Source organism: Pezoporus wallicus, unplaced genomic scaffold, assembly GCF_028554395.1.
Source record: "Pezoporus wallicus isolate ANWC-B61680 ecotype Strahan unplaced genomic scaffold, APGP_CSIRO_Pwel_v1 contig_1851, whole genome shotgun sequence".
NCBI classification, from domain to species: domain Eukaryota; kingdom Metazoa; phylum Chordata; class Aves; order Psittaciformes; family Psittacidae; genus Pezoporus; species Pezoporus wallicus.
This window is the reverse complement of record NW_026635653.1, coordinates 1,449,333-1,737,690: the sequence shown is the minus strand read 5'-3', so window position 1 is coordinate 1,737,690 and position 288,358 is coordinate 1,449,333. Positions and strand designations below refer to the sequence as shown.

General features: G+C 38.1%; 1 protein-coding gene and 2 long non-coding RNA genes across 4 annotated transcripts; all 3 read right to left on the bottom strand.

Annotated features, from left to right (window-relative positions):
* Positions 1-49,717: 49,717 nt before the first annotated feature.
* Positions 49,718-224,527, bottom strand: NALF1 (NALCN channel auxiliary factor 1). 2 transcript variants are annotated; one of them, XM_057397239.1, is made up of 2 exons: positions 222,958-224,527; positions 49,718-50,316 (listed from the first exon to the last, which is right to left on the bottom strand). In XM_057397239.1, the coding sequence occupies exons 1-2, from the start codon at positions 223,759-223,761 to the stop codon at positions 50,242-50,244; spliced, it is 879 nt and encodes a 292-aa protein (XP_057253222.1). In that variant the 5' UTR covers positions 223,762-224,527; the 3' UTR covers positions 49,718-50,241. The 2 variants fall into 2 exon arrangements, with proteins under 2 accessions (XP_057253222.1, XP_057253223.1); XM_057397240.1 differs by lacking the exon at positions 49,718-50,316 and adding an exon at positions 211,725-211,795.
* LOC130592708 (uncharacterized) lies at positions 94,751-96,386 on the bottom strand. Its single transcript, XR_008970633.1, has 3 exons — positions 96,223-96,386; positions 95,251-95,367; positions 94,751-94,944 (listed from the first exon to the last, which is right to left on the bottom strand). It is a non-coding gene; the product is annotated as an uncharacterized LOC130592708 (long non-coding RNA).
* LOC130592709 (uncharacterized) lies at positions 165,332-168,653 on the bottom strand. The gene is made up of 2 exons (XR_008970634.1): positions 168,491-168,653; positions 165,332-166,354 (listed from the first exon to the last, which is right to left on the bottom strand). It is a non-coding gene; the product is annotated as an uncharacterized LOC130592709 (long non-coding RNA).
* Positions 224,528-288,358: the final 63,831 nt, after the last annotated feature.

Sequence of the window (288,358 nt, the reverse complement as noted above, 5' to 3'; positions counted from 1 at the left end):
TTAATTCTCACCCACAGACTCTCAACTCGCTCGTCATCTGTCCCCGGACAGAACTCAGTGCATTGTAGTTGCTCCTGCACATAAAGAGCAACCCCACCACCCCGCCTGGCTGGCCTGTCTTTCCTGAAAAGGATATAGCCCTCCATGACTATATTCCAGTCATGTGAGCTGTCCCACCACGTCTCTGTAATTGCCACCAGATCATAGTCTCCTGACTTAACACAGGTTTCCAGCTCCTCCTGCTTATTTCCCATGCTGCGCGCATTGGTGTACAGACATTCCAGGGAGCGAGCTGAGCACACCGATTTCACCCTAGGATTATAGGAGGCCTCCCAGTCTTCATCAGTTCTGGAGTGCTGCCCCACTGGGGCAAGCCCAGCTACAACCCCATCCCCCTTCGAATCTAGTTTAAAGCTCTCCAAATGAGCCCTGCTAATTCATGCCCCAGCATCCTTTTGCCTCTGTGAGATAAACCTCTCCCACTTGTCATTGTCCAGACTGGTGCCCTGTAAAACCAGCTGTTATCAAAGAATCCAAAGCCCTGCCTGTAGCACCAGTCTCGAAGCCACTTGAATGGTTATAACTGATACTTCACTGAATATATAAGGAACAAACAAGTAATTTTCAAAGTCCTTAAGGATGTGACGCAAATCACCTAAGAGGCCATTCCACTCTGACATTTGGGGAGGAACAATATCCAGACCCATGTACACATCTGCACAACTTCTTTTTACCCATTGACAGATCTCTTCTAAACCCACATAGCTTTCAGGGTGAACTGTGCCATCAGGATTTTTCAAGCAAACCCACAAGATTATGCTTCCTTTAACTTAAACTTTAACCTTTAACCTTTATATCTTAAATATATCACTTGAGTTAAAGAATGATTCTGCTGATTGGAAAAGAAAGACATTTTTCCTGTCTCAAAATCATAATATTGCTTAATATTACATATTAATAGATAGATCTAGTCAAAGTAATGTTGCATCCACAATCAGTTTTATGGTACAATCTGTATCTGCTAGCAGAAATGGCTACAGTCAGGTGTAAAGCTGAAATCTTTTCCAGGAGCAAAAGCCTGCCACACACTATATATCTGCCACTACAGATTAGGTCCAGCCAGAAATTATGTGAAAAGCTGGAAAAATTCAGTTTGAGAAAATACAATCAAAATTCTGCCATGCATTTTGAAGAACTTCCTAAGCCTGGAGAATTGGTTCTTTTGGCTTTCCTAATTCCAAAGTGTTCATCGAGTATGTCTGCTTGCTCTACTCAGGCCCTGGAATTCCTTATCTGGGAGTCTCCTTTGGATCCGGCTCAAGCCATATGTACTGAAGGCCTTGGCTGTAGTATGACCTTGTCCCCAGGCCATGAATGACGGTCCTGGATCTGCAGCACTCTATTTGATAGACCTTCAGACTAAAACGCAGCTTAACATTTCCTTACATTTCATAACTCCATTCTGGACAGCTCTACTCTTGAATTACTGTCAGAGCAACATAAAGTTATTTCTTTTGAAATACAAATTCCATAAAATAATTAACAATTGAAGGTGGGATAAACTATAATAGTGAGTTTCATCACAATCTGCTTGCAACAGGGGAGATAAAGAGGAAGAGGTTTTTCTTGAGTGGTGAGAAGGGAAAATGTTTGGTTCATATTTAAAACTTCAAAGACAGGTGAGCACATCTGCAGCATACTCCCAGAGACTTGTAGAGACATTTGGTTTAGCTGTCAGTGCAGCAAAGCCTTAGAAAGGCCTGAAACTGTGGGGAACGGTTTGCTCCTTCATGTGACCTCTGGTTCAGAACTGGCTTTGCTTTTGTTTCCCTATAAGTAATCATTAGCAATAAAACTGAAGGAACCAAGATGTCAGTGGAATGGGGCTGCCCACTGGGAGGCAGTGGCTTTGCTTTCCTTTTGCAAACTTCAAATGGGGCTTGATGAGGAAAAACCATGAAGATAAACTCAGGGCTGCACCCCTGGCAGAGGGGTTGGACAAGATGATCTTCAGAGGTCCCTTCCAACCCTAGGGATTCTGTGCTACTGTGCTGCGCTGTGCATACAGGGGCAATAGCAAACCTACATCTACAGCTGAGTGCATCACAATTTCATTTTGCTTGCTAGGGAATGTCAACGCTTCTACTTTCTTTCCAAGCTTTCAGTTTGTACCAGGTAAACCAGTCAACTGTGTGGCAAGACAATTCTTAATAAAGGACCATGGTGGTTCTCATTATTAATGACTGTGAAGTGTTCACCTAATAAAGGTATTTTGAACAGTGGTTTCTAACACAGACACGTATTACCTACTACAGGAACAGTTGCCAGTAGTTAAAAACATAAAAACAGCATAATTAATGTATCTAACAAGAAAAACTAAAGCCTCATTTATTCCAGGATAAACTTGGTGCATAACTGTATATAAATTAGGTAGCACAAGTCACTAGGGTATCATTATTCAAATTCCTGCTTCCCTGATAAAATTAACACAAACAAAATCAGTTACTCTGCTCACTGATTTTTATTCCTCACTTCTTCATGTTTTGTATAGGGGTGACAGCTTCAACCTGCTCTTCACTTGTCTAGGAACAGATAATTACCACACTGGTTGCCTCAGTTCTAAGTTATTCTGCATGTGGTGACTGGTAGCTTGTTTAAAGCAAAAACTAGATGTGAAAAAATACAAAAAAAAATCGAAACAGAAAAGTGTCAATCATTTTCTCTTTAAAATGCTAGCTTGAAATAGTGAGAAGAGCTTTATGGCAGGGCTGTGGGGTTTTTTTAATGTCAGATAAGAATCAAACTGTCTAAAGTACCAGGGGACCTTAACTACCCTGTCTGTCCTTTTTTAAATAATAGAAGACTTACGCTGGCCTTATTGCTTAAATATGACATATATTCAGTAGCATTTTTCTTTCCCTGCACTGCAGACAAAGAGAAATGGCAATGCAAACATTTAGTCATAACTAAAAGCTACCCAGGAAGCAGGGTCCTTTTGGGAAGCTATACAATAACAGTGTCAACCTAGAACAGCTTAAGGTATTTAGAGAAAAGATTCAAAGCAGCCCTGTGGAGAAGGACTTGGGGGTTTTGGTTGATGAGAAAATGAACATGAGCAGGCAGTGTGTGCTTGCAGCCCAGAAAGCCAACCGTATCCTGGGCTGCATCAAAAGGAGCATGACCAGCAGGTTGAAGGAGGTGATCCTGCCCCTCTACTCTGCTCTCATGACACCTCACTTGGAGCACTGTGTACAGTTCTAGTGTCCTGAACATAAAAAGGACATGCAGCTGTTGGAACAAGTCCAGAGGAGGGCCACCAGGATGATAAGTGATAAGCGGGCAGCAGCACCTCCCGTAGCAAGATAGGCTGAGAAAGTTGGGGCTTTTCAGCCTGGAGAAGGCTGCGTGGAGACCTCATAGCAGCCTTCCAATATCTGAAGGGGGCCTACAAGGATGCTAGAGAGGGGCTCTTCACTAGGGACAGTAGTGACATGACAAGTGGTAATGAGTTAAAACTTAAAGAGGGGAAGTTTATATTGGATATAAGGAAGAAGTTCTCTACTGTAAGGGTAGTGAGGCACTGGAATGGGCTGCCCAGGGAAGTTGTGAATGCTCCATCCTTGGCAGTGTTCAAGGCCAGGTTGGACAGAGCATTGGGTGGCATGATTTAGTGTGAGGTGTCGCTGCCCATGGCAGGGGGGCTGGAACTAGATGATCTTAAGGTCCTTTCCAACCCTAACGATTCTATGATTCTATGATTCTATCACTTTAAAATGACACGGCAAAAACCATACCCTACAGGGTAAAACATATTGTAAATATGCAAATTTGCTCTGACAAACTGTTATAGACATTGCTATCTCTGATACTGAGAAATCAGCTTTGTAAACTAGTTACTAACCACAGCAATTAGAACAGCTGTATTTCTTCAGAGATGAAACAAAAAGTCCTACCAGGTGCCACAGAGTAATGGTGTCACTGTAGAAGTGACATAAACCTGAATCACCAAGTTGCCTAACTATTGTGTTAACAGTGGCATGCACCTTTTCAGAACCAAGGTTTATCTTTTGTGCAAGCTGATATTTGCCGGCTAACAAGGACAAACCTTAAATTCCAGCTTTTGAACGTTTTCAGTTCACCATATAGAAAGACAGAAGTATATTATTATGAACTTTTTTGAGTCAACTAATGGAATGAGTTTTTGTTTGATTCTTAATTCAGATGGAAGTTTTTCTTTGCTTTAGTTTGAAATACGAAGTTATTTTATTTTCTAACTAAGCCTTTAACTACTATTGTATAGGTATGACAACTAAAAGGAACAAAGATTGTCTAATCAAGATGGTTGGAAGAAAAAAGTCCTAAAAATATTCCATGCTTTGGAGAAAAAAAACCAACACAAGACACAATAACCCTTCCCCAAAAGTCATAAGATTGTTCAAATGACATTTTATCCCAGTTCCTGTTCACTTTTCCAAAGCCTTCTGGACTAGTCTTCCACTGTGGGAAAGAAACCATAATTTATCATAGTCTGCTCCTTGCTTGCAGGATCCTATTAACCTCACTGTCAGGCCCTGCCGTCTCTTCTTGGGCAACCGTGAAGGACAGTTTTCCTGTCATCAAAAGATGACAAAAGAACATTCCCTTTATTAGTTTCCTTTTTCCTAGTTTTTCCTTACCAAAAATAGAGAAAGCTGCACAACTGTTTTATGCCCATAGGTAATTCAATCATATTCTTTGAAAAGTTGTCAGGTATTTGGAAACTCACATTTTGTTTCTTATCTCTTCAATATGTTGCAGTTGTTATTAAGAATAAGGTGCATATTTCAAGGAAAAAAAAAAAAGGAAAATCAAAAATCCAAAGTTTAAATTTACACTGTAGGGACATACTCTGCTCAGAAAAGCAAAGACCTCTGATCAATGATGTTCTGCCCAGTTCAATGTATATCCCAATATGGCATATTCATTTAAATCTTCACTCCTTGTAACTCCTCACACTGTGAATTCTCCCCATTCATATGTGCTGCAGCTGACTTTGGGCTCTCAGGAAGAAGGGCAACCTGCACCCAAAGACGCCACAGGGCCTATTTTCTAAGCATGACCCCAGCACAACCTTGATATCCTTGATCAGGTGCCTTCAAAAAATGAAAACCAGAGATCATAAATACTCATCATATGATCCTTCATTATGTGGTTCATTTAAGTATATGCTTATCTTCCTATTCAGTTTACAATACATGCAGCCATACAAGCATAATACAACAAAACACACCACAAGTCAAATGCATGGAGGGATTTTTGTTTAAGTGAAGCGAAATTTGATTATCAGCAGAACAGATGAAACTCCTTCCCACTGTAGACTATTTCCTGGCTCGATTTCTGCTTTCTACCCCCAGCTGCTCTGTTATTTCATTTACTAACAAAATACGCCAAAAATTGGTATGTAGCATGAAACAGTCACATTTTTAATAGACCCATAGCTTTCTTTACTCACAGTTTCTGGGGAGGACAAATTAATCAGAAAGTGCCTATGGAAACTTTTAGCTCAAATGTTACCATTGTAAGTAAAGCTGAGTTAGTAAAACTAGAACTAGAATAGAAATACTGCTAAAATTTAACTGCAAATGATTTTCATGCAAACACAATATGAGTAAAGGCATCTAACAGCTTTGCACTGGGAAGAGTTGCAATGATGAGAAAATCACGGGGAAAGATAAGAAGACATTTTTCAACAGAATCCTTGTTTCATAAGCAGAAATTGTGCATAATACATGTGAGAAGGTTCTATTAATAACCCCAGATAAGACTGAAAGGACTGGAGCAGAGAAGTGCATGTGTTACTGCTGTTTCATACCTAGCAAGCTGTTTGCTGCTTTCTCTAATACATATTCCTTATCAGGCTGTGAAGGTGTTGATAAAAGCATTCTCCATGTCCTTTTCCCATCCTTTCTCATAAAACATTGATGAAAACAGAAAAGGAACTGCACTGGGAAAAAAAAATATATACAAAACATCCACATAAGCTGAAGTATCTTTCAAGCAAAAGCCTCACTTTTCTGTTAAAGAAGTGTTCAAAGGGCCTTTTTAAAAATGTATCCCTATCCAAAAGGTGTTCTAGCTGAAAATATTTGGAGCAGCAGTATTTAAGCAATCAATGGTCACCTGAAATTTTTAAAAATATTTGTATTTTTAATCCATCTGGGACCAAAAATGGCTGTGTCCTCACTAGATAAATATTCTGTAACTGAAATTTGGTTACAGCTTTTTACAAGGTGGCAACAATTTTAGTTTGAGATCTCGGCATATACATAAGAAATGCAGGTTATGCAGTTGAAGACTTTTCAAAAAAGGACCCAAATACACATTCTCATTGGTAAAACTGAAAACATGAAACTATAACAAATAGGATGTGCTTATCTTTGATTTACTGTCTCTTCCACAAATAGTCACTGCAAAGTTTGCAATAGAAAACACATGGTGTTTGACAAAATCTTCATGTTTCTGCTGAGACAGAACACATAGCAAAAGTGCAATCTACACAGCAGCAGTAAAATCTTCTACAATGCTTTCTTTCTTCTCCATGGTTAAATGTCTTTTTTAAGAGGGTCTTTTCTCACAAAGTCTACCAGCAAAATTTTTGTTAAAAGGTGGTCTAGTTCATACTCAAAACATGCACAGTTTTATGAAATAATTTGCCTAACTACATTTTCAGTAAATACTGAAATTCCTTCTTGCCTCTAGTGAATATACATAATATCTAGCATGAAGTATGAAAGCAGCAGTTCAAGGACACCTGAACTGGAGAAGTAAGAAGAGGAAAAGACACTGGAATATGCTTCCAAAATATCTGCTGTGAAGCAAGCTGCAAGGAAGCTGAAATAGCAGCAAATGAAAGAGCTGGAGACATAGTCACAGGAATATACAGATGACACTTTTGACATTTTATGTTTTGTAACTCTTGGATGATTTTTCCAATTTCTTCACTCTTGCTTTGGCTGAGTAAAGGTGATTTAACCCTTCTTTCAAATCATGCCTAGTACGAAGTATGATCCCTCTCTCAGCCTTTTCACCCCTGCCCCAAGATTATCTGTTTTATTATACACATTTTGAAATTCTCGAGAGTTGAGAAATGTGCTTTCCAGTTTTTTTGGCTTTCCTCTCCAAGAGGTGGCTTCAGGTCAGGTAATACTGAATACCACACAGCAGCCAAAAGAAATCTGTTCTCTAGCCAGTTCTTCTCTGTTAAGAAAAAGATTACAGCTCTAAGAGTACGCTTTTTAGAAAACTAGCATATGTTCCTCTATGACTGCACTTCACAAATATAAATATCAAAACCAATAGAAAGTGCAGCTTATTTAACCTTTTGCTGTGTATTCATAGGATGTGATATTCTCTCCCAGAGAAATTTGTTTGCTTGTATTACCTCTTTTGTGGTTGCCTGAGTTGTCTGACTAATACAAAATGCAGTGGATTCTTTACTTTATAGAACTGGGATTGCTCTGAACTCTCATTTTATTGTGTAACAAATTCAATGAAAATCTCTCTTGATTTTCACAAGAAGCTTAAAAAAATCAAAATTTCTTTTTTAATACATACTATGATTTGAAAGACACAGATGAAGCTAGGCATGTCACGAAAAGTAGGAGAGATTGCTGTAGAGAAGTCTTATGAGAACTATTTTTTTCTGGTCTTTGGCCATTATTCTGCAAATCAGTGTGGCCATCAGGTATTGACAAATGTGTCATCAGTGACAATGCTGAATGAAACTAATTGAAACAAGCAAATATTTCTTGAAGTATTCGGGAGGGAGGTTTTGGAATTGAATTTAATGTGTCTTCACAGACTGCAGTAATGTAGTTACTTTCCCTGTGAATGTCTGTTTCTCTTGAATGGTGCATATTTGGCACTATTGAAATGGCATTCTGTTTGGATAATAATCTAATAAATCACATTTCTCAGGGGGAGAAAAATGTTTTGCATCTCTACACTAGGCAACTGACAACAGCAAGTGGCTCATAAAGAGACCCTGGTATTAGTATTCTGTAACTGTGCAAGAAAACGATGCTGGGGAGGGTCCTATCCACCAGTTACACAAATGTGCCAAAGAGTGGTAGTGTGATGCCATTTTGATATAGATTTAATATTTTAACAAGCTGAAAATTACCAGCTTAACCAAAGGTTAGAGTAGGGTACTAACAGAACTGATTTGATTCTAGTCCAGTTTAATTTAAATGTTGGCAAGGAAGCCTGAGGCAATAAATGACAAACTGGTCACTGCCAAGATGTTTTGGACCTCCTTTTTAGAATATAAAATTGGTTGTTTCCGCTTTTTCCAGCCCCCATGCAATGTTTATACTATTACCAATATAAGCAAGTGGGATCACTGTCCCAAACGCAGGTATTTGGAGAAAGTCCATGTTTTCACAGCATTTCATGAGAGAAGTCCTACTGTGAATTATGAATGAATGGTAACTACAGAAGTACCCACTCAAAAGAATATCCCTGATTTCTATTCCCTCAATGGTCAGTCAGCCCTCTCTGCCTTTTACCATTCCTTCTGGACAGACTATTAAGAACAGATGAGTTCATCCTTCTGTCTTGTCTTATTCAAAGGGCTTCTTGATAGGAAACTTAGCTTCTGCTATTTCACTACGCAACTTATGGTCTTGTAATAGGCTGATATAGAGATTCATACCCAAGGTCAGTTGCTCTGACAAACCATAAAGCTGCCATTGTATAAGCATTCCAGCTTTTAGTAGTAGAGAATGAAATGCTGCTATGGTCAAAATCCATTTATAATGTGTAAACCAGCATTTCAAATCCATCAGAGGCAGTGATCTGTAAAGAAACTGCATCCCAAGGAATCACCTTGCACTTCCATTTTAATGCACAGCATCATTACGCATCTCACATCACATAAAATCTGACTTCTGTGAGAACAGATGAGGGCACTGAATCCTTTTAAATTCCACTGACATGGCTGTAAGCATAAATTATCTTCAGAATTGCCTGGAAGTCACAAAAGTAAAGCAGAAAACTAAATAAAAACATCAAAATTACTTAATTTTTGTCCTGGCTCTATATTACATGCAAATGAAAACCTGTACGCAGGACTGATGCTCAAACCCTGCAAGCCATTATGTGTATGAGAACCCTGATGCTCACAGGTGGCCTGAAACCAGCAAGGAAACCCAATGGGATAAGACCCATTCCTGTGTGCAGTATTTCATCATCTAGAACATTTCCATGCTCCAATGAAAGTGTAAGCTCCAAGACACCAATGAAAAGTTTATCAGCTCAGGATGTGACAGGCTTCTTAGCACTCTCTGAAAGCTTCAACCACTGCTGCAAGAAACTAAGCAGATGGAAGAAATTTAAATTTTCAGCAACAAACGTAAAACCAGCCTCTGGCAAAATAAATGCTAGTTACAAACTCAGTACAGCAAAAAAAACTGATGTCCTAGTTCAAGTATCAACAACACATTCCCTGATGGCACAGCTAGATGACTTCTACTAATTCCCGTATCTCCTACTGAGTACAGGAAGACTGTTGTTCCATCTGTTGCAGCAGAGGGGAGGGGGATAGGAGGAAGTCACTTATGCCAGTTTGCTAAGAAGAAATAATATCCATCTTATAGCAGCAACAGCAGCATAGCAACAATATGCCAATATGCAAATAGCAGAGCTACAGCCCTGTATTTCAGAGGTTTCTTGGTTGTGCTAAAGACATATGAACGTGGTCTCTGCAAAAGTCAGTCCCTCTGCTACAATTATTGCTGGCATTGTTGAAATTACAAATGCTAAATTTGTAAATGTTGGGAAAGGCCTAAGGTACACTCCCTTGGACTGTGGGGAGTAAAGAGGTATGTGACCTCCAGGGAGGACTTCATGTCTAAAGACAATATTTCATGGTGAGAGCAAGAAGTGGTTATTAAAAACGTAGTGAAAAAATTGCTCCAGGGTATGGGTAACAAAACCACCAGTATGGCAGAAAGTTATGGCAAGCAGTAGTGGTTGACTAAATATCTGCTTCTTCTATTCATTATTCTGCTTCTCATAAACCAACACAACCAAGTCATTTTCAGGGCTGCTCTCAATCCATCCTCTGCCCAACCTGTATTTGTGCTTGCAATTACCCCAGCCCAGGTGTAGGACCTTGTACTTGGCCTTGTTGAACAGGTTTGTACTGTCAAGCCTGTCAAGGTCCCTCTGGTGTGGACCGCACCACACAGATTGGTGTCATCAGCAAACTTGCTGAGGGCATGCTCAACCCCAGTGTCCATGTCACTGACAAAGATATTAAACAGCGCCAATCCCAATATCAACACATAAGGAACACCATTGGTCACTGGTCTCCACTTGGACATTGAACCATTGACAACACTTTTGAGTGCGACCATCCAGCCAATTTCTTATCCACTGAGTGGTCCATCCATCAAATCCACATCTCTCCAGTTTAGAGACTAGGATGCTGTGTGACACAATGTCAAATGTGCACAAGTCCAGATAGATGGTATAAGCTGGTCTTCCCTTACCCACCAGTGCTGTAAACCCGTCATAGAACACTACCAAGTTTGTCAGGCACATCTTGCTCTTAGTTAAGACATACTGGCTGTCATCAGTCACCTTCTTGTATTACATGTGCCTCAGCATAGCTTCCAGGAGGCTGTGATCCACCATCTTGTCTGGCACAAAGGTGAGTTCCTCAGGACTTCCTTTTTTTCTTTTTTAAAATGGGTATTATGTTTTTTCCAGTCAGCAGGAACTTCACCAAACTGCAATGACTACTCAAATATGATAGATAGTGGCTTAGCAACTTCATCCACTATTTTTCTCAAGACCTAGAGATGCATCTCATCAGGTCCCATGGACTTGTACACCTTCAAATTCCTCAGACCTGGTCTTCTCCTACAGCGGGAAGTTCATTCTTCCAGTCTCTGCCTTCGCTTTATGCAACTTGGCTGCTGTAGCCGGAGCCCGCATCCGTGAAAACCGAGGCAAAAAAATGAGTACCTCAGCTAACTCCATGTCCTGGGTAACCAGGTCTCCCATTTCTTTCTGGAGAGGGTCCATGTTTTCCCTAGATTTCCTTTTATCACAAATGTACCAAAAGAAGTTTTTCTTTTTGCCCTTGATGTCCTTGGCCACATTTAATTCTACCAGGCCTTTAGTTTTCCTAACCTGACCCTCGGCTGCTCAGACAATTTCTCTGTATTCCTCCTGGGATACCTGTCCTTGTTTCCAATCTCTGTAGGCTTCTCTATTGTGCTGAAGTTTGACCAGAAGCTCCATGTTCACCCATGCAGGCCTATTGGTGTTTTTTCCTGAGTTCCTCTTTGTTGGAATACATTGGTCCCGAGCTTGGAGGAGGTGATTCCTGAATATTAACCAGCTTTCTTGGGTCACTCCTCCCTCCAGGGTTTTATCCCATGGTACTATACCAAGCAGATTCCTGAAGAGGCCAAAGTCTGCCCTTCTGAAGTCCCAGAGAGTGAGCTTTCTGTGTGACCTCTTTGCTGCTCTACCATTTCACACGGTGAATTCTTCTGTGCAGACCAGCTCCAGTTTTGATCTGTTCCATTCCTTTCCATACTCTTTCCATTACTGTACTTCTCACTTGGAGTAATTGCACCTCACGTATTTTAGGACTTAAGAATGTAAATATATGAGATTGTAAAACCAGCTGCTATCATACTATATGTCACATTAATTTAACTAATCCTTCCATATGTTGTTCCATTGTGATTCACTAGTTTTTGCTTGGGCTAATTCAGACAGCTCAAAGGAGGTAAACCAATGTATCAACACAGGAACAAGATGCAGATCATGACCCTGTATACAATAAAAGTAAGTTAGTTTAGAGAATGTGACTTCAGTGAGGAAGGCACACAGGATACATACTGATGGGGAATTTGGATTAAATATGTGACTTGATTTCAAATGATCATCACAAACCACATCCACTCTAAATGCTATAGAATTTTGCTCTCTGAATTGAATAATGAATGTAATATTTGAACAAAACAAGAAATATTTAAATATTTAATTTTTCAGGAAAAAAGGGCAGAAGATTAAAGATAAATTTATTTGACATAATTTTTGTACATGTGTGCAGTATGTTCTGTAACAGTTAAGTTAAAACTCAGTGTGTCATTAACATAGATGAACTATATTCCAGCCAAAATACGTCTCTTGACTGTAAGAATAATTGGGCTGGGAGGGTATGTTAATGGCTAGAGATATCGTCTCCTGCCAAATTGAAATGTCATTCTTTTTCAAGTGCAAACATAAATATTACTGAAAATCCCTCAGCTTAGCATGGAAGAAAAAGAGCATGATGGGTCTTTTTTTTGCTGATTTTGAAGAGAAGTGAAATGAAAACTGACTTGTTTTCACTGCACCGCATGCTGATGTCCATCCCAGCACAATGCGTTTGAATAGTTTCTTGTGGGTTGCTGTGGAATTTGAATATTCACTTACCAAGTTTAAGGAAGCACAGTTAGCCAATTAACAGTTATTCATGTGTAAGCATCCAGCGTATGCACTGTAGCCCTTCTGAGTTTTGTGAGGCAGTTATTTCAGCCATGCTAGTGCCAAAGTAGCCCCCAGCAACATGCTCCTATATTCTTTCTAACCAATCATGTCTCTCAAAAGGAGTGCCTGATGAAACTGAAATATAACAACTTTATTTTGTAAATGTTTATGTTCAGTCCAGTTCACCACATGTCTGAATGTTCAACTGTACTTAAACAGAAAAGGTGGCAGAAATGTGATGATGTGGAACAGTACCATCTTCCTGCACACATTATTACATCTTGGAGCAGCCACACCTCTAATAAGTAGCACAGACTAAATAATGAACTTGGAGCATTCACTTCTACTGAAGTTCATAGAAATGTTATCAATCAGTGTCCATTAGGCCATGTTTCCATGGGAAATTGCTCAATTGAACATACTTGCCTTTGACTGAAGGTTCTCTAAGCACATGTATAGATTGGCATGTGTGAATACCTTCAGCTGCCTTGACTGCGTCACTGTATCTTTTTATGACATAGTGGATACTTGTATTTGATTCGTTATGTGGGAAAGTCCTTTCTGAAGCAACAACAGCTATAAGGAAGAAAGTGGTTCTAACTTGCAAGCTTTTAGATGGTATTTTTTAAGTTGTCTTTAACTCTGAAGAAATTAGAGATCAGAGTTTCGTGATAAACAATAATAGCAGTAGGCTTTCTGAAACAATGTGAATAAAATCTACATGTATTGTAAGAGGAATACATAATAACCCACTGATGGAAAATCTGAAGAACCATTTCTCAAAATATGAAAAACTGTCTCTCTGAATAATTACAGTATTTCTTAAAATTAACTCTTTTTCAGAACTAGAGAACAAGTGGAATATGCTTCCAAAAAAATTCATAATTTTACTAAATATGGAGAAATGTTATTTTGCCACAAAATATAAAACAGAAGAAAGCTTCATGGGTGAAATGTGCTCATTTCTTTTTTTACACTTCGAAATTGTACAGTAAAGAAACAATACATATCTCCTCTCCATTCTAGACTGCTTTGTTCAAACATATGTTTTAAAGGCAATGAAAAAAAAATGAATAATTAATCACTCATAGAAGAAGTGTGATACATAATACCTCAAAATTACAAACACTGCTTTTCCCATGACTGAAATTAGAATGTCTACAGGTTCTAAGTACCTGCATTCACTTGTTAAAAATCAGATTTTTATACGCATTCATTCTACAGTAAATCCAAATATTCTTACCCACCTTTTAATTCAGGCTGAACTCATACAAAATACAAAGACAGAATAAATGCTACACTAATCAAGGTTACTTAGTCTTTTTTATTGTATGTTTTCCAGAAACTCCTCTTCTGTTCTGACTCTTATTTGGTAAAATAACTTGCATTCTATTTTACCTTATGGAAAGTGCCAAATATGAAGGTAGATTTTTGGAAAGGTTCTGATGAGAAGGCAGATAATACACTCCAGTCCTAAAACACTTTCTAGTATGTATCTTTATTGTTTGTGTATCATTTGTTGCATAAGCGACAATAAACCAATTTCAACGAACAGCCTTCTATATGGTTATGGTTTCCATGTGAAACATGCAAAATTACTATAAAACCATAGGAAATTAACTACCAATCAAGAAAGGAGACAGATAAATGTAGCAATTTTTTTAAATTATAATAAAGAACTGTACTGGTTTAAGCCCATCCAGTAATTCAGAACCACACAGCCGCTCGCTCACTCCCCCTCTGCTTCCTCCCCCTCCTCCTGGAGAGACAGGGAGGAAAATCGAAAGAATGCAACTCCCATGGGTTGAGATAAGAGCAGTTCAGAACTAAGGCGTAACACAAATCAGTGTGTTGCTGCCACCAATAATAATAATGATAAGGGAAATAACAAGGGAAGAGAATACAACCGCTCACCACCTGCCAACCGATACCCAGACCAACCTGAGCTGCGATCTGGGCCTTCCGGGTAACTCCCCCCAGTTTATATACTGGGCATGATGTGCTGTGGTATGGAATACCTCTGGCTAGTTTGAGTCAGGTGTCCTGTCTCTGCTTCCTCCCAGCTTCCCCTCCTCCCTGGCAGAGCATGAGACTCACAAAGTCCTTGGTCAGAGTAAACATTACTGAGCAACAGCTAAAAACATTGGTTTTAGCATTGTTCTCAGGCTGAAAGTCAAAAACACAGCACTGCACCAGCTACTAAGAAGGAGAAAAATGACTGCTACTGCTGTAAATTAGTTGCCTTTTAAAAGGAACCCAGTAAGTTTTTAAAGGGAAAAAAAAAAAAAAAAACAAAGTTGCCTTTGAAATGTATGAGTGTTTTGTGCAGTTATAACTTTACTCAGGTAGTCCTTTGCTTGCCAGGAGAATTTCTTTCCACATTTCTTGGAGGCTCTTAATACTGGCATTGTAGAGAGCACCATCATCAGAGAGACAACTTTTCTTAATAAACTTTCATACCACTACTATTTTTTTATTTGTAATAAAGTATTCACATTTTTCCCTTGTGTCTCCATTTGATTATAAGGATATTTCAGATTAGCTTTTTAAAATGGGAAACCTGATGTATATTTTTCTAATTAGACATTGAACCATACACAAAAAATCATGTGAATGAACACAAAGAATGGCTATTTAACCTTCATGGGTGCTTAAATTTGACTTAAAATTACTGACATATGCAGTGAAGATGGTTCTATGCATGAGAAAGCACCATGAATTCATACAGACCATACTCTGTATTTTTAGTAAAAATATCTTGGATTTATACTGAAAAAAAATATTCCAAAGACTGTGACTCACTAGTTGAAAACTAAAGATGAAGATCAGATCCAGAAAACTCAGGAACCGGGGGTGTCAGAATGTAAAAAAGTATTTCCTGAAAATAATTCTCCCATGAATAAAGATTTCATTAGAAATCTTCTAGGGAACTCAACCACCGGAAAAATGATTTGTTTCCTTTGCACTTACTTCCAGCTAGTCTGAGGTCACTTCTCTTTGTATTTTTAAAGAAGCTACTTCATCATACCCTTCTCCTACTTTGTCAAAAGTCAAAAGGATTTATTACAAAGTCCTCAACTAAGCAGAAAGGAGAGAGAATGACTGGGTATTTCTAATAGCAACCACAATAAAAAGTTACTCCATTGGACCATGTGAATAGTACCTGAATATTAAATTAGATACCCATCTCACATTCTGACAGTCAAATTTAAAAATGCATATATATACATATATGTATACACACACACACACACACACACACACACACACATACACACACCTTCATGACCAGGTATCAGATCACAATCATGCGCTCTGAATTATTTTTATTTTGCTTCTTTCCAGCTCTGCAGAAGTGCAAGAACACAAAAAGACAGGGAAGCAGAAAGGAGGTTTGATCAGCATGGCAGAAAACATTCAACACACTTGTAAGAAACAACCAAAAAGTCAGATTACAGCCACAGGCCTCTTATGGAGGTAGGACAGTCAACTTAGCCATTTCCCAGCTTCCACAGCTATTTGCTTCCAACAGTACAGATGCCAGCAGCCACCCTTAGGTTATAGATTTCCACCATGATCACTGCAGCATATCACATTGAAGATGATGAAGCATCTTAGTACTGAATGACTGGTAGTAAATCAGCTTTATTAACAGTGCCCACAGAAGTCACCAGTTCTTTTTCAATTCTTCCTCCTCCTTTTCAAAAGGGCAATTCATGAACTGGGGTTGAGTAATGGTGCAACTGCTAGTACGATTTATGAAATGAAGATCATATCTTAGAGGGTAAGCAGTGAGTATAATAACAAGTTAAGCTGAACTATTTGGGAAGAAATCTTCACAGCCAAAAAGGCTTTCTTACTACTCAGTTACCTTCTATTGTACATAAATCACCCAACATATTAGAGATTTTATATGTTGGACTGAGATAGATAGACTTATCAGGGAAGTGCTGTTTCAACAGAACACCATAGGTTTTACATCACCTTTAAGCATGTGATTATCCGGACTGAAGTCAGAAGGAGCTTAGGCACAGAGCTGGGAGAGGAATTATATTACCAGCTCCAGAGGTTTTAGGACTATAAAAATGTTCTCCTCTCACAACTCTGTGCTCTCAACATATAAAAACATAACCCACAATCATATTAGTATTCTGTGAAATACAGTATTATTAAAGGAGAGTCATCTTATTTATGATGTGTGGGAATCAAAAAGGAAAGGGAAAAGAACAGGGAAAAGGGGGGAAGGAAGAAAAGACGGGAAAGGAAAAAAAAAAAACCAAAAATAGAAAAGAATAAAGATTCAGATTTATGCCAGGGAAAAGAATATAAAAAAATGGAGAAGAAAGCCACAAAGGAGTCTCAGGAAAGCATGAATAGCAGAAAATTGAGGACACAAAAAGGCATTATAGAGAAGAAAAGAAAAAGCATAATAACACCAAGAAACAGCATGAATCAAGACAGGATGAGGATAAAATAAAAAAATGGAAGGGTTACATAGAGGTGATGATACTAGATGAGGGTAATGAATAAGCTGCTGGGAAGCCTAGGAAGAGTGGAGGGAGGAATGAGTTGCAGTTACTACTGATTATGAAAATTTCATGAAAGAGGGTAGTATAGGGACCATCACCTACTATAAAACCTTCATCTGGAAGACTTGCTTTTTTGGAGTGATTTATATAATTTAATTTTTTTTTCCCCTGATTAATATATTCATAATACTGCTTTCGTCTTTGCTTGTTAAAAAGATACTGTGGCTGACTTCAAGATAAAACCACACATTCTAGAAAATGAGTTTTCAGGTGTTATAGTTCTCACAAAAGCTCTTTTTTTTTTCCTTTTAATACTTTTTTTTTCCTACAACACAGAAGTGCTCACCTGGGACATACATTCAGAGAACTCTTGCTCTTCTTAGATATGTAAAGTAATCGTTAAGCTGTTTTTGCCTCAAGCCTTACGAACAACACTGCTGGAAACACATACTAACAGAGAGATTCATTGTTAATTGCTTAATTATATCTGTTTCAAGAGCCTGATCATAGATTCATTCATATCTGGTGGGATGTCTATCCAAAGGCCATCTTTCTATGCACTTTTTAATTTTCCCTGTAATTGAAGATCCAGAGTCCAGAATGCCTATGTGGCAAAATGGTTTTCACAGTTGCCTTGAGAATTGAAACCCACAACAGCAGTATTTTGTTAATGTTTACAAGATGAAAATGGTACTCTTGGGTGGCAAACCTCTTTAGCTACACAATGCACACCTTTATTTCTTCTACTGTTTTTTTTTATGAGAGGCATTTCTAACCCATTAGCTAGGATGCAGTATATAAAACTGAACTGTTGGGCTGGATTATTCATGTATGGGTTTCCTGACAGTGCAAACAACAGACAGGTAATAATAATCAAAATAATTAGCACATGTATAGCACTTTGTATCCTGGAAGCATTAAACAAATGTTAACTAATTAATTCTCACAACACCCCTGTGAGGAAAGGAAGTAATTATCTTGAGCCCCATTTAACACACTGAGAGAGGTTAAAGCATTACTCTGGTTGCAAAACATAAGCCAAGGGTTGGTATTATACTGCTTTATGTCTATGATTTCTCAGTGATACTGCTCTCCAAGAGCCAGGCCTGCAAGCTGAGATTTTACTCTGGCAGAGAAGAGGGAACAGTCGGTTCACTGCCAGCTTAGCCTGCACAGTCAACACACGCAGCACTGCTGGCAATGTGGACTTCTTGTAACCTCTTGTGTAAGACTTTGCCTTCATAAAGTCCTTCCTTCAGTTCTACGATGTCCTTTAAGTTCTACTATGTCTTAAGTATTTTTGTGGTTCCAGTGAAGCCTTTATGCCTGTGGAGGCCTCCCTGCATTTCAGCTGCAGTCCTTTGGACTGAGAGCTTTGTATGAGTCTCCAGTGTAAGGTGGGCTCTAATACTCTAACACTCAGCCTATGCATCAGAGAGGAATAACTGGCAAATCTTCCTTGCTTGCCTTTGAGGACTGATGGAGAGAAAGAAGCGATGTTATCTCTGACATTAACATAAATATAATTTCCTTTTCTAGTGTACACATAAGGAACAGGCCATGTTCCTGCAATTCATTTTGGAAACAAAAACAGTTCCTTTCAGTGAAAGCAGGTTACTGAGTGACTGTGGAACTAAAATCTGCCTTCTTGCATGCAAGTGAAATAAGCATGAGTATTCACATGACACGTTATTCATCTCCCAGATCAGTTTTATGAACACATCATACAGAGGCAAAATGTGAACTGTAAATCAGGCAGCCCAGGTGTTGCATTAACAGGTTGACAATTACAAGAAATACTCCCAAATTATAATAGATCTAGGTCAAGAGTAGGTCAGGACAACATATCATTCATTGAACCTTCCATTTCACTAGCATTACTTTGTAATCCAACCTGTTATGGAGTAATGCTCATGTAAATGCCATGCATATGCACTACACATTTTGAGGGCAGAACATTGAGCTGGATGCTGCCTTCAAGAGCTTGCAGGTTAAAAAATACAGAGCAAGAAGTACAAGGCTAAAATGAGAACAGAATAATGTGTATAAAGCCATGCAGAAAGTTAGAGGTAGGGTCTCTGTTTTCTAAATCTCTGCTTACATGGTTTTAAAAGTATAAACACACCTGAACTGGCTATAGTTTTCCTATCCATAAAGCATGGAAGGTCCAACAGTCAGATACTTTTTTATTGTCACTCTAATATATTGGAAAATGGAGTGAGCTACAATTTTCTATTCTTAGAAAAAAAAGGGAATAGATAAAGTTATCACAAGGGATAAAAAAGTAAGGTTTTTTTAAACTGTTTCTTTTACGGATTTTTCTGAAGAAGCAACAACTTGTACATTGCCTTGCCTCAGACTTCCAATAATAATTCTCGTTCAGTTTAACTTTTAAATGTTATCTCTTAGAGAGAAGCACACTATCAGCTGTAATTTCTACATATAGTCCTTTCTAAGAGGTCAAACAAGTTCAGGAATAAAGTTGGATTTTACTCTAGATGATAATGAAACAATTAGGTAATTCACCTAATGAAGTGTTACACATTTGTGAAACTGAATTGGTTTGTAGAGTAGATATATTAAGAGAGGTACTCAATGGCAATTAATCATCTATCATCCTTGCCAGGACTTCGATTGTCAACCACAAATATGCATGAATTCCTCTCATTAACAGAAGTTTAATCACTTAAATCCAACTTAAAACTATGGCAGGGCTACCAGATGCTATAACCCAATAAAACTGAGAAGTAAACAAATGAACCAAAATCATCTCTCATAATATAAAACCAGTGGGGGAGGAAAAACAAACAAACAAAAAAACAAACTAAAACAAAACAAACCCCAACAAAACCCCCCAAACAAACCTAACCCAACCAAAAACTCAGTTGTTAATTCCCATGATGTTTTCAGTACCTATATTTATGAAATATTAAGTGAGCTTTGAATCACCCTGATAACTGATGAAAAACTCGGGCAAGGAACCATCTAGGCTGGGCAGAGAAGAGATTCAGAGCAGCCCTGTGGAGAAGGACTTGGGGGTTTTGGTTGATGAGAAAATGAATATGAGCAGGCAGTGTGCGCTCGCAGCCCAGAAAGCCAACCGTATCCTGGGCTGCATCAAAAGGAGCAGGTTGAAGGAGGTGATCCTGCCCCTCTACTCTGCTCTCATGACACCTCACTTGGAGTATTGTGTGCAGTTCTGGTGTCCTCAACATAAAAAGGACATGGAACTGTTGGAACAAGTCCAGAGGAGGGCCACGAGGATGATCAGAGGACTGGAGCACCTCCCATATGAAGTGAGTCTGAGAAAGTTGGGGCTGTTCAGCCTGGAGGAGAGAAGGCTGTGTGGAGACCTCATAGCAGCCTTCCAGTGTCTGAAGGGGGCCTATAGGGATGCTGGGGATGGACTATTCATTAGGGACAAGGGGTAGTGGACTAAAACTTAAACAGGGGAAGTTTAGATTGGATATAAGGAAGAAGTTCTTTACTGTAAGGGTGGTGAGGCACTTGAATGGGTTGCCCACGGAAGTTGTGAATGCTCCATCCCTGGCAGTGTTCAAGGCCAGGTTGGACAGAGCCTTGGGTGGCATGGTTTACTGTGAGGTGCCCCTGCCCATGGCAGGGGGGTTGGAACTAGATGATCTTAAGGTCCCTTCCAACCCTAACTATTCTATGATGCTATGACTCTATGATCTAATAGTACAGAAACAACATTGCAGCATCCTAAATCCCTCCGTCCACGGGCTGCTGCTTGGGAAAATAATGTTTCTTTGGGATACACGAATTTTCCAGGCACCTTTTTATTTCCAGAATGACCTACAAGATCTGCCCCACTGTCATTTCAGACTGACTTATTGTCTCACTGCATCAGACAGGTGTATAGTGAATGTATAGACTATATGCATACAGTGAATATATGTGTAGTCAAAGTGAATGCACCAACTCCACTTCTGAATCCATATTTGCAGCTCTGTAAATTCACCATTTCTGCACCGTGTGTAAAGTAAAAACATCTGTGCTACATTGGACTAACTTGTTGCTATCTTCTTTGACCTGGTTTGCAAAATACATGAAGCTGCATTCCCCACATAAATCACTAATTCAATAGCTTTCTACAAAAAAAAAATTATATCTCCAGTCAGACTATGTATTAAAGAAAAAAAGAGTCTATATGCATGTTTATATCCACATAAAAAAAAGCCTATTTCAAATCACTGATTAAGCTGGGATTTATATTTCATAATTAAATGAATCTACACAACTGCTGTGATGGGAAATGTGTTTAAAATTTGTACACACTCCTTAATAAGAATGCTAAATTAACAGAGAAAAAAAAGAACAGAAAGAATCAGGAGCTGCCAAATCCAACTTTCACAGTGTTTAATCGGCACAGCTGAAAAGGACTGCTGATATTTATTTGAATCTTTTAAATACAGAAAAGATTTCAAAACTTTAATAAAGTTACTAGAACTTAGTAACGTGTTCTCTTTCATAATCTGCATATTGTTATACATATTTCAAGTTACAATACGTCTCTAAATAATAAATCTGACATAGTCTTGTATAGACATAAGAATTTTAGCAATTAACTGATACACGGTGTCAATACTTACTTCCACAGCCGTCTTCACTTTTATGATGAATTACAGCTGCACTTCTAGATTTTAACCAATAGGTGGCACTAGGAATTTCTAGAAAATAGCTATAAATTTAACACATTTGATTGCAAATTAGATTCCAGGTGATCAGTAGCCAAATTAACAGCTAGATATAATTAGCAATTATATAGCAGTAATTGGAGTATGAAGGAGGCATACAAGGAAAAAAAATAAAAGAAAAATAAAAAAGCCCCTAACAAGAGCTATGAAATTCAAAACCAGATGGAATAAGAAATGATAACATGATCAGAGGCTGTCAGAAGAAGGTTTATAAGAACCAAATTCTGGCAGCAACAATAAAATAACATACAAGTTGATACAAATTAGAAAGGCACAAATTAGCAAGGTATGCATTTCTGAGACATAATTGCTCTTTACTTCAGAAAATAAGACCGCTAGGACATGGCTCAAGTTAGGCATCAAAATTTAAAACAGCTGAAATAAAGTTTTTTGGAAAACAAGTGAATATATGAACATGTGATGTATATGCAAACTTTAAGATTGTGCCAAATTTTAACAAAAATTACTGCCTGAAAGGACAGCCCTGAAATTGTGAAATATACTCACTGCACATGTGACCAAGGGAAGGGCACACAAATGCCAGTCATAGGCCATCCTGACACACAGATGCTTGCAAGAGTTTGTACAAAATATGTAAAGCAAGAGTCAAGGTGCTGCCATGCCAGAACACATTTAAAGGATAAACAAGATAATGGGTATTTCTAACAAAATGTGAAACAGTAACCAAAAGAATTTACTGCTGGTTCCTAACTGGTATGCTACCATCAAGTCAAGTACTGCACAACATGATAATAGACATATCTCCATACACACGTGCATACATGTGCACACAAACCCAGGTTTTTTCATGTATTCTTCCTTCCTCTACTCACTACTCAAATTTTAAAATGGAGACTATCACGCACTGGAGACACGGTTCCCAGAAAGGTAACCAAAATTATTCTTTCCAGTATTTTAAAGGATTAAAAATAAATAATGAATGTTGCAAAAAAATGAATGCAGTATGTTATGTGAATCTGAAGAAAGAATTCATTGAAAGTGCTTTACAAAATAGCAGATGACATATCAAAGAAAGTTTACCAGAAAGCAAAGCCTTTCAAACTAGTGTAAGACTATTTTCCTAAAGACACAAGGACTGGTTCTGAAATAAGAGTGTGTTATACACATAATTATTTCAATATGTTTTTCAAGCTCAAATGCTTGCATTTATTCCACAAATTTGTATTTATTCGAAGCTGAAGTTAAAATGGTTTACACCTAAATTTCATTTAAATATTAAGATACATGACTATGCACTTTTTTGGAGGGAACATAGTACCATCCATTAACAGAAGTAAAAGGTTTTTTGTAAGTGTTGAAGAGCAATGTGAGGAATAGGATAATGTGAAAACCACGAATTTTTAATTTGCCTCCTAAGGCTCAAAGTGTCTAGAACTATAAGTAAGCCTGGCATTGTCTCAAAATGATTTTGTTAAAGACCTTAAAATTTTTTCCAAAGCCAAATAACAAAAACGGATACAGAAAGCCAAAAGTTTGCAAATAACTAAACCTTCAGTGTACTTTTAAATATATATATCTATCTGAAACTCTACTACCACTTATGGAGGTTCAGTAGACAAAACTGAGAATGGTGGGGAGAAAAAAATAAATTACTTCAGCTTTTTAAAGACACCTTAATACTAAGAAGGTTAGAGACAGCTGTTACTAATATCTATCACAGATGTCATATACAGGTTTCCAGGAAATAATAATAAATATGTATGTCAACACATGAACACTTCTCTCTTTTCTGGACATCAGAAATACTTTTTCCCCATCCCAAAGAAACTGTACAAACAGAACTGATAATTTGAGGCTAAATGGATCTGAACTAAAAGATCTTCAATGTTTCCTGCCTTACTTTTCTTTCAAGAGGGATTGGATTCTTTTTTTGTGATTGTTTAATTTGTTTACAGGATCCAATACCCAGAAATGAAGGAAGTTGACTGGGTTGAATATGACAGACACAAAAAGTCTTTGGTTACCATCTGTAAACAATATTATAGCAGGCTTGATGTGCATATGAAAGCAGCCCAAGCATGTATATAAAATCAAGTATGAGGGCATGTCAGACCGCTCAAACCCTATCTAAAGAAACCCCTGCACAACACTGTCTTCTTTGTAGGAATAAGGCTAATCTGAACAACACAAGCATGAATTCAGCTTGCCTTGCATTTGCCTTACAGCAAATGCTGTCACTAACAGCAAATCACCCATTCAGAACTGCAGTGTCACAACAATACAACCATATTTATTTAGGAAAAGAAATAAAAAAATAACTTAATTGTCTGAAAAATACTATGATAATGAAATACTAGATCACTGAACATTTCCCCAGAATAGCCTGAGCAGATCTCAGCAGGTAGGCCATACAAAAAAAGCAAAATGGAAAATCCAACATACTACAGGTTGGAAAAGACATCCATGTGGGCAAAAGCCAAGCACAGTCAAATATTCAACATAGATATATATATATTTGAATATTGCTTGGCTTTTATATATATATATAGATATATCACTTCAGGGATAAAAGCAACATAGAAATAGAATTGCCTCCACCCAAGGTACCTCCCTTAGCATGTTCTATCATGTCATGGTTTAAGCCCAGACAGTAACTCAGCACCATGCAGATGTTTGCTCACTCCCCTTTTCCCCCTCCCCAGGCAGGATGGAGAGGAGAATCAAATCAAATATAAACCCCATGGGTTGAGATAAGAACAGTTTAGTAACTGAAGTACAATATAATACAATACTACTACTACTAATAATAATAATAATAAAAAGGGAAATAACAAGGAGAGATATAACACTAAAAGGGGAAAAAGGAGAGAAGGAAAAAAAAACCACAACAATAAACAGCAGCGATACACTCTACAATTACCACCAGCTGACCGACATCCAGATCTATCTGAGCAGTGATCTGGGCCTTCTCGGTAACTCTTCCCAATTTATATACCGGGCATGATGTTCTGTGCTATGGAATACTCATTTGGCTAGTTTGGGTCAGGTGTCCTGTCTCTGCTCCCTCCAGGCTTATTGTGCCCCTCCTCACTGACAGAGCATGAGAGACTGAAAAGTCCTTGACCGGGGTAAGCATTACTTAGCAACGACTAAAACATCAGTGTGTTATCAGCTTTGTTCCCAGACCAACGCAAAAACACAGCACTGCACCAGCTGCTAGGAAGAAAATTAACTGTACCCAAGCCGAAACCATGTCACATCGATATACAAAGGAGCTCATAAGCTTGGGACCCAAGAATGTGTACCCATGCTACTACACTCTCTGCCCTTCAGCAGCACTAATTTGTTTGGCCTTCCTGCTATGTGACATGGCTAGACATTTTCCATTTCAAAACAAGGAAAAACACTCCCTATTCAAAAATACTTCCATAATGAAAGTATAGATTTTTATTTTTTTTTCTCTCGAAAAGCAGTGCATTTCTAGCATAAATAACCTAAGCAATAACTTGTTACTGACATCCACGAAGGGTTTTTTTGTCGGTTAGGGGCAGAGTGCTTTTTGCTTGTGTCATTATAATAACTTGAAGATTAGAAAGTCTTCATCAGGTACCTGCCCTAGAGTTCAGATTCTGCTACAGCCTCAAAAAAAAAAAAAAAAAGTAAAATTACTCACCCCTATCCTCAAGTCATTCTGACAGCTCTTGCTAAAACTTCTTTTGGATATTGACTTTGCCAACTGTATCTTCGCTAGCAAGTAACGTGGAGCAGGCCTGATCAGCACACTGCACAGAATTCAGGAAAAGTTTGGTTTTACTTTACTCTGCTCTTGTGAGACCTCACCTGGAGTATTGAGTGCGGTTCTGGTGTCCTCAACATAAAAAGGACATGGAACTGTTGGAACAAGTCCAGAGGAGGGCCACGAGGATGATCAGGGGACTGGAGCACCTCCTGTATGAAGATAGGCTGAGAAAGTTGGGGCTGTTCAGCCTGGAGAAGAGAAGGCTGCGCGGAGACCTCATAGCAGCCTTGCAGTATCTGAAGGGGGCCTATAGGGATGCTGGAGAGGGACTCTTCATTAGAGACTGTAGTGATAGGTAACGGGTTAAAATTTAAATAGGGGAAGTTTAGATTGGATATAAGGAGAAAATTCTTTCCTGTTAGGGTGGTGAGGCACTGGAATGGGTTGCCCAGGGAGGTTGTGAATGCTCCATCCCTGCCGGTGTTCAAGACCAGGTTGGACAAGGCCTTGGGTGATATGATTTAGCGTGAGGTGTCCCTGCCCATGGCAGGGGGGTTGGAACTAGATGATCTTAAGGTCCCTTCTAACCCTAACTATTCTATGATTCTATGAGTCTATGATTCTATGAATAGCTCTGGTGTGGTGTGGAGCATCCACTGTTGGAGTTCACTAGGAGACCTCCTGCAGCTTATCTTGCTGTTTAATTTTACTTTCAGGGACCTGCACTCTACTTTAAAAAAAAAAAATCAGCTACTAATATGCCCAAATACTCTGTAACTAGCCACCAGCAGCTCTAGCAGGACAAACAGCTTTGTCCTACTACAGCTTGCTGTTCCTTGAAAGTCCAGCCCTCAGTTTTTGAAAGACACAGAGATAGCACTGAAGGGCAATGGGGGAAAAAAGACAACATCCCTCAACTCATTTTTTTCTGTAATTGCTACTACTTTTGTGGTTAAGGTCTGACGAAAAAATGATTGATTTGCTCTTCTACCTAGGGCTTTTTGCTTGCCTGGTTATGTGAGGCAGAGCATGTTATTTTTCTTCATACTTCTAGATTAGGAATTTGTCATTTATTATCATAAATAAAAGCCACAAATCTTTTAGAAAGATGCTTTTATGTGGTTTAATTTTATATTTTCTAGTTATACTCAGTGCATATTGATTGTAATTACAGCTTACAGTTCATCAAAATAGCAATGTTCTTATACATAATAGAAGACAACATCCTTTCAATCACGGGTATTCGCTAAATTCACAAACACCCACTTTCCATAGCTTTTACTGAACTTTATTTTTAGAATTTTGTCCACCTTAGCTCAAACAGGGAATTACCAATTCTGAGTTTCTCACTGTAGCATGTAATATTTAGGTCTGCTTGCAAGTATTTACATTAAGTGATTCCTCCAATTTGCTTGCATTTTCTGAAGAAATTCATAACATTTGATTATGTTCAAAAATGACATAACTCAAAAATTGAAAGCTCCTGAGTTTTCCACTGTTTTCGAAACAAGACAGTTTTTAAAAGAGTTGTAAAAAACCCCAAGATGAGACAATAGCACAACATGAAATCATAATTACCCAGAAGCTCAGCTGCTTAAAATAGGTAGAGCTCCACTGGGTTCAGGAGAGCTCATGCTCTTTCACTGATTTAGGATGCTCTCTGATTATGTAACACCTCTCACTCACCCTCATCAGCCCTGCATTTTGCTCTTTCTACTTGAAAACAGACTATTAGAATGTTTTGCATTCCAATGTTGATTTAATGACAGTTGATCTATTTAAACAAACTTTTCAAACACTGTTTCTGGATTTCTCTATTTTTATTTTTAATAAGGCTATGTAAAAAGCAAGTATAAATAAAGCCCTGATACAATAGTACTACATAAACACATGTGTTTTGCTCAGAACAAGAACTCTGGAGAGATAATTAACTCGAATTGCAGGGGTTTTGTCCAAACACTCTGCAGTTGCAGGCAATTTCCACACTTTTGACTACCTTATAATTATAAATGGTCTGTATGCCAGACCACTTTGTCATTTTTCTCTTGGCTAGTAAGAAATAAAAGCTTAGGCTGTAGTCTGCCTTCTTTAGTCCATACTGTACCATCTCCGTGATTGCTACTGGAATAGAGAGAAAAGGATAACTCTAACCTTAAAGTCCCTTCACTAAAAATGGTGCTAATTCGTAAATCCCATTGACAGCCACTACTAGCAAGAAAGGTTTACATGCACTTGCAATGCCTTAATATAATACACAAATTCCTTTTACAAAACAGCCATTATATTAATATCTAAATATCCATTCATAATGACAGTGAGCCTTTTAAAATTTATTCATTTATTTTAAAATAAATTCATCATAATTATAGAAGTTTAACTCATGTTCAGAATATGATTAATATTTACTTCCCCATGTACCTAACCACCATTGCTATGGCAATGCTATCCTTAGAACATGGTCTGAAGTGTCTGCTCATTGAGGTTGATGGTTTGGTAAAATAAGCAGTGTGGGAGGGGTGGTTTGAGGGGGTAAGAAAATGTGTTTGGTCAAGTTAAGGTTGTGCAGTTGTTATCAGTCTCAAAAACAAGAGTATTATTCATCTTGTCATCAAGCTGGATTTCTTGTTTTAAGGTTTTGTATTTATTGCAGGAGATGTTTCCATTGAGTTGAATACTTCCTTGTAGTAGTCTAATTTATCTGAGCAGATATTAAAAATCATATTTTTTTACATATGTATTAGATCAGCAGCTCAGTATCGGATCTATGTGAATGTTCAGAAAAATGTTTTTATTTTTGAGGAATTCATCAGGTTTCCATGATGGCAACGTGACCATTAAATAGCTATTAGTGAATATAAAAAGAAAGAAAAGGCAAAAAAATCTGATATGTAACTCAGTGTTCCTTCTTCTTTCCTGTGTTTTCTTAATGACAGTTGCAATCTAAAACCCCTAGTGATGACAGCTTCCTATCTTTCCTTCTCTTTGTTTCCAAAGGAGCAAAGACACTGATGCTAGAGAAGAGACCGGACTATGAATATAATTAGATTTTAATAATGATGAACTGACAGTGTTCTGTGAGATTAGGTAAACCACATATTCCAGGATGCAACAGTCCTTTGTGGACCACATTTCCCTTGCCCTTGCTGGATTTTCCATTTTAATTAGCCTAGCGGGCTAAGGGAACCACTTTTCAACACTTCACACACTCCAGTGTCATGATAAGATCCCAAACAGCCAGCCAAAAATTGTTTCATAAAAAATCTTGAAATCAAACTTTTAAAAAGGAATAGTACATAGCAAATTGTTTTCTTCTGTCAAAGAAATACCCAACTACAGTATCTTTGCACATTGTATTTGGGTACATTTGGGTACATTAAGAGAAAAAAACATGACACATGAACACACATTTGAAGTATTTCTTTTTTCTTTTTTTTTTTCCTACAGATAATGGAAATTCTTATATTGCATCTGAGCTCCAAATTTATGCATCAGTACCTATTCCAAAACAGGCATTATGTATTTGTGCATTATGTATTGCCCAAAAAAAAAACAAAAACAACACAAACACGAAAAAAAACGCAAACCAAAGCACTTCTCTTCTGCATTAATTCAGACCTAAGCCTGAATAAGCAGCCTGGCATCTGGAAAAGTTCCTTTGATACAAATAACAGAACTCGTGCTGATGCTGGTGGATCTAACAGCTCACTCTAAGCAACCTCATTCCCTTTAAATAGATTCAGGTTCTATTTCCATGGATTTTAAATGCATTTTGGCAATTTTAAATTCTACTATATGTATTTAATCACTTCTAAGTTGAGTAGTCATCACTTAAGTAAAAATCCCATCAATATGAATAAAGGTTATTAGATCAGACTGTAATTAATGGTCATCAAAAAGAATCCCAGTCATAAATTTATAAACTATAGGTACATGAGCTTTGGGAAATATTCTGAGCTCAGTCCAAACCTATCTCAATATCAGAAATAAAAAAAGTTTAATCTTACCATAAGGTGCGTAACATTAGTGAAGTTTTCTTTATTTATCAAAATGATAAATTTTGATAAAAATTATGCACTGTCCCCTCTTAACTTTTTGTGGACCCCCAGCCTAGTCACTGGTGGGGTGGGCTGAGAAGCAGAAAAGACCTTGACTCTGTGTCAGTACTCCTCAGCCATAGTTGAAACATCTCTATGTTATTAACAGTTTCCAGCATTTCCTGAGGAAAATTCAAATGAAAAAAGAGGCTTATAAAAAATGGAAGCAAGGACAGGCGTCCTGGGAAGAGTACAGGGATGCTGTCCTTGAATCTAGGGACAAGGTCAGGAAAGCTAAGGCCCAGGTAGAATTAAACTTGGCTAGGGATATTAAGGATAACAGGAAGGGATTCTACAGGTACATAGCAAATAAAAAACAGACTAGGGAGAATGTAGGCCCCCTCAGGAAGCTCTCGGGAACTGGCTACACAGGATTTGGAGAAGGCTGAGGTTCTGAATGACTTCTTTGCCTCAGTCTTCACTGGCAAAGGCTCTGACCAAACCACCCAAGTCTTGGAAGGCAGATGCAGGGACTGTGAGAATGAAGACCTTGGGCCCACTGTAGGAGAGTGCCTTAAAAATCTGAACGTGCACAAGTCCATGGGTCCTGATGAAATCCATCCGTAGGTCCTGAAGGAGCTGGCAAATGAAGCTGCTAAGCCACTGGCCATCATATTTGAGAAATCATGGCAGTCAGGTGAAGTTCCCGATGACTGGAAAAAGGGAAATATAACCCCCATTTTCAAGAAGGGGAAAATGGATGACCCGGGGAATTACAGACCAGTCAGTCTCACCTCTGTGAGAAAATCAACAAGTTGCTTGGTGACAGCCAGCATGGCTTCACTAAGGGGAAATCCTGCCTGGCCAATTTGGTGACCTTCTATGATGGGGCTACAGAACTGATGGACAGGGGTAGAGCAGTTGATGTCATCTACCTGGACTTGTGCAAAGCGTTCAACACTGTTCCACACGACATCCTTGTCTCTAAATTGGAGAGACATCAATTTGATAGGTGGACCACTCGGGGGATAAAGAACTGGCTGGATGGCCGCACGCAAAGAGTTGTGGTCAATGGCTCAATGTCCAGCTGGAAACCAGTAGCGAGTGGTGTCCCTCAGGGATTGGTGTTGGGACCGGTCTTGTTCAACACCTTTGTCGGTGACATGGACAGTAGGACTGAGTGTGCCCTCAGCAAGTTTGCCAATGACACCAAGCTGTGTGGTTCGGTTGATACGCTGGAGGGAAGGAATACCATCCAGAGGGACCTCGACACGCTTGTGAGGTGGGCTGATGCCAACCTCATGAAGCTTAAGCATGCCAAGTGCAAGGTTCTGCACTTGGGTCGGAGCAATCCTCGGCACAGCTACAGGTCGGGCAGAGAAGAGATTCGGAGCAGCCCTGCGGAGAAGGACTTGGGGCTGTTGGTCAATGAGAAAATGAACATGAGCAGGCAGTGTGCACCTGCAGCCCAGAAAGCCAACCGTATCCTGGGCTGCATCAAAAGGTGCGTGACCAGCAGGTCGAAGGAGGTGATCCTGTCCCTCTACTCTGCTCTTGTGAGACCTCACCTGGAGTATTGTGTGCAGTTCTGGTGTCCTCAACATAAAAAGGACATGGAACTGTTGGAACAAGTCCAGAGGAGGGCCATGAGGATGATCAGGGGATGGGAGCAACTCACATATGAAGACAGGCCGAGAAAGTTGGGGCTGTTCATCCTGGAGAAGAGAAGGCTGCGTGGAGACCTCATAGCAGCCTTCCAGTATCTGAAGGGGGCCTATAGGGATGCTGAGGAGGGACTCTTCATTAGGGACTGTAGTGATAGGACCAGGGGTAACGGGTTAAAACTTAAACAGGGGAAGTTTAGATTGGATATAAGAAGGAAATTCTTTCCTGTTAGGGTGGTGAGGCACTGGAATGGGTTGCCCAGGGAGGTTGTGAATGCTCCATCCCTGGCAGTGTTCAAGACCAGGTTGGACGAGGCCTTGGGTGATATGGTTTAGTGTGAGGTGTCCCTGCCCATGGCAGGGGAGTTGGAACTTGATGATCTTAAGGTCCTTTCCACCCCTACCTATTCTATGATTCTATGAGTCCATAAATCCAAAACACTGCCCCATACCAGCTACTATGAAGAAAACTAACTCTAGCCCAGCCAAAACCAGCACATGTACTCATTTATCTGTCTATATATTTGTCTTTTCTGTTATGCCACTTTCTGGGCTTGCTATGAAGAAAATCAACAAAAACACCTCAATTTCATCTTGGATAAGAAAAATATATACACATTATATATATATATATATATATATATATATATATATATATATATATATATATGTCGTGGTTTAAACCCAGTCAGGCAACCTGTTGGGGTATAGCTGGCCTCAGATCCTTTGTATCCCCGACTCCAAAAGCCAAGGGGTCGACCTCGAGTCTCCCCTCCTACATCGTCGTTTGACCCCAGACAAGACCCATCAGAAATGCAGAGAACTTACTTCAGCAATTACGAGAATTCAATGAAAAAAAGACCACAATATGCTGTTTATTTTCCCATAATAAACAGAAATTCCAGTTTGACCGAGACTGCAATTAGCTGACATTGCTACTTGCAGGTAAAGAATGTGAAAGACTTAACACTGGTTATAGACTCTTGTGGTGCTACTCAGATGTAAGGAATATACTGACTCTGAGTCTTCCTCCCAATTTCATTCTCAGTAAAAGCCACGGCATTATCAAATTCTAGAAGAGCAGTGGAAAGCTAGAGGTACTCCTCACACACTTCAGAACATAAGAGAAAAAGACAAAGTTTAATGAGATAAAGTACTGACCCCAGTCAGTAAAGCTGATTTAACAGAATTAGTATTGGGGTCCCTTTAACCTCAGTGAGGACACTCCCTCCCTAGATTTTCAAGATAATCAGTATAACAATTTGTTACTAAAAGCAAAAATACTGCCAAAAAGCAAAAATGTGGTGGAAGGATAAAAGATAGGAAGGAGAAACAAGGCAACCTTCATAAAGGTCAGTGGGAGAGATAACAAGGAGCGATCAAGGGAGCTCAGTCTCTAGCATCCTTTTAGTCACTAGTGTGTTATACCTGATTAAGATGAAATGGTTGTTATGCCTGCCGATGTGTCAGAAGAAATGGGAGAAGTGTTGTATGGTCATCTCTATTCGACTGGAAGGAGAAAATCCAGTAATGAACATAAATGACAGGGAGAAGAAAAAGCTCACAGAGAGTGCCAGAGCATGGGTGGGAATGGTGAGGGGGAGGGAAGGGAAAGTGGGATAGTTTCTTTTTTAAAATATGGGCATGAAGAGGTCTGAATTGTTTTATGTATATGAAATGAGGGATACACCCCTGCCTCCTTGGGGAAGTAGTTTAGGAGAGTAAACACAGGTAAATGAGAGCTTGCTGGGATAAGATAGGATGGTGTAAATGTCAATGATATTTTCAGTGGGTTTGAACTTGTTTTGGAATATAGAACCATAGAATCATAGAATGATTTGCATTGGACAGGGCCTTCAAAGAACACATGGTTTCAGTACCCTTACCACAGGAAGGGATAACTTCCCTCCAAAGGGCACAGCTCAAAGCCCTACCTAACCTGGTCTCAATACTTCCCAAGATGAGGCAGCCACAGTTTCTCTGGGCAGACTGCTCCAGTGCCTCACCACCCTCACAGTAAAGAATTTCTTCCTAATCATTAATCTAAACCTACCCTCTTTCAGTTTAAAGCCATTACCCCTTCAGCCCTTGTGAAAAATCTTACTTCAGGTTTCCCATAGACCCCTCCCTCCCCCCACCTCAGGTACTGGAAGGCTTCTCTAAGGTCTCACCAGAGCCTTCTCTTCTACAGGCTGTACAAGCCCTACTCTCTCAGCCTGTCTTCCTAGGTGAGGTGCTCCAGCTCTCTGATCATCTCTGTGGTCCTCCTCTGGACTCGCTCCAACAGATCCATGTCCTTCTTACGTTAGGGTCTCCAGAACTGGATGCAGTACTCTAGGTGGGGTCTCATGAGAGCAGATTAGAGCAGAAGAATCACCTCCCTTGACCAGCTTCTTTTGATGCAGCACAGGAAGTTGGCAAGAAGATTTGAAATAGACATCTATTTCTTCTAAATATGCATACATCAGTACTGTTTTCTCAAAGCTCCACTTTTGAGGAGAGTATTTCCAGAATATGGTACAAGCACTGGCCAGCATGACATTTTTCAGAAATGCTCCCTTGGTCCTTATCTCCTTGTTTAACCTTAATTGTGCTTTTAGGCTTCTTCCCTTCCTCCACTTGGGAAAGGAAACAAAACCCACTGTGGTAGCTGAGTCTGACTGCAGTGAAACCTACTGAGAAAAGAACTGACCTGCTGCTGAACTCAGATAAAAAGCAGCTTATGCCTACAGACAGCTCATGCCCTTTAGAAACAGGAGACAGACAAACAGAGAAAGTTGCATGGGCAATTGCACTGGTTATTCTATCTTCCCTTCATGAAATGAACACATAACCCAGTTCAAAATCCAGTCAGAGATATCAGGAATATACAGCATGGTAGTCAGGTCTCAAAAAGCAATGAGGAAGACAAAAAAATTAAAGTTTTGATTCACCTATTTGTATTTATATAGGCTATGATGTCCTTTTTCTTTCCTCATACTTTTTCCATTTCAACACACTGTCAAAGTCGGCTCATGCAAAGGCAGGTAACTGGACCTTGAGAAATCTTAGCCATCTCTCATTTCTTACGGTGAAAAGAATAATGGTGTGTCTGGTGGTGGATGAGAAGGCAGTACAGTCTATGTGTCATAACAAGTAGATAATCTTACTTTCCTGTTGTATTTTCAGAAACATCAGAGTCCAAAATAATACTTGCACACACGTAACCAGGAGCTGTCACATTTTCAGGAAAATTACAATGCACTATGAAGTGTTGTGCTAAATCTGATTTCCTGGTACAAGAAGTACCTATGAGGTAGCTCATCTAACAGCACAGGTGAGCCAAAATAACTTTCTTGTCTATATAACAATTTTCTGCCAGTATTTAAGAAAAAAAAAGTTGATAAAAACAAAGTGGTGTACAGCAGAAGCACAATGAATGACAAGGATGTGAACGAGCTGTGCAGAAAGAGTGCCTTTTGTATAGGATAAATATAAAAGAACAAAAAAGATGTCTTCAGTACAAGCTCTGTGCTTTAGACACAAGTTATCTAATGCAGGATGATTTAAAACATTTTTAGCATTAATTCACATTAACAGCAACATAATCATAAAAAGGAAGAATCAGAAGAATTTCTGAAAATGTTAAACCATTTCATATTAGCTTTGTTTAAAATTAAATGTTTAATTTCATTAGCACAAAATATTTCCTTTCAAAATTACCAAAACAAAACTTTTTTAATTTTGAAACAAACTTTTTGATCTTGCACAAAATATTTTAAAAGACCACAAAATAAAATGAAGCATCCTCTCTGAATTTACCCCAATATTTCTTTGACAATATAGTAGCTTTGTTATAGCAAAATCTTAGAGAAAAATGTTCCAGTACAAGACATTGTTTATTTTTCATAATTTTGGTTTAGCTACAGAATTAAAAAAACAAAAACAAACAAACAAAAAAAAACCTGCTTAGTATTAACCCTGAATTTACTTTAAAATTCAGATAGAAGCACATACACATTTTTTAACAAGAAGTCTTTTAGCAAGATTTCTGAACTTGATAATACAGATTGTATAAAACAATTAAATTTTAAAGCATCCTTTAATAAATGAGGCAGATAACTTTCCTTACTACAAATTGGGTGATCTTTGCTGCAGTTCAAGGAAAATGGGACTTCATCTTCAAGATACATCAAATCTCAGGTGTATTATATTTGGGAAATGGAAGATTATTTGGATGCTGAAGACCAGGTAAAAATTAGTATGTTAACATCAATAATGTATTACCACACTTTGGAGTTACGATGGTATTGAATTAATAATTTAAGACTTGTAGTGTGATGAATATTAATGTTTGTGTTAATATATAAAACTTTAATAGTTCAGTTTATTTATTTTGGGGGACAGTTGCCTGCAAAATGCTAATTTTAAGTCAAAGGGGTCTAGTTAGTCATTTTGCATTTAGTCACACCACCTCCTTGTCTTCAGAACCCTGTAATTTAGAATAGAAATATATCTGTGTTTAACTCGTATAAACTAAGGGCAAGAACCTTCTCTACTCTAATAATCATGCTGAAGCCCCAGGGAACAAGGTCCAGTTGTATCTGGATTCAGCACCCGTTTCAGAAGACGGCTCTGAATATAGCAGGGAGATGCCTGACCAATTTGGTGGCCTTCTATGATGGGGCTACAGAACTGATGGACAGGGGTAGAGCAGTTGATGTCATCTACCTGGACTTGTGCAAAGCATTCAACACTGTCCCACACGACATCCTTCTCTCTAAATTGGAGAGACATTAATTTGATGGATGGACCACTCGGGGGATAAAGAACTGGCTGGATGGCCGCACGCAAAGAGTTGTGGTCAATGGCTCAATGTCCAGCTGGAGAACAGTAACGAGTGGTGTCCCTCAGGGATCGGTGTTGGGACCGGTCTGTTTAACATCTTCATCGCTGACATGGACAGTGGGATTGAGTGGGCCCTCAGCAAGTTTGCCAATGACACCAAGCTGTGTGGTTCGGTTGATACGCTGGAGGGAAGGAATGCCATCCAGAGGGACCTTGACACACTTGTGAGGTGGGCTGATGCCAACCTCATGAAGTTTAAGCATGCCAAGTGCAAGGTCCTACACTTGGGTCGGAGCAATCCCCGGCACAGCTACAGGTTGGGCAGGGAAGAGATTCAAAGCAGCCCTGCGGAGAAGGACTTGGGGGTGTTGGTTGATGAGAAAATGAATATGAGCAGGCAGTGTGCGCTTGCAGCCCAGAAAGCCAACTATATCCTGGGCTGCATCAAAAGGCGTGTGACCAGCAGGTCAAAGGAGGTGATCCTGCCCCTCTACTCTGCTCTTGTGAGACCTCACCTGGAGTATTGTGTGCAGTTCTGGTGTCCTCAACATAAAAAGGACATAGAACTGTTGGAACAGGTCCAGAGGAGGGCCACGAGGATGATCAGGGGACTGGAGCACCTCCCGTATGAAGACAGGCTGAGGAAGTTGGGGCTGTTCAGCCTGGAGAAGAGAAAGCTGAGTGGAGACCTTCCAGTATCTAAAGGGGGCCTATAGGGATGCTGAGAGGGACTCTTCATTAGGGACTGTAGTGATAGGACCAGGGGTAACGGGTTCAAACTTAAACAGGGGAAGTTTAGATTGGATATAAGGAAGAAATTATTTCCTGTAAGGGTGGTGAGGCACTGGAATGGGTTGCCCAGGAAGGCTGTGAATGCTCCATCCCTGGCAGTGTTCAAGACCAGGTTGGACGAGGCCTTGGGTGGTATGATTTAGTGTAAGGTGTCCCTGTCCATGGCAGGGGGATTGGAGCTAGATCATCTTAAGGTCCTTTCCAACCCTAACGGTTCTATGATTCTATGATTCTGTGTTGGACCATGCCGGTGGAACTATCACACGATCATGTCTCAGTATTGCAAAAAATAAGAATCAAGGGAGAAACTGGAAAACTCTTAGCTTTTGAAAACATCAGACTAACAAGGAGACACAAACAGATTCACATGAACCTTCTCTATCCAACATATTCCAGAACTAAACCAGAGGTTTGGGACCCCCTAAGCACAAGACTGTGGTGGACAAAAATCATACAATAGTACCTATGAGATGATTTAAGCTGTAATCTGCTGCTTAAGCTCACTCTCTGTCACAGACCCGTGATGGAGTCAGTTGCGTAGATCCCATACATCACTCCTTATTTGATACGAAACTTCCCAAAATCCACTGAGATAGGAAGGCTCCGCATTTGCTCCAAATACAGAATTGAAGACTCGGAGCACAGCTCAGGCCAGGTAGTATTTTAGTATGCTGATACACTACTGAACCAGCGTTTTTCTTTGATTGTAAAAGGAGTGTGAATGGAGAGAAGTAGGTTAATTCATTTATCTCTTCTGCTGAGTAGTGCTATACTTGCCTAAATTATGTTACTCTTTTTATCCACTTTGACCAAGGAAGGAATAGGAATCATGCCATAAGGAAAAACACACATTTCTTTTTAATGAATTAATCTACTCATCATTAAAATGTGTTAATCACCCAATAACCAGGGACATTACTAAAATAATTATTACAGAGTATGAAACAGAAGTTATTGAAATGGACACTTAGCCACTAAAATTAATTCCACAGCATTTATGCTTCCTGCATTAACAAAATGTATGTCTTGTCTTTGGGTTTCAGTAGGGATTTACAGATATGAAGTGAGGCTATTCATGATTTACGTATATTCAATTAAGTACATGCTAAGAAAGAAGAGTTGTCACTCTGCTTATGAAAATGTTAGCAAACAACGAGGAGTTCATAGGAATAACAAATATTTTTTTTGGTCATGATTTTCTGCAAATCTAGTATGTAGAACTTAAACATTTTGCCTACAAAACTAGAGGCATGAATCAAGATTGCCTGCCCAAGGTTACCATTCCAGAGCATTTCTCATGGGATGGAAACTGGTATGTATTCAGTATATGTATATTGACCTACGTATTCATCCCAACCTTACCACCAAGGCATCTAATGATGGTTTAGGCTGGTTGATGAATTAAGTTCTCAAACAGAAGATGGCAAGGCATCCACCTTATTCTGAATCAAAGAAGCTCAGATACTTTAAATATCAACAAAACAAAGAAAATGCAAATAGAGATGTATTAAGTATGAGACTGTATTTTTCAGACTAAAGGAAAAAGATTTCTGACTATGAAGTATTTACAATCTATAGAAAAATGGTTGGGCAGAGATTTATCAAGAAATACAAAACCTTTTTAAAAAATAGCTGCTCACATGTTAAATAGACATCAAAATAGCGTATGTGAGGAACTGAAAGTGGTGGAAAGAATGAAAACAAAGTAAAACTTGATGTTTGTGGTATTTTTCCAACTTACTGACTACCCTCTGCCTCAGCACAGCTTCAAAATACTTTCCAAAGAAAAACACATATCAGTTTCACAAAAATCTAGGTTGGCCAAGCCACAGCAACAACAGTAAAGCTACATTTTATTAGTTCAGCTTTGACTGGGTCACTGATAATAATAATTTAATATAAATATACCTTTCTTTATTACAACAATTAAATCTTCCCTCCCCCCCCCCCTTTTTTTTTAATATTATCTACATGTGTAAGAAAGTTTGCTATCATCAACTGAAAAAAAAAACAAAAAAAAAGGAATGGTAGTGATAGATTTAAGCTAACTTTAAGCTACAACTGTCACTATGTATGTCCTACATAAATACAATCTATTTAGTTTTATTCCCATACCTCTGAACTGGTAGTAACAGATTTCTCATTTACAGAGACACCTGTGGTGTTTTTTTTTTCCCGTGTGGACATTATTCTCAGCCACGAAAAACTCAGTCTCAATATTTGAATGCTAACTACTCTGTGTTACTCCCTGACAGTAATAGAATCATTTATCTAGATATGAAGGAGCCGGTTAAGGGTGATACTGAAATCTTTGGACTATGAGTGACACCCCACGCATACAGTAGGAGTTACTTATCCCTGTTTCTTTTCAGGCCAATAATTTCTAGGGATCCTGCTTGTAGCTCACCAGCAATATAACTCAAAAGCAGGTGCCTTCACTTAATTAGAAATGCCTATTTTCATCTACACCATAATGCAAGTACACCTAAGAAATGCAAAAGAAAAATGCTGAGATTCTTCAGAACTGTGTACATGTTTTAAAACACATATTATGACTCTGAAAGGTGATTACGTCAGCTCCAAAGGAACAAAATGGTAACTTTTAGTTATTTACTGGTGCTCACCTACCAAGTCTCAAGCATCCCATGGGACAGGAGGATCTTGATGCCAGTTTACATTGGCAAGGAAAGCAGGGCCAAGTGATAGTCCTGTCTGTGTGGCTAGTGCAGCCATGATCAGTGCTAACTATACTGTTTCCTGAAAATTGCTGTTCCTGACAGTTCCTAACATTTCCATTGACTCCACAGGGCAAATCAAAACACCTTTCATATTTCCCTTTCTTTCATCCTTCTCCCTCCCACCAATAAACACAATTTCCTGCTAGGAGGTTAGATCAAATATGTTAAATTGTTTATTTATACTGTATTTAACCTGTAGACATACAAACACATGTAAACAGAAAATTGGGTGCAATTTCTTCTGAGGACTAATGAAAGTGATCAAGATGCTTTAATTCTTCTTTCAAGAAAAGATTAATTATACCTCCACTATGCTCAGGTTTAACAAACAGGACAATAGTGAAATACTATCTTCATGGTCTCCTGCACAGCAGTCCTTCATGAGTCTACATTGACTTGATTTTCCAAAGCTGTCAGAGGTGTGAAAAAAATAGGAAAAGACAGAATTGGCTGTGCGCATATATAAACTCAAGCATGGCTTATCTATTCTTACCTTATAGCAACAAGGCAAGTTCTCAGCTCTGGTTCACATCATGAAGTATTATGGGACTCTTCATCAAGGACTGTAGTGATAGGTCAACGGGTAATGGGTTTAAACTTAAACAGGGGGAAGTTTAGGTTAGATATAAGGAAGAAGTTCTTTACTGTGAGGGTGGTGAGGCACTGGAATAGGTTGCCCAAAGAAGTGGTAACTGCTCCATCCCTTGCAGTGCTCAAGGCCAAGTTGAACAGAGCCTTGGGTGACATGATCTCATGTGAGGTGCTCCTGCCCATGGCAGGGGAGTTGGAGCTAGATGATCTTAAGGTCCTTTCCAAACCAAGGCATTCTGTGATTCTATCACTATTGTGTCTGTCACTTTGCAAGGTAGCTGAGCACAATCTGTATTTCTCTATAGATAGGACTACAACAGAACACCTGTGTACCTTGAGGTATTTATACAGCCAGCATACCACTCTGTGGGAAAAGCTGAACTTAAAAGCCATGAGTCTTGCCAGAGAATCCCTATAAATTTCTTACACACTTAAAAAACAGTTCTAAAGGCAAAATCTGTATTTCAAAAATATGCAAAAGAGGGGGTTTTTGTTGTCAGTTTGGTATTGATTTTGTGTTCGTTTGGGGTTTTCTTTTGGTTTTTTTTTTTTAGTAAACAGAGGCAATGACCTGTGCCAACTGCTTTGCTAGTACAGACTGGCTATTTTTCATATCAAATTGATGTAAGGCTATTAAGAGTCTGGTAAAACCTTGGTGCTTTTATATAACACAAGTTCTCATTTCAAAAAAGAGTAGAAAATATAAAAGATAAAAAAACAGACTTCATGAACAGGTCAATTTCTTAATAAATAATTTGATGTTTTAAATCACTTAAATTGAGCTTCCATTGCTCGATTTGCAGGCAACCTGAACTCTAAACTGTATTTCAGAAAGCATCTTCGACTGTTCTGTTAAGGCGTACATATGTGTTGGGGGGGGAGGGGTGGGTATTGCAGGCAGTTGGATCTGAGTGTTTTTCCCCTTTTCCACCAACACTGTGTCAAGTGGACACAGTAACTGATCTGTGGCAACCCAGTTAGAAACTTAGGCCATGAATGATTTGTTAACCATTTTTATTCTAGTCAGAATGGCCCTCTAGCTAATGTATTTTGCCTTAGAAAAGACTGTGAAGTGTTAAAACCTCATAACATTCCATAAAATGTTTCACAATTTTAAATATGTACTAATAAAAATGTGCTTGCATGAATTATGACAAGCTGAAGAGATAATGAGCTAAAATAAATTTGCAGAAGTATTTTACATATCAAAAAAGTAACAGGGCTGTACAGTTGCTTCAGGTAATTTTGTTTGTTCTTTTCAAATGTGAAATTTTTATGCAGCATTTTAAATCCTTCCTGCAAGGGCATCCCCAAAAATATTTGTTATCATTATCCTATCAGGTAACATATTTAGGGAATGACCATTATCCTGAATTGTATTGTCAGTTTGTAAGATTTTCTAAAGCATGCGGTCCAAGCAGTGGCAAAAGCACCCAAAGCTTTTGTGTGTGTCTACACAGGTGTGCATATTATTTTTCATATAAAAACCTTAAAATTATCTCCTTAGTATTTTTCATTTAAAATCCCCACAAATGAAAAGCACAGACACTCTTCCATGAAATATGCAGCAGGTCTTCAAAGAGCTTCACTGATTGACACAATAAACCTTGTATTTCTTTCATGGCAGTAATTTGTATTGAAAAGCATTCCTTTTCTCCTGAGTCAACCACCACCATACAATTAGTCTTTTCTAAATCTCCCTATTTAAGCCAGGCAGCTGAAGTCACTTTGTAATTTCCTCAGGTATATCATACAAGGATCTAGTTTGTTTTTCCGGGGGGGAGGGGTGTGCTGTTTTTCTTAAAGTGAAATCACTCTTTAATGACTACTCTCTTGAAAATATACTTTTGACCAGCCATTATCCTTTCACGTTTCTTCTCCTTCCTTTTCATTACTGCAGTCTCAGAATAGGTTTGTCAAATACCATCCTGCTCCTCAGCAATTTCTAGAAATTTGCAGGTTAAACAGACAGGAAAACTATACAAATTCCACATGAAGAATGCTGTCCCTCAAATTCAAGCAGACATTAAAGTTTTTGTAACCTTTCCAGTGGGAACCTGTTTGAAGCATGGGTAAAGAAGAATATATACTTCCAGCGACTGATACTGTTACAGACTCCTTTTAAGTAGATACTATTTTGTGTGACTGCTGCCTCGTGTCATAGTTTTCTGTAGTAGATGCCATGATACCAGATCCATTTAGCCTTCACAAGAGCTGAACCGATTATAGTATTTTTTTAGCTCTGCAACTTCTGAGGTTTTCAGAATTATCTTTGTTTCTTAGTGAAGCAGATGCATTTTGAGCATTTTAGTTTAAACAACATTTTGCAGGGTACAGTTTTCCATAAAACAGAGCACGATGGGGAAAAGTGTCCTCTGCATTCGGGGTAGCTTTGAAAAAGTCACCATGTTCAAGTCCATGGACTGCCAGATTTGCAGCACAATTTTTCATTTCAGATCAATAGAACAATGTTTTCGACCATTTTTCACTTCTCTTAAGGCAGAATTTAACCATCTAATTAAAGCTAGAATTTCCTTTCTCTGTTCTCATACTTTCTTCAGGTTTGACTGAGTTACTGACTGGACCCATGAATGAGAAGATGGCTCCATCCCTGGGGTCTTTCCAAGACCCAGCTGGGCAAAGCACTGAAGCAACCCAGTCTGATCCCACATCTGTCTCTGCTTGGAGGTCCAAAATCCATGTGCTTTCAGTAAATTATAATTTTCCAGAGAAAGTATTCTGATCAGCTTTAGCTTCCAGGTTTTCTTAAAAGAAAGCCCATTTGATATCTGTGCTTCCACAAACTAACAGAGACTTTTTAAGGTTCTAGAGGACTTCAAACATCCTCTTGGCTATTCTGCTAATTAATTATGGTAATTTCTTGATTAAAATGTCACTGCAACAGATTCAGAGGATACTCTGACATATGAAACATTCAGTATAGTATAAATCGATCTATTAATATTATTTATGAGTCAAAATCATAAGCATGAGAAACTAAAATTAACAAGGTTGATTGCATGCTGAAGCTAATTTTATGTAATGTGAGTAATTGACTTGATATTTATATGGATAAGAGAGTGGAAAGATTTATGGGGAATATGAGGCTAGACATGAAACAATTGTTAGGAACTGAAGTATGGCAGCTATTTACCTCCCAGTTCAGCTTAACCACAACATTTTTTACATTGTTCAGGAATAAATCAGAAAGATTTATGGGGAATATGAGGTTAGACATGAAACAATTGCTAGGATCTGAAGTATGGCAGCTATTTACCTCCCAGTTCAGCTTAACCACAACATTTTTTACATTGTTCAGAAATTGCTGTGCTCCTACTGATGACCATTTGCTCTCTTTCCATCAAGCACACAGTGCAAAGTCTGCTTTTTTCTTTGCCATACATCCACTCAGCATTGCATCAGCTATTGCTGAAGAAAACCAAGGTATTCCCAGCTTTCTCAGACTGTTACTGTCCTCCAGGTTGTTAATCTTGTTTCATTCCCTTTCATTTTGATATAACAAAAATTAACAGCATCTTTCACTAGTTCCATTTTGCAGGACTTTGATGACTACTGAGAAAATACATTTTCTTCATTTGCTGAAACATTTTCCCACAAGTTGCTAAACAGTAGTACAAAGGTATGACATTATTTCCCTGAGAATGTTTCATCATACAATTGCATCTAGAGGCTTCTGCATATCCTCTGCAACATACCCTGCCTTATCAGTGCAGCTGAATAAGTACGCTCCCCTTAAGCAAACCTGAATAGAGTCTGTCTTCAAATTATTACAGAATCATTTTTCTGACACTTTTAGTATGCTTTGTCTGAGATGTCAGAAGAAAATAAGAGCAGAGGCTGTTGTGTGGGAAAGTCATGGAAACAATCCAACAGCTCCCATCAAACCTGTAGTCTTACAATAAAATTTTCTACACTTGATCTCATAGGGCAAAGATGCCTTAATTCTCAGTTTCTTTATAAACTTTGAAAATATTGGAGGACCCAGAAAACTTCACAATGTCTCAAGGTGAAACTATATGATCATGAACTTCACCTAATCAGAGTCTAGCTTACATGGATCCAAACTGAAACATCAGACACCCTGTCTTGTTATCGCATTAAAACTCAGACTGCACAGAAACAAAGGAAGACCAAACCCCTTTTTATCAGGTGTCATGAGACAGAAGTTTGTTTTCTAATAGGCACAGTTTATCTCAAAAGAAAATCAGTAAAAGCTTGAGAAATGATCACTGGATGCAAGTTACTTTATTTCTCATTTAAAAGGCTAAATCCTTGATGAAGGAGTCAGAAAAGGTCAGCTACAGGTTTGTCAGGACCAAATCAGTTTTGAACAGAGCAGAGCCAAGCACTCCCGCTGTGAATAGAGATGCTGCAGCTGCACCAGGTAAATACTTTTGCTTGAAACTCGGTATTTCAGACCTTGGACACAAGCATAGGATAAAGACCTTTCAGAAGTTTAAATTCTTAAATGAAGGCAAGAAAAAAAAATATGCATCATAAATATTTATATACATATATTTATATTTGTGTATATATATACAAATATATATATTTTTATATATAAGATATTTTTATTTTATATATATGTGTATATTGCAGCTACTTGGCAAAACTTAGCTACTTTTGACTGGTTTACATATTGCATAATCTTGCCAAGCTATTAAGCAGCAAGATGACTTCTAGATCACATATTATTTCCCTCTACTGCTTCAATGACAAATAGAGGAAGGTAAATCACCTTATTTACCACATGCCTGAGGCAAAGCTTAATCTAAAATATTTCAAACCTAATAAAACCTAAGTTAGTGGAGAAAAAATATAGAATTTAACTGCAGTGGGTAAACAAGGTCTAATTTCTTTACACATACATGACTATGATTAGCTTTCTGCACTGCTCTCTTCGCTGCAAGAGAGCTCTCCACATGCAGAGAATTAAATGCAAGCATACACACATGCTAACTCAAGGCCTGTAAGTCTTTTTCTCAGTTCCTGAATTATGGTTTTGCCTAACCCTGCTCTTCAAAAGCCACCAAGAAAATACCAAAAAGCTATAAAAAAAAACATCTTCAACTACTGTTTAGACAGCTGATGTCTATATGAAAAAAATGTTTGCAAGAAAATTTATTGGAGCTTTACAATTAGAAAATTAGTTTTTCATCAATTAATTACCTGCAAAAAGATTTTCTGCAGTGACATTGCAAACAAATTAATTCTTTCTAGTAGATTTAGTCTAGTAGACTATTTAGTCTATTAAAGCATTTTAATTTATACTTCTACCTGATGTCACATTATCTTCTTGTCTAGGCTATATTTAAATTGCGTGATTCTTAAAATCGGACTTGTCCAATTACTCTACTGGGAAAGCTGAATGGATTTTGGGCTAAAAGTCTCATCTTTTATTTGCTGCTTTTCATTGAAAATTTCCAGGAAGAAAGGCTAAAAATCAAAATGAAGCTGTGTAATAGTTAATGTTTTTTATTATTTTAAAAAGCAAACACTAAATCTGTGTATAAACAGCCAAACAGTGGAGAGATTCATAATCAAGTTTGCCTGAGATTAAGCCATGAAGATTGTGAAAGTATATAAATAGAGATCAAAGTTGTTTGGGTTTTTTGGGGTTTTTTTTTAGTCACAGTACAATTCTTTGGAGTTGAGATATTAGTCTGGGTGCCTAAAGGCTATTATATATCACATCATTAAAAAAATACTTGAATTGATAACAATCCACGTATTCTCCTTGATAATTTTGTCATAGCCATTTATTATACAAAACCCATTCATACACACAATTGGAAGACCCAATATTCACCAAGGATGTTTAATTGTGAACAGAGAGAGAAAGAGAAACTTGCAAGGCAACTGAGGACAGCTCTGTCCAAGTAAAATTAACAATATGTTTCAATATAATTTCTGAGCCTAGAAATACACTTTAGGTTCAGACTCAGTGATTTTGTAGGACTAGGATGTGACTATGTTGTATTTCAAGATAACCTTAAGTTTCTCCATGCAATTTACACTTTGTTTTGTTTTGTTTTGTTTTTTTTTGGTCATGATTTTAATTAGGTCCCTATTCATAAACACAGTTGCTGAAAGATACTCAGACAGTAAATTCTATACAGGCATGAGTGTTAACTATCTGCTTAACTCACTTGGTTTTCTACTGAAACTTCATCAAACTAAGAAGGATTTTTGATTTCTAAATGTTAAACAAGGTAAAGAAAACAAAAATAAAACCCCAGTATCCTTCTATAATTCATACAAACTATTTTTGAAATGTACTAGGTGATTATATAAATTCAATTTCACAAGTATGTGGAACATTTCAGATTAAGTTTGCTTCATTTTTGCCACCTCCGAGTTATCATCACAAATAGGCAAATTTGACAGCTTAATCTTTAAGGCTCAAAAGAGCCAAAAGCCTCATTTAGCCCAGTAGAATATTTTTTACAGAAAAATCAGGGAAAAAAATAGGAATAAGCAAGAAAAAGCAGTTTTGAAGCAAACACTAACATTTCTTTCAAGACTGATGATTGTATAAGAGGCATTGGTATGTAACTAGGATTGATGTCTTCATATAAGGAGGAAATTCTTTCCTGTTAGGGTGGTGAGGCACTGGAATAGGTTGCCAAGGGAGGTTGTGAATGCTCCGTCCCTGGCAGTGTTCAAGACCAGGTTTGACAAAGCCTTGGGTGAGATGGTTTAGTGTGAGGTGTCCCTGCCCATGGCAGGAGGGGTGGAACTAGGTGATCTAAAGGTGCAGGACTTTACACTTAGCCTTGACGAACTTCATGAGGTTCACATGGGCCCACACCTCGAGCCTGTTAAGGTCCCTCTGGTTTTCTCCCTTCTCTCAAGCACCACTGCAAGCACCACTCAAGCACCACTTAGTTTGGTGTCATTCGCACACTTGCTGAGGACACTTAATCCCACTTTCAATGTCATTAGTAAAGACACTGAACAGTTCCAGCTCCAGTATGGACCCCTGAGGGACACTGCTTGTTAGTGATCACTATTTGAACAATAAGCCACTGACTGCAATTTATTGGATGTGGCCATCCAGCCAATACCTTATCTACTGAATAGTCCATATCTCTCCAATTAAGTGGCAAGGATGTGCATGGAAGCACATCAAAGGCCTTAACACAAGTCAAGGTACACCTGACTTGAACTGACAGTTAAGTATTTAAACTACTGCCTCTAAAACTAAGAACCAAACCTTTCCTCCAAACAGAAAACAAGATCACTTTCCACATACGGCATGTCAATCCTTTCATTTCATTAAATAATGCAGTAGTAAGTTACAGATCACAAATAAAACATGAAGCAAATGTTTATTCTGAATGAAGGCTCTCTGTCTTTAGCTAGAGCGTGCTCAGTTAGCTGTAACTTCTAAATGCACCAGGAACAGACAAAACATGTTTACTAGACCACACAGTTGAGTAAAGGAAGTTTTTGCTCTAAGTTGGGCTGACAAGACCTGCATATAGAAATGATTTTCTAGGACACTAGTATCCTTTAAAATTAATTCACATCAAATTTTCTACCCTTCGGAGTCTGCAGTCAGATCCTACATGTGGGAGGGACAGAAAAGAAGCAGCTAGGTTACAAATTTTCACTTTTAGCTATCAATCAAGTATCAGCTCAATCCAAAAGTTTGGTGGTTTTATTCTTGAATTCTAAAAGTTTGATTTAATACAGCTTAATGGTTTAGCAACAGTTATGAAAGAACACTGACCCTAGGCTTTCCTGATATTTCATTTATCTGACACATAAGAGACTATCTGTTGGAACTGATTAATTTTTCTCTTTTTCAAAAGCTCATATATTTGCTGTGGTTGCTTTTTTTTTACACTCCCATCTCCTTTTTTCATCTCTGCTTTATTTCTGCCACCAACAGTACCAGTGTCTATTGCCTTTTTGCATTTCTCATCACTGGAAAAAAAGCGAGTTTTACACTGCTGGCTCCTTCATGCTTGGAGCCTTAGCAGAATGGAAGCAATGCTCTGCCTGCTTGCAGAACTGCATCCTTCTAGAAGCAATCTCTGAGCTTGGGGATCGCTTCATTGATTCATGAACTTTGAAGTACAGTTGCTATCTTCCTAGTTGCAATAACTTTAAATGTGACTCTTGGTAAATAAATATTATCTCTAAAGTAAGCTCCTTTAAGATGACATTCCTCATGTTCTAATCACTTTAAACATCCTCCTAGGCTGTTATTCTGAACATAAGTGCTTTCTCCTCCCCAAATAAAATAACAAACTTAAGCCTATGAGGTTTCGCATCTTTCTTTTTTTTTTTTTCTTTTTGGTAGCATTATGGTTTCTGTGCAAACAATATTTCCCCAGATTTATTCCCTCAGAAAAAGTCAGTAGCACATTCACTGTTAACTTTCAGAAAGGCCAGCCAAAGCCAACAGATAATGAAGGGGTTTTGTAGCAAAAGCAGAAGTTCAAAGCAATTTTTTTCTTTTTTATTACAGAGACAGCATTCCATTAAGCGTTTTGAATTGTATGGGTACCAGTGTTACTGACTTTGCCAACGTATGAGGTTTTTTTCATCACTGGTATTTGACATTACCATATGAGATGGACTACAAACTAGGGTTGTTACTTTTCAAAGGAACAAGGCTATGTTGTTTACCTTTTCTTTTTATTGTCATGGAAAGTACATTTCCTAGGTTCTCTAACACTAGTACAAACAGAACAAACAAAAATGAAAATCCCACCTCAGTGTACATGGGATTATATTTTCTCTATGTAATCATCCTGTCATACAGTGCAAATCAGATTGACTAAATCAAATAGTACAATTACGGTTGTTCAGATTCTAGTAAGCAGCTTGGAAGTAAACTTCTGCTATGTAACATTTTTGCTTATGAAACCTTATCACTAGGCTAGGAGTTTGAACATAAGAATTCAACACTGATACTGAAAGATCCTCATGAATCTTCCTTCCTGTTTACATCTTCCAAAAAGTCAACATGCAAAATGTCTCTCTTTCTGCGTAAAGGTATATTTACACACATACTGCCTATATAATTACTTTCATGATATATATGACTTCCTAATAGATTCATTACTGTTTAATTTGTGTTTGTTAATTTTTACGTAGCATTTGATCTTTATGGTTGTTTAAACACAAATATTTTCCTGTCAGGATAGCTTAGGAGAGGTGGAAAGAGGAACATGAAGAAAAAGCAGCTAAGTGAAAACTTCTGAAAGAATGAGAAATTATATTTTATAAAAATATGGTTTTTTAATAGGAAAAAAACTCATAGAAGTTGTGATTAAAACTTTTATTTTGCTTTTTGAAATAACACAGAATATATAAGAATAATATAAGAATAAAGTATGCATAATTACATGGATCATGATCACAAGTTCCTTGATACTTTCTGTTTTATTTTAAAGGAGTCGGCTATGAACCATACTTGCAGCAGTCCTCATAGGATTGTCCAACAGAGAAGATAACTCCCTTTGGAATATAAAAATTGCCTTTGTTTTCAACCTTTTCCAAACTAGCTAAAACCACTAACCCCAAAAATTCATAGGTAAAAAAAAAAATTTAAAACAAAACAAAAACAAAAAAACCCATGACGTTAACTCGAAAGGTAATTTATTGGGTTTGACTGTTTCTTCACTGACCTGAGATTTTCATCCGAGAGCTTCATTCTTACCAATGTTCTTTCAGCATTTCCTTGCAGAGACAAATTTTTATAAGAAGATGTGAGTATAACATGGAAGAAAGTCACATACTTGCTCTAGGGTCCAGAACTGTCTTTTCCTCTGCTCTGTGAGTTGAACTTTTAAGTCCTTTTCTCGTCAGTTCAAGTCCATTATGGCAGACAGCGCATGTTCTTCTTTGTGTACATCCTCTAAGCGTCTATGTATAATACCTGCTTGTCTCAAACACTTGGAAGTTACATACACCTCTGCTTGAGATAAACTGGGTAGATGCTGAAGAGGGAAAACTACTTGAGATCAAACACGTTTCTGCTTCAAGGCTGTCTCTGCTTTACTGAACTATACAAAGAACAGTTGTCACCTCATGCTTTTTCTTTCAAACTGCTCAAGCAGCCTTAATGTCCAGCGAATCTCTAGTGACAGCATGTGACTCTGTGGCTTACAGAAGAATGTCTGCTGAGAGATACAGAATCGGCAGATGAAGAGTCCTGTAAATTGAAACAAATAACAATTTTTTTAGACAATAAAATCCACTAACTTCGCTTTTTATTTATTTAGTATTTACAAAGATATATAAAAGATGTCACTTGTTGGATACAGATGGAACTTACTTCTGAAGCCAGGAGAAGTCTTCACCAATAAGGAGCAGGATCATGCGCTCTGCCTGGCTACTTCAGAGAACATGGAAGGGGAAAGAGCATCTCCAAGGTAGATGCTGAAGATGGCTTTAAAGATAAAGCTGATGACTAATAGCTACCCTTTTAAGAAATTTCAAGGAGCACCAGATGTGTAATAAATTCTCACAGTGGGCTTGCTAACAATACCCTGCTCTTCCAGAAAACAGAAAACCAAAATAGATTGACTCACAACCTACCACTTGGGATAGGCTTTCATTATATACTCTGAATTTATATGGTTTTATTAATATTTACCATTTTTAATGCATTTAGCAGGTGGTCACTGAAATTATTTCTTCTTGATGCTTTCTTGAATATAATACAACGTTCTTCCCTCCCTATGTGCTTTGCAGGATGAGAGAAAAAGAGGCTTTGTCCTAAAACCCAAGTAACTCAAGTAGCATTTTTAAGAAAACATTCATGTAAAGTAACATAACTCATTTAAAAATAGGTGATAACACCACTACCAACAGCCCAAACCATACTGCTGGAGGCACTGTTACAAAAATAGTAGTTGCTCCCTTTGCTCCAGGACTGCCTAGGCTCAGTTTTCAAGAGGTAACAATTATTTTGCTGTTTGAAAAGCCCTGAAGTCTTCTAGGAAAAAAAAGATACACTGTTTTGATAAAGCAATCTATTACAAGTTCTCCTCAATGTTTCTTTAGATAGCAAAGTTTCCTAAATATGTTTATATTACCCAAGTCTTCTTGTACTAGTCAAGCTACCTGATGCCAAAGTTACTATCACTGAAGGCCCCCACCCAAGTGTTTCAAATAAAGCGAAAGCTGGACCTACAAAATCAGTTAAGTTCAAGGTAGCAATGACTTACTGCTTAAGACTCAGGATAAAAATGGGCATGATCATCAAAAGGAGCGTGACCAGCAGGTCGAAGGAGGTGACCCTGCCCCTCTGCTCTTGTGAGACCTCACCTGGAGTATTGTGTGCAGTTCTGGTGTCCTCAACATAAAAAGGACATGGAACTGTTGGAACAAATCCAGAGAAGGGCCATGAGGATGATCAGGGGACTGGAGCACCTCCCGTATGAAGACAGGCTGAGGAAGTTGGGGCTGTTCAGCCTGGAGAAGAGAAGGCTGCGTGGAGACCTCATAGCAGCCTTCCAGTATCTGAAGGGGGCCTATAGGGATGCTGGGGAGGGACTGTTCATTAGGGACTGTAGTGACAGGACAAGGGGTAACGGGTTAAAACTTAAACAGGGGAAGTTTAGGTTGGATATAAGAAGGAAATTCTTTCCTGTTAGGGTGGTGAGGCACTGGAATAGACTGCCCAAGGAAGCTACGAATGCTCCATCCCTGGCGGTGTTCAAGACCAGGTTGGACAGAGCCTTGGTTTAGTGCGAGGTGTCCCTGCCCACGGCAGAGGGGTTGGAACTAGATGATCTTAAGGACCTTTCCAACCCTAACGATTCTATGATTCTATGATGCCTAATATACATAACTGTATCACCAATGCATGGTACTTCTTGGATCAGTAAAATGTAGCTGGGGCAAATATGAAAGTGAATATACTCTCTTGTGCAAACTCCTTATACCTCTGCTTCATGTTTTGAATTAACTGGTTCAGTTCAGTAAAAAGACTACTCTTTGATCCTCTGTGGCATGTGTTGGATTCTTAACTTCTACTCAGTTGAAGTAAGAATACTGATAGAGCAGCAGGAATTTTATGCATCAACTTGAAAAAAAAAAACAAAACACAACAGTGTGTTCTACTCTCTCCTTACTTTTTAATATAATTTTGATGGCATACACTCATGATAAGGCAATATTATCTCAGCAGTCTATGAGCGAACTTAGAGCAATGGATTCTAGGAACATGGCTTGAAATCAGTCTCATGAAAAATCAAAGCAAGTATTCTCATGGTCACACAAGCAATACACTAGCTAAAATTAAGGATGAAAAGAAGGCTAATGTTTACCTAGAATGTAAGAGTAGGTGGTTAAGATGAGATATGCTGGAAAATAGTTCTAAGAAGACTACAAATAACATCTTTCTTTTAAGATTCTGACATATAATGCTTAATTATTCTGTATGAAAATTCAAATGTACTTTAACTAAAATGTGTATAAAAATGCACTTTTAAATTGAGTCACTTATCAGTACTTAGGTACAGCATATCATAAGCCCCATAATTCTTGAATGTGTTAAACTGAATCATTCACGTTAAAAAGTATCTGGCTTCTTTTAAATACTACTGTACAAAGCAACTGTAAAACATTCATTTCACCAAGGCCTTTTACATCTCATACACTTTATTAAAACTGCATTACATGCCTGCAAATAAAATATTCTTCTTCAGGTCAGCCTAAATGTTAAAAGTTAATATTTTATAGCTTAGTTAAGCGACACATACTATGTTGAGTTCTGGGCCATCCAAGTTCAAGAAGGCTGTCCAGAAGTCAAGAATTCTAGCAAGATAGCAAGAAGACCTAAGAGGAGAAATTCATTTATTGTGACAAAGAGCCTAGGAAATTGTCACAGCAGCCTACCTGAACAAGTTATGTAAATAAAGAGACTCGTTCCAAGTAATAGGAAGTGATAAAGAAAGCACAACAGTCACCTGCACTTTCAAATTGCACTGTAGGATGAACTTTTCTAGGATGGTAGTGTACAACTGGGACAAGATAGCAAGACACTTTGTGAAATCGCCATCTTTCCAAGACTCAGCTGAAGAAAAACACAAGGAGCCGGTGAAGTGTTTGAAAGTGTTGCTTTGACAGGGCATTGAAACTAGGGGACTCCTAGAGGTCTCCCCAAACCAGTAGGGCTACATGAGGCAAAGCTGATTCAATTTGCTTGTCATTAGAGCTCCATTACATGGAGCCTAAATAGCTAAAAAAGCAGAAAACAAATGTCCTTTCTTTTCTTTTCTTTTTTTCTTTTTTAATGTCCAAATTCAGACAACAGGAAAAACTCTAAAGGCTAAGGAAATATGTGAAAACACTTACAAATCCACAAGCTTGAGACAACAGAATATGGACATTTTTGCCTCAGTCTATATCATTTATTAATGTGTTGGCCCTTAAAATCTATATTAACTACTCTTTTGTATAATAGCCAGCCACAGAAACTGTCAATGCTTACTGTAGAGGGTTGATGGCAGGCTGCATTCAAAAGGGAAAATAAAAGTCAGGTATATTTGAAGAATAAATTGAGATAAATAACCTGATTTCATTATGATAAATATAATTCCATCAACCGTTAGCAGACTTCTTATTATCTATTTCCTAAGAAAGTAAATGAGTTTCTCCTAGTATATGGCTAAAGAACTTTGAAATATTAAGACAAGAAGCCTGCTGGTTAAATGTCTCCCTGTTGGATAAACTTCCTCTCAAAATAGTTGTTTGAAGAAACACATATTCATATTCATAGAATATGTAAGTTTCCTCTGTTTCCATATTGCAACAATTTTGCTTCTGTTTCCTCTTTCCTCAAATTAAATAGGGCCTTAGCTATATGTTATTCCTAATTTGAGCATCATTTTATTATTATGATAATCTGATTATTTTCAGAATTCATAAAGTCTGTCCTTTGCTTTTTCAGAGGAAAGCCAGGGACTTTATCTTCAACTTGAATTTTTCAGCAGATAAAAATGCAAATTCTGTATTTCTTAAAAAACTGTAAAAAAATTTATTAAGGATAAATGTAATTTTGGCACAACATGCATACTATTTCAGTCATGTATATTTATTCTATGTGGTTTTGTTTCTTTGAATTTCTGTACTATTTCACTGCATTCACTTTTCAGTTAAAGGGTTATGAGGGAGCTAACCTACCATTGATTCATTCTGCTAAAGGGCATAAACTTGATTTGAGCTACAAATTCTTGGTCTGAAACATGTTGATGACTAAAAACCATTTTGTCTACTTTATTAATCAAGAAGTTCTTTAGTTGTTGCCATTGCATTACCTAAACAATTTTTTAATTTAGAAATTGATTTTGAATTCATAAGCATAGCAGTTCAGTCATAATCCTGTCAGTGCAACATAATGAGTACCAAGGAGCATACAAATCATCTGTGACTATTAAAAGGAAGAAGCATTATTCTGAAACTCAAGGAAAGAAAGAAGGAGTTCCTTGAAAAGAATGAGAAGGAAAAAAAAAAAAGTTATTGTATCAAGCACCTTGTAAAGAAACTTGATGCTGAACCAAAACATTAAAATCAACCATATATTATCAACCAACTGAAAAGTCACAGAATCACAAAATGAATGAGGTTGGAAAGGAGTTCCGGAGGCCATCTGGTCCATCTCCCTTGCTCAAGCAGGGCCACCTACAGCCTTTTTTTCCCAGGACCTTGTCCAGGCACCATTTGAGTATTCTAAAGATGGAAAATCCACAACTCTGCTCTGTGGGCACTCTGCACCTGTGCTGGGTCACCCTCACAGTAAAAAAATGTTTTATGTTAAAGAGACAATCTCCTGTGTTTCAGTTTGTGCCCACTGCCTCTGGTCCTGTCACTGGGCACCACTGAAAAGAGCCTGGCTCTGTCTTCTTTGTACCCTCCCTCCAGGTGTTTATATATATTAATAAGATTCCCCCAAGCCTTCTCTTCTCCAGCCTGTAAAGTCACAGCTCTCAGCCTTTCCTTATAGGAGAGATGTTCCAAGCCCTTTATCACCTTAGTGGCCCTTCACCAGGCTCTCTCCATTATGTCCATGTCTTTCTTGTATGGGGAGCCCAGAAATGGACACAGCATTGCAGGTGTGGACTCACGAGTGCTGAGAAGAGGGGAAAGATCACTTCCCTTCACCTGCTTGTCTAATTCAGTACAGGATACCAATAGCCTTCTTTGCAGCAGAGTCATTTTGCTGGCTCATGTCCAACCTGGTGTTCACCAGGACTCCCATGTCCTTTTCCACAAAGCTGAAGACTTTTAAGTCTAAGGACAATAAAAAGTTTAGTTACTATTTCACAGTCATTTTTTCAGCAGATTTTGAAGGACTTGATCAGAGAATTTAAAATCAGGAATTCCTGAATCTTTATTCTCCATTTTACCATTGTGATTTACAAGATTGCTACCCAGCTTGTCATTTTTATTCATGCAGATAGGCTAGGGTTTTAGGGACTATGCATGATACTATGTGAAGCTGTGCACTCTGTAGCTTTTAAGGCATTATTGTTTGTTAAAGCTTTAGCATAATTTTTCAGTTAAGGTTGCTCTCTCCCCTAAAATGAGGGATAATAGTAATGTATTTTTTTCCTATCAGTTAAAGGGAAGAGGATAATTAATTTTCTGTCTCATCAGTTGCTTTCAAAATTTCTTTCTTTCAGCAAATTCAGTACAACAAAGGAGTCTGTTGACATTTCATGTTTCCTGTGTCATGCCAAATATAGAGACCCTAAACATGAAGCACATACTTTATTTCCTACAATTTTACCAAAAGAGAAGAAGAAATACCCTTAGTAATGTAAAGAATCAAAATGTGAGAAAAGAAGTGGATTTGAATAATCATCCCAATCTGCCACTGCTTCTTGTTCTTTTCTTCTGAAAGAAGCTTAAGTGGTTTTGCATCATTTTTGGTTCTCCTATTGTGCATCTTGCTCTTTTTTTTACAGTTCTTTTTTTAGTTTTGTTCATTTTTTATTTTCTTCAACAGGTCAGAAACTCATCTCTCAACGGCCCCTTCCTGCAGATCTTCCCCAGTGTACTTCCTTTAAACCCCCTGAAATCCACAGTACACTTTATCCCACAAAAAAATAAGAACAAAATGTTACTGGTCTGTGCTTTTACAGCCCATTTGCTATAATCACTTTCCTTTGTATTATATAACAGAAAGTACAGTACATCATCTTCAAGAACAGGGAGGCTTTGTTTCAACTATTTTTAACAGATTTCTGTTTGTGCTCTTCCCGTCTTCTTTTCTTCAACTCCCCTGTGATCTTCCACACAATTCACAGTGCCTGGTTTGATAATAAACACTGAATTTTTGGCTCTTGTGGTTGAGATCAACTGAGGCAATGAATTGTTGAGTCTGGATAGGCAGGGTTATTTACATTTGTTAAAGATTAAAAACTACATGTAACCTGGCAGACAGCACGTAATACAGAAAATACTTTAAATTGTTTTCATTTTACATATTTTATCTTTCACTGCATGGCATGCTGAAATTTTATTCTTTTTAGCTGTCTTGAAAATGTCACTCTTTTACATTTATGAAAAATTGACCAAATGTTGAGTAAATGGGAAAAGAAAGAAAATACTGGCCTGCCATGTGAGTAACATTGATAAATGTAAACAAGAATACAGAATCCTCAAGAGGAAAAAGGTTTCGCAATTTAGAAAAGCATATGTGAAAGCTTTGTGACAGAAGCAGGCTTCCAACACAGCCTACTTTCTTGGAGAAATTGTTCTCATTTTCCTCTGAGGACTCTTTCTCTCTTTCCCTTACACCTTCATTTTAATGGGGTTACTGAGTACATTTTTCCCTCCTAACCTCATGTGCTCACTGTAATTCAAGCATTATTTAGCATTTACAATCGGTGAAAACCTGAGTTACCTGTAGTCGTGTACATTGGGAAGTGATTAATAACCCCTTCTAATTGTCTGCTCCTCTGAAATGATCATTTCAGGAGAGTTTAGACCACTACACCATAATTTTCTAAAGTTAGGCAACACAGGTCCTATCTTAGCTTGCTATTATAGAATCATAGAACCGTTAGGGTTGGAAAGGACCTTAAGATCATCTAGTTCCAACCCCCCTGCCGTGGGCAGGGACACCTTATGCTAAATCATATCACCCAAGGCCTCGTCCAACCTGGTCTTGAACACTGCCAGGGATGGAGCATTCACAACCTCCCTGGGCAACTGTCATGGTTTAAACCCAGTCAGGTAACTCGTTCGCTCACTTCCCCCCCCTTTCTTGCCCTCCCCCTGCTCTCGGAGGGATGGAGAGGAGAATTGAAAAGAATGCAACTCCCACGGGTTGAGATAAGAACAGTTTAGTAACTAAGGTATAACACAAATCACTACTGCTACCACCAATGATAATAATGATAAAGGAAATAACAAGGGAAGAGAATACAACACCTCAGCACCAGCTGACCGATAACTCGCCCCCCAAGCCTGACCAAGCTCCGACCGATACCTCCTCCAACCCTGCAGTCTCCCAGCCCTTCCGGCTAACTCCCAGTTACATCCTGGGCATGACGTGCTGTGGTATGGAATACCTCTTTGGTCAGTTTGGGTCAGGTGTCCTGTCTCTGTTTCCTCCTGGCTTCCCCTCCTCCCTGGCAGAGCATGAGGCTCACAAAGTCCTTGGCCAAACCAAAACATCGCTATCAGCTCTGTTCCAGAGCTGAAAGTCAAAACACTGCACTACACCAGCTACCAAGGAGGAGAAAAATGACTGCTACTGCTGAACCCAGGACAGCAACCCATTCCAGTGCCTCACCACCCTAACAGGAAAGAATTTCCTCCTTATATCCAATCTAAACTTCCCCTGTTTAAGTTTTAACCCGTTACCCCTGGTCCTGTCACTACAGTCTCTAATGAAGAGTCCCTCTCCAGCATCCCTATAGGCCCCCTTCAGATACTGGAAGGCTGCTATGAGGTCTCCACTCAGCCTTCTCTTCTCCAGGCTGAACAGCCCCAACTTTCTCAGCCTGTCTTCATACGGGAGGTGCTTCAGGTGCTGATCATCCTCGTGGCCCTCCTCTGAACTTGTTCCAACAGTTCCATGTCCTTTTTATGTTGAGGACACCAGAACTGTACACAGTACTCCAGTTGAGTTCTCACAAGAGCAGAGTAGAGGGGCAGGATCCCCTCCTTTGACCTGCTGGTCACGCACTGGCTTTCTTAGCTTTCTAGAAAACACATGATGTATGCACCAAAAGCAGCTTTTCTGTGTCTGGTATTAGTCTATTCTAGAATGTCTTATTTTGAAAAATCACATCAACTTGCACTTGAGACTGTTTACATGCATCTCCAGTAAAGCCATATTTTTCCCTTTCTAGAGGCAAATAATTTATTTTGAAAATGTGCTAATTACTGTAAGAGTGTTGTTGAAAATATGACAGTCTATATTTATGCTCAAATACCATATTTATAGTTTGACTTTTTTTTCATTTTATATTCTTAGAACTAAGTGCCTCCTCCCCTTTCCCTCCTCCCCTATACACACTAGCCCACAACTAATAAGAAATGAATCAGCTTATTGAAATGCAATATAAACTTCTTCACACTTTATATCCTATTCTTTCAGCTGTTGCCAAGACAAGGCTAAATCTTGTTAGAGAATGTAGCTTTAATATATAACCAACTAGAAGAGGTTTACTGCAAATGCTACAGAAAGTGACTATTAAATTTACTAGATACTAAACTTTTCATACTTTTCACCTATACACCTCACTTGTGCATTGCTGTGGTCTAGAAATTTATGAGCAAGAGCTGTGGTTCCAGAATAGGACTGGTGTAATGCTGGTACTCGTACACACTCCACTGAGTCATGCTTTAACAGATTAAATGGAGCGTGTAGGAAAAACAAAGGTTTTACGTTATTGCTCTTGGCACATGATATAGTAAGATGCAATATGGCAATACTGCAGCATTGGAATGGGTTCAGGAGTTAGAATAGATGTAGGAACAGCAAAACTTAAGCAATATTTCAAAATTGCTGTTCTTACATTAACTATCTTAAATGCCATTCTTACAATTATATCAAAACAGTGCTGTGTAACTATGAAGTTTCTAGGTTTAACCAGTATTTAGATTGTAGCTATAAAGAACAGATTGTTTCTTTTTTTATTTAGGTATTTATTTATTTAGCCAAGAAAAGCTAAATAAATGTTGAAAAAATTATGAAATGGGAAATAACATTGACTTGCTACTAGGTGGTCTCCTTGCCATGAAAAACCTGCCCTGAGTGATTTTTTCATAAAAAAAAAAACTATGGTCCAAGATGAGAGTCTGGAGAAACACTTGATATTCTTTTTGAGTTCTGATTATAACAACTAAGCTTTGAAAATCACCCTTCCATGCTAAATGATTGTGTAATGGGCAGTTGTGCCTCACCTCAGTGGGAGGGTGGCAGTTCAACGTGAAGTCATCAATACATTAAAAATTAACTTCAATTGGAATACAAGTCAAATTTCAGCAAAAGTTGCCAGTCAGAAAAGCAGTTACATGGTGTGAAAGATCACACACAAGCCAGCCACTGAGTAATGGCATACAGTGTGCTACTGAATACTGACTCGGGTCTAGCCTATGCATAACAACATGGGCAACAGAATGAGAGGAACTCAGTATAAGCGTAAACATCCATAACTCTACTGCTGGCCTTGGCAGACCCCTGGAAAGCTAAGATGATTGCTTCTGCAGCTGCCAAGATACTGAAAGTGTGTGTTACAGGCTATTCTTAACCAGTAAGACCATGGTTCTCACCTCCCGATTACCCACAGTAATTTGCAAGACTCCCACTCAGGGGCACAGTTCAGCCGATAGCCTTTCCCTCTCACAGGAGTATTACAGACAGAAGTAGACTCCTGTATATTGCAATACCATACTCAAAAGCTGTTTATGCACTGCATGTAAAAATGGAGCAAAGGTCACCACAACCATATCAAAGTGTCATTTTTGCTCCATTTATATACATGCTGTTGTAAGGTTGATGGATAATATGTAAAGAAAAGAAAAGCAATTCAGCACACTGCTTCCCTCTTGTTCATGTAAAACTCTGTATTAATTCAAAGGGACCTTGTGCAGCAGCAGATGACCAAGTTCTTCACTTCTGAGCTCACTGCACCCTTGCACGGTTGCACAGTAAAATGTTTCCATAACATTAAAATTCACTCTAAACAAAGTGAAATATTACAAAACTTAAAAAGCTACCACTGGTGTGATGGTCTTAAATTATTCTACAATCTTATGAAAAGTGCTATAAGGATATAAAGGATATATATATTGGCCAAGAAGGCCAATGGCATCCTGGGGTGTATTAGAAGGGGGGTGGTTAGTAGGTCGAGAGAGGTCCTCCTTCCCCTCTACTCTGCCCTGGTGAGACCCCATCTGGAATATTGTGTCCAGTTCTGGGCCCCTCGGTTCAAGAAGGACAGGGACCTGCTGGAGAGAGTCCAGCGCAGGGCAACGAAGATGATTAAGGGAGTGGAGCATCTCCTTTATGAGGAAAGACTGAGGGAGCTGGGTCTCTATAGTTTGGAGAAGAGGAGACTGAGGGGTGACCTTATTAGTGTGTGTAAATATATAAAGGGGGAGTGTCACGAGGATGGAGCCAGGCTCTACTCAGTGGCAAACAATGATAGGACAAGGGGTAATGGGTACAAACTGGAACACAAGAGGTTCCACTTAAACTTGAGAAGAAACTTCTTCTCAGTGAGGGTGACGGAACACTGGAACAGGCTGCCCAGGGAGGTTGTGGAGTCTCCTTCCCCGGAGACATTCAAAACCCGCCTGGACACATTCCTGTGTAACATTATCTAGGTGTTCCTGCTCCAGCAGGGGGATTGGACTAGATGATCTTTCGAGGTCCCTTCCAATCTCTAGCATACTGTGATACTGTGATACTGTGATACTGTGATACCATTCATGCTTTCCTAACATACTTGGATTTTTTTTCCCCATTGACTCCTAAGTTTTATTTATTAACTTTTTTTTTCTCACCACAACTGATGTGAAGATAAGGATACAGAGGAAATAAGATTCATGAATGCTATAGTTTCCTAGAGGATGGTATGGGTAGGGGAATAAAATACATCAATGGATCATAACCAGTCACAAGAAATTTTGAAAAGCATAAATTTCCAGTCAAGAAGAGAGATATAAAGGAAAACGTGTGAAAATAAGAGAACTAAATGAGGGCAGCAAGCGAGAAAGAAGAAACTACGTTCAAAAAGACATTCCTACCAAAAAAAAAAAAAAAACAACGAAAAAGAGAGAAAACCAAAACAAAACAATAAAAAAAGGGCACTGGAAGACAAGGGTTTTAAGCCTGTTAAGCCATTATGTGAAAAACAGGTCAAGTCTTGTGAGAGTTTCGACCACTGACTCCTACATAAAATACTTCCTTTGTCCTCCATACAAACTGACAGCCTATGAGATGGTGATGAGTTTATATTCACATTATGAATGGAAGTCAGTGAAAAGTAAAAAAGCATTACAGTTCTACCTTAAACTGACTCGACCAAATCCACTATTATTCTACTTCCTCACTACTAAAAGTCAGATTCTGTACACAATGAACACATTAATTATTCATACAGTTATATTTTTTTATTTTTGAGTTGCCTGCTTTTTTTTTTTTTCCTGGGCTGCTGCCCTAGATTCACTATTTCTAGTCAACAGTATTCTGAAAATAATAAAGGAGCAGCTCTAACAAAGACAGCATGATCTAAAGCTTTGTCTTGGGGAGTGGAATTGAGGTGAAAACATGACGTTTGGTAATTTTAACTTTCTCATAATCTTTCTTTCTTATCACTGAATGTATACGAAAACAGTAAATCACTGTGATTGAGATTTCACTTTTACGTTAGTTCATGCAAACTAAAACCACTAGTTTTTCTGACAAAGATACACCTTTTGGGTTGCTGACCATGAACAGGAAGGAAAAATGTGTGAGGGATATGCAAAGACAACCATGCAATTTGTATCAGCATTTGAAAAAAAAAAAACAAACAAAAAACAAACACAAAATAACAGCTAAAAAACCTCCACAACTCATCCAGCCGTGGCTCTCACCTGAAAACGTGAAATCCCGAGTCTCTAGAAAGTCTGCAAATGAGTTTTCAAGAAGGGCATGAAAATGCTAGGTTGAAGTGCAACCACAGAAAACCACAGTATAAAACACTTCTCAACAAGTGTAGCAAAAGAAAGTTCTGCACAATGTACAAATTTACTCATTAATTACCACTTAAAAGGGGATTGAATTGATTTCACACTGCACCTCTAACATTTTTTACATTTGTTTTTCTGTATCTCCCAACCCCACAAACTGACTTCATGAAGAAAACTTCTCTGGAAACATATGTAGAACATCTTATGGAGGAAAAAAAAAACAAGTGGTGAAGTCCAGTCCTCACAAAGGAAAGAAAGTGAAATTTCCCTGGAAGTTAACACCATGCTGAAAAAGCTTTTTTGTATATCAGCAGGGTATTCTCAAGCTACAGATCTCTTTAAACAAAAACTCTCCATTACATTACTTGCTTTCCCAAAAGTGTGGTTAGCTAAAAGCTTGATCCCAGCACAACAACATGTGGTTCATGCCCTGGTAAATGGGACATGTTCTCAGCTAACTGGTGTAAAATTAGTGATGCTGCAGCAGCATGCCATGTGAAAAAGGAAAGAATAAAAGAACATCACAGTTTGGTTATATGAAACTTGCAAGTTCATTTCCTCTTGCTTTGTTGCTACTCAAAATCACTGTCACCTACAGAGTACAGAAATTTTTTAAACTGATACTCGGATTGATACAGAAAAAACAAACTTAACACTGGACTTCACAGGACAATGGACTACCTTTCCTAAAGCATTTAAAAAATGAAAAGGTTGACATGAAAAATAAATAATTTCCAATTTCTTACTATAAACATTTTTTTCTCATTCTATTGTATTGGTCAATTTCGAAAACTAAGTCTCTCTTCTTCCCAGATGTTATCTTGTATTACTATACATAATTGCTCTGTTCCCTTGTGTATTCTAATGTTATTGAGTATGAGATTAATCAAATAGCAACCTGACACCAAAATCAGAGAACAATTCAGTATTTTATATCCAGTATAACTCAAGTCTTCTTAATTCATCCTATTCCCAAAGAATCGGCTGCTTTCTTGGTGCTTCATTTTGTTGGGGTTTTTTGTTTTTTTTTTTTTCTTTCCATTTGTTTAATATTAGACTCCTTGGAGCCTTTCATTATGACTCTTGAGACAGAGCCCTGATCTCACAGATTCAGTTTCTGGGTAGGAGATACTCCTGCCCATATTAATAATGTATGAAATTATATCAATATTGATTTTTACTTGTAATAGCTTTAAAGTTCTGTAACAATTACACTGTTACATCATTATTAACCACCCCCAAACAAGCCTGGCTGTGTGTAGTATAGTGAACATGCTCACTAAACATGCACTGCTAAACAAATATGTTATAGCCGTGCTTGGAGAGGCTTTAGATAAAGCTGTTCAGAATTCTCAGCAAAGCTCAGCCAATTAAATACACAAAACCTACAGTTTCTTTTACTGCCTTATTTTTTGTATGATAGCATCAGAGACTGCAATCAGTATACTTTTCTTATATTTTTTTATTCCCTCAAACAAAGAAGGGAGAGAGAGGAAGAGAGCTGAAGTGGGTAGAGAAGAAAGCAACGTTCAAGGGTTTTGAGAGTGATAGGAAATGAGGCAATACATTTAAAATTTGCAAAACAGTATGAAAGCACCCTGGAAGGAGGCTTTAAGGTCTGAACTACCGATGTCCCCTGACACTCAGCTAGTTTCAGTGCAGTGCTGGGAATCTGTGACACTTCTCTGCTCCAGGTCTGCCAACTCTTCCAACTGTCCTGTCATGTTTAGCGAGACCACTTGTGTGCAAAGTCTTGAAGAATCAGATCCAGGCAGTAAAAGGTAATGCAGAAGAAAAATGTGTCATGAAGGAGCACACCCTACCAGGACCAGTCTTGACTTAAGTCATACTCTGACTTCCTTTGGTATATGACTTAAAACAATATCTATATCTCTCTTGGCTGCATCTGACATCTTTTACCAGCCTTCCACTCAACACTTGGATTCAGAAAAAAGATGCAGCTCTAAGCATGTATTGTGACAGTACTTGTAACAGCAGCATATAATAGAATTAACTACTTTTCTGTTTTGCAGACTCAGTTTTATTCACTTTCTAAAAACCAGAAATTAAAACAATTACTTATCTGAAAACAGATGGATATAAAGGTGCATTGGATAGGCCAGCTCAGCATCAACTTTGGGAACCATGTGTTACTGTACTGTTCGTAAGGAAGAGCAGTAGAGCCGTAAGACATTTATAGTTTTCAAATGCTTTATTTTGAAAATGTATGACATATGTCAGTTTTCAGTGAGCAAAACCACACTTGTTTAAAAATTGTAACATTCCACAAATATTGATATTCAATTATTTTACAGAATCATAAAAAAGAAAGAGGTATTTTTAGGTAAAGCCTGTGTCATGAGAGATAGAGCTAACAGCATGTTTATAGCTTTGGGGCTTTTTCTTTCAAGGGAAATAAAACATAACCCTAAATTTAAATCAGCATTGTAAGTTCGAGACTCTGCAATCTGGGAAATCCATAGAAGTTCTATTTCCCCCAGCAGCAACTGAAAAAGGGGGGGGGGGGGGGGGGGAGAAGAAAATCATATTAAATCCCAGTGTCATGGTCTTTCATTTCTGCTTACAGAACATTTCACTCAGTTTGCCTTTGTTTTGGCTGCAAGAATATTTCATGGAACCTCCACGGCATTTATGAAAGACAGAAGGTGTTCATAAAAACTGAGGTTTATACTAAAATAAATACCTTTGGTTTTAGCAACCAAAGCTTTTTAAACAAAATCTACTGATACAGACATACCGATATAGGACTTTGTAGTTCAGCATTTACCATTTACAAGACACGTTTGTGCATTTCACATAATAAATTGCTAGCTTGCAGTTTGAATTTGACCTCTTTAAGAAACCTGTATGTTTTTTTTCCATGACAGTTCAAACAATGTCACCATGTAGAACCTTTTCTCTGCTTAGCAGTATCTGAACAAAGTTGAATCCCAAACTAATTTTATGAAGTTTATGTGCCTAAGGGTTTCACAACGTGTTCTCTTTGAAGTAAATAAAGTTGACTAGGCAGCATTTTGCTGCATCAGAAGACCAAAATCATTGCAATAAGGAAGAAACATGACTGCGGCACAGCAAGCACAGAGAAATTATATTTAATTTCATTTACTGTGGCAGACATGACTAGAAAATAGAAAATCTAGTCTTAAAAAAACCCCAAACAAACAAGATTATATGAAAAGGTTCAAAAGGTTCCACTTTTGCTTAGGAACACAGTTTTTATTACAGAAAAAAAAATAGTCCGACCAGGCATTCCTGACCAGCTGTTGTCAGTACACCAAATTTTTAGGGCTTGCATCAAGAAGCTGCTTATGTTTCCCCATTAGCTTCTAATGCAGCCTGGAAGGAAAGAAAAAAAAAAAAAAGACCATATATTATATATATGCATGCAGGAGTACATTACAAGTAGCTCAACAGAATGATTCTGAAGGTTGATGCAATAAATACCTTGAAAGCAGCTGTAAAATGAGCTTAAAAATCCATTGTTATGACTGACTGCAGTGATTACTTTGCATGTACAAATCAAACCTTTTCCCATTTAATGCCAACAAACCAGCTCCTTATTGTATTCTGAAACTCAATTTCCACTAAATAATAAGATTTTTGGCAAACAAAATAGGGACAGAATTTTTACTTTGTACATTTTAGTACTAGGATTAATCATACACATACAATTTTTTTTCAGAGAAATAAATTATACTCCTAATAAATATGCCACTGTTAACATTTTAGCTTTCTACAAAATACAATATGTTTCTGAGTTTCTGTGCTTTGATAATCATCACCTCAAAAAGCTTTTTTATCTGAACTTTTTTTTTTCATTTACATTTCCTCCACTCTTCTACATACCTTTAGCCAAACAAATTTCTACCAAGTTTAGCAGTGGTATCGTAAGCACTGGGAATCACGTAGGAAAGGGGCTTTTAATTACGGTTACATAGATTGCTTTCTCACAAATGGGCTGTCCAGCCTGGAGAAGAGAAGGCTGCATGGAGAACTCATAGCAACCTTCCGGTATCTAAAGGGGGCCTATAGGGATGCTGGGGAGGGACTCCTCATTAGAGACTGTAGTGACAGGACAAGGGGTAACGGGTTAAAACTTAAACAGGGGAAGTTTAGATTGGATAGAAGAAGGAAATTCTTTCCTGTGAGGGTGGTGAGGCACTGGAATGGGTTGCCCAGGGAGGTTGCCAATGCTCCATCCCTGGCAGTGTTCAAGACCAGGTTGGACGAGGCCTTGGGTGATATGACTTAGCGTAAGGTGTTCCTGCCCACGGCAGGCGGGTTGGAACTAGATGATCTTAAGGTCCTTTCCAACCCTAATGGTTCTATGATCTTCTGTGATTCTATGAAATACACACGGAAACACACACAAAGTTCATTAGTGAACAGGACACCACAACACCATATAAAGATGTACATATACACATATAACTGCATATTCACAGTGAGGAGAGATTTAGACTATCATTATTAGAGGATCTCAGCTGGGTTTGACATAGAAGGAAAGCATTAAACACATACTCAGGGCAGGATATGTGATTATTATTATTATCATTACTATTATTAATTATGGGTGAAGTGTCCCTGCCCATGGCAGGGGGGTTGGAACTAGATGATCTTAAGGTTCTTTCCAACCCTAACTATTTTCTTATGAATATGAGAGAGGCATTACTGTCAATAAAATCCCTGCTTTATTTTCCTGACTCTTCTCCAGATGACTTTGCAGTCTTGAATTATTTACATCTTGACAAAGGCTGTGATATACTTCCAGAAATTTTACAAGAGGATCTCTCCAAAATGTTCCACCTCAGTCAACAAGATATATGATTTTCCGTGAGCATAGCAGCTTTCCTGCCAAAAAATAAAATGTTTCTACTTACTGCCAACCCACCTGACTCTACCTAAGAAAATTCCTTGCGAAGTCCATCAGCCTTTTCACCCTAAACCCTAAATCCATTCATTCTTGCTCAACTTAATATGCATTCCCTTACCCACCAAATCATGAAACATAATTTGATAGAACTAAAATACACTGAAGTCATACCTCTCAAAAGTGGGCAGGGGCCATTAGTTATATGAATGTTGATCTTGTCATATTAAGTATGGACTTCAAATTCAGAGAATGTGATTTCATCTAGTCTGAATGGATTTCCCCTGACTGTCAGTGATCTATGCAGAAGAAAAGAAAGGCAATGTTGTGGAAGTGCCAATACTTTGGAAGCAGGAACGGTCACTCACAGAAGGCAGGGAAACACAGCTAGCAGCTGCCAACAGCCACTTTGAACTACAGCTTCTACTGAATTCAAAGACCAGGTCTCCTCAAAAGGTACACTGTGAAAAATTCAATCTAAATATCACCTTTATACTTGTTTAGTATATTCTAAGAATCTAGGATGAAAGGACTTTGGTTTGATTATGATTAATGAAGATAAAGCAAGGAATAAGTTCTTCCCTCCAGCACCTTTCTAGCTAATAAGACTGTATCTCTAAACAGAAAAGATTCAAAACCCCTTTTGCTTCTCCTTTTCATGGCTGTTTAGCTCACAAACATGGGAACACTCAGGAGACTGATACTACTGTGTAGGAAGCCAGAGCAGCTAACCATAAATGGTGGGAAAATAAACTTAGGAGAGTAAGATCCTGGTACAGCCAGCTCTTGCTATTTAAAAAAGTGGTTACAGACAGAGAAAAGGTTGCAGAATCAACTGGGTTACTTAGTTTGGCTTGTAACCTTACCTCCTGGTTGTAAGAGTTGACAGAGGACAGGAAGGGAGCAAAATCAAAATGATAACACAAGCAAAAGAAGGACAAAAAAGTTTGGAAGGCAAAAGGCATGGAAGAGAGAATTTTATAACGGCTGAAAGGAAAAGGCCAAACCTAGATACAGCCCACCCCATGTAAATGTAAGCAGGTAGTTAAGGATTCTTATTTGAGTAGTAAGTTCCCTATACAGCCAATCAAAGATGGCAGACACCTTCAGAGCAGTGGTATAATTACTTCTGATGCTGTGAATCCCCCTCCTGAAGAGAGTCACCTCTTCAGTGACTGCAGGACACTTATGCTGCCTGAAGTTGATGAAGTAAATAACTTCTCCATACAGATAACTCTGTGATGGGACAGGTTCCTCCCACATAAATCAAAAGCTGAAATTTTACTTCAGGAAGTTTCGAAACAGCCTGAATTTCACATCACAGCTCTCAATTTTGGCAAGTATACATAAGTAAAATACATAAAAATACATAGTAACAGCTGAAGATTTACTCAGAGTGAAGCCATTCTGTCCTATCTTCAGGGCAGGGTTTTTTGCCAAATTCAAGCATCATTTTGTTACTGGGAGGTAATACTGCAGCCCCTAGGTCTATGATGCTAATTTTTCAGGAAGAATGTTTTAGATCATTTTCCAGCTATGGCAATGCAGCCAGACAGATACTTACTGCACAATAGTTTATGAGTTGAAATATATCTGGATATATGTATACATATACATATATACACACACACAGAGTCCCTACACTTTTTCTATGATATATTATTCACAATACTCCTACTTATGTTACAGGTAATTATAACTTAATTTTTCCTCTCATGTCCTCTGTGGATATGACACTTTGGCTGATGTTCTGAACACTGAATTAATCTCTTTTTCATAGTAATGACAGATAAAAAGAAATGACCTATTTTTACAATACGGGGTTTTTTTCCCCTCCAGAATTCATTTTTATTGTTTTCTAAGCTCCCAGATATCATGTGTTTTCCTGTTTTCTTAAACCTTAATGTTCCAGTCTTCGATTTCCTGTATAAAATAGCTGTAAGTGGAGTAAAAGACAAACATTAAAGATACAGCACAGACTGCATAATTAGATGCTGAAATGTTATCAAGATACAATGCTGATGCTTCGAGGTGCCTTTTAATTCTTTGTAAACATATTTGATCCTTTCAAGAGGCACCTGAACAAAACATTTAAAGGAAAACTGTGGAAGTCCTTGAGAATCTTTGTTGCTTGTATATAGATGATTTTTTCACAAGACTTTTCTTCATTAAGTCTGAAGGAAAATAACAAAGAGATAATTTTCAAGGAAAAATTATTTTCAGCTTTCCTCGCTATACTTTTTATTGTAATTCAGAAATTACCAGAATGAACCGGTATCCTTGATCTGTCTTTCTTTCAATGTTGGCCAAAAGCAGAGTCATTCAAACAATAAGCAAATATTTAGATATTCACATTTTAAAAACACAGCATAGGTAAATCTGCTGTAATCTATTCTCCTACATTAACTTCTCTTGGATAACTAATCAAAGGAGGATTGAAGCAGAAATTTAATAATGGTTTAAAATACATAACATGTTAACTTACAGTATCTAGATATTTCAAAATATATTTTAGAACTTTTATTGTATATGTTCACAGAGTTTTGTCTATACTAGTAAACACCTGTAATCCATTTTTAATGTAATGCCATGCATTGCATTAAATTTGAGGAAATAAGAAATTATCTTAAAGGCTATATCTGACACCATATTTCAGACTTGAAAAATATCTTAGGCTTTATTAAGGTTAAAATTCATGCCACACAGAGACAGGAAAATGTAACATTAAATATGGTCTCCTGTTCATGTATGACCGTGTATAAATTTTTCTCTCATATAGGACCCTGAATATTCAATGCATACTTAGATCATTCAATGACTACCAAGTGCTTTCCTTTTCTTAAACTGCTTAATATAGGGCCTTATTTATTGCCTATTTTATAGACCTACATTGAAGGCACAATTAGTCATTCCTTGCAGGATTTGAGAGTGATTACCTGTACAGCACAGGAGTGTTTGAAAAGTCTTTTTTTTTTTCCCTCTGCACCTATTCAGTGAGGTTAGGACTTACTTAGTGAACTTCCATCTAGACGTAAAAACTTAAACAGGGGAAGTTTAGATTGGATATAAGGAAAAAAATTCATTACTGTCAGGGTAGTGAGGCACTGGAATGGGTTTCCCAAGGAAGTTATGAATGCTCCATCCCTGGCGGTGTTCAAGACCAGGTTGGACAGAGCCTTGGTTTAGTGCAAGGTGTCCCTGCCCATGGCAGGGGGGCTGTAACTAGATGATCTTAAGGTCCTTTCCAACCTTAACTATTCTATGATTCTATGATTCCATGATCCCAACACTGGGTAACCAACTCATGGAATCTAACAATTATGTTTTAAGAGTACTTTAGCCTTCAGAGATGTGTTCAATGCTGTGTTATCTAATCACAGCATTCCTGATATCACAGAACAGACTAAGCACTCTTATTTTAGATCATTAGGCCAGTCTCCTGGGAGGTATCAGCTAGTTGGAGTCCAGAAACTGCAGCTGAGCATATGCAAAGTAGGACTTTTGCCATTTGGCCAAATCTGGATGGAATTTTACAAAGGTAGCAAAAGATTCCTGTCTACCATGAGACACATGAGACATACCTCAACATCCCATAAAGTCTATTATCCTGTTCTAAATCTGTGAGGTTTGAAAGAGATTTACTATCCTAGCCCTTTTCTTGAAATTAAATGAACTGAACTGGTACAAATTCAGTCAATCATCTGAATAAATTACTGGTCTCTAATGTTTCAGATCACACAGTCAACAATTGACATGTGGCTGAGAAAGTCACCTGCTGATAGCCCCACCGGTAACTTACTATTTTTCTAAGGTAACTCTACACTAACACAAGAATAGTAACACTACTTACAGGCAAACCATATCTGCCCACCTGATTTGTGCTCACCTCCTTGCCTGTTTTCTCAGAAGTGAAATAGCCTGGTTTATGTACTCTGAGTACGTGCAGATTTGGTTGTTTCTGTAGGCAGAGTGCAGTAAGTCACACTAAGTTATATGCTCTTAGCCTAATGTTGCAGTCACTGTAGCTGACATTCAAACTATTGAATATCAAATTGCAGCAGAATCTGTCTGCAGTAATTAATTATTAATTAAGCAGACTGGGAGAAGGGAAGAAAGAAAATGCAGAAAGTGATGTCAAACACACTGATACTCTGAGGTCTCATTAAAAGCTGTAATGAACATACGGCTGTTCACCTTCTGCATACAGAACTATGTAAGTCATTTATAGATCTTAATTTCTGACTAAAATGAAAGATCTGAAATTAAATCTAAGCACATAAATACATAGGTTCTCAGCTTTATAAACTAACCTGAGAAACCACAGCATTTCCCTCAGAACTATTCAGAACAATGAATTCTGAACTTCTGAAACTATTTGATTGCTTCAGGCATAAGTAAAAATAAGGTAAGAAATTATGGTGTATATTCCTTTTACTTGTGTGATGAACGAAATGAAGCAATACAATTGCTTCATGGGAAGCTTTTGGTATGCTGTGGCAGTATTTAGGTTCTGTCTGGCAATATCTAGTATGTGACTGTTATTTTTAACCCTGAAAACTCAATAAACTACCTTCCATATACAGAATGGTAGACAGGGAGTGAAAGACTGCTTTTCATAACACTTTTAATGCTGCCTTTTTAAGGAACACATCTTTCTGGATGGTTATCACACACATAAAATAAATGTACACCTATTCCTGGTAAATGATCTTCTGCAGTGTATCAATGGCATACATGTGGATTGTGCATGAAGTAGTTTGAGAGCCAAATTATCTCCCTAGAAATAGAACCTTAAACTCTGTGAGATTAAATGCAGATTTAATCCATACTGATCACACTGAACTAAGACATACTTTAAAACAGCAAAGCCAAGAAAACAGTATGTGATTTTTTGAAACTATTTAATAATCGACATGAAAATTAGTCAGTAGCATAATTTACATGGTCAAAATCAACAACAGCAGCAATGTGAAGGAAATAATTGAATCATTTCTAATGAAGATCTACCAATGAATACAGCTAAGTGGTGGTAAACTGTAACAGGTTAAGACACTGATTCCTCCAATTTACTTAGGCTGCTAAATCACAAATTCGAGTCAACAATATTGCCATCACCTTCAATTCAATGAGGAGCTGAATACAATTTTTACTAGCCAGCTAAGAAATTGTTCTTTGGGTTCTTCCTCTTGTATTATTAAATGTTTATGGGGATCATCATGACTATTCTTTCAGTTACTGGTAGGTGACCAGAATTTGATGGGCTCAGCTGAATACATCTAGTCAGATCCCTCACATAAAAAAAAAAAACTAAGAAGAGGTTGCACAGAGGAAATATAACCCTGTAAAAGGTAAGAAATACTTCTGATTTAGTTCTGCATAACCATTTCACTGGCATTACTTCATTTGACAGCTTGGTATACAGAATAAGCACATCAGTTTTACTTCAACTTTTGCATTCATATAGAGGCAAAGATGTGTCACCTTCTCATGATGTCTCATGGCAAACTGCACACACTTCAAACAATGTATATCAACAAATAGATGGTTTAGTTTCACAGTGTACATTACAGGAAAAATCTTCCCTGACAGCCTATTTGTCAGTGCGTCGGATGCAGCACTGTAACACCAGACCATCTGGAGATTCCAGTGAAAAAAAAACATTTAGGGTGAAATTCCTCCTTTGGCTACTGCTCACTGAAAGAAGACAGAATAATGGGCCTTCTTTACAGTCTTTCATAACATCAGAAACCAGTAACTGACTGTGCTGTGTTTATTTGTATTGGTTTGAAAAAGAATATGCTGTAGCGATAAATGTAAGATTGAGTCATGGCAAAACACTGCTAAGATTTACTCCTCCATTTTCACAAAGGGAGGAATGTGTATTCCATATACATGCATTTTCAGTCTTCAAATGTTATAGCACAAAACTCAGCAGACTACTAAGATTCAAAGAGCAACTTTCTTGAGATTTCTTGATGAAGCCATGCAAACTACTGAATTATTTTGATTCATTTGCATCTAATGACCCACGGTCACTAATGAATTATGAACTCCCAATGCTCAGAAGATAAAACTCACTAATGTGTTTATTACTTTAATTAGCCAGGTGGAGTTTTAACAGCAATGTTGTCTTAGAACAAAACATAATTTTTATAATTAGACAGTGTGAAATCTGGTACATATTACTTCAGACCAGCCTGTACAATAGACACAAACAGAAAGAAGAGAATCTTCACAGTTCTTACAGTGATTTCTACTTGCTGCAAAATAACATTTAATGAGACTGTTGGGGGATGAAGCTATTGGGACTGAAGATAGGTATATAAATTATGCCCAGATAAATACCAGAAAGAATGAAAAATACCCAGATATAGTTGGGTATTATTACCGATATTACCTGATTTGCAGGTAATAATGTTGTCAGGGAAAAACAAAAATCTAGACTGGACAAGATATTTGTGAAGTAATTAAACAACAAATCTCACAGTAGTCACACTGTACTTAGTAACAAAACACTGATCCATTTAGGTTTGCTCACATTTGCTGTTAGATACACTATAATTGAGGAATACCAAATGCCATGCTTTACTCTGATTTGCTGCTGATTAACAGCACTAGAAGCCAAACTTAGAGCTTTTGAAGAACAGATGGTGCTTCTTTCCTCTTCTTACTGGTCAAAAATTCAGAGAAAATAAGGATGAAGACGGATGTAGATAGAGAAGAGAAGCAACCAAAAGAGAAAAAAAAAAGTCTGGCACATCCCATAAGCAGCTATAGAAACAAATTATATCCATTTTCCACTGTGGGTGTGCAAGTTTGAGGATTCACAGATGGCTTGGAATTCAGCTCCTCATCAGAGCTGAGTCTGTTTCCAAGATGGTCTGAAAAAGGGGTGCCGATTCCAAAATGTTTCTTTTCACTTTTACTACATGATAGCTTCCCATCTTTCCCTCCTTTTTCTCTAAATTAACAAAACATGAAGAATGGAGGTTTATTGATGCACTGGAAAAAAAATGGGCAGTGCCGGTATTTGCCCAGATCAGACAACTAAGTTGTTTTCGCTGTGGGTTTCCTAAAGCCTAAGGGGACTTGAGGAGTTCTCATATCCTCCCACCTACTCCTTATAAATAAAACCATGACTCACTTTTAAAAATTTCAAATCAAGTGAGTCATTCGTTTACACGACCAGCTTGAAACACCTTAAAATGGTGGTCTCTCTTCCTCTAACAGGAGGACAGGAACATTTCAAAATTCCAGGAAACACAACTAAATGCAAAGGGAGGTGCTCTGCTTTCTGAGAATCTTTATCAAACATAAAGAAAACCATCTCAAATGTGCTGAATAAGTGTTCAGTCAGCAATTACAAGCTAGAGTCAGTAATCACGTGCTAGAACACAGTACCAGAAACAGACTTGCTGCTGTAAGGAAGGGACTATTCTATGATGTCCATCTTTGTTCCAAAGCACAAAAAAGCCAGTTTGGATCCTGGTATTTCCAGCTATACACTGACTGTAGCTTTTTCTTCAAACTCCACCAACCTATCAACACATCTTTTATATCTCAAGATGCTGTACAGGCCATTCAACTACACCAGGCTCTCTCTCCTAGGACTTGCATTAGTTTCTTCTGTAAGTTTAAAAAAACAAGCAGTTCACTCCTAGCACATCTTCCTATTGATTAATGTTATCAAAGAAGAGGGAAATTTGGTTTGATCTCTGTCAGACTCATCAGTGAACCTAAGTCCCCTTGTTCACTGACTTACTGCATGATTTTCTTTCTCTATGGTGACACACTTTAAATTTTCATCCATACAGTTCAGCTCAACTGTAGTTGATCAATCAGTGAAAACCAATTACAAAAGCCTTGCTGTGCCCTTATTTGCTTCTGTCACAGAGTTTATGGGGGCTCTTAAGAATGGGAAAGGCAAAGGACCACATGCCACACTTATGACACACATATCGCCCATATAGAATCATAGAATAGTGAGGGTTGAAAAGGACCTTAAGATCATCTAGTTCCAACCTCCCTGCCGTGGGCAGGGACACCTTGCACTAAACCATATCACCCAAGGCCTCGTCCAACCTGGTCTTGAACACCGCCAGGGATGGAGCATTCACAACCTCCCTGGGCAACCCATTCCAGTGCCTCAACACCGAACCACACAGCTTGGTGTCATCGGCAAACTTGCTGAGGGCGCACTCAATCCCACTGTCCATGTCAGCGATGAAGATTTTAAACAGACCGGTCTCAACACCGATCCCTGAGGGACACCACTTGTTACTGGTCTCCAGCTGGACATTGAGCCATTGACCACAACCCTTTGTGTGTGGCCATCCAGCCAGTTCTTTATCCACCGAGTGCTCCATCCATCAAATTGATGTCTCTCCAATTTAGAGACAAGGATGTCGCGTGGGACAGTGTTGAATGCTTTGCACAAGTCCAGGTAGATGATATCAACTGCTCTACCCCTCATCCTATCAGATGAAGGCATTTAGCCTTTTTGTAAAGAATTAAAAAAATGCAGTTCAACTCTGTTTTTTACCATAGAATGTAGGCAAATGTATACCAACCTATTTCTCTGTGGTCTGCTAAGTTTCCAGTGGAACTCTCCTGGGGTACGTACTAAAATACTTCCCGTTTTAATGGTCTGATGCAGTAATGTTAGCAGCGTGTAAATGTTTGACATGCCAGACACTAGAAAGAGGACTATTAATTAGAATGTTAATAGTATCTGTAGGTTAAAGTACCAATAAACAAATAATGCCTAATAGTTTCATAAATAAACATCTGAAAACATGACAAATATAAAACAGCATGATATTGAAGTTTAAAATCCAATATAGTAGACAGATTCTGTCTACACATGCTGGTGTTTGAATTACAAAGACGTGTTATTTCCATAAACCTTTACTTCACTAAAATTACCTTGGACATGAAACAAGACAGAAACTTCTGTTCTCCATTCTCCTTCACTGTTCTTAATAAACCGCTGAGAAATAAATTTAGCAGAGGGAAGAGTTAAACTGAGATTTTTGTTTTCTGAAATGAAAATATTTTGTTAACAATTATTCCCTCCCAATACATACTATCGCTTATTTCAGAACTCTTAATAATGTCATGAAGCAATGAAGCAGTTATTTACCTACTGCATCTGTCCTACTGCATCTGTCAGCAATATGCTGGTTTTGAATCTTTATTCCTCACCATTTTTTAAATACTGTCTTATAAAGTCCATCTTTCCTCACATACTTCCAGAGCTCAGTCTTTTTATGGTGGTAAAAAATTTGTTGTTTATGTTTATGGTTCAAAGATGGTGTTCTCCACAAAACACAAAAGAAAATGCAGAAGATAATACTAATATATCAAAACTGCAGAGTGTATTTTACACTATTCATTGCAAACACCTCTCTGGACCAGTCACAGCTTGAAAGTAATAAGACAACCCAGTCATAAATAAAAGTAGAGAACATATAATGCCCTACTCAAGACATGACACATATCTTAAATACTAATTCAATCAGCGTCACATAAAAGTTCTGTGAAAACTGAATTACCTTCCATCTCACCGTTGCAGATAACATCTTGTCATGTCTAATCATTGGGAAAAAAAAAAAACATAAATGCCAGAGACCAGTTCACATTTAGTTAATTATGCTTAACTATATAATAAGAACTGTCAAGTAGTAAAATGCTTTTACAACACCAATTTCTTCTTATATTTTAAGAGCAATCCTTGAACTTCATGACTCTTCAGAAGGGTTGAGCATGTTATCTAGTAGGTTATGAGCTAGCCCATATTTTTTCATGTATTTATTGTGGGGTTTTTTTTCTATTATTTGAAACTACATCTTAAATGACAGGATACATCTGTAGAGAGGTTGTTTAAAAACCCGTATGTCTGAAAATCCCCAGAAGGTGCATGAAACAAAGGAGCTATAAAAGTATCGGCTCAAATTATTGCTGTTACAGCTTTTTATTTGCTTACATTTATTGCAATGTGAAATGCTAGAACAGCAAACTGCAACTTTCCTACTCACAGTAAAGTTATTGTTGCAAGTAGAAAAACTGTGGGTGGGACTTACTTCAGGTTTTAAAAACCTACAAGAGAGGTTGGAGGCTAACCTATTGCAGTTAATGAAACACAGAAAACAATTCAATAACTAACCACTGGGTGTCTTCCTCAGACAGACTGGCTGAATTACTTTCTAGACTCCATTGACCACATGGGGTACTTAGACTCCCTACAGATAGTGTTTTCTGGCACGGAATCTCACACTTGGTCTGCATGACCAAAACCAAAAACAAACCAAAGTTAATATTAAACAGTAGTCATTGCTAGAAACATAACCATTATAGTCTGTACAGCCACATGTAACTCCAAAGGTTATGACAGAAATAATGATACATTACAGGAGTACAATATCTTGCAGTTTAACAATCATTATGTTCCAGAGTACAAAGTAATTTAAAACATTAAACATGTATTAAAAATAGGATAACAAATGCTTTAAGGTTTCATCTGATTAGGAAAGAATGTCCCTTATACTGAAAGAGCCAATTCTCAGGAAATGCTTTTTATCTAAGGGTAAAGTTTTCCCTTTTACAGGGGAATTTGAGTGTTAATCTAGCAGATTTCGAGATATCCAAGGCACATATTGTCTAAAAAGCCTTCCCAAATGACTCCTCTGCAGATATCAATCGACTTCATAAAATTCATAGCAAGCCCTGTATCAGTTTTGATGATAGCCAGACAACAAAGGCAATTCTCCTAAAAACATTACTTCTACTGATGTAAGTAATTAACAGGTCAAGTTAGTGTAAGTGTCATGTTCACCAGTATTAGATAGGTATTAGATAGAAGCTATTTCTTCACTACAAAGCATTGGCTTCAGTATTAATTCCTAAACTCTTGAGTTCTGCCAACAAAGAAAATCTAATAAGCAAATTCATGCCCTTTTGTGAATTTAGCAGACCTTTAAGAAAAGTGCAACTGCTTTTTTATATACACAGATGCATTGCCATGGTTTAAGCACAGCCAGTAACTTGGAATCACGCAGCTGCTAACTCACTCCCCACCTTTTTCCCCTCTGTTCCCGGAGGGATGGGGAGGAGAATCAAAAGAATGTAACTCCCATGGGTTGAGAGAAGAACAGTCCAGTAACTAAGGTATAACACAAACCCACTACTGCTACCACCAATAATAATAATGATAAGGGAAATAACAAGGGAAGAGAATACAACCGCTCACTACCCACTGACAGATATACCCAGCCCCACCTAAGCAGCGATCTGGGCCTTTCAGGTAACTCCCCCCAGTTTATATAGTGGGCATGACATGATGGCCAGTTTGGGTCAGGTGTCCTGTCTCTGCTTCCTCCAGGCTTCCTGTGCCCCTTCTTACTGGGAGAGCATGAGACTGAAAAAGTCCTTGGTAGGAGTAAGCATTCCTTAGCAACAACTAAATCAGTGTTATCAGCACTGATCTCAGACTAAAGTCGAAAACACAGCACTGCACCAGCTACTAAGGAGAAAAAATGACTGCTACAGCTGAACCCAGACACCCATAGGATGCTAGAACAACTTCAACATATTTGTATTATTCATTAGCACACAAAGAGCTTCCTATCTTAGAAGAAACTCAGACACGCTAAAATACTAATACCACAAATGGCAATAGGTTTCTTTTTCTCCTAAGCCAGAGGTACTTGTTTTTCAGCCCCCAAAATCCTTTCTCAAAGACCTTTAATCTCAGTAATTAATTCAGATGGTTCTGTCATATGCATTAAAGAAAATTCTCTTGACCACACCAATTTGTAGATATTTTGTGAGAAAAAATCGGGGAGAAATGTAATCTCAATTTAGGTTGGTTTTAAAATCAGTAGGAAAACTTATGGCTGCTCCTCAAATTATTCCATTCTTTTTTTTTATTTCTCATTGTGCTGCAGGCATGTACATATATATATATATATATATATATATATATATATATATATATATGCTTTTTGTTTTATTCTGTTGAACATTTCTGTTTTTTTTAACTACGACCAACTGTAAGAGATTAACTGCATCCTGGAGTTACCTATTTCATTTTTCACTGATTAGAGAGGGAACTACTCATCTGCCTAATTTCATAAACAGCTGAAACTAAATTAATTCACAAGACTATTCCACCCTTGGATACAGCTGTAGCTGGAGGGCAGAGAATACAAGCAAGGGAGTGATTCCCTTAACTTCCCACACTACACGAACACAACCCATAGCTCTGTGAGCATCCTGAATGCTTTTGACTGTATTGCTGAGCCCACCCCCTTATGTAGCTCATTACGACTGGACTACGTTTTGCCTGCATGTTGTGGCACTCTGGTAAATTTAAAGAGAAAGTGACAGGATTACACTTTGAATTTGTCTCCTCTTTTGCAATACCTCTGTCAGGAGACAACTGTCATTGTCGGCATAAATCCAAGGCTCAAGGTTTGTTTGTCTCTGACCTTCTCAAGCTGAAAACCCAGGTATATCTCTATGGGGCTGTGAGAGCCTTACAGCCTTTCAGCAAAACTGCCTATGGTTCACACTATTTAAGTCACCTGTACATTTACAGGTTTGCTCAGCTGCACTGTCCTTCACAACAGTTTCTTTTTATAGGTTGCCAAAGGTTTAATACTAGTAAATTTTTCTTCTTTTACTTGTCTTAACAGAACTTTAAATTTTATGATGACTAAACGGTGCCTAAACAGATTTCAAAGAATTACTAGTCATAAAAAAAAAAAACAACAAAAAGAAAACCAAACAAAACCAACCAAACAAGAAAAACCAACACAAAACACAGAACTTCTGAATGAGTGGAAATACAATAGAATAATGCACACTAATCTATAACGTTAATGAGGCACGCAAAATCAAAATTACACAGTTGTGCCTGTGGGTACAGTCTCTGTTTATGACTTACAACATTAAGCAACTAGTAACACAGATGTGTGTTTTAAATATCTAAGAGTCAAGTTCAAAGTTATTTAGCTGAATCCTGGGAGAAACATTTTGTCAAAATACCATGATGATCATTATTTATTCCTAGTGTAGACTGCATTTAAAAAGCTTATCAAAGCATTTTACTATTGAACAACATTTTACAGAGGTGAGATGCACAACAATTGTTAGCAACATAGTAATTATGGCTAAATTAGATAGTAAACTATGATTAGAGTCCTCTCTTGTTATTTTTGACAATGCAATAGGACTCAGAAGGCTTCAGACAATATCAGCCAGACAACACAAGCATGCAATGAAGACAAACACTGAGCATGAATGGACCTCAAAAGCATCATAGATCTTAAATCTGTAAATTAAATACCATCAGGACTACCAGTGACAGTTCTGGTGACTGTAAAACAACTATGTCGTATGCCTTGAAAGAATTAAAGTTCAGTAAATATAATAAGCACTCACAAGTGCACTGTCCTGAGAAGGACAAAAAAACAGACAAAAAAATCCAACACCCCCCCCCCCCCCCCAAAAACAAATGCACAAACAAAAAACAATCCCACCTCTAAGAATCCTCTATTACAATCCAAAAGCAAGCCTTTACAAAACAAGTTTCTAAATCAAATTAGCTTTTAAAAAGGCTTTTGTAAATGCAATTAGGAACAATCAGCTTGGCAAACACATCCTTTTCTATCAAACTGGTTAACATAAATGTGAAAGGATCAACTATTACTTTGATTTTCAGAAGCCACCATCAAAAGTTCAATTAAAAAGGTCAATTCAATAGGTGGGTGAAAAACAAAAAAGTAAAAAACAATAAAAGCAAAGCCTCCGAAACATTTCAATCAACTCCAATTTGTAGTAGCAACCACACTGTGTTTAACTCACTGCTAGGCTGACTGAACCAAAAAAAAAAAAAAAAAAAATTATTTCCCTAGTTTCACACAATGATTTTTCACACAGATAATTTTTCAAATTATGTGAAGTATCTGGATACCTATAAAAATTTTACACAGTATAATTGCAACCAAGGGTCAATTGACTTCTCAGGGTGCAAAATAAGGCTGTTTCACTATAAAGGAGCCATTTGCACAGACTTCTCTGGAACAAAACTCAGTTTGCAAGTTTCCTGAGGATAAAACATGAATTCTTCATCACCCTTCTTGGTCCTCTGAGTACTCCCAACTGCCACCTGATGCTTGGGCAAGAGTTACTTGTTTGCTTTAATTTGTCCCAGCTGCATAGATTTCCTTTAAATGAAACAACATATTTTTATTATCAGTTGAAAAAAACTGAGAAAATAAAGCTCAGATTCAGAATCAGAAGCTGCAACAGTTCATAATGACATCAACTAATTCTCAGAAATATTAGTCATTTTCAGCTCTTTCACTGACACCAATCTATATGCTAGAAGGCTTCCTATTAAAAGAAAGGAGATGACTGTACTACCAAGTGCAGTATAATAAACCTTTGGTCCAAATTCTGCTATCTTCTGTTGACATTCTGATTCCTCCAAGTACTTATGATGCTTATTCATCTTTGAAATAAACAACCTGTTGGTAGCTGAAGTACTCTTTTGAATTTAGGCAAGTCGTACAAGTTTCTGCCACCCAAATTTATTGGCAACTGAAGTGAAGAAGGCTGAGTTTAACTCTTCGGGAGTGTTTTCTTCTTCTCTTTTAGGGTAAAGAAAATAACAGTGCATCATCTGGCTTTGCTGCATGCATAAAGTGATCTTCTCTCTGCAAAAGTAATGGTCGCTAGCTTTTAAATTATTACATTCTAAATATGAGGGTTTGAATGACAGTGGGAGTAATAAAGGCATGAAAATATAACATGAATAAATCCAAGTTGTAAAAGAAGCTATGGGAGGGATCTGAGGTACAATTTGTGTGCTTTGCCTCTAAAGGTACTGTTTCAGTTCCGCTAACACAAATCATTTCAGTGTATTTTAGTATTTGTACAAATGACAACAAGGAGACTAGGAGAGATTAGGACTTATTTCTAAAAATAACGTGACCATGTGTTCTCAATTAAAGATACTAAAAGGCTACCAGGTTTTCCATGTGCAGAATCACATCTTCAGGACCACATTCTCAGGACAAAACATCTGATGACATGGAACATGCATGAGTTAAGCCTTTCTATTTTAAAGAACAACACTAATATGAACAGAAAGGGATGAGGAAAATATAGTTTATACAAATATATAGAAAATAATTGGAAATCATCTGCTGGCACAATTGGCACTAATGGACATCTATGGCACTAAACAATTCCACCAAAATAATATCAGAGGAGTAAAATGTAAGAAGCCAAGCAATTTAAATTTTAAGCACAATCATCTCCAGAAGTAAACTGTTATATTAACAAACAGAATTAGCAGGAGAAAAACAAATCACTACAGCTGCCTCCTCATTTTGCCAGCATTTACTGATTATTTTAACTGGGAAGACTTAAACACGGTACTTCTAGGAACCTGATCTAGGGAGAGAACACACAATAAAATTACTGACAAGATCAGGACTTCAGCATTACATAGTAAAAAACATATTTTACTTTAAAAAAGGAAAAGGCATTGTTGCTTTTATGAAGTTTAACCTTTATTCAAGTCTGGCTTCTGAAACACAGAACAAAAAAAGAGGTTCCTAGCCTAAAACCAATCTAAAAGCCTCAGACTAGACTACAAAGGAATGCAAACTGTGTTTCTCTGTAAGCGAATTATGTTCATCAATAAAAAATAATAAAGGCAGACTACATGATTTATAAATTTTGTTTAAGATTTAGGAAAAGAAAGTCTCTTTATTCTACATGGATCTTCTGTAATTCATCTTCTTTACAAACATGACAAGTTAGGTATGATTGGGTACAAGTTAAATAGATCTGAGAGCTGGCACTTGTTCCATAACCCTACTTAAGGAAAAAGGTGGAGGTAGGTGAGAGAAGAGGAAAAAGAGAATCAAAACAAAGGTCACAGACATCAGAATATTTAATAATTTAGAAGTACTGTATGCATTTGCCTTTTCTCCTGAAACATCTTGGGAATTTAATGCTATTTACCCTGCCAAAATAAGGCCATCTCCTCCAGTGGGCATGTAGAACAGCTTTACATTCAGGTCTTAGGCAAAAAATGTCACACGTCTTTCTGCCAACATAATTCTCCAGCAAAAATCTTCCCTGGGTAACAAGATTTATATGCAGTGAGGCTGAATGGCAAAAGAGGATGCGCTACACTGAGAACAGCTCAGAACCGTAAGAAACTCAACAGAAAGCTGAGATATGAAGAACAGATTTACATCAGGCTTCCAGAAGCTCAGCTGTCTATATAAACCTCTGGATTATTACTAGCTAAAAGTGTCAACCAGATTTTAATCTCTCCCAACCCCCATCGTCTTTTTCAACGTTCAGCAAGTACTCACCTTCCACTATTTGACAGTGAAATCTGCAATTCTGTACTTTCACAAGCTCTTTACAACCTTTGCTGATATTCATACTTGAAGTGAAATGCAAAGGGTAGGAAAAGTCAGGCAACTATATTTTGAAAGTGCAATGTTCTGAAGAGAAACGCCACATAAACCTGAGCACTTCCAAACCATGTACTCTGTCTTGACGATAAAAATCAAAAAGAGAAGTATTCAGCATTTGTACAAGCCTTCCATTTAGATTTTTTTGAATATTAACATTCCTTCAGGGTATCATTTGGACCCAACAACTAAAAATAGCAGAGCAGATATTTAAAACTCCTTGAAAATACATCGATATTATCACCAATATTCTGCAAATGAAGAAACTGGGATACTCAGAAGACTAAGAAAAATGTTTAAACTAAAATACCTGGCACTTTTCTCCCTTAAAATTTATCTTTAGATGCTAGACACATTGCTTGATTACCAAGAATATCAAATACTAAATAGTCTCATTGACCAAGAGGGTCAACGAGTTCTGCATGGGTCTGTTATCATTGCCAACAGAAAGGCAGAGGCTTATTGGGGTGTAAACATGGTCCTCAGGAGACATCACTTGTTCATTCTATGCATCATGAACCTGACAATTAGATGAGCTGACACAATAGCAGAAAAGTGGCTTGGTCCAGTGCTCAGAGTTTGGAAACAGTGATCCCTTTTTTTGCAATAATGAAATATGTTCATTTTCACAATCACCACCTCCATGCTTTCTCCGTAACTCTCTAAATCTTGCTTCATTTGTTTCTAGGATCTTGCCAGCTCCTTTCTTGTTTACCAAAGCCCTCTTCTTTCTTGCTTCAGTGATATGCACATAACACTCATCAAAAACATTCATAAATACTTTTATCTCCTTTATTTCTTATTACAACTGTGTTTCTTATCTGTTTACATCCCTATTCCAGCTTCTGATCTCTTTCCATATCAAGTACCAGATGTTCATCATGGCCTCAGCACCAGCAGGAAACCTGGCAAAGATGCAGTGGTGCTGACAGAAAAACTAGGTGTAAAAAGTGCACTCACTGATAATAAGGTCAGAGGAAAATCTAAATTACTTCTCTGCATCACTGCATCACTGTTGACTGCAAAACATCTTAGGAAGCTTCCAAAACTCTAATTTCAATTTAAAGGGGAAGGCATCAGAAGAACTTGCTCAACTGAGATATCCATAGAAGGGGTTTTAAAAGGACTCAGAGAAAGAACAGTAAAAAATCCACCACCAATTGAATACATCACTCATTTTCTCTAGGAATTGAACTGCAAAAGCAAGAAGCTATCATTCAAAGCAGGCTCAGTAATAGAGGACAAGTAGTAATAGTAGTAGTAGTAATAATAATAATGTACATTTGTGAAGCACTCCAGTATACCTGATTTCTAGCCAACACATTGATAGCGCAGAATAAAATTTGCAGACCCCTAGTAAATATGGTAAGATTTAGCACTACTTTTTTCAATCAGACTTGGCAAAATTGTTATAAAGCATTTTGATAAAGTCAGTGAGCATGGGAGATGAGCGAAATGGATGAAACAGGGAACTGGAACTCCAAAGAGCTCATGGAAATGTCTTTCAACTGAAGAGGCCAAGAATAAATGAATGATATTCACAAATTCAAAATTATTCACAGTAATCAAAAATAAAGCTTACAGTAAAGAGTTAATCAAGGAAGCCTTGTTATTAACGGATTGAATTTCACCTTTCATTTTAGTCATGAATAAAAAAAAAAGATGCAGAAGTAACATACATGAAGAAAAACAATTCTATCCACAGGTATATGATGCATTATATTTATCTGTTGCTATACAAGAAAGCTATGTTGCAAATACTGTTAGTGGTCCTCTGGAGACAGAGTGGTTCTCATTAGTGATCAGAAAGGCAAACAGAATGCTAGGAATTGTTGAAAAAGAAATGCAGAAAGAAAAGAAATGCCTTTGTATTGGTTAGTAGTTTGCAATTTGGGCTGCCCCATCACAAAAAGAATAAACTTAGGAAAGGTTGACTAGAACAATCACAGGTGAGGAACAGCTTTCATCAAAACTGAGGAGAAACAGTACAAGGATGGCTTTGCGTTGAAATCTGGAGATGTAGGAATCTAGAAAGTAAAAAATTTTACGGAAAAGAGGGATAGGAAAGGTTTTTTGTCTTTTTCACAATGCAAGTCCTCCCAAAAATTTGCAAAACATAAGACTTAAAAGCAAACAGTAGGGAGTACCTTTGATAACTAATCAAATTATGAAACTCATTGCTACAGGATGTGAGAGAAGTCCAGGTGTAATCAGTATTGAAACCTAGTCATTCATGAAAAAAAAGACTTATTTCCAGAATTTCAGAACTTCAGGAAGATGTACTTCATGGAAAAGCCATGAGATATTCAGTCCTGAATTGCTGATTTGATTCAGTCTGAACTCTGGAGGTCCCTAAACAGTTGTGGTGCAGTTGATACACCCAAGGGGCGGGAAGCTATCCAGCAGGACTCAGGCTCAAGAGGAGAGCCCATGAGAACCTCATGAGGTTCAATGAGGCCAAGCAGAGAGTCACTTGCTTCTGGGTCAGGGCAACCCCTGGTATCAATAAAGACTGAGGGGTGAAGGGATTGAGAGCAGCTCTGAGAAGGACTTGGGGGTAGTGGTGGATGAGAGATTGGATATGAGCCAGTAACGTGTGCTTACCGCCCACAAGGCCAATCATAACTTGGGCTGCATCCAAACAAGTGTGACCACCAGATCAAGGGAGGTGATTCTGCTCCTCTACTCTGCTCGGGTGAGAGCCCACCTGGAGCACTGCATCCAGCCCTGGAGTCCTCAATATAGGAAAGTTATAGCCATGTTGAAGAGGGTCCAGAGAAGGGCCACAAAAGATCAGAGGGGTGGAGTACCTCTCCTATGAGGAATGGATGAGAGAGTTGGAGTTGTTCTGTCTGGAGAACAGAAGGCTCTTTGGAGAACTTATTGCAGCCTTTCAGTTCCTAAAAGGGGCCAGTAAGAAAGATGGGGAAAGGCTTTTTAGCAGGGACTCCTGCAATAGGATGAGGGGTAATGGTTTTAAATTAAAATATGAGAGATGCAGGCTGGACACGAGGAAAAAATGTTTTACAATTAAGGTGGTAAAACACTGGCACAGGTTGCCCAGAGAGGGGGTGGATGTGCCACCCCGGAGACATTCAAGGCCATGCTGGATGTGGTTCCAGACAACCTGATCTAGTTGAGGATGTTCCTGCTTATTGCAGGGGGGGCTGGACTCCATGACCTTTGAAGGTCCCTTCCAACCCAAACTATTTTATGATTCTATAATTCTAGATTTCCAATAGGAATTATTTTTCTGTACTTTCCTATTTTTTACTCTTTCCTTAAAATTGTCTTTTGGCCAGTAGGCCAAGTTAGACTATTACGTGGACCATTACAGTTGCTGCTACATTTTAATCTTATGGTCTAACAATTTTTTAAGCTCTTTCAGTGCTTATATATGCAACATCTGCTCTTCTGCAGTATTATGCCCTAAACTCCCAGCTGTACAGTGAGACTTTTCTCTTTCTCCCACACATGATTTGATGTTGTAAAGCTTATGTTTGGTTACTGATCCTCTGTGTATCACACAGCCCACTTTAATTCTCATCCTTCAGCTCCTATCCTTACAAACCCCTTCCTTCTGTCAGCCTGATAATATTAATTTATGCTTATAGTTTCTGCTCCAATTTCATTTCCTCAAATTATGTTCCCTTGTCTTTTAGTCCTTTAATATTCTACCTGTCCTTCCAGTGACCCTTGTCACTCTTGGCTAACTGATGTATTATATCTATTTAAATTATGGCTTTCTGGGTTTCCTTTTCAGTTACTTGCCTGGAAAACTAACTGCACTGTGATTGTGCTGCCCTTATGATGCATATTGTTAAAGTGCTACTAGCTACCTGCATGTTACTGAGTAGATCACATTTCCAGTTCTCAGATGAACAGCAGAACTAACAAAGGAGCTGCATCTTTGATCTCTGTTTTAAAAAACATGTTGTAGTCTATACTTTAAAGAAAATATCATGTACAGCATCATAAAATATTTCACAAATAAATATGACCGTGACACATTAAATCCTCCAAAGCAAAGCAGTAGGTTTATCAAGCAGTGTTCACTCGCTGATTCAAGCTGCTTAAATTTACCTGTAAGATGCATATCACCCAGCCAAGAGACCAGAAGTATCAGCCAGAACCCAAACAGAACAGAGAGACAGAGAAAACCAGGGTGAGAAAGAGGCAGCAGAATGAGGAATTCAACCAGCCAACTGACTACTGAAAGTTACCAAAAGAGAAATCATAACTTGATTTTCCAATTTCCAGAGGCATAAATGTGCAGGTTACAGAAAATGGAAAAATAAAACAGAAAGTGCTTAAGCAGCTGAGTGTGGTATGACACTAGAACCCCTACAAAGAAGAAGAAGATGAGCTTTTTCTTTACGTTTTTAGATCTCACAGTGTAACGGGTTTTAACAGCAAACTTGATCAAATCTGTCTGAATCTTATACTTACATCCCATATTTTGAAATCTTTAATAAACCTTTTGGAACATTTTTTAAATTACTAAGTTCACTTCTGGAAGTGATGTACCTTGAAATTAGATGAATGATTCTACAAACAATAACACAGTTATCAGAAAGAGCCATCAAAATATTATTATCACTAGTTCAGTGATGGAGGCAGAGTAGTGTTATAAATGGGATTGTTTTGATATGCACTGCTATTGCATCAAAACATCTCACTGTGATATTAAACAGTAGCAAAAATCTATGGAACTGGACTGGAGATAACAAAACAAGATAATGAGCTGTATATTCCAGAAAAAAAAAATTCAGTGTTATCTATTCCTGCCACTGCTTAGACACAGGAAAGTGAAATCACTGCAACCAGCGTAATCTGTAATTTCCTGGGCCTGGAAGCTACAACTGTTCTGCTAAATAAAAAGGGCAAGGCCTCCAGCTCTGGAAGTAAGTGGTGAGCAGAGCTTGTGTCCCTTTAGCTAATCACATGCCCAAAATAGGCAGTCCCATCTATGCCACTTATTGAGAGAAAGTCTTGACAATGATAACTTTGAAACAAGTATAGGCATTATCTTGGAAATGTGTTAGGACAGCCAAAAGCTTTACCAGTGAGTGCGTTATCAAAATCTGAGGGGGTTGTTGAAGAGGATTGTGTAACAGTGCTCAAGCCAGAGTCATGGCTCTGTGGAGTTTACCAATGCTGCCTTAATCAGAGGAACAACCTCCTCTGTTTGACCCTTCTCCAATTTTCATTCTGGAGAAGAAGGTACTTGATTAATATTTCTTTTTGTATGCCAATGCAGATACTCTTTTCTAAAACAAGAGGACTCTAGAATTTACACATCACATTCCTTTCCCCAGTTCTTCAGATGAAGCACTTGGATAGCACGACTGCACCCAAGTGACACACTGCTACTAGGACACACACTACCAGCTGATGCAGTAGAAGACACAGCTTCCTTAGTTACCTCTTGCTACCTCTATTCCATCCTCTCTTCCATACACCTGTTTCTGTGTTATCTGTGATAGGAAAGCTAACACGTTCCCCACTGCTGGCTTTGCCTAGGTAAGAGTTTAGCCCCAAGTCAACACTCAGATAACAGCTCTGAAAAGTGTTGTTCCTTCAAAGCTTTTAAAATGAGTTGGCTGTACTTAGTGTTCATTCAAATTCTGGCAATTACTTGCTGATTTAATTGTTTGTTAATTGTTTTTTTAGGAAAAGTATTATTATGTGGAGACCAAAAGCCATTGTGACTTGAAATGACATTGAAATGATACAGGATTCAGCACCAAAAATTAAAATTCTTTTTTAGTAAAATAGGTATTAGTTTTACTAGCACCTGGTTTTAGCTTGAATTTAAATTAAGGCTGTTTGGAATCAACAATTTAAACAACTTGTTCTTTCACACAGCTCCAAGGAAGTCATTGAATTACAGCAGGCATGTAGCTTCTTACTATATTTATGCAGTCTTTAATGGACACTGGGAGTGTTCTTCCTTTTTTATTAATTTCTGTTTAATTGTAAACACTTCTTGTTCAGTCCTAATCCTAGCTGAAAGAACTATGTCTGAATTGTCTATTAAGCTTAAACTATTTTAGCCAAATTAGGCTAGTTTTCATTAGTAATTGCATAACCTGAATTAAGAAGTATTCTTTTACCAAACTTCCAAGTATCTTTTAATGAGATAAAACTCAAGTGATGGCAGTTCTCTAAGCAAGTAGTCCTTGAATGTATTTCATACTGCTTTTGCATTTTAATAGCACTTAGTATAACATTTCCTTTTCATTTGTTCTTTGTTCAGTCAGTAAACAGACATTGACCAAAAAAGAAGTTGAAACCAGCAGCCAAGTCTCTGTAATCCCAGAGTGCTCTGTGCTCTAACCAGTAACACACAGAAATGGGCTTCCTTTTTCTTTTTTCCTTCCTCATTTTTGAGAATCCTGAAAGGGGGGGGGGGGGGGGGTAGACGGAGGGGCAGGAGGAGGAAAGTAAGGAAAAAAAGGGAAACAGCTTGACACACCAAATCCTGCTTCTTCTCTCCAGGACTACAGGGTGATTAAGAGACTCTTGAAGATGTGCCTGAGTATCGTAATCAGTGAACTCGGGTCTCTGAAACCATCAGTGAGTATCTTAATTACAAAAACCTTGAAAAGAAAGGGAAGACACAAGCAGTATTTCTACTTCTTGAAAGACTGATCTCTGCCTGGGTTCAGGAAGAAACCTGGGATCCAATTGCCAAACCAAAGTGAGTGATGCAGTTTGAACACCCCAGTGCATTCAGCGTGTTGCCAGAAGCTGCTACAGGGACAGACAGCTCTCCTAGGCCATACCTGCAAGCTCTGTGCAAGTACCTCAAGCATTCTGGAGAAATTAAGATAGACTAGACATGAAACACTGATGTTTAGGCCACAGAATTGTCTTCCTAGAGGTGAGCAGTGGAAATTGTTTCCCTGTTGGTTAACCCTAGGTACCTAAATCTTTTAAAAAATCTCACAAGCAGCAAAAAAATTTCACAAGCAGGTTCAGTTTCTATGTAAGTTTCCTGGATCTCACTGGTGTATCCTCAAAATGGAGCACTGTTTGGCTGAGAAAGCCCAAGTCTCTGGAGTAACACCTCAGTTTTTTAATGAGATACTTTTAGACAAAACTTTAGTAGATTTTCATATTATTTTTATTTGAAAGTTACAAGTGAGATGTTGAACCGCTCCTTGTTGAACAAAAAAAATTACTCAACCACACTAACTTCAATAAATAAATTTTGGAGCTTATTAGCATGCACCCCTAAAAGTGTTTCCTTGTAGTTCTCACATTTTTGGAGGTTTTTTGTGACTAAACTTTTGTTTAGAGGCAACAAGGACTTTTAATCAACCAAACCTTAAATGTGTCCAAATGCTGATCTGCAAATACTATATGCTATCTGTATAGCATACTTTGTTTTCAAAACACGATTATTTAAAAACTACCTACCTGTTGCTGCCATGATCTATGGTTACTGCACATAGCATGTAATATGTAGCATCACTGATTTCAGAACAAAAAATAACTTTTAGCAAAAAAAAGTTGGGAAAATCCAGAGGAAGAAAGTTTGTCTGGAAGCAGAGGGACAGCACTCAAAAATCTAAGGCCTCCTTGTGACTCCATTGGCATATCTTCTTTCACTGGACAGGTCATGTAGCTGTTGTCTTTAAAAATTAGAACTATGACTGCTTGTGGACATTGGCAGACAGGGGCAGGAACCAAATAGTGGATCCAGGTGGAAGTTGAGGAGCTCAGAATCTGCCATAAGTATTTCTCACAGCATTTATATTGAACTAAAATCAGTTTCAAAGTGAGACTAGAGGGTTAAAATATTGGTAACTGCAATTTCTCGCTGTTGCACACAGGCAATATGAGTTTACGTATACATATTTCACACATGCAGCTTAAGGGAGCTGTCTGTCTAAAATTCCTAAAAGCTTAGCACAAACCTGTTTAAAGCCAAATTCAGAGCTCATACAAATAAGAAATGGATTTACATCTGCTACATCTTAAACCTATCTATCTTCCACATTTAACCTGTCTTGACTTGCCCAGCAGTTGCAGTTCAAATAAAATCAACAGGCTTTATCTGAGATTCTGCAAATCTCACTCTACAGCTAGTTATCTCAGCTTTTCTTCCAGAGCATCCAACTGTATCCACAGATCTCCCACAGAGACTGAGCATAACTACAGCTGTCACAGTTCACTGGGCTATCAATATCCCTGACACCACTGCTTCTTTTACAGATTGCTACTTGCCTCCTATTGTTCTCAACCTCTGCTTCCTCCTCTCTTGATTCACTTGGGTTCATCAGAAACTTCATTACAAAAATAATCTTGAATACAACTCTATCTTTAATAGTGTGATTTTGAACTAGCACAGTACAGAACAGCATTCCCAAAGTAATTTATCATGAGCACCACCAAAACATATGAAAATTAATAAAATATGGAAAAACAAAATCAAGTTTTCCCTTTTTGACCACAGAATAAGGTCTGACAGACAAACACAAGTAACTCAAAGTAAAAAAAACGTGACTTTGGTTATGTTCTCAAATTCTGTATTATTTAATAAGCCCGGTAACATGATGATAATGGAAGTAAGGATGTTTTAAAGAAAATCTGTGTTTTCTAGAATATACAAGCACAAGCATAAAGGAGAGGTCCAACTAGTCGTGAAAAATCATTCCCCAAATTACCAGTACTATCTATATAAATATTCAGTTAAAATTGAATTGATAGCATTAGCATTCCTTTGAATACCTGTAGTGCTGTGTAGTTCATGTGTTGTATGTGACACAGTCCTGCAAATGCATGTGGCTATTAGATGGGTACTAGATGGATACCAGATCCTGATTTACACTCTGTACAGGGTTTGCACCTTAATGGTCGTTTTTATGGCAGCAGTGTGTTCCCTGTGTTTCAGAATATGATGATTTCATCATATGGTGATTTCATCATATGAACCTTATGATGATTCATCATAAGGTTCATTAATCGGTCTGAGAAGCTTCGAAAAACTGTATGTCTGTGTGCTGGCATTTTTGCCTGGCTATACAAAAATGCTGTGTGACATCCTCCTGACACAAGACAAAAGTGCAGTCAAGAGTGGAAGTGTTATGGCACCTGCCAGACATAGCTCAACCAGTGTAAACCTGGCTGATCCCATGCTAGTTTAGATGGTCCTTTAAAAGACTGATTTGAATTTGTTGCTGCAGTTCTCAGCAGAGCATGTGTGGGAAGTGCATTTTGCAGCGAAATCACATCAATACACTGAGGGCGAAATAGGAAACACAATAGGAAGATAAGAGAGATTTGGGCATTTAGCACACATGGGAGGCTGGGGAGAGGCACTGAACTGGGCTCTCCCCCTTCTTGGCAAGTGCTGAAGCTGCTCTGGGCAGCCAGCAGGTACAGAAGTTCAGCTCAGTGATATCGGAGACTGTATCAGCACAGATAGCTAAAAAAAACCCCTTCCTTGTCCTCTGCCTGGGACAAATTCATTCACAAACAACTCTCTGTTGATTTAGTTGAGCTGCAGAGAGGATATAAAAAGCCTAAAATTTCTGCCTAATCCTGTATGATTTATCACCTCTGGGAGTTCTTCTAATGAAGGAACACAAGTCCCTCTTGTTTTCTCCTGTTATTCATTAGAAAGAATGCATATGAATAAGTGTTTAATTTTCTTGATTTTTTTTTTTTTTTTTATTTCCCTTAAATGTGCACGGCTTTTTTGCTATGTCTCAGGGGTAAGTCTTTTGCTTTCTCATTTTTCCCATTTGTTCTTGTTTTGGCTAGTACAGAGTTAATTCTCTTCATAGTAGCTAGTATGAGGCCATGTTCTGAATTTGTGCTGGAAACAGCGTTGATAATACAGGGATGTTTTAGTTACTGCTGAACAGCGCTTGCACAGAGTCAAGGCCTTTTCTGCCTCTCACCCAACCCCACCAGTGAGCTGGGGGCGCACAAGGAGATGGGAGGGAACACAGCTGGGACAACCGACCCCAACTGACCAAAGGGATATTTCATACCATATGGTGTCATGCTCAGCATATAAAGCTGGGAGAAGAAGAAGGGGGGGGATGTTTGGAGTGATGGTGTTTGTCTTCCCAAGAAACCATCACGTGTGATGGAGTCCTGCTGTCCTGGAGATGGCTGAACACCTGAACCCCTGCCTGTCAATGGGAAATGGTGAATAATTTTTTTTGTTTGCTTTACTCAAATGCATGGCTTATGCTTTACCTGTTTTAAACCTATTTTAACCTTTTTTCAGGTTTTTTATCTAAAACCTAAAACTTGTTTTATCTCAACTGATCAGTTTTCTCACTTTTATTCTTCTGATTCTCCCCCCATCCCACTGGGAGGGAGTAAGCAAGTGGCTGTGTGGGGCTTAGTTGTCAGCTGGGGTTAAACCATGACACCATTAATAATAATAGTTATAATAAAAATAATAATAACAAAAATAAACCACCAAATTATTTGGATATTGTTACCTTTAGGCTCTCAAGATGTGGACTGCAGCACTTTTGCCGTACATGTTTTGCTACCAACAGTGTGAGGCATTAATTAAACTCATTATCCACAAGTTGTGCATAAAGTAACTGTTTAGGTGAACTGCCTGAGATATGACAGAAGTTCCTGAGGAACTGACATTGGCAAAATTCTGAGTACTGACTGCTGCAAATGCTTTCTCTAGACCCATAAGGGTGGGAGGGAAAAGCAGACAGAAATTCATATTTATTTGTTCTTAAAAAGGAGTGTAGCTTGCTTTCACTTCTTACATAGAAAACACCTATGCCTTCCTTCCCTCTTAAGTTAGTGTAATTCCTCATGTTTCCAAATCAACACAAATCAGGCTGCTCTACTCTTCTGCCATTTCAGACAGCAGTAATCTTCCAGTAGCTCTTATCCTTTTGCACTGCACTAGCATATAACACAGGGGCACCAGAACAAGGCAAAGACACCACAGAGTCCCAGCTGACAGAATCTTCTAACAAATTAATTCATTTTTAACTGTTTTTCATTGAGTAATGAACGTTAAGTTTGGCAGCCAACACAGCAAGTGCCCTGGGAGAGGAAAGTATTCAAAACAGCATTATATTTGCACAGCATGGTAGAAATTTGTCAATGAAGACAGGATTCTAAAACTTTCGTCCCTTCTTTTTTACACACAGATAAATAGCATCTTCAGAGAATGCCTCACCATACTACTGATGTGTTTTGGGGCTCTGCATGGATACTTCTGTATGCAATGGAAAAAAACATTCTGCAGAAGAAAAGAGAATCTCTTTTCTCAGCGTCTGTTTGATCAAGTGACATAAATTGATGGAATATTTTTTAATAGTGTGATTGCAAACTTAAACCAAAGTGAATATATTTAATATCTATGCATCTAGTGAATAATGACAATTAATAATATAATCTGGAATATTTCCTGCTAATTTTCATTCCTTTTTACCAAGAGTTACACAAAGGATCATGCAATGAGAAAGAACTCTTCACTTGAAGGTGAAAAGTGTTTAAAAAAAAAAATAAAAGATTTCTATTTTTATACATTTTCACAGCTGGTAACCTTAGACTCTGACTTTTTGTTCTTGCTGTCCTTTGGCATTTTCCTTCTTGCTCCGTCCTTTCCTCTCCCTTGACAATATCACTAAAATATTCCATCTGATGCCCTCCATTAACAGATCTAAAATAAAAGTTTACATAAACACATTATGAAGGAAAATCTGGTTTTCACTGCAAAGAGTTTCTAGTAAAGTTCAGTGAATTAATAAAAAATGGGCACCATCTAAATATCATGTTTCCCAGAAATGATGCAAGGACTTTAAACATGCAAAGTGCATCTACACCATGTTTTTATACTTGGTCTTCTCTCCCAGTGTTATCAAGTTTCTTAGATGAAATACAATTGCTGCCAAGTCAGTAAAAGCCCTACAACTTTATTGTTGGAAAATTTGTGTCCTTATTAATTCACTTAGAAATAGCAACAAAGAGTAGTCTTTCAGGCTGATTCCAGGAAAATGCTGTGTGCTAGACCAACAGGCATAAAAGATACTTGTTTCAACATTCTTCTCCAATATATCCTGCAGCTACCCCAGATTTTGTGGTGGGGTTTAGACTGGATGCCATAATAAAAGTGTTTTACAACTTTTTTCATACTACTCAAAATTTTAAATATTGAACAAACTCTAAAGCACTAATTAAGAAAGCCTTCAAAACTACTATTAATTTTTAAGTAGATGTAAAAGGCTTTTCTAGACATCATTAAAGGAAAGGGGAAAGGCAATACCTTGTATAAAGCTATCATCAAATAAAAGCAAAAGAAGCATCAATAAAATGTGTAACTACAAAAAAATGCAGAAGAAAAAAAATTATAACCAGTTAACAAGTAAAAAAAACAGGCATCTCAATGTTGTATTTTAAGTCACAGGCAAAAGATGCTGTCATTTGGACTTTGCATGCCTAATAATAGTGAAATTAGATAATTATCTAGCTGAGAAATAGGCAACTTTTCAAATGTCCAGATGGTTTCACCACCCACCTCATTTAGCAAAACTTCCTTTATTCACACTGCTCTAACATGCTGCCCATTTCCTCAATTTGTACCCATTAGCTGACAAGAAAAGGGCTGAGCTCAGAAATCAACAGGCTCTGACAGGAAACCAATTCCCAGGGGCCCTCTTAGAAGTAAGATTTTAAGTGATGTTGCCCAGGAGACAGCTGTAGCAACTAAGTCCCTATCTGAAGTAGTATTAGGGAAGCAGGTGAAAGGATTTACAGTGCAAAGACCCTTTAATATTCTTGATAAGCTGCAAGGAATGATCGTTAGCCCATGGGAAGGCAAGCACGTGGGCTTAGGGTCAGAATGGTAGGGTAACTTAGTTCCTGTTCGCAAGTGAATAAAGCTTCTGCATCTTGCTAAGAGATCTAACTGAAGAATGCAGTTTATATACTTTGGTAGATGTAAGGGACAAGGTCAGATTTATGGTGGAAGGCATCCTTGCATCTGTGCACACATCTGAGAGTTCCCCAGGGTCTGGGAAGGGGTGGCCACCTCACTGCATCTGCAACCATGTCCCAGGCAAGGGCTTAATTTGCTGTGGGTCACACTCTAAAATATGCAGACTTCTGGCAGCAGAGGCATGCATGGCTGTAAAAGGAAGGAGAGGTAGGAATGCACAAACAAGGTCATTTGACAGATGTCATCTTCCAAAATATCAAGAGATGCTAACTTCTAATTAATTTTATGTTTATGAATATTACATCAGGGTGCACGAAATTCAGTCTGCATTTTCACTAACACTTCTCTGATTAACCTGGTGATCCTAAAAGATATTCTAAAGCATCATTGCTTTAACTGCCTTAAAAACATGAATGTTCATTATGCCAGAATGGCAGAGATCACTTTATTTAATTTGTAGTATGTGGACAACAAAGAATAAATAAAATGTTTGGAGTTTTGTTTTGTTACAGTGAAAGCAATCAGCAAATAATGAAAGCTCCATTTCAAGGTCTTTAACGGTAACTGCCTCAGAGAGAAATGTAATTCACCTGACGCTGAACAACAAAGCTGAGATGCTGTGATGACTGTATCTGTTACACAGCCTGGGAAACATATTAGATAATTACCTGTAGGCATAATGACTCCCTGACAAAACTTAAATTAAAATGGAATTGCTACTGAGAGTACATATTAGTAGTTTAAGGTAAATTACAAAGCAGGCATTTTATAATTATCCTTAAATTTTTCATTTTAATCTAAGACATTGAGTGAAGGTTAAAAGAAGGCCATGCATGTTGTAAAGCAGAAATCCAGTGAGGGGACCGAAAGTACCTTACTTTAGTACTGTGGAGGATGCGACAGATTGGCATATGAAACAGATTTTGCACTGAAATGTAGTGCCTACCCAGCATCAGATAGCAAAAAATTCATTTTGCTTATAAGTGGTTGTGCCAAACTATCAAACTTTCTTCATACAACATTAATAGGAGATGCTTTGGAACTGACAGTGTAACAGTCAGTACTGGGTGGCAAATGATCAAATCTTTAATAACTACTAAACTAAAATCTTAATCTAAAATCTTTAATAACAAACAGTCTAAAATCTCCTAAGAACACAATCTGCATTGGGCACCCTTTAGAGAAGAAATATACATCTCAGAAGAAGAAAAATTGGAAAGACACCCAGAAAGATTCGTATTTACAAGCCTTAAGAGTATCAGAGGAGGTTGATCTGACCTGCAAAATATAGTCAGTGTAGAGTACTCAGCTGATGGATGCTTTTGGTTACTTCTACCCTCTGCTACAAAATTAGTAAGAGATTGCCCATATGTATGCAATAGTCTTAAAGAGAAAAGAAAAACAAATGAGACAAATCAATAGACTAAACCTTAAAAGGGAAAGAGAAAAGGTCTGAGGCACTCTAATTTATCTGTTTGTATTATAAGTTATCTTTTAGAAACAGAAGTATATAAACACTATCATCCTTTTTGTCCTTCAGCTATGTCTATTATCCCAGGTAAAGGAAATACAAGGACTCATAAATTCAGTTCAAAGGCAGCAATGTTTTTTCTTTGGTTGGCTTAATAAATGACTGCTTTTAAAATATTAGTCTTTAAAAAGGCTTCCTTGAAATAGCTATTTATCTATACTTCTTAAAGAATTTCATTCTTCTTCCTTCATTACAATATATACATTATGAACCGCTGTCATTTCTGAATACAAAAAAAAACCTGAAAAACGTTTTATAGTGGTCCCTCCCACATTTCAGAGTAAATATCTCCCAGAAAGTCAAAAGAATCAAGAGGCAAACAAAACAGCCCAAAAGCTGTACTTTGCTGGTTTGACTGAAAAGAACAGGAGTGGGGTCACAATCAAGGTTTTCAATTACAACAATCTGCAGTTCTGTAATTTCTAGAGGAATTGCCACATCTTTGGATTTCATTACATGCCTTTAATACTTTTCTTAGTTTGAAATTTTATCAGGGATGTGAAGGTTAATTTACTTTTCTGACAAATAATGGACAAGACCACAATACAGTTGCACTCCCTGACTCCCTTGCATTATCAAATTCATTCTACTTGTCCTCCCCAGCTATGATGGCAGCTGCATTTTTCCCCTGTACTTGGTGAAACATCAGGATGCAAGAAGAACCGATCAAATTATGATGTTTGCCTTTGTAACTATTGCCTGATGCTGAATTGTACCTGTCAGAACTCTTTGTGCATTTCTGTTGAAAAACCGTAACAATCTTTACTCTGCATGGTTTCCTTCATCTCCTTGACTCAGTAACATTAATACTAGAGTGGCCAGTGCTCAGCAATAAGCTTCTTTGCACAGCTAACGCAAATTGCTTGCTGTTGTTTAGCAGAACTGTTTCACTCAAGCATGCTAAGGAAATAACCTCCTTTCTCCTTTCCTTTAGATTTCAAAATTTACAATCCAAAGCAAAAGAAAATGTCCAGCTGTTAAAATAGCTATTAATTCCATTTAAGCTGTTAGGTTTTTTAGAAAAAAAACTTGTAGTAGGATGTGTAATGACATTTCTCCCTCTTCACATAATTCCTGACTTTCAGCTACCAGGCATTTGGTTTGGTTAATATTCAGTTAATACCAGAATAGCATGCCTGTATAAAAATGTAATTCATTTTTTTTTTCCCCTTGAGGTTGGTCTACACACAATTTCTATACCAGTTTATTTTTGCTATGAGGAGGCTGCTTTCACCAAATTAATTAAGCACGTAACCTTCAATTTTTATTTTAACAAGCTGGTGGTAGATTGTCTCTTACCAGACAAAACTAAAGTTCCATTTAGTATCAAAATAAGCTGCCCTAATACAAGCAAGCTTTTTGTTGCATTGCATTAATAATATTGCAGTAAATTTTTTTACACTCTGCAACACTTTAACTATATTAGCAGTACTGTGCAGAGAAGCCTCTAGAAATCACAGTTTTCAGTGAAATGAAGATGTGATAGGATGAGTAAAGGCAACCAGGCATAGGTAAATATTACTCAGTTATGTAAAGGGACTATAAATCACATATTTCAACTAAAAAAATTAAATAGACCTTAAAAAAAAAAAAAAGTGGTTCTTACAATTTCGGTATAGAAGGGGCTTATGAGTCCATATGTATCTCACACACATCGCAGCTTTCCCAGGGTATGTGCTACAGGTATGCTTTAATTTTCTGAGAGTGAAACATCCTCACAAGTGTGTCTCTTCCCAGGTGTGTTTTCCACTCCAGAACGAGACTACAGTGCGCTATGAGGTATCTGGCTCTAAAATGCTCTGTAGCATATTCCAGCACATATATACAGATATATCTCAAAAGGTTATAAAGACCCAAAATTATGTATATCTGACTCCTGGCATTCTTTGCATATTCCCTTAAAATAAAGAAGGTTGTCTACATTACTGATGACATCCATCCATTTATCAGTTCATACATTCAAGCACACATTCATTTATTCATGAGTAAATCAGTAACCACATTTCCCACTTCCACCCAAGCTGAAGAGCACTTTGTTCACAACTTGAAGGAGAAATTCAAGGACAACAGGTTAATGCAGTTAGAAGGGAGGACAAGGAAAGGCTGATCTAGCTAATGCTACACTGAAAAGTATCAGAGTGATCTCTGAGTAAATCACTAACAATAAAAAGCTATATGGCTGTATACCCAGAACAAGTCAAGGAAAGGCATGTTCCATTATTCTGTTCCTTGCTTCACTTTCTGTTAAAGGACAAATGTGTCTAATACACAACTTTTACCATTACATATAAAAGTTCTATTGCCTTTGATATTCATGAAAACACTGTTATTCTCAAGCTTTCCAGAGTTCAGAAGTTCCACTGAAGAAGAACTGAACAAGTACAGAGACGCAGTATGTTAAAATGCTGGTGATTATCACAGGGAGTTTCAGAGAAGTGTGGATTGGCATATAGAGAACAAGGAAGTATGGTCTTCCCTTCTCAGACATCTTACTTTTACAATTCTAAACATTCCTCCAAAATAACAAAAAATATCTAATATACTATAAACACACAATCTAAAGAACATAGCTCAAAACAATGTGCAAGGTTGCTATGGCCCAGTTCACATCGCCTTTAATAGATGTCAAGCTAATCCACCCTATCAAATGACTGCACAATCTTTTTAAATCAAAACCCACATGAACACATTCCACATAAAGGACACCACAATATTCAGCCTTCATGGACTTCGCTACTCTTGCTTTCTAAGGTGCTTTCTCAGCCTGAAACAAAATTGTACAATATTTAAAGATCTATACTTTCATAAAACAAGATTCTTTAATTTCTCGTAAAATTTGAAGCTATCACAAATAAGCAGAAAAATATAGTTGTGAACAAACACCACAATACTGCATCATAAAGAAGACTGGAAGGATGAAAGGAGGTGTAAGCAATTTCAGTGCTTAGGACCATGTATTTAGGAGTGCATCCTGTACTGAGACAAAGTAAAACCTAGGTGTTGACTTCATTTAGCAGACGGAAACCAACAGCACAATCCTGAGTACAAATTAAACAGATACCTCAAATTTAGAAACATTCTTGACAAGAATCTTCTCATTTCTTTTCTGCAAGCATTTGAGTTACATTTGGTTACATTTGAGTAGAGGATTTGCAGCAGTGGCAGAAGAACTGGCTAGTTACTGTTCCAGACAATATATACCGTGGCTTTTTGCCACAGCAGCAATAAAAGAAGCTCAGGCAAACCTGATAATATCTTGATTACAAGGACTGCAGTCCTGCTCAGGAAACTGTGAATTGAAATTCCCTAGCACGCTTAAGAAGTGGTCTTCCACAGCAACGAAAATGAACGCTTCTTATTCCCTACCTGGGAAAAGAACTCCTTCTCAAAGAGGCAGAAGAAACCCAAAGAACTGAGAAAACTTCTAAAAAAATTGTGGGTTTTGTTTTCTAAAGTAGACAGACTACTAAACACATGACCCTGGACTTTAGCAGGACTGACAGGCTTAGCGGGGCTTGTTTTTCATTGGTTCACTAACCTGATCTGATCTGAGCGTACAGAGCTCCTGTGCTGTTCAGTTTTTCTAGACTTTCTTTGTTAGCCATCTCTTGACAAGCATTCTGTTACAGGGTTGTGACATCTAACTGGTGAGGAACAATTCACATTAAATCAAACCATCACATTAAATGTTAGCCTCCCACACAAAAGATTTGACAGTGAAATTTCGCCTCAAGGAAACCGCAGCAGGTTCGTGCAAATATGCAATTTTTGTGTTGGCATTTCACTAGAATGTAGGCTGATACAATGGCATGAATGAGAGTAACCAAGGAGCAAACCCCAGCTTTCAAATCAGAGCGTTCGCATTTTTATTGTTATTTCAGTATCCTCAGCTTGGCTCTGATGACTGGAAATATTGCTTGTCCTTGCTTCTTCTCCTGCTTTTAAATATTTGCCACACTCCTAGAAAAATTCTTTGAAAAGTTGAATGTTATCTCTAAATGTTCAAAATAAACATTCGAGAAGTTCTGATTTAAATAAGATGCACTTGGAATCTCTGCTTCTTAACAAAAGGGAGAAAACATCTGTTTCATTTCAGCTTCTATTACTAAATACACCTGATTTCATTTGGCACATACCACATTTTCATTATTTAAGGAGAGGCTCCTCAAGTTATGGACATGCATGAATTTCACAGAAGCTTTGAGTGAAGCCACACTAAATTACACTACATCAGTTAGGAATCCAGCTGTTTAGTATTAATGCAGGTGGTAGGCACTTTTTTAAAACACTACACAGGTTTTTTCCAGTTTAGTATCTCAAGGTATGACCACAACAGAAAGTGTCTCCAATAGGATGTAAAAGTAAGGTCTGATGAAGGCACTGCCTCCTGACCTGAGATGTGGTAGATAGCTCTGGCAGTAAAAGTCAAAGTGTATAAGAATCGGCTTGGATAGACATCATGTGGCAAATACCACTCACTCAATATTTTTAAATCCTCAATTCATGCTTCTACTGGAGTTTCTCACGTTGTAGCAAAGGTGGCAGAAAATGATGTGCTGGCACTGAGGCACTCCTGTCTGAAGAGGGGACAGCAGTAAAGAGACTGTCATCACCCTCTAAACTGGCATGTCTGCCAGTGCTTCTTACTAGCTTTGCTGGTTGGATGTAAGCATGAGTATGCAAAGCTGGCAGTAAGATGACTTTTTCCTACTCAGGGTGTCAAAAATGTAGGTGACAACATTTGCCTTTTGGACTTGGAAATTCAGGGAGTGGTATCGTGTACCTTAAATTCAAACTCCCTCTCCTGAACACTGTAACTCTCAAAATACCTTCCTGTCCTAAAAATAATTTTTATTCTGTTCTATAGTTTCCATAGCAGGTTCAGACTCAGTGCAAGGTCTACACTGCTTGAATGATTGCTTTCAATAAAGCAATTCAAAATTATTTTCAAGCAAATAGCATCAAAATATGCTGTGTTAAGGCCTTGCACACATGGAAACACTATCGGAGCCAGATGTTTCTGTTGTCGGTTTTTTAGGTTTGAGTGAACATGAAAATAATGAAAACCTTAATTCCTCCCTGGAAACAACTTGAGATTTTCAAAATAGTTCAGTATTGTGGATTCATATGTTTCAATAGTTGTTTGTTTCAGGAAATGTGTCAATACTTGTTTCAATAAAGTAGAAATGTTTTATTTTTGATAATATTATATGTAGGGCAACAGTTTTTGTGTCATCATCATCACAATCTTACCTTATTTCTGTTCAACTTGCATATTATACTAAATTTAACACACATTATACACAGTATAGTTCCTAAACTGTAATGCAAAATACATTAATTTAAAAAATATGTAGTCAATATTGGCAAAGAAACGATTTATATTATGAAAACTTGCATATTGCCTGTCATCAAAATGAAGGTTTAAAATGTTTAAAAGAAATTAAAATTTTCTTTTGTTTCTTTTTTTCCCAAACTGTTTTAATCTCTCTATATATTAACACTATACTCAATATTCCATTTCAAGCAATTTTTTAACACCTGAAAACTTCTGTCAAAATTTCCTTCATTGCCCTGTTTATGACAGAACAATTGACACTCAGAAAGAAAACTGCTTAGCCTTTTGGCTCTCCAACCTGTCTTTACAAGACAGGACAAGCCTTCTCCATAAAAACATTACTGCTGATGTTAATGAAACTGTGTTTCATTGTTGGAGCCATGGTGGGTTCCTCTGTAAAAAATATTTAAACTCTGTCTATATGGAGAAAAAAAGAGCATCTGGGAAAGAAAGAGACATGACTACAGCAGACAAAAAAAAAGCATAGTATGATTTCTCAAGAAAAAAGGACCCAGCTAATTCTTTCCCCATTATTAGGTGGGCTGCTGAAGAATCAGATCTGCAATTTGTAAACTGTTTATTCTGGGACCATAGAAATTTTGGGGTTTGTGCAGATTTAAGCTTAGTGAGGCTATCTTATGTATGGTGTTTAGTCAGTACAGTAATGCATGTATTAAATCCTCAAATTCTATAAAAAATCTGCAGAATTACTTTTCCTAAGTCTTTCTCAGTTTGACCTCATTCTTCACAATGGCTTCTAGCAATGTCTGTATTATTTTGTTTAACATGAGGATTTACAATGAGGTTTTGGTTTTAATTATGCTAGTGTCTTGTGCTCACTCTTGTAGCATCTGACTTGAGAAAGCATTTCCATTAAATAGGTTTTCACTTACAAAACTGAGACAACTACTGTTACAGTAGATTGATCTAGATTATGAAGTGAGAAAAGCCTAGAGTGTACCTGATACACTCTTGGAAACCAGATACACAAAATTCGAATACTTGGCAACTTTATCCTTAAAATTTCAGTGTTTTTTTCTTGCTTGAAAGAACAGTGGGTGATTATTTTATATGCCTACTAAATCCACCCTTACATGTCTAATTGAACAAGTAGTTTTGTGGACAAAGGTACTGAAAATTACTCCCCTGCCCCAGTGCAAGTGTCTGTGGAATCAGGGACTATGGGTCTGATACAACATATTTATGTTAGTAATTTTTTTTCATGAAGTAAAACATCTAATGCAAGATTAATGAAATTTCTAGAAGCACCTTCTCCCACTTATTAGCCCTGGTTGTTTATAACCAGTTTAAATTAGACACGTTTCTGCTTTTTCATTGGAATTTTACCTAAGGTCAACAAAACGTCTCCCAGCATCCAAAAAATGCTACATTTTTTCTGTTTTTTCAGTCAGTTCATCCCAACAGTCAGCTTTTGGCTGAAAAGATGACACAACAGTGAAAGACCCAATCTAAAGCCTATTGAAAAAAAAAAAAAGATGAAAGTTAAAATAATTAAATTGATAGAATTTTAAAATGGGCAAAATGTCCACAAGACTAAATTGTCAACAAAACTAATTTCAGTAAGGTAATCAAATGCCATGACACAAAAATTATAATTATACTACTATGGTTTAACGGGCTTTCAACTCTTTATTAGTGTGTTTGGGATTTCATTACTTTTATACTCTATTAAATCTTGTCTGGAAAATTCTTATTCTGTTATTGTCCCTTAAGCCATTCCAAATGTCTTTCCAAATCTTTAGATAAATAAGTTTCAAGGTTTCTTGAACTTTCGTATCTCCACTGGTTCTCCAGAATTTCATTACAAATACTGCACAGGAACATTCAGTACAAAATCTGCTTCAAACAATGAAAGACACAGGAAACATTTAGATGTATGAAGGTGCCCTCCTTATGGTGCTGACAACAGTGCTGACATGGTGCTGAATTATCTATGCTGTTAAATGACTACCGTTCTCTTGTAACCTAAACTGAGAGTTGTATCTGAAGTGGTTTACAAGCGGCATTCTGTAAAGATTATTTTTAAGTATAATCATTTATTTCAAACAAACATGACCAGTCAAGTTTTGGGTTGTTTTTTTTAATTTAAAGAACAAGTTGCTAACTTATTCTAGGCTCATTTAGCTGTTCAGCTCACCCACACCACTAATAAATACATCGATAAGCAATACCTCCATGTATTATGAGTAATCCCTAATGTGAAAAGGTAAAACAACAATGTAGTGCAATAGGAAAACAAATGCAGATTTTTTCACCAAAATTAGAGGATGCAAGTGAATGAACAGAATAACTATGTAATTGTGGCAATGCTGCTCAAGCTGGCCACCCAGAAATCCATTGAGGTTAAGCCCCATGTCCCTCAGCTACTATAAGATATGCTGAAATATCCTTTGATGCTACAGACTGGAAGACTACTTTTTCTTTTTTAAAAAAAATTCTGGCACATGTACTAAACACAGGTCCTCTGCCCATTTCTTCTTTACAAAATATATTAGCAAGCTCTCTGAAGCACTGCTGATGCTTGGCACTCTGCAACAAATAGCGTAAGCACATTCTCTCATACATGGCTTCAACCTTGAGAGGTATCCTGAATTTACAGCTCACCTTTTTGGCTGTCACAAAAGAAAGTGTCACAAGCGCACTGTGACCTTCTCCAAGCTCACTTAGTTATACTATGATGAAATAGTCTGAGGGCAAATAGACTCTTTAGCCTATTTAGACTCAGAAACCTTTGTGATTTCATGGTCCTAGAACATAGTCCTCTATAGTATTGCAGATATATTTACAAAAGTGTGTAACTTCTCAAAATCTTTGTGCTTCTTCTACTCTTTTACTCAGATTTAGACTTTTTATTCCCTATTCTATCTATTATGAGGAGATAGGCACGCTGTGATTCTAAGATGCACTTCTTCATAGAAGAAGACTCCTTCAGGTTTATACAATTCCAAATTAATAACAATGGTGTCGTTTCAATGTAAAAATCTAGCCTGCTCTGTATGACAGCTGCACATTCATTTGTAAGATCTCTGACTTGAATGAAAAACTGTATTTAATGACATTCCATTATGATCACCGTGACAGGTGCAATATTTTTCCATGCCACTTCCCATTGACTTTGAAGCGAAATATAGACACACAATACAGAACTGAAGGCAACCAAACCTTAAATTCAGAACAGGATTTTCTGTCTGACAGATACATGTAGAAATTCCCTGATACCGATAAGAATGAATAACTCTTACACAGACTCTGTACATCACTGCAACTAATTAAATGTATTGCCAGCCTGACTCTGCCAAGTCCTTTCTGCACAGGTTTCTGAAGTCAAATGCTCCTTGCGTGTTCAGTGTCAGCCTTTAATTTGAACATGGAGAAAATATTCTGGAATATATATTTGGTTAAGGAAGCTGCATAATAACCATAAACATTGTAATGAGCTGTGAAGCCTTTTTTTAGTCAACAAGGTATTGGGTTTTGCATAGGGATTTTACATGCTTTTTGTCTTCAGGTACTAACTCTGTTTGAGAGGATTTCCATTTTCCTGGGTTTCTACTTTTCCTTTCTGCTATTATTTCTAGACACATCAAAGGTGTGAATTATTTCTGAAATGTGTTTTGTTGTACTATTTAGATTCTAATTAAAGTAAGGTTACTGATTAGCTACACTTACCAGAAATGCAAAACACTTCATTGTCAGTATTTGGAGGAGAGGGAAGGCTTCCATGGTAGCCATGGTAGGATGCTACAATATAGTGATCTTGAATTTTCTAGAAATGTTCTCACACAAGTCAAATAAAACATGATTGTTATTCATATGTGCTCTTTTAGGGATTTATGGGTACCAAACACACAGCAAAGCAAAATTCTGAAAACAGCGGCTGATGGATAAGTGAAAAACTGATGCTGAAGAAATATCAGAGTTCTTATTTAAAGAGTGCTCAATACATCGCATAAAAATCCACAAGCTTGAAGGCAAGGACAGTCCATCATAACTCACATTAGCTGAGGTGGCAACTAATAAGAGAAAAGACAGAAATCAAATATGAAATTACATATTTTCTTCTAAACAAAATATGTAATTTCATATGCATACATACATCATTGCATGCAGAACTCTAGCCAGATATTTATTTACATGAAAAAAGCCTATAAAACTCTAAGATCAATTAATTCACACATGCATTTTACTAATATTACTTTTCTAGTCGCTGCATGAAAAAAAAACTTGTTAATTTGTCCCAAATCCCAAATTTGTTGGGAAGGTGAAGCTGCGCAAAGAACTAAACGGAAGAACTGCTGCACGATGTCTTTTTTAAACAGTCTGCACACTGATTTCAGAGAAGTTATTAATATTTGAAAGTACCCTTATTTTGTAATGTCAGCAGTGAAACTCACCTTATCCTTTCACTCCAAGCATGGGAAGTATAGCTGTAAGGTAGATAGCAGAGTGTCTTGGCATTATCTTGAAGTTCAAGTGTTTATCTTTGGGTTATCTCTCCCTTTCTTGTCTCATTCCCTTTACATCTTAAGGGCCAATATAAAAGGCAAATAAGTCTTTAATTCTCAACAAGTTCAAAGCCAACAATTTAATTTAGAGCTACCTTTCAGACAGTATTGAAAGCTCAGCTTTAGGAGGAACAGCAACATTGTCTGAATGGCTCCCCAGTTTGGCAGTAAGCAATCCGTGAGCACCACAACAGTGCTCAAACATTGCAATATTGTGCTATAAACACTTATTTGTGAGTTGTCTAAACGATCTGTTTTGTACTTCTCAATATTCCAAAAGGATATCCAGAAAATACATGCTTTCTGCTATTATCTATGTTTTTGTAGTTTATGTCATCTTTACCTAAACACACTGTGCTGTGAAGTTATATTACTTACTGCAGTTATTTATTTATTATACAAATATATCACTCTTAGATTGTTTAAACTATCACATGAATAAGAAAGAACCTCAGTCTTTACTGTCACAAAACTTTATTTAGAAACTTTAGACCTCAAGGACAATTTTGCCAAAGTGTAAGTTTAGCTATTCTGGTTTCATCTGGCAAAGAAAAGAATGTGTGAGAAAATGTATAGTATATTGCTTATTATCTGCATATACATGATAATTGAGCTAGCTGTATTCAACTCAGTTTCTTAGGCATAGAGTATTTAAAAATACTAATGAAGCAAAATTCTGTTGCCTGGTGCATGATTTATGCTGTTCAAACTAGTTGAGTGACAGCTGATATTATTATCAACAGTAAATTATCAAGTCTTTTTCACATAGCAAAAGACTTTGCAAAATAAAGGTAACCAAATAAGGTTAATTTTCACTCCATCAGCAGTTGTTAAAAAATATTTTAAACCAAATAATTGCCTATTATTTCTTTCTTACATGGTAATGGAAAGAGAGCTTGAATTTAAGTTTTCCATGCTTTGATCCCTAATAAAGAGAAAAGTAAAAAATAGTAGCAGCACAGAAAATTTCTCCCTCCCATCTGCCAAAGTAGGTAAAAAACACTATTCAAGACATTTCATTTAAGCCTTAATCTTTTTCCATTTTCTGCATTTTCTATTCCTGTGAAACAGCTAATGTTTTTCAACTCCATCATTTTATACCAACAAAACACTATAATTTCCATGCTTCCCTCTCTTTCCCCCCATACCCATCCATATTAATTTTGAATAAACTGTGTGAAATTCACCCATCTGCTACTTCTGTTTAACTTGTATGCTTCTGATTTTACATAGTGGTTGCTGATACTCATTTGAACAACAAAGACAAGGGCTGGAAGCCTGAATTTATCTATCTACTAACAAGCTGTCATTAGTTTATACATATTTTAACAGGGAGAGAGAGAGAGAAATAGAATATTCCTGACAGGATCCTCTAGCTCTGTTAAATAGGATTTTTTTTTTTATTTTTTATTTATTTATTTTTCATTTTCTGTTTAGTATTTCTCACATGGAAGGAATTAGGAGTAAGAAAAGATTTAGGCTTATGTTATGAACTGGCAACAAAAATCTGATTTATTAATGGTTGGTTTTTAGCTTTGTGCATATTGATAAAAATAATACTGGTCAAAATTCTCTAACCTTATTTTGATTTAGAATGTCAGATGTTTTTTGTAACATGGCAACCAGATGTGGTTTGCATGTATATTAATTTTTTTTTTTTTTTTTTAATCTAGGGGCTGCAATGATTCTGAAGACTAACTACATAGCAAAAAAAAACCTATAAAAATGCAAATTATAAATGTCTTTTGGAACTTAAAATCAGTATAAACATATATATACACACATATAGAGTATGTATGCATACAGTACACAACTATTCATTTTCCCTTTTTTTCAGATGCATTTTGATCTGGCTACCAATTTTACATTGTGTTTTTTCCAAATGGCCCAACTCACATGCCCTTAATAACACACTTCTGCTCTCTATAGTCAGATAAATCACAATATCAAAATTCTATTACATAAAAACCAGGTTAGATTAGACCAAACAATAACAACAAAAAGCCATAGTTAATTACGAGATTTCAGCTCATTCATTTCTGCTATCAGTAAGTGATTTATATCCAAATAAAATATATTTGTCAATAAAATAAAAATTAATAGAGAATGTAAAATGGAGTTGTGTAGCCTTCTTAGTTATGAAAGACTTCATGGTGCTTGATTTCCAAAGCATGAACCTAACTAAATGTTCTCCTGTTTCATAAGGCTGAATCTTGCCCCAGCTGTGGCAAGAATGCAGCACTGCATTAGAAGGAGATTACAAAAAAAAAATATAGATATATATAGATATATACATGTGAGAACTAGGAATACTTTGGTGAGGCTTAAGTTTTATCATTTGGAATGAAGCTTCAGTTAAGGAAGTCTATATGACAGATGTGCTAGTTAGCAAGTATTTCTGACTAAGAAACAAGTTTGCACAGTGCAGACCTACTCATCAGCATAAAAGGATGTGGAAAGATCATTTAATATGTTTCGTCTCCTAGTTTAGTTGTTTAACAACTACATCATGTTTTGTGAAACTTCTCAGTGGGTTTAATTTTGCTTCTCCCTTAAATTCACATTGATTGCAAACACATTATTGCTCCACACCCTGAGTATATCTGATTTTGAAGGGATTTTTTTTTTATTCAATCCATATTTGCATGTAGTTTCTGCGTTGAAGATTATTATCTTGAAATATATAATTGAATTGGAGAATCTGATAACTAACCAGTAAGATTATTTCTACCACAAACTTCTGTTGAAAATATATTCACCTCCTCCTTTACTTGGAAATCTCTCAGAGTGTATTCACTATCTGGGATTTTGCAGGTTTGGAAGCACTTTTCTATCAACAGATCAACTTGGAAAATGAGATAAAACCCTTTTAGACTAACTGTACTGAACAACATTTTTCACTCTTTTTTGATGACAATATAGATGCAAACTAAAAGGACAATCCAAAATTCCTTCTCCTTTTGTTTTATTGGGCGCTCATACATGAGTTACTGGACTACTCAAAAATACTGCTAGTTGGCAATTTTTATGTTATGTTCCTCACAATCACTTTGTTCATCAATTAGAAAATACCTCCCTTTCATGCATTTGTGATTTTTTTTTTTTCAGTTATGTGCCATGATACACAGTAAGAAATTGACTTCATTTGTATTTTAGCTGCTCTTTGGAACTCAATTTGGAGTTAGGAAAGGCCTACACTGTGGATTGTCTAAGGAACCATGGACATTTCGTGACCAACCCAGACGTCTTAGCCTTAGGAGATGGTGGCTGTGAAGAATACAGTTGAACAATGGACATGTGAGCCATTCCAGCTGTGTGGTCTTAGCCAAACTCTGAGTTAAGTTGTAAGGCCTGAACTCAAGTTACCCAGGCTGCAAGGCCTAACCTTAGGTTACTAAAGGACAGCTACATGCAGTAGAACAAGGAACTTGTCATTTGCTCAAGGCTATCAAGATGTAGAAGCGGGATAGGAAAACTGTAAGATGTGTACAATAAGTAACGAACAAATTTTCAGCTAGCCTGTTATCTGCTTTGTTGCTTCAAAATGTGTGAACAGCACTTTTGGGCCAATCAGGATCTATATTGGTTACATCAGCTAATTCTGTAAACTATAAAAGCTGTTGATGTGGGTGAATAAATTTGGCAATTGCTTGATCACATTGATCTTCTCTCCATTGTCCGTGACTCCCGCGTCACTACACCTGATCAGCCATCCAGGGCATTAATAAAGTATTGCATTTAAAATAATTGGTGATTAGAATGGTGACAGATTTACTGCACCAAAACTTCTGCCAGACAGAAATGAGGAGTAAGAGAGCAGAAACAGTCCAGATAGCCAAGGCTCCCCCTTAAAATAGCCTTCCTACCCATAGAGGAGGGCCTGTTGAGGGGGTTTTAGTTGATAATTGCACAATGCTGATCCTGATCTGTTTTAGTTGCTTATCCTACCAAACTCTTCCTCGTAGCAGAAGTGAAAATGAAGAAGCCAAGCGGCTCATCTCAATTCAAAGTAGATAAATCCAACTGAAACATCATCATAAGAGCCAAGTAATCCTTGAGTGGGTTACTGCAAGTCCCAAGTGCAATATCCTGATAGACATTAGATTTAAGGAAAACAAAGGAAAAGAAGACACAGCCTTTTTCTTAAATAACTACAGCAGATGTCCACCTGATGTATGGAGATTGTCCAGAAATATAAAAGCAAGTGCAGCCTCATTAATAGTACAGCTAACTTATTCTACAAGTAGCATAGACTTCAGAGAAATGGCAATCAATACAGCTGTACTATTTTCTTCAGCCTGGAAGCACACCATTACCTCAGAGGAACGTCACAATCCACACAGAGACAGGATTTTGGGAGGCAGGGAAAGCTCCTTCCAACTCTGTGTAGTGTGCTTATCCTCTGTATCACCTTTCCCCATGCACACCCACCCTAGAAAGGGATGAAACCCTTGAAAGGGACGTGGGGAAGAGGGTACGCAAGAGTGGCTGGCAAGGAAGGATTATTTTACCTAACTTTTTTCTAAGGGGTGGGTGTGGATCCCTGAACAAGCCCTGCCTCCTTATTCCTGTCTATGTCACTTTGTTGGCCCCAATGAAAGTTCTAAACATCACTGCATGTCTGGGCATTTACTGTGACCAGACAAATGACACCACTAGTTTCAGGATCTTGATAGAGCACATATGGAATGAAATTTGGTGCTGGGAGATGTCTGGTTATAAACAGGATATGATCCACCTGAGATTTAAGGTTAACATCTGATACACCCATGGGAATGGGGGGGTTTCAAGAGTAGGGCAGATCTGGAGAGGGGACTTCCCTCAAAGACAAAGGCACTTCTGAAAGTGCCATTCCTTCTTGAGCTAAAGGTTTGCTACCAAGTATTTAGCATCATGGAAGATATTCTGAATATCATCATTTGTTTATTTAAGTGTCTGTCTTATTATCTGCTTTTACTGAAAATAATAAAGTTATCAAAAAAGTCTGTCATAGATTTATTGTAAGAAGAAAACTCAGTCTAGATATTAATGATTTTTGATCAGCCCAGCTGTCAAACTGAGAAAATATATGTAATACCTTTGCAGCATAACTGACAGAAACTGTGCCAGGCCATAGTAACACAGTAGTATGGATCTGCAGCTGATTAATTTAGTTTTAGCAGTAACTTAATTTGAAACCTGTAAATTTGGCCTACAAAACTTTTTGATCACTAGGACTCTGGAGTAGTTTGAGAATGTGACACATCAGCCCAGGATTACATAGGATATGGGATGCTGAAATAAATTTGGACAAATAGAGGATTAAGTTTGCAAATGAAAATGTAACTGTATTTTAATATATTGTGCTTAATAAACTTTATTAAAATTTAATATATAAGTCACATGTGTAAAAATGTCTTAACAATGGTTACTTGTGAAGATAACAGGCTTCTCCTAAGAAGCCTGGTCTAGTACTCCCTAACATTGACTAAAAATCTACACCTGTGAAAAAATCAGCTGCAAAGTGCTGCTTTTCTTATTTTCTAGCTTTTAACACCCAGACCGTATATGATGCACACAAGGTCAAGTAGAATCAAGTACAGAAACCACATAGTCTGATACTGGAATTCTGGGCAAGTCTAAGTTTGAATGTTAACAGCAGAAAAATAGATTAATGATGATCTGTCAGAGGTCTGCCTATAAAGCCCATTGAACTTCAAATACCAAAAAAATACTTTTATCATCCATACCTGACTAGAAGCCTTATTTCATGGCTCCAAAAACTTGAAGCAGACTTGGAAATGTCACAGTTACTGGAACAAGTACATAGGTAATATATTTTTTTAAAGGTGTAAGCTAGTAAGCTACTACTAAAATATATTAGAGATGAAACAGGATCTGTCCACATACAATTTAACTCTTCATGACTTGAATGAAGTCAGATTAAACTCCAAATTCTGGAAAATACTTTTTCTGCTTTTGTCCATAGACCTCTTTCTTCATCAGTTCTTTCAAGTTGGGTACTGCTTCTTCCCAGAAAACACATATTTTAAATACATTATGAGTTCCACAGTGTTCGGCTTTTTAAATATGATGGTAAGAAACACGAGTTTTCAACTGTATTATGAGAACAATCAGTAAGTTAAACTAGTTTCTGTAAGCAATAATTTCTTGTGATTTTGGAAATGGTATTTTGGGCTACGTAGTCAGTTATGCTGCCATTTTTTTCCTTAATGACAGGAAATAATCCTGTGGGAATTGCCAGTAGAGCAGAAGATCAAGAAAGGAGAGAATATAAATATGAAGGCATTTTCACTTTGTGACAATTAATTATGGTGCCCATGAATAAAGATCTGAATAGTGTTGTTAGTACAATGCAATAAGAGCTCTCTTGTGGCAAAAAATTATCATTACATTGCATCTCATTGTTTTACAGGCAATAAGGGGGTTTTCACCTGCTCATTTCTTTTCCCACTTCTCCTGAAAATATAAACAAACTGTGTTTATAAGAATATGCTTTTTAACTGTGGAGTTTTTTCCTGTTAAGAATTTTAACTTAATAGACTCTACACTTCTAAACTTCTGTTCACTTCAGTTCACTATTCTATTCACTTCTTCACTTGGTTCCTATAAGAGCACTGATTTCTTCCGAAGGCCTGCCTCAAAGCATCAGTTCTGAAATTTCTTATTCATCTTATTAGGTGTTCCTAATGGCCTTATTTTATATTTCACTAGTTGATACTAATAGCATTTTTTAATTATTTTTAGTGAAATGACATACTACACAGTGTAAAACAAGCTGTTTAAGAGTATGCACAAAAATGTATGACAAATCTCTACTGATTCCTTTCTGACAGAAGCTGACACTCCAGTTTTTCTGCTGACAATGTTTAAAATGCAGGCAGGATGTCAATACAAAATTGTATGTGCAGTGGGAAACAAGTATAAGTATACTTAATAATGCAATACAATACAATGCAATACAGTAAGTATTGGCCCAGCATGCTAGTCATGAACACATGTATCTCTACATCAGCAACTTAGTTGAGAGGTAGTCTGTCTGACAGAAGCATCTCACTTATTCCTTTATTTTACATCCCTGATGCAGTTGTCCTCACAAAGTAATTCCCTACATACCCTGGATAGTGACTAGATAACCTACTTTTGCAAATATCAGAGCAGGATCCTGCCCACCTAGTTAACGGGCTTAAAATTGCAAATGATGTCTTCTTTCAAAGCCTCAGAGACATGTGCATTGTTAGTAGTTAAGTCAAGAACGGTGAAAACTAAGAACCACTTTTAAGAATATTAATACATATTAAGATTTAATGTATCACAAACATTTTTCATCTAGGTTTTGTAAAATTCTCTGATTTATGCTCCATGCAAAGAACATGATTCATGATATCACTATCAGACATCGGAAAAGCGGAGACCACAGTCCAAATTTGTCAGTCTGTCCCAACCTCTTGCTCCTTCAGGTCATTTGGAGCTGGCCAACACCTAGTTTCTGACACAGAGTGTCCTGGTCAGCCTCTTTGCATCCTTATGAAGGGAGAAGACATAAATCAGACAGCTCAAGTGGACGTTTTCTCCACTTGGCCAACCCATCCGTCAGAACTTGGTTTTAGGAAATGCTGTAAGATTTCTTTCTGTCTGCACTTTGAGGAAAGGAATGGGAAGGGTGCTCTCAGCACTTAATACATTATTATGGGGAAGTGAGCTTAAAATTCCACTCATTTCATAACAATCTGTCAGCCTTCTCTGTGGTGGCCGATGAGGAACTTCAGTCCTTACTAAGAACCTCCACCATGGCTCTCTGAGTATACACTGCTCCCTTGTCTCCCCACTATGTATATAGTTAGTTCTGAGAATAAATATTTTTAACGCAGAAAGTGTGTTTTAACACAGTGTGAAAAATAGCATTATTACAGAAGGTCAAACAAAGAATGAGACTGAAAGAGAACTTCCAGGAATGAATGCGAGTTGCTGCACCTTAGACTGAAGTATGCAGATTGTCCTTCAATTAGCAGCACCATTCCCAGCAAAGTCAATGAACTACTGAAATGAAAATAAAGATCTGCCTATTGATAACATAATTTAAACATGGGAATAGAAGGCAGTTTGTTTTCAAAGTATCTTAACGTATGTTTGTGACTTCCCACTGACATTTCAATGAAACTTAACATGACATTTAATTACTGTTGATTTGGTTTTCTGTATACAATCAATGGCATATTTCTTGGAACATGTTTGTCTCATAAAATGTAATTCATGCTTGGAGTATTAATATGGCAGAAAGGAAACTGTCACCAAAGATAAGAACCCAGAACATTACTTATTCATCTAATAGCAGACTTCCAGTATCTGAAGGGGGCCTACAAGGATGCTGGGGAGGGACTCTTCATTAGAGACTGCAGGGATAGGACAAAAAGTAACAGGTTAAAACTTAAACAGGGGAAGTTTAGATTGGATATAAGGAAGTTCTTTACTGTAACGGTGGTGAGGTACTGAAACAGGCTGCCCAAAGAAGTTGTGAATGCTCCATCCCTGGCAGTGTTCAAGACCAGGTTGGACAGAGCCTTGGGTGACATGGTTTAGTGTGAGGTGTCCCAGCTCATGGTAGGGGGTTGGAACTAGATGATCTTAAGGTCCTTTCCAACCCTAATGATTCTATGATTCTGTGTTTTGTTCTGATAGAGAATACATGCAAAGCAACCAAAAATGCATTACGATTTCTATAAACCAGTTGACCTGACAGATTATTAAAAAAAAAAGAAAAACAAAAGACGGAAAAAAAATTGTGCAGAAGGAAATCCTGAGTTTCTCCTAGCTGAAATATTTCAGTATCAGTTTAAAATGAGCTAAGTTAGTTGTGGGAAAGAGCAGGCTCTTGTTAGGAATGTTCATGTCACTCATACAAAAAAGGATTAGCTTGCAATCATAGCACTTTAAAAAAAAAAAAAATCACGATCTTTAACTTAAAAAAGAAAAAAAGGAAAGAAAGGCCATTTAAAAACAAAGGTTCATTTTTACTGAAACTTAATGCTGATACTTGAAGGGGTCATGCAGTATTCACGAAGTTGTTGGGTTTAATAAAACCTGAAATGCTGACAAATCTGCATGACTTTGTCATGCATCTGGATAATCCAGATCATTTGACAAAGGATCTGGAGTTTTCAGTTATATTATCCGTCATAAGATGAAAAACACAGGAACTGGCAACAAACCTACTAAAATAGACTGAATTTTATTAGGTACTGGATGTTACGTTGAAAAAGAATCACTTTTTTTTTTTCCTGTGTGTATTTCCTACAGTCTCACAGAGAAAATGATAATTTTGAAAATGTTTCTTTTACATGGAAAACTATAAAACTCTAATACAGGAACATTACAGTTTAAATATCAACACTAGAAAAAAGCACACATTCACAGCTGCTTTCTTGAATGTATGTAAATATGTATTTGTTTGAAGATGCAGCTCTCTATCCTGAAATGATAATACCTATTCCTCAAAGTGATATTGCGAATGATACTGGGAGCCAACACTCGTGTAAAATAAGCAGTAGTAGGTTTTGCATATATTACAAGTCTATTGTAATATATGCAGATATTGCATATAACGATTTTTTAAATATTTAAGTACTTAAGCTTAAGATGTGCATTTTAGTACATTTATTGCAACTCAAAATTATTATTTAGCTGTAATTTTGTAGGCACATGGAAACATGATTAGCTCTCTGATGAACATGTTGACATATCACACAAGTAATTTATTGTATTCAATTAAAGCCCATGATAAATTTCTTCATTTCTTGAAGGTGTTGAATTCAAGTACTATGTTGGCTGACTTCAGACTTTTTATTGTTTGAGAAGTCTCTTGTGTACTTCCTTACTGCATTTGCTACACTAAATTGTTCTCTCAAAAGCAACAAAAAAATCCCCACTTGTAGTCTCTGGGACACCTGCATTTTGACCTGGTTAATTTTTTTACAGCACAAGAATGCGTCAGTTCAAAATGGTTTCATATTATTAACTAAAGATCCATTTTGTACATAGGAGGTTGTCATAAATTTGTGTATGCTCCTAGTCTGAACCCCTGAAAGCCTGAGTAGTCTTTTCTCTGAGATGTGGCTGGAGTAAAAAGAATTCATAGGCTTTAGTGGTCTTTAAGAGATGAGAAAGAGCATCACCCATTATGATAGCCTTAATATCTAAACAGTTATGATGGCTTTTTTTTTTTTCCTGTTGCCCTCCAGGTCTGTAACTGGGTATGTGCATCACCACCTCTGATTGCTCTGTTTCCCTTTAGGATCCTCTTTCTCACCCAAGAGTACAATAAATCTCTCTTTTCATAATGGTAATGATGCCTAAAGGAGTGTTTGATGTCCACATATAGAACGAATGCTTATACAATCCTGGATGCCCTCGGTACTTATGACTCACAAGGACAGCCTTATTAGAGTCCACTGGCAACAAAGTTTGTTGGCACCAGAGAAAAAAGAGCAATGACATACGTCACAAAATAGGATGAAAACAGAAAAAGCAGATGGACAGTAAGAGAAAGTGAAATAAAGTCAGTGATGGGTGGATAACCAGGAGGCAACGAATATTGCATACATTAGCCACCAAGCTCTTATTCTTTATTCTTTAACACTCTTCTTCACTTGATTGTCTGAGTCACAGTTTCCACTTCAACAAGTCATAAGGTAACGTAACTTAATACAATGCATAACATAACACAACATAACATAACAACATACCTCTCAGCATGCTTATAAGCTGCTCTCCAGTTTTATAAACCACAAGGAATGTTCTTGGCTCATTTGTCCTCCCCATACTATGCTGCTCAAGGGTTGTTGCCTTTATGCAGAAGTACACACATTATTCTACAGCAGTAGCCTACAGGACTTCAATGCGCATTACAGTACCCTTAGTTCTCTGGACTTTATTAATCTCTGTTTATACACAACTTCTTGAAAAAAATATATAATATCATTATTATGCAGTAGTATAAAAGCAGTGTTGTCATGGCTACATAAGTTACAAGTCAGCATTCCCCCTCTACAAATTTATGATCATGGTTCAGAGAAATAGTCTTTATTGCACCTGCAATATATAATACTGTTGCGGTGCCTTTGTCACTGATTTATCTCTTAGTGAAACTCTTCCTTAGTTGTGCCCTCCTTTCACTCCTACATAAAGAAACTGTTGGCTCACACTGATGCTCTCATAAAAGGAAGTAATCTATAACTGCCTCAGCCAGCTCGATTTAATCAATTAGAATAGAAGCAATTATATCAATTACAACAGCAGTATGTTTAAACACAGCCAAAGCTGGAGGTAAATACTTATCCAATGAACGAGCCGATTCTGCAAAACTTGTTTGATGTCTAAAATGACGTTTAAGTAGAATCTATAAACCAAATTAATAAAAAAAAAACCAATATACTGACTCCCAAGTTCTGGTGGCCACAACATACTAGAGGTACCTACAGTCATTTGGCGTCTCTATTCATGGCATAAGAGCTTCTTCAGTGCAATGTTCCACCTTCCATAAAATTTCTCTGTGTACAGTACTGTGGCCAGAGGAATATTAAAAGCAGTTTCACCAAGTCTCTAAAGCATTATGCTGCACATGAAGTACAGCAACCACAGTCACATATGTCCAAAACCACAGCTGGAACAGGCAACCCTGCCCACCCTTAACATTCATCCATTTTCTAATGACAATGATATTAAATGATACATCTGTTCAGTGTTATCACTCTCTCTCAGCTTTACTTAGTGTCCTAACCACAAGTTAGCAGAAACACCCAGAAACTGAATCACATCTTCAAACATTTGCAGCTAAAGTGCTCTGTCCAGCCTGTTATTCCTGGAGGACACATCGAGGGGATTTCATGAAGTTACACAATTTAAAAGCAAAAGTCCAGGAGATTTTTAAGATATATTAGAAACTGATGGCTGACTGTGTCTCCACATGCAGGGACTTATGATACAGATTGGAAATCATACTGAATCAGGACATAGATCAAAAGTGGAATAAAGGACTCTGTCCAGGGAGGCAAGCAAAATGCTTCAGAGGCAGAGCATCTAATGAAAGGTAGTAATAGCTTCAGTGCACCATGACAGTACTTCATTTTCCTAAGTAAGAAGGGCTTTTATAAAGATCTAGTGACAGAAAATAAATCTGGTTCCTTTGATCATTATTTAATTCCCATCAAATTATTTAAATTTAAAAATAAATTTTAAAAATAGTAATCAGTATGTTTGATTTGAAAAAGGAAATTAGAGAAAAAAGGTTCCTCAGTAAAACTAAAAGAACTAAAGAACAGAGGAACCTGCATGCAGAAATTGCCTTAAATTTCTAAAATTAACATTTAAAACCCTTGTGGGAATTGCATTCCATCTGAGAGGAGAATTAGGTTAACATAGCAGTGAGGATGCATCTGAAAACAGAATTAATATAGATGTTGTTGGAAGGATGTCTCATTAAACGACACAACACTGATACTCAGTATGCTACAATGAAAACAAATATATCTTAACAATCCTTCTGTATTTCATCCATTTCAGGAATTACTTGTTTACAGTGACTTATATAAAATATTTAATTTCTCAGTTTCATTGTTGGAAGACATTTTGTAGACAGAGAATGAAGCAGTTGTCACTTCAAGATTATATTTCCCAGACAGGAATTTAAAACATAATGCATTTATGATAAAAAGTACTTTAGATCTTGAAAACTTTTATTTTCTTTATGCCTTATTTAAGTTATGAGTTTGTGGTTTAATATTTTAGAAGTTAGAAATTTTTACTATAACATAAAAATATTTGTATTCTAAAAATGTACTTTGCAAGTAACCATTCCATAGTTCGGATGTGGTAATTCTGACAGGCTATTATACACTAAACATTCCATCTTCAAAAGACAAGATCTGAAACAGTGTTATCACTAAAGAAATGAGCAAGTGTATATACTCTACTTTTTACAATACTGCAAAATGAATACTATATTCAAAGATAGTTTCAAAATATCTAATGTTAAGCTAATTTTTAAATTTTCATATAGCCTTGCATTATTTTTTTTATTACAAACTGTACTAAGCAATACAAAATTTAGGTTTCTTTCCAGTATTTCTTACTGGATTTGTTCATTATTAAACAAAAGGATGAGATCCATATTCAAGTCTTCTTTTTTCTACCATATGGTTTGTTTTAGAAAAATAAACATGCATATATAAGTAAGTTTCTGCATCTTTCAAGGCAAATGGCACATAATATGTAGCTTCTGGATAAAAGAAATAATGGCAATTGCCCTTTCTGTGGGATTTAAGAGACTCTCCAGGCAGCCCAGGACACAGATGCTAACCCATATGCAGCTGACCACAGCTTTTCTCAGATACTAAAATTATGTGAGATGATTCCACCCATTGTGCTTCCCAATCTGAGCTGCTTTAGAGTAACAGAGGTTCTTGTAACTAAAGTACTCTTGAAATTCTGTCTAGATAAAGCCATCTAATAAGATTACCAAATAGATGGCAGAATTGTTAAAAATTTCTGCAATGCTGCAGCCCACCTTCTCTTTAAGTCTCTGCTCTCCATACATTTTCTGTATTCAACCAAGATGAAAGAATTTCTTGGAAAGCAGCTCTTCTACCTTCTTTCCTTAGTGCTAAAGGGATTTTTTTTCTGAGTACATTTTGAGGTTTTAGAGTTTTTCCATGCATCTTTGACCTTTATATACATTGTAAGTTCATCGAAAGAAAGTCTAAGCTTTTCTTCCTGTACGTAAATAATTACTCAGCTGCGTACACCTAGAAGCTTATGAGCTTTTAAAAGTTACTCAGAACCTATGAACTACTTAATGTAGGAGCTGCTGAGGCTTTAGAGTCCCTATCAATATGTAGAATTGTGAGCACTCAATGTCATTGAAGACCAGGCACACAGTGTTTTTGAATGATATTCTTTTTCAAAAACAGTCAAGCATCTAATAAAGGATTGGGAAAAAAAGAGTATGCAGGAAACTACAGAAAGCCAGGAAATTCAAAGCAAAGATGAAATGGTAAATCAATTAAAACTTTGGACTAAAAAATGGAAATTTAGAAGTAAGATAACCATGATCTGTTAATTATGTCTCTTCCAGTATCAGCCCACTTCAACAACTTGCAGTTTGTGTGTGTGTGTTTATTGGGAACTCCAGAACTGAAACTGCTTAGCCTTTAATGGGCATACCATGGGTGCTTCACAGCCTAGAACACAATTAGATAAACATTTGCCCAAACTCAGCTTGAATGTGAATACTAAAATTATCATTTAAGGTCCTACTGTAACAAAAGGGTTTTCTTTTCATTTTTATTTTATTGGGCTTTTTGTTATTTTTTTTTAATTCTTACTTATCTGTTTTTACAATGCTACCAGAATGAGATATTCTCTCTCCCAATCCTAGTTGGAAACAAGACCCCCATCTCATAATCACTAAGGTTACCTATTATACCGACTGTTAAGCAAAGAGAACGTAAAGCACAGACCAGCTTTATGGACCCCAGCTTCTAAGCTCACTCCACTGAGAGTTTTTCATTACATACTCTAATTAAAGTGAAGACAATTTTAAGACCAAATGATCAAAAGGATGAATTCACGAAGACCACAGACCAACATGCAGACCTATGAGAAGTTACCAAATTGTATAATGCCTTTTTTCTGTCACTGTTGAAACTGATTTTTAAATCCAAACCAAACTTTTATATAAGATCTAAAGACAAAATAATACACATGAATCTATGTAGCTATCAATATTAATACAAAGATTTAGCAAAGCAAAGCTATTTACAATTCAGAAAGTCATCTACAAAACCCCTCAAGGAAAATATTACTAACCATTTACTGGAGTTGTTTTGCTAAAATGTAGTCAGAATAGGCCAAACTCCAATTGCCTACATTAGAGCTGAACAGTAAAAAGGATAAATTGCCCTAGCATGAACCTTTCCATCTTCTCCAATAACACAGCTACCTGCAGTGCCTTATAAAATTATGGAGAACACTGAAAATGAACTCCTCCCAGAGAAGAATAAAGAAACAGCAGCAGCAGGTTCCATGCATATCAACACCTGTGTTTGCTTTTCAGTTCTTTAAAAACACAAAAACCACAGTCATCAAGGCAGCATTAAAATCATGATCATAAAACAACCTGAGATGAGTCTCTGAGTAAAAGCCTGATAAGTAGCAAGCCTAATTTAGGCTGTATCTTGACTGAGTGATAAAACATACCTGAAATAGATTAATCATTGCGAGCCACACTGCTCAATTAAGTGTTTTTAAACAGTCTGAAGCGTTAACTCCATTTTTTGTCATCGGAAAATTCACCCACCCTCCACTCCAGCAGTGCAATTAGGAATCTTTCTTCTCCTTTCTTCCCTTTTTTAATTAAATAACACAATAATCTGTTGGACCTAAGAATTTCACTGACTTTGTAAGCAGAAAAATAATAATTTAAGGCAGGCTTTTTCCCCTTTTCTATCTTGAGGTTGTTCATATAATTGTGGATATCTACATGCAATGTGCAAATTAAATTAAATATTACATTAATATTTGTATTAGGTAAGGCCATTTTTATGTCTTGGGTAAACCTATTTCCCCTCCTGTCTTGTTTTCTAATGTATTCTTTCAATCAAGCTCTCTTGTACACATTTCCATACAGTACCTCTACATGATTTAAAGAAAAATGCACTACTTTAAAACACTGGCTACTGTCAAAATGTCACCTTATTGGGATGACAGCACTTCATTATAAGAAAACTCATGCAGCAACACAAAGTACTCTCCCTTTTTTTTTCGCTGGTGTGCTGAAATAGTGTTTCTTAGGCAGGAAAAAGCAGGACCAAGAAGAAAACATGAGGAAGAATCACCTAAATATAGCAGTCCAGTTCAGGTAGGAGACCACCTAACCTCCCTATATTGTCTATGGGAAAACAGAAAATCTTTGAGAGGGGACTGAGACACTAACTTCCTAGTTTAAGGTGGCATATACACACTTTTTGACTTGTGATACTTGTTTCTGTGGCAAGATGTTCTCCGTATCTCAACTGGAAAATTTTAATGCTGTATTTAATTTAAATAAATTGTTCTTTGACCAGCCAAAATAACGCCGCTAAACTTCATACCAATGCATTTCTTGCATGTCTACAACTTCCTCATTGCACTAACCCATAAACACCTCGCCTGGCGTTTCACACCGCTTTCCACAGGCCACATTCCTCCGATTTCTTTGTAGTCCTGAGTTCCCTACTCCACACCATAATGAGGTGCAGCAGAGGGTGGCGAGTGGAACCCACAGGCAGTATGTGTGGGCATACACCAGGCATCTGCTAAGCATGAAAGTCAGCCATTGGTCTTCCTCCTCTATATAGGAACCATTGCTCAGAAACGTGATGGGAGTTTCGTATCCTTGGGAGGTCTTCTTGTCCCAGATGGCAGAAACTGGCCAAAGGGTTCAAAAGTTAGTTAAGGGTGGAAGGAAAAGGAGGCAGACAAATAGCATGATTACATATGCTTTATGAAACTGAGCAAAAGGGAAATTACGACAACTATCTCTGCTTCACTGAGCTGACTCCCAGAGTATGCCTCCTCCCAGTGTGAACCCCACTTACCTTCTACGTATACTTTATTCTTTCCTTTTTTATGGTAGGAAGTGGCTGAGCCTATTGGCCTGGGTTTAGCTGTAACAGTTATTTTTTTCTCCTTCTTAGTAGCTACTGCAGTGCTGTGGTTTTGACTTTAGCCCGAGAACAATGCTGACAACACACTGATGTTTCTAGCTGTTGCTAAGTTATGCTTACTCCGATCAAGGACTTTTCAGTCTCCTGCTGTGCCAGTAAGGAGGGGCACAGGAAGCCTGAAGGGAGCAGAGACAGAACACCTGACCCAAACTAGCCAAAGGGGTATTCCATACCACAGCACACCATGCCCAGTATATAAACGGGGGGAATAACCAGGAAGGCCCAGATTGCTGCTCAGGTCAGGCTGGGTATCAGTCACAGGGTGGTGAGCATTGTAAGCATCACTTGTGTTTATTGTTTTCCTTTTCCCATATTAGTTTCATATTCTCTCCCCTTGTTATTTCCCTTATCATTATTATTATTGGTGGTAGCACTAGTGGTTTTGTGTTACACCTTAGTTACTGGACTGTTCTTATCTCAACCCATGGGATTTATGTTCTTTCAATTCTCCTTCCCATCCCTCCCGGGGATGGGGGGAGAGCGAGAAGCAGCAGGTTCTGAGTTACTGGCTGGGCTTAAACCACAACACCTATGCAGTACGATAAAAATTAAATATAAGATTGGACTGAAATACATTTTTTTAAGTAACACTCATTTAATTCACTTTGTAAAGACCTGCCATTAATTTTCTTATAGTGATTATGTTGTGAATACATAGTTGTGTGCATGTATATTTTTTTCTCCAAGCAGGTAATAATGCATAACAAGCCTCAACATGAATCTGTTTAATTTTCTTCCATTGACTGTCAAGACATAATACAAGACCATTAAAGAATTTATCAGAATTAACTGATAGTACACTAAGGAACTAGGATGTCATTCCACCTAGTCAGTCACTAGCTGAACACATCACTTCATGCAAGTAGATTCAACTCATTGTCTTATTTCCAGATTTCTCACTGCCAGCACTTACAAAATTCAGACAAGACAGAGAAACATTTCAAGATCTATCGATTAAATACACTAAGAAAAATGCAAGGAATTGTCATATAATGGACTGTCTTCCAAGTTCTCTTCAAAGTCATTTTCCTGGACCATTAATTCTGAATTGCCATTTACAGAATAATTGCACTTTTGTTTCCCTGGGGATCTTGCTGGTGTGCTTGAACCTGTGCTATCATTCTTAACCCTCACATCAAAATATATACAGCAGAAATAGAAGTCATGAGCTTACAGGTCATTAGTGCAGAACTGGGCCTAAGGGTATCTTTAATAGATCTGACGAGGACATCCTTACAATGACTGCATTTTTAGGGGAGTACAAAAATTTTGTACAGAAGGACACAGCTGGAACTATTCTGAGAAAGGTTAGTTGGGACAGCTGAATGTCCCTGAGGAGATAATAAATTGAATTGGCCAATTTGATAGAGCTGATTTTGAACTGGAGGAAATCCAAACAGCAAAAGCCTTTTGAACAGTAAATACTTCCCCCATTAATTGCTGAAAATACAGGTAGGCTTGAGGGAGTTTCAGTTCAACTATGCTTTTTTTTTTTTTTTAGGTAACTTGCAGATAAAAAATGTACTGTACTTGAAAATTACTCTCATGACTTTGATGAGGCTTGTGTTGAGAAAAATTCCTCTCTCTTTCCTTTTAGGAACTACCAAGGGAGGAGCAAAGCTAACAAAGTTAATGACTCAATGTCAAAAGTCAGAAGTGGCGGATCTGAGGCAGGAAGGAAGCCTGGCTGCCTCCCTGCTGTTGTGCAGGGTAACTAGGAAGGCTCTGCATTAGCAAGAACATCATCCTGGCCACACTTTTGTCAGGCTCTGAATAAAAGGTCAGTGTCTCCCTCATTTTCCCCTTCCAATCAATATTTAGTCTGCTCAGCAGCCGCCAGAGCTGGCTGCCTCTGAACTTCAGCGCTGTTAGTTACTGAGAAACGCTTATTATGACAACTTAGATCTCCCATCAGATGTGACCTGCAGCGGCTGCCCTGTCTCTTTCAATCTACTCTGAAATACAAAGATGACTCCAGCGCACAGGATTTGCTGTACAAACCACTGCAGAGAAGCTCCTGATCAATAGGAAAAGTAACAGCCTATGAAGGGACTGGCGTCCAAGTATGTTACATAGGAAAAAAAATGTATATAATAAGGGTAAGATAACTAGATGCTAAAAAATATAGCTGAGGACTTAAAGTTTTACTTCCTCGTATTTTACCAATCAAAGTTCCAGCACTAATGGATTTTTCAAAGGTTGTTTCACTTTTCACAAGACCTCAGGCAAGACACACGGCATCCGTAATGTTACAAGCCAGCCAGGAATTTTTTTTTTGAGAGAGAGATGTTAGATGAACACACAGAAACAGAGTGATTTTACTGAAAATTATGCAGACTCTGGGATTTCAAATAACTGGTAACAGTCTAGACAACTTCTAGTCCCTCAGTTAGTATTTGGAGCAAGGGCCTAAAACCACCGCGGCAGTACTGATACTCTGAACAAAACTAAACTTTTCAAGGCTTGCACACTATTTGTGGAGGAGTTTTGATTCACCAAGAACTGTGTTGTGACTACCTTTACATAGATACCTCGGGGAAGGGAAGTGATATATTAGTTAAGGCACAATTTTTGAGCTAGGCTCTATTCCAGGTTCTGTCCCAACTTCCTCTGTGACCTTGAACAAAGCACCTAGTTTGCTGTATTTCAGTTCCATTTCTAGAAAATGAGGACAAGGAAATTGTGCTATCTCAAGAGCCCTGTGAAATGAAATTAATTAGCAGTTGTGAAGCACTCATATGCTGTGGCCACGGCAATCTTCAGTCTGAAAAAAACAGGGCAATGTAGTAAAGGTTTTTCTATGTTCTGTATACCTAAAAAAAAAAGTCAGTGCCACAAGCTTGATTCTTGAGCACTTGGCACTGATGAAATCAATCACAGTCTGTTTCCATTCCCTGCTTGCCTCTGAAGGAACACAGCTATATAAAAACTGGATTATAAAGCAGCATGCTTGCTATACAAACATAGAATTTTTATTTGTCTTCCAATCCAAAAACAAGAAGAAAAAAATTTCAGTTAGAGTTCTTATTCCTCCACTAAAACCAGCTTCTCCAATATTGTCTCTTAGAAAATATATTTTGGGGCACACAAAAGCAAACAAAAAACACAAAAAAAAAAAAAAAAAAAAAAAAACACAAAAAAAAACAAACAAAACCCCCAAAACAAATAAACAAACAAATAACTTAAACAACAAACAAACAAACAAACAAACAAAAAAACTAATGAAGAAAAAGAAAAGCAAAACAAAGCAAAATGGATAACCAGATTCAGAAAATACCTAGCAGAGGAGATTCCCTTTTACCTACTATTTTAGTAGCTAGCATACTCTGCAGTGATCTCTCCTACAGGAGACACAGCTGGCTATCTCGCACCTCCCACATCCCACATTTCTCGCCTATTCCCATTATTTCCGTTTGATGCCTTCCTACAAATTCATCACAGATTCATAAGCAGTTTGGGGATGACTGAAACTGGGGGTGGGACTGGCATATTTAGTATTCATGCAACATTTTTGGAGGTTTTGATGCAAAACCAGTGTTTTTAAGAAAGTATTTATAACAGTTGAGTGATACTGCATATGCATGTAGAGCTGTTATTTATATGTTTATATATTGCCTATTTATGTTATCTGCAAACTGAACAGCTGAATGCTCTGGTCTGTTCTGAAATTTTAACTAGGTAATTCTCTGTATTATGTGTATTCACACCTCGAGAATATTCAGTATGTCTGGAGAGGTTATAATATACTAAATCATTCCTGTGAGGTGTGTTCTATGAATATCAATTCAACAAATATAACATGAGTCATTAATGTCTGTAAGGAAAACAGGAAAAAAAATAACAATAGAAGAAACTTCTACCTTTAGGCTAAATTGGCAATTTTAGAACTGTTCTTTAGAAATGTAGAGCTCTGTAAAAATGCTAGATATCTGTAAAAATACTCACACAAATTTAATTTTAAGAATATGCTTTCAATAATATTTTCAGCCATTTGAATAAAAATTGTTGTAATATAGCTTCAAATTAGTTTACTGATTATTCTTTTCCTTGCAAATACTGGATGTCAAATGCCATTGCTGAAAGCCTTAGTTTCAAAAGAGATGATTCTATTCCCCTTGATGCTTCAAAATAATAATTCTTATTTTTAGACCATTTTTATAAAGACCATTAAATACCATTTATTAAAGACCGTTACATGTACACATATCTGTAAATGCTCAGAAAGCATATGAATGCTTCACTACTGTTGTACGTACACATATCCACAGATGTTCATCATATGTTCTGAATTAAAGTGGTCATTCACATTCATCTATAACTTTTGGCATTCCCATAGCACAAGAGTGTCTGCCCATTACGTGTTTGTTCAGTACCCAGCACAATGCCTTACTAATCCGACAGAAAAAGTTGGAGCAAAGATGATCAATAGGACAGAAGTTATAGACATTGTAGACTGAAGAATGCTCAAGTATGGCCAGTGTTATTCTTCCCTTTCTGACACTTAATTACAGTCACCTGTCTTCTCTTTTCTTCCTTGAAAAATAAAGATTATTACTCTCTAAACTTTACTGCAGTAATTGCAAATACTGGCAGCCTGGTAGTACAGATCCTTACTGTGAAGGCAACAGTTTAAAAATGAGTTTTTGAAAGGCAGCACAGAAAGGCTCGCACTCTAGATTCAACATAATTTAACATACATACACAACTGGATTTGAGAAGCAAATAATGCAACCATAATTTTCTGTAGAAATTGCCTTAAGTTTTGACTAAGATGCTCAAATAAAAAGACCCTGATTCAGGTGTTACTCTTGCTTAGCACATACTGGCAGAGCTTTTAGTAGCCACCAGGTAATGGACAGGATTACCAGTGTTCCAGGCTCCTGGTGTAGTATTATAAACACATGCGTCTTTTCTTAATTTATTTTTCTTTTTCTGCAAGATATGTATCACTATTAATAAAAAAAAAAGCCTTGAAAGATTAATTTTAAACATCTAGACAATGTTATTTAATTGGAAGTTACTTCTTTTCTAAACTTATTAGGGATACATACAGGACAACTGGAACTTCTAGAGATAAGGGTTTTTTTTAGAGAGAAAAAACATTTTGGATGTGTAAACCTATAATTTTTGTTTATTTTCTAACTGGGAATTAGTTTGTGTAGGAAAAATATTTTTTAATGAAACCAACAAAACCAATAAAAATAAAAAATATATTTTTATTAAACAAGAGGATTTTTAATTTTATCTATGATACCTTAACTTTCAAAGGGTAACATGAAAGGAAGAGGGAGAAGCTTATCGTTTTATTGCTATCACACCTGACTTTCCTCAGATTGCTTTTAAATACTGACTGTTGATCCTTGGAAAAAGCAGGTTTTGGATTTTAACTTCACCCTGATTCTGTAGTTATATAATAAGAAAACTGACTTGGGACATGGCAAGGACATATTTGTAAACAACACTTTTCGCCAGATCAAATTAGAATTTTTTGCTTTCAGTAGGATTCTAAAAGATGTTAAATCCCCAGATACTTTGTTGCTGGAGGATGCACTCAAAGCTTCAAAATGTCAAGTTTTCTATATGTATTTGACCAAGGCACAAATCCCATTATTATGCTGTACTGATGTGTGAGATTTAGATATTTGTTAACACTGTAAGAAATACTCAGGAGTTGCTGTCCTTCACCAATAATGAAGCCAGCTGTGCAGTTTTGAGGTCTAGTTGTGTATTGCAGATAACTCATCACACAAACATTGCAGAAGTCTCCAGAACCATAAGTCTTCCCCAGCTAAAGGAACTAACCACAACTAATAATACATCTATGTTAAACACCATACGACTGTGTGCATTGTCCTTTCACATCACAGAATCATAGAAAGGCCTGGGTTGGAAAGGACCTTAAAGATCATCTAGTTCCATCCCCCCTGCCATGGGCAGGGACACCATCCAGTAGACCAGGTTCCTCAAAACCCCATCCAACCTGGACTTGAACCTGTCCCCTTGCCATGGCTTCTCTGGGCAACCTGTGCCAGTGACTCAGCACCCTCACTGTAAAGAATTTCTTCCTAATGTCTAATCTAAATCTACCCTCTTTCAATTTAAAACCATTCTCCCTTGTCCTCTCACTGCATGCCCTCTCCAGATGAAGCTCAACATGAACTGGCAGTGTGTGCTTGCATCCCAGAAAGCCACCCATATGCTGCATCAAAAGAAGCATGACCAGGAGGTCGAGGGAGAGGATTCCCCCCCCCCCCCCCACTCTGCTCTTGTGAAACCCCCACCTGGAGTACTGCATCCAGCTCTGTGGCCCTCGACACAAGAGGGATGTGGACCTGTTCAAATAAGTCCAGAGGAGGGCTATGAAGATGATCAGAGGGCTGAAACACCTCTCCTATGGAAACAGGCTGAGAAAGCCGGGCTTGTTCAATCTATCATGAACCCATCCACAGGCTCACCAGGCTTCACAGATGGCAGGTTACCTGGCTGTGTAGCCTCTGCGGCCTTACAACTTCAGCTGTGTCAGAGGAAGAAGGAAACCTCAGCATTTCTGTGGAAAATGTGTGAATTTGCTGACTAACCCTGTTGCAGATGTAAGCCTTGATCCTGCACCAAATTCCACATTGAGTACTGGGCCTTTTGGCGGAGTACTGCAAGACCAGAACTGAATTCCCAAGTAGGCTTTGTCTCTTGGTTGTTTCTTGATTGGCTTCTTTACTTTCAGTAGAGCTGGTTTACTGATAGGAAACAATCTGAATGTCCCAGCAGCCAGAATGGTTTACTTGGTGTCCCATTACATTTAAATGGCATGCAATAATTCAGACATGGGTTTAATAAATGAGGGTATAAAACAGCAATCATGTATTTTACTCTACCAGGGTCAATTAAAATTATTTGTCTAGTTTTTATACTTACTTTGTTGTACAAGATGATAGGAATGATGGGGTTGAAGTCTTGCCAAAGCTATGCTGCCATGAGGTTAGGAGGAAAACTTCTGGAAGTAGGTTTAAATTTGCCTGATCTCTAGTTGTCATTCCAGTGATAACTACTAGCAGGTTCTAGTAAGGTGAAGAGGTAATGAAGGAATATAAGAGATCTGGTAGCAAACCCATTTAGGGTAAGAGAGGATTATTGTATCTTCTGCAATAGGAAAGTAGGCAACAACAGATGGTGCAGAATGGAAAGTTCACAGCAAACGCTCCTCCTTTAGCTTACAGATACTTTCGTGGAACAGAATATACATACCTCAGTACAAAAATCTAGTCTTCAATTTGAAATCCAAATGAATATTCAAGTACCCATCTTTCCCAGCTGCTATGTATGATTATGCTTTTAAAGATAGGCAAGCTAGCTCAAATGACATAAGAAAAGTCCAACCCGAATCTCCAACCAAATGTAATCTTGATTTTGAGTTTAAAAAATGTTTTCAAGTGCTGTTTGAAATACCCTTATAATTCTAATTCCTCTTTGCTTGTATGCTTACTTAAAACATGGCCAGAAAAATATTGCAGTGTAACTCGCACGAGCTCAGGAAACTTTTGTACTTTTAACAGAATATATATAATGGGAAATACTTTGGGTAATTTTATGGGTTTAGACATTTATTTCTATGTCAAATTGTGCAATATCATCATCTTATTAAAAATTACTTTATCATCAGAATTAGGATTGTCTACACCAATCATATCCTGTATCTATACCTAATCTCATTACACTGCCCAAAGAGTCACAAGCACATTTAAATGAGATAAATAGCTTTAAATAGGCTGCAAGGTGGACTTGAAGGCCTAATTATTTAGGAATTTTGGAAACTGTATTTAAACACACAAATCTGGAAAGATATCTCACATCAACCTGGCGTGGGTTCAGTACAATTCAAATCAATGTTCCCACTACTGAGGTTAATCTTGAAAGAATACTGTGTAATCAAGAGAAGAATACTGTGTAATCAAGAACGAAGCTGAACACTTTCCCGACAACCACGAAGGAGGAGGCTTCAGTTTTAAAACTATCTTTTTGTAAGCTTTGTTCCCTGTTTCATTCTGTTTTATTAATAAGGCATTGCTTTCTACACTGTAGGCATCTACAGTCAGGTAATAATTGTTTCTAATTTTTAGTAGGCTGCCCAAAAGATATTCTATGCTAGTTCAACTAAACTACCAAGTGCAAAGCTAAAAGTCATTTGCAATAGTACTCCTGACTGGAATATTGATGGGATACTGCCCATAGGTTGTGACTGCTCCTCCTGCAATGTCATTATGGAGCACTTACAAAGGATTCATCACCGGCAGGGCACTCACAAACAAACAAATTTGTTAGGCAACACACATCTTCAGCTGAGAAGTACAACTGCAACACACCAGACAGACGTGCATGTTTCTAAATTCATTGGGGTTTTTCCTCATTATCTGCAACTATACATCTGATTCAATTGTGCTGTAACGTGTTCTTTTACCTACCTTTCTACTATCTGGACTTTGATTGCTTCTCTGAAAATATTCCTCATCCCTTGCTCCCAAGATTTTCTCCACTGAAGTCATATTAGAAGAAACTACTCACATAGACTAACAGATGCTTGTAGGACTCAAGCTTCTATTTTCTTTGCTTTCCATACTATACATACAACATATCCCCTGAATGTCATTCAATCGCTCTTTAAATGACATGCATGATTTTTCACTACACTCCCATTGTCTTTCATAATCTAAGAAAATGATGTCAATGGAATCATACTTTGTACTGGAAGAGTTCAATGAGAGAAGTCTCTCCAGTGGTTATGCAGGTAGTAGGAGACTGGAATTACCACCAGCTGCACTTGATATTTTTGACTCAGCTGAATATTGACTTCACCTTGCTTCTCAAATTTAGCTACTCATTCCAAAAGCTTTGCACCACTCTACTGTCAGTCTTCCAGCTGCAGATACTAATTTCACAGTTGTCTGTGCATCTATTATCTTAAACAAAATCCTCATTCTTTCATACAACAAGCTATAGTGGCTTTTAAGTGCTTTTCAGCCTTGATGAATAACCCCCAGCAAGCACCACAGTTGCAAGGAACAGGTTCAAAACACCAATAAAGTCCCTTGGACAATAAAACTTCCATGCTCTTAGCTAGGTCTATGCAAAGTATTGGTTGCTTTTGACAGTATCTTGCCTACATCTGTTGTCTGGGGTGTTTTTGCTGCTGACAAGATATCTAATAACACTGCATATGCACATCACTGGTTCTGAACTCACAGCATGTGCGTCAGGCAAAACATAATTGATAATATAGCACGGAAAGCAATTACAGAGAAATCTGGCCAAGATCTTGCCAGAAACCGTCAAGAAGAACATTATTACACAGTATTTTCTGCAGTCTGATTTTATCTTTTTCTCTTTCAGATGGTGAGGATTATGGCATTTTGATATCCTCCAGTATTTCTTGGTTTTCTATATGGAGAAAATAATCATGAAAAGGTGCGTATCTCCATTGGATACCATCAAGACCTGTACGTAAGTGAACATTATGATCATTTTACCAACTTTTGAGACAGACCTGCATCTGTAAATGCACTATCACTACTTTTATAAAATCACTTACACATTTTGATTAAGTGCTGGGAAGATCATAGAATTAAATCACTGTTCCTTAACTAATACAGTTTTAAAATTTTTATCTACCAGTTCTTCCCTTGTCTATGCAACATCTGTTCTATCACAACAGTCTCATGTTTCTTTTCTTCTTAGCAAATAATTTGCTGCCCCTCGCCTTCTTTGTAAATGTTCACTCTCTGCTCTGGGACTGGATAAAAATTTCATCACTTCTGCATAACTAAATACAAATGGAGCTCTGAGACACTTTGGGAAAGCCCTTCTACCAAGGAATGACATTCTCATTCTTTTAAAGCAAATTTAAAACTATATGCTTTAAGTACAGATATTTAAAGATATTTAAGCATTGCAAAAAAAAAAATTATGTTTTTTTTTTCTTCTCTACAAATAGTATAATACAGTTGTATTCAGGTTTTCTAGCTTAATCCAAATGGAGAATGCCCATTAGAACCTCAGAACCTTTCACTAGCTACTGCATCACAGACAATAACAGTCAGTTGTAAAGAGTATTTTAAAACAGAGTATCAATAATAAGGTCACTGAAATAGTCTCTCAAATGTATTTGTCTCTCAAAAGTGTTTCATGTTTTCCAGGATAATGTACTGTATGTGTTAAGGTAAAAAAAAATCCCCAATATTCTCAACACAACCTTTTAATTGAATTTACAGAACTTAATTCTTTTCAGTCAAATGGTCCACAGGGGTAGTTATGCTAGGAAGTCTAGTATTTCCCAGCTAAAATCAATGGCAAAATGTTCACCAAGTTCAATGGGCAAAGTCAAGTCTGAAGAGAATACCATCAACCCACAAGCACAGAAAGCATATGCCACCATTTAAACTGAAAATACATTTTCACAGAGTGCTTTCATCCAGGCGATAGGTTTTACATCTATTGGAAAGCCATCTTCGCACACTTCTTTTTATAAAGTTCTAAAAAAGTGAGTCTTAGGTATTTTTTGCCTTATCTCTTGCTGTATGATTCAATCAGGGTAATAAGGAATGTGAATGCAATCTAGATGCACAGCCAGCATTCTCAGACAGTTCACACCATGCTATTAAAGAGTCTTTCTGGCTCATTTTTAATAGTATTGCAGTGTTCCTGAACTTTTTTTATTTTCTTCATTTTTAGGAATGTGTTCTGCTTCCTTCAAGGAAACACCAAATAAGATGTTAATGATCACCTTTTCTGTAGATAATTAAAGAACTTTCCTGAAATATATCATGCTGTTGTTCAGGCATTTATACAATGATTACTAGCAGATATCAAGTGTTTACACTGAATATGACACAAATTAACCTAGTGGGAACCTCATTACTGCTGTGTGCTTAAATGGAGAAGAATTAACATATGTGCCCGTCTAAATTTGAAGGTGGGAATTGTTTAGCTTGCTGAAACTGGAATGGTGTTGTTACTTCCCATAAAAGAGACAATTCCGTCCTGTGCCACCATAAGAAACCTGTTAAAATCTAAACAGCTGTCATAAAATACAGGTAAATCATTCAGGTTTTCTACACCACTTTCCTCCCACAGCTTCCTTTCTCCTCTGTCTTTCCTTTCACCACATATATGTTCTTCTGCTTAATGATACGTACTTGCCTTCCACACTCCTTGTCTTCTATTACCAATAACCTACTTTTCAGCAGTTCTGAAGCCTAATTTATCAACTCTGAGACTCTGATGTAAAGACCTATGGATCTCATATTTACCAGATGTATAAAATAATTTATCATCAATAAAATTAACTTGAAAATATTTCAATGATGTACTACAAATGCTTATGCTATCTATATGTAATTAAATACACTTGATAGGCATTTTACACAATTATAAAATAGGAGTTTGATATTCTATAAAAACTGATAGTAATTTAATAGTTGATCATTTATAATATAATAATTTGCTTTCTAAGGGATTGCAATGGTTGTACTGCTTCAGGTAAAAAAGGTAGTTTGACTACTACTCTGATTTTGATTCAGGGTGACAATATGGAAGAGATAAGCAATAACATACAAGAGCACCTAGCCCTGTGGTTTCCAAATCTATGAAGAGAGCCGCTAAGGAACACAACACAAATAATGCAATAATAAGCTATTTCTTGACAATAACTCCAAAACTCTGATATGGAGAGAGCTTAAGAGATACTGTATTATTTGTTATCATTACAACCTAATCTTTGTATCAAAATTTAGCTTACTTTGATGAAGACCCATAGCTAGTAAGAGATGGAACAAGTGAGAATATCAGAGCCTGCTGAAACTGGCAGGGTACGAAGATTTCAGTGATATGTGGGAAAGGGTGAGCCCTAAAATGATTTTGAAAAATGTGATTTTTTTTTTCCCTCAAGCAGAAGAAAATGTGACTTGTTCAACATTATAACCTGAAAAATATTTTAGGGCTTTTTAAGAGAGGAAGATCTGCTTAACAGGGACCGTCTGACCTTAGAATGTTATACGAAGAATCTTAAACAAAAGAGTTTCAAGGTCAGATGTGTCCTTGCTTCTCCCAATGACACACATAGCGTGCAAATAGTGCAATGTCTTTAACTGCTTCTTTTCATGGACAGTGCCTCTATTGACTTAAGAAATTTGGGATGCTCAAGCACTTCAATACGCTCAGGAGGAAATCCTCAGTGCCCATGAACACTGATGTGAAGTACACTCTTAATAGCTGTCTACTTCCTGGAATTATATAAAGATGGTTCTTTAATGTGCAGATTAATTTGGCATAGGAATGCCAAACAAATATATGCAAAGTGATCAGTATACACAGATTAATGATCTTGAGGTGTGAAACCTACATCTGTCCTAAATTATGATAATGTTCCAATACAATGGTAGCAGCTTTAATGACAGTCTATGTTTGAAAAAATTTAAGCTGTGAGTAGATCCCTCAACTACCACTCAGTGATGTAGCCTGTAACAGTCAAAAGTTAAATTCCTCAAAATTGCTACAGAGTTCTTCAAAACTCAGGCAAATTGCTACATGCCAGGTACATTCACCCTAACTTACAACTAATTCTGTCCACCATGTGGTCTCTGTCGGATCGACGATTGTGAAAATCCAAATTCTGTCCACAAGAAACTATGCTAACTGTAATGGGGTGTTGATACAGTCATGGATGCCATACATATCTTAGGTGCTTGTAACAACAAAACCGGAAACACTGTAACATAAATAAAATGTGACACTGACACTGAAATATCCCTGTGAATAATTAGACACATTCAACTAAGGAGAGTATAAATCAGTGCTTTTATAACACTGGAAATAGCATTCCCTGGGAGTAAAAAGGTGTGACACCTGTGTTGAAGTGTTATGGTCAGAAGTAGATAAACAAAGAAACTGAAGGTAATAGGCAAAAGAAGAAAGGAAATTAATACCACAAAAAGGATAATGTAAATGGTAATTACAGGCAAGTCATAGAATCAGAGAATAGTTAGGGTTGGAAAGGACCTTAAGTTCATCTAGTTCCAGCCCCCCTGCCATGGGCAGGGACACCTCACACTAAACCATATCAACCAAGGTTTTGTCCAACCTGGCCTTGAACACTGCCATGATTGGAGCATTCACAACCTCCCTGGGCAACCCATTCCAGTGCCTCACCACCCTCACAGGAAAGAATTTCCTCCTTATATCCAATCTAAACTTCCCCTGTTTAAGTTTGAACCCATTACCCCTTGTCCTGTTACTACAGTCTCTAATGAAGAGTCCCTCCCCAGCATCCCTATAGGCCCCCTTCAGATACTGGAAGGCTGCTATGAGGTCTCCACGCAGCCTTCTCTTCTCCAGGCTGAACAGCCCCAACTTCCTCAGCCTGTCTTCATACAGGAAGTGCTCCAGTCCCCTGATCATCCTCATGGCCCTCCTCTGGACTTGTTCCAACAGTTCCATGTCCTTTTTACGTTGAGGACACCAGAACTGCACACAATACTCCAGGTGAGGTCTCACAAGAGCAAAGGGGCAGGATCACCTCCTTTGACCTGCTGGTCACACTCCTTCTGATGCAGCCCAGGATACGGTTGGCTTTCTGGGCTGCAAGCGCACACTGAAGCCGGCTCATGTTCATTTTCTCATCAACCAGAGCCCCCAAGTCCTTCTCTGCAGGGCTGCTCTGAATCTCTTCTCTGCCCAACCTGTAGCTGTGCCTGGGATTGCTCCAACCCAGGTGCAGGACCTTGCACTTGGCATGGAAATGACGTGCTAGAAAAGGAGTCTGTGAACTCTGATTCATAAACTTGGTTGGATCAAGCTATAGCAGCTGGAGGTTGCTGTTCCCAGCTGTGATTCCACAATCTCTTCTAGAGGCTAAGGACATCCCTCAGTAACTCCATTTCACATGATGTTTCATTAGCACGAACCTCCACCATGTTAGGTGAAAAGATGATTTTTTTTGTCAGCAAGACAAGGATAAGGGCTGTGGCAGCCCAGAAACAAGTCTCCCTTCATTCCCAGTATCCCTGCAGTGCATGCAGAGAAGTGGCAAAAACACCCCAGTGTAGCTGCAGCTACGTTTCTGAGGGCTCAGGAACTGAAGTTCTGAGTTTCAACAGCACAGAAGAGCTCAAACCCCCACACACAGGTGTCCTGGGTTCAGCAGCATTGGCCCTCGGGGGAGCAGGGAAGGGGAGAGCCCCCGGGGGGGGGCCTGGATTGCTCTCAGCCCAGCACCACTCACTGGGAGTGAGTGAGCAAGCTGTCTGGCTAGGGTTTAAACCATGACAACAGGGGGGGAAGGGAAAAAAAAATCTTCCTGTTAAACTAAACGGAATGATAGGAGAGTCACAAAGAGAAAGACAAGGCTGAAAAGCAGTTTTCTCAGTGTGAGAACCAATGTGAGAAAAAACAATGTGAATGCCATGGACTTGGTACATGCTATCCAACAGTTAAGAACTGATGGGTGCTTCCATTAAAGGGAAGGTATTGGCTGGAGGTCTTTTCCCAGGAAGGTCTGCTGACTACAAGCTCCCCTCAGCTCTGATCTGAAATAGTGATCTGGACTTTAGTCTCTCAGGAGCTTCTCGTCTTAAGAAATTGACCTTTCAGGAAGTGACCTAACTCATTAAGCATGAGCGGAAGTATCCACTTATATAATTCACATCCCATCTTACATTTCCCCTGTATGGCCCGTATTATTTCTTCTCATTTGCATTTAAGTCAAGCAGGTTCTGTATCAATAAGTATAGCTTTTAAGCTCCTAGAGGCAGCCATGAGAATGAAAGGTATGAGTAAGTAAGCCTCAAAACACCTTATGTCATCTTTCTCAGTTAGGAGACTGCAGTCTAGAATCATTCTGCAATCATTTCTGTGCGACTTGCAGTTTCCTAGAAGAGACAGGGACCAGCAGTTTGTATAGATAGGTCTGCCCAAACACTAGTCAGCTCTTACGTCTGCCACAGCCTGATTCATAGAATGGTGCCCTTACTGGTAATGGTAGCAAGGATGACATAAAAATCATTTAAAATCAATCCAGCTCACTGTAGGTGACTGAGGGATAACTCTGAGAAAGAGAGAAGTATGTTGCAAATTGTAGAAAGAAAGGCAGGAGATAAGACGGCAACCAAAACCTTCATCAGGCTTCTACATTTTCCAGCTTGACAACCTTCTTTTGCCTAGCAGGTAACTGCTTTAAGTCTGCATGCAGAGTTCACTACATGTGGATGTCTGCTCATACCATGTCCTGGAGTTGGTAATAAACTGTCTGATACAAAAGTGAGAACATTACAGGTACTCGATCATGGAAAGATAAGAGATTTACATTAGGAGACTAACAGCCATGAGATCAAATCCTGTATGTTTTCAAAAATCTTAAGATAGCTATGTCTAAACTGTCTTATCCAGTGAAATCATACCATTTTAATCAACAAGAAAATCTGGGCTGAAATTTTTTTAGAGGGTAAGAAAGCTTTAAAAATGTATTAATAAATTTTCTACTTTAGCATGTAGTTAGGAGACATATTCCCAAATTCTGAAGGCATCAAGTGATTCAGTGGAAACTATGAAATAACTAGGACTGCCTACAGTCAAGGCACTTATTTATATGCTTCCTAATGAATTAAAACTAACGAAGGCAGCACATTACACATTGTCAAAATTCTACTGAAGAACACCTCAAGAGAAGTGTTCTTCTTTTGTTCCAGCATGCTTCCTGTAAGCAAAATTTTCACTGTCACCTATATGTATTAGTTTCCAGGCAAACCTAGTACTGATCAATAACCTCTAAGTTTATGTGGTGTGTATCTTCAGCAAAGATCACTAAAAGCATACCCAAAAAGTGATAGAAAAGAAAGTGTGTGACCAGTGAAATTAATGTGAAATACAGGGTTGAGCATTTTACTTGTTGATTTGGTTTGATTTTGTTGTCTCAGCTTCATGGAGGCATCAGGTAATTGGGCTTTCATCCAGTTCTAACTCACTTCTCAGTTAATCCTGCCCAGCATTCATATTTACATATGGACGAGAACAACAGAGCAATCACAAAAATCTGCAAACATGGAAAAGCTGTCATTTTTATCAGAATAGCATTTGCTGTATGGATAGAAACCTAAAACCCAAACTTCGGATCAGTTATGCAAGTATTTGCTCACACTTTAACACTGAATAATATTGCAGCAGGCATACTAGACCTTTACTGATAATACTGCCAACATGACCTAAAAATAGTCTACAGTCCATTTTAAGATCAACTTAACACACCAACCATTAATTTACAAGAAGCTCACTAACTGAGAAGACAGAATTAAACAGAGTTCTATTTTCAAATCTTTCATCTTTTCCCTTTGTGTTAATTGGAATTTGCAGATTTTCACCACACCACAAAGCTTAGACATTCAAGAAATACCAGCAAAAAAAACCCATGCTTTTTAAAAAATAATCACAATGAAGTTTTTTTCAAGATTATAGTATTCTGCTGCACATCATTTTTCCAGTGCCAGCAGGTCAAGATACTTGTGGTACTCTAGTTATTTGGAGTTTATATGCATTTTATCAGGCAGAAAGGCAAAACCACAGTTAAATAACCGAGTCATTCCAACAAGACAGTGGAACATAATGCATCAAAGCAAAGACAGTTCTGCTAATGTATCTTTTGCATGTATATTCTTAAAAGACCTGCATTTTACAGAGGAAAAAGCAAATGTAAGCAAGAACTCTACATTATTTTGCTTATCTGTTATTAACAAATAGTAGAAAGGATATATTTCTGCATCTTAGAAGCAGTGGTGAATGTCTTGACTGCACAAGTAACACTGAGCTTGTCCTGGAATATTGCTTTAGTTTATTTAGTTCTAACAGCCCAGTAAATATCACAAAGTATTCACAAAGTTGTCATGTTTTAACCCTACTAGGCTGCTAAGTCCCACAGAGCTGCTCACTCACTCACTCACCCCCTTTGGGTAGGGGAGAGAACTGTAAGGGTGAAAGTGAGAAATCTCCTGGGTAAGGGAAAGACAGTTTAATATGTAAAGTAAAACTTCTTTACAAACATTGGCGTGTTATCAATACTACTTTGCTCACAAATCCAAAACATAGCACCCTACAACCTGCTATGAAGAAAATTAATTCTACCCCAGAAAAAAAAGTATAAAAGTAAATGCAGCATTGAAATATTTGGAAAAGATTGAAATATTTGGAAAATGCTTAAAATTAATCTTATATAAATTTAGCGATAAAACACTGTGCATAACAAATTATTTTCCCCAGCTTACAGCCAATCAGCTGGCTTAGATCCCCATTTGCACATCAGTGTGTGCCTATTTCAAGTACCTACTAGTATATTAATAATTTCTGTCATTTTAATATACTGACACAGTACACATTACCATGTAGAGGTACATAAATATATATAGCTGTTTTGTTACCAGGCTTTTTGGCAATGCAATTTTTATTCTGTCTCTACGGATATATGTCAGTCTGTGATACTGTGCCTGTGGATGTCCCATTGCATTGTAGCTTTGAACTTTCTTTAGGATTTGGTTTAACCCTGAAAGTAAAGGACACAACAAAAAAAACCAAAATGTCAGGACCCATATGCTAGCTTGAGAAGGTTTCTTGTGAACCCTGTAATTCAGAGGTAAACACTAGCAGAGGAAAATCAAATTGAAAATCAAATCAAATCAAATTGGATGCTAAAACAGTATCCCACAAGGATTTTCTAAAAGACCTCATGAAAATCTCTACCAAAAATTAGTGCTTGCCTAAGAAAGAAAAAATACCTTTGGAAGGCTAGTGAGAAAAATAATCTTCCCTTACTCTACAATTCCGGATAATCAACTTTTCTCTATAGCGGTATATAACCATTTTCTTCCCTATCACCCAAGAGTCTAGTCTGAATAACACAGTTTTCCCAGAACCATTAAGATTCACAAGAGTGTATGTGTATGCCTGTATCTGCGTTCATACCTGAGCAAGGAAGCAAATCTCAAAATCTCATCTCATCCATCAGAGTTCACTGTATCTTGTAATTTTAATTATACCAGAATTTCTCCATACTTTGAGAATGAGCTAGTACTTCCCCTACTAATTCACAAAAGAGGAAGAAAAAAAAACCCAACTCTTTAAAATAGTATTATTAACAATAGCATATCTTTGTAACATGCTTATTGTCTTTAACCCAAACTAACTTCTTGTTTTACATTCATCAGAATACTTCTTTTATATTCATTTTAATATTGTATCATACCTGCCTACCTACTGAAGCATTTCATATTAACTTCAGCTCCAGTACTGTTCTCCTTTTCTTAACAGTTCCTGATATTTATCCTGCACACAGATCTCAAGGGCTGTATAGAATCATAGAATCATGGAATAGTTAGGGTTAGAAAGGACCTTAAGATCATCTAGTTCCAACCCCCTGCCACACCTCACAGTAAACCATCTCACCCAAGGCTTTGTCCAACCTGGCCTTGAACACTGCCATGATTGGAGCATTCACAACCTCCCTGGGCAACCCATTCCAGTGCCTCACCACCCTCACAGGAAAGAATTTCCTCCTTATATCCAATCTAAACCTCCCCTGTTTAAGTTTGAACCCGTTACCCCTTGTCCTGTCACTACAGTCCCTAATGAAGAGTCCCTCCCCAGCATCCCTATAGGCCCCCTTCAGATACTGGAAGGCTGCAGCCTTCTCTTCTCCAGGCTGAACAGCCCCAACTTTCTCAGCCTGTCTTCATACAGGAGGTGCTCCAGTCCCCTGATCATCCTCATGGCCCTCCTCTGGACTTGTTCCAACAGTTCTATGTCCTTTTTATGTTGAGGACACCAGAACTGTACACAATACTCCAAGCGAGGTCTCACAAGAGCAAAGGGGCAGGATCACCTCCTTTGACCTGCTGGTCACGCTCCTTCTGATGCAGCCCAGGATATGGTTGGCTTTCTGGGCTGCAAGCGCACACTGAAGCTGGCTCATGTTCATTTTCTCATCAACCAGAGCCCCCAAGTCCTTCTCTGCAGGGCTGCTCTGAATCTCTTCTCTGCCCAACCTGTAGCTGTGCCTGGGATTGCTCCGACCCAGGTATAGGACCTTGCACTTGGCATGCTTAAACCTCATGAGGTTGGCATCAGCCCACCTCACAAGTGTGTCAAGGTCCCTCTGGATGGCATCCCTTCCCTCCAGCGTATCAACCGAACCACACAGCTTGGTGTCATCGGCAAACTTGCTGAGGGCGCACTCAATCCCACTGTCCATGTCAGCAACGAAAATGTTAAACAAGACCTGTCCCAAATATCATCAAAAAGATGATAGTGCACCTGAGAGGGCCATGACAGCTAGGGACATCAGAGAAGAATTAATTAATGTAGACCCTGAATAGTAAAAATCATACTTAACACGACGGAATAAAGCAAGAATTCTGCAAAATCATTTATTTTCCTCTGTGAAAAACGATAATTTTCAAAAAACCACATTCCCCTTCCAAATGACTGACTCTCAACCATCTCAGCTAGTAGCAACTCATTATACTGAACGATGCAGAAAAGGTGGTCCTTAGGGAAACCCTTTTTTCTCCCAGAATTTCTTTGCTTTGAAAATGATGCTCAGATCCTAGGCGTGTATCAGTAACACTACAAGACTTGATCTTTATCATGGGGTTAACATACGGCTGCACAGGAACAGAAGGATGGGTACTATGCCTGCTTTCCTCCCCAGGCACTCTAATGGCAGCAAAGCCATTTGCTGCAGCTTCCTCTGCTTGCTTTCCCTTCCTCCTACACGGATACAGACTGAGCCCACACCCTGGCCTTCTCCACTCCTTCGCTTGAAGTGCTTGGAGATTCGCATGGAGATTGTACAGATCATATGAGCCACGCCTGCAGTTTCAAAGAAGCTGTAACAGAAGGGAAGTGCTCTCTTATTTGTTGCATAGCAGCTAAAGATTAATTTGATTAATAACCAAATTATAAAGTTGGTGATTTTTTAATAACTGCTTTTCCTTTCATTAGGTTTATCATTCAGTTGTTTCAGAACACAATGTTGCATATTTTTCTGTTAGTATTTTCCCTTTGTCATTTGTATTAACATTGTACAACCTCATCATTGTTTTTGACATTTATTCTTCTATTTCTTCCCTGTGATCTTCTTGATTTCTCTGTCAATTATCATTTTATACACATTACGAATCACTTCAGGGACTGCCCATTCCAAAATATTAATCATTTACTTTTGTAATAAACAAGTACATATGAAAGAGCTGCATACAATGTTGTGGGGTTTTTTAAGAACTGTATTCCACCAGAAATCCACTCTTACAATCCTATAGCAACGTATAGAACTGCAACAGACCTGAATTGCAGGGGATTTTAAGGCTCTTGTGTAGGTAAGGCGGAACCAGCATTCTCTGGAACAATGCAGGAACTGCTGCAATATCAGCTATCACACTGGAAATTTAACACACAGCCATCACTTATCACATCATCTTTGAGCCTCTTCATTGTACAGGAAAACAAGGAAAGTCTTGTCCTATCTCTTTTTGCTTGTCCTACTTTCACTGAGCTAGAATGATGGAATTCATAGCTTGCTTATGTCATTAGCTCATCACAATAGAATGACCTCAAGTGTCTAAGTGTCCAACCACCTGACTCACATCTATAAAGCCATTTAATTCCTTAACTGGGTAAAAATTAGGCAACTGCACTTTGTAATTTGAGTCTACATCCTTTAGGTAGTAACAAAGCTAAATCCATCCTGAGACTAAAACACTTTGTTTGGAGGAGGGAAGATGATTCTTTTACTGTTTGCTATTGATATTTTGGCTGGAGAACCGCCCCTATGATGACAGGCTGAGAGAGCTGGGCTTCTTCAGCCTGGAGAAGGTGGCTCCAGGGAGACCTTACAGCATCCTTCCAGTACCTAAAAGGGGCCTACAAGAAATCTGGAGAGGGACTTTTGACAAGGGCATGTAGGGATACGACAAAGGGGAACGGCTTTAAACTGAAAGAATGGAGATTTAGATCAGCTGTAAGGAGGAAGTTCTTCACTATGAAGGTGGTGAGACATTGGAACAGGTTGCCCAGAGAAGCTGTGGCTGCCCCATCCCTGTCAGTGTTCAAGGCCAGGTTGGATGGGGCTTTGAGCAACCTGGTCCAGTGGAAGATGTCTGTGTCCACGGCAGGTGGGATGGAACTAGATGATCTTTAAGGTCCCTTCAAATCCAAACCATTCTATGATGCTATGATTCCATGATTTCCAACAAACTATTGCCCTGCATTTGTTCAGACTGCTAGTTCTGCTTATATAAACAGCCTGCCTGCCAAATGCATATCCATGGTAACTGATTTAATACAGAATCAGACTGCAGTGGTGTTAACTTGGTGTCATTAGTGTCAATGGCAGATCTCCTACTGATTTCAGTACTGCCAGTAACACTGCTGTTCTTATAAACTGCACACAGAACCCTCACTAGCATCTAGCTAGTGACTAGCGCTGTCATCAGATACAGAGCCTATCTAAAATATAAGCTTAATAAGGTTTCAATATCAGAGAATTGCATACTATCATTTCTATCTTATTGCCTCTAGGACTCTGTAGCTGACATATATATACCATGTATCTGGTATACATGGAAGCACTCTGTTCAACCGAACCCTGGTATCACCTATGATCCTCCTGTACTTGCAGACAGTGCTGAATCAATCTTTGCTATTCCTCCACACCTTCCAACTATCAAATTAGTGTCTCAACTTCCAATGCCTCAAGTGTCTTCACCTGACACAGCCATTTATTGATTGCATTATTTATGATGTTACTGATGCTCAGCTATAGCATTAACTCATTATTCTTCCCAACTGCTTTTCCCCCAGTCCAGTCAATGAAGAGAAGCTTTGCCTTAATTTTAGTAATATATGAAGTCTGGACAGGTTAATCAAGATGACCAATCAATTGCCCTACTCAATACTAATCACAAGGCCCTCTTTGGAGGCATTACAGCAGGAAACCTTATTGCTCTGTTACCCTTGGATGCTATCTGTTCAATGATGTCAGCTACTGTTCACAACTTATTACTCCACAGCCTGTGAAGACTTTCAAAATGTTTTTTTTACAGTGACTTAGTGCACAACATTTCTTCTGAATTTCCCACAATGTCACATCTTAGTTCACTAATTTTCCAGTAAATCTCCCCACTTTCCTGCTTCACTTTGATAGACAAATTAATATGTTTATGAAATTTATGTTCAATGATCTCACTGATAAGTCTAAGTACAACTCAAACTTTTTTACTATAATTAGTTGCTGATTTATGGCTGCTCAGCACCAGTACTAACTGTCAATTATTTAAATGTAAATACATTGGTTTTGGGGGGAGTGGGGAAGAAGCCACACAAAAGAATGGTTTCAAGAAATAATATGAGAATCTTGCAGGATTTTCAAGGAACTTCTGCATAACATAAAATACTGTGCAATATTTAACCTTCACATTTGCCCAAAATAGTCCAGGAGCAAGTAAGCATACCATGAATAAATTAATCCTAATTACAGAAACAACTGCGTCCTCATTGTTACAAAACTACCAGCATTATAAAACAAGCATATGAACAGCACACGAGTTCATTGGATTCATAGTATCATGAATTCTTGGTGTCTGTGAATCTGAGAAGCTTTCAACGTATACTGAAAGGTCTTGGGCGTAAGGATTTTGTTCATCTGATTATATATCAAAAAGTATATCTATCTGTTACCCACTGTACTAGTTGCATGAATAGTTATGAATATGTTGTTTATGAAAAGTAAAGAAAGTACGCATATAAAAATGTGCATTTTCTTCAAAAACTTTTTATACGGGTAAAAGCCTAAAGTCAAGTTTGGTTTAACTCCCAAGGAATTACAGAATAGAAAATTTTATTTTACACCACCACATACCACAGATCCAAGCACACATACACTTTTTTGGATAGACTTGATCTGTACTTTGCCAGACCCAGTCCTGTAGGTCCCATCTGTTTCTGGAATTAAATAACATAAACTTGAAGTCCTTCTATGAAAGATTATTACATTACCTGACAGAAACTAAGATAAACAGGATTCACAGGCCACCTTAGTTTAGCCTGCTAGAGAACAGTGGAGATACCAGCAACTGAACTGCCATTTTCACAGAGGATAAGCAAAGACAGGTCAGGGAGTGTTCTGCTGTCAGTGAAGATACCATACCTATGTTTAGAATGATTAAACTTAATTTCTGTGCCTAGTTACAGAGGACACAGCAAAGTGTTTCCTCGGCAGATCTTTCTTTTCTAATATAAGTATTTACCTTTTCTGGAACCAGAAATACTTTATGTCATGAAGCTTTTAATTCAGAGTGTGTATGTATGTATGCATACAAACCTTTCTGTTTCAGAGGACTATTGAAACTGAAGGTATAAACATCTGCAGAAAGCATCCTTATATACCAGAAGGACTGCACGGAAAAATTCAGTGTATAGATTTGCTTCAAGATTGGTAAAGAATTTGGCCTTCATTTTCAGAGTTCCTGTGTAGCCCCAGAAAGAATAGGAATTATAAACATGAAGCTCTTTGGGCAGCACCTCTTATGTTTCCACAACGGAGGGAGGCAGAGGTTGTGTTCAGAGGTGGATTTCAGTGTTGGGCAAATCAAATTAAAATACTTGTTTTGGCAAAGCTCAATTAAAGATGTATCATCTAAGTAAACCCCTACATTTTGAGCACTAGGATACAGGGTGTTTTTCTGTAGAAACATAGTAAGATTTTACTGAAGGAAAAACTGTTGGTAAAAGGCTGAAAAGGATATTGTAAGGAAATCCTCAGCCTATGCTGTTGTTGTTTTTTTTTTCTCAAGATCTCATATCAATATTCCAGTAACAAGTAAGAAAGCAAAATTAATATTCTGTAATTAAGGTAGGTAGGAAAATACATAAACAGAATGAAAATCAAATTATCCAAAGTATTAAGCACGTGGAATTTTCTAGCAAATGAACAACTAAGTTTAAAGCAATACTACTGATAAATGTACATCAGATATACTTAGGAAATAGAAAGCCATGTTTAGCAAAAGGGAAATATTGTAAACAATTTTTAACAGGTCCGCTCTAAATGCAGAGGAAAACACTGTCATCCTAAAGGCAGTGAGGTGAGCTTTAAGTGTGATAATTTCAAATTATAGTGCATTGACTAAGCTAACAACCACACCAGAACAGTTTGACAGAAACAATAAAAAGTGAAATAAGTGGAACACTAAGTTGTTTCTATCAATACTAATTATATGACTACAATAAGGTTAAATTAGTTGACTGTATAGTCAATATTCTGAGTAGTCTAGGGTTTATGTCTTAATTATTGTGTCTTCTTTAACAGAACAAATTAAAGTTTCAGTGCTGTGCTATAAGCTTTACCTTTTTCCCTCTGCTCCTTCAAAGTTTTTTCTAGTTAAATAGTTTTTTTTTACTAGTAGCAAGATATCTGAGACACATTCAGTTAATCTGAATCAATTTCTACTGGAACTACAGTTCAAGTCACTCATGCTTAAAGAAATATATTATAAATTCAGATATCCAGATATAAAAAGGAAACTCAGATATAAGAGCGAACTCTGCATTTTTTTAATTGTAGCATATGTTTGTTTCACTGCAGAAAGTTTTCTAATTTTTATAAATTTTAAAAATAAAAGAAACATCTATGTAGCATTATTCTTCTTAAAGACTGAAAGCCAAACCAATCTCTGCAAAAAAAGTAATTATATGAATTACAGATACAATTTTCAAAAATGGTTTCATGATCTGAATTCTGTTTCCCCTAGAGCAATTATGAAAAGGTTGCAAATTCATTGTACATTTACAAACAATTAAATGAAACCCAGTAGTATTGACTATTGTGACAGTACCTTCTAGATGTTATAAACATTGCAAGGAAAAGATGTTCAAGAAGAATGGCCCAGAATCCTATGTCAATTTTAAGAAAATAAATGCAAATGCAGATATATTGAATAAAATATCAAATCTTTTTGAAGATACTGTGCATTATAGTGATAATAAATTGGCGGAAATTAATTTGCATTATTCCACTGACATTAATGAAAACTGGGTTTTTTGGGTTTTTTTTTTAGGACAGAAATCATACATAGTTTTCAAAGTAAATTATTTAGTGCTCTATCCACTTGCTCCTGCAGATCAGCCTCAGACCTAGGTAAGGTTTTTCATCGAAGATCAAACAGTGTAAAGACAATTTTTCTAAGAGGTTTTTTAAAGCAAATCTTTTTCTATTTGTTTTCTTTGCTACAAAAGGCAAAACTGAATAGTTATGAGCAACTATTAAAGTCTAAAATCTCTGTATCTTCTAAATAACTCAATTCCAGAAAACCAGAGTGCTATTTTCTGTAAAACACAGTCAAGAAAATGACCTAAGAAGAAATATCTTAAAAAAGTAAAATCAAAATATAACCTAAATATCTAAGTCTCCTTTTTCTTCATACATCTCACAAAACTGTTTAGAAATATCACTACTCTACTATCCAAGGACACCTTCCTTATTTGAATGATCCATGAAATGTAGGTGATATTTACAGCAATTAAAAAAGTTACATAAAGCTGTTGGAAATGATAGCAAGTAAACAAGCAGCGGCTGCCAAAAACATATGGACAAAGGAAGAGTTAGGGAGCAAAATAAAATTCAGGGTACAAAACTCCCATTACTGTTTTTGAACATAATAGATGAAAGGTTCGCCTCGGCACCGTAGTCAGTATACTAATTTTTGTGCAGGTCTGAGCTGAGACAAACAACAGTAATAAATGCAGCCGGCTTTCAGGTTAAACACAGTAGACTGGTAAGTCTCATTTCCAACAACTAAATACTAGTCTATAAACCTTCTATTGACTCTTCTTACAGAATAGCAAAGATGTATTCTGAGAGGTGTATGCCTTGATGCGTGAGGAAAAAAACAAGTTGATGATGTGACTGTGTTACTATGTGATATGCCATTTTGTTTTTGAAAACCCTTCAAATCTGCTTGAGTTTCTTGAATTTTTGCAGCCAGGAGATGGAACTTAGAGGAGAAAATGCTCATAATCCTGACATATAGGACATTTCCTTCACTATTTTCTTGGGTCTTGTAAGAAGTTTTTCACAAAATGGAAAGCAGTGGTTATAAAGCAATGTGAATCTTCATGAAGTGAAAAAAAAAAAAAACCTGACTTTGAAGAATAATTTTAATTTTTACATTCTTGACAATACCCCATTAGCTTAGAAGACAAAAATACAAGGGAGTCATACAACACTTTTATTGACAGGGTATGAAGCGGAGCAGGGAAATATTAAATTTTCAAACTGCATTCAATTTCAAATCAAGATTTGGTAGAAAATGCTTTTTTAAATAGTGGTTATCTTTTGCTGTCAAAACGCTCCTTATGTGCTGTCTGGAAAAATTATCATTCATATTCATTTGTCAGTACTTGCCCCACACTTCGCAGTCAGGCATCAAGAATGTTACAATTCAAGTTAAAGCTGTTTTTTGACAATTATATTTATTGCTTCTAAATACCAATATGTAGATAAAACTTGCCTGATTCTTGATGCTGCTTGCATGTTTTTCAAAGCTGTATTTCAGGTTAACCCTTTACAATTTCCATGTAAAGTTATATTTGGTAGGGGAATGGGATCTATTGTTATGAAGGAGACAGTGTATGTCTTTTGATCTGTCAATTTAGTGATACACATAATTTTTCTGACATGCTACCACATCAAAGAAAGCTAGTCTATAAAAGCCTGACCATTACATTTCAGGGAACTTGCTTTGCATAATATATCTCCATTAGCGTTTCCATACAAGTTGTCAGTATGGCAGCTAAAGGTCTTCATGCACTTCCATCACTTCATATAACAAAATGTCAAACTGCCTATCCCACTGAAGACAAAAATGTACACGATGTAAGGTAAAATCAAGACGTGCACAACCAGAAGATGACAATATTTTATAAATGGGTAGTTGGTATCAGACTGAAATCCAGAAATTACAGTCTCTTAGGTATAATGGTTTCATTAAAATGTTCAAACAGTGTCTCCAAAGCTAATTTTCTTTTCAAAGTACCCATGCATAGAAAGTATAGCAATAAGACATCCCCCTGCTATGCCTTTCTGAATAGCAGATTAACTGCAGAACTAGAATGATGTCACTTTGTTTCAAAATATTGCAGCGAAGCTTTTGAATGGATGAGCAATTACTAACAGAGGGTGCAATTATAACAGAGTCACAGGGAATGCTTTAATGTGGTTCTTCTCCATGTACAAGGAACAACAAGAAAACGTAATGAAAGAGGAATAATGAGACAGCTGGGTTTGACAGCACCTTGGCAGCTGTCACTAAGAAAGTAAGTGCATTAGTTCAGTGGAGTCCATTCTTCAAGAGACCTTCTAAAGAAGTATGAGGAAAATTAGCATCATGTCAGAGGGTAGCTGGAAGCATAACCAACAGTGGCTACAGAATATTTATTTGAATCAAAATAAAATTTAATTTTTATACTAATTTGCACTTAAAAGACAGTCATTTGGGCAGTTTTAAATATAAAATCCTTGCATTTCTTCTCTTCTTATCCCAGATCCCCAGTTCATTTTTTGTTAGCTCTTTGGAGATGATACAAAAATCTACTCACTTGTGACCTCTCTTCCCCACAAGCTCACTCAACAATTCACTCTTCTGTTTTTGAATGAAATTTTTACAAAGTGCTTTTTGCCATTTGTCACATTAAGGTGGCTTAATAACATTTCAGCACTTGAACAGGTCCTGCCTGGAGCCAGCTGGTCTGCCTAGACAGGTTTGGGAGGAAGAAAATTAAGTTTCAGAAGCAATGGGCCAAATTCTCCTTTCAATTATCCATTGTAACCTCATTACATGCAAAATCAATGATTCAATGTGCTCCTATGTTTTGCTAGTAGAATCAATATAATTGTCTTTTATGATATTCAAATGCTACAAATATGGCAAATGTTTTTATTAAAGATAAACAGCTACAACAAACCACCAACAGAAAAAAAAAAAACTTTATCTAGGCTACTGCTAAAGTTTGTATCTTGACAAATGTGTTTTCTTAAGTTACCAAAAACTACAAGAAACAAAACTAAGAGTTCAAACTGCACTGTGCCCAGTTCTGGGCTCCTCAATACAAGAATGACATGGACATAATGGAGTCAAAGAAAGGGCTACTAAAATGTTTACAGGACTGGAGCATCTCTCCTATGAGGAATGGCTGAGAGAGCTGGAATTGTTTAGCCAGAAGAGAAGTCTCGGGGGGATCATGTTAATGTGCGTAAATACCTGAAAGGAGGGTGCAAAAAGCATAGGGCCAGGCTCTGTGTGCTGGACCAGAGGCAATAGGCGCATGCTGAAACGCAGGAGGTTCTGTCTGAACATCAGTAAACACTTTTTTTACTGTGAGGGAGAGCAGGCACTGGCACAGGTTGCCCAGAGAGGCTGCGGAGTTACCATCCTTGGAGATACTCAAAAGCTGTCTGGACATGGGCGTGGTGAAGTGGCTGCAGGTGGCCCTGCTTGAGCAGGGAGGCTGGACCAGATGTCCTCCAGAAGTCCCTTCCAGCTTCACCCATGATGTGATTTTGTGATTCTCTGAAATATTCATACAGTTTGTACAAGAATATTGAAAAAAGGTATGAACAAAAGATATCCAACAACACAAGCTGTTTCTTCAGCACACTACTTCTACACCTCCCAAGTAATAAATTCTCTTTGAATTGTCCAAATAACTCACGCAAAAGAAGGCATCAGCATACTTAAGTTGATAATACACTTTATATTTGAGGCATTTTATTAACACACACTAAACCATGTCACCCAAGGCTCTGCCCAACCTGGCCTTGTACACTGCCATGATTGGAGCATTCACAACTTCCCCGGGCAACCCATTCCAGTGCCTCACCACCCTTAAAATAAAGAACTTCCTTATATCCAATTTAACTTCCCCTGTTTAAGTTTTAATCCATTACCCCTTGTCCTGTCACTACAGTCCCTAATGAAGAGTCCCTCCCCAGCATCCCTATAGGCCCCCTACAGACACTGGAAGCCTGATATGAGGTCTCCACGCAGCCTTTGCTTCTCCAGGCTGAACAGCCCCAACTTTCTCAGCCTGTCTTCATACAGGAGGTGCTCCAGTCCCCTGATCTTCCCCGCGGCCCTCCTCTGGACTTGTTCCAACAGCTCCATGTCCTTTTTATGTTGAGAACACCAGAACTGCACACAATACTCCAGGTGAGGTCTCACAAGAGCAGAGTAGAGGGGCAGGATCACCTCCTTTGACCTGCTGGTCACACTCCTTTTGATGCAGCCCAGGATATGGTTGGCTTTCTGGGCTGCAAGCGCACACATGCTGGCTCAAGTTTCTCACTGACCAACACCCCAAAGTCCTCTGCAGGGCTGCTCTGAAACTCTTCTCTGCCCAACCTGTAGCTGCACCTGGGATTGCTCCGACCCAGGTGTAGGACCTTGCACTTGGCATGCTTAAACCTCATGAGGTTGGCATCAGCCCACCTCACAAGTGTATCAAGGTCCCTCTGGATGGCATTCCTTCCCTCCAGGGTATCAACCGAACCACACAGCTTGGTGTCATCGGCAAACTTGCTGAGGGCACACTCAATCCCACTGTCCATGTTACCGACAAAGATGTTGAACAAGACCAGTCCCAACACAGACCCCTGAAGGACACCACTCATTACTGGCCCACAGCTGGACATTGAGCCATTGAAAACAGCTGTGTGCGGCCATCCAGTATCACAGTCAAGATTTGTTTGAGTAAAAGTTACTGCATCAGCTGTCAAGTTCTATTGGTATATATATACAACATAGAAGTTGCCCTTTTTACTACCATTTGGAAGTATGACTTTTAATTTTCTCACAAATACAAGTTTCTTGACTCCTTATTACTACTTAGTATTGTTACTGGTACCATCTGCATGAGCACAGAATCTATAAAAGATCAAATTATCTATTAATTTATAAAAAATCCACTAAATCTATAGTTATTAATGCAAGGTAATAGAGTATCTAGGAGTACAAAAGACTTAATTGTGCCATGCACTCTAGAACTGTGGGACTACAATATGATGACTCCCCTAAAAAGCTTTTAATAGTCTTACTTTCTGCACTTTCATGTTGTAGTTCATACCTAGCTTTTACTTTGTAGAACAGGAAAAATATTTTTAAAACATGCATAACCATAGCAGAAATTTAGAGGCAGAAGCACATGAGTATTTTCTTCCATATCTCATCAGTAGCCACTTACATTCCCCCGTTGTTATTATACTACATGCATCCCAGAGCAATCCAAACAGGAAATTAGGTCTTCTGGCTTTCTCTACCATTTTTCAAAAGAATCTGTGTATGAGAAGATAGCCTACTTCCTAGACTATATTAACACATGATAATTACATTTTCAAAGCAAAAAGGAGCATATGTCCTTTGTAGTCTTTGATGGTAACTTTAAATTGCACTCAGTGCTTTATAGCAGGTATCTCGCACTAACAAAAAAATAAAGTTATAAGACTGAATAATTGTTCACTGCTTTCCAACTTCAAAGTGCCTTGTAAATATGACCTAATTCATCAGAATTTTCAGTCCTCAAGGGAATTGGGTACACAACAGCAGAGATAGGAAAAGCAATACAGACAGGGCTAATGGTCAAAGCCCATAATTTTTGCTGAGGCTTTAACCTCAGAATTTTCCTTAAATAAAAGCTGAATCTAAATAAGGAGGTTGTCGTGGTTTAAACCACGAAAAATTTTTCAAAATCAAAAACTAGCTAAAAGTGCAGCTCTCACTGATTTGATGTTTAGCATTTGGGAACAATGCTTTCAGAAATCTCTGTAACTCTACAAAATACCTGAGGACAATGACATTGTGCCAGACCCTCAGAATCTGCCTGTAGCAGATATAAATTCCTTCCTCCAAACCACAAAGCAAGTAAGCTCCTTACAGACTTCTACTATCAGTTTTAGCCTGCCTTTATCTCCCTATAGTAAGATTGGCTAGTCTGCTCACATTATATATGGGCCCCTTAACAACTCATTCAACTTTTACCCCAGAAGCTTCCTATTCTCCAAGCATTGAATGCTTCTTTCTTGCAGTCACTACAGCATGTGAATATAGGACTACAGTGGCTCTATGGCTTTGAAGCCATGCACATTCATCTAATGGGGTATTATTCCTGAGGATTCAACCACGCAACAAAGGAGGCATCATTATCGTGATTTGGCCATGTCTGTATATCTATACCTTTATGTAATCAGTGAAAACAAGAATGAAAATGAGAAATGCTTCAATAGATGAATTCTGGAGTCAGCAATGAATGATATTTGGTGTTGGCAATATTCCTTAGCATGTTTTCCCAAACTTCAATAATGCACAATAGCTAATGCATGGGTTTAAGCCATTATTCAATACTTTAAAGATACATTCCGGTAATGTTTTTATGTTATTTATATTTACACATCTACATATATATATACTACACAAATATTTACTTACATATTACGAAAAATATAGGATTACCATGAAACAAAACCAGCTGAGAAGGCAGGTTAGCTGACACTGAAGATCATTTATAATTATCATAAATGACTGCCCAGAAAAAATGTGATTAGACAGTTATGTAACTGTTTGGAGTACCCTGGTCAGGACTCCAGAACTTTCTTTTCAAACATTATGTTATAAAATAAAATGAATTCTATACTGTTTACATTTAAAACAGCTGACCTGAAGACAAGGTCCTGTTTATCTGCTTTGGATAATTTTTTTCCCAGTATTCCTTTTATTTATGGCTACTACTGAAAAAAGGAAGGAGGGAGGGGGATAAACAAAGAAAGCAAGTAACCAAGAGAAAGAAAGCAAGCAAGAAACAAAATAACCCCATTCATCTTTTTCCTATGCTAAATGCTTGGCTTCCGTTTAACAGCAGTAGATAATATGGGATCACCTAACTCAGAGGAATTATATATCAGTTTGCTAGGAACACCTAAGCCAACAAGTAACTGGAAATACGGAGGAAAATTAATGGAAAAAATGCATCTGGCTTTGTACAGCAGTTATCTAAACTAAACCATGTGGGACATTTTCACTTCTTAGAACTGGATTAATGACTATGACCATAAACAAAACCATTGTGTTTTATTCTAATCCAGCAGGAAAGCATGTACTAGTACTGTAAACCACTTTTTTTTCATGAATGTTTGGCCACTAGACTTCTGGCATTTCATGCACATCAGACCACATATGCTGGGAAGTTTCATAAGTGCTTTTACCGTTTTAATGCTTGTACAATGCTTGAGCACTTCTGTCAACATGTTCATTGGCCTAGAAGAAAGACAAAACTGCATTTTCATTTACCAAAAATATGTGTGGGGTGGAAAATAATCCAGTGCAGCAGTGCTGGAAGATGTCTGCTACCAAAGTACTTCTCCTTTCAGGGAACTGGATAAAACAGCAGTACTGGGCATATAATAATTTGATCTCTTCGTTAGTTTTGATAATGCTGTATTTTACTCTGCTTGTAGCTCATTTTATGTGTTTAATGAGCTCAGATGTAAGTAGATCAATAGAACATACTGTGCAAGTAAATGAGGAGTAGTTAAAAGGTCAAAGTTTGGATCTGATTAGGAAAATAAAGAATCTTAAAAATGATCACATGCTACTATGTATATCTACTTTATGTGTCTAACTATGCTGCCAGATTTCCTGATGCAGGGAAGCTCCACAAGTCACCTGGATTATCCCATTAAATTGTGCAGGGAGAGAAGGTGGTCTATAAATGCCACAGGATAACGTCACTGCTATACAGTTTCAATTTACTACTCAGAAATTACAAGACATAAATTATTGGTCTGCTAATTGAAATTAATAACAGGCATACAACATTTGCTAACACGGGTTCAACAGAAAACCTCAGCTGGCTCTACTTGGCAAACATTCCATGGAAGTGTGACCACCAGCTGCAGCAAGATCAAGTCCTTCCTCTTCACTGCCCCATAGGCATCCCCCAGACATGATCTTCTTTCCTGCAGGGCTACCCCAGCTACTTGTAGGGAGAAATGCTATGAGGGTTTGGTGGTGTCTCACTCTGCCTGGATTTCTCACAGCCTGGCTCTGGCAGGGGTGAAAGAGCCACTGCCACCACAGTACACAGACACAGAAGACAGAGACTCAGTGCTACGGATGTGTGAGAGAGGAGTCACTGCTGAGTTCCCACTGTGCACAAGACCGAGAAGCACACTGTCCCAAAATACTCCTTCCACAGGGGTATTCACTTTCTTGAACAAAATCACTTATTAATTAGCAGCCACCTGTTTATTAGTAATAGAATTAGGAAATGAAACAGGAAAACTCAGAAGTTTATTCCATAAAGCTGTAACCTAAGAAAACAACCAAACAAAAAAACATCTCACATAATTAAGTCCTGCCACTAGTTGTTGGTGGTTTGGCTGCAGGGAACGTGTGCTTGTTTTTTTATTTAATATACAGATTTATCTCAATTGCAATGTTGTCGTGATATTTTGTTACAGAGGAAATCAATTGAAACCATTTATTTATTTGGTTTTCTTGTTCCTTCAGAAATGGACACCTAAGCATATTGGTGCCCTGCATGTAAACCATAAAATAAATTAAAAAAAATAATATAAACATTACATGTAAATCATAAAATTACACTGGCTGACGACAATAGCTTCAACTAACTGAAACAGACAGCAGGCTACTTTCATTATCCACCCTAAGCAAACTAGAATGTTAAAAAGCAAGAATAAAAAGTGAAAAGTAAATTAGAAGTAAATTAGGAACTGATTTTATAAATTCCCATGAGCAGCCTGCTAGTCTTCATATATAAACAGCAATAAATTACAAAATATTTTCACAATTAGTGTGCAGGATGGGAGCAACAGATTTCAAACAATGTTAATAAAAAAGAGTAATCTAAGGTTCCATTAGCCACAAAAAGAAAGATCTTTAAAGTGTATCTAGCTATTGCAGTCTTAATTAGGCCTATTAAAATATTACTACTGTTTATCTCAATGTTTTTCCCTTTTTTCATTGTTTTTCCTGGTAACATGAATTTTTTACATTGAAGACAAATTTTAGGGAAAATGTAAATAATCTAAGATTCTAACATGCATTATGCCAAGAGCATACTAAATTTAATTTATTTACTCTTAATAAAATCGGAAGAGGTCACCAGAAAGTTTAGGAAGGAAGATACTAACAGAAAATTCCATCCAAAATGATCTAATCAATTACTTTTTATCAATCACATATCTGGGAGTAAATCTGTACTATTTGGCTCAGGATGACATTTGTTTAAGCCTTATCCACATGTTCAGTGTTGAGCACATGCTTATAACTTGGTGAACAAATTTTTAGAGACAGAAAACCGAATCAGGATTCCTATTCCTAAGTAATTCCTCCAGAAGATGAGCTGGTTGCCAAAACCTATGTCTAAGTATGGAATCTGATACTAAAGTGAAAGCAGCTTTGTAATACCCCACCAGATCAAAACCATCACAAGTTCATGATGCACACAATCAATCACGTGCAGGTGTCAGCTGCTGGTTCAAATGTGTTCAAAGAGGTTTTTCTGACAAAGCAGCTTTACACTTGTAAGCTTAAGGACTGGTCAAATATTGTCTGTCCACTGCTGCCCCTATAACACCAGCATAAGTGTGTGAGGGCAACATAAGCGCTGTATATACGCACTGGTTAGTTTGCCAGAAATGCAATTGTGTGTCCATTCCTCATCCAGATGAAATTACCACTCCTGGGTCACCCAGGAGCACATAGATCAGGTATTAACAATTGCGAAACAAAAGCCTTATAACATTTACTGTAAAATAGGCATATCAATAGTTCTTGCCACAGCCAGAGTATGGAGAGGATTAATTCAAAACCCCATAAATCTCAGAAGCCCTTTCTGTTGTGGGAAATTCAGCAAAATAGTCATATTTCAGAACTTATTTTTTTCTACTTTGAAATCGTCTTGACTACATATATCACACTACAAAAGCAAAAGATAACAGCAGAAAGTAAACACAAAATCCTAAATAATGCACCTCATTCTGATATCTTTATTATCCAAACTACAATTCAAAACACTACCCTACCCAAACAACTTATTAGAGAGGGATTTTTTGGTCAAATTATCATGGGAAAGCTTACCTTAGTAACAAAAAATATTATACTAGTTATTCCCTGAAACATCTGAAACTTTATTTATATGAGTCCATGAACTGATTGGAAAACTGTAAATAAATTATTACAGTAAGTGAAAATGGTGCACATTTAAACAATCAATGCTGGAAATCACTTTCCATATTGGGAGATAAACACATTGACAGCAACAACAATCCTATTTTGGCTAGTCATCTTTGCAGCAGGATGAGCTACTCAATCCAACTTCAGAAGCTGAAGGCTACTGAGCTGGTGCAACTGCCATTTTCCCATTTCTCTTTCATCCCGCTACATGAAACTACCTGGTTTCTAGCATATTACCTAGATTCATCCCAGCAAGGCAGAATTTCTGTAAGAATTCCTTTCTTATTTCCAACCCTTTCTACATCCTAATAAGAACTACAACATCAAAGCTCTACCCATGATTTGAAGCGTAGAGCTACTTGAAGTCCAGCCTCCATTTTTTTCCAAGGTAGCAAAGAGAAACTCAGCTCAAGCCTGTTTCTGGATTTACAAGTAGAACTTAAACAAGTGATGGATATATACACCTTGCTTTCACTGAATATTTGTCAGAGTTAATGACTGTATCAAGTAGAATGAACTCACTGAAATATAGTTCAAATAAACAGAATAGAAGCAGAACCCTTTCTGCAACCCTTGGAACAGAAGCATGTGTCATGGAACTGACAAATGCAAATTCCAGCCTAGGCAAACTGTAGTTTACCCCTAGGCAGAACTCAGGGGAATAAATATGACTGCAAATTTTTCTTTCTCATCTTGCTATAATTCATCTTTAACCTTTCCCATCCTACCTATGATTTTCCTCAACAGATTTTGTTTCAGGTACTGGCAACTCATATAGTGGTGAGCAAAATTTCTAAGTTAGCAAACTTCTGATGTTACCTTCAGTTTGAAAACAACTCTCTCTGGTAGATCACTGGGTCACACACTCAAAATCCAGTTCAGTGTCTTCTCCCACACAGATTCAAGCAATCTGATTTTATCTTTTTTTTCCTGAGAGAAATTACACAGAAATGCAAACCTCAAAGTTGCTTTCCATACTCCACAAACTCACAGTGACAGAGTGATCACTTCTGTCCTTGAACTTTTGCTTCCTACTTCCACTGTATTGAGCTATCACAATAATTACCAAATATTTTGTTAAAAAACCTGTGTATACAAGTATAGAAATAGAATTTTCTGGTGGTCCCTAGACTGGAAAGTGAAAACAAATGAAGTCTTGGGATGGAGTAGAGGAAGCTTTTAGAGGTAGATGCAGGAGGCTGAAAGATGTTGTAAGCATGCAGAATGGGGGCTGGCTGGACAGATAAAACAAAGATACAAGTGGACCTGCTCACTGTTTTGGGCAATCAGACAAGTTGGAAAGAACAGATTATGTTTTGGTTAATTAAGAATTCCTCGACTTGAGGAAAGTGAGAAATGATAAATCAGTGGCATAATCAGCTATTTCTCTGTACTAAATGGAAGAGAATCTGGTGCTGATCCTTGATCTTGAAGCCAAGTTGCTTACTTGAAGGTCTGCCTAGACCCTTCTCAAGGGGAACTGTATTAAAAGAAGCCAGATGTAGTTGTCCTAAACAGATCCAGGAACTGAACTAACCTAAAATGTTCAATTCTTGACCATCACAGCTTCAGTTCCCTTGCCCTTTTTCATTTATGCATATATTCAGCAGCATAAACTTTGCCACAAAGTACAAAGCAAGCAAGACTGCAATAAGAAGGGATTAAGTTATGCTGAAGCAGTATATGTTAAACACTTAAGCGTGTAGTAAAGGTGTACTCCTTGGAGTAAAATATGCAATTGGCTCTTGGTTAGTTGAGTTGAAAAATATGAACAGGTCTTTATTAGGCCATTTGGAAGTCCCACCCCAGCTTGACTTCAAACAGACTAAAAGGATACTTTCATCCCTGGAAGTGTTCGAGACCAAACTGGAAGGAGCTTTGAGCAACCTAGCCTAGTGGAAGATGTCCCTGCCTGTGGCAAGGGCATTGGAACTAGATGATCTTTAACATGTCTTAAAACCCAAACCAATCTATGCTTCTATGCTACCATGTATGACTACATGTCTCTATTCCTTTGTAATTTATCAAGGGATAAGCTGTTTCTGTAGACTTTTTGATTCTTGAAAGCTAAGGCCGAAGTAAAATGAAAATGAGAAGTTTCAAGTATCACCATACTTGGGGAGCTTGCTGAGTCCCTGGGGGACCAGCGGGTACTGGACTGTGATATCACAAAATTTACTTTCAGTCAAAATCCAGGGTAAGAACCAGTGAAGTTCATCTCAGTCCTCCCAGGATCCTGAAATGACAAAGAGGAGCCAACACCCCCAGAAGCACAGTCTTTTCCTGATAGCCTACAGGTCCCAGGGTAATAAACTAAAACCTTTTGCTATTCTTAGGAGGATACTGCACTATTATTTTCTGCTTTCATTCACAGAAATCAAGAAAGCTTTTTTAAAAGGTTTTATACATGGATAGATAGATACATATATATAAGATGCAGCGGGGAAAAATACATCTGTGTTTTTAAATATTTTTCAAATACTGTTCCCCTTCTGTCTCATTTACTGCAACATCTTCTCCCTGTCCCATCTTTAGCTGAACAGCAGGTGGAACAAAAAGGCAGCAAGATGTTGGTCTACTGATCAAGAAAATCGCTCTCTGTTGGCACAGGTGTCTCACGTTTATTGACTTTTTTATTTTTTTCTCCTGTGCAAGGCAGTAAAAACCAGTGCTATTCCAGCTGGGGATTTCAGATATAATTTTGTTTACTTATACTTACTGAGATGATTTATCTTTCTTCTTTCTATTTTGAACGGATTGTATCTCTCTATTTCCCACTTTCAGGCAAAGGTACTAAATCTCATTTAAGCCTATTTAAGATACAGCTTCAGCTGTAGGTAAAATAAATATGTAACAGGATCGATTAGAATAATTTTTCAAATAGTTCTAGGTGAAACCACTCACTGACTTCCTAACTTATAAAACACTATCCCTAACAGAAAATGAAGACAGGCTGAGGAAGTTGGGGCTGTTCAGCCTGGAGAAGAGAAGACTGCATGGAGACCTCAGAGCAGCCTTCCAGTCTCTGAAGGGGGCCTATAGGGATGCTGAGGAGGGACTCTTCATTAGGGACTGCAGTAACAGGACAAGGGGTAACGGGTTAAAACTTAAACAGGGGAAGTTTAGATTGGATATAAGGAGGAAATTCTTTACTGTTAGGGTGATGAGGCACTGGAATAGGTTGCCCAGGGAGGTTGTGAATGCTCCATCCCTGGCAGTGTTCAAGACCAGGCTGGACGAGGCCTTGGGTGATATGGTTTAGTGTGAGGCGTCCCTGCCCATGGCAGGGGGGATGAAACTAGATGATCTTAAGGTCATTTCCAACCCTAACTATTCCATGATTCTATGATTCTATGAAAATATGAATTTCTGCGCCATTATGGAAGCGATGAGCAAGGCTTTAGTTTGAGTTAAACTCTGCAACTTGGAAGGGGAATTGAAGCATTTTAGTCACAGCATCCTTCCAGAAATTAGAGAATTTGGTCTTTCAGTATAGAATAAATTTTCTGTCAAGTTAAAAGCAAATCTTCTATTTAAATGACTGATTACACTGATTTTAGAAGTGCCATTACAAATGTTAGCAGCATATATTAAAAATGTTCAATTCAAACAGTTTCTTTCTGAGAAATTCAGCACAAAGTTGTTTCATTATGAGTGCTGGCTGATTTTTTTTGAAATAACTGTAAGGTTAATTACGTAAATATACTTGTGTAAAAATGGTGAGTTAAGCTTGAGGTCTTTATAATATACATATTGCTGCTTTTATGCTGCAAACATTAAAATATTTTGGCCTGGCATTAACATACCATATTCTCCATTCTGTATGAATTTTCAATCTACATTTCTTCTTAGAGTCACAGAATGAACTAGGTTGGAAAAGACCTTTAAGATCAAGTCCAACCTCTATGCCAGAACTGCCAAGTCCACCACTAAACCATGTCACTAAGGGCCGGTTTTTGAACACTTCCAGAGATGGTGATTCCACCACTTCCCTGGGAAGCTTTTTCCAGTGCCTGTTCATCCTTTCGGTAAGGAAATTTTTCCAAATATCCAGTCTAAATCTCCACTTAAAAACAGCATATCAGCATAATAACATACAGAATTATATTTATATCAATTGTACAGCCAGTTTAGTATTCAATACATCCCTTGTATTGTTGTCTGCTGTCCTAATTTAAGAACATAGAGTGACTGACTTCAAACTCCCTGTAAAGCCGTATTTTTCAATATGAAAGTGCGAAAGCTCTATGCTGGTTTTCCAGTGGAGATCAGTTTGGCCTCATGCTATACAAACTGTTCATAAATGTGCACCTGAAGGAGGTGCAGAAGAAAGGAGAGAACAGGGAGATGCTGTTTGGTAATGGGGAGGAAAGCCCAGGCAGGGGAAGGGAGTTTTCCACACTTCCAGAAGTCCAAGACATTAGCAAAAGGCAGCCTCTGCTACCCAAGCAGCCTTTCTGCTATGGAGACAGAAGACAAAGCTCCTCCATAACCCATGCATCATTTCCCATGTTTCCTACTCCATGCTCAGAGTCTTGCCTAAAAATCTATCTCCCAACAAGTTGATCTTCAAAGTTAAAAAGGTTTATAATACAAGGCAACTTGTTTCTTTTATCTGGACTATGATAAGCTTCAAGTGACCTGAGCTGGAAACAGAGAATGGAGTGCCTGTAGTGAAGCTCACTGCTCCACCTGAAACAGATTTCCAGTGCTCTTCACCTAAGTGAAGAAGCATTATTTAAAGGGATCAGGGTCACACAGAGTAGATGGCTTTGCTTTTAAATATGAGAAATCCTGACCAAATACATGGACACGAAAGGAACTCCATGCCGGAAAAACTCTGGAGTGTGTAATAGACTTAATTTCATGTCTTGTGATTTTCATTAGTTTTTTTACACCCTTTGTAGTTAAAAGTATTATAGCAAAAAGATTTCTAAACAAAAAGATCATTATCTCACAATCAGATGGATGAGGCAGTTTAAATTTATGAAATACTTAGAGCACATCATTTCTTTGTCTTCAATACTACAAAGGCATAAAAGCTCTCCTTTGTTTTAAAACAGCGAATGCTCATTTCCAACTGTTGTAAACCAAATCAGTCCGTTCAACTTTGACATAGAAGTAATTTTTTTAAGTTTTCAAACAAATACCTTGTAAATAAAAAAAAATTGTTACATGTGTATTTGATATTCTGTTAGAAGAATTTAAGCCTCTGTTAATTTATCTTTAATTGCAATTTAAATTCTAAAGATTAGCAATACCCAAAAGAGAATTACTAGTTTGGTAAAAAAACATCATAAGTCTGCCTTAATCAAAACCCAAAATCTGGCAACAAAATGTCATTGTGAAGGGTTTGCTTTATATATTGCTGGGAAAAGCTTTGCGATGTTAATATTTCAAAATTAATATTTTTAGAATTTCTCAATGATTAATAAGCTTTCCATTTTTAATTTAAAACATGAAGCACATATTTGTATTCCTAATAATAAGTAGATGGAAGACTGTAAGCAGTTCAAGAAAATAAATTATATTATTCTTTAAAGTCACATTCTCTGACATCATGAACATCACAGTCAAGAATGACAATGCAGAATCTGCCACATTATGTTGAAAAAACAAACTAAGTGCTTCTGGTTTGACCATAACACACCCTAGCATATTCTCAGAGCACATCTGAATTTTTAGTTTTATCTTGCTGACTCATCCGTCTCCCTTTAGCAATTTTGGTGTCTGATAACTGTCTGCATCCCTCAGCAGGCACTAGTGTGACAATTGCTATTACCAGAAATTATTATTATTCCTCTGGCCAGAAGCTGTCTGCTTACCTACCTAAGTTTTAATTCAAAACTCATCTCCATACTATTTCTGTGCCCACTACAAGCCCATGGCAGGCAGAGAGTGTCACACAGTGTGGGAAGGTGGAAGCACTGAGTCTGTTTCCAGATGCTTCCCTCTCTGCCACTCTGGCAGAAGGAGCGAGCAGGGCTTGCCTGCCAAACATGGCAAAACCACTCCTAGCTCAAGGGAAATCTTGGCTTTGCTGAAACCTATGGAACAATGCCCATCTTCTTCAGCAGAGCTGGGGTTTTGACTCTGCAGTGGTGATGGGCAAGGACAAGACAGCTGATAAAGTGAGGAGGGCACTGGGGAAAGTAAAGAGAGACACCATGCAGCTGGGTGAGGTAAAGCCATGAAGGAAGTCAGATCTTGGGTCTTTGGTCTCACTTGATGTGCTAGATAAAGACGGATGATACTCACAACATCACTGGAATTATTTACTAACCAGAGTAGGCAAAACAACAAACTCACCATCCAATTTTTCTTTATTATCTTACACAACTTATTCGTATGCCTAACCTGAGCCCTGTAACATTTCATCATTGTCCTCTTTGTCCGTCTTTACCCCACCATCTTTCTTACTACATGTCATCCTCATTCATCATGTCATATTTAAAATTTAGATGGTAAGATCTCTTGGAACAAAGCCATAGCTCACTGAAACTCCTGGACAGAGACTGCAGCACACCCTTCTTTGCATGCAAAGTAACAAAATCAATACAGGTTTATTTTCATTGTTCTCTTCCTTATAGCAGGAAATGACAGAATTAGGTTCCCCAGAATCTAAGACTATCAAAATATCATTTGATTTTGTCATCCTTGAACCCTCTAAATTATGTAGTATTCCCTTCATCTTTAGACTGCAGATCGTTAAGAGTAGCTGAGGCACACAATTTCAAGGATCTCTTCCCAAAAATACACTTTCCATCCTTCATCTCTTCAGAAAACAATACCATGATCAGCTGTTCCTTGGTTAGAGACTATGTTGCTGCTTGCCACCTGCCACATAGCTCACATTCCCTGCTAGTGGTCTGCGTTAACACCAGCCACCACCAGTTTGATTTTTGCTCTCTTGAATGTGATGTCGCTTAACACAGCAAAAGCTTAAAAATACCAAACTCTTCACTTTGTCAATTCTTCTTCCTTTTGATTATGTGATCTGGATTCACAGCCTTGCAAAATACATGGTGGAAAAGAGGTGTAAGAGGCATGTGGCCAACAGACCTGTCCAAAAGCACAAGTAGCTGTACCTACACCAATTCTTGCCTAATATCAAGTGGCATGGAGAACTGGATATCCTTTTTTTCCTGTACTAACCTTTAACATACTTCAACACTGAATTTCAAGCTTGTTAGCTTACCAGCACTAATTCAGCTCATCTCCTGTGACTATTTTGCTACCAGGCTTGACATTTCTGGGCATATTGATGTCCTTTCCTTCATTTATTTTAAATGTAATTTGCCCTGCATCACTGCACCATGTTTGATACTTCAGTGCAGACTCCCTAGGGCAGACGTCAGCAATCTGACTAGAACAGTGTGTTGAACTGCAGGTTTATTTCTCAAACCCAGGATTATGTTTATTGCCAGTCACTTTATTGAGATAATCTTCAATGCATTTGCCAGCAGAGCCTAGTTCCTGCTTATTTGGACCTCCAAGAGCTATGATCTTTCCAAGCTGCCTTCCTCAGGTAGCAGACCTCTCACCTCCTGGACCCATGCTACATCATGACATCCAAAATCTATCCCTCTTCCATGTAATAGGTGGTGACTTATTCCCAAGCAGAGTTTTACTTACTTATACTTACCACTGCACTGCCCTGGTAATTCAAAAATAAACAGAAGCTTGTAAGCTATGGAGGGAACTGGCAAACTTGGCATGCCTAGTAAGAACATTTTAACACTTATTAATTCATACACATATTTGGCAACCCTTAAAAGGTATCAGCACTTGAAAATAAATTCATGGAAAACTAGCAGCCTCTGATGTTTTCCATACCCTTAGATGACTATCCTAGCACTAAAGGCCATGGGAAAGTCTGACAACTATCAGGGCGGACAGTAAAGGCTGCAGAAGGCATTTACAGGGAAAATGAAACATTAGAGTAACACAGGTGAAGACGCTGTAGGCCAAAGGGATTTTGGCTTACAGACAATACAGTTTCCCTCTTACTCCTTCAGTATTACTCCCTAAGCTACTGCTGAATTACAAGGTTGGAAGGAGATTTGCAGATAACCTTGGTCATGTGAGTTTGTCACTATGTCTAATAAATTCTCCTTGTCCTACTAATTTGCAATAATATCAAATACAAATTTGAGTCCAGTTCTCACTAATTTCACAAATGAACGTAAACTTATTTGAATTAATTAAAAGAATCTGTAAAAATATACTTAAAATTCTGTAATCATTTACGCCAACTAATGCTGCTTACAGTTGTTCATTTCAGGTGAAACTCTAGAACAGGAAGATAGTTTGAATGCAACTGTGAGAAACTTTATCTTCAAAATTTCAAAATTACAAATTTCATATACCATATTTTTCTATAAAGTTCAGCCAGCAGGCTATGGCACATCTTTACTGTCTTGTTCCCTCCTTTGTGTTCCTTTGCCAGGTTTTCCAGGTGGAAGCGGCAAGCACCTTTCTTATAATAGTATCAGCTGCAATGTTGTTTTTTCAAAAGGTAATTTCTTCAAAGCTCTGGTGGTTAATATGCATCAATGCTATAATTTACTCCAGGAAATTATTTGATAGATTGTAAAATAAATTATAGAAGAAATTGGTTTTTTTTTCACTCACTTCAAGATTTTAGTTAATCTTTCCAGTATGAATGGTATATCAAAATCAGAGATTTTCATGAATCCAAGTAACAGAAAAAATTACTCAAGTTAAGCAAAATACTTTAATAATCTACCCTTAGATATTCTAGACTTTTTTCCTTTAATGCTGGGCTTGACATTTTTTCTTGAAACTTTTAGCATACAAAGTATCAATATTTGATTTTAAAATCTTTTGATCATTAAACACATGGTAAGTATGTTAACACTATACAAAAAGTATTGAAACTAGACTAGCCTCTGACATTCCCACTTCGCTACAAACGCTTTAAGAAGAAAACTAATCCACTATATAAATATATTTCCTTGAAAAATTTCTGTCCATCTATAGAATTAAATTATTTCCCCTGAGAATATAACAGGTAAAAATGAGAGGGGGAAGGACAGAAGACAGCAAGAAAAAGCATTCAGAATCTGGGGGCTGTTGGGCAGAGGTAGCACATGACATTTTTAAAAAAATGTATTCTGCTTCCATTGTGTCAGGTTAGCACTAAATACCAAAGGTCAATTTTTTCACTTTCTGGGAATCCTTCCCATGTCATGTTGATGCATTTAGGTTTTACATAAATTAACATGCAATTGCTAGACTAGATGGCTAATGGAATATATGTTTAATAATGTGAAAGCTCAAAATCCCTTAAGACTGTTGAATGAGATGATACCATTAAGTCCCCTGCCAGAAAGGATGCTAGTGGCATGTCAGAGACAACATACTTTCCAAATGAGTTGACTAGGAAACAACAGTCTCACTCTAGGAGAACACGAAGATTTCCAGAAAAGAGGCTGCCTCATTCAGTCATGTACTCCACATCTCACAGGAGTCCTGCCAGACTGCTACCTTGTACAGAGGACTACAGTGTTAATTCTTTGTGCAGGAACAGTGTAATACATCACCCTCAGCTCCTGTGTCCTTATAAACCCAGCCAGCTTATCCAAGAAGAGACACTTGTAGCAGTTGCCAGTAGAATCAACAGACTGAAATTAATCATCCACTGGCTGAACTCAGTAGGAGCCAGCGTGTGCTAGTCAGAGGAAATGTAAGAGAGCCATACTTTTTATCTGACTCAAGATTATCTTTGACTGTTTCATAGTCAACATAATTTGAGAACTCTAATATTATTCAGCTATGCGCCAAGCCTCAACCATCACTTTTGAATATTTACATAAGACAAGGGCCCCCAGAGGACCTCCTCTTTTCATTTTTCCCAAGGGTATAGGGAAAGGAAGAGAATCTTGATATCCATCATCCTGTGGAGGGAGACTCTTATGGTTCTCAGCAGAGCATGAGGGATCTAGCAGTAGGAAAAAGGAAACCCAGGATTGGTTTCATCACAGTCTTTTTGCCTGATCTTGAGGAGTCAAGCTCTGTACCTAGTGACTCACTTTACCATCTGCTCAACATCACAGGAGTACTGTGAGGATAAATACATTATGAGTAGGAGGCACAAGTTACTACAGTGATGAAGGCAATATAGTATGTCAGCTACCAAAATGAAGGTGTAATTGTAACTTATGCTACGCTCTTCTGCAGTAGTAGTAGAGAAAAGCCAGCATAGGCTTTAGTAGGTGGTAGCTGCCACAAAAAACTATTTTCCAAAGAAGCTGAGAAGCAACATAAGAGAAACTGATTCCATATAGTGATAAATTTACTCACCTCAGAAAAAAAGACTCAGGTTCAGTTTCCCATACCATAAGCTGTTCATTTACATAAACTGTAAATTTAACAACAACATAAGCATAACAACAACATGAATATAACAACATAAATACAAATCCACAGACAGCTCAGAAAGTACCCAGTAGGTACTCAGTTGGGTTATGCTGTACTTGGCATCAAGATATTCTTCTAAGTTGAAATAAGAAATTGAATGCATATCTTCTGTCTTAAATGACAACTACTTTGTTTTCCACTTTCAGCAATTTTAAGAAGCATTACCTTGATTTTAATCTCCACAAAACATTTATTTTAGAAATTACATACTTATTGGTTGTATTCTGACAAGTTTTTATTTCTTCTCTTGTCAAGAGAACAGCAAGTGTAGCTTTGAATCTCACAAACAAGTAGCTTTTGCTTCTCAACAACTTCTTAGTTTCCTCTATACACCATCACAGCAGTTTACTAATTCACTGTTACTGAGAGCATCTTGGTGACCAAAGTATTTTGCTGTGCTGAACACCACATTCTTCCTTTACTATTTGCTTATTAATTTTGAATTACACAGCTGTCATCTATAAAAAGTATGAAAGAAGGAACTGTTATCTGTTGGTGACTTCCAGATGGTCTGTGATGAAAAGCTTACATCAATCAATGTCTTAACATTTTTATCTAAAAAAAAAAAAAAATTATAATACCTGCCTCTATTCCCAGGGTTTACTCAACCTTAATCATTATCTGAAAAAAGTTCTGAGTTCTTAAAATTAAATATGGTATACAAATGAAAAATATTTTCTTTAATCTTTGTTTCATTTTAAGTGTTTCCTTATTTGTTTATTAACAACAACTGTGAGGTTATTGTTGGAATCTAACAAATAATTTCAATGGCTTTTTAGTTTATTTCTTTCAATTGTTCATTTAACAATGAACAATGAAAGCTGGAGAGGAACATTTAAGAAGAGCATGTAGTGACAGGACAACGGATAATGGCTTTAGACTGAAAGAGTGTAAATTCAAAGCAGATATAAGTAGAAATTCTTCACTGTAAGAGTGGTGAGGCACTGGCACAGGCTGCTCAGAGAAGCTGTGGCTGCCCAGTCCCTCGGAGTGTTCAAGGCCAGGTTGGACAGGCCTTTAAGAAACCTGGTTTAGTGGAAGATGTCACTGCCCACAGCAAGGCAGTTAGAATTAGATTATCTTTATATATCGCAACCCAAATCATTCTAGGACTTCTTTACAGCCTTTCCAAACAACCTTTGACTGAGTCTGAATTTTACTCTTTTTTTTTTTTTTTTTTTTTTTTTTACAGACAAGTCACTGGAAAAGATGTCAAGCAAGCCTTGCTGTTTGCCAAGGCTGAGCTCTGGCTGCCTAAATAAAAAGCTGTAAATCCAAGTTGGCCACAGTCAAAGGAATTATTCCACATCCTCAACATTTAATCCTTGAACTTGTGTCAAGCTGCCACCATGGGAACACTACTTTGGCTCAATGTAATTGAATTAACAAAGGAAGAGATTTATTGTTTGCCTTTTGTCTTTTTTCCACCAACTGATATCTGTTTACATCTTACAAAAGAACAGTTTTGAGATGAGAATTTACACAAAATAGTGATTTCTGGTAATTTTTCACAAACATAAATGCATATATTCTCCTTATGGGTTTAAGCACCTAAACTACATTTCTTTGTTCACTAGTATAATACTCCTTTAATGCTGTGCATTTCAGAAACTTTGATTTTCAGGAAGGATTAGGTAAAAAAATAATTTCTTCTAAGAAGAGCAAAGATGGAAAAGAGCTTTCTTTTCCCTGAATTTGAAATGCATTTTTAGTTGAAAACAGATCAGCCAATAGTGTCAGAAACCATTCAGTCCTACTGTGCAAACTTATGACACAGCAGTGTGAAACCTGTCACTCCAATGTTTATTCATACTTCCAGGCACTCAGGTGGTAAAGACTTAAAGCATCCTAAGTAAACAAAAAGGGTATTTGAACTACTGTTTCATGTCATCTCCTATAGGGGCAAATTTCCGTCTAATCTTAAAGAAACTGACAGCACTTTAAAAATTTCTTTTTCTGGTTTCTTTTTCCTCATTCAGATTATTAAGCAGTAATTATTACGAACATGCTCTTCTCCCAGTTCACGTTCTGAATTGCAGATGTCTCTATATACACCTTGATAGTAGTAGTCATCTTCATAAGTAGCAGTGATTTCACATGTACCTGAAATATCCCTTCTGCTGCAAAAAGTACTCAACATACACAAAAAGCTTCCTCGCTGTGAGAGGTCACAGAGAAAGTGATCTGACAGACTGACAAACTGGACAGGTTGACCGGAGAAGTTGTGACTCCCCATCCCTTGCAGTGTTCAAGGTCAGGTTAGATGAGGCTTTGAGCATTTGATCAACCTGGTCTAATAGAAGGTGTACATAATTTTCACAGAAAATGTAAAGGGACAATTCAGCTAACAACTGAGTTTTGTTTGCTCACAAAACTTAGCCTTTTTCTTTTAATCTTTATAAGCATTATTTCTATACACTAGGAAAAACAAACCAAATATAACTAGGATTGAACAGGTTAAAACACATCAGAGGCTTGTGTGCTACAACGCAAGCATCTTTGAAACAACAATTGTTAATAACATGGTATGAGTTGCATCTGGCTAATCGATTGCAATGCAGCAGGAGCCTAACACGGTTTAACATGACAGTTTTCTGAGAACACATCAGTTCTCAGGCCAGATAAATACTTAGGAGATGAGCCAAGTCAACTAACCTGACATCTAAGTCTCCCTTCCAAGCACTATACCAGAAAAAACAGGACTTCAACTGCACTGTTCAAATACAGCAAATAAAAACACTTTTTAAATAGACGGCATATGGCAATTTTTCCATGTTTGTTTACAGGAACTATTTCAGTTCAGAAGCTGGGGGATGCTAATGTGAACTAAATTAAAATGCAAGTATAGAGGTAGTTATTGTTGGCTTTCAATGGCTATCAGTAGTAAAGCTACCTGATACACTCGTCAATTTTTTAGCTTTATACCCTTGTGTATCAGGACATGGGGCAAAAACACTGAAAACTATTCCTGCAAGACACAAAAAAATACAGCGATACACTAGTGTCCTCCATTTTCCTGTTCAGCTCTTGCACTACTTAAGACATGCAAGTTTTACGAGTACCAGGCTTTATTTTTTTCTCAAAAAGAGAAAGTTCAGCTCTAGATTTATCAAAGTATTTAAGAAATTTTTCTCAAATTCATGCAGTGAAACTTGAAAAACATCCTGAAAAAAACTGTCTAGTTGTGTGTTTATGTATTTTAAATTAAACACATATTGATTTTCACTACAGCCTGCTACAAATACTTCACAGTTTAACTCACAAAATGTTCAAAACCACTTTGAAAATTCAGTTAAACATTCTGAATCATGTGAATTACAATTTTGTTATTGTTGTTATTTTAAAACAGCAAAAAGCACTGGGGATGATTCAAAACATTTTATAATATTATAATTTGACTGAAGATGCAAATCAAATATTTATAAAGATATACCTCAGATTAATCCTTCCAGAAATGTTAAAAGGTTGAGAGACCAAAAGGCATGATTCATTCTGATTCATATTACTCTGCATAAGGGAGTTAGACTCACATATAACCAATGGATAAATAGGCCTGCCAATATTTAGCCTGTATAACTATTTATCTGAATAAGGAGGGTTTTTTAGTTTCCAATGCTCTCTCTGTAGCACTTCTCCCAATTCCTTTCAGTAATAAACAAACCTCTTCTCTACTTCACCACAAACTCTTACATTCAATTTACACTCCATCCCACTTAGTTTAAAGAATAATACTTATGAGAGAATGTATTTCTAGGGAGTTGTTAGTTCTTGCACGTTTTGCTGTAAAAGAACTAATGGTCAAGGTTCATTTATTGCATGAACCTCAGAAAGCATCCTCCGAAAGAGCATAGCTGGAGCTGCAGTTATTACAACTGTGATGTGAATATTATTATGACAATGGAGTCTTCTTTATGGATGAGTGTTGTACATAAGATGTACTAATAATTAGTCAGAAAGGTTTTGGCTTTTACAGTTCAGACCAGCACACAGTTCACAGCAGCACAGCAAAATACAACAGAATACAACTAATTAATGGCATTGCATTTCCCTACTTTATGGTGAAAAAGCACTTCACTATTATTTGCAACAAACTATATAGCAGATATGTTAAAGGATTCGGCAATCTATACTTCACTCATAGCAAAAGATAAATTTTTTAGACTGTGTAGAAAATATCAATAAAAGCTTTATATGCACAAACTGAAATAATGCATTTCCTATTTTATGTTGCAAATAGCATGAAAATATTCAGTATTTTAAAGATTCAACATTTTATTGGAGCTGTATCTCTGCCCTTAAAACAGGACTTCTTTAAAAGAATGTGTCTGAGAAGCTTTCAAGTTGGTGAAAGGAAAAAATACAGTAGCAGAAATGTTCAGGCTTTAAAAATGTGCTTTATAAAGTATTCCTTAAATCTTACAACACGTCTTTTTAGGTTTGCAGGTTTAAAGAATTTTATGTATTAGATATCATGGGGGAAAGTGCAAATGCATTTCTCAATATGTATACTAGTAGAGGGATGCATCAAAATGGTGTTATGCGTGATACCTCTTCAACCTGGATCACCCATCAAAAGGGTGTCTCTCAGTGGAATACAAAGAACTTTTCAGATTTCCCAGTTTGGGTTCAATAATCCGATCTGACATCAGATCAGTTATCTTTATGGAGATAGACCTGCTGGTGGCCTGGATTTTAATCTCACCCAAAAGGCAGATATGATTTGCATAGTATCTCTCTAATTTAATATGGAGAAAAATATTTAAAAAAAAAAAAAATCAGAACCACTTCTTTTACAGTGGCTTTAAAAACAATGTGTTTAAATCCTGTGACTATTTGACATACCAGAATTCTAAGGGACAGTGCACAGCTATTTCTGACCATATGATTTGCCTTTTGCTCACAAATTAGAATCAGTAGTGATATGGCAGAACATTATTTTATAATAGGCCTATGCCAGCCAGCAAATTACAAATGTAATAATAAGATTTTTTCCAGCATTCACATACACATTTCTAATGCACTAATTAGTTTTTATAACTTAACAGCAGCAAAGTGATCAGTGACTAATAAAAAGCTGCAACCATGTAAATTTTATGCCCAGCAGCTCTACCTTTTAACTTGGGGGTTTTATACTGTATCACATAAAAGCCCAGAGCTAATAAACCATATCAACTCGCTACATCAGCCTACTACTGACTGTGAAGTGTTTAACTTGCATTTTAACTGTATACATTTTTAATGTATCACAGTATGTATACATACACGCAACTTATCTTCAATGCAAGCTTTCCATTTTAATCAATACAAAATCTATTTTTCTTACTATAGAAATGCCATTCAAGTTGCTCACAACTCTTAAAGAACTCATGGTGCACTGCTGAACTTAGAGGGGCGGGATTGCTCCAATATATAGCTTTCTACAAAGGCTTTTGTATGCTTTGCATTCATGTGCATAATATTCAGCAATTAATCCTAAATGAAACAGAGCTAGGAAACCTAGGACACTCACAAAATTTCACAGCAAGAATTTTACAAGTAAAAGAAAAGGAAGTTGACATCACAGGTAAGGAATAATAGTCTATGTTAGGAGGAAGACAGCAATGAAAAAATATGGAAAAGAAAAAAAAAGCGAATAAGTATATGTTAATATGACCAATAGTTTCAGATTTTATCTGAAACCAGAAATGCTCAGCTCATTTCACTTGCAGCACAAAATCTAACATTATATTTCATTGTACACATTTAATAATACCTGGATAAAAAACATCTACTCTATAGTCTTATGGAAAGTAGTGCCTTAGAGATCGTTAATTTTGAAAGGTTCACAATGGATTGTTTATTTTTTAAATGCAAAGATGGTAAATTTACATCAGACATTAGGAAGAAATTCTTTACTGTGCTGAGGCACTGGCACAAGTTGCCCAAAGAAGCTGTGGATACCCCATTCCTGGCAGCGTTCAAGGCCAGGTTGGATGGGTCTTTGAGCAACCTGGTCTAGTGGAAGGTGTCCCTGTCCATGGCAAGGGGGCTGGAACTAGGTGAGCTTTAAGGTTCAACTCAACCCATTTTATGATGAAGAGTTAATGGCTGTGGGCAATTGTAACAAATAATATTTATCATATATCATTATGCATTCAATTTATCATATAGTATGCCATTATGTTATATAGATAATATTAATTTTAATCTGTATCATGTATCATATTCTATAATAGTAACTGTGTACCTAAAGCTTTAAAAAAAACCAAACTTTGTTTACATTTTAGCAAGCAAACTAAAGAACAGCTATAGCCAGCTCTGTAACAGCATGGTGTTAGTAAAACAGTGGCAAGAGGCACATGCATTTCTCTACACAGGGGTGCAAAATCAGTAACAAAGCAACAGGTATAACTCTGCTACAGATGCTCCCAAACAAGCAGAATAAAACAGATGGTTTCAAGCCACATGGTATCTGAAGTCTCTACTATCAGTCAGTCCGAGTGAGCCCATCAATTCCAAATCAGAATCAAAGCCTTAACATCCCCAAGTAATTCCTGACCCTGTGACACTGTGCTGGAGATCAAATTCTGAGACAGCATAACTTTAAGCATGTTGCATACTACTGAAGTAAAAAGGCTGGTAGCAAAATTTCCAGATGATGATGTAATAACATTTCCTGAGTCTAATGCAAATGTCTGGTTTGTCACTTAAAAAGACTCTAAAACAATCAGATTTACAAAATGAAATTACTTCATATAATGTTTCAGTGCCTAGATTAGCCATGACCTTTCTTCATCTGATGACTTTCTAAACATGATGGACATTGATCTGTGGCTCAAAATTGAAGAGAAGGCATTTAGGATTTGAAAATATAAATTAGGCTAATTCAAATGCAGTGCTAAAGTAAGGTGTGCAATTTAATTTTGATATTTCTGTCAAAACAATATTCAGTTGTAACTGTACCTTCCTAAACGTGGGATGATAATTTCCTTTACAGGAAATCACTCAGAAAGGTTTCTAAGGAAACCAGGCAAGCAAACCAAACTAATATCGGGTTTTATATGACAGCAAATGCCACACAAGAGGAGTCGGAAGAGAATTTTCAAGGGAAAATACTGTGAATGTGAATAAAGATAAATCAGGTTTAAACAGCAACTGTTAGAGAATTCTCTGCTTCTTACTTGAGATATTTTACTAGGTAAAGCAAAAAAGAGGTATCCAGCGTATGAACAGGAACACACATATAAACATGAACGGTGGCGTGTGGAAGACAATCTATTTGGCAAAATCCAAATGTAACTAAAGGAAGGTAAGAAAAGGAAAATGTAGATTATTTTAATGCCACTTTTAGAATGGGTAAAGTAAGTGAAATGGGAGAAATCTCAACACTGCAGTAATGACAGATGCTTTTGTGGTTTGACTAGAGTCAGCTAAAAATATGGCTAAAGGAGACAGAAACTGCATGTAAATAAACTAGATGGGAATATTTTTTTCACGTGCAAAGCACGTCCAGCCTGAGTGCTGTTAAAAATCAGACTCCCAACAAGAGAAAAGAGGAGAGGCTATGTCTGAATTTTTGATTTTTCAAACTTCAGAGGTACTTGAGTCCTTCTACCAACCTTGAATGTCTTTAATTAAATTTTCCTCTGCAGAGGCCATTTCTTGCTCTCTTCCCTAGCAGAGCTAAACTGCTCCCTTAATGTCTAAGGGATCAGAGGGAAGGGGGTGGTTCAAGCAGTGTGGGGCACCAACCACGAAACAAGGTGTCTTCTTCTTTAGGGTGTACATGCAACATCTTTTTAAAAAAACAATAATTATCAGGCTGGAGGCAAGAGCTTTTTACCCTAGATGAAGCAGGGAGAATGGGCAAGTGCAGCCATATTGGGAACTAGGAGCACAGCAGGTGACTGTACACAGCTCTACTACGGCAGGTGCTAACCATGTATAATAAAGAGGCTTTGTGCTCAAAACCAAACATGTCTTACAAATGAAAAAGACACAACTGATTTAAATAGTTGAGGTTATATGGAAGGTGAGGTTTCCAGGCAGAATTAATTCCCTCCATTATACCATTTCATATCAAGGGAAGCATTCCCTTGGCACCTATGGCTACATCCAGATTAGATCACCTGCAAGACAACTCATTTTCCACTCCCCTCCCAGGCTTTCTTCCTCTTGAAACCCAGGTGCAGGAATGGGGAGGACTGTACTTCCAAATAAAATAACACTGGGGGATGTCTTACTGATCTTAACTGGGAAGATCTCTCTGAACCCATTGGTACAACCTAGTTTGTGGTTATGTGGGTGTCATAGCATATCATATGTATCGATCATACTAAATATTCTAGATTTACATTTTTTGCAAAGATATTTCAGAGCTTAGGCTGCTATTGATGGTATCTAGATAATCAAATACCAAGTTTTAATTTCTCTTTTTATACAGGATAAAGTCTTTGGTTTCTTTTCCATGTACTGTGTCATGATTACTAAAATTATATTGCTTTTTAGATGACTTTGGTCTTTCTTTTGCTAGGATACTAAGTAGCTTGTTCTATGTCAAGTTCCAGTCACAGGACTCTTTCTAATTCTTATTTAATATCTGATTTTCTCAGCTGGACAACTTTCAACTAGTATGATGCATCAAAATCACTATTAATATCAGTATTAGTATCTTAAGAGCACACAAACCTTTGATTTACAGTATTGAATAGCTCTTCTCTTACAATAAATTATATACATTATTTTATTTACCACTGCTTGGATATCTTTAGCATATTGTCAACTACTAGAATGTAATATGTCATTTGCAACTTCAGGTACACGTCCTTTGGATTACTCCATTAGAAAATGAGATAAATGCAAAAAAATATTGAACAAAGTATTTAATTTACAAATTATTTTATCAGATATCATGAGTGCAAATGAGACAATATAATAAGGTTGCTTTACTACACCTCCTGAAAATATTCACTTATTAATCACACAGACAGCTTTTCTACTTTCCTTATCCATTGGTGTGTTTTATTAGCAACCAACTGTATTTTGAGATTTTTGACATCCGTAATGGAACTGATCTGGAAGTAAAACTACTTTACAAACAAAAATATCAGTATGTTTAATTATCCTTGGCAGTTCTTTATCCATACCAGCAAAATCCCACATACTCTGGGTGCAACAACCTGCTGGGTCTTAAATATGCTCTTATAAACAGGGAGGACATGTACCCTTCACCTGAACTTTGCAGAGAATTAAACCTTTGCCAACCTCTACAGCTTAAAACAGGAAACAGAAAACATTTTGCTGTCACAGACGAAAACTTTTGGTGAGAAGAAGGCTTGCGCATTTTTGCTCCAGAAAACAAAATAAAATGCAAGCATTTCACTTTCTGAATTTACCAAAAGGGGAATCCCTGTTAATCAACCCATCTGCAGAAGAAATGTTTATTTGGGTTCTGCTGAAGAAGGTAATTAATTACTTATTTTCCTGTCAACAAATCAAACCCTCAAGATTTATGTCTGATCTTAAAGCAAAAGGTACACCCTTATTAAAAGACATTTTAATATCTATTTTTCCTTTTGAAAGTCACATTGTTTCTCCCTTTTGCAAGCACATACACACACACATTTTATTAATATCTAGGCACTTTGTGATTTAACATCATATGGACATAGGAGAGGAGAAATTAATGTAACTCATAAACAAAGTACTATACCTCTTCCCTTAAAAAAAAAAATCCTTTAGGCAAAAACTATCAACAGTTTAACTAGTAAAGGCAGATGCTAAAGGGTCACCTACTTTTCCATCTTGCAATCATTGCCAGAATAGTTCTGCAGTTATAAAGAACAAGCCACTGAGCCAGATCCTGCTGTTCAAGAAATATGTTTCACAGCCAGGTAATCGCTTTCCTCAGACTGTTGTACCAAAAGGAGGGGAAAGACAGATAAAACCCTAACTGTAATGTGATAGACTGCTCCAAGAGGAAATGGTCATAAAATGTTTTGGGTAACTTTGTTTTATTGCAACAATAAGTAACCAGACATTACCTGCCACAAAAAAAGTTAACTTTCAAAATAAAATTCCAGCACTGTTAGACCACAATACTGTAGATTATAATCTGTCATAAAGATCAATAATGCCAATTGGAAATGAAAGAATGTCCTTTTTTTTTTTTTTGTGGGTTTTGGGGTATTTGGGTTTCTTTGATTTGTTGTTTTGCGTTTGTTTGTTTATATTTTACTCTACATCTTTTGACAAAGCCCCCCTCCTGTAATATCATTTCACTACAAGTCTCTTCCAAAACTTTTCATAAAACGCTTACTAAGACTATCTATTTATGTTAAAAAGGAACAGTTAAGGACTCAAGGAAGTTTCACATCTTTAAAGGTGTAAATAAGACAGGCTGAACTAACATCTTTCTTCTACCCTTCAGAAGTCCACCATATCTCAACAGGGTGAGAGGCAGTATGACTTGCAGGAACAAGCTGTTACTGGTCATTGCGTTCTGTAAAATCCTATGTGTCATGCAGTTGGTGGACTTGAAGGAAAACAGATATTCAACAGACTCCTCTGTCAGAAAACAGACAAATAAGTAAGCTATGAATGTCACAGACTAGTATTTCTGCATTGGTGAACAATTTACCTAAAACACTATTTTAATCTCTGAAAGTGAACATTTAATCTGCCTATTTGATGTACTTTAAAATCACAGGTCAAGTCCTCTACATTGCAAAATCTGCTGCAAAAAGAAATTGTTTTGAGGAGTAGAAATAATTCATGTGTGACAGATATTCATTGTAGTAATAGCTGTTTCTAAATTATGGATTTATGCAACAATATGTCAGAAGCAGCAGCTCATGCTTATTCTGGTGTCCTCATTTGAGATTGTCTTGCTACAACATGGTCAGACTCTCCTATTTCTCTGTCCTTAGAGAAGGTAACATTGACTCTGTGTGTGTGTTATATTGTCACACTTCCAGTTTCTCTTTATAATAAAAAAAAAACAAACTTATAATGGTTGGCATCAAATGATGTGCAGTAATTTTGCTACAACAGTACTTGCAGTCACAGTCAAGTAAGTTGGAGTCTGATAATTGCAACAGGACACCCAGGATACAGCTCTGTATCTACTTTTATCTTCAGTGGCACATGCATCAGGGATTCAGCACAGCGTCTGTCTTTTTATTGACTTTTTTTGTCTGTACAGAAAGGAAAAGAGCCAGTTTCTTGCATGACAGTTACTTAGATTTGAAAAAAAAGTAGGAAAGAAGCTTTAGTAGCATTTAGGTGCTCATGTACATCAAAGAGCAAAGAGTAATGCAAGTATCACAGCAAGTCAGTAAATCAATAATCAGGAACTGGTCATGGACTTTGCTATGCCATAGAAGCATCTACCTCCTTCAGACATAACAAATTTCTCCCACTGTTGTGTTATCTGTCAAAAAATTGCATAGGTGTATATCTGCAGACTCAGGTCTGCAGTGCATTGAAAGCAGTGAAATAGTTCCTTGTCTGGTTATTGGAACAGATATTCTAGACAGAAGCCAAAACTTCTGGCTCTTTTTTCCAGCTTCAGAGGAACAATAGAAAAGAAATCTGCCTATTAAAGAAAAAGATGGATAAAACATGAAAAAAAATATCTCTTTGCCTCTAATTTAGAGATGGCTAAACCAATTTAAACTAAAATTCATTTTCCAAACTTTCATAGGATGAAATCCCTTTCTAACAATTTTGTTGCTGCAATAAAGGCTTGAAAAATCAGAACGTACAATGGAATCTGTGACAGACCATCAACTATAGTGGATGCCACCACAAAATAGCAGGGAAGCTGTCAGTGGGAATACAACTTTCAAGGGACTTGCTTTTGTAGTTATATAAGAATATTAAATAAAGGTAATATAATACAGGGAACCCTACTGCATTAATTTTACTTGACAGATTTTACTGTATCCAATTTCCTTCAAAGCCTCTTTTCTCATTTCTTCATTAATATTCTTCTTAATAGATAAAAACTCTTCAAACAAATGTAGCAAATTGGACAATTACATGAACTCAAAGAAGCATACTTAAACCTGAGAATTCAAAAAGCATTCTGGTTAGTCTCATGTGTTCTCAAAAGCTAGCATTGTCTTGCTGCTGGGAAATACCTGACAGGACATTTCTAACAGATGGCACATGGTGGTAAGAATGCATTAAGGTTGAAAATGCAAGTTGCCTCCAAAACTCCATCAGCTCCTCTGAAGGTGAAAGGTTTCTGTCTGTTTCTCATGCCTGTAACCATTTCATGTGCAGTAAATGGTTTTGCTCAGCCCACTATTGCTTTCCTTATATTTTGCTGCTGAGGAGCTCTGCTTTTTCAATATTTTTCTGGTTCAAAATTAATATATTCTATAGAGTGAGAGGAGCTTTTTGTTTGTATTTTCTTTCTATTTTGCTTGGCTTTGTGCTGGCAAAGACCTCAACTAAAATACACAGTAGACATAATCACACACATAGACTTAATGAAGCAGACAGCAAATCATAAAGAAATTAAGGGAATTTATAACTTGGTCTCCAGTTAAATTTCATCCTGTCTGCTCCACATTTTTGCAGCCTGTGGGTGGGTGAAATAGTAAATAATGGATTATCATTAAAAAGCATATCTGAGTCATCACAGGTCTCCAGTGAAAATGAGCTTGCAGGTAACAAAAGATGTTGGGTCTGTCTGGTTCAGGGGATATTTGTAGGATGCTGATCCCAGACACCAGGTGGAGATTAGGGTTCTAATCAAAACAGATGTGAGTCCCAATGATTGGGAGTGTTCTCAGCTGAGTTCAGCCCACCAAAAGCAATTATCACAACCCTATCCACAGTTCTAACATTGACAGCCAATTCTTTTAGTATAGGACTACTTAACAACCTACATAGGCTTTGAGCAAGTTAAGTGTTACCCTGCTAGTTTACACAGTTTTTCCTTTATGTCCTGATTAATAACCAAACTACTTCTATACAAAAGGCTGGGGAAACTGTAGTTCAAAATCTGGTGCCACCAGCTTTAACTTACATCTATGTTACACATTACACATAAATATAATTGATGGAAATCAATCTCTGAAATTTTATTATATTATTCTCTCTCTACTCCTGTTCTAACAGGGGGATCAACATCTTCATGGATCTTCATGAACTTCCAATGAAGCTAATTCAACTGATAATTTTCATGCTCTGTTGGGAAAAAAAATTAATTACTAACATAATGAACACCACTTTAGTGAGCACTTTGGGGGTTGGCATTTTTTAGGTATCAGCTTAGATGTTAAAACACTTCAATTTTGTTTACTATTCCCAGAAAAAAAAAACACCCAAAATGCATTTTAGAAATTTAGTTAGGTGGCTTGGATTTTTTTCTTGTTTCATTTTGTTGGGTTTTTTTGTGATTTTTGGTTGTTGGTTGGTTGGTTTTGTTTTTTTATAAGAAAATATAAAAGGTGTTTTATATTTGTTTGACAACTCAGGGTCTCCTCTGGCCCTGACTCCTTTTTTGCACTTGTTTTTTTGGTGTTGCTGTAAAAGTAGAATGGATTCCAGAATACTGGAATCACCTCTCTTTGCCTTCACAAGTTATCTGCACTGTCTGTCAAAAGAAATGATCTTTGTGTTTTTCTCTAGTCATAAGCAGTGCAGCTCAACATGGGTGGATGAAACTTAAACAACTATCATAGATCAGATAAATTCACCTTATTGTTCCTATTTTGCCTCACTGACTTTAAAGTTCAGATTAAGCATTAACATAAGAAATGTTTATACTGGCCAGAGGATCTCCATGAGTTTTCTCATTGTGCATATTAAGAACTAAAAAAAATACTGGTTCTCATGCTAATTTTTGGTCTCCCATATATATAGATTTGTTTTCACTCTCACATTAAGACATGTCCTGAAATCTGATAAATAAGATCGCCTTTGCCCCTAACTTTTCATCCAGTGAAAATATAAATTTATTTTACATATCTGACAAGTCATCTCTCTCTTATCTATCTAATTTACATAAATACCAAGACTCAGACATTTAGTTAGTATTTTTAGTCAGCCAGATTTTACATCCATTGAAATCCTGAGTCTTTAATGCTATTACTTGCTGAAAAGGATTTGACTTATTTACTTTCACAAAATGTTAATTTAAATAAAAATCTAGAAATGTACTACTAAAGATATTATTAACAGTAAATTAAGGAAGCATTAAACAATTATAAATTCAGCATTGATTAAGACCATTAACTGTATGAATGACAAAAATAATCCTTATATAGATTATGAGAAAATGGCTATTTGATTATCAATGTCAACTAAGTAGCAGTCACAATCAATCAGCTCTGCCTTTTATAGAATTGCATGGTTTAAACGGGGTTCAATTACTATCTGACAGAACTTTATGGTTATCTATACAACCATTGTCCTCAACAACTCCCAACACACCTGTCAGTGGAAAGGCTAATCCAAGCTACAAGTATCATGCAACTCATAAGTTTGTGTTCTGAAGACTAATTCAAGAATGCCTACTTAGGTTTTCAAGAGAGTCAAAACCTGCAGGTTTTTTTTAAAACTTCTCCACTTGACTGAAGTTGAGCTATATGGAGGCCCAGAGTGACATGGCTTAGTGGTGGTCTTGGTAGTCCTGGGGGTAATTGTTGGTCTTGATGATCTTAAAGGTCTTTTCCAACCTAGTTGATTATGATTATGTAAAGTTCCCATCTTCCCAAAAGCAGATATCCACTCAAGTACGCTAAACAACTTGTTTTGCTAGTTTAGCTCATATCAAAATAAATCAGTAAGATTGCATATATCTTGGCTGAATGGTACCATGGTCCTACTAGTCCTACTACCTGTTTATTACAGTATAGTCTTTCAGTGATAGATTTGCTGAGAAAATGGAGACTGGCGCCTAGCCTCATGGAATTTTGAGGTGATTGAATTCATGGCCATTAATTTTCTGGGACAGTGCCAAGTAGTATGCTACAGAAGACAGTATAGTCAAAAATGGAAACCACGTAAAATCAAAAGGAGAGGGTCCAAGAAGGAAATCCAAATCAAAACTGAAAAATGAGGCCTTCAGGGTTCAGACTTGAGGATAAATCATCTCTCTGTTCACTATCATGTGGGTCCAGAAATATTGTATTTCTGCTTGCATTGTAGTATAGAACTGACAGAGGGGATAAGAAATACTCATCTGTAGAAATCCTTTCCTTGGTAATTTAAGTCTGAATGAAGAGCAGTCTCACTGCTGGAGAAAAAAGGTTATATATCATATAATTCAGGGTATGATCTTCAGGTTCAGAATTCCTTTTCCAAAGACATGGACAACCCCAGCATGCCAAAGAGAAAGAATTTCAGCCATACCTCAGTCAAACTTTCCTCTCGTCTGACTTCAACACACTAGAATTCTGCACTGTGTCTGATGTAAATCACAACCTGGTTAGCTAACACTCTTCTACATCAACATACTTATCCTTACAATATCCTTAGTTTCAGCTGCCTGATTTGCTATATAGAGTCTTTGCAACTAGGGATGAATGCTGCCAGTATTGCCTCTGCTTTCTGGGTCTTCACCAAGTAACATTTATCACTGTAGGTTACAATGCAGAATCTGACCCTGTGATATTTTCTTTTCTTCCAATATAAAATGTGGCATAGGGTGGTCACATTCTTCAACTGAATCATACATGGGGGAGTAAAGCAGTTTGCACAGACTCTGTAAGCACAACTGCATCCCACAATGAGAGAAAGCATGTGATGCAGTAGGCAGTATTTATGTTGAGTAGTGGGCTTCAGCCTTCTTAAATATCCTGAATAAAGCCACTCAAGACAAATAGAGAGAAAACTACAGTTATGTCCTGAACACAGAAATAAATTCAGAAACATGAAATGCTGACATTTCTCAGGAGACACAGCTGAGTTTGAAACTAGTTATGTTACATTGCAAATTAACCTTCCTAAACAACACCATTTCTCCATTTCCTAAATTTCTGCCAAAGGAGTTGTGACATGGACTACCTGCGCAAAAGTAGTGCATACTTAACAATACGAGCTCTACTATTCACTGATCTAAAACAATCTTTCCTCTCTGCTTCATTTCTCTTTTTGGCTTGAACACCATTCATATATGTATTTAACAAACATTTATTACATATGGTTTTAAATGTTAAATTACTTTGCCCAGATAACAAGATACATGCAAAAAGTGGATTTTTTAAAGCTGACAAAACCAAATATTTAAGATGTTTCCAGGAAAGAAATTGAAGTAAAAAAACAACCAACCACACAAATAAAATCCCTGCAAGAATATTCTAATTATCTCAATAATTAGAATAGGTTCGATTGTGTGGCTTTTGCTGTCTATGGTCTTTGTATCTTGGGTCTTGATGGACTCTCTATTACAGATTATGTTTACAAAAAGTTTCAATGAAATTGAAAAAGTCAGAATGCATAATCTTCCATTCAGACATACTCTTGAGCGAATGCCAAACAATGACTGAATTCATTTAATTATTGAATGAAACAGTTCCCTTCAAAATTATTTTTTCATGTTTATCTTCCCTTTTATTTGTCAGAAACCTTTAAAAAATGTTGAGGCCTTTAATAAAGATAATCATAGTACAATAATTACATGAGTCATACTTTGATTTAAAGAAATCTAACTCATAATTTAACCGTGGAATTAAGATACTTTTAAAGAATACAAATGGTTTAGCATTTCTTTCCACTCTTCATTTACTTCAGTCGGCCTTCCTCATACAGATCATCCTTGCCGTCTTAACATTGCCCTTACCCCCAATGCCTCATGAAAAGGAAGCTCTTTCCCATTTTCACACACAATAAGGATGCTTATGCCTGTAAATATCTATGCCAGGTGTTAATTCTGAAAGAGATATCTCCATGGTATTTTTTCTGATGCCACATGGGTACTCATCCATGCTTCTTTCATCTGTGACTAACTGCTTGCAACTTCGGCTAGGCACTGCAGCAGCCTCGCTGGGAACATTTGGTGCCCTGACTCATGGGTGCTGGAATGAGCAAATAGGAAAAAGCTGATACATCCGGAAGAGCCTGAGGCTGAATTCTCAAATTCAATTTCCATTCCTTTGGACTACTAGAGAGATAAATTGAGTGATACAAAATCTCTAAAAGACTCAAAAAAGACATCTAGATTATTTTTTTTTTTTAGAGAGCAATCTAGAGAAGCTGTTGGTAAGACTATTCATAGGAAAGGTCTGATAATGTTATTTAGATTTTCATTTATTTTTTCTATGTAGAGTATAGAAAAGACCTAGTTCAACCTGCATTCTGCCTTTAGATCTTTTTGATCAATCTCTCTGAGAGCAGAAATTTAACCAAGTAGCACAAAATTGGTGGATAAGTATAAAGTAGCTACAATGAAGCTACAATGAAGTATTTTTCAACAAAGCATGAAATTTTCTCTATTTTAACAAAACCCCATGCTTAGAGTACTTCTTACTGGTTATAGAAGAGGAACTCACTATTTATATAAAGTCTTGTTTTATTTCCAGTTTTATTGTCATTTCCTGCTTTTTCCTTAACTTTTAGGCTACCACAAGACCAGTGATTTCAACTGTGTTAGACCTGAACTACACATATGGACAGGACAGAAGAATCTAACACCTTTTAGCAGAAGTCACACCAGATTTCCCACCTTTTTTTGAAGTCTCAAGTTATGCTTTTGCCTCACCCAGTACAATCAGCCAAACATTTTCTAATTCAAATTTATTTGAATCATTCCGGACCAAAATCTGTGTGGCCTGGGTAAATCTCCTCCTGCCTGGGTAAATAATTAGTAGCGAAGTCTGGAGGAAAACATATTTGTTTGTCTCTGCGAACTCCACTCAAAAGACAAAGCTCAGAGTGAAGCCAGAATGATCTAATTTCAAATGGTATTTCAGGTTTCAGCCACTAACTTTGGTTCCTAGATACAGATTTGGTCACATTTTTCACTAACCTACAAATTGTCTGATTCACACTTTAAGTTTACTCCATCTCCCGACTGAAGGCAAGAAAAAATGAGGCCTTCTAAAGGTTCCACTTGGCCATTTTCCTGGGAAGCAGATTTGTCAAACTAGCTAACCCATTTTTCAACAGCATGAATTCTCACTGCCCTGATTATTATGTGCTCGTTTGCACTAATTCAAAGTCAGTTCACAAAACTAACACAATCTAATTTGGCAATATTATCTGTCTACCTATAAACTGAAACAAATTATGAAGACAAGGTTCAGCTGTGTGGACAGTCAAATTTGGAAGTCTAATTATGTTTCCAAAAAACATTTTAAGTTATTTTAGAGAAGTCTTTCTACAATGAATGGCTAGGCTACAGTTGCCCAAAAGTGGTGTCTTACATTTTCTGGGGGGAAAAAAATGGTGTCTCTGTGGCCCAGTTTTGTTCCCAAAGATATAAAACCAAATATTGTTCTTGATTTTAACTGAGGAAAATCCTATTCTAAGTTAAAATTCTTCCTTTTAAATGCATTTCTACCTAAATGCAGTTAAAGTTCATCCAATGAAATATAAAAACAATATTCTAGAACAATATAAGTAGTTGACAAAAGACACAAACTATTAAATTCTGCACACTGTATGACATAAACAGCTTCTTTAACCAAGACAAATTGTGTATCTCAGCTTCACAGAAGCAACTTGATGTGATACCTCTTACCCAACCTCAACGAGACAATATACTAAAAAAGATGCTTAGAGTCAACAGTCTGTGTTGTATTAGTTCAGCAGCACCAGAAACCCTTGCTAAGAAAGATTTCTACCACTATTCTGCTAGAACAGGCACTCCAGCTAATCTCAGCTGCAACTGTCCTACACAGTAAGGAAAGTGATATTCAAAATGATACATGCTTATGCTATGTATAGCTTTCCTTTTTAAAGCTTACTCTTAGCCACAAAAGCTGCTCCTGTGCAATTGCCAGAGGATCAATGTATTCTGCTTCCTTTGACTAACTCCACCATGCAAGCTGAAAGTTGAATGAGCTGAAGTATTTGAGTGCCAAACTTTCAATTATCATTACAGCTTTAAAAAAAGCCAATACTATTTTGAGTGCAGTTACAATAGCAGGCCACCTGTGAATAGCTAGTTGGAACACACTGACAAAAGCCTCATTGGCTTACATGAACTAAATTTCCACCCTCTAGCAATAACCTAAACTGTGAAACTCACTTGTCATTCACTGATCTCTAAAGCTGCATCTGTACATCAGCTATTTTTCCAAGCCTTTTATCACACATTTTTCTCAAGAAATGAAAATTATTAAGCACATGTACACATGTACAGACAGATGCATTAAACTAATAGCTCTCTCCTATGGAAGTGATTATCATGATCCGCACCATTTTGATGGGCCATTTTTATTATTAGATTTATCTATCAGATTTATTTATTTCTACCAGCGAGGCACCCCATTGCCACCATCATCCTCTGTCTAGGGAAGTGAACATATTTGAAGCTGTAAATCAAGAAGATGCTGACAGACATGAGTATTTTACTGTCATCTGACAGGCAGAGATGTTGTCAAGGTTCTAGATCAGTTATACTTTAAATTCAGGATTCCATCTCACAAAGACATATGCACTGTCTGGATTTTTCTTTCCAGGAAGTACTCACTGTAAATTAAATACATATCACAGCTCTAGTAGATCTCTCCAGCTGAACATTTATTTTACTCTAGTCCATCTCTTCTTAAGCTTCCCTTGGTTGACATGATTTCCATACAAGATTTCCTGAAAGCAAGGAAATCCTCTGCCAGCAATGAGACTACACAATTTCCCCAACCAACACCACCCACTGCCACTTCTGCGATAGCTTTAGTTTGTCCTCTCCCAAAGTTCAAACCTGTGAGTTTACCATTTACTTCTTCAAGAACAGGCAATAAAGAAAGCAAACAGACACAAAGCCACAAGTTCTCTATTTACACCAATGCAGTCTACATAATCAGATAAATATGTAAACCTCACTGTTTTCCCACCTTAGCTTTATAATTCATAGATATGTGAGCAGTTTGGGATATTTTTTTCTAGATAACGCTTTCCTTCTGAATTGTAGAGTCTCCCTTCCTTTCTCCACATCTAGCAAAGTCCTTAATTTAACCTTGCCTCTTTGCTACACAGTCATAACCCTCTTGCATATGCTTTTATTACTTTTTTGAAGAGGACTTTGAATTCCTCTTCTCTAAATTCCTTTTCACACCTTTCTTAATTTTTTGAGGGGAGTGGGGAGAAGGAGGAGGAAATTTGTTTTTAAGACTATTATCTACTCTGTTTTCCATGGCCCAGACTATATTGCCTATAGATGTGAACAAAAAAATTGCTCCATGTAGGACACTGCCTGGTAGCCTGGTAGCCTGGTAGATCCATGTAGGATCCTGGTAGCCTTACATGCTTTTATGTCAATGGGCTCAATCTGGGTTTTAAAGACTCTCCATTGTCTTTCTTCTGAGAGGTAAGATGCCATCCTGATATCAGACAGTGACTCTCACATACATACACTCAAGAATATTCAGTGATTCAACAGAACACATCCAGTTTTCACAACACGCACATTTCCTGGACTGTCACAAGATGATTAAGTCTTTTTGAAGGTAAAGACTAACCCATAAAAAGGTTCTTTCTATAGATAAGGTGTATTGATATATTCAAGTTTGTTACTGTGTTGTACCTCATGGAAACCAGAAGCTGAATTCCTTGACAAATCCCATGGTCTTATGTAGCATTCTTAGGGTGATTCTGTGACATAACTGCTGTTTCTGCTATAGCTTCACATACATTCTGAAGCAGGCTTTGTTTGTTTGAAATTGAATTAAAAAATCTGACATTCCTTTTGGCTTTTAATACTGAAGTCATATATTATTTGGATTTACAGACAGTCAAAATAAAGTATAGACTTTCTAGATTGTATTGATTTTTTTTTTTTTACTGTAAATGATACAGTGGGCTGGTATGTTCTTTTCTAATCTGTTCCATTCACAAAATGCATGCATCCTCTGCTCTTGGCACAAGAGAAATCAAAGCTAAATATCAGGAAATAACATCTCAGGGGTACAATTGAAACCTGCAGGCCTTCACTCTACCCTATGTCAGTCCACCTGTCTAGTGATGTACCATTATTGATAGCAGAGGGACCACAGAGTTCAAAAATGGACTAGTAACATAGCAATTTCTGCCCTATTTCCCTATCATGCTTCGTGAACATATTCTGATTCTCTGCTTTTGAGAAGGCAGCAAACTGGTGATAAGATAAATCGAGTTCATGGGCTTGCTTGCACCTGAGAGGTCATCTTAAGGTGGTTTTAATATTATTTTTGACCAAGATACTGCTTCCGTAACAATTGATCAGTATTAAACTATTAGAATATGCATTGTTAGATTTCAGAGTTACTAAACAAAAAAGCCATAAATGTTCTTATAACACAAGATAATCATTTCATAAGCTATGTTCACAGACTTTAAATAGCAACATTTGTTTATGGCTACTTCACATTCAAGCTTAACTTCAAAACCAGACTATGCAGTTCTCTTTAACTTAACTTACTTATTTGATTCTTACAAAGAAAACTATTTCTCAACAGTCTGAATTCTGCAGTATTTTCCCAGAATCAGAAAAAAAAAATCCTGATGGCTAATGCTGTTTCTCTTCTGAACTCAAGCGCAGAAATCCTCAGTGTATAGATAAAAGGAAAACATGTAAACTTTGAGATTTAAGCACATAACATTAAAGCTTTTCTTCAGTTCTGATATCACTCTATTTTTCTACTAGAGACTCACTCTAGCTTTTCTTTAAAAGGTGAAGTCCGTTCTTCGTGCTCTGTACAACATTACAGTACTCAATGCTGCTGTTACTAATTATTTCAATGAACTGGATGCACAGTGTAGCTTTGTGAGTTTCATAATGCAATCTTTTTCAGCTACTGTTCTATTTACATTGTTTCTTCCCTTTCTAGAAGTCAGATGACCACACCATCATGTTGTATCTCCTGGGTTCAGCAGTAGCAGTCCTGTTTCTCCTTCGTGGTAGCTGGTGCAGAGCTGTGTTTTAACTTCCAGCTTGGGAACAGTGCTGGTGATACCGATGTTTTTGGTTGTTGCTAAGTGATGTTTACCCTGACCAAGGACTTTGTGAGGCTCATGCTCTGACAGGGAGGAGGGGAAGCCGGGAGGAAGCAGAGATGAGGCGCCTGACCCAGGCTAGCCAAGGAGGTATTCCATACCACAGCACGTCATGCCCAGGGTGGGGGATAACTGGGAGTTACCCGGAAGGACACAGACTTCTGGGTGGAACTCGTTTCTTGGCCGGTGGTATCGTATTCTCTTCCCTTGTTATTTTCTCTTTTCATTGTTATCGTTGGTCGTAGTGGTGGTGATTTGTGTTGTACATTGGTTGCTGGACTGTTCTTGTCTCAACCCGTGGGAGTTGCACCCTTTCGACCCTCCTCCCCGTTCCTCCGGGAGCGGGGAAGGGGAAAACCCCGGTGGGGGTGGGGGGGGCCTCAATTGCTGTCAGCCTGGCACCACTCACTGGGAGTGAGTGAACAAGTTACCTGACTGGGTTTAAACCACAACAGTTCTTTTTGGCACCCAACGTGGGGCACGAGGGGTTGAGATAACGACAGACCTGACTGGATTAATAGTCACTCGTCACAATGCTGATTTATTGGCTCTCAAGGTTGTTCCTCTTGATCTCACAGTTTCAGTATATCGTATCTTACTTCCATCCCGTATTTGCTGTATTAGTGTTTTTCAAGTGTGGGGCTTGGGCTAAGGTTTTTGTCCCATTGTACTTTATGGTAATGACTGGTAATACAATAGAATCATTGATCATGAAACTGATCTGGCTTATGTTCCCAGTGTGGTCACCAACTTTATACTTTGGGAGGTATATAATAGAAGTGCTTAGCAATTACACATCTTTTTTCTCCTTCTCAAGTGCTCAACCTGTGAAGGAGACATTCTTTTACCCTCCCAAGTCATCCCCCCAGACCATTTACATTTGAGAGTTTTGAATTTTTTGAATGGCCTTTTAATGCTGTTGAGACTTGTTTGCTGATCATGATGGGAATCACCATGCTAGCACGCATACAGTGTGTTTTGCTCACGACTGATTTCAAGAGTTAAGCAGAGTCAGGTTTGGGTCTTGTCTGGGGTCAAACGACGATGTAGGAGGACCGAGAGATTTTCCCTGAGGCTGGACAGCCATGAGTGGCAGGGTGTGTGGGATAGTATGGGCAAGTATCTAGGTCAGGGGGCCCCTCCAGTACTCTGGAATTTCACTACTGAACAACTGCAAAATCCAGAAGAATTAGTAAAACACTTAAATGAGGTGTGTGGTCATTCTGGCCATACCAGAGATGGACAAATCATGGCAACGTGCTGGGGCTTGGCCTATGCTTACAGGGCCTTGTGCAACACTATCCAGCACCTTCAAAAGGAGAAGAATGTCGGTGGATCTGAGGGCAAAGCAACAGTCGCTACTCAAACTTTGGCTGCAATGAGCAGCGCAGCTACCCCAGCGGCAAGTACAGCAGCTGCTCAAACTTCGACTGCAACAGACAGCGCGGTTACCCCAGCTCCAAGCACAGCAGCTGCACCCCCCCCAACAACAAGTACAGTTGCTACTCAAACCACAGTGATAATTACTGCAGCCAAACCAGAGGACCAATTCGTACCAATATCGGTTGCCCCTGTATGCAAGAGAACAAGCAAAAAGGAGGCAAGAAGGGTGAAGAGAGATGTAGAAACAATGAATTCACCACCCGGTCCAGAATCTGATCAGGAGTCATCATCACATGACGAAGAAGAAGAAGAAGAGGTAACTTCTCGACCTCGGACTTCAACCGAGCTACAGAATATGCGAAAAGATTTTACCTGTCAACCAGGGGAGCACATCATCACCTGGTTACTCCGATGCTGGGACAATGGGGCCGATGGTCACAAACTAGAAGGTACAGAAGCCAAGCAGCTGGGATCACTTGCTAGAGAAGGGGGAATTGACAAAGCAATTGCAAGAGAGAAAAAGTCCCTCAGCCTTTGGAGGCGGCTCTTGGCAGCTGTGAAAGAAAGGTTTCCATACAAGGACGATGTTACGAGTCGTTCGGCCAAGTGGACTACTATAGACAAAGGCATCCAGTCTCTGAGGAAATCAGCCATGGTAGAGATGGTCTATCACACCAAGCCGAATAACGGGGATACACACATAGATCCAGATGAAGTTGAATGTACACTACCCATGTGGTGAAAACGTACACGGAATGCACCGTCATCATATGCCCATTCATTGGCAACAGTAACCTCAAATGACATAGTACCACTAACAGTGGATGAAATGGTTCATAAACTCCAAGAGTTCGAAGACAATCTCACCCCTTCCATCATCTCAGCTGTGGAAAAACTGTCCCAGGACCTCAAACAATTGAGGGACGATCTATCTGATTTATCCAGATCCTCATGTCTCAGCTATTAACAAAAGGCATCCTATTGCTCGAGAGAGGAGGTACAGGAGGTATACGCCACGGGGTACCCTATGGTTTTACCTGCTGGATCACGGAGAAGACATGACAAAGTGGGATGGAAAACCTACTTCAGCTTTGGAGGAACGGGTGAGTGAACTGAAAAGGGGAGCAAGGGCCAAGACTGCTCGTCCCATGAGAGCTACGGCTTCAGTCTCTGGTGAGTAGTTTCCCAGATGGAATGGAAGAGTTGATTTTACTCCAGCTCCTATGATTACAAAGAATAATCCCTTTTACCACGACTTAAGTGTCCAATGCTGTGGTGACCATTAGAGGGGCCCTGCCTCCAGCCAGGTGGAGTTAGGAGACAATCGGATTTACTGGACTGTGTGGATCAGATGGCCTGGCACATCAGTCCCACAGAAGTATAAGGCTCTAGTAGATACCGGTGCACAGTGTACCCTGATGCCATCAAGCTGTCAAGGGGTGGAACCCATCTATATTTCTGGAGTAACAGGAGGATCCCAAGAGTTGACTGTGCTGGAGGCTGAAATCAGCCTGACTGGGAGGGAGTGGCAAAAGCACCCTATTGTGACTGGTCCAGAGGCTTCATGCATCCTCGGCATAGACTACCTCAAGAGAGGGTACTTCAAAGACCCAAAAGGGTACCGGTGGGCTTTTGGTATTGCTGCTTTGGAGACTGAGGAAATTGAGCAGCTGTCCACCTTGCCTGGTCTCTCAGAAGATCCCTCTGCTGTGGGGTTGCTGAAAGTTGAAGAACAACAAGTGCCAATTACGACCACAACAGTGCACCGGTGGCAATATCGCACCAACCGAGACTCCCTGATTCCCATCCATCAGCTGATCCGTAGACTGGAGAGTCAGGGGGTGATCAGCAGGACCCGCTCACCCTTCAATAGCCCCATATGGCCAGTGCGAAAGTCTAACGGAGAATGGAGACTAACAGTAGACTATCGTGGCCTGAATGAAGTCACACCACCATTGAGTGCTGCCGTACCGGACATGCTAGAACTTCAGTATGAACTAGAGTCAAAGGCAGCCAAGTGGTATGCCACGATTGATATTGCCAATGCATTTTTCTCAATTCCTTTGGCAGCAGAGTGCAGGCCAAAGTTTGCTTTTACTTGCAGGGGTGTCCAGTTCACTTGGAACCGACTGCCCCAGGGGTGGAAACACGGCCCTACCATTTGCCATGGACTGATCCAGACTGCACTGGAACAGGGGCAAGCTCCAGAACACCTGCAATACATTGATGACATTATTGTGTGGGGCGATACAGAGGAAGAAGTCTTTGAGAAAGGGAGGAAAATAATCCAAATCCTGCTGAAAGCCGGTTTTGCCATAAAACGGAGTAAGGTCAAGGGACCTGCACAGGAGATTCAATTTTGGGGAATAAAATGGCAAGATGGACGTAGACAGATCCCCACAGATGTGATCAACAAGATAACAGCAATGTCTCCACCAACTAATAAGAAAGAAACGCAAGCTTTCTTGGGTGCAGTGGGGTTCTGAAGAATGCACATCCCCAATCACAGTTCGATTGTAAGCCCTCTCTATCATGTGACCCGGAAGAAGAATGATTTTAAATGGGGCCCTGAGCAGCAACAAGCCTTTGAGCAAATTAAACGCGAGATAGTTCATGCAGTAGCCCTTGGACCAGTCCGGACCGGATCAGATGTAAAAAATGTACACTGCAGCTGGGGAGAACGGTCCTACCTGGAGCCTCTGGCAGAAAGCTCCAGGGGAGACTCGAGGTCGACCCCTCGGCTTTTGGAGTCGGGGATACAAAGGATCTGAGGCCAGCTATACCCCAACTGAGAAAGAGATACTGGCAGCCTATGAAGGGGTTCGAGCTGCTTCGGAAGTGATTGGCACTGAAGCACAGCTCCTCCTGGCACCACGGTTGCCTGTGTTGGGCTGGATGTTCAAAGGCAGGGTCTCCTCTACACATCATGCAACTGATGCTACATGGAGTAAATGGGCTGCACTAATTACACAACGAACTCGAATAGGAAATCTCAGTCGTCCAGGCATTCTAGAAGTCATCATGGACTGGCCAGAGGGCAAAGATTTTGGAATGTCACCAAAGGAGGAGGCGGTGCGCGCTGAAGAGGCCCCACCATATAATAAACTGTCAGAAAGTGAAAAGCAGTATGCCTTGTTTACTGATGGCTCTTGCCGTATTGTGGGAAAGCATCAGAGATGGAAGGCAGCTGTATGGAGTCCTGGATGACAAGTTGCAGAAACTGCTGAAGGAGAGGGTGAATCGAGTCAGTTTGCCGAGGTGAAAGCCATCCAGCTGGCCCTGGACATTGCTGAACGAGAAAAGTGGCCAGTACTTTACCTCTATATTGACTCATGGATGGTGGCAAATGCCCTGTGGGGGTGCTTGAAGCAATGGAAGCAGAGCAACTGGCAACTCAGAGGTAAACCCATCTCGGCTGCTGCACTGTAAAAAGATATTGCTGCCAGGGTGCAGAACCTGGTGGTGAAGGTACGTCATGTAGATGCCCATGTACCCAAGAGTCGGGCCACTGAGGAACACCAGAACAACCAACAAGTGGATAAAGCGGCTAAGATCGAAGTGGTTCAGATGGACTTAGATTGGCAACATAAAGGTGAATATTTTTGGCCTGGTGGGCCCATGACACTTCAGGCCATCAGGGCAGAGATGCAACATACAGGTGGGCCCGTGATCGAGGGGTGGACTTAACAATGGACACTATTGCCCAGGTTATTCATGAGTGTGAAACATGTGCTGCAATTAAACAAGCCAAGCGGTTAAAGCCTCTTTGGTATGGAGGACGATGGTTGAAGTATAAATATGGGGAGGCCTGGCAGATTGACTATATCACACTGCCACCAACCCGCCAAGGCAAGCGCCATGTGCTTACCATGGTGGAAGCAACCACCGGGTGGCTGGAAACATACACTGTGCCCCATGCCACTGCCCGGAACACTATCCTGGGCCTTGAGAAACAGATTTTGTGGCAACACGGCACCCCAGAGAGAACTGAGTCAGACAATGGGACTCATTTCCGGAATAACCTTATACATATTTGGGCCAAAGAGCATGGCATTGAGTGGGTATATCACATCCCCTACCATGCACCAGTCTCTGGGAAAATCGAACGGTACAATGGGCTGTCAAAAACTACACTGAGAGCAATGGGTGGGGGAACTTTCAAGCATTGGGATACACACTTACCAAAGGCCACCTGGTTGGTCAACACCAGAGGATCTGCCAACAGGGCTGGCCCAGCCCAGTCAGAACTTTTACATATTGTAGAGGGGGACAAAGTTCCCGTGGTGCATATGAAGAATTTGCTGGGGAAGACAGTCTGGGTTATTCCTGCTCCAGGTAAAGGCAAACCCACTTGTGGGATTGCTTTTGCTCAGGGACCTGGATATACTTGGTGGGTAATGCGGGAAGATGGGGAAGTCCGATGTATACCTCAAGGGGATTTGATTTTAGGGGAAAACAGCCAGTGAACTTAATTGTATGCTGTTGCCTGATGTGTAATACTTTTATAGCCCATCAACTAGATGTCTTCAGGTCACCAGCAACTGGCCCTGACTTCCCTCCAACCATCATCCCAACAGAGAATGAACTTTGAACATCATGGACCGAATGGACTCGGCAGCATTATAGGGATTGGTCCATGCACTAAGAAAATGATCTTTTTCTCTTGGTCTGTATGTATATGGATGTATATATGTGGGAGAGCGATGGTGTATTGAAAATGTGGGATCTGAGCATGACGTGAATGGTATGGAATAAGGGGTGGATAATGTCCTGGGTTCAGCAGTAGCAGTCATTTTTTTTTTTTTTTTTCTTTTCCTTTGTGCTAGCTGGTGCAGTGCTGTGTTTTGACTTCCAGCTTGGGAACAGTGTTGGTGAAGTCGATGTTTTCAGTTGTTGCTAAGTGATGTTTACCCTGACCAAGGACTTTGTGAGGCTCATGCTCTGCCAGGGAGGAGGGGAAGCCGGGAGGAAGCAGAGGTGAGGCGCCTGACCCAGGCTAGCCAAGGAGGTATTCCATACCACAGCACGTCATGCCCAGGGTGGGGGGTAACTGGGAGTTACCTGGAAGGACACAGGCTTTCGGGTGGAACTCGTTTCTTGGCCGGTGGTATCGTATTCTCTTCCCTTGTTATTTTCTCTTATCATTGCTGTCGTTGGTGGTAGCGGTGGTGATTTGTGTTGTACATTGGTTGATGGACTGTTCTTGTCTCAACCCATGGGAGTTGCGCCCTTTCGATCCTCCTCCCCGTTCCTCCGGGAGCGGGGAAGGGAAGAGCCCCGGTGGGGGGGGCCTCGATTGTTGTCAGCCCGGCACCACTCACTGGGAGTGAGTGAACAAGTTTCCTGACTGGGTTTAAACCACGACATGTTTTATTAGTTCTATGTTTTATTAGTTCTATGTAGACAGAGGTTCACCTAGTTTATTGTGAAATTTTCTTGATCTGTATAAAATTACTATATGCACTATAAAACACCTGACTTTCAAATTATCTCTGGGGATATGAAGGCTGCCTTCAGTTTCTTTCAGCCTGACAACTGACAAAAAATTCTCCCAGATTTCCTTCTTCCTTTTCCCTTCTCTCTATCCCCCTTCTCCATCACACCTGCCTATGACAAAGATCTACCCAGAAGTGCAATAGCAAAGCCACTGGAATAAAAGTATAAAAATGTGACAGTATGGACATAAACCTCTCCCCAGGTTCATCAGCTGTTCTTACGCACTGCAAAACCACCCCTGTAACCCTACACCACGTGCTACATCTCAGTTTATTTCTTTAAAATCACTTTTTCCTCTTCATTGTTCAGGCAAAAGTCAGGTAGCCCAAATGGTAGAACATTAGATCATTAAGAAAAGGACAAAAAATAAGCAAATATTGTCAAAGAAACACAGAAACCACCTGAAAAAAATCTTACTTATAAATATTCCATCTATGATGTTTAGAACTTAAAATCTCTCATTAACTTCACTGTAATAAAGAGCTTTTCCTGCCTCTTGGAGAGCTCTGCATAGTTCTCAGCCTGATCTCCCTGCTGCCTGCATTTTGGGTGCTAATCAGGCATGTATCTTATGTTTATGTTCCCTCTCCTTAGCAACCAGGGTACAAGCAAGGGAAGAAAATCTAATATGAACATGTTTCATTGAAGATTACCAAAAAAAGATTAATGCTTAGGTGTATCCACCATATTGAATTAAGGAATTCTTAGCATTGCATTTCTCTCTCTGAAAAGTATCGCATCCTGAACTTGTGTTCTTTAGAGGTAATTTTGTGATAATTTTCACACTAAAAAGCAAAAGGCAGGTACTCATCCTCATTCTTTCTGAGGAACACAAGAAAATATAAATGCTCTTTCTAAAGTAAACCCAACCAGGTAAATAAAAATCATGTACTTTCAGCAAATTTTCACAATCTTTAAATATTTTGGCTCGCCTTGTGCTTTTGAGAGGCATACTATTTTTTAGTTCAGCGGATTAGCTAAACTACTCTGTTCTTCCTTGGTTTGGTTTTCAACTTACATAGTCCCAAGAGGGATGATGATACTGTCATGGAAGGAAACGTATGGAGACTGAAAGTAGAAGATCAAGTCTAAGACTCTCAATATATCCTCCAGTATCTCCATATGTTTGCTTAACAATACTGACAATGTGGGTAGTATAAGTAGTTGTCAAACTATTCTCAAAACTGTCATAGCACAAGCATATACACACAGGCAATTACAGGGTAGTAGCCAGCATCCTGCACATCTGCATTATACTTCACACTGCAGTAATTTACTCATGAAACCAAAGCACAGAGAAAGTCAAACTATGCAACAAAGACTCGCTGATAGTCAGTAGTTGAGAATTTTCTCCTCCCCTTCTACCCCCACCCCGAAAAAAAAAAAAAAAATACTGACATCAGAGTGCTGCTAATGATAAGCTTGTTTTTAAGTGTGGGTTACAAGGAAACAACATCATTTGTACAGGGGAACCATGTACATTTTGAGTGATCCAGTTCATTAGATTCCCTAATCCTTGCATTTGCATGGAAAATAATCTCAAGCTACATCCCTTGGCACTTAGGAAATTTAGTAATTTCTTTTACAAAGCCTTGCTGCAAACAACAGCCACACCTCCTTTAGACATCTAATCCTGCAGACTGTCTGTGGAAAGCCTCCAAAGGCACAGCACTCGATATCCTCCACTGTGCAGAAGGCTCTGATACAGAGGCATCCTGCAGAGGCACTTCACTTCTCAAACATGTTTTGAAGTACCATATAGCTTTCCTCCTAATACACAAAATCAGAAGAAAAGCCAATGGGAGATCAGAGGCGCATCTATAAAATGATGGATCTGTAATCCTACTTTCCTCCAAGAGCAAAAGCACCCGATCTGCAGCTATTGTGGCATGTTGCTGTCCAAATAACCAGATAAAAATTAATCTCATTTAATTTTAGCTATCTAGTCCAACTGTCATCTTCTTTAGATATGTCACCTTAGGCTCCCTTCATAGATTCATTTGCCCTGTCACATACACCTGTGTCAGAAGAAGATGGATGACTCTTTGGAAATACTATTTTCCACCATTTGATACACTAAGTTAAACTAAGACTTTGAAATCTAACTCTTAAAGTTAGAGCTGATGAATATCTCTCTATAACTAATGGAGAGAATGCAGAAACTCCAGAGGGTAATTCAACCCGTCTTTTTAAAATGCCTGTTTTAAGAGAGGAAGTCATTTTTTTCCTCATTAACTATGTAAGGAGCAAAGTTAACTTGCTTAACTAGACACTTAGCTTTCAGACACTAGAAGTTGCTAAGATTAATTATGTCCCATATGTTCTGTAGCCTATAAGGGGATTTTTTTCAACCCCTTCAAATACTCAAAAAAAACCCTCTTAGAGCTTGTTTTTTCAGACTTTACACAGAGGTCATGATTTAGTGCTCTGACATTGAGACAAATGTAATTCAGGGATGCCTAGTGATGCTTTTCTTCTTTTGACCTGGGAGAACACCTCTAAGCTAAAAACCACTTCTGATGTAGTAGGTCATCTTCAGCTCATGAATCAGTAAATAGCTGGAACTCATTTGTGAAAGTCAGGTTGGGAAAAATCCTATTTCATAAAAAATTTCAATATGGAAAAAAAAAAGGTAATTTACAAATCTCTTATGAAAGGCCAGTACTTACACCCACTTTCATGCTAGCAAATCTAATTGCTCTGTAAGTGTTAGCAACTCTTAAGTTGAAGTGCTAAGTATTGAAGGAACGCATCATTTACTTGTGAATCCTGTTCATAAGTGGAATTCAAAAGTGATTGATAACACTTGCATTCTTACATTTTACAGAACTCAGACATTTCAAAAGGACACTGCCCTACTGCTCCTTTACATTAAGAAAACACAGGTAATTCTATGTTTTTATTAACTGAATTATGGCAAATTACCAGCCTATACCATGTAGTAGCCTTAAATACAAATTAGAGACAGAAAACATCACTCATCTCCAGGTAAAACTCTTCACTGTAATATAGAAGATTTAATCTTTAAGAAGGTGCTCTTAACTACTCCTGTCTGCATGCAGTTGGTCCCTCAAAAATAAAAATAAAGAAGTAAACTCTTTTGCCTTTTTGGAGAAAACTGTCCTGAGAAATAATTCCCTGGGAATTAATGGAAACCTCCAAAATAAATAGTCCCTCACTAACCCTCATAAAGGCTGAAATAAACACATTTGATCCCCCACACCTAAGAAATACCGGGATCTCATATTTGATCCCTGAGTTAACAAGACAGAAGACAAGCCTCACAAAATACTGTGCATAATAATTTTTTTTTATTTTTTTTTTTAGTAAAGCTATCCAGGCTTTCATTTGGAAACTCCATTGCACAAATAGTTTTACAGATATTACACACAGAAAGCATCAAATTGTAGTCATCCTAAATTTACTGTAATACCCTTTCAAGTTCCTAGTTTAGAAACATTTGAGAGCTTGATAACATTACTGTCTTAACATGCATTGAATTCTGACTTCTTACGCAGATGCTCAACCTAGACGCAGTTTTAACATCCTGAAGTGCACTGCAGTTTATGTATTTTAGAAGCTAAAAGATGCATGCAAACATACCATCTTCTGTTCATAAAAAAAGCCCAACAACTCTGTAGAGAAAATTAAGAGACATTTTTCCATAACAGCCATTCCCTAGAGAGACCTAACTGATCTCCCTTCTGGACACAAGGAGCTCATCTTAATGCTTTTAATGCTAATTGTGTTGATTTAGTGGAAAAGAACTTAGAAAAGTAGGTACCATGTAAAGAAAACAATTGGTGCTCAAAAAGTAAGTTGACCCTTTTCTTCAACACTCATTCAAAATGCTGCCTATTTGAGCTTGATCTTGGTGCCAGTCACTAGCAAAACTATGAGCTCCTGCTATTTATTCTTGTTGCCAAAGATCTCAAGGAACTGCTTCACTGCTAGTGACTGCCAGCACATGGGAACATCTTGTGCATGAAAACATCTCAAAGCCCGCCCAGAAAGAGCAAAATGTATCATTTTTTAAGGTGGGAAACCACAGTGGATTATTTTAAGCCAGTCAATTGCTTTCCTGAGGAATGATGCAAGGAGCACTAAATGCACACACCCTGTGGTACTCCAGCAGACCCCACCTGCAATGCAATGGCCACAGGATGTCATCTACATGAAGCAGTTAGGGCAGCACCTTTTTCAAAAGTCAGCAGTACAGAAAGTGCCCTCCCCTTGCTCTGTATATATATTGCATATGCTCTCTCAGTCTTTGAATGGTGAGCTTCTCCGAGAGCGGCCTGGCAAGCAAATTATTCTTCTCATGGAGGTGACTATTAGAAGAAGAAAACAGCCTTCATGAGTGCATTTTAGAAGAGAGGTTTCTTTTCACTGAAATATTGACTCAAAACATTTAGGCTCACCTTGTCTGTGATAGTCTCTTAGAAGACACTTAGGTTTTCATTAATATAGCATGACTAGGTAGATGGTAAGTGAATATTTTTCTCGTTATGTAAAGAAAAATAATATAGAACTTGTTCATGCAAAGGAAAGCTGTGTGATAAAGCTTTTGGCCTTCAGTAGGTCTTCGAAAAGTAATGTGTAAGGAAGTATTGTCACTATTTTAAACAGTGAAAGAACTTCTTTTAATATGTCAATCTGGAAAGCAAATAAAATTAAATAAACATTTTATTACCATACCTTTGCAACTGCCCATCAGTCAGCTTTCCTAGCTAAAAAGAAAGCAGAAATACTTTATCACAAAGATAAACACCCCTGAGTATATGACTGATTACATCCAAACAGAAAGCAAAACTTGATATGATACCAACTTCAAGTGAGTTGTTCACAAGCACAAAATTCCTACTATTAAGTCAGCTGAGCAGCTCAGGGTCATGTTAAAGGGATTTGCACACACACTGTCCAGATTTCTCTTCCATCTAGAGACCTCATCTCCTGCCAGTCTATATACAGCATGCTCTTTCTCATGTAAAGAGAGGTAAGCATTGCACCTGGCTGTAAATGTTTTCTGTATCAGCAACATCTTTAGGTGAGCCACTTGTAGTAAAGACAAAGATTTTCCTGTTGGCTGCCTTCATCATTTATTTGTATTACATGCAAAAAAATTTTTAAAAAGCCCCAAACCCTACAATAAATAACACCTCAATGCTACAATGTGACTTTATTCTTTATTGTGGCAGTGAGAAGATCTTACAGAGGCATCCAGAATGATTAGTGACAAACACCAAAAATTCTGAATAAATATTTCATCATCTGCTTCATTTTAGTAACCTGTATTCAAAAGGCACTACATTATTCCCTGCCATGTACATTGATATGACTTATGTGCATTAAAAAGTACTTCTTCCTGTGCTTATATCATGTGCTAGAAAATAGATCCTAATTTGTATCCTAAATCAGGATATGAGTGCTTATCGCCAGGTCTGTTCTCTTAATTTCCCTTGGACACTGTTCCCTCAGAGTATCCTCCTAAATACTTCCTACTTTGATGTTTCTGAGAGTAGGATAAAGAAGGGATACTATTTCCATCACCGTAAAACAGCAACAGAGGTAAAAGAGGTGAACCCTGTACCCACTGAACATATTTTGATGTTTTGCAGTAGCCCTTGTGTACGCTGGAAGGCCCAGAAGAAGCTATTACTGAGACAAAAGTTCTTCTGGTCTTTTACTACATATATATAACTTTGGTAACATTTCAAGCCTTCTAACCTTTAATGGCTTAAAACATTCACTGGAATGCATATCTTGAGGTAGGTATGCTCAGATGAGAATTACTTCAAACAGGCTAGCTGTTCCACTACTGTTCTGCTCGAAGCCTAAAATCATTAATGGGGTCGATAGGAGAGTTTGAGTAGTTACTTCATGCTTCTTGTAGCATAAGAGCACCCTCCTTTGCTGATGGGATGAGGATTCTAGTGCAGCAGCAGTTTTGTATGAAGCAAAAGCTATCTAAGACATACATGATAAAAAAACCCCAACAGATGTGATTGGAGATTTCAAGTACTTTCAAAATTATTACTAGTACTGGTTGTATTAAAAATACTCCCCAGGAAAATCTAACTGGAAATATGGAAATATGGAGGGGGAAAAAAATAAAAGTTGAAGACAGAGCAACTTATCCCTAAACAGTTTTCAGCCAAATCTGATCACTTGTTGCTATTCCTACTGATTCACTATCTTCAAGTCCCTGAATATCATCAAGCTGTGGAGGGCACTGAATATATACTAGCAAATTCCCTACACCTTAACTAAGTTCACCAGCTACTAGGCAATTAAACAAAGAACATCCTCCCACCTGATTTTTTCAGGGGGGGTGGAGAGAAAGTTTAAAAAAATATGCTGTTTCTCTGTTGGAATAGAACAGAAACCATGCATATTAAAAAGCAGCACCTCAGAAAAGAAAATAAGTTATGTGTGTGCATAGATGCTGCAACATATCCAGGCAGGAAGAGACTTGGAAACAGTATCTCAGTGAAAATTTCCAGGATTCTCACTTCTCGGTTGCATGACCCAAAATTCCCAGAGGCTACACTTTTAGGCTCTTTCTTTGGGAAAAACATGTTATTCTCCCTTCCAAGTGGTACAGAGTTAAAAATAAAATAAAATTTAAAAAATATTAGTCTAAACCCCAGTTGGATCTTTGAAAAAGGAATATTCAGGTTACTTTGGGGACTGCAACATGTAAGCTATTCGTGGATTTGCCAGTGTACCTGGAACAGAATACTTCTGGTATTCAAAATGCATAAACAGTGACAGGCACATCTTAATATGGAAGTGAGATGGCTAAATGAGAATATATGGAGTAACTATATGAAAAATATAACCAAGAGAGATCCTGACTGCCCTCCCAAAAAGCTAAAGGAGAAACTGGACAAGACAGGAATATAGAAAGAAATCATTATTTTTCACATTTTCTCTCAGCACTGAGGCAATACCAACCTTTTTAAGCAAAGATAAGGAGCTTTCAGTGACTCAGATATCATAAAAAGAATGGCTGGAACAGATCAATAAATAAAAGATCAATATATACCAAGAACGGAAAGCTGTTTATTCAGGAGTCCAAAAGCAATTTAAGGCTAATGCAAAAAAATCCACAATTATGCATTCTCACACTGAGATCAGTTTGTATACAGAACAATGCAGGAGAGTGGTCATCTTCATGTAATTACTGAGAGAACCAAGGAAGAATTCAAACAGCTCCACAAACTTATTACTGCAGGAATAAATACACCGAGGTACCAATTAAAAATAAAAGTGTTAAATATCTGGATTAAAGTTAGAAGCCTTAATGCCTTGTATGTCTCCTTAACCTACGAGAAGTCTTTTGGCATGTTAACAAATAGATTACAGAGAACTAGCTAAAAAACATTTTCTGGACTTCCAGAGAGCCTCTGAGAATGCTTCCCACAAAAGGCTGTTACGGAAACTAAGTAATCACAGGATGAGAAGTAAACCATTGTCAGATTACAAAACATGTACAAAAAGCAGAATACAAAGACAGAATACATTTATTAGCAGTCACTGCTCCATGTGGCTAAATGTTAACAGCAGGGTGCCCCCAGGTTCTTTACTAGGGATGAAAGTGTTTAATCTATTTATTAATCATCCAGAAATGGGACTGAAAATAAGATAGAAATGTTTATAAGTGACACAGCAAGTCTTAGGTTAATCAAAGCCAGAGCCAGCCAAGGAGCTTTTGGATTGCTTAAAAGAGCCCAGTGAAAGGGGCAACAATGGCAGATGGAATCCAGCACTGCCAAGGCTAATAGATGCACACAGGAAAGAACCATATGAAATACTTTGTTTAGAATTAAAAACTCAGTATGACCACTGAAGGAGGGGAAAACCCTCTTGATATGCATGGATCAATGAAAACTCTCATCTGGGACCAACCACAATCTAAAATAAAGACACTGTTGAGAAAAAGTTTAAAAAGAAAGAGTACTGATACAGAGATTACAAAGGCTAATATTTATTTATTGGGGGGGGAAGCCTGACAAAGGAAGAGGCTAAAAAGATGCAATGAACAAATAACGATAAATTATATAATTACTTATCTCTCTTCATAAGATAAGAATTCAGCAAAACTGAAAACTGTGTAATTAAAACAGATTTTTTTTATTTTTCATTTAAACAAAACAGATGAGACTCCATATCTGATGTTACCAAACCTAAAGGTACCATTTTAAAGAAGGACTTTGATTTTTCTGTGGATTTATACATTAAACTTCTTCAAACTAAAAGCACTATGTTCTGTAGAGCAAGCCAGAATCAACCAACACAAACAATAAATGAAAAGTCAAGATACCTCTGCAGTCACCCTTTTCTGTTTCATGGGTACACAGCTTATTCTTACCTCAACTTCTATACACTGTAAACTACACTTTTCAGTTGCAGGTCTGCTGTCATGGATACTCGTATTTCCTCTTTCAGAAAATTGTCCTTACTGCAACATATTGCTATATCGAATACCCACAGTCAAACATACCAGGAGAGATTAGTTTGGTAGAGAATCTGAAGAAGGGGAAAGCAAAAAGGCTATGTAGTAGGAAAGAACAAAAAGGAAAGAACAGCTATATCCTATAAGATATTTTAAATTGTCAACTTTACTGGTGAGCATGAATTGGAAATGTATTTACCACAACCCTGCTGCATCATAGCAAACCATGCTGTGTACCGATGTACTTTACAGTGTTCAAGTAGGTAAACAGTAACACATGAAACTGTCTAAGACAAACTGCTAATAGCGAAATCTTAATGCATTAGGCAAAAGCCTACATCGTAATGTGTCACAGCTGCAGATGTACAGATGTTCTTCTCATTTATGTGTCCAATACACAAACAAAATCCTTCCCTGTCACATAAGAAACTGCACTTAAATGCCTTCATCAGTCAGTAGCCAGTAATATGGCCCAAGCCCTGTTTTTGCAAAGAGCATATAAGAAGCAAATCCCTCCACTAGTATTTCAATATATTCCAAGTTGGGTTTTTTTTTCCTGGTTTTGGTTACTAGTTTGGCTATATCACTTCCTATAATTTAAACAATCTCCTTTCATCCAACTAGTTGCCACTAGACATCAGAAAGAAAAAAAAGTCCTACAGGAGCTACACAAAAAATTCAGTAAGAACTACAGGAACATTGATTCTATCTTCATTATTACAAAAGAACAACAGAACTAATGCATGAAACATAATAAGAACCAAACTTAGATGAAGTTTTGGTGGGTTTACCACACATTCAGAGAAAATTAGGATTCTGAATGCCATTCTAAGTTCATTTAAAAATTATGTCTAACAAGATACCCCTTCATGTATGAAATTACACTAAAAGTATATAAAAAGGTATTTTATTGAATCATTGTATGATAAATTGACTACTGCCCAATATGAATTAACAGGAAACTTTGCAAACTAGCAAACAATATTCTGTCTGGTCTAGCACTGATTTTACCTCCCAAGCTTATTCCTACAGATAAGACATGACTTCAAGCAGATCACTGAGCAGTGTAGTATGTCAGTTTCTTCATAGGGGTTGCCAAAAATACACTCTCTTTTCTGATTCTTCAGAATCAGCTCTTTCAGGCTTCAGGATAAAGAAACGTAAGTATAATCTAAGACACATCCAACTGAAGCCTTATAGGAATATGTTGTCTGTCTATTTAGTGTGAGGTGTCCTTGCCCATGGCAGGGGGGATGGAACTAGATGATCTTAAGGTCCTTTCCAACCCTAACTATTCTATGATTCTAGTCTTGTGATAACCTAAGTCAAATATGCAATTTGACTACCTGCCCCTCTGACTGCTTTTCCCGCTGGCAGGACAATGTCCTGTCTCTGTTGGCTGGTCTCCCTTGCAGTTCCTGATCAGTTCCGGAGCATCTGGTGGTGAAGGAAGTGTTCATCACCTGTAGGTCTCTCCCTGATGTTTCAGTAACACACACTGATACTATTTCAACAGTTTCTTTATCCATTTTGCTAGGAATCACTTCTTGCCTCCTTTTAGCCCCACACAAGTTTTCAGTTGGGGAAAACATAGAAAAAACTTCCTGGTGGTTACCAAAGGCTAAAAACATTAAGCCCCACAGATCTTCAAGAACATTGTTACTATTGGAACAGGGCTGATCATGATCTCTAGAACTTACTTGTTTCCCAAAAGCACAGTAAACTAACTTAAAAACAAGTCAATACATGGCATGAATTCTCAGGGTTCAAAAGCAATGACCACCTATAATTCCTGGGAGCACTGCAATAAAAATGCCTAAATAATAAAAATTGGAAAGGTAGAACTTCTCCATACTAAGAAGAAATATTCTATCAGCAAGGCAATATACTTCCAGCATCATATTTTCTAAAGAACTACACAGTATTTTCTTAATCTTTCAAAGATAAAAGCTTTACTCTGTGGAGAAAAATAATATCAATACCATAGATACAGTTTTGTCCTCTATGCTGAAAAATCCAAAGAAAATGAAGTACTCATAGGTATATAGAAAATTAAATAATTAAAAAACAGTTACTTAGGCTTTCCTGCATATCTGGCTGTCAGTTCAATAGTTACCTAAATCCAGACTTAACACTGTCCCGCAACCTTTTCATTTGTTCTGGTAGGAAACAAGAAAATAAGCTAGAAGACAGGGAGGGCAGGATTTTATGAAGGAAGGTTAGACTTGTTCCACTGTTGCCAATTTCTCTCCCTCCCCACATAAATTTTTCAGTTTCCTGCTTGCTTAGATGTTTTTGCAGTGTTCTGAAACTAAAAACTCAGTAGTAGCCAAAAGGGGCACTGACAGTTCTGTTGGTCCTGGGAAGTTGACGTGAATTCCACAGCGAGGACAGAGGCAGCCCAAAGAGTCCAAAACGCAGCAGAGCTGCAGTGGTTCTCTGCTGCACAGAGGCTTGGCAGCTGCAGGGAAGGCATAGAGCAAAAATCTGCACCATGCTGTGCATCATCTCCATAGGCATGCCAGCAGAAGACTGAGGAGGAGGGGAGGGGGAAATAAATGATAACAGATGATCACTAATGCCATGATTATATAAAGCCAGGTGTAGTGAATCATTTCAGAGCTCCAGCTCAGGGTCTTGAGCTGCAGTGCTGAAGAAACTGCTGAGACACTTTGGGAATAATCTCCAAGTGAGGGTTGAATTTCAGGCTCTTTACCTATGGCCACATGAATATTAGCAAGGAGTGTGGCTCTGTCAAAACACTACTGTAGACTGAAACTGTGCTGAGAGCTTGCCATCCACATTATAAGTGTTCCATTTGGTTTACTTCAGGCTAACCTTATTCCTACAGACTGCATGTCCCTTAGTGCCTGCAACCCATCATACGTGCTTCTGGGGCACTTGTTTGCCTATACTTTCAGCAAAAGCCATGCAGTTTGGGTGCTCCCAGATTTCTCTGTGGCATGAATCAAGATGTAACAAGAATGGCAGTGGGAGTGGGAGATTTGTTTGGAAAGCACACCCCTGACCTGAACTAAAATGCTAATGGAGACACAGCCTCGGGGCAGCTGCCTGTACACAGTTCAAGTACTTGAGATTTGTGAATGGCTGCCCAAGTGCCTACAGACCCTGTAATAAATAAATAGTTGCTTTTAACTCTACTAAGACGCAAAGTGAAGAAAAGAATTTGAAGCAACACCAGCCCTTTGAGGAATAACAGGTGCACCACATGATGCACTGCATGCTACGGGCCCCCCGCATTGCCAAATTACTGTAATATTGGAGTTCCTCAATAGCACCATGACTTGCAAGTGGGAAAAAAAAAAAAAAGTTTCAGGTCTTTTGCTTCTCTTTCAAACATATCAGCAAATCATTTCAAACATCTCTTTATCCATACATACCTTAAACTATCCTGTACGCCACAAATTTAGAGCAACCCAAAAAAACCTTACTGATATTCATAGATCTTTTATTCCTCCCTCTGAGCCTACTGATCTTCTGTGCCAGTCCTAAGTCTGGTAAAATTCTGACACGTAAATATTTCCTGCAAGCTGTAAAACATGTCATCTCTTCCTCTTGCAGATCTAAACATCTATAAAAGGAGAAAAAAGATCTCTTCCATCCCTAATATCAGGTCTCTTCAAACCAGGACTATATTAAAAACTATTAAAAAAAATCATGCTATAAATATTTACATTCATACCAAAATTTAAGGAGGAATGTTTCTCCAGAAATCAAACAGAAACAACCACAAGTAGACAGGAAACTGGAAAAAAAAAAAAAAAAAAAAAGCTTATATAAATATTTCGGAAGTGACTGTAATTCATGGTTATATTGCACAAGCTAACACATATAAATATTTCAGAAAAAAACTAAAACTCAGATGACACAACAATAACAAAAACCTGATCTCCCAGATAATGACAGCAATCAAAAGATACTATTCTTAAGAAAACCCCACAAAAACAAATAAAAAGAACTTCATTCTGTAATGCACAAATAAAGAAGCAGAAACAAAAGTAACCTAAAATACTCCAATTAAGAAAACAAAACACTTGAGGGAACTTCTTTCATAATCTATTAGCATTAGGTAGCAGAGATACATGGTGATTTAGGTGGTTTTGTTCCAACCAGTGATCCAAATTTCATGTCCAAACACATGGAGCATCTCTACAAAGGAGTTGCGAAGACCAGTGCAAAACAGGGTTAGTGCACGTCCTGGCAATGACATCGGCAATTTATTGTTTGCATACTCCACATTTACTGTGGACCTTTTCCGAAGTCTTGATGAAAGAAATAATTTACATTTCCAGATCAGTCAGAAAACAAGCCAGTGACTGAAAAAAGGAAAAGACTATTTAGAAACAACTGTTACATTTTCCTCCACTTTCTAAACTGCTCCTTAATGTTACACAATCCAGGACATTTCAAAGATTTCCATAGGAGCCTATACTTCAGGACTGTTCAGGACTGTTCTAGCCTCTCCCAGATGCTTGGTCCCACTTCAGTAATTTTTTTTGTTGCACTTTTTGTAAAGACACACACACATATATATGTATCACATGTATACATACATATATGTGTACATCTGTAATTATTATTTGAGTCATTGTTAAAATTACTACTTTTTTTTTATGAATGTTGATATGTACTAGAGAGCAAAACTTCCATTACCTGATCAGTTCTTCAACTTATGCTTAAATACTAACAGTATATATACCAGAATAAATACAGAGTGTGTTTACAGCAATCAAAGCAGCTTCTCTGGATTTAAATGAGCAATGCTACTGATCAGCATCTCTCCTTTTAACCCCGGTAGATGACCTACACTCTTTGCTGGAACAGGCAAATTAATTCTGCTTCGTCTTCTTCAAGATTCCACCCCCCCACCCCCCACCCCCCCCGGGACAGCTGAACAACTTAATCTCATAATATTTTTCTATAGTGTGCCTGAAAAATCAATAGAATAAGGGAATGGGATCAAGTACAACAACAAAGAAAAGGGAAAAAACACTAATCTGGCAATAATTACAAATTAGTAACATCAGTCAAAGACAAAGATATGAGCATTTAAAGCATTCTGCATATTGCTTTTTGTAGTAAGGCTTGTAAGGCAAATCAGTCTGCATCAGATCTGTCCCTTTGATTTTATATATTTGAATTTTAAAGTGTATCATGTGCTTCCTGCTCTCCCAACAGTTACTACATTTAAGTAAAGCCATTGATTTCAATGACATGACATAGCCATTGAAACCAGTTAATCCTGGCTTTTGTCATTGTAGATTCCTGACCAGAGAAAATTGTTCTACATTTACAAATGAAAATAAAACATTATTTTAAATTCACATCTGTCATAGAGAGATTGGCTTGCAGTACATTACTCAGGTCACGTCACAGGAATCAATCTCAGCTGCTGAATTTTTAAAAGCCATCATTACAGTAATAATTTAATTTCATTAATATAGTGGGATTGCAAAAAATGGATGTTTATAAGATTCAGCTCTAACATTTATAAGATTTAAATAAAGGCAAAAGAAACCATAATGCACTTCTAAATAAACTGGGATATAAAGCAACAAGCCTCATTTCCTGAACTCCTGAAATCTAGCTAACAAGATACAGTATATCTTGTTAGCTAAACTTAGCTTACAATAGGGGTCATTTCCCCAAGCACTGTTCTATTAGAAGGCATAAAAGAAAAAAAAAAAAGTACAAAAATTAATTCTGCTTTTAAGACAATATGCTAATATTTCAAAAATACCTTATTCAGAAACTCCTATTTTTTCATAATACTGGTCCAAGTTCTGTCAGGTTCTGTGTAGAAATATTTACAGGAAGACTAGCTCCAGAGCAGAATGGGACTGGAAATGAACGTCTCGCATCTCTGAATTCATGAAGAATTCTAAAAGCCATCCCACGAGACTTTGGTTATGTTTTTGTTTTGCTTCCTTTTTTTAAGTGCAGAAACTCAAGCCAGTGGATGCTAATCCCCATGTATCTTCAGCCCTGGTCCTACTCCAGCTAAGTAGCTGAAGTGGCAGAACCTCCATGGTACTGGCAGCCTAGGCTGGGGCATCCCTCTGCACAGGACTCTTCCCATACTTGTATCCTTCTGTGAAAAAACAACTTCCTTCTTATAAAAACTTCCCAGTCTCTCTTTAAAACTGTATCACAATATTAACAGCTTGAACATGGTGTGAAAATATGAAAGGACGGTCTTGTACTTATAGAGGTATAAAATTTGCAATCCTCCAAAACAGATGCATTTGGAATAATTTACTTCACAACAAAAACATCAATGAATTAAATGAATTAGGCTCTGACGACACAGAAGAGCCTTCTCCACTGATTACACCACTTGCCTGACTTTAACATGGCTGCAATCAGTACAGACACATGCCACTGGAAACCACCAGAAACTTTCTGAAGGAATTAACTTTTAATACAGATTTTAAAGCATTTAAGAGTCACTCAAATTCTTCCTTTATAGCTCTTTAAATCCAAGTATGAATGAATATATCTCACATAAAATTTGTTTTTCTGAAAAGAACCCGTGAGTGTAACCCCTCAAATACAGAGTGCAAACTAACCAATGTAGAGCAAAGATCAGGAAATCATCAGTCAACAAACCCTGGAAGCTCTCCTATTGTCCTAAGGAATGCATAAAATGAAAAAAACTATTTTTCCAAGTAACAATGACAATCCATCTTTTCCCCTTCCCTTTAATAAAGAATGTCTTCTGGTTCTGGATTGCTAATATTTTTAAAACGTAATAAAGATTCTTCATTATGATATGTCACTGATAAGAAATATGTCGACAGGCCCAAGATACCATTTACATAAGCGTTCAGGCAAATTGAAAGCAACATCTAATCTAACATGCTGAGGATCAGCAAAACTTAAACATGCATTTTAAAAGCATTCCAGGTATCATATTTGCTGCCTGGAAAATATCTCTTGAAAACTACAACATACTGCACATTTTTTAATATTTTTTTCTTCTTCTATAAATTTTATAATAAATTTGAAAATATAATGGCTTCTGTAAGGGACATGCCTAGTTAAATAAAATTACAAAAAATAGAAAGTTTTTAAAATGCCACTGTCATATATCAGAATGAAAATTCGTATTTATTCAGTTTGTTATTTCTCAACTACAGTTTCCCCATTATTTCATTGAAATTCGTTAAAACATCCACAGTGACTTCCAAACTGCTGCAGAATTTCTAAAATTTTAGACCCAAACATATTGGGATTTGGCAGCTTCAGTTCAGATCATCTTTGCTACTGATTTTAATCAGCAAGTTGTCTTCAAATGATGAAATCTCTGAATGATGTCTCAACATCAATCTACATGAAAGGTAAACATTCACATCAAGATCTCCAAGACAGTTCAAATGACCAAGACATTCATATAGAACTGCTGAAGTTTATCAGTTCAACATTTATCATTACCATTCATCCCAACAATTTGGTTGCATTCCACCAGTGTTTCATAGGGTCCTATCAGGTTATTCCATCAAAGCTTTACAGCAGTGTTATTTCAAACACAGCTTTTGAAAAGTGTCCACTAGTTTGGATGAAAGAGATGAGATGAAGGGTGAGAGATTATCAAGTGTTGATCTCATCTCTTTCTCATTATGGACTGGGAGCTCGTTGGATACAACTCCTCAATGTGCATGCTCTAAAGGAACAATCTACATCTTTCTTGTATCTGCCCTGTTTGCAAACAAGGTCAGATCACAGATCCAAAAATAAATCTGGCCTTTATTTTTTTTTAACATATCTTCAAATTAATAAAATCTCTCTAAAAGCCAGAATGTGTCTCTAGTGCCTCACTAAATTTGTATTCATCTGATGCTGTAAAGTAAATCAAACTATCACATGCTCTCATTTAGCAATGTTTGCTCTACAGTTCTGACAAGAGAACAGTGAAAAGTACATAGAAAAGTACAGTATGGTTATTTTAGTAAAGTGGCATAAAAGTCTAAGAATATGTCTCTCTCGAGTGACAAGAGATTGGGTAGGCTTGGGAGTTCCCTCTGATTTGGTCTAAAGAATTTAAATGAAGCCCAGTGTAATACATAGGAATTCTCACACACATAGACACCCTAACCTGCCTTCTGAAGAGATGAGAAAATAAAAGAAATAATCTGTAGCAGATTTACCTGCAAAAAAAAATTGTTATTAAGGAGATGACCTACAATTTTTACTGTTATAGTAGAAATAACAACTGGAAAAGTAATACATAGAAGCCCTCAGCCTCCCCTCTCTCAAAAAAGTGATAAAAATACAGTTTGTCATACAAGGGCCTTTCCTATTCTTTTCCCTAAGAAGCAGACTGCATAGCTCACACATCCTTCAGTGACAGAACATAGCTATCAGAGACGTGAGAGAGGCTTGTCATTTCACTAGGTTGGAGTGGGACAACACAAGTAGCAGGATTTCACAAACTTTCAAGCAGTTATATTTTGCATAAGAACACAATTTCATCCAAACTTACCAAAATCACTTTGTTAGAATTCATCTAATATGACTTTAGATGTCAAAAGTGGAGGTGTTTGTATCAGAGATAAAATGACAGTATGTGCTCTTTAGAGACAATGAACAGAAAATAGGTACCTTTAGGGCATAATCCATCTGTTCTATTTTTAGATGTCCAGTTTATTGTGAACTGACTCATGCTCTAGAATTACCTATGCATTCCCACTGACTACAAAGAGAGTCAACTTTTATATTTGATGTGGATGTCCATCCTCAATATCTACTTTTTTTTTTGTCAGATGAATTATTTAATTTTTCTGCCTTCCAGGATGTTATGAATGATACTTTTCAAAAAGTAATTATTTAAGAATTCAGCTTCTAAGTTACTTTTTCTCTTTTAGGCAATTCACAGATCTAAATACATTATGGATCTTAGTGCAAGACTGAAGTGATAAATTACTAAGTATAGACCAAATGATTTTTAGGCAGGATAAGTGATAGAACTATAATTTGCATTTTGATTACTTTTCCTAGAAGAACATGAAATGAAGAAGCAAGACTGATGCATTCTCTGCAAGGTGCATGTGAAGCATACTGCTTGATGCAAAGAGAGTAAGTGAACAAAGCAAAATTGAGGGCAGAGCCGTGAGGTCCCTAGCCATGTGACCCTAATACCATAAAGTATTAAATGGTTAAATTAGAGTGGAAACCTCTTCAACTACTCTGTGCTAGCCATCTGCAGTCCTTTTTTTCCTAAATCAGGAATGAAGTACTCATCCACACTAAGAATGGGATGAATATTTGTAAGTTTAGCTAAATGCAAACTTTATTAAAGTTTGGTGGGGTGAACTCATTTCTGGTAAGAAAACCTGGGAAACCTGCTCCTCCAGGAGTGAAGAGATCTGGTCCTAATCCAACAAAGCATTTATGCAATTGAGTGACTACAAGAATGTGCATAGGGTTCCCTGAGAGTCATGTCATTCATCTAGCTCAAAACCAGAGACTGAAGCAGATTACCAAAATCAGGATTTTAGACCAAAATACAAAGGCTATCAGTACAGTCAGTGTTGCTCCTTATATCAATATACCAGTGCACTATTACAAGACTAGTTATACTAAAGTCATCCACATATTTATCTTAAATTACTTTAGAAAAATAATTAAACTTCTACTTTTTTTTAAAAAATCAACTGAACAAATAGTATGTGCAAACATCAATTTATACAGTCACATTTGTTTCACAGAATTTTAATCAAAGCTTTTAAAAAAATATATATATGTAAGTCTCATGGCTTTTTTAAAACAGCATATGATTAATTTTTTAAAAAGCTTTAAAATAAATATTTACATTTCAACACATTCTGAAAAGGCATCAATTTAGTAATTAAAGTTTATTGTCTCCCATTTGTATCAGATGCTGAAGGTTTAATTTTTAAGCAGTTCTTCTGATTAGCTTAGGTTATCACTTCTGCATATAACAGAAATATTGCGTGATTAAGATATGCAATTGAAATGTCTAACTTTGTAGCAGATGCTGGTCTATGTGACCTTTTGTAACAGAAGGGTTCTTTTATCGCTTGAGATTTTGGTTTCATATTTCTCATCTGCTCTTTTCTGCCAGCTTAACTGAGAGTTTAAATCAAAACCTAATTAGACTACATATGCTGTTTAGGAAAAAGTTCTTGGAAAAGTCATGATTCATATAAGGTTTGATATTTTCACATAAATGAGAACAAATGTGGTTTTAATTGTTTTAAATAAGTTTCAATCATCCTCTTACTCAAATAAAAGCAGTTGGACACAGTTCTCTGATTCTCCCCTCCCCCAAAAATCACTAGTAACAGAAGAACTATATTTCTATCGACTATATCATCCATGTTAGGTGATGAAACCCTTTACTGATATGCATGTTTCCAACCAAATAGCAGTATAACTCAGCTATGCTCTTACATATTTCTTATACCAATATCATAGACCTCAAATCGTAATTTACTAAATGATATTTAATTCCTGATAAGAAGAGAAAAAAGGTCTGTGTGTATGTGTTGAGCACCTAAGATGTCAGCTAAATTTCACTCTTCAGCAATGTTGACATAAAAAGAGTTAGTATGGTTTTATTTTTCTCCTTTGATATTCTAGGAGGAAAACAGAATTAATTTAATGTTATTTTAATTATAATGAGCTTACCTGAATTACACATTTCAATATTTTAACTAGCACTGAGGAAGGCCACATTTTAAACACTTGCAACTTTCACTGGGTTAAAGAAACCAGTCCCGAAAAATAGTAACTGATGTTATGGTCAAGCATTAATAAACACATCTGCCAAGAAAGCTCTGGCCTCTGATACTTTTCATAAAGGCCTAAGTTCCATCTCTTAAAAAAATAAATTAAAAAAAACACCACCATAAAAATTAAAAATCTTTACATTTATATGTCCTACTTAGTTATTTGACCCACTTTTAATCAGAGGTAGCCAGAATTTTCTTTTATTCCACAGAGCAATTGCCTGCTGTCTTAAGAACAAGAACTTGAGTATTTCCCCTGACAGAAAGCTAAGTCATTACGAGGAACTGTGTCTTCCAACATCAAGCCAATACAGTTCTCTGTTAATTGTCTGAATACAGTACTGTGTCACACCGCATGTAAAAATGGTATTCTGGAAACCAAGAAATTATGGATATTGCCAAGAACAATCTCTGTAAACATAACCATAACTGTGTAATATGCAAAAGCAAAATTTCATAAATATATAAAAAAAATCTGAATTCAATTTCAAATAGAAAACTAGAAATCCAGATTTTCAGTTACTCTGTTACTTTAGTGATTCACTAAGGCTACAACACTTTATCATGTCACCTGGTTGAATATGGAATGCATTCAAATTCAAAACCTTACAGTTATTGTTTAGCCATTACTGACATATGGCTATCAGGACCAGAAAACAAGATATAAAGACATCAGACTTGAAAGGTATTTTAAAGAAATAAGTTGAAGATGGATTTATAGTGAGAAAACACTGATATTCCAAACTTCTAAACAACACACAAGTCTACTGTCATCCTAACAATATAAAATGCATACGCATGTTCATTGCAACTATCAAACCCAGTCATTTTCCAAATGCTCTAAACTCAAAATTCTTAGCATTTTCTACAAAATTTTCAAAAATCCCAATGCAACTCAATAACAAGTTTAATAGTAACACCAGGATGGCATTCTTTAAAAATGAAAAAAATAAATAAATAAAGAGCGAGTATACTTATATATTAAAACTGAAACCAAATCCCACCGTGCAGGATAACTAAATGTGAACTGATAACCCAAACAACTCCCATCTGCAAATTTCTGCAATGCAAAGCAATTTATTTAAAATATTCTTCAGAGATCAGAATACATGTAGTGAAGCACAGAATAATTTGAAAGTAAAGTTCATTTTCTTACAGTGTTAGATAAAGGAATGAAAATATAAAGTCTGAGGTTTAACCTCGTACATCAAAGTAACTTGATATGTACTATTTGTTATAACCAATACTATTTTCTGGAAAGGTGTAACTTGCTGGACTGTGAAATCCCCATGGTCTTCACTCTTCACTGTGAGAAATGTGTCGAGGGTGGGAGATGGTGGTGGGGAGAGTTGAAGAAGGGGAAAGTAACACCAAATGGCAAGGTTTAGGTTGACTGTTATTGGTGTAAATTTTACTGACTTTCTCATCACCAATAACTGGTCAACTGCATTAAAAGCTCACTCTTTCTGTAAATGCAGCCACCCTCCCATTATACTCAAGATATCTTTAACAGAAATAGATTATTTAACAAGACTTTCATTGTATTAACCCAGCGCTACACTCAGGTTAGCACTACTGACTAACATAAGTATTTTTAGCATTTTGTTTAAAAGAAAAAGCAGCTCACCTCGTAAACCAACCAAATGGTGCGTACTTAAAACGCATAATCAGATGTCAAGTTATTTTCTATTCTGATTCTTAAGCTAATCAAAATCTAATGTCCAAAGGTCAAAAAAAAGTATATACTTACATAAAAAGTTATTTTCCTGATTTGAGTTTTATAAATGGATTATGCATAAAACACCAGAAAGACCAGCAGAACATTGCACAGTCACAAAGTGTTCATGGTAAGTTTCTAGTTTCACCCATACACACTTCAGGGCAGACCAGATGCAAGCACATCAACACACAGAGCTATCAGACAGCGGGACCTGCTAAACGCTTGGCTTGTTCAGCCACCAGAATGAATCAGAAGGCTCTAGGGGGACCGAGGAGCACGAAGGTGAGACGGAGATAGAAGAGAGCACGGCCACTCTCCAGCGTAGCCACGGGTTGTGGTTGACGCCGTTCAGCACATTGGACAGCGCTCACAACGCCGTGTCCCGGGCCGAGGGAGGGAACACCTAACTGTACGCACTCTCGGGTTGGGCTTGTTTGGAGGTTTTTTCCTTACCCTGCTGGAACAGCCTTTCATTTTAACACAGACTGGTTGGCCGAATTCTCAAAACGTAGAGCAATACCGTCCGGCACCCGGAACCGAAGAACTGTAGGTCACTGGCACTGCATTTGTATGGTTGATTGATATGCTTCACACAATGTTTTCATGTCAACACCTTTTTCCCCATCATTAGACAAGTATTTTTCGTTATTCAGTCTCTGAAGGGGAAACTGTTACACAGTGCACACTTGCTGTTCTTTTAATTTTCAACACTTTTTACACCACATTATACTGTAGAGTAACTCCACACTTCAAGGTGAAGTTCACTCAGACTAAACTGTGATACAAAAAAAATCACTTAAAGCATATAGATGTTGCCCATTTGGCAACACAGAGTAGTAGGTCAGCTTCTACTTAAAGAGCCACTGAAATGGAAACAATGTCCTTCCAGTAGTAGACATCTATTTACAGTCTACACTCTTTTTACTTATCCAATTCACTCAGGAAATAAAACACATTTTATCAGTAACTAAGTACATAATATATATAAAGCGTGTATACACACATTTTATAACCTAGAAAGCGGTAATTCAAAATTACTGATGAAACTACTTCACTTTTGTCTGGTTTAAAAAAGGGTAATTATATACAGCAACTTTCCTACTTTATCGAATTAGATAACATGGTATTTCAGCTCCTGGAGGGATTGTGGGTTAATTTTTCTGGCAAAGATGTGTGCAAATTACACCAACTTATTGGTGAATGGTATTCTTTAGGCATGTACTATTACCATGAAATGATTTCAGAAGGCCCAGATGAAGCTAGAAAGCACAGAGGTACTGCTAGGCCTTCTGTTCACAGCAGTGATTTGTATGCACTTACGTTTTCCACTGCTAAAGTAGGATTCGGCTGACATGCAGTTAACATAATGCTACAGTGGTTGCTACAATCCAGTTCAGAGCAGAAATCATACTCCTGGTCCACCTCTCAACCAATACCCAAAAATACAGGCCGGAAAGCGTGCAGATACTTATTTTATGGCACCAATGACACTTTTTTCCTGCCCTTTCCTCTTTTGAGAGATAGGCCAACTAATCTTGTGCAAAAGTAGAGAGAAGACAACTACAAAGAGCCAAAGTGGGACACTTCCTTCTAACAAAAGAAAAGAAAAACCTCTAGTTTTCTCCGAGAGGTCATGAGTGGCACCAAGGAGAACGGCCGCGGCTCACTGAAACACTGTCACCACCACCTCCCAACCAAGGACTACCGCGGTGCTCGTTGGCATCCACTCTCGTCCTCCAGCCTTTCCCAACTTCAGAGATTCTGGCAGAGCGCCTGGAAAACGGTCCCGTTCCTCTCTTCCGAGGTGGCCAGGAGCTTCCCTGCTCCACAGCACCACTCACCGCCGCCGCTGGGGCCACCCGGAACGGACCCCTCCCGAGCAGTCGGTGCGCGACCTCGGCGGCCGCGGGAGGACGAGGCTCCCGTCCTCTGGGAACCGCGCCACCGCCGCCCCGGCCCCGGCCAATCCCCGACCCCGCCGCGTCTCTGGTCCAGGAGGGCCCGCAGGCAGGGCAGAGCCGTCGGGCGGCCCCTACACAGGCCGGCGTCCTTGGCCCCGCTCATTGGCATGCAGACCCAGTCGCTGCCTGCCGCCAAGCCGCACCCCAACCTGCTGGAAGCCGGCAGCCGAGCCGGAGCCAATCGCATATTCATGAGGAGGGGGAAATCCAGTGCTGCAGTCCCAGAGGACGAAGGATCACTTCTTTTTTATTTTTTTTTCCTCCAAGCTTCCCCCTCTCTCTGCCTCCCTTTTAGCAATGCGCTAGCGGGGGCTCCCCTTCGACACCCTCCGCAGCTCCCGACTGCACCCTTTTTAGGGTCGGCGGCGCCAGGGGCAAAGACCGCAGCTAAAACAAGCAGCACGGCAGCCACAACAGACGAGGGAGGCACGCCAGCCCGCCAGCGAGGGACAGGAAACACAGCAGGGGCTCCTACCTTACAATCCTCAGGACACGATTTCACCGAGTATTCATCCGACTGTAAATATTTCTGGAGCATAACCTCAAACTCTTCGTATTTCTCCTGAGCGTGCTGGTCGTAGCGCTGGTAAGCCTGGACGCACTGGCTGCAGGAGCCTCCCCCCCTCAGCACCACATCCAGACTGCAGTTCAAAGTGTCCGGATTGGACAACCCGGCGAACAACTCCCAAAGCGTGTAAGAATTACAAAAGGAAAGGTAAAAATCCGTCAGGTCCCAGCCGGGCGCCGGGCTCTGCCCCGCGCTCCGCGGTCGCCCGCCCCCCCCCGGCTGCCGGCACAGCTCCTCCGCGTCCCCCACGCTGAAGCACTGCCGGGACGAGGAGCCATGGGGGGGGCACGTCTCCAGGGGCCTGGCGGTGGAGTTCCCCAGGAAAGCAGCCTCGTCGTGCCCGTGCTCGGTGCCGCTGCTGCCACCGCCGCTGCTGCCGGGGGAAGGAGGGAGGGAGGGCGAGGGGGGGGCGAGGAGCCGGGGCGCGGGGGGCGCCGGCTCCCCCATGCCCGCCAGCAGCTCCGGCTCCGCGGGCTCTGGCTTCTCGTGCGGCGGTTGCTCTTTCTCTCCGGTCCCCGTGAATTTGGCCTCGGCGCAGAACCACAAGTGATCAGAGAGCAGGACTGTAAAAAACAAGAGCGATGCCAGGGACAGTCGCCATTTCTGAGCCCTCTCTGAATCCGTGAAGGGTTTCTCGTTCTCCCGGGGTGCGAACCAGATTTTTAAGCCGTCATCATACTGCCGACTGCACATCCAAGCACCCCTGGTCATATTTTGGGAACGCACAGCCCTGGCCGACTCCACCGTGAGGGCTTCTTTGCCAGTGTCACCACAATATGCATTGACTTAAAAGACTGGGGTATTTTCTTGCCTGCCTTCCCTTCTCCCCTTCTCTCGCTCCTTCGCTCGCTCTCTCCCTCTTCTACTCTACCCCCCCCCCCCCCCCCCCCCCCCCCCTTCTTTCTCCCTCTTCTTTCTTTCTTCTTTTTCTTCCTCTGAGATATTGTTGGGTTTCACCAGTGACTCTGCCTTGGTCTCACCACACGAAGTAGCCCCAGTCCATCCAACGCGGAGTGCCGTGGAAAAGATAAGAGCAATAACGCAGAGAGGAGGAGGAGGAAGGAGATGGTGGTGGTAGTTGGTGGTGGCGGGGCTGCGCGGCTGGTCCTTACCCCCTCTCACCCAGGCATGGTCAGATCGCAGCTCCCCATCTCCCTCCTGAGAAAAGCCCGTTGCCCCCGGACAGCTGCATGCCGCGTCCCCCGCTGCCGACGGACCGCTCCGGGAGGACTCCTCGCCTCCTCTTCCTCCCCGCCGCCGCGGCTCTCCTCTTCCTCAACCCCGAGCCGCGGCACAGATGCCTGCACCGCTGTCTCCGTCTCCTCTTTCTCCTCTCCCCCCTCCGCTCTAACTGGAGAGACGCTGCTGCAGGGCTCCCGGAGCGCTGCCGAGGATGCTGAAGAGGAGGAGGAGGAAGAGGAAGAGGAGGAGGAGGCTGCCGGGGCCGCCGCCGCTGCTGGTGACAATGGTCTGCGGCTGCCGCCGCTGTTGCCGCCGGGCGCGGTGTCCCCGGGCGCACGGGGCGGAACTGCCTGGCTGGGGGCCCCCGACGAGCACAGGCATCTTGGGCCCCTGGGCTAAGTTGCCGCCATCTTCGTCCTGGAGAAACACTTTTTTGGGGGGAGCTCTGCCTTTTGCGTCATCTCCTCCCGCGCCGAGATCTCTATCCTGGCGCATTGGCAGCAGCAACAACTCTGCCTCCTCCCGCCTGAGGAGGAGGAGGAGGTGGGAGAAGCACTGGGGACCACATGGGCCCTCCAAAGGGCTTCCTCGGTGCAACTCTTTCTACTTGTCGCACCGAAGAGACTGGTCGGTACCACCCTCTAGCCTCTCCTTCAAGGTCTCCTTCCCTTTCTGGCCCATGCCAGCACAGGATGGTGGCTGGAGCGTTCTATCGCCGTGTCTTGTCCTTGCCAGAGTAAATCACAAATGGTATATGAAACTCCAGGCGCTGGATCCTGGGAAGTTTCGGCCCCACATTAAAATGCTTGAACACAGTTGCCTTTCAGCCAGCTAGCTGGGAAGCATAATGCCCATAAACCATAAGCTGTACCCCCAAGAGAAGTTTTGCAAAGCCCTGGCCAAACTGGGTAAATACTGGCAGACTTTTGTGTTACACTCTTCAGATCTCACTGCCTGAAGACAAGAGGCAGAGGGAGCAGGCTTAACTCTCCTGCTAGAGTGATGAATAGCAGATGAGCTCCATTCAGATCCACAACAGAGATCCATCTCTTTTTGGTACCAACCAGCAGGGTCCCTTGCTTAAATAAGCATATTGTTTTGTCACTGCTAAGTTGCCTGCATCTTGCTTGCTGACACACCTTAATGTAACACCAACAGAAAAGCTTGGATCCCATGTGAGACAAGAGAAGATGTTAGCTAGAGGTTGAACATTATCAGATGAAGACCTGGAGTTACAAGGTCTTCCTCTCAGGACATAAGGTATGCTATTTGGCCATAGCATAACCAAGACATGTATTTGAATTTCTCCACTGGACTGGGGTCCAGAAGCTTTGTACACCCTGGGGTAAGGGACCAATTAGAACTGCTAATGGCCATTGAACATGGTCCATAAAGTAGCCCAAATGGTGGCTTTTCTCCATTATTTGTTTAGAGAAAGTTTTATTTCTTAACAAACATCGCTGACAGCTCTCTAATTTAGCTTCAAAACATGTAGTGGGAAGAAATCTGAGACAAAACTATCAGAGGAGGCCAAAACTTGTACATTTTTTGACTGCAGCTCTTGTTAAGTGAGGGGTGAGCTTACCAAGGAAAGTGCTGGAATTTCCAAATCAAGGTTGGATGTCTTTCAAAAGGAGATGGTATACCTCAAACAGAAGACGCAGACTTGAGAGAGAAATTGCTGAGAGAGGTTCTATGCCCTGTGTTATGCTGGGGGTCAGAGCTCTTTATCATCATGGTCTCATCTGGCCTTAAAAGATCTGTGAGTAAAATTCTACACTGAACAGAAGTTATCTCTGGATTTCGTTTTTATAGACTATTTAAAGACACAAAAATAAGTGCTAATATTGTAAGGAAAAGTCTACAGTACTTACTTCAGAATGCATGTTTGCAATTCTCAGTCAAATCAGCTCACACCATCTGCTAATGGTACTTTATTAATTTTGGTTTTGGAACTTTGATTACAATGATTTGACACACCAGGCCCTGTACTCTATCTGCATTTTTGTAATTCTGTTCTGGGACAAGACCATGACCAAGCTTTTAAAAGAGAATCAGAAGAACTTTACTTTTCTGACATACAGTGTCATTTAATTATACTTTGCTTGCCTGGTTATATATTTTGTGGTGCAATAGAGGGACTGGAACAGGATGAAAGAAAACCCAACTGGGATAAGCAGGTTCTTGACATCAGGTCTAAAATTTTAAGACTCTGCTCTATTCAGATAAGTAGCACTGGCCACTCAGTTATTCTCTATTTGATAGGCAAACTCTGGGTGAAGGAGGTTGCTTTTAAAGTCCACACCTGCAAACAGGCTTAACTTATATATTTTCTTAAAATACTGCTTTCCTTTTGTACTGTTGGGGAAATGAGAGGCAACTTTGCATTCCACTGGAAATTAGAAATGTTCTTTATCTCCTTAGTCATAGTCTTTATCTCCAGATCTTCTGAAACTTAATGTAAGATTGAATTCCGAAGTCTGTGCTCCTCTGTTTACACTTGTCTAGGATCGAAGCAAATGTACTCTTAAGTCAATCTGCTTGTATTTTTTAGATATAGTTCGCTTCTCAAAAAAATCCATTTTCACATCATGCATTATTTTCACACATTTCCTAACTTTTGTCTGGAGTGAGAGTTCTTTTGCAACACCTGGTGATAAACTATAAGACATTCAGCATTCCAGAAATGAGCACGTCCTTGCTTTTCCAGTGACAGTTTTCTGTAACAGAGAATGTGTCATGCAGAACTATTGTTTCGCCTGCTATGTTTCCCCCAAAGCTCCATTCCCTCTCCACCTAGCACGGTGAATAACTTACAATGTTAGCTGCAGCAGCTGGTTCCTGGTGGATCTGAACAGATGCAGTTCAGTTCTCTGGTGCCCCTTAGTGTTAGGTCTTGGAGCTCACGGAAAAAAATGCTATAAAATACTATCTGAAAATCAAAAAGCTGATTGTGTGTGGTGGGGGAAAGAATCTGAAATGTATACTGTAGCTGCTTTCTCTCAAAGCTCCTAAAATTTTGTTATCATAAATGTGATCTAAATACCAGAATTTTATTTAAACAAGGTTAATGGATTACATGAACCTGTGAAAAACAGGGACAAACTTTCCCCAAAATATCATTACAGCAGTATGTCCCTATATTCATCATTCGTCCTAAATAATTCTAGTGGCACAGAATATTGGCTTCTTTTTGAAATGACAGTTTTTATTGGGAATATTTATTACTTGTGTTCCAAAGCTTGGCAACTGTGAGAGCTCATAGAAGTCTGTGTCCCTAGCTGGTGGGGTCAACAGATTTTTCACAGATGGATCTCCTTAAAGTAATGTGGTTCAGTTTCAACTCTTCCATACAGTGCTTCCATCAATACAGTCAGAGCTGATGTTCTTTAATTCTTTGACTCATCATATATATGATAGCTAATTTATTGAGCACTGATGACAAAATCTAACAGAATGAGCATGCACAAGATTCAAGAGGTTTGAAGCTGCTGCTTAACCTACATACCATGTGTTTTCTTCATGAAAGTACTTTAGCTTACCAAGCAGAAATAATTCTTGACGTGACATGTTAATGGTAATAAACATTCAGAACAGAAGACTTCACTGTTTCAAAGTGAATGTTCCTTTTTTTTTTTTGCCTAATAACATGCATACAGTAATTTCCTGCATTAGTCTCTTGATGTTCTTCAACTTTTTGATACAAAATTATAAGGTCTTTCAGATAACTTTAACAGGTGTGAGAGCCATGTCTTGTCTTTATAATGTATACTCTTTATATAAGAAACTCATTTTCTAATTGCTAAGCAGCGCTTCTCTTTGTAAAATCTTGTGGCAGACTATTTTTAAAAGGGTAGATTTCATTTTATTTTTGGTTGACTGTATCTACCGATAGGAACATTTGTTGCAACAATTATTAACGGAAATACTCAGTTAAACCCTTGCATTGGAGTGTCATCCAGCACTTTTAATACCAAGCAAACATTATCAGGCCCTCTACTAGTTCGTCTTACATTAATTATTTTTCACAGGAGAAAAGAGTTTGTATTCAATAGGAATTATCCATACATTCTTTGTAGGCAAACTGATATGTCAAGTATGTGCTTTAGCATCCTCAGAGTTGTATAGTTTTAGTTTTATTTCTACTTCTTACAACAAATTCTGGGTGTCATTTTACCCATTACCTGGCAAGGGAGTCAGAGATTTAATTATCTGTGTCTATTTGCTAAGAATAATATCTATAATGGTTGTAAGACACAAGCAAGTTAAGAACCCTGAAGAGTTCATTTTTTTTCCCATCACATTTCTGATGTTTTAGTTTCCCATTCAGTATGTTGCAGATAGCTGAATTATTTTGAGAAAGCTTCAAGCATCTGGGCCTGATTGCCCCAAAGCAATGGGAAATTTATGTTAATGTTAGCAGGCACCGAAGCTCCTAATCCCTGTTTAAACAGCTCTAATTCAGATTTTAAGATTCTTGCTCTCTCCTTCGTTCCCACTTTCCACATTACCTTCAATTTTGTCCCTTTGGCTTGATTTCTTTAAGCTTTTCTTACAAAATTAGAGGATTAATTATCACCCAGTAAGTTATAAAAGTTTGTCAGACTGGATTTTAAAAGGCTGTGCAGTACAAACTTGGAAGATACTAATGTTTTTAAACTGATTGAATTATCTTGCAGATGTTTGCTCTGTATCTTCTGGGAGTTCTGTTAGAAAATGAGAACATGTTTTTTGTTGTTGATATTTTCAGCCATGGGACAATGAGCGGATAACATGGGATCTGGAAGTCTGATAATTTCTCTCCAAAAACTGTTGGCCATCTTTATCATGACATCTTTATAATGAAAGCTCAGTCACAATATTACATCCAGCTGGTATATTTGGGCATAAGTTAAAATGAACTGAGGCTATTCTTCATTAACTGAAGCCATCAAATATAACTGAAATATAACTTTTGCACATGACTGCAGCAGGAAGAAGATAATATAAATGTCTCACACAAATTAGCCTGTGTCTGTTAGAGTAAGGTCTGATCCAAAGCATGCTGAGATCAGGGGGAAAAAATGCAATCAGTTTTTAAACCAGGCTTGTAGAAAGAGAACAGACAGAAGAATAAAGATTCCCCCCATATGGGGATAGAAGAAAAAGGGTTGAAAGAACCACCAAAAGGTAGATTACAGCTTTTAAAATATTTTTCCTTCTTTCCCTTTCCTATTATATATACATATATAACACTAATTGTATGCATTTGCTGTCTTCTGTTATAGCCTGATTATGGTTTTACAGACCATAAAGGTACGTAGAGGTACCTTATCAAAGCTATGCTTTTTAATCTTTTCTGCTTGGTTGCCTTATGGATATGCCATCCATTCCTTGTGTCAGACTTCATCTCACAGGAAAAAGATAATACTTTTTCTCAGATATACTCTTTTATAATCTTTTTCTTTAACAAAATTAAAAAGAAATGCGTGCATTATGTTAAAAGTCTTCAGTTTGGTTGATTAGCCAAATAGCGTTCATTTGCTCTCTCTCACCCTCACTCAAAGGAAAAAAAAAAAAGTACTTTTAGATATAACCTCACTGTTTAATTAATAATCTGATTTTCTGTTTAAGTATGTCTTAAAATATTTATCAACTTAAGTTATAATATGTACGTTAGGTAGGTTTTCTTTGTGATGTATTGATGTGCTGCTATTTCGGAATTCACATTAATTTATATTTGTAGCCAGTTTCCACCCTTACCTGTGATATGAGGAATGTGGAAAAAAGAGAAAGAATTAACTCAGATAATAATGTAGGTTACCAAGTAAACTTCTCCCTGCTTATTACCCCACATTTTGTTGCACTTTTCTGGAAAATATGCCATCCTAGAAAGCTCTTTTCAGACTGATCATTCAAAAGTTTGGTAGTTATCTTTATGTTTTGAGTCCTTATGGCTGCAGTGTCATTTTTAAATGCATTTGAGAGTGTGGGCATGCAGGAGAGAGATCTAGCAGATTCTGGTCTGAGGTTGTCACAGGTGGGGGTTTCTTTTGACCAGAAGAAATACCCCTACTAATAAAACATATGTAATTGTGTATAGTTTTGAAACAGAGCTTGACCATAGGTTGAATAATTATGACTGTAATATATACATTCATCTTTATTTATATATTGTTATATATATCCTCAAAAATGTAAACGGTTTTAACTTTTAATCTCATCTAGCCTTAGATATTTGGATTTAAGCATTCAGTCAAAGGTTATCCTTTCATCATCTTGCTAATAAAAAGACAGACCTATCACTAGAGCACAGCTTATCCCATTCTTAAATAGGTGTCTATGACAGACACTCTTGTATGGCAAGTCTCTGCCAGATGAATGAACCATACGTACATTGACTCTCCTTATTTTTTGACCCAGGAGTATCCTTTTCCACCGAGCTGTAATATCCTGCATTCTTCTAAGTGGCTGCAATGCCATCTGCCCAGGAGAGAGAGAGAAGGTGGTTAGTTTTTCCTCTCTGCCTCCCCTGCTTTATAGGGTATTCCTGTGAAGAAGGCATGTGACTGAAGTTGTAGGATGACTCAAGCTCTTGTGGTCTTCTTGGAGTCATCCCACAATCAGTTTAATGTGTCTGCCCTGAAGGCAAATGTTTCCTTCTGTCTGCAACATCACCAGCAATTCTCTAAACTTTGGCTTCTGTTCTATACTCCTTACAAGAGATTCAGAGAATTGAGTGCAGGCTGCAATTAAAGAGTTCCTGAGATTTTTTGCTTTGTTCACTGTTTAGATAGGACATGATTTGGCAAAGCACCCATTACCTCTTCCTCAGCATCTCTATTTATAAACGGGAGAGGCTGTGAGAATTATCTAATGCCTGAAAAGTGTTGTTTTAAATAAGAAAAATAATGAATTTGCCTCTTGATGGGGTACTGTGTAGGTCAGCATATCGTGTTATTTCTTATCTCATTCAGCTTCTAAAGACTGAATATTTGTTATTGTTTTGAATCAGGTTGCTCTACTTTTCTAAGTGGCATACGTACCTTTGTGAATAAAAAAAAGTAAAGATTTTCTACAAAAAAAGTATCTCGTTCAGTTCTTTCTCAGTGTGGGAGTAAATGAACAGAGTTGCTTCTCTTATTTACCAATAAGATATGTTACTTGGTATTTGGTGATATATTACATTTTTATAACATTACATTGCTAGGAAAACAGAGCTTTATTTTCATGCTTTTTCTGGCGGGGGTGGGGGGACAGAGGAACCGTAATTATACTGATACTTTATTCTCCTAATTAGTTTCACTTGGTCTTAAATTTAACTCATATATTCTGCTGAAGTTCATTTTTCTTCTCTTTTCATCTTGTTCTCTTATTTGCTTCTGGATACAGCACCCGATGACCAGCTGTGGCTGTGTGATACCCACTTCCTCCCATAGCACCAGAGCAAATACAGCTTCAGCCCGTTACCTAGCGTATTCAGAGCCTTGTTGCGGGCAGGCAGGCAGACAGTCTCTGCCTCTAAGTGCCACCATTATGGCTATAATTTGCTGGAAGCCACAAATGCTCCTGGCACAGGGCCTGTGGAAGGGCACTGTGTGTTGCTGAGGTGACCGGGTGCTTTCAGAGTTCACAGACCTTCATTTCACATGGTTTTGACTTACTCTGCTGCATAAGGGCTTCGTGAAACAGTAAGAGAGAAAACACTTCAGAGGGGCAGTGAATGATTTTCATCTTCTTTCTGGTATTTCTCTAAAAATATTAGTACAATTTCACTGTGTCTTTTTTTTTTTTTTAATATTTCTTATAATTACTTATAGGAGAAATATGGGTTGGGTTCTTTTTCTTTCCTTTAAAGCCTAAATTGCAGAGCAGAAACCCTTTTAGTACACAAAGAAAAATGCAAAAACGGAGTGGGAGTCACCGCTGTACTTTAGGTACTTAGCTGCTACAGAGGGAATTTGCTGAAGTGAAACAGTTAATATCTCTGAAGCCGTTCCTTGATCAGTGTAGAGAGATAGTCTCCTTTTCAGGCAAAAGTTAATTAGACTCCTTCCCTGTATCACCCTGCAGAAGAACCTCTGTACTCTCTGTTCATAGAGCCTCAGGAGGGAGCTTGTTTAGACTGGTGCCAGAAGTTTAAGACTCTTCACTAGAGTCCCTGAATTGGAGAGAGCCCAAGTTAAAATCAAGGGAAGAGGTAATAAGTGGTTAATAGACACACAGGATCAGGAAACAATTAAGCATGCCATGGTAGTAAAGATGTAGTCAAGGAGTAGACCATAATTCATACTGAAATAACTGAAAATTGGAGACCTGGAGACTCGTTTTTGAAATGGAAAACTATTGTGTTTTTTTTTTTTTTAATATTTTTAATTTTTTAGTAGTAGTAGTAGTAGTAGTATTAAAATAAATGTTTCTGGCTTCCCTATTTATCAACTGCTGTGAAATCAGCATTCTTTTTTTTTGTTAGTCTGAACTTTCTGCAGTGACTATATTGACTAAACAGGACAGATTTGGGGATTCAAACCAGGGAAACTTGTGTTGCCCATAAATGGTGTCAGAGCAGACCAAAATAAATTATCTTTTGGCCTTCAGGTTTTAAGTTTACAACTAGAGTGAATATAATCCTGCCTTAATGTATTTTAAAAGCAAAATCAACATAGCTAAGTTAAGAAGTGGCAGAAAGGACAAGAATAGTGAAGAATTTATTTTGCTTTATATATACCATGATATGGAGAAGTTAAGTTCTTGATGGAGAAATCCCATTCAAAAATGTGGAGTTAGGACTTGAAAATTTATAGTTTTTAGTAGCACCCTGACAGAAGCTTCATTACTTAATTGCAATTTGTCTACCATTCAGGTGATGATGCTGCAAGTGAGCAAATGAGTACTCCAGAAATGATGGAATATTTTTAATATCAGGCATTTTAGAAAAGTTAATCAGGTGTTTAATCAGATGTTTAGACAGTATGTAGGAGACTGAATGTTTATTGTATGCTACTGATGCACAAAACTAGTCTATGTACTTCACTTTAGAGGCTTTGTCATATTTTCTAGGCAACTTTCTCAGTATTTAGGTGCTGTAATAGTAGAAGCATGTACACTGGTGGTTCTTAGGGGAAGCAGGAGTTACTTTATAGGAGCTAATTTTAGCCCAATGAAGACTTTCCTCCTACTTGCCAATAAATTAAAAAAAAAAAAAAAAAAGGAAAAGCTCTTTCAGGGTGATTCAGAGCATTAAAGTTTAGCTCTCCAGTGCCCAAGTTATCTGGGGTATAGAAATTAAAGCTTTTAGTTTCAGGTGATTTGAGAATGCTGCTCTTCATTTAATGTACAAAATTGTACATGCACAACTTTTTTTTTTCCTGAAGCACCAATGCAAGCGAGAATGTAATGAAAAGTTCTTTTTTAGGCATTAACCATGTCTGTTAGTAATTTTTCATTATGAAGAACGAAAACTATATGTTCATCATAAGCACATGCAGTCAACTCTTTTGGGGAAGAGATGGGAAATGTAATCTGCTCTTGACTATGAGCAAGTGTCACAGCTTATGCCACTCACCTACCTGTAGTTATTGATATCACGTATTACAGAAGTTTCGAGCCACTGAAAAGCAAAAAGCACAAACCTGAGTTGAATTTGGGAATTTCTTTTCCTTCCACACATGTAACCACTCCCGGCTACCATGACAGCAGAGAATCTAGATTTGAGGATTTGATTAAGGAGTTTCACCTTGTGAAAATATTTCTATAGATGCTATGCATATATTGTCCAAAAATACTTAATTTTAGGCAGAAGGAAGAGCAAAGGAAAGTAAAACCATCTTAGGGTTCACAGGAGATTTTCTTGTGTGGAATTAAGCTTCCTCAGTTAATCCCAATTTAGTAGTTCTTCAGTTCCTGAATTAATCAATATTTGTGCACCAAGGAGTGGCACAAGTTTTCCCTATGCAGCAAAAAGTGGTTCTGTCATTATTCTGATGTAATAACAAACATACAATGCAATTCTAATACATAAACATAAAAATATTTAAATTATAAATAAGGTGTCATAGTTACGAACTTGGATCCTTTATTACTAGATCATTTCCGTCACTGGAGCTATAGGAATTTCCTAAGTAGTCTGTCCTCATTCTAAACATGGAAGAGTTATTCAGAGTGGATAACACACAGACAGTTTGGGCCTTATTAATAATTCAAACAATTGTATTTTCAATTATGTTCTTAATTACAAAGCTAACTAAACAACATTAATTTTGAAAGGACTGCATAATTCTTGGATATACTCTGTACAATTTCTCAGTGAGACATATGCCCAGATAAATATTTCTCAAAGCTTTCCCTTAAATCTAAGCTGGCAAGGTGGGCAGTGTATGAGTTTTGTTATTAATTAAAACTATCTGCATTAATTTACAATAAGTTAATTCCTCTGCCTGTATAAAGCCTGTATTTCTTGTTATGTTTTACATTCCCATAAATAAGACAACTGTATTTCTGCCTTTCTTTTTAATCACTTGTTCTCCTAGAAAATACACATATTTAGAAGGATTAATCAGAAATATAGTTCAGAAGTCCCTATCGTACTACAAAGACCTACACCTCCATACAATCATTGTTGGCATACATCCATTGTAATTTTATCTGTAAATGTGTATCAGCTGAATATCAGACTAAATGACTGATGGATATTTTTCAGAAAGCTGCAAAATACAGGTGAAATACTATGAAGGATTATTATTCTATAAATAACTTTGCCATTATGTTTGGTTGTTGTTTTTTTTCTCCATAAATTCATTTGTCTTTTGCTCTGCAAGCATGGACAAACTGTGTGGCTATGAAAGTTACAAGTTAAGTCTCGGTAAATTAATAGTGAAGTTTACTAAAATATATTGAAAAAAATAGAGATGTTTCATTGAAATGACAACATATTTTATTATGTTTTTATCATGTTATAGTATGAGTGAGTGATAAAAGTGATGAGCAAGAAATGGGATGAAAATAGTGTTTATTTGGACTACAATTGCCGTCACAATATCTTCATAATTAGGGGAGACTCTATGCACCCTATGCACCCAGCGCTGCTTGCTTATTGCCTCTCAATATTAATCAATTGTAATAAAATAATTGAATTAGACCATGACTGAGGCGAAGTTTTTATAACATGAACACCACAGTGCATCATCATCATCATCTTCATCACCATTACTGGTTTCATGCAAAGCTTTCTCTGTTGGCAGTACTAGTTTAACATTTCTTCCTCTAAGTACTTTTCCTATCCCCTTACTTGGTTCATTGTCGTGTCCCTCTGGGCAAAACAACCACTGTTCTGCAAATTGGACTAGTGAAATGGTGATAGTAACCCAATTCTGTTAAGTAGTACAGTTCATTGTCTTGTTAAATAAACAGTTGGTGCAACTGAGTGCAACACAAGGCAAGCTACAACACAGTGACAGAAACCAATTTGAACAGCTTTGTGACTGAGGAATTGTGTTTTCAAACTTACCCTGAGAGAGTTTCCTTGTGGAAAACAGAAATGTGACTTTTTTCGAACATCATTTAACAAATATGCATGAAGGGCCCTCAATTTTCAAACCATTTAATTAAAAGACTATGTTAGTTTTAAAAGGGGATCTGACAATATGCAGATAGTGCAGAAGTGAAAGGCTACTTCAAGTGGGAGAACTTACAAGGCTGCAAGATGAGGTAGAAAACTAAATTCTGGGGGTTTTTTACTTCCTGAAAAAATTGGACAAAATTTTGGATTCTTACTTCCAAATATTTTTTAAGCAATTTATTTACCTTATAGAAATAATACTTTGGTTTACAGTTCCAGTAAGTAAACCTGATCAAGTCACTGCACTGGACACTCCTGGTTTATTTTCTTTCCTGTTATCACCTCATCTTAACTGGTTTTGCCAATATTCCACTATATATGAGTAAGCATATACTGCAAAACAATTTTTAATTGGAATTCTTAAATAATTGCTTTCTATGAGTTCATGCACCCTTCCTAGAGATTTTTAACTGACTTAGTTTCCAGCACAAACATTCACAGGAAATGAATGATGAAATAGGAAATATAGAGAAGCATTAGTTGGACAGGCTTTCTAAGCCAGGAAGAAAAGCCACATCCTGTGTCTTTATCTGCACAAACATGTTTTGACAAGAAAAAAATTCTGAACAAGCTATCAAATGTGGAAAGTAGTTATTAAATAAATATGAACCACAAAAAATTCAGGAGCCCATGATCAGTTAAAAAATATCTCTCAAACATGAAAAACAAATCAAGTAAATAGTGTGTTATTATTCCTGCAGACTTAATTATGCATTAGCTCTTTGTTAGGGATTTTCCAGCTGTCCTGTTTTCAATACCTCTGTATAAATTCACCTTTTTCCTCCTTGCTGATGCAAATATGTGCAAATATATGTTATTCTCTGCCCCCCTTCCTCTTTCTAAAGATAGACTATAACAGTGTTGCTGCTTGAATAACAGGGCACTTTCATTATGTGATCATAATGATGGTTTGCCTGACTTTTTGTGTGAGCAGAACCATTGAAATGCTCTGTAAGGGTTCTGAGTAGGATATCTTTCAGTATTCTAATTTGAGGAGTATAAATTGCTGAGCAAAGTCTGTATCAGTCAGGAGTAGTTGTAATCACTGTGTTAACTGCCCTTTTTTTACTTCTCTTAACTGAGAACCACTGTAAGAGATAACCTGTTTTGGAAATCATCTTTGAAATTAAGTGTTCACTCCACTTACTCCTTGCAAGAATTCACTGGCCCTGTCACCGTAATTGTCTCTGTTTGGACTCTAACTACACAATTTACATGTTTCACTGACTAATTCTGCACTAAGAATATGAAAGCTTGTGGTCTACCCAATCCTTCCTGTTACCTTCATAGTCCCCCAAAACAAAGTATCCTTTTCCCAACTGGTAGTCGGCTGGCACAGGCCATGTGATCTCACAAAGTGTATTCCACAAGATCTTCATGCTGTCCTCTGGCCCCGTAAGTTTTACCTGCATGCATCACATGCCCAAATCAGCAGTCTGTGCTGTGTCTATGTGCAGGATGCGTATGTTACCTTGCACATAATACCTGTCCCCCAGAACAGAGATTTGGCACTCTGGAGACAGTGCCCCACTGGTGGGATATGTGGGGCAGCAACAGGATGATCAGAAGTGGGTGTAGAATATCCATGTTCCATAGTCATTCTCTGCAGAGAGCCCTGGCCATCTTTTAAGTCCACCCAAGTGGAGAAATGAGTTGCCATCACCTTCTGAACCTTTGCTACCTCTGACTATCCAAAGTCTTTCCTGGAAAAACAGTCTTTGTGTCTGGCACTGTTAACTATGCCTGCAAATCCCATCACACTGGATACCTCAACATACTCTGCTCTCCACAGGGGAGACAAAAGGCCAAACCTGGTTAAAAGTATCAGCCTATGTGTGGTCCTTATTCCGTTCTTCATCAGGGCAGACGTTACCTGCTCATTACAGTTGTGAGTTCTGAGGTTACTTAAGGATAATCACAAACTTTGCTCACTTGAGCCCTGAGAAGCCTTGGAGAAATCTGCATTCAGCCACCTGACTGAAGAAAGGTTAGTCTTCAGAGACAGGATGGACAACATGGTCCTCAATGCTAACTGGATCATCAACTCTGTGCAGAAGGATGCTTAAAAGCCATTCTGACAGGAGGCATCATATCTGGGCAAGATCCTTCAGCTCTTTTATGTCTGTTCCAGAAGTGAGTGAGAAGGGGATTGGAATGTGCATGTAGCTATCTGAGCAGGGCATAGCTTCACCAAAGGTCTCAAGAGCAACTGGAGAAGCAATTCAATGAGCCCTTTCAGACTTCCACCACCACCTGTCAAAAAGTGGATCTGACTCCCCTTCCCACACTTCTCGCACTGGGAATCATTGCCAGTTCCTGGCTTCTCCATTCATCTTTCCATGTTCTTTTATTCAGAGAGTTTTCCTGCCCACATCCTTCCCAACCCCTTCCTTATCCCTAAGAGCTACAGAGTCATGGCCTGCTTACTTCTCTTCCCTTGATCCTTCTGTTCCTTCTTTATCCACAACTTTTCTTTGCCTCTCTTCTTTCCTCCACGTTTTACACAGCCAGAAATGATAATCCTATCCTTCCCCTGCTAGAGGTACTTAACATGCAGGGCAATGTCTGACCAAGACTCCTGATTGTTGTCTCCATTCACATCCTATCCATAACCCTATTATCTTCGATCTCTACCTAGACTACACCTACAAAGACATCTGCATATCTCAGTAGACAGCAACTTCTATTTTAACAAAGACTTTTACAAAAATCTGAACTATGTATAAACTTTGCTTTGACAGAAATCAATATCAGAATTTGGGAAGAGGAAAAAGCATGCAAGAAAGCTGTCCAGACTTCAGAAAAATCAATAAAAAGGAATGCTAGGGGCAATGTGTGGTGTCTTTCATCTCAAGGTCTGTGGGTGACACTAGGCAGTGGTAGGCACCTACCTGGGGGAAGTCACTGAGGAGGTACCTCTGGCACCCTTCCCAGTGAGCTGAGGCCCTCTTAGAGGTGCAAGAATGCTCAGTCAGGAGCAGAATCTAATCTACCGTGAGGGTGCTCCCTTTCTTCCTCAGACCTTGAGTTGATGCCTTGAGCCACTCCCTGCTATAATCACCTTCTGACAGAGGAAGACAGTCCAGAGTGCCCAGTGGGTCACTTCATATGGGCTGCATCTCTCACTTTGTCCTGTTTGCTTGCAGGCCAGTGTCTAGAGTAACTCTATGGTTGTGCTAAGAACATCAGATGCAGTCACATAGCACATATGAGGGAAGAGAGTGGACACAGAGAATAGGCTGCGGCAGCAGCAGTGTTCTACAGGTGAAGACAAATTCAGGAAAGACTGTTTTTTTCTAGGGATACTTCTTCTAGAAGCACGTGGAAGAAATGTGCAGCTGTCTAGCTGTGATGCAGTATCGTTTTTAAAGATGGTGCCAACCAGCTGGAACACTCGATGTGGTTGTTTGCTGCCATGTTTGGGTGCTGTCAAGGGCAGTCTTATTCAGGAGACCTATGCACAGGAAAACAACATTATCTGTGATCTCAGCACATGTGGGTGATGATGGGGGTGTAGCTGCTGAGATACAGACTATACCTGGCAGCTGCTGCTTTCTTGACTTCAGTTTGGCTGGCAGGCTGTGCACTGAGACTATTCCCTTCCCTCCTTCAGGTACAATGTCTGTCTTTGTGTTTTCTGTCTGGGGTTAACAGACATTATACTAGTCTGAGCTGAACCCAGAACACCATCATCTCCTTCACTCCTTTCTAACAAGTATAGAAAACAAATGATCACTCCTCACTGCTTCTCCTGGGCTCCTCAGCTCGAGCCCAGGTGGAGGGTAGTTATGGCAGCTATACCAAACTGTATCAGGTGACGGTGCACCCTGACATATGCATCTTCCCTGGTGTCATGGTTTAAACCCTAGCCAGACAGCTTGTTCACTCACTCCCAGTGAGTGGTGCCGGTCTGGAAGCAATTGAGGCCCCCCCACCCCAGGGGCTCTCCCCTTCCCCGCTCCCAGAGGACTGGGGAGGAGGATCGAAAGGGTGCAACTCCCACGGGTTGAGACAAGAACAGTCCAGCAACCAATGTACAACACAAATCACCACCGCTACCACCAACGACAGCAATGATAAGAGAAAATAACAAGGGAAGAGAATACAATACCACCGGCCAAGAAACGAGTCCCACCCAGAAGACCCCGTGTCCTTCCGGGTAACTCCCAGTTACCCCCCCAGGCATGATGTGCTGTGGTATGGAATACCTCTTTGGCTAGCCTGGGTCAGGTGTCCTGTCTCTGCTTCCTCACGGCTTCTCCTCCTCCCTGTCAGAGCATGAGCCTCACAAAGTCCTTGGTCAGGGTAAGCATCACTTAGCAACAACCGAAAACATTGGTATCACCAGCACTGTTCCCAAGCTGGAAGTCAAAACACAGCACTGCACCAGCTACCACGAAGGAGAAAAATGACTGCTACTGTTGAACCCAGGACATTGATTTTCTGTCAGACAGAAAACTAGATGTTTTTTGCCTAGACATGTGATGCTTAAATTTGATCAGGTTGACTCCCGAGTTATGATTCATCTGATCAAATGCAGACAACTACCTTGCACATATTTATTTCTGAGCTGGTCACTTTTGGGTCCCTCCATAGTCACCTCAGACAAATAAGTACTTTGACAGTCAAATTTATCTTATCCTTAAGTAGATATCTACATCAGCTTGGATGAATTGCACTTTAGCAGTGTCTCTTTCTTGGCATTGACTATAGATTAGTCTTCAGTGATTTTTATGAATGCATATATTCTACACTGATAGAAAAAAAAAACAACAACTGATTTTAATCTTAGACTGCTTAATTTTGTGTGTTCATTTACATCATTAGTATAGCCAATATTAGCAATAAAAGCAGAGCATACTTATTGAAGGTTTATTTCACGGTTTTTAATACAGACAATGGTCAATCTAAAATCTTAACTAAAAGATATGAAGCAGAATACACTACAGAATAAAAATTAAGAAACAAAATTATAGTGAATTTTTGTGCATTTTCATTTGTTTAAATAGTCTTACTTTACAAAAAACAAATTCTTACTTCAAGTTTATTTTCTCAGTATGTAAGAAGTCTGGTTTGCAGTCATTCTTATTAACTGGACTAGATTTAATGTTCAGCTTTTAATATCTTATCAAGATTATAGATGGTCTGACATGTTTTTACTCTGATCTTGGGAGGCGGTAAAGCAAGGATTTCTGTGATCAAACTGCATACTCCTTCAGATCCCACAGAAGTTGTGATGATGAGTCAGACCAATTATTTTGTTTAAAGTAAAATTTCCAGAATGGCTCAGTAAGTTATGAGTCCTAGTTCCATTTTTTCTGTGACTTTTCTGTTACAAACAAAAATAAAATTCCTGTCTTTAAGTGATGTTAAGTGAAGTTACTTTTCATTCTGCCAAGTTACCTGTCTCCAGTAAATTCCTGGGGGTTTTCTGATACTGTCTCTTTAGATAGTGTACATTATCCTGTTTAATGTATGTAGAAACTAGGCTTGCAAGGCAGAGCAAGAATAGGACAAGTTGACAACATGTGACAGACATAAAGTAAAATGATATTTAGACAAAATATTGCGTGGCTTTTTTTATTAAAATTCTCTTGAAAGTTTTCTATCTTATTCCTATTAAATCAATGACAAATAAAATGCCAGAAAAATAATTAAATTCTTTCCCCCCCAAAAAAAATAAATTAGCGATAAGATGCAAGCTTTAGAAGTTCCTGACACCCTCCCCCCCCCCATATTTCTCTTTCATATGTTAAAATCCAGTCTAAGTTATGTGCTTCTATCAAAAGGTGATTTAAATTAAAATCAATTAGAGGCATAGGGTGATATGAGAGAAGCAACAATGCAGATGGCTAACATTGAACTATGTCTCTTGTAACAATCAGTCCTAATGCTGGAATCTGAGTAATACAGATGGATTTTTTATCTTCAATTATTTAACAATTCATAAAAATGGATTTGCAGGAAAATTAAAGCTTGGAGACCTGAAAAGACTCATGCAGATGCTTATCATCTTACTCATAGACCATTATATTTTTTCTTACTGTATCAATCAGCACATTCTGAGGTGTCTGGAAGTCTGGACCCTCACTTGTTCAGCAATGTGTTATCCATCATTTAAGCGAGGGGCAGAGAAATAACGACTGTAACTGAACAGTCATCAGTACCCAGATTTCTGCTGGTAAAGTCAAGTCCTATAAGGGTTGATGTTTCTCATTATGGGAAGGTATTTTGTGGTCAACAGCTCAGTGTCCAGCTGGAGACCAATAATGAGGGGTGGCCCTCAGGGATCAGTGTTGGGACCAATCTTGTTCAACATCTTTGTCACTGACATGGACAGTGGGATTGAGTGTGCCTTCAGCAAGTTTGCCGATGGCACCAAGCTGTGTGGTTCAGTTGATATGCTGGAGGGAAGGAATGCCATCCAGAGGGACCTTGACACACTTGTGAGGTGGGCTGATGCCAACCTCATGAAGTTTAACCATGCCAAGTGCAAGGTCCTACACCTGGATCAGAGCAATCCCAGGCACAGCTACAGGTTGGGCAGAGAAGAGATTCAGAGTAACCCCCATGGAGAAGGACTTGGGGGTGCTCGTCAATGAGAAAATGAACATGGGCCAGCAGTGTGCACTCACAGCCCAGAAAGCCAACCATATCCTGGCCTGCATCAAAAGGAGCATGACCAGCAGGTCAAAGGAGGTGATCCTGCCCCTCTACTCCGCTCTTGTGAGACCTCACTTGGAGTATTGTGTGCAGTTCTGGTGTCCTCAACATAAAAAGGACATGGAACTGTTGGAGCAAGCCCAGAGGAGGGCCGTGAGGATGATCAGGGGACTGGAGGACCTCCTGTATGAAGACAGGCTGAGAAAGTTGGGGCTGTTCAGCCTGGAGAAGAGAAGGCTGCGTGGAGACCTCATAGCAGCCTTCCAGCATCTGAAGGGGGCCTATAGGGATGCTGGGGAGGGACTCTTCATTAGGGACTGTAGTGATAGGACAAGGGGTAACAGGTTAAAACTTAAACAGGGGAAGTTTAGATTGGATATAAGAAAGAAGTTCTTTACTGTGATGTTGGTGAGGCACTGGAATGGGTTGCCCAGGGAGGTTGTGAATGCTCCATCCCTGGCAGTGTTCAAGGCCAGGTTGGACGAAGCCTTGGGTGAAATGGTTTAGTGTGAGGTGTCCCTGCCCATGGCAGGGGGGTTGGAACTAGAAGATCTGAAGTTCCTTTTCAACCCTAACTATTCTAGGATTCTATGATTCTATAAGGTACAGAACTTCCTTAGTCCTGTCATCATGTAACTGCTCAGACTCTACTGGAAGCCCCTATTCCAGAATGGTTAAAAACACAGGTATTTCCTGTGTTCCTGTATTTCCAGAAAGGAGATATATTTATTTGTATACACATTTTTGGGAAGTGCCTATCCAATTCAAATTCATGCAAAACAAAGAGGAGTAACTGAGGCAAGAGAAAAAGTTCAGTTTTATTGCTAAAACTTAAAATATTCCCCTGGGAAATGAGAATTCAGAAGTGACTTGCAATGATTTAACACTCTGGTAAGATAGTCAAAGACATAGAAGAATGCTCTTCAATATAAATGGCTTTTGAAAGGAACAAGTGGCCTTGTTTCTTGGCGTGATATGTCCCAGAGGAGATTTTCAAACCCTTGAACTGCCATTTGTATGTGATGTCATACTATATACTGAACTGGTGTTAATGGTTTTGAACATCCCCCTTCTTCATTTGCACCTTTTACAAAATAGAAATACAGTAAAATAATAATAATACTAATCAAAACAGTGCAATGAATAAGAATTAAAGAATAATTATTCTTTCTAATATTACAATTTGTGAAGATGACTTGGTGGGAAGACTTACTTCCTGTCTCTACCAGGAATCCAAAATGTAGTTTCAAACCCCAGGAGAAATAACTAATTTCCTGAACCCGAAAGTCTTCTAGGCTTGACATTTTCAACAAGACATCTCTCCTCCGCAGGACTGAGACTTCCATTTTAATCTTCACCAAGAAAATCTCTCCTAATTCAAAAGTCACTAACTGCTAATCAGCAGTCATAATAAGCTTAATGCTCCCCTCAGAGGAAAGCCCATTCCTGATGGACAGAGTCTTAGACATTTTAGTCCTGGTCATTATCCAAGCAGCCTTTATAAGTAGCTGCTAGGTCTTTTTTTTTTAAAAAACAGTAAGACCTCACACAGACTCTGACAATCTAGTCTTCTGTTTGGAGCAGCTTGGCCACATTATTTCTCCAGTTTTATCACAATGAAAACAACTTACATGAGCTGTCAAGCCTTATCATTCGAATAACTCCTAAACACTTCGCCAGAGAAAGTAAAACATGGTGATTAATAAACATCTGTTGCACATTGTCATGTATCCTGCAATTGCCAACTGGCTAAAATGGCAACACATTTTACAGCCAGATGTGTCAAGCTGTTATCTGCTTCACTGGAATTCTAGGAAATCTAAGCCCCCACGTCACTTATATTCTAAAAGTTAAGTCTAAGAATCAAAAATCTTCTTTCCAAAGAAGATAGGGAGTGTGCTTTGTCAGAGCAAAGTGTTGATGTCCTGCTTTAAGCTTCTTTTATCTAATTGAAACATTTACTCACAATAAATGATTGAGGGGAACGCCTCAAGACGTTCCAGCTTTGATGGATTATAAAGTAGAGGGAAAAAGATCAGAAATCAGCCATAATATTTGTTTGGTCTGATGAAATGAGTTTATTGGAAGGATTTCTACAGTAAATAAGATATGTGATTATGAATACACCACCCCAGCTTCTGACACCAAACATTTAATGAACTGAAATGCTTTTTTAAGAAGCATGTTAAAGCTGGCTTTCTTGTCTCATACCAATTCTTTCTGCTTGAGTTTTGCATGTATTACCTCTTTCCAGTAACTTCAAAATAAACCAGCTAAATCCTGTTCTGTCCTATCCTATCCTATCCTATCCTATCCTATCCTATCCTATCCTATCCTATCCTATCCTATCCTATCCTATCCTATCCTATCCTATCCTAATCTCATTCTGTTCCATTCCATTCTTAAGTAGAATAGATGGTTCTTACAGCACTTGTCTGCCCTGTCAGAGCTGATGAGACAAATTCTGAGAAGCAGACTAGCTACAGTTCATATAATTGGGTAGAGTTAAATGATAAAAACGATCTATAATACATGTTTGCAACACCAGAGAGTATATGGAAATCTTCATATACCTAATCTTTGAAAAGCTGCCTAGTGACATTTACAAAATACCTAGATTAATAAGGTACCTAATTTTCCTTGTCTAGCAGTATATATTAAATGATTTAATGACTTTCTGTTTACAGCACTTCCATAAATCATACGATGTATAAATCTAAATATTGTATTTTGAAATTATTAGCATTTCCTATTACATAAATATTCCTAATAAAGTTGAATTTTCATAGAGGTTCAGAGAAGCCACCCAAAAAGCCTCTTCCAGGCATGAGTTATTGTGGAAACCATTTTAAAAGGAAGACTTTAATTTATTTTTACTATCCCCATTCTTTTTTGTTGCCCTCTTTGGAAGCTTAGATAAATCACTAAATTTCAGATGACTGTATTTTTGTTTCATCTTTAAAAAACACAAACCAAACAACTCATTTATTATGAACTTTGGCCACTGGATCTTAATTTTTTTAAAATTTTTTTTAGATAATCTACTCTATGATTTTCTTTACATAGAAGAACCAAACTAACAAAGTTTTTATTTTAATATTGTAAAGGAAAACTGCCTTTAAACATGCCATCTTATACTAGGATGCCATCAGATCTCAAAAGCTAGGTCAGGTCATGATGAATTAGTACATGGAATAGGAATATCTAGGCCTCTTAGAACATCTAAATCAATATAAAGAACAGTGCTACAGGGTAATACACTGCTAAAAGTGTCATCTTTTATATACATTAGGAATTGAAGGCTTGATATTTGTAAAATCTTATGACAGAAATAGTGTTGATTTTTCATGCTTCACTTCTGGGTATTGGACTTGGAAGCTTAACATTTTCAAAAGTTGGGCTGCCAAAGTACAGTATTTTCAGTTTTGGAAGATGGGGCCACTTTAGTTGTTCCAAACTACATTTGAAAAAAGGGGGAGTCCTAAGATACCACTTTTTTCTAAAACTTTTGGCCACCATCTATTGAAAACCTGTGGAGGATTGGCCTTGACTGGATGCCAGGTACCCACCAAAGCTTCTTCTCTACTCCTCAGCATCTCTGCTCCTCAGCTGGACAGGTGAGAGAAAATACAACAAAAGGCTCGTGGATAGAGGTAAGGACAGGGAATGATCACTCACCAGTTACCATCATAGGTAAAAGGGACTCAACTTGGGGAAATTGCTTCCCTTTATTACCAATGAAATCAGAGTAAGGTAATGAGAAATAAAACCAAATCCTAAAAACACCTTCCCCCCATCCCTCCCTTCTTTCTGGGCTTAAGTTCACTCACAATTTTCTCTACCTTCTCCCCCTCAGCAGCATGGTGGGACTGGGATCTTAAGAGTGTGTCTTGCAAAGGACTAATGATTTTTCCTGAAATTAGCCAATAAGATTTATAGTAACTGAGTTCGTTACTGTGTTATATTTATCTAATATCTAATAACTAATATGTATCGTTATATATATTGTTATAGAACTAAATTTGATGACATGGCAGTGTGTTTTGATGAGTAAGAATGGCAGTGCTTTTGTTCTTAACCTCTTTGTTCTCAACCATAATTTCAAAGAGACAGATAGAAAGTTAGATAGGGAGGGAATCATCTGGTCTCATGGCCTTGCTGTAGGCCTTGTTTCTTCTAGTTCTGAATATCTCCAAGGCTGGAGATTCCACAAATTCTTTGAACAACTTAGTGGTGATTTTTTTTTTATCTTGTGTTTAGAGGAATTTATTGTATTGCAGCTTGTGTCCATTACCTTTCGTCCTATCACCATGCATCTCCAAAAGAGTCTGTTTCTGCATTTCTATACTCTCCAGCTAAGTAGTTGAAGACATGAGTCTCAACTTAGCTTTCTCTAAGTTGAGAGTTGAACAAGCTGAACAAAAGCTGTTCTGTCTGTTTTTCCTCTGATATCATGTCGTTCAGCCTCCCAATCACCCTAGCAGCCCTTCATTGGACACACTCCTATATGTCACAGAATCAGAGAATGGTTGAGGTTGGAAACCATCTGGTCCAGGCTCTCTTCTCAACCAGGGCTGCCTAGAAACAGTTGCCCAGGTCTACGCCCAGACAGCTTTTGAATATCTCCAAGGATGGAGATGGACATGTCAACGTCTGTCTTGAGCTGAGGAACCCAAACCAGTACAACAGATGCAGTCTCAAAAGTGCCAAAACAAAAAACAATACCTACTGCCTGCTGACTGTATGACTGCTCAGTATGCAGTTAGTTTTCTTTGCTGCAGGGGCACACTGCTGGATCACCTACTTCTTTTCCACCTGGAAGCTCAAGTCTTTTGCTGCAAGACTGCTTCCTAGTTAGTCATGTGCCATCCTCTACTTTTTGCATGCAGTTATTCAATCCCAGAGTCAGGATCTTGCATTTGCTGGACTTCAGAAATGTCTTTTCTGCCCATGTATATTTCCTGCTAAGGTCTCTCTGAATAGCAGCTCTATTTTCTTAGTATATCAACCATTCCTTCAGTTTGGTATCTTCTGCAAACTTGCTGAGAGTACTTTCTGCCCCATTGTCCACACCATTAATAGAAATGGTCAACGGTATTGGACCCCTGAGGGATACCACTAGTAATCAGTTGCCAGCTGGATTTTATTCTCCTGATCACCTCACTTTGAGTCCATCTGTCCAGACAGTTTTTCACTCATTTATTGTCTGCTTTTCCAGTTTGTATTCACTAACTTCTTTCTAGGGATACTACGAGATATCACATTGAAAGTCTTGGCAGTGTCAACAGTTCACTACTCTCATCTGCTTAGTCATATCATCAAAACTACCAGGTTGTTGAAGAATGATTTTCCCTTTGATTAATTTTTTTGCTGGCTGCTCCCAGTTACCTTCTTGTTTCTCTTTGGCCTGGATATGGCTTTGTGGAGCGTTTGCTCCATAACTTGCAGCAGGACTGATATAAGTCTGACTTTCCTGTAATTCTCTGGATCTTCTTTCTTGGAGTTGGATGTGATGTTTGTCCTTCTCCAGCTATTAAGAAGCTCCCACAGCTGGCATATGCTTTCAAAGATGATAGACATCTGGCTCTAACAACACCCTCCCTGGCCCTCTTGACTTGTGTATGTTCAAACAGTTTACATGTTAAGAGCTCCCTACCTCTACCTTCTTTCAATGCAGTTAATGCTACACTTTTTCTTCGTTTTTACCTAAAATCTGGCTCTCAATCCCTGAAGCCTACTTGTCAACAGAGCTTCTGTAACAAGATTTTCTCACCTTCAATCATGATTTCTTTTTCATGACAAAGAGACAGATTTAAAGGGGTGCTGGCTGTGCTATCTACCTCGCCCCTATCACAGCCCAGAATGTCAGGTACTCTGGGACAAAGGCAGAGAGGAAGGCAGACTGCTGCAGGGGCTTCATATCCATACCTGAACACTATCCAGTGTATTAATGACAGTAGGAATATTTGATATATTAATTCCTTACTGCATTTTGATTTTATTTTTTAATGGAACTTCCATTTGTGTACTTACTTTTCCTTTTTTAGGCACCCATAGGTCATGGGTAGCTGTGTAAGTGAAAGAAAGTGGGGTCATGGCAACTGCGACACAGTGAATCACTGTTTATTCTGTCTCTGAAAATGCCTGGAGCCACATAATTTGACTTCAACACTTGCTGTGCCCTACAGTGAATATACTATTATTAGTCATCTTTTCTGCGTAATGCCAGTACCAGTTGCTCTTATGAGAAGAATACAAAAGAATTATTTGAAACTCCTGGATTAACTTTAACCTGTTGCTTGCTGTGGCAAACTTGCATGCCTTCTATAGCATCCAAAAGAGTTGCTGTTTAAATGAATAAGGCAAGAATAATTATTTCTTCAGGCAGCATTCTGTGAGCTTTATTGGAAGACTGTGATTCCTTAACTCTTTTTCAAGCAGGAAAGATTAATATTATCAAGATTGTAATGGCAAAGTATGTATGAAGAAAACTTATTTTGCTTGTGTAGCTTATTCTGTATGGGTGAACAAAATAGGAATTTTTTTTTAGATGTGGATATTATTCCAATTAATCAGAGTTTGTTTGGCTTGATTTTTTTTTTTTATTTTTATTTTAAAGCCTCCAGGATATAATGGTTATTAACAGATAACTCGGAATATTCTTGGTGTTTAGTAGTTGAATTGTTCAGTTTAGCTGTGATAGGATATATCTGTGTAGTGAAATTTTTTCTTTAAGAATATGAAAGTTCTAGAAAGTATATTTTAAATCTTAGAAAAGAGTAAAATATTTCTTTTCTCAGGCCATCTATGCCTTGCCTAGAGCATTGTTCCCACAATATTTGGTTATAACAAGATTTATAGGGTTAAGTGCAGGGAGGAACTGTTATGTTTCATCCTCAGATTTAAAGAAAGTTTTGCATGCAGAACGTGCCTTCATGGTCTTTTGTGATTCATTTCCCTGCCTCTGTCAAGAAGATTTGAAACTTCTCTTGTCTGTGTAAACCCTAGGTTAGGTTTGGCTAGGAACTGTTTTCTCTTGTCATTACTTTATATCGCATATAAAGACAAAATGGCAAACTAATTAATTTTATTTCCTCGAAGAATTATCTTCACGCTTTCAGCTTACAAGAAGCCTAAAGCTAAGAAGGTAAAAGTAGTAATTTCTAGCAAAAGTTTCCCATTTTCAGAAAATTTAAAACTTAATGACACCAAATTTTACCTTAAATATGAATCAATTTCCCTTGTAAACATAATGTAAGTAATTTTTTGACTGTTACAGGTCTAAGTGAATATTTTAATAGCCTGTCGTCACCAATGAGAAAGTCCTTTCTTACATATTTATCATCAGGTCTTAAACAAAGACTTGAAGTCTCCAATCACAAATAAAAAAAAAAATTACTATGGATATTTTCAGAAGCAGAACTTAAAATTATTTTTTCACAAGCTTCCATAACAGTAAAACTTCATCCAGCTCTAGAGTAAGAGTTAATAATTCACTCTTATGTAAGTAATATGTTGGGAGATAACATGCTGCTTTTCCTCCAATGAGATATTGATTTAATATCAGTAATCTGCAGGATCACCACCTCTAAATTAAACCCAAGAGAGTGACTAGTTTCTTACAGCTCTGAAGGGACTCCAGGTTACTAACAGTAATGCTTGACATTTGTATAACATAAAATTTTGAGATACCTTATAGATGTTAATTATACCTCACAGTAACCCTTGTAGCTAGTAATAAACCATGTACCACATTCACTATCTAAAATTCAACAACATCAATTTTTTTTCTGGTACTTAATGTATCAAAAAACCATTTTTGACTTCCTAGCCACATTGATATGAATACAGAAGGTGACCAAAATATAAAATTATTTGTGCACCTGATAGTAGCTCTGTCATTGTACCACAAATACAGTAGACCTGGTATGACCTGTTTTAACAATATGGGTTGAACTGCAAGGTTCAGCTGAGGTGAGGTGCTTCTCCTGCCCAGCAGAGCCAGCTCTGCTCTGGCTCCATTGTGGCCAAAGGTCACAGCTGAGCATGTGCAGACAGTTCAAAGATTACTAAATTATCAGAGCTCAAATTCAACATCTTAAGAGAAGCAAAAATGGAAAACAGCTTAACTTGTCTGCAAAATGCAGTCATTTAGCAAAGAGTTTGTCCTCACCCCACCGCAGGATAGGCAGCTCCAAGGAGTCAGTTCATCGACTGCCCACAGCTCAACTGCGCCTCTAGCAGTTGGAAACCCTGCTGAGCATCTTGAAGATGAAAGACAGAGGATGCTAACCAGCATAAAATTACAGCAAACATTTGCCAAGATTTTCTCATCTATAAAAAGAAATGCTGACCACTTTCACTGGATAGGTTAATAAACTCTATTCCTAGAGAAGTTGTCATGGTTTAAACCCAGTCAGGCAATTCGTTCACTCACTTCCCCCCTTCTTGCCCTCCCCCTTACTCCCGGAGGGACGGAGAGGAGAATCAAAAAGAATGCAACTCCCACGGGTTGAGATAAGAACAGTTTAGTAACTAAGGTATAACACAAATCACTACTGCTACCACCAATAATAATAATGATAAAGGAAATAACAAGGGAAGAGAATACAACATCTCACCACCAGCCAACCAATAACTAAGCCCCCCAGCCTGACCAAGCTCTGACCAATACCTCCTCCAACCCCGCAGTCTCCCAGCCCTTCTGGCTAACTCCCAGTTACATCCTGGGCATGACGTGCTGTGGTATGGAATACCTCTTTGGTCAGTTTGGGTCAGGTGTCCTGTCTCTTCTTCCTCCTGGCTTCCCCTCCTCCCTGGCAGAGCATGAGGCTCACAAAGTCCTTGGCCAAACCAAAACATCCTTGTTATCAGCTCTGTTCCCAGGCAAAAAGTCAAAACACAGCACTGCACCAGCTACCAAGAAGGAGAAACATGACTGCTACTGCTGAGCCCAGGACAGAAGTGATTTCTAGTGCAGAAAAAAAGAGGTGTTTCATGAAAAGTTTTTAAGCTCCCCAAACCATGTTTCTTCAAAGAAATTGATGTTTTTCTTTAATGTTTTTTTCCTTCCACATCTTTCTTCTAAAAATTAAGAAAAAGGAAACAAAGAAAAAGCAAAGGAGGGAAAAGCAGAATGGAAAAAAAAGCAAAGAATAGAGAGCAGTATTTTACATGTAGATGGAGAACTTTGTGTCATTCATGGAAAATTGTAATATTTTGAAGATTGATAAAATTTTTTACATTAAAAACTTAAATTATGTACAAAACATTCCATCTTTTCTAGTTAACATTAATTACGAGATTCTATTACACACCAATGCATCAAATGAATGTTACCCTAAGAAAAAGACTGTGTACTGAGCTTCTCAGCTTGGTGCTAGCACAGAGACCATGCACTTAATTGTGAAAGAGGCCTTCTAAAGGACATTGCTCCTCATTGCAGGGCATATTTTTCACCTGTCTCATTCAGTAGCAACTGACAGCACTAGTGCTGGAGTAGGATCCAGGACTTTTAATTCACTGGACTATTCTCTTCTGCATGGTCTTTTTTGATTACAAAAAAAAAAAAAAAAAAAAAGGGAGGTATTTATTTCAAGATGGATGTTTAATTTTATGACCTTTTCCTGTGTTGCCCCATGAAAGCCTGAGGTGAAAAGTACTTTATTTATGAACCAGACTGGGTTATAAAATAGAGTATTGCCAGTTTCCCCTCACATTAGCATTCATTTCATGATTTTTATTGTTTTTTCCTGACTGGAAGAACTGCCTACACCCCTCCTCACCATGGCAACTGAAGAAACTAGCAGAAGACTCAGGGTAGGAAAAACATAAGAAAAAAAAGCTTGAAAATATCCCTTGATACTAAAATTGGTTTTTTTCTTCACAGCAACACACTATGCAACTGCAAGAGAAATAGAACGATCTACCTATATTTCAGTTGGAATCACCCAGCTTGGGAGGAGTACAGAAAAGTGTGTGTTTGTTTGCGTGTTACACTGGAGTATGTTAAGGGTAGGCGGCACTTATTTTCGAAGCATATTTTGACTGCTGAAGGAGAACGAGATATTGACAATGATATGTTAGTGGATGCTTCTGTGGAAGAGAAGCTATTCGTATGTACTGGATGGAAGGCACAGCAATTTTGTTTGAAAAGTTTTCCTTCTGTTCCTGAGTTGGTGCAATAAATATAACTGTTGACAAATATTTATCAGCATGTCTAAACATATGGGAAGAATGAACCAAAGTCTTTCAACCGCTGTAGGAATGAAAACAGGCACTGATGTATTTGCTAACAGCATAGTCGAATGCTGTACAAGGAATAGCAGCCTCAGAGGATATAGTTATTTAGAACAACAAAGAATGTGAGTCTACAGGAATAAATCCACACAGATTGCTAAAAAAGACATTTTAAACATTTCCTCAACACAGATTTGAAAACAGTAATAATTAAAACAATAGTAAATAATGCCATTGCTTTTCTAAGCAGGAAATCACATTTATTAGGAAGGAGAAAGGAAAAAAACAAACACCTTACTGAGTCACCTTATTAAAGCAGACAGAGCCAGTATCAAAACTAGCATGTGAAATAATGGCAATGAAAAGTTTTCTTCATTTCTGTGGGAAAGCCATTCAAGTCATATGAGTAAGGAAAATAGTCTGTCATGCATTAATCTAATCACAGCAGAGAAGCTTATTGGAAGTTTTCTTCCATAAAACTAGTTAAACAGTTTGTTATTCTTAACAAAAGGACAACAGATAAAATAACAATTACTTTCCTTGTTTGCCATCAGTTGCAAATTACTTGCGGTTGACTAAAAAAAAAAAAACCAAACCCCCCCCAAAAAATACCTACAATATAATTTCCCACCACATTTTAAAGACAAATTAGTCCATATAATAAAAAAAAGAACCATTAAGATAAACACTGCTATCTGGAGGCTGGAGCTCACAAATTCCTTGTGTGCCCAGTAGACAGACTGGAACGCTGTGTTCCCCTCCAAACACACCCTTCACACATCCCACACATGGAAGGAAATCAGGTCACCCAGCTCTAGCCCAGCACAGAGGAGTTACAGGTGGACAACGTGGTGGGGCACAGGAGCTGAAATGTATGTCTGTGTCTATGCTGCAGATGACAGCCATTTTCAAAAACCTGATGGTCATGGTTTTCACAGGAATTGGAACAGGTGGTTATCAGGTTTGACAAGCTGAATAGTAATGGGCATGTGTTCAGAAATAACTAGATGAATTTTTGTAGGTTTTTGTCAACATTCATCTCACAGCTTTTTTATTTCAGAAATTAGCTCTCTGTTGCTATTTATGCACTAATTCTCTGAGTTATTTTCTCTCAGTGAATGTAAGTTGCAGGAGAATGAAGGGCAGGATAAACAAAATGCAGAAAGCAGAACTAGTGCTACAGGAAATGGAGCCAGAGTTGAAGACAACTGAAGGCAAGTATGACTAGAATAGAGAAGTATGCCCTGATAAGGAAAGATAACAGTAAAAATGCTGGGCAGCCCTGAAAACTGATATGAAATATTGGTTAAAAAATCCTTTTTTAAAATTGAATATTTAGGTTAAAACCACTAGGGGAATGCCTGCAAAAGAATTAATCTTTAGGCAGTTTTAGAACAATTTTCTATACCTCCATGCAAATTTGTCTGTAATTAAAAATCCTGAGGGAAAAAGGTACTTGCTAACCCTCACATTTAGAACCAGCTTTGAATACCAAGTTAAAAGCGTTAAACTAGCTAGAGTTTACATTTCAAGCAATGGGAAAAAAAAGTAGTAATTCTCGAGAAACTGTATGAAAATCACCCAAAGAAAGACATTATATGTTACCCGAGATATGAGGGGGAACTGGAAAAAGGACTCATGAGGAAAGTGTAAGAATGAAGGCAGACATGCCAAAATTTGAATGATTAATGTTATTTTACTTATGCAAATAAAAATTGAAAAAATGTAAGTGCCCCCCCTCCCCGATTGTCTTGATCTTCTTGACATTAATCAATGTATAGTACTAAAACTAAAGTAATCATTTGCATCTGTGTCCAAGAAACAAGGGTGTAAGACATGGAGGTGAAAGCAGATTCAGTTATACTGAAATCCATGAAATGTTTGTAAATGTTCTTGCCTAAAGTAGCAGGGGATTGAACTGGATTATTTACTCCAAAGTATGTCTGACCTATCTTTTCTATTTCCCTCATCTTTTCCTTTTATTTCATGTTTTCAGTTTCTTTTAATGATAAGTTAGTCAAAGGAGGATGACTAATCTGGACATTTTCTCCAATTATATTGTAAATACTAAAGAAGTATTTAAATGGAAGTGCTTCTCTACAGTTTCCAAAGGTACTGCTGAATAATCAGCTGGTATTAGTAAGGTTTGCAGCATGCATACTTGCTTTGGAAGAACTGAACTTTTATTTTCTGATTTGCCCTATTAGTCACCAAAGAAATAAATTTCCTAATATTCAGTTGTACCCTATTTGTACCACTGCAAAAATAAACAATTCAATTCCTTATTACCAGACTCTTGTCAGCAGTGTAGCAGCATTTTGGGTAAACTCTCCAGTTTGGCATTCTAGGATGAGTAATGAGAAATGGGAAAATTCTATATTCTTTGTTTCTATTCATCTGAAGGTACTTTAAATCACTTCAGCTAACCACTTTAATTCACCCTTTTAAATGAAAACTGAATTCTCTGGATCAAAAGGTTTAATTTGCTATTGAAAATGAGGTGGGTAAAAAAATCTCCAGAAGTACATAGCAAAACTGCCAAAAGAGTTGAATTTTCTTTAGGAAAATTTAGTGACAATTTGCCTCTAAAAGAAAAAAAAAAATTGCTGGAAATTTGCATTCATGTTAGTCCTCTTTCATTATGCCAAATGACATCTCCAAATGCCTCAGGCAGGCATTTCTAATAGGAACCAAAAGAAGAAAAAGTTATAAAGAAACTAAAATCTAATCGCATATTATGGTAGAATATTTATAAGTGATCAACAGTGTATTAAGCTGTAAAGAATACTCATCACAGTTACTCTGGCTGGTTATATTCTCTCCTACAGAGCTACCTTACCCAAGGGTAAATTGCTTTGATATTTGAAAACAGGTTTCTGAGCATTAGACAGTTCATTGATTATCATAAACAGCTTTAGCATGTGAGTGTGTGTAAATATACTAAATTAAGCAAGGTGATGTCTGCAAGGTTTGATGATTATAGGTACACTTTTCTTGCAGGTTTTGTTTAAATTATTTTTTAAATGAATGATACTGAGGAAGACAGCTTTAGTACAAATGAACAAAGAGTGCAAGTCAGTCGTTAACGTGGCATGAATCAGTAACTGCATGGAGTAACTTCACACCAGCTGAGAATCTACTCAAAATTATCAAAGTCTTCATTCATAGCAAAGTAATATCCCAAAAACTTCGTCCCAAACCCACTATCTAAAACCCTTTAATTCAACCCTTTGATAATACTATTGCTTAATGCCATAGTGAAATTCAACCCTTTGATAATACTATTGCTTAATGCCATAGTGAAATTGCATTTAATTAAGACAAATTATTTCAGCATAGTACCTTTCTTACAGAAAGGTAAAGCAGAGCACCAATTCTAGTTTTAAAACCACAGAAAAAAAAAGCTGATATTTTACTAAACAAAACCAGAGTTTGGTCAAAATCTACATATAGTATTCCTGTATTTTAAAGGGAATGTTCTAAGCATTTGGAAAGGAGAAGGTAAATTTTGGCTGCTGATTGTTTTATTTTTACATTTTGGAGATTTGGAAGTTAGTTTTTTGTACATAACTTATTTGTAGCCACTGCCCATAAATTGAGGAATTAAAAACTGCCAAATTTGTCTTGAACTTTTTTTTATTATTCCTTCTTATAGTTTGAATTACTTAACATTCAACAACAGATTGTCAGAAAGTGTTTTACTTAGGTGTGGAATTGCTATTGTAAGATATTAAATTTCAATTTTATTCCTGTAAATCTGTCCTGTGCCACATGAAGCTATTGTTTAACAAGAAGCCAAGGGCGTAATAAACCTAATTTAGCTGGAAAAGTCCAGCAATAGTAAGCAGTAGGCTTCTGACAGTATACCAGAAATGACAGAAAAGCATATCCTCAGCAATCATCAGCCATTGCTGAGAACAGGATTTTTCCTGACCTTTGAAATTGTTCAACAAATTTAGTGGCCATCCTGTAAAAAGTTTGCCCTGAAGTTCTTCAAGAAGCTTGAGGCTGTACTGCCATATGAGATGCATCTGATGAGTTTACATTCAGAAAACCTGAAGGATATTTTGGAGTGCTGTTAGAGAATATACTTGATACCTAAGACATCTCTCAGAAAACCAACACAGACTCAGTGTAAATATGAATTGAACAACCATTTCTCTATTACTCTGTGAACATTACTAATTTCCATTTTTTTCTCTTCATTTCACTTACATTGGTTTTTTATCATCCTGAAACTGGCAGTTCTAGGAGGATGACTTGCTTACTTATCTTCCCATTAATTATAATAGACAAAGAGGAAGCAGAGCTCTGTATTGATGGGAAAACACTAATGAACTGATGAGGGAAAGGCTGTGGACATTGTCTATTTGGACTTAAGTAAAGCATTTGACACTGCCTCCCATGGCATCCTCCTGGAGAAATTGGCTGCTCATGGCCTGGGAAGGTGTATTCATTGCTGGGCTGGAAACTGACTGGATGACTGATCACCAAAAGTGGTGGTAAATTTTATCACATCTAGTTGGCAACTGGTCACCAGTGGTATCCCTCAGGGCTTGGTGTTAGGGACAGTGTTGTTTTTAATATCTTCATTGATGATCCGGATGAGGGGATTGAGTGCACCCTCAGTAAATTTGAGGACAGCACCAAGCTGTCTGGGAGTCTTGATCTGCTGAAGTATAGGAAGGGTCTGCAGAGGGATCTGGAAAGGCTGGATTGATGGGCTGCAGCCAGTGGTATGAGGTTAAAGAAAACAAAGTGCCAGGTTGTGCACTTGGTGCACAAGAGCCCCATGCAATGCTACAGGCTTGGGGAAGAGTGGCTGGAAAGCTGCTCAGTGGAAAAAGACCTAGGAGTGCTGATTGACAGCCCCTGAATATAAGCCAGCTTGTGCCCAGGCAGCCAAGGCAGCCAACAGCATCCTGGCCTGCATCAGCAGTAGTGTAGCCAGCAGGACCAGGAAAGAGATCATCCCCCTGTACACAGCACTGGTGAGGCTGCACCTCCAATACTGTTTTCAGTTCTGGGCCCCTCAGTACAAGAGAGATATTGAAGTGCTGGAGTGCGTGAAGAAAAGGGCAATGAAGCTGGTGAAGGGTCTGGAGCATAAGTCTCATGAGGAGTGGCTGAGGGAAGTTGGGGGATTTAGTATGGAGAAGAGAAGGTGCAAGGGGGACCTTGTCACTCTCCACAGCTACCTGAAAGGAGGTTGTAATGAGCTGGGGGTTAGTCTCCCGAGTAACAAGCGATAGGACAAGAGGTTATGACCTTAAGCTGTGCCAGGGGAGGTTTAGATTGGATATTAGAAACAATTTCTTTACTGAGAGGTTGATCGGGCATTGGAACAGGCTGCCCAGGGAAGTGGTGGAATCAGCATCCCTGGAAGTGTTCAAAAACCATGTAGATGAGGTGACATGGTTTAGTGGTGGTCTTGGCAGACCTGCGGTAACGGTTGGACGTGATGATCTTAAAGGTCTTTTCCAAGATGATTCTATGAAATATTTGAGAAGAATCTGAGGGTGGGGGGAGCCCTGCATAATTATTTATGTTGGGTGAAATATGAAATTGGAGATAATTAGAATGATATCTAGTGAAAGAGGAAACTCGACAAGGTATAGTTATAATCTGTCATGGCTCTGAGAGCACCGAGATGCCTACCTGTCCCTGCTTAGCCTCCACCTGTGCCTCCCCCCATTCTGACAATGTCCCAGGACTCCATTTCAGCCCATCCCCAGGCCATCAGTCCCTGCCCCAGCAATGTAGTAGGAGTGCTGGTCTCCAGCTCTGCCCCTGCCAATCCTGACTTGTTCACTGGACTTCCCAGAATGACCTTGGTCTTGACTCATTTTATCTTCTCTGTCCAAGGAACCTCTTATTACCCCAGCCTGGCCCAGTGCGGAGTAACAGAGCAATCCCCATGCTGGTTTCTCCCTGACAACAACCAGGAAAAGTAAGCAGAGGGACACCACGGAAGAGTAAGAAACTAGCTATACAGCCAGGGAACTGGGAGCTAGGCAAAAGACAAGTGTGAAAGGAGAGAAAAAGCAATCAAGCAAGCAAGGAATACATTTTCAACTTTATTTTCATAGTTTTACTGTACTGTTGCTGATACTGGTTCAAAGTTGAATGGCTTCAGAGTCCTTTCATGCACAATGACATGTCTGTGGCTTGTAATTGCTTTTCGTAGAGAAGAGTTAAATAACTATTTTGCAAGCTAAAAATACTCCTTAAGTGAGATATATATATAAAAGAAAGATTGGGAAGAGAAAGAAGTCTGAGGAAGCAGACTGAGATTTTGGGTTTCTGGACTAGTCCCTCTGATCAATAAAGAACCAAAGGATGTTGTGAATAGATATGCCGAACAACATGTGTACGTTATTTGAAAGCATGGCAAAATCTGAAAGGCCTAGGGAGAGTGAGACATAACTTTGCCTCTGTGCTCAGCGAAGCTGCATCAGTGCAATATTTAATTTAAAATAAGTATTTTTTTCTTTAAAAAAAAAAAAGAAAGAAAATCCCACATTACCATTTCTCCTTAGTCAAAGCTGCTTGTCAGACAACATGAAATACAAACATGGCCTGGACCAGGAGCAGTTGTTTTCTTCTGTGAGATTGTGGTATCACAGAACATTCAGCCCATTCAAGCACCTCGTGTTGTCATCATCCAGCCATCATCTTTTCCAGCTTTTCTTGAGCTGAAGTCACAGCCATTTCAGTGTGAATGGAGGCAGCCGTATGGTTATCATCATAAATACAAGGATTGCTAATTTGTTCTGCTTGAATAAAGAAAATTTGTCACAGGATTTTCTCATTCTTTGAAGGACAGAACTGTATGCAGAGCCAGATCGTCAATAGGAACCAGCGTTCAGCTGCTCACCACAAAGTGATTATCAGGCAGCCAATATCACATTGAAAACAGTGGTGTTTCCTACCCATGTTTGGAAGTACTGTGATCAGTTATTTAGGTATGTCACTCACTATCTCCTTCTGAACTGTCAAACAAAATTAAACTAATCCAAACCTGAATTATTCCTTTTGTCTGTTTCTGTGTGAAACCAAAGTTACGTTGTATGAAAATTTGAGGCTTTCTTAACAGTGATTGATTTTCCCTCTTAAAAAGGAGAAGGAAGACATTATATGTAAAAGAAATGATCAATATAAATTTTTTGGTGGTGTGGTTTTTCTCCAACTTCAGACCCAGCCGATGATATAACTGTTTGAAGCTCAAACGTGGACAGCAGTTCTTCATAATTTCAGCAGAAATGTGGTGAAAGAGATACTGACTCTTAACAGTCTTGGTCAGACTTTTAGTCTGATTTAAATCTCTTGCATAAAATATTATGGTTGAGGGTTTGTTTGTTTTGTGGTTTTTCTTTTTAACTCATCTGCAAAATAGTTCGTAAGTCCTTTACATCGTAAAAGATAGAAGAGAAAAATTTATATGCCTAAAACTTAAATAGACAGAGAGTTTTCAGTAGAGGTGTGTTTTTAGACTTCAAAAAGGAGAATCAAGGTAAGTGTGTTTTTAGACTTCAAAAAGGAGAATCAAAGGGCAAACCTTCCACTCTTATAGACAATTCTGTGATTCACCTTCCATGAAGACAGACATCTTCAGGGGATAATTAACTAACAAAAAGAAATGTCAGTATATATTGGGTTTTACAAGGAAAAGTGGTTTCTGTTCAGCTGAAAAACAACATGTCCAGAATCAACAGTAACACTTCTTTGCTGTGTAGTTTTGAACTTCAAAATATATCAGTATCCCTTTTCATTTTTCATTATTCAGGAAACGTAAGTCTTAAAAACCAACATGTATATTTCCTTACATGCAGTTAGCTATTCTCTCTCTAAATAGTGATAGGTGTTCATAGACATGGTAACGATGCATACACACATACACCCACATATGTAAACTCTCAATTGCTTTTTAAAATTTTCCATATCTCATGTAATGAATCAGGTTAAGCACCACCATGAAGATGCCACACATACAGCACAGCCCGAGATACCTTTTTTCTTTGGGTTTTGTTCATTCTCTCTATAGACCTTACATTTCCAGCAAGTGCCATATGGACAAAACAGTTCCTGGTAAAATTCTGACAACAATTAACATAAGCACAGCAGGAGATCCCAACTGTTGACCCCTAAAAGGTGGTTAATCAACAGCATATGGGTTTATTTATCCCAGCATGCCCTTTTAATTAACAGTTCTGGAAAGTGTACTTTTTAATGAACACTTTGTTATAATATACTGAGAAAATTCTAAATAGTGTAAATGAAACTCCAGCTTGAAACAAAATAACATAAATCTGTCAAGAAGTCAACCCATGAGAACCACTAATACCAACTTCAAACAATGCTAGCATAACAATGTTTGTGTCTAGAATCAGATCTGATTTTATAAGAGAATCTCCAAAGTGCAGAAGGTTTGAATTTAGTGTTTAAACTCATCTTTAAAATAAATGTACATTGTAAAGTTCATGTTTAGACTAAAAAATGTTAGCAGGACAGGGAGGAAGCTCTCCAATCCTCTGTTTTGGTTCAAGCCCACCCTTTGAACAATAGCATGCCATTTACTTTCAAGCTGACAGTAGATGATGCTTGATAGGGCATTGATAGGGTAGGTGGAAAGGAAGACAGGATACAAAAAGAAACAGTGATACCAAACTAGAAAGGAAAAGCAAACACAAATGTGCATGCAGCACAGAAGAAGAGCTGACTCAAAACATTCAGTCCTTTTTAATATACATCTCCATTAATGCAATGCAAATTATTTAAGATAAGCCTTGGGTAAACCAAAACCTTAAAGTAAACCAAAATATTTAAGGTCAATTATATAAGGAAAGCAGTAAACCAAATTTTCAGTTGGTGGAACTAAAGGTGACTACTTGCAGAAAATTGATTTACATGGGTCTTGAAAACATCATCAAAACCTTCATACTGAAGAAATTCAGAAACAAACCAAAGAGTCTTTTCTTTATCTTCAATCAGTTTAACAAGAAAAGTGTCTTTGATGGTATTGTATCAGCTTATAAACCCCCCTGGTAAGCTTCCTGTAAATTATGTCCCAAAGATGAATGCATTGGGAGCTCATAAGGCATTTTCTAATTAAGAAGCCATGCAAACTACTGAACACCTTAGAGAATATTCATGCTTCACCTCTCAGCAAAGAATTCTACCCTTTGTTAACAGCAACTGCTACACCAGAAGGATTATTTTGTACATACTTATTAAGGAGTAGAATCCGATATGCACTGGGAGGCAAAAACATTTAAGTATGTTATTCTTTTACAGCATACTGTGCTAAATTAAAAACATTTTTTCCTCTTAGAAAGTAATTTGCTGATACCAAGAGTATAGGAGTCTCTTTAGTTAAGATCTTTGATTGTCTAGAGCAAAATGTCTATATCTAGAGATAGCCTTAGAGAAGAATGCAGATTTGATGTATACTGAACATCTGAGCAATTCCAAAATGTAGCTATAGCTACAACCTTCTAAAAATGTTTAGAATTGCAGTAGGTAAGGTGTTACATTCATTTTCAAAACAAAACTAAAAAAGGTTTATGCTTTATCATTTGATTACTTGCTACATTAGAAATAAGAGAAAACATAATCAAAATTGTCAGTCATTATCCTGTATTATGTGCTAATGAAGAATGAGAAAGCAGCTTGTGATTGCTCCTCATACTGTTATGAGGAGTCCATCAGAAGAAGTAAAGATGACATTCTCAGAAAGAACCTGTGTAGGGGCCTTTTGTCTCCTCTGTTGAGTACCATACAAGACCAGCTCAGAGCAGCAAATTTTTAGACTGTTAACCATTACAGCCCTTAAAACTGTCAGGACACCACAAAGCTTAGGGTAAATATATCGTTCTAGACATATATCCATACTATCCTCTATGATACACTTTACCATTTCATGTATTTGATAGTGGGAAACTTACTTGTGGTAAAGACTGTCTACATTAAGAAGGATTTTTCAGGACTGGCCACTACTAAATAAACATAATGCTGTAACTTCAGTTACAAAATGTTTTTATAGGATGATATGGGACTCCAAGTGCCTGATTGTTCTAATTAAAAAAAAAAAAACAAAACAACATTGTGGAATACCCATAAAGAATATGATTAAGTAATGAATATGTTTTACAGCGTCTGAGTAAATATGTATGTCTTCAGCTGTGCAGGTAGCACAACGAAAGTATACCTGAATCTACATGAAGGAGGAAAAGACAGAAATGTGCTGTATAAATTACACCAGCTATCAAACTCGTGTACATTGAAGACTAATTCTTGCAACAAAGATAGAAAGTCCCATAGGTTATTCCAGCATGTTACCCTAAGTGAAGAGCTAATTTCATAAAACTGAAGATAGTATCCTGTTTAAAAATACAGAAAAAAAATAAATCCTTTGTGATGATTAAGCTGATTCATGCGGAGCTGTTGATTTCATTTTTGAAAGAAGATCAGTGATCAGGCAAATCTTCTCCCTTGAATTCTCTCTGTCACTGCTGGTGAAACTTTTTATTTTGAAAAGATCATTTACTCCACTAGAAGATATTTCTGGTTTTATTTTTTTAAAGTACCCCTGAGTAATAAAAGCATAAAAGTTAAGGTAGAATTATGCTTCTTTAGATGTATTTTAAAAATGTCATCATTGCTGTGGTTTTGGTTGGTTGGTTGGTTAATGTGGTTGGTTTTGTTTTGTTGTTTTGTTTTTCTTTTTGTTAGATTTCTTTGGTTTGGGGGTTTTGTTTCATTTGGGTTTGTTTTTTTTTGTTTTTGTTGGGTTTTTTTTGTTTTTTTTTCAACTAACCAATACATGCTTGAAATTGCATCTAGCTTATATATAGGGACTGTTCTCTCAATAAAAAGCAACTGAAATCAGCTTCCCATCAGAATGTACTGTTTGGTTCCTGCTTAGTCCTATTTTGTGAACTAGACTACAGGTTAGTTTAGGTCCCACATTTTCTTTTTGATTATTTCTGGGAAAAGAAGAAATAGCTAAGAGTTATTTTAGGTCTGGGCACTGCTTCTGTTTTGTACAAAGTGATTCTTGTTTAAATGTGCACCTAGTCAGACACATTCAGCAACATGATAGAAGCATTTTAAAAGATTAATCCAGTTCTAGTGCACCAAAAGTAAAAATCAAAATCTAGTTATCTCAAGAAGGGCTTTGCTCCCAAGATTAAAAATGAAGAAAAAACATATATTAAACACCTCAATCCTTTAAGCACATAGAGGACTAAAGGGCTAGATTCAATTTTTGGCAGTCAAAAGAGCCTTGTCCCTCATCCTTCCTAACAATAAGAACAGCCAGAACAAAGGGATTTGCATAGTTCTCCTTTAAGAAATGGGTCCCAGTTTAATTGTGTTAGAAATAAAACTTCTGAATCCAGTGAGTTATAACAAAGAATATGACCAGTTACCTTTTGTGACAATGAAGCAAGATACCTGTACATACTCTGTATATATATATATATATATATATATATATACACCCTGTATATATACATATAAAATACTGTGTATTTTAGAAAGTTGTTGTGGTTTAAGCTCACTCAGCAACTCAACCATGCAGCCCTTGCTCACTCCCCCACCTTCCTCACACCACTCCCGGAGGGATGGGGAGGACAACTGAAAGAATGTAACTCCCATGGGTTGAGATAAGAGCAGTCCAGTAACTAAGTTATAACACAAACCCACTACTACTACCACCAATAAAAATAGTGATAAGGGAAATAACAAGGGAAGAGAATGCAACCACTCACCACCCGCCAACCAATACCAAGCCTGACCCTAGCAGCAATCTAACCCTTCTGGGTAACTGCCCCCAGTTTTACATCCTGGGCATGACGTGCTGTGGTATGGAATACCTCTTTGGTCAGTTTGGGTCAGGTGTCCTGTCTCTTCTTTCTGCCAGCTTCCCTTCCTCCCTGGCAGAGTATGAGACTCACAAAGTCCTTGGTCAGACTAAACATTACTAAGCAGCAACTAAAAACATTGGTGTTATCAGCGCTGTTCCCAGGCTGAAATTCAAAAACACAGCCCTGCACCAGCTACTAAGAAAGAGAAAAATGACTGCTACTGCTGAACCCAGGACAAAAGGTAACAATTTGCTACTGATACAGTATTCCTGTGGTACTCTTGTTTCTCAAATCCTTGTTGAGAAGGGAGAAAATAACATCATATTGTCCATCATATTTGAAACATCTGTTATTTGAAAATAAAATTATATCGTCCATCATATTTAAAAAATCATGGCAGTCAGGTAAAGTTCCTGAAGACTGAAAAAAGGGAAATATAACTCCTACTTTCAAGACAGGGAAAATGGATGACCCAGAGAACTACAGGCCAGTCAGTCTCACCTCTGTGCCTGGCAAAATCTTGGAGCAGATTCTCCTGGAAGGCATGCTAAGGCACATGAAAATCAACAAGGTGCTTGGTGACAGCCAGCATGGCTTCACTAAGGGGAAATCCTGCCTGACCAATTTGGTGGCCTTCTATGACGGGGCTACAGAACTGATGGACAGGGGTAGAGTAGTTGACATCATCTACCTGGACTTGTGCAAAGCGTTTGACACTGTCCCACATTACATCCTTGTCCCTAAACTGGAGAGACATCAATTTCATAGGTGGACCACTCGGTGGATAAAGAACTGGCTGGATGGCCACAAGGAAAGAGCTGTGGTCAATGGCTCAATGTCCAGCTGGAGACCAGTAACGAGTGGTGTCCCTCAGGGATCAGTGTTGGGATCGGTCTTGTTCAACCTCTTTGTCGGTGACATGGACAGTGGGATTGAGTGCGCCCTCAGCAAGTTTGCCGATGACACCAAGCTGTGTGATTTGGTTGATAGGCTGGAGGGAAGGAATGCCATCCAGAGGGACCTCGACACGCTTGTGAGGTGGGCTGATGCCAGCCTCATGAAGTTTAACCATGCCAAGTGCAAGGTCCTACACCTGGGTAGGAGCAATCCCAGGCACAGCTACAGGTTGGGAGGAGAAGAGATTCAGAGCAGCCCTGTGGAGAAGGACTTGGGGGTGTTGGTCAATGAGGAACTGAACATGAGCCGGCAGTGTGTGCTTGCAGCCCAGAAAGCCAACCATATCCTGGGCTGCATCAAAAGGCGCGTGACCAGCAGGTCAAAGGAGGTGATCCTGCCCCTCTACTCTGCTCTTGTGAGACCTCACTTGGAGTGTTGTATACAGTTCTGGTGTCCTCAACATAAGAAGGACATAGAGATGTTGGAGCAAGCCCAGAGGAGGGACACGAGGATGATCAGGGGACTGGAGCACCTCCTGTATGAAGACAGGCTGAGAAAGTTGGGGCTGTTCAGCCTGGAGAAGAGAAGGCTGCGTGGAGACCTCATAGCAGCCTTCCAGTATCTGAAGGGGGCCTATAAGGATGCTGAGGGGGGGGACTCTTCATTAGGGACTGTAGTGACAGGACAAGGGGTAACAGGTTAAAACTTAAACAGGGAAAGTTTAGATTGGATACAAGGAACAATTGTACTGCCAGGCCTCCCCATATTTGTACTTCAGCCATTGTCCTCCATGTAGCATTGGTTGTATGATGTGTAGAGAAGACCCTGTCTTTGAACACCCAGCCCAGCATGGGCAACCGGGGTGCCAGGAGGAGCTGTGCTTCAGTGCAAATCACTTCTGAAGCAGCTTGAACCCCTTCATAGGCTGCCAGTATCTGTTGTGGGGGTTTGGGTAGCTGCTGTACTTGTCACTGGGGTTTGAGTAGCTATTGTACTTGTTGCTGAGGCTGGTGTAGCTGCTGTACTTGGAGTTCGATTAGCTGCGCTGTCTGTTGCGGTCAAAGTTTGCCTAGCTGCTGTACTTGTCACTGGGGCTGGTCTAGTTGCTGTGCTTGGAGCTGGAATAGCTGCACTGCCATTAGATCCAGTGACATTTTTTTACTTTTGAAGGTGCTGGATAGTGTCGAAGAGGGCCCCATTTAAAATCATTTTTCTTCCAGGTCACATGATAAAGAGGGATTAGAATCTTTACCGTGAGGGTGGTGAGGCACTGGAATGGGTTGCCCAGGGAAGTTGTGAATGCTCCATCCCTGGCAGTGTTCAAGGCCAGGTTGGACAGAGCCTTGGGTAACATGGTTTAGTGTGAGGTGTCCCTGCCCATGGCAGGGGGATTGGAACTACATGATCTTAAGGTCCTTTCCAACCCTATTCTATGATTCTACGCTTCTAACATTTCACTTAAATTTATGGAGTCTGGGAGGTAGCCAAGTGAAAATTAGTGAGCTTCCACCGTAACTGATTGAAGTTAGATATTGTTTTCATTAAACTCTCATCAACTTCACATTTCATTTATTTTCAAGTGTAGGTTTCAAGTGTTGCAGATGTGTTTGTTAAGTCTCAGGGAAGGAATATCAGCTGTCACACCTGGTTCATTGCCATGTTACGCCTTTCAGGTACTAAGCTGCAGAGTCCTTTCCTTCTCTAATGGTTGGGAGGATTTCTTTTGGAATGTTAAAATTCATCTCACTTTCTAGTGGTTAAAAATCAATCTACGGCTTACTGCTCACATAATGTGAACCAAAGGAGGCAAGCCTACATGACTGATTCACAATGAAAATGTTTGTAGTAGCGCAGGTTCACAGTATTAATTAATAGTTTTTATTTTTCAGAATCTGACCTAACTACATAACGCTTAAAAATGAGCATCCCAATGTTTTAAACAAAGAACTGCAGTAGACAAAAAAAAAAAGAGATGGGTTTTGTCTTTTCAAAGATGAAGTGATTTATATTTGAGGGAATATTGAGCTGCCAAGTAAAAATTTCTCCTTCTTTCTAATACAAGTGATGAATATGTGATGATATAGTGCTAGAAAGATTTGTCGTATTTTTCGTATTTGCACATACATTGTCCTTGTCAAGAAAAATACCTGGGAAGGATTAATTTAACTCTTCTTTACTTTGGGTTATTCATCTTGTTCTAAATACAAGAAGAAGACAACAATGCTTCAATATGGAATGGACATAGCAGAAAGAATGTGAAGAGAGCAACTCTTTCACCAAACTGTTGTGGACTGAGAAGTGTGGTAAAGGAAGAAGAGATAAAAAATCTCAGCTGTCTATGTGAAGGAATGAAAATTTGTAGATAAGGAGAAAGAAACAATCAGACACTGACTGCTAAGTAATCTCAGATATAGGCAAATTAATAATAATCTTTAATAATTTGAATTTTAACAAAACTATTCTAAAGTCTGCTCAGTAATGGTGAGGATTAATTCACTTCTATGTTTAAGATATGTATAATCAATTTATGTCACTTTAAGGTAATGATTTTCCTGTATCTGTCTTATATATTGATATAGAAACCTTGGAGAATTCTTAGCTCTTGGAATTTAAAAAATAAGTGTAAGTACACAGCCTTCAGCTACTGAAAATTGATGTATATTCACCAAAATCAGCAGGACATTACCAGCTGAAAAACTGGTCTGAATCTACAATCATCATGCTTTTAATCATGTTTAGACACAGTTGTTTCTTGTTACAAACACACTCTTAATGTGAAGCACACGACTTCTAAGCCTAGTTGCACAACTTACAACTACTTACAACTCTTCACAGCAAAACCAGAAAACTGTTTCACAGCTCTAATTTTTTTCTTATCAGCCATAAAGATACTACCACACCTCTTGGCAAAGCAAAATATGTGATACATATGTGACCCATTTCTTGAACTAATGGAGGACCATTCAAAACCAAATTTAATTCTTCGCCTTGTCATTCCTTTGAAAGTTTTCTCAAAAAACTTCCAAATATAGTTGGAAATTTGAAAATTCAGGCCTGAATCTATTCCTTACCAGTTGATAGTCACTTTTTCTCTTATCAGTGTCATCTTTTAAGGAATGCTTTCCCCTGCTGGCACTTATTTCTTGGATTTAACCTCAGACATTCTCAACCTTTATTTTCCTTGACCAAAAGAGCCATGTATTTTAGGTTGACAGAATATAGGCTCTCCTTTTTCTTGATCAGCTGAATAATATTTTCCAAGCTGCCATTTTCATAGCCAGATTACAATGATGGCTAACTTTCCTTCATGGATTAATAATAACTTTTGGTTTTCCTCCCCCTCTGTTATTCGGCAAAAATTCCTGTTTTACAGCAGAAATTATTAACATGATCCCTAACTGAACGATCATAGAATCATAGAATCACAGAATGGTTTGGGTAAGAAGGGACCTTAAAGATCATCTAGTTCCACCCCCTTGGTATGGGCAGTGACACCTTCCACTAGACAAGGTTTCTCAAAGCCCCGTCCAACCTGGCCTTGAACACTTCCAGGGATGGGGCAGCTACAGTTCTGCTGGGCAACCTGTGCCAGTGTCTCACCATCCTCACTGTAAAGAATTTCCTCCTAATATCTAAACTAATCTAAATCTGCCATCTTCCAGTTTAAAGCTATTACCCCTTGTCCTGTCACTCCATGCCCTTGTAAAATGTACCTGTCCAGATACCTTATAGGCCCCCTTTAAGCACTGGGAGGCTGCTATAGGGTATCCCTGGAGCCTTCTTTTCTTCAGGCTGAAAAAGCCCAACTTTCTCAACCTTTATTCATAGCAGAGGTGCTCCAGCTCTCTGATATCATGCTTGATAACAAGATAAGTGAATCACATTTTGTGTTTTAAGACATTTATATCACCCACATACTGACAATATATTCTACCTTTTTGATGGAATAAAAAAATTACCAGAACACTGCTACAGTCAGAAATTAAAATATTAAACATCTCCTCTGTGACAATTCTTCAGAAGTATCATTACTAAATTCCTTTCAATTTAACATTAATCATAATCCTAATACTATATTTTTAAGTACCTTTTATCTTCTGTAGTTTAACCAGTAATGTTGCAAATCCTTATCAAAGGGCGTTCCTTATCAAAGAAAATATCAGATGAGTATAGCATGATGGACTTGGTGAATATGCATTATATACTTTTTCAGTTTCCTATCCACTCCTGGTTTTTATTCTTTCTTTTTAAAGGAAAAACTTTTCTGAAACATTTATGTCATTGGAGTAAGACTAATGGTGCTTGCTATGTATGTATGTGTTCTGTGCCTTCTTAAACATACCTACCGCATTTACTACTTTTCAGCTGTAAAGCACTATTTAATACAGAATAGTTATTAAAAATCTTTGCCATTAGACTGCCTGCTAACTATAGCAGTAAAGTATCAGTTTCTGTTGAGAAACACAGCTACTGTGTTTCTGAAGCACTGACTCCTTTTTCTACGGTGTGTTTTGGAGGAAAAATATGTAAAATCGTATTTTCGTATTCAGTAAAAAATTAACTGTCACAGGCACTTTGACTAATCAGTGCAGTTCTCTTTTAACTGCAGGATTTTCACAGAAGCTCCCAGTATCATGAGCATGCAGCAGCATCCTCACTGTCAGGAAAGATCTCATGCTGATCAAGGTAGAGAATGCAGCTGCAGTCTGGTTGAAGTCTCATGCAGCTGCACAATTAATACACCACCACAACAGTCAGCAGTGCCCCACATTGCAATAAGTGAGTATGGTGTGTGGCAGGTTGTAGGGGTCACAATTATTAGAAAGACATTAACCGGTGAGAAGATGAAATCACGTAAATAAGTGTTATGCTTCATTTACATATGAAAACATATTCACACCTTCTCTTAAGTGGGGTCCAGCTTTTTTTTGTGTCAGTGGACTGACTGTCCTGGGTTCAGCAGAAGCAGTCATTTTTTCTCCTTCTTGGTAGCTAGTGTAGTGCAGTGTTTTGACTTTCAGCTCGGGAACAGAGCTGATAACAAGGATGTTTTGGTTTGGCCAAGGACTTTGTGAGCCTCATGCTCTGCCAGGGGGAGGGGAAGCCAGGAGGAAGCAGAGACAGGACACCTGACCCAAACTGACCAAAGAGGTATTCCATACCACAGCACGTCATGCCCAGGATGTAACTGGGAGTTAGCCGGAAGGACTGGGAGACTGCAGGGTTGGAGGAGGTATGGGTCGGTGCTTGGTCGGGGGCTGGAGGTCCGAGTTATCGGTTGGTTGGTGGTGAGGTGTTGTATTCTCTTCCCTTGTTATTTCCATTATCATTGTTATTATTGGTAGTAGCAGTAGTGATTTGTGTTATACCTTAGTTACTAAACTGTTTTTATCTCAACCCGTGGGAGTTGCATTCTTTTTGATTCTCCTCTCTGTCCCTCCAGGAGCAGGGGGAGGGAAAGAAGGGGGGAAGTGAGCGAACGAGTTACCTGACTGGGTTTAAACCACGACACTGACCTACTACTGATTCCAGTAAGGTTAGGCTCCACTGTGTTACCAGCACTCTCACAGGAGATACAGACAATCTGACTAATTTTTAGCTATGCTCAAACTAAAATAAATGTTCCATAAAAAATCACCAAATTACATAAATCTGTTTTGAACATTGCCTGTTATTTAATAACATTTTAAGTTAAGCAGTTGTTCAAATTCAGAGCATACATATTTTGCTGAATATGTTAAGTATAAACCCAGAACTTTTGTGAAATTAACAAAATCATCATTACGGATTTTGATAATATGATCCAACATTTAAGGATTACAATAAAATTCGCCCCAAACTAAATTATATAATTTTACCTATTTACAGGAAGATCACATAATAAATGAAACTATCAATATTGCTGCTGGAGCAATATTTTTAGTGTGTTAAATCTATATTTTATATTTAGGCTATAGACGTAAATTTATTACTTACTTAGGCTGAAATCCATCTGGGTTTATTAAAGCATAGTCCAAAGCCCAAAATATAGCTGGGAAGTCAATAAATAAGTTAGCCGACTACAATGTGACCAACACAATAACAATACAGCCAGCTGCAAGCTGAATGTTGTAGGAACCTCTCAGCAATTAAAAATCACTATGCATGCACAGATCCTCATCAACTATTTATAACTGTTTCCTTTATTTATATTAAAGATAGAGAAAATGTAATCATGTCCAGCAGCAATTTGTTTTAAAGAACAAAAACTAGTTTAATAGGTAATAGTACAAGAATCCAAGCAAGGAAATGCAGACTTCAGTTTTTTAAACAATATCCTATTTGTAAGAAGCTGTCAGGGCCTGCTTCAAGTAAATAATGTCATTATAGGAAGGTAAGTACTTTGTCACCCGCGGCAAAATCAAGCATTCCTAAACTGTCCTTACAGACACCCAGTAAAGAAGATTATGCAGGGCTTTGCTAGCAAACTAACAGGAACAAATTCTAGGAGAAGACTTGACAAGTGTGGAGGTTGCAGCAAAGATCTGTGGGTCATATCTAGGTGGGTAGGGAGAAATATGAATCACCTAGCGAAACAAAGATCAAATGCATGGCTTCTGAAAAAATGAGCAGTATAGAAAAAATAGGAGGGATTCTTATTAAAAAAGCTGACTTTATCAAACTGCTTCAGCACCTCCCTCTCATTAGACAATATATTTTAAATACTCATGTACATTTCAACTGGATATTATGAAAAAAAAAATATTTCCTGAGAATAAAGTCCGTGTTCTCTTCTACTTTTTCAGTGGAACAGTCCTTCCTATCAAAGTCTCTTCAAGCAGAAATGTTTCATATAACATAATCCTTCTGGCTTCCCACAGATTTCTTTCTCAAGCTGAATGGAAGGAATTACTTCAACCCTTCCTATCTAAATTTGTAAAAAATATCTGTTCACAAAATAAAAGCTACCTTTGATGTTGATAGGCTTCATTGGAATGCTTTATTGAATAATCTTTAGTGTTCAATTTGATTGAGTTTAGGTCCTAAAGAAATTCATTTTGAGTTATAATTTCAATTAAATTCTTAGCATATAACAGCAGCATTTAAATGTTGGACTTTTGTCTCTAAAACACAAGTCTTTTGAGCTTGTTCTTATAGGTTGGAATGGAAGGATTAGTACCATAGTCAACCATGTCAGATGGCGATACTTCATCCAGCTGTCCCATTTCATCTTGTGGAGTAGAGACATATATGTGTGTTTATGTGCATATATGTATATGCATATAATATTTCAATAATGATTATACAAAACAGAAATTTATTGAAGCATTCTAGGGGTCTATTATATTATCTTGGGGCATATTATATTACAGCATCTTGAAATTGCACAGCCGTGACTGTCAGCTAGCCAGACTGCCTAATGTGGAGAATTGCCCTTGTTAGGTATCTTATTAAAGTTCTCAGCAGGGTTTTTGATTTGTCTCAGCATCAGATGAATAGCAGCCTTTATTCAAGAGAGGGATAGCTACAGTCTAACTAGATTATTCCAAATTCTAGAAGTGTGCTTTCACAGTTGCCAATTCTTTTTTTTTTTTTCTTTTTCTACATATATTTCCAAGGGGCCTATGACTACAGACCCTATTCATACGCAATATTACCCTTGGTTAGATCACTACCACACCAATGACACCAGCTTAGTTTCACAAGGTTATTTAACTTGTTTCTTGGTTATGGAGTATGCATGAAAGTTTTAGTCATTTGGAAGTAGCTACTACATTAAGTAAAAAATCATGGCAGTCTCCCCTGTTCCCCTACTTTTTTTGAAGATCCTCTCGAAGGAGTAGAAAATGCTGTTACTCTATCATTATTAATGTAATTCTAGACATCAGTTACCAACTTTTATTAAAAAACTCTCTCAGCAAGAGAGAGTCTTTGCACAGCACAGAATCAGATAATACACAGACAGGAAATAAATAGCTGATCTTCAAAGTAAATCTGCAAGTACAATTCCTTATGCCCTACATTCAGCAAGAACAATTTTTTGATAGATACCCCAAATGAAGTAGAGTTCAAGAGCTTCAATCATTGAAACAAGTGCAATCTATTTAACTCCCTGCTCTACCAGATAGGGATGATGAGAGAGCAAGCTACTGAGAATAAGAGCTGTTGAAGGGCAGATTTGCTGTGAAAGATGGCTTTCAAGATCTTGCTCTCAAAGCCCGAAGTCAGATACCCGTGATCTCTGCACAACATACAGAGACAGTTAAGTACCTCAGAAAGGTTACTGAAAGTTGCTTCAGGGAGAGTGAGGAGATGCCAATCCAACAGCAGATGTTACAGTGAGCATCTATAATCCCATCCTCATTTGAGGTTTGAGCAGCTCATTATAGTCTGAAAACAGATGCCCTATGTCTGATCCACATCTAGAAACAGGAATACTGATGGTAGATGGCTACAGATTGTTGTTACTAAGAGCTATATAGGACGTGTTTTCTTCCACTGATGGTGGCTGTTAACTTTTCATTAAGATCTTAATGGATGAACCATTCAGGGAGATCTGAGCACCTCTCCTGTGTTGACATCTGTTTTCTGGGGAACATCTGATTCATACAAAAGAACTCTGTGTTCAAACACTAGTTTTCTCCCTCCTTTAAAGTGACAGTTGAGCTACCTTTTGGCCTCTCTCTTCCTAGTGCCAGAAGTCTTGCATTGAGGAATGCATAGTGGCCCAACTTCAGCAGGAAAGGTGCAATGAGCCCTCATGCTGCTGAGGCTACATACAGACTGGCAGTTGACAGATACCTAGAGAGAGAGACATTGATTTGATACTTGCAGAATAAAGATTGAATTCTCTATTTCTGTAGGTTCTGCTAATGGTCTAGCCCTCTAGAGTAAAAGAATGGGCAAAAACTTGGTGGAGGCACCACAACTTTTAAAAAAGTATATAATCACAACTGCATTTTCTGGGAGGTCAGTATAGCCTGACTGCATACAGAAATTGAAGTGCTATGGGAGAAAAGGTACTCTTTGCCTTGATCCTAATGGAGGACCTGGTTATCTAGCTGCTCAGGACACATATAAGCAGGCTTGGAAGCATATTAACATTCTTGGTCAAATGCTCCAGGCTCCCAGTACCTCCAAGCAGGGGAGAGCTGGTAAAAACACTACGAATAGATCTAGTAAACTGCATCAGAAATATCTCCCATTTCTTCAGCCCTCATCATCAGGTACTTCTCAAAAGTTACTTGTCTGTGCTTCCCAAAGGACCACTAGTCTCTGGAGTTTCTGAACATATTTGAAGGTATCATTTTATGATTTTTTCACCACATGCAAGAACACAGCCAATGCTGAAACCTAAACATACACAAACACACATAATACATTCCATTTATCATTTACAGTTAATGATTTTCCTGATTAGCTAAAAATACACCTGATAAAGAAACAGAATCTTTAATACAAAAATATGTTGTATATCTTGCACTCATTTGATACAGCTCAGGGCTGATCAGTGTTTTTCATGAAGGTTAATTGGGAAATTATGACTCAAATTTTTATATATCACATCATGACAACAGTGGAGAAATTTTCCATTCTAATAGATTTGAAAAGATTACTTTTTTTGAAGTTGGGGTCATGAAGTACTTGAAAAGTGTAGTAGAAAATTCCAGTTTTGCTCCCCCACAAAATGCTTTGCTTATATAAACCTTTGTCATCTTAACACAACCTTACACTCTGACAATTTTAAATCAGCATATAAGTCATAGTATATAGTCACTGAATATTGACATTACAGAGTAAAATAAATCAGTTTCTTCCACGTCAGTTTGTCCAGGATATCGTCTCATCTTTAGCACACCTTAAAAGCTATTGTGACCTGCAATTTAATATACTTGGTGTTTTAACAAGGGCCTGTTTCTGCAGGGTTGTATAAAAATTAGCCAGCAAGGTCACTAGGAGCTTCAAACTCCTTGTGAAGGCTTTGCTTGAGAGGTTAGTAGGAGGCAGATTGCTCAATCAATTTCTCTTCTTTTAAATTATATTTCTTTCATAACAGAACAGTTTAGGTTACAGTAAGAGGGAGCCAGAGAATGGTTGCGAAGACTTAGGAAGACCTATTTTTAAAGTAATGGTGGGAACCAGCATCTGGACTGTAGTGCCCCTACTCCCAAATAATTTGTTCTGTCCTGAAATTCTAATATAACCTACTTGGTGAAGAATTTGCCTGTTAGGATTTAAGTTTCAAAAGTGCATGTGATAAATGTTGACATAGTTTTCCATGTTGAGCTTGATCTGATGCTCAGATCTGACACAGAAATTAAGAAATTTGGACTAGGCTGTCTGCTATATAAATAAGCATGTTTTCCTACCTGCCATCCCCAGTCTGAGAAGTTCTGTCCAGCAGATGATAGACTAGATAAAACCAAACTAGCTGAATGAAGACATTTTTTTTGGGGGTGGGGAATATCAGAGTAATATCCTGCAAAAGTGTATGGAAAACTAGCATAGTGAGTGGTGTAAGCAGAAAACTTTTAAGAAGATGGATCATAGTTTCAAAGAAGATGAACATAAGTTGTTACATTAAAACCAAACCCAGTTCATATAATCAGGCTCTACTTGGCTAAGCATCTTGAGAAAGATGGAGAAAAGGAGGAGGAAACACACTGGAATTAAAGGCAACATGTTTCAGGAAAAAAGACCTCTTTAATTTTAACACAACCAACCCATGGAAGTCACCACCATTAATTATAGTCAAATCCAGTATCTTGGATTTAGTGAATGCACAGCAATTTTTACTATTTATATAGACAAAAATATAATTTGCAATTAAATGTAGATTTTTCAGAATAAATTGATCTCTGAACTTCTACTGTTTCTGTTTTTTACTGAAGGCATATTGTACCAGTCACAAAAGACAATGGGAAATCAGACTACTGATCTGATCTGGAGACAAATGATGCTTTCAGTGTTACTGTTGTTTGCACAACTGGTGGTCTCCTGGCTCATTCAAAACCAAATATGAAAGTTATGCAAAGAAGCAAAAATTTTCCATTGTTGTTTAAATAGTGGCAATAGTGAATATTCTGAGCACAAAGAGCTGTTCAAATATAGTCTGTACTACGGAGAAGACTTCCAACATCTCATCTTCATTGTTTTTTCCTGTTCAATATTCACTCAGCTGTGGAAGGATGTTTTCAGACATCAAATAGTCAGAAGAAGCACTGCAAAATTAATAACATTGATTCCATTAAAGAGAGCAATAAAACTTTCATTGGACTTCTATAGAAGAATATGGACAATGCAGATGACTTTTAAATATCTGCATATATTCATATTTGTTTCTCCTATCTTGCCCCCTTCTAAGAACCTAGTTATTGTATTCCTTAAACCAGATCTTGCAAAAACAAAACTCCCAGTGCTGCCAATTTTAAAAATACAAAGAAAAGCTTTTGCATAAAGAGCACAGATACAGTCTTTTTATAAGCTAAAGGTTATACAGCTCCACAGGAATATAACACTCAAATACAAAATAAAGGTTATGTATTTCTGTCAGGAGGTACTCAGACAATAGGTGCACTGCTCATTATTTGTTGCTAGAGGAGGGTGCTTCCTGCTTAGAGCTGGTTACTTATGTTATTGGCAGTTTTTGTTAAATAAGAATATTAATGTATACATCAGAATGTATGTATAGAAGAGAAAGAAAATATTTATTTCTTTTTAGAGGGAAATGCAGAGGCATTCCCATAATTACACTTAGCAATAATTGTTGGAAGGCATTAGGAAAAAAATTATTCATAAATTCAACCATGCAACTTCTCAAAGTATTAATATCTCAATAAATTGAGAAATTCAGAAAATTTCAAGCTGAGGAAAACAAACACCATTTTTCTGACTCTGCAGTTTCTGTCATTTTAGGCAGCATACAAATGAAGATTAACCTCCCTGCCTGTCTTTAATGCATAACATATGTGTGCTGCTGCTGGGCTTTTTGAAGGAGTTGTGCCGAAGGTATGGGGGCAGGAGGGAAAAAGTAGAAATGAGCGATTCTGGCGAGCATTTGCTGTTTGTGATCTAGTTGAAAAACTGAATGTGTTTGTAAGAGGGAAGAAAATTCAGCACTGCTGAAAACAAATGGCCTCTTCACTTAAAGAAAACTTGAGGTGGCTATGGAAGGGAATTTCTTTACTGAAAACAAATGTATTCTCACTGTAGGAAAAAAACAGAACAACAAACAAATAAAATTAACTGAGTATCTCAGGACTAAATACCTAGCTAGGAATGTGTTTCTCACTGATTTGAAGAATAAGGGCAGTAGGAGAGGTTGCCTCAAATTTCTCCCAAATGAAGGATTGTGGGGGTGGACTAGAGGGGGCTGAAGACTGTAACATCAGGAGACACATTTGTTCAGTCTTTGCTGGCATTTCCAAGCTAAAGAATTTGTTTCTGCAAAAAAGGTTAAAAACTGTTCTGTGACTTGGATTAAATTAATTTCTTTGGCATGAAAAGACTTTTACTTCTCTCTGCTTGGTTCCCAAATCAGAGTAGTCTTTTTTTGTTTCTGTTCACTGTCTTAGTTTGCCAGCATTGTTACGCTTTCTTTTGCTTGCACAGAAATATTCTGTCATTATAACTGATTTTTTCCTGCTATTATACATCCTAATTCACATCTCTGTCCCCCACTGGTCCTTGCTGTCTTTTTCCACTCTACATATGGTAACGAAATTTTGTTTAAAATTTGCTCAGATCTTGCTCAGGGCTTGTTTAGTTCTCATCACTGTCTACTGGAGAAAAAAAAAAAAACATAAATACAAGAAGCCAGAACTTTCCTGAGTTTCAACAGTTGAAGTGTTTGTTGGTTTGGGGTTGTTTTTTTGTTGTTGCTGTTGTTTTCGGAGGGGTTTTTTGGTGTTTGGGTTTTTTTTTTTTGGTTTTGGTTGGTTGGTTGGTTGTTTTTTTTTTCCTCTTGTTTTAGGTATTGTTTTTAAATGTTCTATTACAGAAACAGTATTCTGCTACCTGAAACATATAATTCAACTAACAATGCATGTTTTAAAATATTTTTCCCACCTGAGCTCACAAGTGGTTAAAAGTATATCCAAAACAGATGTAAGGACCAAAGAGTCTGCAGCATTCTCTATGAATTTGACTTTTGCTGCAGTTATACTCAATGCCTGCATAATGTTTTGATGATGCTTAACTAACCAGTTTTTGAAGATTTCCAATAATGGAGACTCTACAGTCCTCCTAAGAACAACAGTTCAATGCATTTGTTGCAACAAAACTTCTGATATTTTTTCCTCATGTCCTCCTAACCTACAATAGCTCTTCACTGAATATTGAGGCTATTTCCTGTGCTATTTCACGCAGACATGAGAATCAGATTATATTCTTGCTAACAAGCTTTTATGTTCATGAAAGCTGTCCCCTTTTTCTCATGAGCAATCCTAATTCTCATACTGGCAAGACTCACAATAGCTATAGGTTTTTCCCTTTGTGTAGTACTACTGACATATATTCTGCATAACATCATGAACCAATAATAATAATGGTAGGAGAAATAACAAGGGAAGAGAATATGATACCACCTGCCGACTGAGCCTGACCAAGCAGTGAGTGCCCTTCTGGGTAACTCCCAGTTACATCCCAGGCATGACATGCTGTGGTATGGAATACCTCTTTGGCTAGTTTGGGTCAGATGTCCTGTCTCTGCTTCCTCCTGTCTTCCCCTCCTCCCTGGCAGAGCATGAGACTCACAAAGTCCTTGGTCAGACTAAACATCAGTGTTATCAGCGCTGTTCCTAGGCTGAAAGTCAAAAGCACAGGGCTGAATCAGCTACTAAGAAGGAGAAAAAATGACTGCTACTGCTAAACCCAGGACACTTTAACTTATACTTTTCTAGTATAGAAGCAGGTCAAGCGTATGACCTTTCCAGACATATTTCTTGTTTCATATTTAGCTATTTCTTTTCTGCTTCAAGCTGTTTTCATTTTCCTGTGGGTGACACCAGATTTATCACTGTCCTGATGCCACCTCTTGCAGGATAGTAAAGAGAGAGAAATCTAAACTCATTCACTGGGGAGTTGTGTAACGTGGCAATTGTCTCTAACTTTCCATTTAAGCAGACCTAGACTAATTTACTGGTGCATTATTTAAGGTCTTCCTTCTTGCAGCCTGTGTGTCGTGGTTTAAACCCAGTCAGGTAACTTGTTCACTCACTCCCAGTGAGTGGTGCCGAGCTGACAACAATCGAGGTCCGTGTGTGTTTCCCCCCCCCCCCCCCCCCCCCCCCCACCAGGGTTTTCCCCTTCCCCGCTCCCGGAGGAACGAGGAGGAGGATCGAAAAAAGTGCAACTCCCACGGGTTGAGACAAGAACAGTCCAGCAACCAATGTACAACACAAATCACCAGCGCTACTATCAACTACAACAATGATAAGGGAAAATAACAAGGGAAGAGAATATGATACCACCGGCCAAGAAAACGAGTTCCACCCGGAAGCCCGTGTCCTTCCGGGTAACTCCCAGTCACCCCCCACCCCGGCCATGACGTGCTGTGGTATGGAATACCTCCCTGGCTAGCTCGGGTCAGGCACCCCGTCTCTGTTTCCTCCCGGCTTCCCCTCCTCCCTGGCAGAGCATGAGCCTCACAAAGTCCTTGGTCAGGGTAAACATCACTTAGCAACAACTGAAAACATCGACTTCACCAACACTGTTCTCAGGCTGGAAGTCAAAACACAGCACTGCACCAGCTACCACAAAGGAAAAAAAAACATGACTGCTACTGCTGAACCCAGGACACTGTGTTTATTTCATCAATTTTCATGCAGCTGGTAATTTCTAATTATTTCCAGCATTTTACTTGTATGGCTATGTGCAGTCATCATGACAAAGTGTTACTCTTGAGAGGTATTCAAAATCTTTCCAACTTTTCTGAATGTGACAGGACAAGATGCTGGATATGGTTGAAGTCATGGAATGAAAAACATCATGGGAATATGACTCAGGACTAGTCATCACCACCTGGAAAGCTGTCATTAAAAAAAATCATGTTAGAATTCAGCATACGGTTCTGAATCTTGCAAAGTTGCTGTAAGGCATGTTAACAAACAAGAATCAGTTTCTGGAGGTTTACCATCAGCGGTGTTTCTTTGGGGCAAAAGTTTTCTCTGAAAGAAAGAGACCTTCCAAAGTCAGACTTGACCTCTAGAACAGGTTTTCGGAATGAAGTCATAGTGGTTCAAACTTCTTCTGCACTACCTCACATTCCTCTAAATGGTGCAGGCAATTGCAGGAAGTGAAGCAGCATCTGATATTCCAAATTATGCTGGATAACAACAGTTCTGATAATAAAGCAACCCTAATTAATGTGAGATGACTCTCAAGTCATTATAATCTTTTCTGCAGTCTTTGGGGCATAAAACATAAACCACCAGTTGTTCTCTCAAGCTAGTATCAAGGTTGCTCTATTAGTACCCAAAGGGTTAATAAGGATCTGCTCTAAAGTATTTAACAATAGAAATTGGCCATGTACCCATCCTAGAATGATCCTTTTCACTTTTATCTATGTTGAATCATACTTTACTATTTTAATCTGTTTCAGTATTTAATTATATCTTTGAAGCAAATGGTATGAACTCTATTTCACTTCATTTTTTTCTGCTTCTTGTGCTGTTCTGCCAGTTCAGCTCTTCAGAATTCTCTTAGCCCTATTATTTCATTTTCCCTGTTAACCATCACAGGGGCAACAAGTGTGCCAAAGTACTCTAAAATCCAAAAATGTCCTGCAGGGAAGTTCAGGATAAGGCCTTAACTTCTGCACTAAAACATAAATGACAATATTGCATGGCCCCTGAATCTACGTAAGAATTACTGAAATGACTTTTTTTTTTTTTTTTAAATCTATAATATTTACTTTTTTTTCTTCCTAATCTATCCATAATTCTCTGGAAGAACATAATTAAACTAAAACTAGAAGCATTAAAACAGCTTTGTATTTTAGTAATAGTTTTTCTTTTCATCTCCTTTCATTTCTAGCTGTCTCATTAGCATAATGTCTGTATTGGCAGTCATTGGAAGAATGAGATTATCTAGTGATGAACACTTCCATAGTGAAGTATTTAAACTAGGGTGTAAGCTCATTAAGAACTCAGTGGCTCTAGTGGGAGTCGAGAATGCTCAGCACCAGCTAAAAAAATACACATACTTTTGCAGAATCTGAACTAACAGTTTCTCAGTTCCATTTCATTTCCAATTGCATTTGTTATTCTTTTTTGATAATTTACTTGATAAACAAAAAAAACTAAAACTTTTTTCAGAGGACCTTGTAGTTTATGATCTGAATCAGCAAACTTACATCAGGAGAAGGTGCTCAGAACATCAAGAACTGAGGCAATTACAGTCTTTCATCTCTAGTATCAGGGTGCTTCAGAATTGTTAAAATATTTACTTTCACAGGCTGTACTCAGCACCTTGAATAATCTTCCCTTGAAGATTCTCAAGTTGACTTACATGCATCCTATAACTTCTTGGCTTTACAGTAATTTCTGGTTGACACAATAAGGCATGCATCAGTTATAAAGCTTTTCTTTTTTTTTTTTTTTCTAATGCAGCCGAAACTAGAAAAGCCATTTTTTCAGCCATCTTGGTCAAAAAAGCCAATAAATCAACACTGTGATAAGTGACTATTAATCCAAAACAATGAATGCTTTATCACAAAGATAATTAGACACACTCTGGTCAGATCTGACGTTATCTCAACCCTTCGTGCCCCATGTTGGGTGCCACAAACAGAGCAGCTGCTGGCGCTACTCAACACCCAAGCAGGGTCAGGCTTGGTTAGTACTTGGATGGAGGAAATCCATTGGGGTTTTCCTGCACAGGTAAAACTGTAGAGTAGCCTGTGGCGTGTACCTCCTATATCTTTGCTCTTGAGGACGCAAAGATAGGACGCATTTTGTTAATGGCTGAGACATGGTTGGTACATGTGGGAGCTGGATAGATCAGATAGGTCGTGTCTCAATTGTTTGAACTCCTGGGACAGTTTTTCCAGATTTTACACTTGTTCACTGGTGAAGTTCCAAAGCACTGGAGGGGCCCAATGGCCAAGATACTTGCCCATATTATCACACACACTCTGACACTCATGACTGTCCAGACTCGGGGAAAATCTCTTGTTCCTCCTATATCGTTGTCTAACCCTAGACAAGACCCAAACCCAACTCTGCTTAACTTTCAAGATCAGATGAAATGGTTGTGGGTAAAACACACTCTGTATGTGTGCCAACATGGTGAACCCCATCACAATCATCAGGCAGGTCTCAAGGGTACCCAAAGGCCATTCAAAACCTTCAGAACTCTCAAATGATGCTGTAAATAGTCTGATGGGGGAGCTGCGGGTGTAAAGGAATGTCTCCTTCATAGGTTGACCACCCGAGGAGGGGAAAAAAGATGTGTAATTGCTAAACACTTCTATTATATACCTCCCAAAGTATAGAGGTGGTGACCACACTTGCAACACAAGCCAGATCAGTTTCATGATCAATGATTCCATTGTATTACAAGTCATTACCATTAAGTACAATGATAAAAGAACCTTAGCCCAAGCCCCTCCAGCCACTGCCAGGGTGCAGAACCTGGTGGTGAAGGTACGCCATGTAGTCGCTCATGTACCTTAGAGTCAGGCCACTGAGGAACACCAGAACAACCAACAAGTGGATAAAGCTACTCCAACTCCAACTACAGCAGCTGCAGCAACCCCAGTGACAAATACAGCAGCTACTCAAACTCTGACTACAACAGACAAGGCAGCTACTGCAACTCCAAGCATAGCAGACATGGGAAAGTCGGACGGAAAACCTACCTCAGCTCTGGAGGAACAGGTGCACGAATTGAAGAGGAGAGCAAAGGTCAAGGATGATCAACCCATGATAGCTGCAGTTTCAGTCTCTGGTAAGCGGGTTCCCAGGTGGAGTGCAAGAGCTGATTTAACTCCTGTGATAAAGAAGACTAATTTCTTTCTACAAAATATAAGTGATCAATATTGTGATCACTATTAGAGAGACCCTGCCTCCAGCAAGGTGGAGGTAAGGGACAATTGGATTTACTAGGTACTTATACAGCAGTACAAGCCTGAGAAATGCCGAGATTGTGAGTTCGAGCTGCTTCAGAAGTGATTGGCACTGAAGCACAGCTCCTCCTGGCACCCTGGTTGCCCGTGCTGGGCTGGATGTTCAAAGGCAGGGTCCCTCTACACATCATGCAACTGATGCTACATGTAGTAAATGGGCTGCACTAATTACACAATGAACTCGAATAGGAAATCCCAGTCGTCCAGGCATTCTAGAAGTCATCATGGACTGGCCAGAGGGCAAAGATTTCGAAATGTCACCAAAGGAGGAGGCGGTGCGTGCTGAAGAGGCCCCACTATATAATAAACTGTCAGAAAGTGAAAAGCAGTATGCCTTGTTTACTGATGGCTCTTGCCGTATTGTGGGAAAGCATCGGAGATGGAAGGCAGCTGTATGGAGTCCTGGACGACAAGTTGCAGAAACTGCTGAAGGAGAGGGTGAATCAAGTCAGTTTGCTGAGGTGAAAGCCATCCAGCTGGCCCTGGACATTGCTGAATGAGAAAAGTGGCCAGTACTTTACCTCTATACTGACTCATGGATGGTGGCTAATGCCCTGTGGGGGTGCTTGAAGCAATGGAAGCAGAGCAACTGGCAATGCAGGGGTAAACCCATCTGGGCTGCTGCACTGTGGCAAGAGGTCGCTGCTCAGGTCTGGTGGGTATCAGTCAGAGGGTGGTGAGTGGTTGTGTTCTCTTCCCTTGTTATTTCCCTTATCATTATTATTATTGGTGGTAGCAGTAGTGGTTTTGTGTTATACCTTAGTTACTGCACTGTTCTTATCTCAACCCGTGGGAGTTACATTCTTTCGATTCTCCTCCCCATCCCTCTGGGAGGGGGGGAAGGAAGAAGAGGGGGAGCGAGTGAGCAGCTGCATGGTTCTGAGTTACCAGCTGGGCTTAAACCATGACAGTTCTTTGTGTATAATCCTCCTTTGGCTTATTTGCACTCTTCATTGATTACTGTTTTCTAGTTATGACCTTGTTTAACATAATTTTGATTGAGGTTTTATTGCATATGTTTGTATTGTATTATATAGCAACCAAGAAAAAGGCCATACCCATGATTATACTCAGTTCCTAAATGATATCAAACTATGTGAAATATACCATCTCAGTGAATGATCTTCCCATTTTCATGCTATTTCACACTACTACACTGGAATTTGTAGAGTGGCAGGAAAGATATATATACTATCTAATGCAATTAGGAATAGGTCAGAAGGAGCCCCTAAACTGCTGGTTGGCAGAAGCCACTAGGGCATTTCAAGGAAATATATTTAATAGATTCCTTTTACTTATGTACTTTATTCAAGCATCTGCTATTTGCCACTGTTAGAGCAAAGATACTCGACCAGATGGACCCTTGGGCTGACAAAATTCTACTGTTTTATGAAAAGACTATTTTAGAACCAATAATATTAAAGCAAGAAAGCAGTTGGCATGAATGCCACAAACATCAAACTTTACTGGAGGTGATGTCATATTACAGTGAGAGTAAAGATGTTCTACTTGACCAGAAGTGTGATGAGAGGATTGGAATTGACTGTAAGATTTCTTACAAGAAAAAAAGAAAAAACACTCTCAGCTTTAGAAGGCAATCTTCACAGTGCACTCTGTTTACCCCTGACAGAATTTATGGTTTTATGAAGGACCAGTGTGGCAGCCCAAGAACTTCAGTCCTTCACATATTCACAAAGAAGAGATGATTTGGGACTTACACTACTGACTTCCCTGAGATTTTCTGCTAATGCAGAAGAATAGTCTAGAGTTGAGGCTTCTGAATCCTCTTTTGGCTTCTCCAGAGACCATTTTACATGAGCTGCAAGAGACAACAGTTACTGAAAAGTGACAAGCCTTAAACACTTGGATTCTATGAACCGATGATCTGCTCGACAGCCTTTTTAATAAGAAAGCAAACATTTCTCACTTTGGAATGTTGCATACACACTGTGCATTCCCTCCATTGACAAGTTCAAGCTAAAAGAGGTGAGTAACAGATGAAGCAGTTTGCTCAGCAGTTTGCACAGCAGTCTCTAGCTTTTGCTTTGGGAGCTTTTAGACCTTCTGGGGACAAGGTCCAGAACCACTGGACAACGCATGGATTTTTAGTCTGAGAAACCTGAGGTTACTTTCTGCTGCTAGGTAAGGATGAGGTAAGCTCTATCAGATTCTGAGCTCAGTCAGCTGCCCTTGACCTAAAAGGTGCATGAAGACTTTGTTGAAGGTAGGCCCTGACTACAGATGGTCAAGCACTGATTTAGGTAGTACTAGGGAGAGGCTTGTAAAAGAGCTAGGTCTAAAGTGCAGCTCTCAGGTGCAGCAGCTTATTCAGAAGTTGTCACAGTGCATATTTTCCATATTTTCCAGAAGATGGTGGAGCAGCTGTCCCGACTATGGTGGAGGCTTTGAGATAGACAGGGCTTTGGGTGGTAGATGCAGCTTTGTAAGTCCCAGACTGCAGACAGTACCTGGGGCCTTCAGATGAGTGAAGCTAGAGAAATGGTCTTTTTTTCTGCAGGAAGCATGCCATTGTTGAGAAGTTGAGTTACTGGCTGGAGGAGTCACAGGAGGAAGTCAGCAGGCTCCACAATGTCAGAGAGGATGACAGAGACACACAGGATCTTCCCAGAGACTCAACAGCTGGAAAACTCCCAAACCCCAACTGCAGTGGAGACATAGGCAGAGACTATCTCTAGCAGAAGAATAAGATGAGGGTAAATCAGTGAATATTGTCTGCCTAGACTTTAGTGACATTTTGACACTGTCTCCCAGAAGATCCTCATGAAGAAGTCAATAAAGTATGGCCAGGTTGAGCAGATGGTAAAGTGATTTTAAAATGCTCAATAGCCAGGCGCAGAAGGTAGATTTCAGTGGCTCAAAGTCTAGCTGTGTACCACAGGGGTTAGTACTGGATCTGATCACGTTCAACATCTTCATTAATGATCTGGATGATGGGGCAGAGTGCACCTTCAGCAAGTTTGGATATTAAACCAAACTTAGAGGAGTGCTTGATACACAAAAGGGTTGTTCTGCCATCCAGAGGGACATCGACAGGCTGAAGAAATGGGAAAGACAGGAGACTCATGAAAGGGAAGTGCAAAGTCCAGCATCTGGGGAGAAAACTCCAGTTATCAGTACTTGCGGCCGACCAGCTGGAAAACTGCTTTTTGGAAAAGGACCTGGTTTCCTAATGGACAACAAGTTGAAAAACCTGTCTTTACATGGTTCTGGGCAACCAGCTATGGGTGATTCTGTTTGAGTTAAGGTGACAGCACAAGATGATCTTCAGAGATACCTTCCAATCTCTGCCCTTCTCTGATAAGCCTAAGGAATCTAATAGTGAAGGATAACTTTGGAATGCTAAAGAATCAGATGTAATTTAGATGGAAATAGTCATTTATCCCAGACTTCAGTCTTCACCTCTTTAGCCAATACACATGATACACACAAACACAGATCTTTGACATATTCTGCAAAAGCAAAGCAGCCAGAAATCAAGCTTAAATACAGGGTCCTCAACCTGGGTCATGGGAACCCCCAGTATCAATACAGCTCAGCGGATGAAGGGATTGAACACACCTTCAAAGAAGGACTTGAGGCTACTGGTGGATGAAAAACTGGACATAAGCCAAAAGCCAGCCATATTCTGGACTGCATCAAAAGGAGCATGACCAGCAGGTTGAGGGAAGCAATTCTTCCCTTTTACTCTGCTCTCATGAGACCCCACCTGGAGTACAGCATTCAGCTCTGGGGCTCTCAGCACAGGAAAGACAAGAACCTATTGAAGTGCGTCCAGAGGAGGAACACAAAATGGTCAGTGGGATAGAATATCTTTCCTATGAAGAAAGGCTGTTCAGCCTGGATAAGAGAAGGCTCCAGGAAGACCTTATTGCAGCCTGCTCATTGCAGAAGGGGTTGGACTAGATAATCTTTGAAGACCACTTCCAAACCCAAACTGTCCTATGATATGTGGAAGAAATTAAGTGAAAGCAGCATTCCTTGATGACACAGATTAGGTATTAAATGGAGAATTGCTAAATTAGTAAAAAGACCACTATTCTATGATTCTAATAGGATACAAGGAGAGAGAGGGAGAAAAAAAAAAAAAGAAAAAACAAAGAGACTTTTTTTTTATCAAAGTGGGATAGAATAGCAGGATATTTAAATGAAGTCTTGGGTAACATAACATTAGGTGTCTGTACTCCAAGTACAGGGATCATATAGGAAAAACATAAAGAATAAACTAACTGAAATTAGTACAGGAATAGAGTTCTATTCAAAAAGAAAAAGTGAAAAGGGTCACATACATGAGTGCACGATCTACTTTTTTTTTCCTTCTGTTTCAGGATTTGTTGAACAACCTCTATCCTCTCAGGCTTTTTGAAGATTACAAGGAATTAAGAAAAAATATCTGTTGAGAGTATCTGGTTGAAAATAAAACAGAATAAAATAAATTGTAAGTATTCAATAAACAATTTAAGAGGAGTTGTGGGCTGAAACAAACTGAATTTTCAGGTGAAACAAAAAACAGTAATGGAAGTCTTTGCCACAATATTTTTGGATGAAATATATAGTGGTGTTTGTTTGAAAAAATAGATTTGAATAAGTTGGAACCAACAATTAAGAGCAGCTCTTTTACAGTGCATTTTGAATAAGAAAGAATTAACTCACAATGTACAATAGCACAATAAATAAAACTGATCACAAAGCAATATGGTTTGTGATTTTAAAGTGAGGAACCAATAAGAGCAGTGGAAC

What these genes read in the sequence shown, in the direction of transcription:
- NALF1 (XM_057397239.1), bottom strand. Translation starts at nt 223,761, where the DNA reads ATGACCAGGGGTGCTTGGATGTGCAGTCGGCAGTATGATGACGGCTTA. An exon ending in CGTGTCCTGAGGATTGTAAG is followed by an intron (nt 50,317 to 222,957) that starts GTAGGAGCCCCT and finishes TTCAATTTACAG; the next exon opens with GACTCTTCATCTGCCGATTC.